General features: G+C 50.4%; 1 protein-coding gene and 1 non-coding gene across 9 annotated transcripts; both read right to left on the bottom strand.

Annotated features, from left to right (window-relative positions):
- Positions 1-39,593: 39,593 nt before the first annotated feature.
- GRK5 (G protein-coupled receptor kinase 5) lies at positions 39,594-259,564 on the bottom strand. 8 transcript variants are annotated; one of them, XM_068548645.1, is made up of 18 exons: positions 259,300-259,564; positions 247,222-247,356; positions 157,163-157,258; positions 105,895-105,954; positions 104,577-104,689; positions 92,851-92,928; positions 69,048-69,148; positions 67,228-67,320; positions 61,966-62,029; positions 60,925-61,065; positions 59,167-59,357; positions 56,392-56,429; positions 54,552-54,641; positions 52,761-52,969; positions 48,148-48,285; positions 47,193-47,330; positions 46,448-46,579; positions 39,594-44,165 (listed from the first exon to the last, which is right to left on the bottom strand). In XM_068548645.1, the coding sequence occupies exons 2-18, from the start codon at positions 247,322-247,324 to the stop codon at positions 44,067-44,069; spliced, it is 1,884 nt and encodes a 627-aa protein (XP_068404746.1). In that variant the 5' UTR covers positions 247,325-247,356; positions 259,300-259,564; the 3' UTR covers positions 39,594-44,066. The 8 variants fall into 8 exon arrangements, with proteins under 8 accessions (XP_068404746.1, XP_068404749.1, XP_068404748.1 ...); XM_068548648.1 differs by lacking the exon at positions 247,222-247,356 and adding an exon at positions 225,153-225,310; XM_068548647.1 differs by lacking the exon at positions 105,895-105,954.
- TRNAR-UCG (transfer RNA arginine (anticodon UCG)) lies at positions 229,243-229,315 on the bottom strand. Its single transcript has one exon. It is a non-coding gene; the product is annotated as a tRNA-Arg (tRNA).
- Positions 259,565-275,135: the final 15,571 nt, after the last annotated feature.

The raw sequence follows: 275,135 nt of genomic DNA, 5'->3' as shown, positions 1-275,135 counted from the left end.
GCAATTGCCTTGGGCAGAGCACAGATGTAATCTCCAGCTGGCTACAGGCCCCATCATTCCCTATTGCCTTATAACAGGCCATTCACATTTTACATTTTCTGCTGGCTCTACAGTTTGTGCCCTGATCTCCATCTCCTGTATGCAGAGAGCATGGCCTTGGTGATATTTTCCTCTATGACTTTTCAGTCATTAATGATACCTCCAGATCCACTCTGCTGACCCGCCCAGCTTTCTCAGAGTCAGTTGCGGTTCACACTCCTGCACCATCTTGCCTTCTCAATCACAGAACTCCCCTCCAAGGCAGGGCAGGGGTCACCTCACACTTGAAGAACACCTTTCCAAAGGCTTCTTTCCCATTGCTTCATACACAAAACCTTAAAAAGTGGGAGAACATCTATTTCTCCCATTTTAGAGATGGGAAAACCAAAACAAAGGACACAACTCACACGTGCTTGTGAGTGGTGGAGTCTGAGGCTGGAACCAAACCTTCCATCTCCCGACCCCAGCTCCCTTTTTGGTTCATCCTCTGCCTGGACAGGGCCCCAGGGAGGCCCAGGGCTGGGGTGAATACTGGCATTTTGGTAAAGATGCTCCTTTACTCGTACAACAGATGCTTAATGAGCACCTACTACATCCCAGGCCAAATACTAGCTATAGGAATGTAGGGGGATTAAAGAGTGAAGCATGGAGAATTCCCTGGCAGTCCCGTGGTTAGGACTCCACACTTCCACTGTAGCGGGCATGGGTTCGATCCCTGGTCAGGGAACTAAGATCCCGCAGGCTGTGACGTGCAGCCATAAAATAGACAAAAGTCATACTATACACAGTTCAAGAAAAAATAAAGAATGGAGCCTCAACCCTGCCAGCAGCTGGTCGGGAGATGAGATGGGGTTTTTAACCAAAAACTCCGCTGCAAGAAAGAAAGTGACCAGCCCCGGGGAGAGAGACTGAGGGGACAGGACCGGCTGGTTGTGTTCATCTCTTAAGTTCACATGCTCAGTTGTTTTGTCTTTTCCCTAAATATCAGGGAGTTGATTAAGCTTCATGTTGACACTGGCGGTGAAGTGATTTCATTCGAAAAACATGAGAATGAGTACTCTCTGTTCTTATGGGGATAAGCTTTTTAAATTCCAGTCTCAGGTTAACTCCAGAGAATGAAGAATTAGTTAACTACATTTCCCATTACGATTTTGCTGATATGTCCCTTCACGTGTTAGAGTTGGGAGCTGATGAAATGGTACCCAACTCCCAGGTCCCCGCTCTGAATTTGCGAGCACGCTGTTTATACGCTTGGCAAATGCTCGGCAAGCACAGTCATGACTCGCATTCTGTTATTATTTACTTTCATTTGGGCTGCGGATGTTCTAGAACTTGCATTTATTTAAGTGTTAAATGGTCTTGTTGTACCATTAGCTTCCAGGGCTTTAAAACTGTGTTTCTTCTCATACACTGCAGTGAGCACTGTGAAAGGGCTGATGCCTGGGCAGGGAGGGGAGAAACCTCACACACAGATGGGGGCAGGGGTAGAATCTCTGTCGAAATGGTCCCCAAATGGTTCTCCTTGGATTCCCACAGGCACTGCAAACTTTGCAAGTCCAAAGTTGCTGAAGCAGAAACCTGGGGGTCCCTCCCAGGCCTCCTTGGGGCCTCTGAGTGAGGGTCTTGCTGGGTACCCTCGCTGGGAGCTTGCAGGGGCATTCACAGTGTTGCATCCACCTGGAGAAAGGGGGGACCTTTTCCCAACTCCCAGAAAGCCACTGGGACGAGAGACCTGGAAGAGGCCTGAGGGGCTCCCCTTTCCTGACTTCTAGTCTGATCCATCAGCAAGTCCTCTAGATTCTGCTCCAAAATCTATCTTGAATGCATCCATCCTTCCCACCTCCACGGCCCTGGACCCTGACCAAGCTGCCTCTCTCGTGTCTTGCCCGACGGAGCCTCCTCACAGGCCAGTCCTCCTCACTCCACACCCCCTCCCCATCTTCATCCAGCATCCACCTTTTAAAAGCACAAACCTGACCAGGTTGCTCACCTGGATAAGCCCTTTCTGGGCCTTTCTTTGTGCTCAGAATGAAAGCTCAGATCATGACCATGGCCTCAGGACTGCAAAGCCAGGAGAGCTGAGCCCCGCCCCAGCTCACCTTCTGTCCCTCTACAGCTCATTTCAGATGTGAGCAGGGCACGGACGCTGCTTCCTGCAGCCTCTGCACAGGCTGCCTCCTCCTGACCTTGGCTCCTTTCTGTCTCAGGCCAAATGTCAGCTCCTGGGAGAGGTCTTCCCCGAGGACCCCACTAAGCATCCCCCTGCCCGCTTCCCAGCGCCTTCAGAGCCCTGGCACGTGGCTATTTCTCTGTTACCAGCTTAGGACCTCTCTCCCCAAGGACAGGGACGGGATGTGTTTCACTGAGTTCCCAGAGGTGGGTCTACTGCCTGGCCCCGAGCAGCCACGTGGTAGGCCCTCCATAAATGTTCCTTGAGTGAGCAAAGGAATGTCAAGTGGGTCAGGATCTCAAATTTTGGTTGGTCTCATTCACAGCCTGGCACTCCAGTGTTGCCCTTTGGTAATGGTCAACCCTTGTGATTGCAGAATTGGGAGGCCCACCACTTCCTGAGCACCTCCCACGTGCCAGGCATTGTGCAAGGTGCACTGCAGATGGTGTCAAACTTGGGCAGTGGGTGTGGCTTCCACTGTATCAAAGGGGGCTGACCTTTGGAGGCATTGAACCTGCACCAGGTCACCATGGCTTATGGTTGGTGCTGCCAGGATTGGAACCCAGGTCTTTTAGACCCCTCCCCACACCCCCTCCCAGCCCACCATCTTTCTCTATACCAGGCTGGGCCAGATTTCAGCTCAGACAAATCTTTGCCCAATCCAGCTAAAAAATGGGACTCTCTTTCTGCTCTCTCAGGGACAAGGCCAACACCCAGCTGGTCTTGACCCATTCTTCTTTTTCCCTGGCAGGATATGCAGAGAGTACTTTGCCCCAGCAAGGGAGGTAGAGTCAAATGCTCCTTTAAAAAGTCTGGTTTGGTATTGGCAACCAGTTTTTTTCCCCAGTTAGTGATATATCATGACCATCTTTCCATGCCAGTAAACATAATTATACACCATCAAAAAAAAAAAAAAAAAGTCCAGTTTCAAGATTATTTAGGGAAGATAAATGTTTCCCTTGTGCTAATTCCAGCACAGTTTATATGCTATTTTGCAACGCGGGCAAACTGTTTCCTTCTTATTTAAGCATTTAAACTCTGTTTTTTAAACTGTTATGGCATACAGATCGCCTAAGAGTAACAGATGTCTGCTTGATGGAGATGTTCCCAGGAAAAGAATTTGCTGCTTCTTGGTCTCCAGAGGAAGGATGCCTTTGCAAGTATGTGGCTTTTGGTCCACATGTCACCCCTCTTACCCTCGTAAGAAGAATGGGGGAAGAAATATAGTGCCACTGGCTGCCTTGTAAATATCTGTATTTACAGATCCTGGTGATTACAGAGGTGAGACCCTGGTCTCCCAGGAGGGCTGTCCCGTCCCCTCCAGGAGTCAGTATTTCTCTGAATTTTCTTAGGTGGTTAAGGTCATGGCCCATCTGGAGACATGAAAATGTGGGTCCACTTCTATTAAATTTTGCAGCTTTCCCCAGAATCTTAGCAGTGGAAGAATCTCTCTCAATTATTTTTATTATTATTATTATTACTTTTTTACTATTGACTAGCATGAGAATTTTGATTAAGATCATGTCTCGGAGTTTGACTGCCTAAATTCTAACCCAGCTCCAATGTTTATTAGCTGTGTGATCTTGGGCAAGTCACATATCTTTCCAAGCCTAAATTTCCTCACCTGTTAGATGGGGATAACATTGACTCAATGAGATTTAATGAGATAATACATATAATGTACATAGCACAGTGCCTGGTCCATAGTGGGGGGTCAATAAATATTAATGATCCAGAGTCATGTGGTCTGTTCAAGGTCACACAGGGAAGATGTAGCAGATTCCTAGTCTGGGCTAATTCCTGACTCCTTGGCTGGGGCTCTTCCTCTACGTCATTTGAGTGAACACAGGAAGAGTCCCAGGGCCAGGGAGCTGGATCTGAATACTGCTCAAATGATTGATGTAGAAAGTGAGTGGGTCTCAGAGCAGGAGAGGGTCAGCACCAGAGGACATGGAGGGCAGCTGGGGAGGGAAGGGGAGACCAGGGCGGGCCTGGGATTGGGTATCAAGGCCGGGAGGGGGCTCCGTTGCCAACCTGGAGCCAGGTTCCTAGTTCAGCCAAGTGGCCAAGTTAAAGGGCAGGAAGTCTGAGAGAGGGTCTCTGACAGAACGGGTTGGCGTCTGACCCGGGAAAAAAGCAGTGAAAACAGGGAGCTGGTGGTCTATTCTGGAGCCCTTTTGCGTCCGAAGGAAAGGGAAGGGAATCCAGTAGATGTCCTTTGGGGAGCTGCTCGTATCCCAGGCGACTTTCCCTCGGCCTGCGAGAATGATGGTCTCCCCTGGGAGGAGCTGCCCTCGTGCTTTCCAGGATGTCCCCGACTCTGCTTCTGCGAGAGGAGGGAACCCGGCACAGGGACAGCTTTCCTGAAGTTCCCGGCTCGGGCTCACGGGGGAGCTGCTGAGCCATGGAGAGAGGGCGCAGCTGGGCTCTCTGAGGGGAGGGGCCGGCAGCGGGGGAGGACCCTACCAGGCCCTGGGCACCACACTCACCCCCGGGGAGGGGTCCCCACCCCCCCAGAGGCGCCCCCACCCCCCCAGAGGCGCCCTGCGGTGCCCCCTCCCCAGGTCCAGTTGTAAAAGGGTCTTTGTGCTAATCACCTTCCGAGAGCCTGGGTCTGGGGATGGGGCAGCCCTGGAACTGCCAGGTCCATGCCCGCTGACCAGGGCCACCGCCCTGGCTTCTAGGTGTGAGTGGCAGGAAGGTGGGCACCTTTCCTAGCCGCCTCGGTCCCACAGCTGTTTAGGCAGGAGGACGAGGCACTTCCTGCGTTTACACTGAGGTTTTCTTTTGCCTCTTCCCCCCGGCCCCGCTCCTCCCAGCCCCCAACCTTGGCCTCTGCTGGCCCCAAAGACCCAGACAGGCCATCAGGAGAGGACTGTTTTGTTCATTTCATTCATTTCTAAAGTCACTGTTAATTTTCTTTTAAGCACTTGGAAACAATGTTTTGATGTGAGTTTATTAAAGAACTGCAGGACTTTGTACAGTAAACTGCCTGGTACAAAAGCTGCATTAACAAAGAGATCAAGAAATGACTAGCTTTGTGCACAGAGGCTTAAAGGTTTAAAATTGTTGAGATATTAAATTTCCCTCTTTCTCATCGGTGGATTTTAAAAGTATATCTCCAAACCCTCATCTTTTATCTCTGGTGTTTGTTCTGAAATGTAGTTATTTCTGAAGCCTCCAAGTAAGAGGTTAAAATTTCACTCTTTCCTCCCCAGCTCTCTGGGCTGCATTATTATTTTACGGGTAAGGGGAGGGCTTTTTTTTTTAAAACTGAGGAATAATTAATGTTCGGTAAATATACAAATCTCGAGTGGGCAGCTCAGTGACTGTCCACATTTGTTTACACACATGGAATCACTACCAGGTCCAGCTACAGAACAATGCCAGCATCTGGGGGACAGCTTTTAAGGGCATCTTCTCAAGAAGCTGTGCTTTTCATCCTACCTTCTGTATTTCCTGTCTCGGTTCTCACGGATGGCGATCTCGGTACCCTGTCCCCAACTCCTTGTCCAGCTGTGTGGAGTGAGAATAAAGTGGCCCCTCCTTCATGCACAGAACTCTTTGAGACTTTCCTCTGATTTTTTTCATTAAGAAAATTACTTTGCAAAATAGTTAACAGCCAAGGTGCCATTCTGCCTTTGTACAATTTTGTGGCGAAGTTGGGAGGGATTTCAGTGGATTCGTCCATATCTTTACATCCCTGTTTCTTCAGTGCTGACCAGTTGCATTGCTCAGTTTACCACTAACCCGTTACTTTATGAAAACTACTTATAGGAAGAGTTTCAAAACATTCAGAAAAGTAAAAATACGATTACAATAAAACCATTGTCTGTATTTAATCATTGTTAATAATTACCGCTAATTATTATTAATAATTATTAGGCATGTTTCCTCTATATGTTCATATTTTTTTGCCAAACTATTTTAAAGAAAATTAGATGCAATGGTTCACCTAAAGTAATAACATTTATTACACTTAGTAAACTGAACAATTATTCTCAATATCATCTAATACCAACTCCGTATTAAAACTTCTCAAACTACAGGACATTTTAATTTTTTAATTTTATTTATTTATTTATTTATTTATTTATTTTTGGCTGTGTTGGGTCTTCGTTGCTGTGCGAGGGCTCTCTCTAGTTGTGGCGAGCCGGGGCCACTCTTCATCGCGGTGCGCGGGCCTCTCACTATCGCGGCCTCTCTTGTTGCAGAGCACAGGCTCCAGATGCGCAGGCTCAGCAATTGTGGCTCACGGGCCTAGTTGCTCCGCGGCATGTGGGATCTTCCCAGACTAGGGCTCGAACCCATGTCCCCTGCATTGGCAGGCAGATTCTCAACCACTGCGCCACCAGGGAAGCCCCACTACAGGATATTTTGAAGTGTCCTTTTTTCAAACCAGAATCCAATCAAGGAGCTAGCATTGTAATGTCTCTCTGTAATTTAGATCAGTTTCCCAATCTTTTTTATTTTTTGTTTAATGGCGTTGCCTTTTTCGAAGAAACCAGGCTAAGTATAGTATAAAATGCTCCACATTTTTGACTTGTTTTATTGTTTCTTCACGGTGTCATTTAGCTTGTATTTCATTTACTTCTGAGAAGAAATTAACATTATGTATGCTGACCTTTCTCCTTAGTCCAGAGGCTCCTGAATTTTCTCAGTTCACGATGCCCTTGGAGTCTCATAAATCTTTTCAGAGTGTTCTTAGGTGAAGCAAACAAACCCCAAACTAACTGTTCCATTTATTAAACAGGTCCAAACAATTTGATAAGTATTTGTGTCCTAACAACTTCATAGTTGATTTATAAAATCACACACATACATCAAAATTTAAAGAGAGTATTTCTATTTCATTCAAAAATAACCAAAATTACTTACTAATGGAATGTGTGCACCTGTGGGCTCCAGCCAGCTTCTCAAACCTTGGAATCAGCTTGACGCCACCACCCTTAGATCCTGTCCCATAGCGATTTTCATGCGGTACTTCCTTTTTATCACAGCAACCACCGAAAACCCAGCTTTAGAAAGATATGGCTCCATCAGAAGGAATGTAGCATGATCTAGTGTTGAAACCATGAACCACCTGGAGTTAATTCAGTGTCAGCTATCCCTGTGTTTCCCTTGAAAGTATAAGATATCCTCTGGCACTCCTGTCAGTTTGCAGTGGCCTCTGGGTGTCTCGGTGGGCAGTTTGGGAACCACAGTATGAATCCAGCATCTGCTAACTTCAGCTGCAAGGATTACAAGTGGCCAGAAGACAAAGTGAACAAGCACAGGTTTGTCTCAACTAAATGAACAGAGAACACCACCTCCTTACCTAGAGCAGTGCTTCCTAACCTCACTATGCATCAGAAACATCTGGGAACCTTACTGCAATGAACACTCCTGAGCCCCGCCCCAGGGAAACTGACCCGGTGGGTTTCAGGTACCTGTTTAAAAAGGGAGCATCCCTGGTGGTGTAAGTAACCCAAAGACACTGTGTCAGGACAAGTCCTCTGAGGTTATCTCTGACTCAGAGTTCACTCTCAGAGAAGAAAATGGAAAAAGACGATATAAAGTTTCAGTGAACAAGGCCTGGGTCTTAATCCAGCCAATAGAGTGATTCAGTGGCCTTGTGAATGCCCCTCTCTAGAAAACCTGTTCTCTTGAATAGGTGCTGGTTGAACACATCTCACGTGACAGTCCCTGAGCTCCAGGCAGTGTGGGACCCAGAGATGAACAAGGCCAGCCCTGTCCTTGAGTTTCTCCAGCCACTGAGAGGAAAGGGACATAAATAATGTATCTCCAAGGCATGACTTAACATCAGGGTGGATTTAAACCCTGTCATTGCAGTTTTCCAGGGATATTGACTCTCCCCTCCCATTCCACACCAAAGAGGCCATTTCCCTCAATCTCAGTAGGCAAGGGGAGTTGAGGGCTCTTTTTCCATGAGAATATCAATATTTCCTTGGTGGATTATTTAAACGTCTCAATTGAAATGTTGGGAGCTGGCCTCTCTCAGCAGTCCCGGCTGCGGCCCGTGCTCTTGACTTCAGTCCTTTTCCAATTCCCTTCTCGGAAACAACTTCAGCTGTGACTCTGAGAGGAAGCCACTGGAATTCTGGTTGATCAAGGTTAAATCATTCTCCTTCAAAACTTGCATCTCCTCAGACATTTGGGGGCATCTCCTGTACAGGAGATGTGGGTATTTCTGGGTCATTTCCTTCCTACAACCTCCCCTGAGAGTTGGGTGTGTGGGGTGGGAAGGTGTGGAGCCTGGACACAGAGGCCAGAGTACCCCTTAGGGAGGGCTTACTTGGGAAGAAGTCAGACATCATCTGCTGAGCCTCAAGTAGGAGGAGAATGCCCCCTCCCTGGTGGCATCCAAGCAGAGGCTGGGCACCCTCCTGCGGGGCGTGGGACAGGGCCTTCAGACATCACCTGCGATTGGACTAGCTGAACCCTGAAGCCTCTTTCAGCTCTGAGAGGCTGCGGGTTTATATTCTGGAAGATGCTTCTCAAGAAAGGCAGGAACTCAAATCTTCATTTTCACTCTGAGGGAAAGCAGGAAACGAGCTTAAAAGGGAGATTTAGGAGAAAAAAAAAAATCCCCGAAGGCATAATTTGTTTTCAACATTTGCAAAAACTCTTAAGTTTGGGCCCCGGAGAGCTTTGAGGACACCATCAAAAGAAACAATCGCCTTGGCATAAAAAATAAATATTAACCCCGGAGCCTTCCTCTGTAACCAGCTGCCCTCAAGAATCCCATCACTGCCAGCTGGATCACCACCTCACACGTAAAAAGGATTCTTTCTAGGCCAGAGAAGCTAGATTGAGCTCCATCCTACAGAAAGGTGGGGAAGAGGGGAGAGAGGAGCACGGAGGGGTGCCAGGGCAACTGCCGGGGGTGAGGGGAGAGGGTGGGAGAGAAACAGGGATTTTAACAAGTTCCCAGAACTTGGTATTTGGATCTCCTTCAGGGTTTGGAGGAAATAAAAGGAAAACACATTGGACTGTGCCTCATCAACCGTGCAGCTGCTCTGAGACTGGAGCGTGTAGGTTCTGGGTTACTTTATTAACCCTTGTTCTTAATGAAGGGAGGCCAGAAGGATTGCCGCTGTGGAAGAGTTAATGCTCAGTGTTGCAGGGTGATTTGCCATTCTGGCTTCCTTAAACAACAGTCCTTATCCTATAGATCCCAAAGCACTCACTCTTCCAAGTGATCTCCTTTGAGCCTCACCAGAAGTCTAGAGGTAAAACACTGGTATCAATATGCCCATTAAGCAGATGGGAAAAGTAAGACTCAGAGGCATGTGACAGCTGCATGAAGAACACGGGGGTATTCAAGCTTAATTTTTCTGACTGTGAATCTGGCGCTTTGCCCCCTGCCTGTCCCGTGAACCCCAGGCTCTCTGACCATCTGAACTTTGGCTTGAGGAGTCATCAAGTCAGTTTGGCTTCGCTGTCCCCAAAGCAACTCTCAAGTAACTTTGGAACACTGGCTGAGTTGTCATTCTGGTTTTTTTCCCCTGCCTTTCTTTGCCTGTTGTAGGCACTTTTTAAAAACCCATTGAATTGTTTGTGAAAATGAGTGACAGTACGTTTGCCAAAGCATCATGTGGGTGGCGGCATTCTGCTGTCTTCTGCACACACAAAGGAAGGATGCCACTAATTACATCTCTCCCGCCTGGATGTGCCTTATCTGCCTCTCAGCGCGGTCCCTATTTATGGTGTTCCCGGCTCAGAAGTGAGAGGAAGGAGGGCGAGGGAGCCTGGGCTTTATTCTCGCTATGCTGTTTACATAGAGCCAAGCAAGGGCGCTGTTGAAGTTCGTATTTCCATTTTGTTGTTGTTGTTGGGAGGCGGGGTAGGAAAGGAGGAACACGGGGTGTTTCTTGGAAGCAAATTGGGTGGGGGAAGGCGACATACATTGCAACTGAGAAATGAAACCTTCTATGGTTTAACTTGCAGCAAGTTCAAAGGATGTGTTAGGGAAAATTGCAGGTGCTGGTTCTGTGGTATTTGGAGTTTAGATGAAAAAGAAAAGCAAACAAACTGCTGGGCAGCTCATCTCAAGAAGAGACTGGCTTGAAGGTCACCCCTTCCAGCAGGAACCGTCCTTCTGTGGGTCCCAGAGGAGGCAAGGGCAGGGGAAGGGGGCAGAAGGAGCAGAAAGAGGGACAATAAAATATATTTTTTGAGACAACCTCATTCACCCAGCTTTCTTTATGGAAACGGGGTGGGGGGAACAGATCAGGCATCTCACTGGAAGATTTTAAGAGATGCCACAGAAGGAAGGAATTTTCTGATGTTCCAGTTTTACTCAAGTTCAAGCTGTAGAAACCGCAGAGTTTCTTCAGAGGTGAAACCAGTTCACTGGACTGGTTTTTTTCTTTAACTGTAGAAAAAACAGGTTCCAAGATGCTACTCACTGTGCAAAACTTTATCACAGAGGTCTAGAGAGGGAGGGGGCTGGCTGATCTCTTGATTCCTTCGTTTCGGATGTTGAGAAGCAGAAATCATCTGATCTCTCCCTGGGTTTCCACCCAGCCCCCTCTTCCACTCCCAACCCACGTCTCCCCCTGCCTCTGTCTCCCCCCGCCATCCCCCCCCCCAACCCCGTAGAGGCCGGCAGAAAGCATGGGACCCTGATGCCCATTCCCGCATCCTTTCCACCTCACCCTTGGGTCTTTATAGATTTCAATTTCACGCACACCTTGTTTAAGGCTTCCCCTTAAACAGATTTGTCTCTGAAGTGTTTTCCTAAAAAAATGAGCCCCCTTGGCTCAGGCTGCCACGCCCTCAGCCCACTGGTTCTCCTTCCTACTGCTGAGCTGGTGGCTTTGCATTGTGTGCCCTCTGTAGCGGCCTCCCTTTCTATGTCCTGGCTGTCAGGGGTCAAGGATCCGGTGGGGCAGGAGTGGAAGCATGAAGGATCCTTGTGCCGATGGATGTGCCCTGTAAGTTGACAGCATCCATGTCACCGTCCTGGTTGTGGTGCTGTACTAGAGTTTTGTAAGACGTCACTGCTGGGGGAAGCTGGATGAAGGGTACATGGGGGTCTCTCTCTCTCTCTCTCTCTCTCTATTATTTACCACTGTGTATGAATCTACTGTTCTCTCAAAATAAAAGACTTCACTTAAAAAAAGAAACAAAACAAAGCAAAACAACCCCACCCCCCACATCTCCATATTACAGTCAATTATGGGAAAATACTTCCAACAATGTACATTTTTGAGAAAGGTTGTTTTCATCTTGTAGCTAGGAGGGCCCACACTGGGCCTTGTCAAAAGGCTGACCAGCCCACAGGCCATACAGGCAGACAAGTTTGGCTCTAGGTCAGTGGTTCTGACACATAGAGCACATCAGAATGACGCAGGGCACTTGTTAAAACAGATTCCCAAGCCCTCCTCCTGGAGTCCCTGTTCTGGGTCCAGGGATCTGCATTTTAACATGTGCCCCAGGAGCATCAGATGGAAACTGATCACTCATTCGCGGTTCACTGGTTCCGTTCATTACCCAGAGCGGGTGCTTACATGTGCTTGAGTACCTGTATGGGAAGTGCTCACAGGATGTTTGTTTCTAGATTTTTTTCTTTAAAAAATAAACACACACACCTGGGGTTCAGTTGTTTCAGAGGATGTTCCATGATTCTTTTTATGGTCATGATCAATAGCTAATATTAATCAAGGCCTCGCTGCAGACCAGGTACTAGGCTAAGCACATATGTATATTAGCATTTTAAATTCTACCACAACCCTGTGGATAAAGACACAGTGGCACAGAGAGTTTAAGGAACGTGTCCAGTGTGTTGCAGCCTGGATGTGGTGGGCTCACCTGTAAGACAATTCTCTCTAAATGCTATGGTCAGAATGTTTGTGTTCTCCCGGCTCTCAAATCCATATGTTGAAATCCTAATCCCCAAGGGGGATGGTATTAGGAGGTGGGGGCCTTCCGGAGGTGATTAGGTCATGAAGGTGGGGCCCTCATCAATAATTAGTGCCCTTATGCAAGAGACCCAGAGAGAACCTGAGCCCCTTCTGCCATGTGATAACAGTGAGATGTCAGTAATCTGTAACCAGAAGAAGGCTGCTGGCAGACTGATCTTGGATTTCCAGCCTCTAGAAATGTGAGAAATAAATGTTTGTTGTTGTTGTTTTTAAAAATTTATTTATTTTATTTATTTTTGGCTGTGTTGGGTCTTCACTGCTGCGTGTGGGCTTTCTCTAGTTGCGTCAAGTGGGGGCTGCTCTTCGTTGTGGTGCGCGGTCTTCTTATTGTGGTGGCTTCTCTTTGTTGTGGAGCGTGGGCTCTAGGTGCGTGGGCTTCAGTAGTTGCGGCATGCAGGTTCAGCAGTTGTGGCTCATGGGCTTGGTTGTTCCATGGTATGTGGGATCTTCCCGGATCAGGGCTCGAACCCGTGTCCCCTGCATTGGCAGGCGGATTCTTAACCACTGCACCACCAGGGAAGCCCAGTGTTTGTTGTTTATAAACCACCCAGTCTATGGTGTTTTGTTATAGCAGCCTAAACGGACCAAGACACCAAACCACAGAGCTCCACTCCCCCGAGCATGGCACCAAATGCCCATTGGCATAGCACTGGGTCTGCTGCAAAGGATCTGGGCTTGGGGGTAGGGCCCTGGGTTCCAGTTCTTGCTCTAACACAGCCAGCCATTGAGCATCAATCCAATCCCATTTGCTAAGCCTCTTAGGCTAGATCACATTTCCCCAAACTTTAGTCCTCTGTGTACCACCTTCATAATGCACCTCATAATACTGAAGAGTTCACTCACTTGTCAAGTGTACTTATTTTTAAAAATTAAATTAAATCACTGCTATAAGTGGCCAATCCGTGTCAAATGTCCTAGAAGACAATGTACAGTTGATGGAAACATGACATGATTAGCTCTGACTCAGGTTCTTTTGCCTTCAAGTCTCTAAGCCTGAGGTCTTCTCTCTCTTTTCTAAAAAGGAGAGAAGGTCGAGACAGAGTGATGTCAGCACTAAACTGGGGTGTTATGGGCTGAACTGTGTCCCCCTGAAATGCATGTGTTGAAATCCCAAGAGGTGATTAAGTTAAAATGAGGCCATTAGGGGGAACCCTAGTCCAATCTGACTGGTGTTTTTTTTAAAAAGAGGAGATTAGAATGCAGGAGTGCACAAAGGGGAGGCCATGTGATGACACAGGGAGAAGACGGGACGACTGTCTGCAAGCCAAGGAGACAGGAAAAACCAACCCTACAGACATCTTGCTCTTGGCCTTCCAGTCTCCAGAACTGTGAGAAAATGAATTTCTGTTGTTTAAGCCCCCTGCTCCATGGGACTTGGTGTGGCAGCTTTCCCTGTGAGATAGCCAGAAAGATTCACAAATTAATGGGAAGGAAATCACTTTCCTAGAATGTTGACTTAATGTTGCTTGTGTCTGAGCACCACCCCAAAGCATCTTATATGCTGGGGAAACAGTGCACATCTGGTTCAGGGGTCCCCAATTTTTCTAAGGGGGAGCCTTATACGCCTCATTTCACGATAAAGTGGAGAGGCGTGAAAGTCTCAGTGAAGGTGAGATGGGGGCTGTTCAGCCCCCTAAGGGTCAAGGCGAGGTCAGCCAGTGGTGACTTTGGCTCCGCTGGGACTGACTTTACTCCTCAGTCTCCTATCCTCTCCCTCCCTCATGTTCATGAGCCTCATTGCCCCCTTCTCTCTGCGCCTTTCCATCAGGTGAAAATCGTGCTTTGTCCAAATTTCCCTTGGAAACCCCTGCAGGAAGGCACTCTGTTGAAGACAGACCAGTCTGGTTTCCCTTCAGGGTGGGACAGACTCCTGGGTCTGAGGACAGGTCCTAGCCCAGTAGTTGCCTCTATGGAGGGGCCAGGCTGGGTGAAAAATGCACGTCTTTAAACAACAGACTTACACGCAGGGGCAAGATGATCTCCCCAAGTAGGGCAGTAACACTAGCTGATCAGACCCATGTGCACCCCTCAGGCTCACTCAGGGAGTACGCTCCTGCATGGGATGGTTCATGGAATTGCCTGAACTATTAAAAAGGTCACTTCTCTCTCTTGAGTGCGTGGAGTTGAACCTCTACGTTAAATGAGCTTCCGATGTGACCTCCTTGTACTAAGAGACTCTCAGACTGTGCTTGGGGCTCCTTTTTCCAGCCCGGCCCGGCATACATGTGACGGCCTCCCTTTCCCTGTGGGACCTCCCAGGGCTCTGGGCTGGCCCGTTGTCGCCTACTCTGCCACCTCTTCCTTTCCTGAGGCATCCCCACCCCATCAACCACAAACTCCACAAGTTACAGGCCATGACCTTCTGGGGCTGGGCCACCTCAGTGGGTCTGTTCCCTCAGCGGCTGGCACCCTGTCCTTTCCCTCACTGTCCGCTTTCAGTAACAAGTATACACTTTCTTTTTACATATCTGGGGAAAATAATACATTTATGTGGTTTGCTTTATAGTTCTGCCTTAAAAAAAAAAAAAGGCCTGTTATTCTGGCTGTCGGCTGTTTAGCAGATTGATAAGGACGGTTGACCCTCTGGTCTGTACTTGCTGGAGGAAGAGGAGGGGCCGAAGGTGGACCAGGAATTGAGGGGAAAGGGTAAGAGCCGGCTGAGAGGAAAGGGCCTCAAACCCCTGCGGCTGCAGTGGACAGAGGCCATCTGTATCCACCCCGTAATGATCTCCCGTGTGGTGTGCTGGATCCAGCAAACAGCCAGTTATGTGAGAGCCAGTTATGTGCATCTCTTCCCAACTCCACACTCAGTGACATCACACTGGTAGTGTGACATCAGCCATGGTGGGAATGTTTACACCACAGAAATCAGCAAAGGCTACAATCAGGACTTCCCCCCTCCCCTTCCCCCAGGAGCCTGTTGTTAAATATTTTCTAGCACACCCCTGAGCACTCCTAGGCAGGGGTGGTCCCTAATATCGCTGAAGACCAGCAGGGGTCTCTGGGCAGGTAAGTGACAGAGCCTTGCATTCCTGGTCTCTGATCATTTCCTTTGTCTATAGGTCAATCAATGGATATAGATACAGAGAGAGAGAGATACATATAAATATCAATCTATCTCTCTATATTTATCTCATCTGTCTGTCTATCTCTGTTTAATTCATAGGACCGGGGTGGGGGAGGTCATTCGAAAAAACCATAAACACATCCTCAACTGGGCAATGGGCAAACAGAAGAAAATAGCCAATGGCGACCTCGGACCTGGGCAGTGGGTGCATGAAGGATAGGGGGAAAATGAACAGAGAAACACCTAGTAAGCAGCTTTAGGAGGACAGAGACAAAGCTCAAATCCATACTTCTTTAGAGAATAAAAAGATTATTTTAAAAATTTATTCCTTCTTCCTTTCATTCCTTCACTCCTTTCAGAATTTGCACAAACTATGGTACAAAGAGGTGTGATGTCACTAACCCCCTCCCAGTCCTCTAGAAATGTCCCAGCACCCAACTTCAAGACCAGCCACAGAGAGGACCAGGCCTTTTCCGAAAACTGCTCCTGGCTGGGGCCCCGTGAGGGACTGAGTCCAAGACTGTCATCATCGCCTTGCCCTTGTTTGCTGCATTGTGTTTAAATTGCCTAAGCTTTTCCCATTCTCTCAGATGAATACTTGTGTATCATTTACAAGAACATGAACAAAATCCCTGAACTGCACTTTTCAACCTCAAACCCTCTTGTTGTTTCTGGAATATTTGGCGAGTCCTGAGCCACTGTGAAGGGGACGCCTTTGTAGCCGGGCCAGTAACTCGGCCCAGATGCTCCGTCCTGGTCACGGGCTGAGCCCAGACTGCACAAAAGGACCTCTCTGGACCCGCAAGACCTGCTGTAAACATCCACTGAGTCCATCACATTTTTACTGTTGTTCTTTCCCTTCTTGTTGTTGCTGGTTTGGGCTTCCTTTTGTGGGATTGGCAGAAAGATGGCTTTAGGATCAAAAGCTAGGCGGTGAGGAAGTTGGCAGGGAGTGCTCGCTTAGCTCTGTGCCAGCCTACTTCCAGTTAAAATGGGGCCCAGACAGCTGAACACCTGGAAATTACAAAGGGGTGAACTTGGAAGGTCTTGGCCAGCGGCTGAGAGGTGCCAGGGGTACCATCCGTTGTGCCAGGTGGCACTGGATGCCACCAGGTGGTGCAGAGAGAACAAATACGACCCAACTCTGCCAACTGAATCCAGGGCCAGTTGTGCCACCAACCCAGGCCCAAGGGCCAAGGCTGGGCAAGACATCCCGCTGGGGACCACCCTTTGCTCCCAGTCCCAGCGGCGGCCAGGGTCTCAGACATGTTTCTACAGATGAGGAGGGTCTCCTCACACCTAACACCCCGTCCTCACGGCTCTGGCATCTCAGGACACGTGATGCCATTCCAGCCCAGTATGTGCCAAACACGGCCGATTCCAAACCGAGCTGGGCTGGATGAACTGTGGGAAAAACCCAGAAAGCCCGGGTAGCTGCCCCAGACCCTGCTGGCTGGGACCACGCCACTCCATGCCCTCCCTGTTCTGGAGACAAGATGCTCTCGGATGACAAAGTCCCCTGGAAGGAAGGGACCCTGGGGGAGAGGACGGACTGGTTGTTGGCCACTCCACGTGGGACGCGTCAGAAACGAGGTAGTTAAATAGACCACATGAAGGGGTGGTCCCAGCCGCGGCTCCTGGGGCCGTGGCCTCCCGGGGAGCCGGCGACTGCGCCACTGCTGGGCTTCTGGGACCCTGGCCTCTGAGTCACCAAACCCTACCTTCCCGAAACCTCACGGGGCTGGGGTTCTTTTGAGAGAGAGAAAAACCTGGGAGGTGAGAGGAGGCTAAAGGGAAGTGGGGCAGGAGGGAGAGGGAGGTCAGGGTGCCGGAGACAGGCTGAGACGAACGAGAGGCAGAGCCAGACAGAGGAAATGGACTTGGGGCAGAGACACAGACAGAGACAGAGACTGACACCCACAGAGACGAAGCGAGCAAGAGAGGCTGCAAGAGAGAAAGAGCGAGGGGGAGATGCAGGCGTGCCTCAGACCCGCCCAGTCTGCTCGCCCTGCCAGCCCCCTCCCAGCACCTGTCTGACGAGGCCGGTGGGGTCCCTGGAGCTCCTGACTGGGAATGTCCGCAGGGGGCTGGAGGCCCCTTCTCCTCCCTGGCAGCCTCTGGGGGGGTGTGAAGGACACTTAGGGGCTCGGGGATGCCTGGGTCGCCTCCCCACAACTCCCCCTGTTTCCTGGCACTCCCCAGAGGGAGGCAAACCTGGCTGCGGTGAGGTCTCCCTCCAGCTGCCACCCCAGTTCCTCTCACTGGGAGAATGGGGTGCACCCCTCCGGGCCCTGCCAGGCTCTATGAGCCCCCTCCAAGTCTGGTGTGGCACTGAGGGTCTCTCGGGGCTCGGGGGCCGTGTCGGCAACCTCAGCAGGGATGCAGCTCCCAGGCTCCTGCTGCAGCCCAGGCAGCACTGAGGATAGAGGCTCAGAGACTCCCCCGACTGGGCCAGGGTCATAGCCTGCCGGGGGTCGGGCTCTTAGGTCACTGAGGCAGGGGTAGGCACTTGAGACCCAGCAGAGGGAAAGAGGCAGAGAGAGCTGGAAGAGAAGGTAGCCGAGGTGGCCGCCCCTCTCCCATCCTCTCGGGGGCCATCCCACCAGCCTCTCTTACTGTGCTACTTTCCTCAGTGAGCTGGGAGGTCCCCACTTCTGCAGAAACACTTCTTTCACTTGGAACATATGTCGTCCTTGGCAAGCAGATGCCACCTCAGCAATGTCACATTGGCTGTATGGGGCAGCTGCTGCTGTTAGCTCAGTGTAACAGGTGAGGAAACAGACTCAGAGAGATTAAGTAACTTGCCCAAGGTCACACAGCTAGTAAGTGGCAGAGCCAGGATTCGATCCCAGCTCTCTCTGGGTCCAAAGCCCGAGGCCTTAATAAACGTGTTGTATAGCACCTGGAGAACAATGGAAGAGGCCCAAAGAGTTGGACACATGTTAAGAGGAAATGAGCAAAACCCAGGGACTGAACTGTTTAGATTAGGTTTTGAGAATGGCTCTGCATTGCTGGAAAACACAGCCCTTCCTGTCAGGCCCTATCGAATGGCTGGCAGTGAGGGTGTGGGTTCAGCAACTATTAGCTTGTGCTCATTCGTGTGTGAGCCGCTACCTCTTCTGTGTGCACGTGTCTTCTCTTCTTTCCTGGACAATAAGCTCCTTGAAGGCCCTGCAAAGGTGCAGTACTTCACATTCAGTAGTTCCTCTATCAATATATGGTGAATGAATGAGTAGTTGGTCAGCACTTATTCTAGAGAGGTAGAGCTGGAAAGGTCCTCAAGTTTATGAGCAAATTCACTGCCATAATTTCCCCTCCCACGCCCATTGCAGACATTACTAGTTGGTCGAGTCATTAAAAAAAAAAAATTATTTATTTGGCTGCGTCGGATCTTAGTTGCAGCACATGGGATCTTTTAGTTGTGGCATGCAGGATCTAGTTCCCTGACCAGGGATGGAACCTGGGCCCCCTGTATCCGGAGTGTGGAGTCTTAACCAATCACTGGACCACCAAGGAAGTCCCGATCACGTCATCCTTTTCCACTGAGCCACCATTCAGCCTCACACTCTTCCTCAACACAGTGCTCAGGGCAGCTACTTCTATTTATGATAACAACAACCTAGCAGATGCTGCTGGTGCCCTGCACAGATGTCTTTCACCAGGTGGGTGTGTCCACACTCCAAGTGCTGCAGAGCTTGGCTGTTAAGGACTCACAGTTACATTCTTCTTTGGAGGATTGCCCCGGCAGTCTCATCCAGAGATACCTGGCAGGTTTGCAGCTCTCCTTCCCCTCATATCCTTGGCCAATGGCTGATGGCTGCAAGGCTGTCACATCCAGCCCCAGGACACCTCTGTGCATAATGTACACTCCAGATTTCCTCGTGGGGTCGGGTTGAGGCAGGACTTCCCCTGAAACGGTATCTTTGCCCAGCTGCCTGTCCTGCTTCCTTTACTCCCTCAGTACAGGCATACCTCGTTTTATTTCTCTTTGCTTTATTGCACTTTGCAGATACTGCATTTTCTTTTTACAGATTAAAGTTTGTAGCAACCCTACGTTGAGCAAGTCTATCGGCACCATTTTTCCAACAGCATTATTTTTAAATTAAGGTATGCACATTGGTTTTTTTTTTTAAAGATATAATGCTATTACACATTTAACAAATTATAGTGTAGTGTGCACATAAATTTTATATGCACTGGGAAGCCAAAAAATTCACGTGACTCGCTTTATTGCGGTGGTCTGGAACGGAACCTGCAGTATCTCCAAGGTATGCCCATACCTGCATTTGCACAAGAATCTTGGTCTCAGCCTCTGTTTCTAGAGAACCTGCCCCAAGACAAACAGCAACATTGCTAACATGTATTGAGTTTTTACTAGGTGCTAGGCAGAGTAAAAATTGCTCTACATGGCTTGTCACAGCAACTGATAAGGTTAGTATCCTTACCCCCATTTTACAGCTATTGAAACTGAGGCCTGAAGTGGGTAGCTCTGGGTCGTGTCGCTGGTATGTTGCAGGGCTAAGATTCAAACACAGATCTCTGTGCTCCCAAGGTGCATGTTCATTAGCACCACATTGAGAAGGATGCAGTCTTTCCTCTCCCCCTTCCTGCTTCTCTTAAGCTTTGTAGGAATAGAAAGAAAACTACTGAAGCTTTGTCGTGGTTCAGTCAGTGCTTCATTTGACTTGGTTGGGGCACTGAGGGCACTTTGGGTTTGAGGTGACTTTCCAATCTGCCCATGGCCCCATCGTCCTGCCTTGGCTTCGTGTCCGAGCGGCTCCTGTCACAGGCCCCAGGCTTGCTGCCTACCAGGGCCCCCTCCTCATTGCAGAGTCCCTGGGTCATCTGAGGCCACCTCCCAGGAGAGGCAGCACTGACCCTGGAGAACGAGGTCACCATCTGCTCCACTCTCCGCAGAGAGAACGTGAGGAAGGAAAGTTGGCCTGAGGGGACAAGATAGATAACGGGGTTAGAAGCTGGTGCCCAAGTGGGGAGGGCAGGAAACAGTGATGGGGTGTGAGGGCCACCTGCACGTGCCACGTGTTTCTTCTTCTTCTTTTTTTTTGGCCACACCACGCAGCTTGTGGGATCTTAGTTCCCCGACCAGGGATTGAACCCGGGCCCTTGGCAGTGAAAGCGCAGAGTCCTGAACACTGGACCCCAGGGTATTCCCATGTGTTTCTTCTTTTAAGGGAGGAGCGCGCCAGGTGGGTGGGTCTCCTCTGGGAGGTCTGTACTCGGCTGGGCCTGGAGGATGCAAATGGACCAGGTGACCCTTCACCGGCCCTCCTACCCTCCTGCAGGGCCTTTGACCCATGGCAGGAGGTATTGAGAACACCTGCTCCAGCCCTTCTCCAGCTGAAGGATCAGAGGCTGTGGTTAGGACTGGAAGAATCTTAGCCCAGGGAGGGGTCGTGGCCACGTCGCTTGACAAGAGGCAGTCAGGAGTGCTGGCTGAGTGTGGGCATCGGCACTGGCCGTGCTGAGGGTGAGAAATCTCTGGAGCCCACGTGAGTGATCATTTATAGAAGAAAAGGATCGATATGGCCATACGTACAGAATACTGAGCAGATGAAAAGTGACAAGACCAATCTGTACGTGCTGATTCAGAACCATCTTCAAGATGCTCGGCTGAGTGAAAAAGCCAGGTGGAGAGTAGTGTGTATAGCCTCCATTTGGAGTAAGATTAAAAAGGAATATGGGCTTCCCTGGTGGCGCAGTGGTTGAGAATCTGCCTGCCAATGCAGGGGACACGGGTTCGAGCCCTGGTCTGGGAAGATCCCACATGCCACGGAGCAACTCGGCCCGTGAGCCACAATTACTGAGCCTGCGCGTCTGGAGCCTGTGCTCGGCAACGAGAGGCCGCGATAGTGAGAGGCCCGCGCACCGCGATGAAGAGTGGCCCCCTCTTGCCGCAACTGGAGAAAGCCCTCGCACAGAAACGAAGACCCAACACAGCCATACATACATACATACATACATACATACATACATAAATGAAAAGAATGTAAGCAGACAAGAATAGCATTAAAAAAATTAAAAATAAAAAATAAAAAATAAATTAAAAAAGAAAAAAAAAAGGAATATATATGCAGGGAATAGCTCCAGAGAACTACGCCAGAAGGAAAACTCTCTTCCACTGGGAAGGGGGATTGTTGTGTGATACTTTTTACCAAAAACAAACAAGCAAAAAACTGAAAAGAAAAATCAAGGCCTATGGCATCAGATAGAGCTGAGTTTTGGGGCCTGCTTCCATCACTGACTGGCTGTCTGACTTCCGGTAGGTTATTTCACCTCCCTAGACCTCAGTGTCCCCATCTGTAAAACAGGGATAATAATCATAGTGACACCCTAACAGTCGGGTAGTTGGGAGGATTGGGTGAGAAATGCATGTTGAGCCCTGACCCAATAAATACTGTTAATTGTTATTATCTTTATTGATAAAGACCCCTCGCACAGGCCACTGTTCCTTAGAGGCCTGAAGGCAGTGGCAAACGCCCTTCTTTTGAAGAAACTTGGTTGCTGTGAATGTCCCCTGGGTGGCCAGTGGCAGGCTGAGGGCTTGGAACCAGGTGGTTCTCTCCAGCTGGAGACGGGCTGGCTCTGACTGCCTGCAGCACGCACAGGCGTTGCACTTACACGCGTCACTGGACCCCATGTTTAGGGCTGCAGGGACGAGACCACCCTTCCAGCCTTCCGAGGGCACAGTGGAGGACTCAGGGAGAAAGTGGCCCCACGGCTTATCAACCACAGGACTTGGAGCAAATAACGGAACCCTCTCCTCCCAGGTTCCTTGGCTCCAAGACAGGACCTCATCTAGCCCGTCTACTTTTTGGAGCTGAGCTGATCAACTGTAAAGGGCTGTGCAAAGAAACCAAAGGGGAGGAGAAACTTTCCTCAAGATCACACGGTAAAAATGTAGAAAGGTGGTCTGTTTCATACATTTGGTTGCCACATAAGGATTTGTTTGGGGGGAGAAAAGTTTCTGCTGCTAAAGCAAGTTTGGGGGAAACACACATCATCCTGCTGCACTGCCTGCCCTTAAAACCCGATTTTCTAAGTGAACAGATCATTAAGAAACAACACAGGGGGCTTCCCTGGTGGCGCAGTGGTTAAGAATCCGCCTGCCAATGCAGGGGACACGGCTTCGAGCCCTGGTCTGGGAAGATCCCACATGCCACAGAGCAACTAAGCCTGTGTGCCACAGCTACTGAAGCCTGCGCACCTAGAGCCCGTGCTGCGCAACGAAGAGTGGCCCCCGCTCGCCGCAACTAGAGAAAGCCCGCGTGCAGCAATGAAGACCCAGCACAGCCAAAAATAAATAAATTAAAAAAAAGAAAGAAGCAACACAGGGACGAACCCTAAAACCAGCTCTAAACAGCAAACCAGGAGATGGTCTCAACTCAAAAAGCAGAAAGAGAAGCCCTTTCAGATGGACTCCTACAGACCCCCAGCCAAAGATGTGGGTCCACCGGGTTGGCAGGGCACATCCTTTTCTCTGCAACACCAAAAGCCGACGATGTGGGCGTGGTCTTGACCTCAGGGACCCGCAGGAGAAATGGCTCCTGCTGTGCTTGGGGTCCCTCTGGGCTGAGAGGTTGCTGTGTCCTAGAGACGGAATTCAAGGGACCCCTGCCACCATCACAGCCCAAACCCTCGCCAATCCTGACCATCCACATCCCTCCGCTTCTCTGCCTTGTGTTTTATCTTGAAATCCCAGACCTCATGCCATGTCATCTGTAAATATTTCAGTGTGCATCTTCAAAAGTTATGGACCTAGAAAAAAATAACCACAGCAATATTATCAATTAAAAAAGGAGTTACTTAAACAGAACCCTAAGCTCTCTAATAAAAACAATAATAAGCTGGCATTTACTGAGTATTTGGAGCATTTCTAGGTTCGTGTCACATTGCATTTAAACCACCCTTCTACCCTCTGAGGTTGTCATGCCCTATCCAAAATTTCAACACCCGCTGCCCACATAGTGCCTACCCTTCCTCCCTACTGTAGTTTATATTTTCTTACATATTTTAAAAAACACTTTTAATTTTGAAATAATGATAGGTTCACAGCAAGTTGGAGAGACAGTACAGAGAGGTCCCATGCACCCTTTACCCAGTTTCCCCCAATGGTGGCATCTTAACGTCACTATGGTACAACATCAAAGCCGGGAAACTGACATTGGTCCAATGTGTGTGTAGTTTTAGGCCATTTTAAATACATGTGTGGATTTGTGTAACCACCACTGCAACCAAGGTACAGAATACTCCATCACCACAAAGATCTCTCTCATGCTGCTCTCCTTGGTCAAACCCAGACACCCACCACCCCTAACCCTGGGCAACCTCTAATCTGTTCCCCATCTCTAAAATGTTGACATTCTGAGAATGACATACAAATGCAATCATGTAGCATGTGACCTTTTGAGATGGGCTCTTTTCACTCAGCAGAATGCCCTTGAGATCCGTGAGAGTTCTTGTGTGTATCAATAGTTTCTTCCTTTTTTTATTGCTGAGAATATTCCATGATATTGGATGTACTGCCCTTTATTTAACCACTCACCTATGAAGGACATTTGTTTCCCCTTAGCATTGTTGACAAACAGACTACATATTTATGTGTCCTATTTATTTTCTCTACCCCTCTAGAAAGTACACCCCATGAGAGCAGGACTTGTGCCTTTTGTGTTCATTTGTTCATCTCTCTAGGACCAGGGATAGTGCCTGGCACATAGTAAGAGCTCACTACACATTTGTGTAGTGAATGTTGCATGAGTTTTTTAGCAGAAGAGATTTAGATTTGGGGAACGTAAGTAAGTTGCCCAAGTTCATGGAGCCAGTGGGTTGCAGAGTTGGTCTTGCACCCAACTCTCTTGGTTCAAAGCCTCACTCTCAACCCACTTCTGGACCCAGCTCTTTCTTCTCTCTGGCCAAGCGTGGGCAAAGCGGTCGCATTTCTGTGTTTCCCTTGGCTTAAAGGATAGAGGTTTTCAAATGGAACTTTCTTGACAACCCGTGAAGCCCAAAGGGAAATAAACACGGGAAATATGAGGACTTATGAAACGCTGAACTTATGAAATAGAGAGATTCTCTTTTTCTTTCCATTCCCCACCCCCCCCACCCCCCCCACCCCCGCCTTTCTTTAAGGAGTGTGAAGATTTAATGAGATGAAGCTTGTAAAATGCCTAGGATAGTGCCTGGGACAGAATGTATGCGGAATAAGCATCACTTTTTCCCTTCCTTCCTTCTTTCCTCCTCCTTTACCAAGTTCCTAGAGCCATTAGATATTAGACACCACAGTCAGCCCTTGGTATCCAAGGATGTGGAACCCTCATCCACCTCATCCACCCAGTATTGGGGTGCAAGAGAAGTAGAAAAGACAGTTCGTATCCTTAAGGAATTTATAATCTAGTTAGGGAGACAAGGATGTAAAATGCTTGGTAAATAGTAAAGCCCAGGGACTTCCCTGGTGTTGCAGTGGTTAAGAATCCGCCTGCCAACGCAGGGGACACGGGTTTGAGTCCTGGTCCGGGAAGATTCCCACATGTCGCAGAGCAACTAAGCCCGTGCACTTACTGAACCTGTGCTCTAGCGCCCGCGAGCAACAACTACTGAGCCCGTGCGCCACAACTACTGAAGCCCGCGTGCCTGGAGCCCGTGCTCCGCAACAAGAGAAGCCACCGCAGTGAGAAGCCCGTGCACTGGGACAAAGAGCAGCCCCTGCTTGGCGCAGCTAGAGAAAGCCCGCGCGCAGCAACGAAGACCCAACGCAGCCAAAAATAAATAAATAAAATAAATTAAAAGGGACTTCCCTGGTGGCGCAGTGGCTGAGAGTCTGCCTGCCAATGCAGGGGACACGGGTTCGAGCCCTGGTCTGGGAAGATCCCACATGCCGTGGAGCAACTAGGCCCGTGAGCCACAACTACTGAGCCTGCGCGTCTGGAGCTGTGCTCCGCAACGAGAGGCTGCGACAGTGAGAGGCCCGCGCACCGCGATGAAGAGTGGCCCCCGCTCGCCACAACTGGAGAGGGCCCTTGCACAGAGACGAAGACCCAACACAGCCAAAAATAAATAACTAAATTTAAAAAATAAATAAATTTTAAAAAAAATAGTAAAGCACAATGAGTGTAAGACACTATTAGTATATGAATATCAATGATTGCATTAGTTTTCTATTTCTGTTGTAAGAACTTACCACAAACTTAGTGGCTTAAAACAACACAAATCTATTCTAGAGGTCAGAAATCTAAAATGGGCTCGCAGGGCTGTAGGGTTGGACTGGCAGGTAGGGCAAGGTGAGCTGAAAACCGCTAACATTTTGTACTCTGTGGCCTGTATTGTACTGGCCTGTAGTGCATTGATAAAACATTGTAAAATAATGAAGATAAGCTTCGTATTAGGAGACCCAACTGGACTCCAGTCCTTTACTCTTGGCTGTGACATGTCCATCCCCCCGGCTTCCAGACAGCAGGCAGGAATGTGGGGAGGGGGCAGGAAAGGTATCCAGGTGCCAGGGTCGGAACCTGCCCACAGCCCTGGGGGGAGGGGATGCCCCTGGGCAAACATATTTGACATCATGTGATGCCAGCCCACTTTCCCTGCCCCCTCTTCTCACCGTGGGGCTGCAGGGACTGACCGAGAACAGGCAGTCAAGGGGCAGGTTACCAGAATTATGAGATGGCTTTGGGGACAAATTTCTGCCAAATGGAGCCACTCCGTGCTGGCTCCTCTCATTCCCCAGCGAGCGCTCTCTCCGGGATTTGAAGCAGGACACGTGGAGAGCCGGGCAGTGGGCAGCAAAAGTAGAGGATGATCTAGAGCCCATGGTCTAGAGAGGCTGTATGGGGGCAGGAGACACCAGCCAGGAGTCAGCCGAGGCTCTGGGGATTTGAGGAGCAGCCGTTTGAGGTCCAGGTTGAGGTGGACAGGTGAGAACAGGAAGAGAACTGACTGCCCAGAGAGGAGGAAGTGTGCCACCCATCAGGGGAGGCCCCCGCTGGCGTGAGGGCCGGGGTCTGGGGCCACCGTGGAGCCTGGTCCAGACGTCCGGAAGTCCCTCTTATATTCTGATATTGGAGTCCCACAAGATTCCTGTCTTTCTTGTGGCCGCATGGGCTCTTCAGTCCCCAGCACGAGTGAAGCCACCAGAAGCAATGGTTATCCTGGCAAAGAGCCCAGGAAGGCAGTGAGGGTGGGTAGGCCTGCAGAGCCTGCTCTGGCCAGCTGTGTCAAGGTCAGTGTCAGGCCTGGCGAGGCTGTGGAAGAAAAACAGCTCACGGATAGAAGGTGACATTACAGATGCTCAACTCTGGTTATGCTTGAAAGAGAACAGGCTCTGTGGCCAGACGGTGCAGGGTTCAAGTCCAGCCCTGCCACTTCCCAGCTGTGTGACATTGGGTGAGTGATTAAGCAACCAAACCACAGTTTGCTCATCTCTATAATGCGGTAAAAGCTCCTGCCTTGCTGGGTAGTTGTACCAGTCACTTGAGAGAAGAGTAACAGCATTCAGCCTTTCTTGGGCTCCTACTCCCTTTATAAAAGGGAAAGTACAAACTATCTGTTGTCATTTTCCCTGTGTTCTTCCATTGTCAAAGCATCGTCTTCAAAAAGTTAAATAAATCACTTCATGCAAATATAGAACCAACCTATGTCAAAGATTTATAAGCTCAATGAGGGAATCAGAAAGAAACTAGGTCAAAGAGTAAAATGGGTATTAATAGTCATTTAAAAAGGAATGTCACTTGGTCTGGGGGAGGAAAGGGGGATGAATAAGTGGAGCCCAGGGGACTTCGGGGGCAGTGAAACTCTCCTGTTCAATACTCTACTGGTGGAAGCATGACAGCATGTATTTGTCAAAACCCATAGAACTGTACAACACAGAGAGAGAGAGCCCCTGGGTAAATTGTGGACTTTAATGATAAAGTAGCAGTAACGGTTCAGCCATTGTAACAAAAGTACCACACTGATGCGAGATGTTGATAACAGAGGAAACTGTGTCCTGGAGTTGGGGGAGGGGGGGCAGAAGTTGCATACGGTAATTCTTTGTACCTTCTGCCCAATTTTTCTGTAAACTTAAAACTGCTCTAAAACAATAAAGTCTAGTAAAGAGAAAGTCTATTAATAATAATAATTGAAAAAAGAGCACTTCCCTGGCTGTCCAGTGGTTAGGACTCTGCGCTTCCACCACAGGGGGCGTGGGTTCGATCCCTGGTCAGGGAACTAAGATCCCGCATGCTACATGGTGCGGCCAAAAAAAATAATAAAAATTTAAAAAATAAATTAAAAAAATAAGAAAGAGGGGTGGAGGGTGGTGCAGGGAGGGGTGCAGCATGTGCAAAGGCCTGGAAGTGAGAGGGGAGAGGCGGCAGGGGATGGGGAAGCCACAGAGGGTCTGACACAGGGAACCACGTAACCAGTTTTCTCTCTGGAATGAGTGTTCTGTCTGCATCCCTTCCCGCCCCTCTTTAAGGCTCACTTCTTTCAGTATATTAAAGAAAGGGCTGGGGTGGGGTCATCCACTGGGCAGCTGCCTCGTGCCAAGGGCCCCTCCCAGGCTCACGGGTCCTTGTCCTGGGCCCCTGCCCCTCTGCCACTGGCTCCTGCCTCATCTCCAGAACTGCCTGAATGCTGCCACTTCCACCAGGCAGCCTCAGCAGAGGAGTGTTGTGAGGAAGGCCCCAGGTCCCTTAGTCTCCTCTCCACCCCAGCACGAGGCCCTGCATCTGGAACAGACTTTCCTGAAGGTGGGACACAGAGGGAATTACATCACAGGGTGGGAGGACACAGCTTTTAACTAACCTAAAATATGTCCCCATCAGGGAATTCCCTCGTGGTCCAGTGGTTAGGACTCCACCTCTCACTGCCAAGAGCCTGGGTTCAATCTCTGGTCGGGGAACTAAGATCCCACAAGCCTCGCGGCGCAGCCAAAAAAAAGTCCCCATCACCCAAAGAGCCACAAAGATCTCCCCAGAGGGTTCACCAGCGACATATCCCAGGCCCAAGTCTCGTCTCAAGTTGACCCTTCCCTGGCAACGGCCCTAGAGCCTATCCACCTCTCTTCCCCCCACTTTTCAAACATTCAGCCACAACGGAAGATTGGTCTTATTTTCCAACCTAGTCACCTTCACCCACTAGGGCAGTCCAAGACCTGGCACCTTCAGAAGGATCTGAATTTCTTAGAACATTCTCCCGCCTGGGGGGCCTTTAGCATGACTGCCCCGGTGGGTTTTTGATCTCCCTAGATGGTGCCCACCAAGTCCCCCATGCAAGCCGTTGGGCAAATGTGCCTCCTCCAGACGCTTCTTCCTGCCTTCAGGTGCGTTCACTAGTGTTGGGCTGCACCCCGCTGGCCTGCAAGCCTAGCAGTTGCCCAGTCTCAAGACCGAAGAGCCCAGAGACAGGGACAGAGACATCAGTGGCTTATGGGATGGGGGAATCTTACACAAAGGGTCCTGAAGTGAGACCCCACTGTGTGCAGCAAACATGACAGCAGTCTTTGTTACTCCGGAGAGAAGGAGGCTACCATTTATGGGGGAATTGACGTCAGGTGGGCTCAGTTACCAGGCCGTATAATTAAGAGAATTTGGATAGTCATGTGAGTGAAGCAGGGCCTGGTCGAGCAGGGGATGTACAGAGAGCAACGGAACAGCCATCTTAAATGGCCTGATCGTACAACTAGTGATCTGTTATTATACCACCGCCGGCCCTCACCCCTCACCCCCCCGCCCCGTCTCCCAGAGAATGATCCTCAGAGCCAGGCAGCCTGAATCCATAACCGGGAAGGGGACCTTTGTGATACAACGTCAACTGCCCAGACTCCTCTGCGCTTGACTGGGTGCTGACACAATGATGCCCAGCAGCCTCTGCTTCTTGCTCCAGCTCCCAGCCCACGGGCAGAGAGCCACGGGCAGAGAGCCACGGGTGGAGAGAGCAGGACGGAGGCCCACAGCAGCCCTCACACTGGCGGGCCCCTGCTGGATACACAGACTCTGGCAGGAATTCGGAAATGAGAGCTTTTTCTCTACTCGCAGCTGGGTTAATTTGACCACGGCGTCCCCGCCTCCCTCCCACCCCGTTTCTATATGGGGACTACGTAAGGATGTATGGGTCTCCACTTTGGGGCAAACCCTTGATGTGGGGGAAGAACTGCTTATTCCTCATGTCACAATTATAAGGGGAAAAGCCTGTTAGAACAGTAAGTTTAACGCTCTCTCTGGCTGCCTTTTTGAGAATGAATTAGAAGGAGGCGGGCGTGGGGCGGGAAGACCCTTCTCCCTTCTCCCGCCCTGTGGCTCACTAGTGGAAGGGGCCCCGCTCCTCTTCGGTCTGGCACACCCAGCACCCCCTCCCTGGCCCAGGAATCTTCCAGCACCCAGAGGCACTTCAGAGCCACCTCTGTGCCCCAGCTGCCCTCTGCTCTTCCTTGGTCAAGGTCTCAGTGGGGTCAGGTGTCACTGTTTGAACTGCTCCTGACTGCAGAGGCTGGGAAAAGGAACCCAGCCTGCATTCCCGCAGGGGAGCATGACTCATGGTCAGGATTTGACACACATTAGAGCCTTCAAAGTGTTTTCCAGCCTCTGGCCTCAGTGCAGAGCTGTAGAGAGCTAGACAGAGTATAGTTCCCACCTGCAACAGGAGAGGAGCTTGGCAAACTACAAACGACAACTTTTCTTAAACCCGTCAGAGAACTGAGGTTGCAGGGCAAGCAACTAACCTGAAATCTGGGGGGAGACAGGACCTAAGCATTTGCTTACCTGGGGGGCAGGCGCCTCTGGCCATATATATGCTGGTAGGAAAATGTAGCTGGAAAATTTTAACTTCCTGCAACGGGCTGAGAGTATGAAGCCACTGGGGCTGCAAACACAGAGGGATTCATGCCTTCCTGCAGGCTTTTCCTACAGGATCCCACCAGACAGTCACGGGGAAGATGGGGAGAAGCCTGAGAAAGCTTCTGCAAGGGGCCACAGGGGGAAGCGGAATGGCTCCCACTGTGGAAACTCCTTTGAGACCCAGCTCTCCAGTCTCCCTAAGAAACAAAAACCTTCAACTGCAAGGGGAAGGGTCATAAAAACTGTAGCTGTAAGGCACTCAAAGACCCTTTGCAGCTGGGGGAGGGAATAGGAAAGAAAAGCTTGACCCACCCCCATTGCCCGGGGGAGATGTAGGATAGAGCCAGGCCTGGCTTTCGAGTTGGAGGTGGGGTGGGACCACCTGAGAGCCATACATACTCTCGAGATCCAGGGGTGGGACCACCTGAGAGCCCTACTCTCGAGATCCAGGGGTGGGACCACCTGAGAGCCCTACTCTCGAGATCCAGGGGTGGGACCACCTGAGAGCCCTACTCTCGAGATCCAGGGGTGGGATCACCTGAGAGCCCTACTCTCGAGATCCAGGGGTGGGACCACCTGAGAGCCCTACTCTCGAGATCCAGGGGTGGGACCACCTGAGAGCCCTACTCTCGAGATCCAGGCTCCCCCGGGCCTGCCAAGACTGAAGGTCGATGAGAAGGTCAGAGAATGCAACCCCACTCCCCACCCCCATTCATTCTACCACCATATGACTCAAGCACGGAATAGAAAGAACCAAACAGTGGATACAGCTCAGAATGCTGAGACAGGTTTTCCTTGGAGGGCAGTACAAAGAGAGATCCAAAATCCAAGCCAGGAGCAGAGCCTGAGAGAATCCCTCTGGTGGACTGGCCCACTCGCTAAATGCAATGTTTCACCAGAGGAACGTGAAGCCTTGGCAACTGAAGGTAATCAGCTCCTCACCTCAGCCCAGCTACTGACTGGATACAGCCCACAGGCTAAAGGCACACTGAAGGGATAGCACACTCGTCTCTAAGCCTTAAAACACTTTCCTCAGAATCTGCCATCCTATACCATGTATCCAGCTTTCAAACTGAGGCATACAAAAATGCAAAAGGAATTGCAAGCTGAAGAGACCAATCATCCAATATGATGATATGACACAGATGTTGGAACTCTCAGGGAATTTAAAATAACTGATTAATATATGAACGACTTTAATGGAGAATGGGAGATCAGGTAGGTTATTTCAGCAGAGATAGAAATGATAATGAATTAAATGGAAATGCTAGAAATCAAACTTGGTAACAGGTGAAGAATGCCTCCCCACTAGGTCCAACACAGCTGAGAAAAGTATCAGTGCAGTTGAAGATTGGTCAATAGAAATTACCCACACAAACACAGAGAAAAAAACCAGAGCATTCAAAACAGTCTAATATATGCCTAATTGGAATCCTAGAAGAAGAGAGAGAATGGGGCAGAAGAAATGTTTACAGGAATAAAGGCTGAGAATTTTCCAAAATTAATGACAGGCAAATCACAGATTTAGGAAGCTCAGAAAGCATGAAGCAGGACAAATTGCAAAACCAAACTACATCTAGGCATATCATATTCAAACTGCTAAAAAACAAAGAAGAAAATCTTAAAGGCAGATGAATAAAAATAACAAATTACCTACATAGGAACAAAGGTAAAAATTACATCAGAAACCATTCAAGAAAGAAGACAGTGGGGTTACACTTTCAAGTACTGAAGGAAAAAAATTGTCAACCCTGAATTCAATACCCAGCAAAACGTCTTTTAAAAAATGAACTAAAAAAAAAAGACCTTTTAGGGCTTCCCTGGTGGCACAGTGGTTGAGAGTCTGCCTGCCAATGCAGGGGACACGGGTTCGAGCCGTGGCCTGGGAGGATCCCACATGCCACGGAGCAACTGGGCCCGTGAGCCACAGCTGCTGAGCCTGCGTGTCTGGAGCCTGTGCTCCGCAACAAGAGAGGCCGCGATAGTGAGAGGCCCGTGCGCCGCGATGAAGAGTGGCCCCCGCTTGCCGCAACTAGAGAAAGCCCTCGCACAGAAACGAAGACCCAACACAGCCAAAAATAAAAATAAATTAATTAATTAAAAGTAACATTTAAAAAAAAGACCCTTTATAGACAAACAAAAAATGAAGGAATTCATTGCCAGCAGACTTACTTAGGAAATGATAAAAGCAGTTCTTCAGGCAGAAAAAATATGATATAGGTTAGAAACTTGGATCTACAGAGAGATGAAGAACATTGGGAAAGGAATAAGTGAAGGTAAACTTATGTATTTTTTTCTTATTTAATTTTGCTGAAAGATAACTGAATTTTTAAAGCAAAAATAGCAACAATGCATTGTATGCTTACAGCATGTGTAAAAATAAAATATGTGGCAACAATAACACAAGATGGGAGAAAGGAATTGGGAATAAAAGTTTTTTTTAAGGTTTTATTTTAATACATCTTTATTGGAGTATAATTGCTTCACAATGCTGTTAGTTTCTGTTGTACAACAAAGTGAATCAGCCATATGCACACATTTATCCCCATATCCCCTCCCTCTTGAGCCTCCCTCCCACCCTCCCTATCCCACCCCTCTAGGTGGACACAAAGCACCGAGCTGACCTCCCTGTGCTACGCTGCTTCTTCCCACTAGCTAACTATTTCACATTCGGTAGTGTATATATGTCGATGCTACTCTCACTTTGCCCCAGCTTCCCCCTCTGCCCGGCCCCCCACCGTGTCCTCAAGTCCATTCTCTATGTCTACGTCTTTATTCCTGCTCTGCCACTAGGTTCATCAGTACCATTTTTTTTTTTAGCTTCCATATATATGCATTAGCATACTGTATTTGTTTTTTTCTTTCTGACTTCACTCTGTATGACAGACTCTAGGTCCATCCACCTCACTACAAATAAATCAATTTCATTTCTTTTTATGGCTGAGCGATGGGAATAAAAGTTTTAAGATCCTTACATGACTTATAGAGCAGTATAATATTATTTGAAGGTAGGGCTTCCCTGGTGGCGCAGTGGTTGAGAATCTGCCTGCCAATGCAGGGGACACGGGTTCGAGCCCTGGTCTGGGAAGATCCCACATGCCACGGAGGGGCTAGGCCCGTGAGCCACAACTACTGAGCCTGCGCGTCTGGAGCCTGTGCTCCGCAACGGGAGAGGCCGCAACAGTGAGAGGCCCGCGCACCGCGATGAAGAGTGGCCCCCGCTCGCCGCAACTAGAGAAAGCCCTCGCACAGAAACAAAGACCCAACACAGCCATAAATAAATAAATAAATTAATTAATTAAAAAAAAAAAAAAAAAAAAAAGTAGACTCAGATTATTTTAAAATGTATACTGTAAGCCCTATGGCAACTCCTAAGATGTTTTTAAAAGATGTATAAATAATAATTCAAGAGTTATATGGAATCATAAAAAATGCTCAATTAAACTCACATAAGGCAGAAAAGGAGGAAGAAATAGGAACAAACGGACCAAATAGAAAATAGCTAACAAGATGGAAGGTTTTAATCCACCCATGTTCATAGAAATTATTGGGTTGGTCAAAAACCCAAATGAACTTTTTGGCCAACACAACACTTTAAACATGAGTAGTCCAAACATGCCAGTTAAAAGACAGAGATTGTCCGATTGGATAAAAAAGGAGGACCCAATTCTATGCGGTCCACAAGAAACCCACTTTAAATACAAGGCAGTTTTCACAGGCTTGCTGAGTGTATTTTTTCCCATTGCCTGAAAAACCTATTTGCTTTGAAAATCCTTACTTCGGAGTTTGTGCCAAAGTCAAGTTCAGCTTTTCTCAGGCTTTGATGAGCTCCATAATACTGGGGGTCTGAGGTTTTTGCCTCACTCAGATGTTATCTTGTGTGTAATTTACATTGAAGTACTTTGGTATAAACGGTGAAGTAACAGATGTGTGGAGCTAACATCAGTCCATACCCTCGCAGTGCTTAGTTAGCTTATGCAGGACCCTACTCAGGAATTCACACTCCCAGTGTAGACACGTCTTCAAAATATCACCAACAAAATCTGCACAAGAGGGTTTATTTAGATGAGGTTTCTGCCCAAGCCAATGACAAATGTTCTTGCAAGTTAGCAGAAACTTGGGCACTGATGCTGGGAACAGCTCTAATACTCAGCCATCAGCCCAACCCCCAAACAGGGTTTTCTGGCTCGGCCTCATGTAGTTGGTAGTTTTCACTGTTATTGTTTTATGGGGGGAAGATGGGAAAGGGAGGAAAATAATTTTTTAAAAAATGTCTCCTGGATGCCAGGCCCATTATCAGGTGAGTAAGAACATTCTCATGCTTGAAGTGGTGTGCGGTTTTTCTGTAAAGTAACATGGACTAGACATCGAAGACTCAATGAACCTCAGGCTCTGGCATTTCCTGTCTGAGCTTTTGTCTTTCTCAAGCCTTTGCCTTTGGCTGGGCAAAGCAAAGAGTGTCTTCATTATAGCAGTTGTATGACCCGGTGGTCAAGCATATAAGTTCTGGAGCCCAATGGCCTGGTTCAAGTCCCAGCACCTCTATTTATGTAGCTGGGAGAGCTTGGTTAAATTACTCTCTCAAGGCCTCGGTTTCCTAATTTGTAAATGGGCATCATAAGAATATTCAACCCTTTCCAGGTGGCTGAGAGGGATAATGTGAGATAATCCACATAAAGTCTATATCAATGCATTCCTGGCATAAACTCTATTGCACGATAAATGGGACTTGATTCTTTTCCAGTATTTACTAGTTTTCCAAAAAATGTATTCGTTCTCTAGAATCCTCCAAAGGTGACTGATGGGGAATTCCCTGGCGGTCCAGTGGTTAGGACTCCACGCTTTCACTGCTGAGGCCGTGGGTTCAATCCCTGGTTGGGGAACTAACATCCCACAAGCTGCGTGGCTAAAAAAAAGACTGATGACGTTTTTCTTTAAAAAAAAAAAATATTGAATATTATTATAAACTCCTGGATTTCAACATGTTTGATTGTTTTAATCTATCATTCTTACTAATATTCCAGTTGTCCCCTATGTGGCCACTGGGAACTCCTTCAAGTTGCTCCTGAGTACTTTGGACACAACCCTAGCAGTCTTTGATAAACTCCTCGTTTTCTGGGACAACAGGATACTCCGGGTTTCTCCTGGGCATTTTCTCCCCCAGCCTTGGAGTCGGCCATTTCACCAGGAGCCCTGGGTCCTTTTAGTGGGAAATGGTATTTGGAGGCCACAGTCGGGGTCCCACAGGACTCCCTGCTGTGGTCAAACCCAAGTTTGTGTGCCTGACGCACAGTGAGGCCAAACAACCAAAAAGTCAGAGTCTGGAACAGAAAGGTTTACTTCGGGGCCAAGCAAAGAGAACAGGTGACTGGTGTTCAAAAAACCCAAATTCCCTGATGGCTTTTAGGGAAGACTTTTTTTTTTTTTTAAAGCGCCTTTTATTTTTTTAAATTTATTAATTTATTTATTTATGTCTGTGTTGGGTCTTCGTTTCTGTGCGAGGGCTTTCTCTAGTTGCGGCAAGAGGGGGCCACTCTTCATCGCGGTGCGCGGGCCTCTCACTATCGCGGCCTCTCTTGTTGCGGAGCACAGGCTCTAGACGCGCAGGCTCAGTAATTGTGGCTCACGGGCCCAGTTGCTCTGCGGCATGTGGGATCCTCCCAGACCAGGGCCCGAACCAGTGCCCCCTGCACTGGCAGGCAGATTCTCAACCACTGCGCCACCAGGGAAGCCCTAGGGAAGACTTTTTAAAGGCAAAATTTGGGGTGAGGGCTGCAGGGCGTGTGACTTTCTTCTGATTGGTTGGTGGTAACAGGGTGATGTCCCCGGAATCTCAACCTTCTGGTTTCTACCAGTCTGGGGTCTGCGTGCTTGTGGTCAGCGTGTGGTCACCATCCTCCCCCTGCGTGGGTGTCTTAGTTTCTGCAGAACAACTCAAATATGTTCTAGATTGTTATCTCCATCCCTTCAGGGGAACCCAAAGTCCTGTGACTCTGTCCTATTAACTGCCTGAGCCTGCTCTCTGGAACTTGGGGAAGGCCTAGGAGACTAAAGCCTTTTTTCTGCAAACAGGGGACATGGAGGGGCTTTTGTAGCTGGGAGGGCCCCACGGGGTCCTGTTCAGTTTCAAAGTCACTTAGGAATGTTCTCTGTGTGATTACTCCACCAACTGCGTACCCAGATAGGTTTGTTTTGTCTTTTGATTTTTAGGGAATGCTTTTAAAGACATTAGTTTTGTTTTATAATCATCTAAAGCGTTTACAGGTGACAGTGTTGAATTTTACCTGAGCCCCTGGGCTCTTGCAAAACAGTGACTTTAAAGAAATACCCCTCATCCTTTTGAGTTCCGAAAAAAAAAAAAACCCAGCTCATTGCAAAGAACCTCCCTTTCCATATGACTTGGATAAGACCCATGGATGTCCCCCTCGTTTGTCTAGGACAAGGCCAGAAACAGACCCTCCAAATTCCCATCCTTTGCCTCCTAAATGAATAGCTGAACTGTCGGTCCTCACTGGCCCATCGGAACAAAATGCTTGTCAACCCAGCTTTGGTTACGTTTCTCTCCTTCCTCCAGACCCTGAGCTCTGTCCCACCCTCAGCCTGAGCCAGCACACAGCCCCTTGGACAATACGCTGGCCTCTAAAGCGTTCTCTTCTGGAAAGAACGAGGGAGGGGAAGTGGGATGAGAGGCGGCTTGTTTACTCTCCTCCAGAACGAAAACCCCTGAGCCTTTGCAGATCTTAGGGTCAAAGCGGCCTCTCTTCTGCGATATTCTCCATCCCCCTGTTGGCAATAACCCCTTCTTTCCTCCTTTGCAAGAATCCTTTTGAATAAAAATCTCCCCTAGGTTCAGATGTATTTTGTATTTGACCCGTAGCTTTCAAAGTCAAATCTACAAGACAGGCACATTCAGAGAAGTCTGGCTTTTACATCTGTTCTCCCACCCCACTTCCCTGTTGGCTACTTCTCCCTCTAGGTGATTTTTTCTCTTTTAGCGTTAGGCTTATCCTTTCATTTTTAAAAATATAAGGCAACACGACCACATGTTACATCCTCGCTCTCGTTTTTGAGGAAAAAGGGCAGCCAACCACACTCGCCTTCTCCCATTTATAGGTATAAACCTCACCCACGTGAACCCTCCACCATCTCAGCTTAACAAGCTGTCCACGGGGAGACCGTGGGCTTCAACAAGATTTTAAGGAGATGAAAGCACTTTGTAAATCAGTGTCCCGCAAACTTGAGTGTGCCCCCGAATCACCTGGAGGGCCTGTTACCAGGTCCCACCCAGAGTTTCTGATTCAGTGGGCCTGGGGTCGGGGTGAGGATTTGCACGAGCTCCCAGGGAGGCTCCTGCTGCTGGTCCGGGGACCAGACATTGAGAACCACTAGCTTGAGCCCCTCTGAGGGCAGGGCCGACATACCCGAGTATGCCTAAGACATCTATACCTCTGAACGCAGGGCCTGAAGGGGACAGCGGTGGGAATGTAGGCCCTGGCTTGGCCACAGACCTTGGCCTGACTTCCCAGTTTGAGGTTCTCTCCTCAAAGATAGCCCGCGGACCAGCAGCTGCCCCAGGGAGCTTGTTAGGAGTGCAGACCCTGACCCAGGCCTAATGAATCAGAATCTATAGTTTACAAAGCTCCAGGTGAGGCTATGCTCCTTAAGTGTGAGAGGCACTGGCCTGAGTCTCCATCCCCCCTGGCTTATCTACGGGGCTGGGGGACTGAGGCCCCCTGGAATACAAGCTGGAGAGGCAGGGGCTTTATCTGATTTATGGCTGAGAGGGGGGAGCACTCACCCTCGAGCCAAGTGAACGGCCTCCTTCCTGTGGTTCCCCCCGCCCCGCCTCCCCTGACAGCCAACCCGGCCAGGCAGTGCTTGGCTTGAGGGACAGCTGGCCGAAGTGGTGCCAGGAGCCCTGACCTGCTGCAGCTTGAGTGCCCGTCCCCGAGGGTCCCTTGTTTCCTTCCTCTTCACAGTCTCCAGGGGTAGCAAGTAGATCCCGCCACCCCGATAGACCCCCTCCCAGAGGGATAGCGGCCTGAGGCTCCTTGGTGCCCTGGGGGTGCCCACTCTGAGCCTTGCTGAAAACGAATCAGTTGGAGGCCATTTCGGCCCCCACTTACCATGTCTACGGCTGTCCGGAGTGAGAGGAGGTCAGGGAGGGGCCGTCTGCCCCCCGGCCCGCCCCTCCTGCCCAGGAAGGGGCCCAGCGGTATCAGGGGCGGGGCGGCCGGTGTGCGGGGCTGGAGTTTCTCCCTCGGCCCCTCTGTCCCAGGAGGATGGAGGCTCTGTCTGCCTGGGGGGCCGGCTCAGGCGGGGGAGGTTCCCGGGACGGTGGGAGAAGGTCCCAGAGGAAGCACGGGGGCCGCCGAGATAACAGCCCCTGTAAGGAGGGCGCTCCCTGCCCTGTGATGGGACCCCTGTCCAGAGGCTCAGAGCACTCCTGCCACCCCTCCTTCTTCTCCAGGAGAAGCCCCCTCGGGCCCTCAGCCAGCCAGGTCCCCATGCCATCCCCACTGCTCACCAGCCCCCCTCTCTCGAGCCCCTCAGTGAGCAGAATCTCCTCAGTCCTCCTCCATCGTGAGGAAAGACACCTGCTCCGGGAGCCATGGGGCAACACGATTCCAGTTCCTACCTTCCCTGTGAGGCGGGCTGCTCGAGCCTCGACTCCCGGCTCAGGGCCTCCCTCGCCAGGGGCCGGGACTGCCGCCAGCTCCCGGGCTGGGCCCAGGGGCCGATGTGTGTGGGTCTAGGGCCTCTGCCCTGTCCTGAGGTCAAGGCTCAAAAGGGGTCCAAAGACAGCCAGGGCGACAGTGGCAAAGGCCTCCACGGCAAAGGCCTCTGTGCTGGGCATCACACGTGTCCCCCTGAATCTTCCAGGAGAACCCGCACCCCAGCAGGTGTTACCCCATTTTACACACGAAGCCACTGAGGCTCAGGGTTAAGTGGCTGCTCAAAGTCATACTGAGTGTCAGTAAGGGGTTGTTTGAGCCCAAAGCCCTGCTCATTGTCCCACTAAGCCAAGCAGGTGAAGGGGGACTGGCGGGGTCTCGGGTCCCAGATTGGGACTCCAGGTCCTGAGGCCATCCTGCTGTGCTGGTGAGCAGTTCTAGCGCGCGGCTCCGTGAAGGCTGAACAGCCAGAAGAGGCCCTCTCTGTGGAGCCCACATCCGAGTTACGGCCTCTGTCAGGTAAAACCTGCCAGGTGGAGGTGCCCCATCTGACATCTGGGTGCCAGCACCAACTCAGGCCCTCTCACCCGACTCCTGCATGGTACCATGTGGCAGGAACACTTCTGGAGCCATCTGCTGGGTCTGGGATCAGAAGCCAATCAACCTGGAGAGGGCTCAGGTGGTCTCCTTAGACCCTGCCCCCTGGAGCTGGGCCAGGGCAGGTCGGGTGGTCAGCATGGGGGGTCAGCATTGGGTGGGCCTGAACCGTCCACCTGAGGAAAGGTTAACTCACAGACTGAAGCGGCACATCCTGGCATCTGGGGGGCAGCTGGCATTGGCAGAAGAAATAGAAGAGCTCAGCAGAAGGGAAGAAATGCAGCTGTATTTTCATTAAGGAATTTATTTCTCTTAAAAAAACAACAACAGTGGTTCGATCTAGATACAGCAGCACTGTGACATACTCGAGGGGACATACAAAGGTTCAAGAGCAGCAGGAGAACAAAAGCCATATCTTCAGGAATGACCTCCAAAATGGAACTATTTTTATTCATCAATGTTAAAATTTCCCTGAAAAAAAAATTAGAAACCTTTGGATACTAGAAGGATTATTATTTTAACACTAATTATTTTAACAGCCACTAAGCTCTTCTAATTGAGAACATTTGCTTTTGATCTATTACAAAAATGACTTAGTGATGGACCAGGGAAAGACATCTAGATTCTTCTTTGGGGGAGTGTCTTTCCCTCCTAAGGAGAGCTAGTGTTTCAAAGGTTTTAGCCACTGTCCACAGCACAAGCCTTTAAAGTTAGACCAGGCGAGGTACCTACACCTGAGCAGGGTCTGACCCCTACACGTTGGAGCTTCAAAAGCTGGGCTGGTTGGTCCTAAAAGTGGGTACAGAAGGTGCCTAGGGGGACGAGGTGTCACCACCGTGGTCTGTTGTGATCAGAAAGCGAGCTCTCTGCTGTTCATGACTCACAGTTCTGCGCTTGGAAATGCACAAAGATTTCACACTCTTTCCATACAAAGGCTAAAAAGTTAGGAGGCCCTACCTCAGAGTGTGGAGCTCGAGAACAGGAGACAACCAGAGGGGTTGTCCTCGGATACGCAAGCACACAGCAGCCCCAGAGGAGAGCTGGGTGTCACCCCGACTGGCGCTTCCTCTTCATCTCGGGGGGACTTTTGGTGGTCCGCAAGGCCGCTGTTCCCTTTGGCGAGGCCTGGGCTACCAGGCTCAAGGAGGCTGCGGTGCTCCCTCTGTATTGAGGTCTGGGTCAGCAGTTCGCATGAGAAAGTTGGTGGGAAAACTTTGGGGGAAAGGACACGGGTGTAGAACGATAAGGAGGAGCTTCCATGGGGGCGCTGGGCTCCTTGACCCCTGGCCTCTCGGAGGCCAGGCCCTCAGCATCACCAAGGATTGCTAGGTTCAAGGGCAGGCAGCCGCATCTCACTTGTGCTTTCAATGCCAAGGCCACGTCCACATACGTGTCCCCAGAACTCACTGCCATTTGCCCCCGTGGGCTGCCTGAGAAGCGTGCATACCCCCCGCCACACCGCTTGCTTCCATGCAGCATGACCTCCAAGACTGAGCGCTCCCCTTTGTTAAGAGGAGTGCATTTTGGGAAACAAGCCCTCCTGGGGCGGCTCAGGACAGAGCAACCCTTAGCTACTGTGCAAGTCAGCCGCCCTCGCAAGAAGCCGCATGGTTTAAAGAGTGATGTTCCCGGCCTAGAAAGATCAGAGGATGAGCTGATGTGGGAGGTGGTGCCATTCTCCGTGAAGGTGGGGCTGGGTCTTTGTGATCTTGTGGGTGAGTATCATGGGAGCCGCCCAGGGGGCTTGAGAAACACTCACAGGTCATGGTGATCACGGCAGAGACCACCCCCGCCCCACTGGGGACAGCGGCTTGGCTCCTGAAAAGGGGAAGCAGAGGTGCTTCTGCAAGACCCTGCGTCTCACCTCAAAGGCACGAAGTCAGAGAAGGTCCGGTGAGAAAAACGTCATGCTCGGAGGAAGAAAGTCTCTTCTGTGAAGAGCTCAAATGCAGTAAAAAGATTTAAATCCACTTGCTGCCCAAATATGCCTCCTCCCGGACAGGTAGATGGTGGGAAGGTTTTTTTTTTTTTTTTTTTTTAGTTAAAAAATCTTTTTAAAAATGCAGCCATAGAAAACAAGCTGGAGTAGAGGTTGGCGGTGGGTTGGGTCGGGGGGTCCAGGGACAGGACCTGTGGCAACTGGGGACCCAGGGGGAGGGGGCTGGCTTTCAGACACTGTTCTAAATGAAGACGCCCCTTGTCTGTACAAAGCAATGGACCGAAAGGAAGAGGAGGATTGCAAAGGCCAGTGACTCTGACCCTGTGCACTTTGAGGCGCTCAGGGGACAGGCGGCGAGGGTGAAGGAAGACTTCCGTTATTCTAAGAGCCACGCAAAGTTCTGTGCTTTAGCCTCTGTGCTCTCATGATGTAGAAACACACTGAGCAGACTTATGTTTTCTTTCTTGCTCCTTGAGGGTTCTCTACCGCAAACGGACAGTGCGTTGGCTTTAAGGTGTAAAGAGACTGGCTGCACACCAGTCCGTGTGGAAAGGTTTGAGCTGCTGTGAATCGGGAAAAATGAATGACATTTCTGGACAGGAGGGTGGTGGCGTGGGCTACTGACTGTCCCAGGAAGATGACTGTCCTTCTTTTCACTGAGAAGGGTCAGTGAGAGCTTGAGGATCTTAACATACTGGTCGAAGAGCTTTCCACCTCCTCAGCAAAAACTGAATACGGCTGTTTGTGTTAATCTTGTACTCAGCTCAAGAAAGGTAACGGAAGCAGCCTCGGAGACAAGGGCTGGTCTTGAAGAAAATACTACTGCACATTAAAGGGCTCTAAGGGAGGCCCAACTGTTTCTTTTCTTCTCTTTGCTTGTAAAATGACCTCAAAACGGTCAGTTTCAACGGTCAGGCCCCTGTCTAGCCTCAGGACCCAATGGCAAAGTTTGGGGAAGGAGCATGGAAATTGGGACACAAGGCTGACACGCTGGCTTCTCTCTCCTCCCTAAAAGCTCAGGCTCCAAAGTTGCCTGGTCACCTAGAGAAATAAGTTTGGGAAGATCCCATCACAAGCCCCACCGATGGCCTAAGGCAGTGGTTCTCACACTCCAGGGTGCAGCAGAATGACCTGGCGAGCTTTTTAAAGATGCAGATTCCTGGGCCCTACTCCCAGGGAATCCCATTCCGTAGGTTTGGGGTGGAGCCCAGAATCTGTATTTTACCAGGAGATGCTGCTGCAGGAAGTGCAGGGCCCACGCCGGGAGAAACCCTGGCTGCTGCCCGGTGGCTGAGGCCAGGTCTGACTGAGGGTGACCTGGCAGGCAGGGCAGCAGGGGATTCAACCGTTCACCCTGTCCCGGAGGGGAGGCAAAGACAGATTTGCTCCCTGTCACCTTATGAAGGCAGCAGGGGGGAGGCTGGCCACTCCCTGGGGCTGGACAGCCCTGCTCAAAGGGCCTGGGGGCTGCCTTTAGAGACCCTGGTCTGGCAAAGCCACCAAGTTCTCCTGGGGCTACTTGTGCCTGGAGTTTTGAGATGCCCGATGAGAGCTCGCCTCTGCTTCACCTCTCCCGGAAGGGACAGTGAGTTTTTCTTGAGCTTCTGTGGGTGGCCTGGCCTCTCCCATTTGCTTGGAGAGCCAACCTCATGCATCCATGCCACCTGAGCCAATGAATCCGCGGGGCCCCAGGAAGCTCTCAAGGCCCTATGACCCCATAAACACTCAAGAGACATGCCCAGATATCCTGGGAGAGCCACCTTCTCCTCTACAAGCCCAAGACCTCCACTCCCTGACGCTTCTATGGGCCGTAAGCGTTTGGGACTCTTGGGGTTCCATGACTACTCCTTATCGTTGCTATGCGTCTCTTAAAACTAGAATAAAACAATCCCCAAATGCAAGTCTCTTGAAAACGTACTGGCTTTAGCAGTCAGAACCTACTCAGAAAGAAAGAGGCCTAGACACCCTTGTGCTGAGGACCCCCAGCTCCACATACCGGCCACCTTCCAGAAGGAAGAGGAGGCCGAGGCCAAAGCAACAGTGGCATCGTGTGCCCCCAAAGGAAAAGTGCACATCTTGACGGAGCTGGGCCCCGGCAACTCCATGGACCCCAACGGAAGACATCCTGGCTGGGGGTAAAGTCCCAGTGGGTCTTTGAGCATTTAATTCAGATTGTTACAAGCCAACAGAATGGTGATACCAATGCGAGGGAGGGAAAGGTTATAGAGATGGATACAATCAATCCTTTAAAGGTGAAATGGGAATCATTTTCTACATTTAATAAAAACATTTTCTCATTTGAGGCTCTGGAAGTCTTAAGTCACATTTTTTCTTTTTACACCCTTCCCCGCCCACCACCCCTCTAAAATGTCTTAAAACACATGGCTTAACAGTGGCTGCACAGAAAATATACACCCTCAAAGTCTGACTTTCATTTAAATACAAATATACAAAATGTAAACTGAAACAATAGAGAAATTTACAAAACTTTTCTTTAAAAATAATAAAGACAAAATTCAGTTCTAGTTATGACGCTGTTAAAATACGTGCAAGTTGTATCCAATTGGATTTCTATTGCAATGTTCGACAGAGACACAGCCAATCCACCTTGGCTTGAGGGCCGCCTCCGAACACAGACCTGAGTGGAAATCTCTTTGAGGAACCTGGAGGCTCCCCATCTCGGGGCTGGACGGCCTCCTTCCCTGGCTCCTGGAGGGCTCCCCCGCCCGCCCGCCAGGGCGGAAGCTCCACCGGTCACAAGTCCGCTTCTAAGGAGAAGGGTCTAGGCTGGTCCCACCGTGGACTTCAGGCCAGAGCTGCAGCTAGCTGCTTCCGGTGGAGTTTGAACTGACATGGTTTGAATTTATGTGATGGTTAAAACTGGTCTTGGAACTGGGTGAACTCTTGGAATTGTTCTGATGCTGGGAGGGGGGTGAGCAGGGAGGAGAGAAAGAAGGAGAGAGAAGGTCAGTCATCACAGAGTCGAGCCTTGGGGACCTTGCATCACAGGGGCCTCTGAATCTGAACTGGAGAGGAGCTCAGCTGACCAGCTCCCCGCCTTGCTTTCTGCTGCCTTCTGTTCTCCCCCTGCAGACCCAGGTCCAGAGGCCACCCCTTGGGGCAGAGGGCTTTACCTGATTAACAAACGCCCAAGGCAGAGAGGAGGTGGTCTCTCCTATAATATCTATCTACATGGTTAGGCCTGCAGGCCCAGAGTTAGGCTGCTGGGTTCGAATCCTAAATCTGCCACTTCTTAGCTGAGTGACCTCGAGAAAGTGTCTGACTCCCTCGGTTGCCTGGCCTGTGATGTGGGTTAGGAGACACTTCTGGGCAGGGCTGTTGGGAGAAGGAAACAAGGCTGTGTGTGCAAAGGGCTCTAGCAGGTGCCCGGCTTGGGAACCACGAGCTGCTCGCCCTCAGTATCCCTGGCACCCTCTTGGCACCCCCGTGGGCGCGGGCCCCTCACGTTGCAGAAGAGAGCCGGCGTGTCTGTTCCCCTGGTGGCAGTCGTGGTGCCAGGCACTGTGCTGAGGTCACCGTCCTCCACCTCACTCACCCTGGGCAGCTGGCATTTCCATCCTGATTTTTCAGGTGGGCAAACAGAGGCCTGGAGAGGGGTGGTGGGGGGGGGGCGCGGTTCAATACGCTGCCACCCAACCGAGAAGGGTCAGGGCTGGATTTGAACCTGGGCCGTGAGCTTCCACAGCAAATGCTTGTCCCAGGATCCCAGGCCATCCTGGGGGGCTTGGCCACTTCGGGGATGGAGGTCATTTCTTTCTGGAACTTCAATTTTACTTGATGGAAGCATTTGAAAATTATATTTTTATAGTAGATGGATATGAGTATATTATGGAATAGGAGGTGAAACTCACATGAAGTTTTTAGATAAAACCGCAAACTCAGGTCTCAGTCTGCATTTTCTCTCAGTGTGCCTCATCCGTGCTGCCCGCCCTGTTATCCGGGATCCTCTGCAAGGGCTCACTGGCTGTGTGACCTTGAGCAAATTCCTTAACTCCTCTCAGCCTCAGTTTCCTCATCTGTGAAATGGCCTAATGGGAGCACATCCTGGGCTCACACTTCACTAAGATGCCCCAAAGGAGGGATGCAGTTTTGCTTGCTGATGCACCTTAAGTCCGCAGGTAACAGTCTAGCATGGAGTAGGTGCTCAATACATATTGGTGGAATGAATAGTTGAATGAAGGCCTGGGGTTTTGTGAAGATTAAATAAAAGACGCCTTCAAAAAGCGCCCAGCACAGCGCCTGGCCCACAGTGGAGTGCCTCGAACAGCCACCTCTTCCCTGTTATCTAAGCAGGAGGGAGCTGGGATGCCCGGGGCCTGGGTACAGACCTGCTGCTGCTCTCTTGAGGGGAGGAGGAAAGTAAGGAACCAGGGGCCTCCCAGGCCTCAGGATGGGGCCCTGCCTTCTTGAAGGGCCAGGCCAGGAGGCGGCGCTATTGTGGCCATCTTTTTGGTGGCAGGGATGAGGTTAGGGGTCTCTCACTCTAGAAAGCCTGCCGGGTCCTTCCTGGGACACTTCTCCCACGTGGCCCACACCAACCCTTGATCCAGGGACAGGCTGAGGGAAGAATACCTTTTCCTGAGGGACAAAGTCTCCTCTGGCTGCCAGCTGCAGGGCACAGCATCAAACTACGGGAGCCCCACCTCAGGAGCCATGAGGGTCTTCGGAGATCACCTCTCCAGCACCAGCTCCCCCTGTTCTTTGTCAAATCTTTACCTACATAACTTGCGTGGTCTTTACAATGGCTCTCAACCAGGGGCATTTTGTCCCCAGGGCCATTAGGCAGCATCTGGAGACTTTTTTTTTTTTTTTGGAGACATTTTTGATTGACACACGGGAGTGGGTGCTACTGCCATCTACTGGGTGGCGGCTAGGACGCTGCTGAACCCCCTCGATGCGTAAGTCCCGCGACAATGAACTAACCCAAAGCATCCACAGCGCCAAGGCTGAGGAACCCTGATGACCGGTTAACTTGGGGCTGGCCCTGCCCCTTCTGCTCTGGGGACGCCATCAGCCAGTGGGTCTCAAGGCACTTCAGACAGGCTGCCTGTCCCTTCCAGGCTGCTGCTGCCCCCAGTCTCCCCAGCCTGCAAGTTGGTCTCAGGCTATGGAAGGCTCAGACCTGGGGGCTCCCAGAGCTGAGGCCAGGACAGCAGGGTTGAGGTGGGAGTGAGGGTCTCACCTGACGCTTGAATAGCCTCTGGAGCAGCCCTTTCTTTGGCGGTTCCGGAGGGTGGCTTCTGTTCAGGTCCGGTGAGAGGGTACCGTTAGGTCCAAACACATTCAGTTCCTTAAAGCACTCTGTTTCTATCATCTGGAGAAGCGGTCAAAACACGGGTGGTGTGAGGGGCTGCGCTGGTCATCCTGGGTGGATGGGAATCCCAGCAGCCCAGCCCTGGGCGACACTGTGCCGAGCCTGGTCCTGCCAGGCTCTCCGCCCGCCCTCCATCTCACAGGGCTGAGACCCAGGCAGCAAGGCCCGCCCCCCGCCTCTCCCTGACGGCCTTGCAAGCTGCCCTCTCTGAGAAGCCAGTAGCCGGCCATGGAGGGCAGCGGCAGGGAAGCGCTCATCTTCCAGCCACGGGACCCACCCCCAGCTCCTCCTCTACCCCAGCGCTCCGGACCCTCCCCCTTCCAGGGCTGCAGGCCCACTGCCCCATCACTGCCATCTCACTCGAACCAGCTCGAACTTGCCCCACCTCCAGCCCCCTTGTGCCTCCCGCTGCTGCCCCATTTCTCTTGTTTCCCAGCCACGCTTCTCCAGAGAGGCATCGAGACAGGCCTCCTCTTCCCGCCCAGCCAGCTCCTCACCCAGCACCACACCACGCCCCAGTCTGCTGCCCACAGGGACGCCCACCCAGCTGTCCCTCTTCTGCCCTCGTTGCACCCTCCCCTCGGGGTGAAGCTGAGGGCCCCGCCGTGCTCACCTCGCTTTGCCAAGGGATGGGTACAGAGCCCGTGGAGAACTTGGAGTAGAAGTCGTCATCTGTGTGGTCCAGGTTGACGCCCTTCACGGTGGAGAACTGCTCGATGTCCAGCACGTCCTTGCAGTACACGGCCCGGGGCTGGGAGGGCAGGGTGCTGGTCACCAGGAGCCCTGCCTGTGGCTCTGGCGGCCCCCAGCCAGGCCCGGAGGGTTTTGATGGGGAGCAGGGGGGGTCTCCCAGGGCCACCCCCGCCCCGGGAACCCGGGCTGCCCTTCGCTCAGAGGGGCCAAGGGGCCCCCAGCTGGGGTGACGAGAGCTCAGGGCCCCTTCCTGCCATCACTGCCCCACACAGGATGCAACGGGGTATGTCCCAGGAGGACCTCCCTGGCCCTTCCCGCATCGGAGGCCAGTCAGGGGTGGTAGGTCAACATGCAGGCAGCAGCCACACAGACCTGGGCTGGGGTCCCAGCTGTAGTGCTTAGGTGCTTTGTTAAAGTTATGTATCCCCTGGAGGCCTCAGTTTCCTCACCTGCAAAATGGGGCAGTCGAGGCACCAGGCCATGGGGCTGTGGTCAGTGCTGCTATGGCCCCGGCGCCGTAAACTACAGTGATCTCTTTTATCTCACTCATCCACCAAACAGGCTCTGGGGCTGCCGTGCGGGGACTCACAGAGACAAACCCGGGCCCTGCCCTCTGGGGGTTCGAGGTCAGTGGGGGAGGCCTCCCAGGGGCTCTGGGAGCCTGGGATTCTGGAGATGAGGACTTCATAGATGTGATGATGCCAGGGTGGGTACGGAGAGACCCCAGACCGGGCGACACCCTGCTACTGGAAGACAGGGGCCACCCCTTGCCCACAGGTCTCAGCCTCTGACCTGGGGCCCAGCACAGATGTTTAGCGAAGTCGAAGGTCATAAATCAATGCACAGGCTCAGTCTAGGCTGGGGAGGCTACTTACATCTGGAATAAAGGGAGGGTCCAACATCCCGGCTTCTAAGCGCTTGAAATTCATGTTCCTGAAGAAGGGGTGTCTCTTGACCTCTGCTGCCCCTTCCTCCCGGCAGCCCAGCCTCTGCTTTGCATCTTTGGTGAGCAGCTGTGACAGGAGAGCCCCATGAGGACTTGCCTGGGGGGCCTTTCCTCCTGCCCAGAGGCCCGAGGGGCAGAGGGGCTTCGGAGAGCTTGTGGCCACCTCCCTTTCACACGAGGGTCCCTGAGCCCTGCCGAACGTCCCTCCTCTCTCCTCCACGGTGCCTGCGCCACCCCAGGTACCCAGCGGACACTGCCCGCTCAGGCCTCGATTCAGGGTGGCCTCCTGAGCCACAGTGTGCTTTGTGGTCCCATGTCCCCAGCGTGCTCAGATGCCTGGAACCCCCAGGAGAGCAGGAATCCTGTCTGTTTCTCCAACGACTACACATCGCTGCCTGGTGAGTACCCAGCATGCACTAACGTCTGTTGAATTGGTGTTAACTCTTCTGCTCCAGGTAAGCTACAAAGGGCAAGGACTGGCCAGTAGGTTCTTTCATTCATTTACTCAGTTCATAAGTACATTGTAGACTTGTACCCAGTAGGTGCCGAGAGAGGATGCTAAGGGTCTGGCCTCAGAAAAATCATGTTCAGAGGACCCATCAAGGCAATGCAGATACGACACCACAGTGGCAGAGGAGCAAGAACTGGCTGCCAGCTGAGGCGTCGGGAGGTGTCCTGGGGAAGAGGGGTCTGAGACAGGCTTTCAAAGGTGGGAGCAGGCATCGGAGGGACCTGTGGCATCACGAGCAGGGCGGCAGGGACACTCAGGGTGTGTCTGGGGAACACCTGTCCTTGAGTCTGAGTGAAGGATGAGGGAGATGGGTCAGGGGGAAGGGGACTGGCTGGGGAGAGTGATGGAGGGTCCTGAAGGCCAGGTTCAGAGGTAGGATTTTAATACAGATGTAGCGGGGAGACAAGGATGGTTGGGGTAGAGGAGTGTCCTGATCACAACCAAAAGGCAGGATGGTTAATAGGAGAGGAAGGGGCTGCAGGAGCAGAGACAGCTGGACGGGAGGAAGGTGTGAATGAAAGAGAAGAAGGGGGGAAGGGGAGGGGCAGGCCTCGGCTGAAGATGGGGCAGGGCCGCCACGTGACCTCAGGGCATCAGTCCCTCCCCGCAGTCCCAGTGTCCCTGGCTGTGCTTCTCTCTGGTCCCCGCCCCACTGAGCACTGCACCATGTACACAGCTGGAATCTACTAAGTGTCCGCTTTGAGACTAAAATCAAAGTGGGTGGTCTGCACCTTGGAGGGAGTCCAGCCCTTTCCTTTACCAATACCCTGGCACCCTCTGCATGTGCTCATTTAACACACATTTACGGCTGCCCTGAGAGCCAGCGGGCAGGGGGCCTCCTGGGGCCCAGAGTCTGGAGGGGAGGCTTGCTGGGACTGCCCCCCCAAAAACTAAGGAATGAAAGGTGGCAGTGGGGCAAGCACCAGGTCACAGCCTTGAAGGGACTAAGCCATGAGATAGCCACTCACAATGTCACCCTCTGGTCCACCAACCACCTAAGAGTGTTTTGCCCAGTGGGCTGGCGGCTCGGAGCCCCAACTGCTCTTCTCCTGGGGCTTTGCTCTGCTCTGCGTAACCCCAAGAGGCTGCAGAGCCCAAAGCCTGCAGGGGCTGGCCAGACAGATGGCACAAATGAGAGCAATAAGGTGAGGGGTGGGCGGGCCGGGCCGTGCCAGGCTGCCCGTCAGCTCCTGCCAGGCAGGGATGCTGGCCAGTGTCCAGGGATTCTGCTTTTTTCGAGAAGCCAGAAAATCCAGGTTTTTATGTGAACTTGCCCCATTTAAAAATCTTGGCAATTAACCCACCATTCACCTCTCTCTAAGATACTGTGCAGGCTGAAATAAACACCCACCTACATGCTGCCTGTCTGCAACCTGGGCATCAGGTAAAGAGTTTACACATGTAATATCAGTATAAACCAGGAGAAGTGAGAGGGAGAGATGGTGTGAGCTGAGGTGGATGGGGCAGGCAGAGAGGGCTTCCTGGAGGAGGAAGACTAGAGATGAGCTGGAAGGACCGGTGAGACTGAGAGGGCTACAGGGCCAGTGGGGAAGAACCAGTGCTGGGACTCAGCAGGGGCCTGAGAAAGGTGGGGGCTGAGGTCTGGGCCTAGGGACGACTGGACCCAGGGGACAAGGCAATGAGATGCATGCATTTCTGGACACCAGGGGCAGTGGAGAGGGTCTTGTGGCTGCCAAGATGGAATGAGGGATAGAATCTGGGGGCCAGGGACCAGCTTCCTTGCTGTTTGTAGAGAGACCTTCCTCGGCAGGTGGGGCTGGAGCTGCCCTGGGCCTCCACGGTCTCCTTACAGTCAGGCCCTGCTGTGTCCTGAGCTGGTGTCCCTTGGTGGTGACAGCCTGGCTGCCAGACCAGATGCGCTGTGGTTAAGGGCGCAGAAGAAGCTCAATACCAGAATTCCAAGACCCCAGGGTAAGGAGGCAGAGGAAGGCCAGAGACCTCCAAAGGTTCTTCTAGCTGAGAAAGACAGGGGACCTTGGTTTGACACCTACAGACCCAGGTCTGCCTGGAGCCCCAGGCTCAGATGCCACCTTTCCTTCAGTGGCCACCAGGGGACAGCAGAGGAACAGCAGTGCCCCCGGTCCTGGGGCCCCAAAGCCGGGCACCAAAGCCGATGACCGTGGGCAGGGAGGGGGCGCTCTGTGCCTCTCTGTCTTCTCAGCACATCCCATGTTGCTGCTGGGCGTTTCCCAAGACCTGCTTCTCTGAATTCCCTGACCTGGGACATTTGGTGATGCTCTGACCTCCTTCTTCCCTTGTCCAGTTGGGTCTCTCTGGACAGATACCTGACTGTGACATAACCAAGTATTCTTGGCACCCCCCCAGCCCCCGGTTTTCAAACATCCCTAGGACCCCATATTTCCATGTACCTGCCTTTTGCTGCCTTGCTCCTCTTGTTCCCCGACCCCAGCTCTGGCTGCCGTGACTACCTGTTTTCTTGGAGGTCCCCCGGTTGCCGGCTGGCCCAGGCATGTTGTCCGGGCGTGTGTTTGCTTGTGTATACACCACACCTCCCTCACTGTCTCTCACACATGCCAATGGCAGATCTACGGTTCCTCTTCCTTTGGAAGTGGTCAGATGGCAGCTCTAGCCCAAATCCTTCTTCCCATGTCTCTGTGACGTCAGACCGAGGCTGGTAAGAGGAAGCGGTCAGGCAGCAGGCGGATGGCTCCAGGAGGGTGGCCTTCTGGGGGTGGGAACTATGCCAGATGGTTTCTGGGCCCCTAGCAGTGCAGCCTCAGGTTTTCTAGAGGCAGAAACTCTGCTGCTTTTCATCAGCTCTCCGGGCCTGCCCTTCTCTGCACTCTAGCCTGGTTGACGCTCATGATTCAGATCCTGAGGGCCAGCCGGCCTGTCCGCTGCTCCAGGTGCAGCGTGCTCCAGGGAGAGGAAGGGGATCTGTGGATCCCCAGTGCCCAGAGCCAAGCGCTCAGGCCCCTCCTGTCCCCGAGGGGCTGGAATAAGAGGGCAGCTGCCTGCGGTGGAGGTGCTAGCACAGCTGGGCTAGCACCAGAGGGAGGAGGGCCCTGTGGGGCACAGGTGGGCCTTGGGAGCCTAAGAGCCAAGCAGGAAAGGAAGCGGGCCCACCTGGGCCGAGAGGAAGGGCCGCGGTCCAGGGGCGGACTCTCTCCAGCTCCACTTTTTTTTTTTAAGATTATTTTTTTGATGTGGACCATTTTTGAAGTCTTCATTGAATTTGTTACAACATTGTTTCTGTTTCATGTTTTGGTTTTCTGGCCGCGAGGCATGTGGGATCCTAGCTCCCAGACCAGGGATCGAACCCGCACCCCCTGCATCGGAAGGCAAAGTCTTAACCACTGGACCGCCAGGGAAGTCCCCCAGCTCCACTTTTGATGGCTCCTGTCACTCCTTCCTCTATCTGGCTTCCAGCCCCCCAGTCTGGCCCCGCCCACCCAGCCTGTCTAAAGGTCATTCCCCGAGTGCGCCCTACCTGTGGCCGGGTCAAATTCACTATCCATGGATACCGTCACGCAGGCCCCCAGCAAGTGTGACCAACATTCCATATAGTGGGTGGAAAACTCGAGTATAAGATGTTCGAAGACTGAAACTATCACCACCCACCACCTGCAGCCCCTGGCCTCAAGCCAGCACCCAGGGGTCCAGAGCTGGAGAGAGCAGGAGGCCCAAGGTCAAGGGTAGGGGCTGCCTGGATCCCTCTGTGTCTTGGGGACGAGCCAGGATCATCCCCTTTCTCCCCCATGCTGGCTCCCCCCACAGAGCTGGACGTGAGGGTGTCTCCCGTTGCTCACCGCAGCCCCCCTCCCTCATCACAGAGCCGCCCTGCCCCACCCCAGGTTCCCTCCTGGAAGCCTTCACTGCCCACCCCCATCCACAGCCTGCTCCTCCGGCCTGGTGGCCTCATCGCCCGCACCCTAGCGTGCCCCGACCCTGTCCCCTTCAGCCCCTTTGCTGTTCTCGGCTAAGGGCCAGGAGGGGAGCCAGCACTGGACACCAGCCCCGGGGCAGCGTCTGGCTCACCGGGAGCTCACCATTTTGCAGATGGACTTGGCCTCCTCGGAGAACTTGTGCGAATATACCTCCTCGGTCTCCAGGACCCGGCGGTCCACCTCCTCCCTCTTCACCTTCTCCTTGCGGCCGCGGAAGGGCGACTGGCCCTCGATCATCTCGTAGATGAGGCAGCCCAGACCCCAGTAGTCGGGGCTCAGGCCGTACCTCTGGTTGTTCAGGACCTCTGGAGCTGGGGGCAGAGCAGGGAAGCGAGGAGAGGTGAGAGACAGCTGGTGGCAGGTCAGAGCCCGGGCAGACGGGGCCAGGACTGTGACGTCAACGGGGCCTCAGGGCGTCCTGCAGCCAGGAGTGATGGTGCTGCTCACAGAAGGCCTGGAGCCTGATGGCTGAGACCTCTTCCCTCTGCCGACTCTGGCCCACCAACTGCTGTAAATACCACCTCTTCCTGGGAGCCTGCCCTGGTTGCTCTTTGCTGTGCTCCCAGGTCTCTGACTGTGGCTTCAGAAGCCTGACCACAGTGGATGGAAACAACCTGTTCCCTTGATGTCTCCCCCACTAGACTGTGAGCCACCTTATTCCCTGCTGTGCCCGGTAACAGGTACGACGCCTGACACACAGTAGGTGCTGCACACGTATTCGTTTCAATGAATGGTGTGTCCACCCAAAGTAAAATGATTTTAAATTTAGCTGGAATTCAAATAGCTTCTCTAACATTTTGATAAAATGAATTATAGATTCACCAGAGAAATGCAAAAAAGATAGTTTCAGGTCATCAGGCAGGCCACATACATCCAGGGAGGCAAATGCATCCACACATGTGCTGGTATGCACACAACACAATGTGCTGTGCAGACACTGTGCAAGAGGAGAAGGCTCAGATGCACAGGCAGACACACACAAAGGTGCACAGATGGATCTATCTATCCATCACCCATCTATCATGCATCCACCCATTTATCTATCCACCCATCCATCCATCTATCCACCCATTTATTAATCCATCCGTCCATCTGTCATCTATCTATCTATCTACCTATCATCGGTCCATCCACCCCTCAGCATTCACATGGGTATACATACCCCCAACATACACACAGACACACACCCCAGAGGTCCTCCAATGTCGTGCAACCTGAAAAGGACCCTCGAGCACCAGAGACCAAGTCTAGAACCCTAAGCATGTGTTGCTGGCACAAGCCCGGTAGAGGAAAACAAGGTCCCCACCCCCCCAGAGCTTTCAGAAGTCCTCTGCTTCCTGGTGTGAGTGGGCTTATGAGTGTGAGGTGTGCAGAAGGAAGCCCAGGGAATATCCCTTATTGGAAGGAGCATTCCAGGGGTCAGTGTAGCTCTGGGGCTCTTCCCCGTAGCTCCCAGGATGATGGTCTCAGAGAAGGCTCAGGGGATGCAGCGCAGCGAGCCCGAGGCTGGTCTCTCCTTAGAATGGTACTTTGTGACACAGTAGGTGGTGTGCTCCTCTCCTTTCTGGGCCCTTCCTAATGATCTCCCCCCCTCTCGAGGTCACCCTGAAAGGCTGTCTGCCAACTCAGCAGACCCCTACTTCACCCACCCCCAGGCAGCGCTGTTTGTCAGCTCTGCCACTGACCTTGGGAGGGGCTTGCCCTTGAGATATAGCTGGGGCTAGGGGTGGGAGCTGCAGAGCTCAGTGAAGTCAAGTTGCACCCTGGGGCCCCAAGGCTCCCCCAACCCTGGCTAAGACCTCCCACCTCCCAGCATGACTACTTCTTCTAGTTGCACAAAGAGGCCAGTGGCTCTGAGGGTGGGGCTTGGTGAGAGGCTGCGCCTACACTTACCCATGTAGCCGACAGTGCCCACCCGGCCGCGGATCAGGTCTCCCTCCGGGATCTTCACGGCCAGGCCCAGGTCCGAGATCCTAATGTGGCCTGAGGGAGGACAACAGAGTCAATAGGTCCCTGGGATGGTCATGTGGACATCTGGTCTACCCTGGGCAGGGCCCCAGACTTGCCATGGGCCCCTGGCATTTCATCTGTCCTAGAAAGAGTGGTACCCAACCTGCCATGGCAGGGTGACTGCAGACCCTTGGGAGAGTCCAGGTGTCAGAGGACAGGGGTAAAGTATTACTTTTTAGGAGAAAAACTTAACGATGAAAAGGACGCCTGGATTTGGATGGACAATGGCAGACCTGCCTCATAAAATGCCTTAATGGGCTTCTTGGAAGGCTGATGTCACAAAGTTGAAAATGCCTTGGCCTGATTCTGGGATTGCTTCATGGGAAAATGTAAGATTCTCCTGACATTTTGCAACAATTTGCTTAAGGGGAAAAATCATAAAGCAATTTGGGAAGCAACTCCCTATTCTGCCTTGTTGGTCTTTGGGGGTTGTTTTCTCCCTTTGGAGACACTGCCACCCAGGCTTAGCAGAGACTGGGAGGAGGCATTGGAGCTCCTGGACCAGGACTGACCCCCAAAGGCAGAGACGACGTGGTGCTGAGAGCTCGCCTCAGTGCTGTCTCTCCAAGCAGCCCACTGGCAGGGTCGTGGCCTCATCTGACCCTGCAGGGAGGAACACCGCCCTCCTTCCCAGCCTGGACCTCAGCAAGGCCCAACGCCAGAGACCCTGCTAGGCTGCAGCTGAGTGGATTCCCCTGGCTCAGTGGCCCCTGACAAAGGCAGGAACGGTGGGGGCGGGGGTGAGAGCACACAGACTCCAGCCATTGGGCAACAAATCAGTGGTGGGCACAGTCCTGGGACCAGCGGGGAACAAGAACCCCTCCGGGCACTGGGCGCATCCAGAGAGGGGCAGTGGGCCCTGAGCCCTCTGCCTGCTCTGCCACACGACAGTATCACAATCAAACCTCTTCTCTTGGTCACGAACGACCTCCCTCCCTCCCTCCCTCTCTCTCTCCTGTCAGCCTGGGGCTGCCTGATGTCTGGGGCATGCTGGCAGGGAGACCTGGTTTCTGGTCTCAACTCCCCACTGATATTGCTGGGTGAGTGACCTTGGCAGGTTGGCTCCTCTGAGTCTCAATCTTATCATATGTAAAATGGGCACAGGGGTGCCGGCCCTGTCCCCTCCGTAGAGATGAGAAGATCCAGTTAGATAGAAGATGTGACAACCCCTTCCCAGGCATGAGAGGCTAAACAGTCATGAGGGGCTACTGTGGTGGCTCCTGTTATCCGTGCGTGTGTGCACAAACACACAAGAAAATAACAATGGTGATAGACAAGTAATAACGCCTAACACATTTATAGCTGGCTATAGTTGACAAAACAACTTCTCCTCAAGCTATCTTGTCAGAACCTCACCACCACCCTCCACCATCTGAAGCAGGCAGGGCAGGACCCACTGTTTCTATTTCACAAACAAGGAAGATGAGGTGCAGGGAAGTTGTGTGAGAGTTAACTACTGGCCCAGAGTCTCTGGAATTCTCGACCCCTCATTTACTGCTTGCTCTCTCGCGTGCATGCTCTCTCTCTCTCCCTGTCCTCCCTCTCGGCTGAGCCACACTGCTTCTTTGCCAGGTAGGAGCTTTGTCCATGCCCTCTGCCCTCCCGTGGACCCCGGGTCAGTGTCTCTGAGTCTCTGCTGGGGGGCCCCCTGCTCCCTTTGGGTTGCGACGCTCACCCCAGCTGCAGAGCAGGAGAGGGATCCCCGGGCCGATGCCTGACTTACCGTAATCGTCTAACAGGATATTTTCAGGTTTCAAGTCTCTGAAAGGGAAAGATCACCAGCATGTGAGTGTGGCTGTTCTGGGAGGCAAGGGCACACCAGCATCTGGGTGGACCCCCTTGGGCCAACCCGGCCTGAGTGTTTCCTTCCTGACTCTGGGCTCGGGAGGTCTGGTCTCTCTCTGCGTCAAGACAATCTTGTGCTAACTTCTCTCCCTCCAGTAATTTAAAACAAATGCTGCTTTTTGCCATAGGTGCCTTCCTGACCCTGGAGAGTGACTGAAAAGGAAGTTAGGCAAAGGCTAGTCCTGGCGCCTGTCCACACACTGATGGCCCCGGGGCTAGGAATACTTCTGGCTGGAGTGGTGACCGACTCCTCCAGGGCTGAGAAGACCCTGAGGCCTCAGGATGCCTTGAAGGCAAAGCAGGGTCTGGGGATGAAAGAAGAGAAGTTACTGAGGACAAAGAACCAGCCGCAGAATTGGGGCAGAGAATGGTAAGGGAGAGAACGGTAACCTCCAGGACAAAGACCCCCTTTGGGAGGGGGCCCCCAGGCGCCCGGCACATCTCCCAACTCCAGCTGAGCCACAGCCTGGGAGAAAGCACAGCCAGAAGGCACGGCTGTACATGCAGCCACCTCCTTCTGTCCCTAACGTCTCTCTTCTCTTTGATGAAATGATCATGCTCATGAGAAAGGGAACCTCTCCACTCCCACTGGGGGAGAGGCAGCAGAAGTGTCTGGTTTTATTTTATTAGTTAATGTATTAATTAATTAATTTTTGGCTGAGTTGGGTCTTCGCTGCTGCTCGCAGGCTTCCTCGGGGGCCGCTCTTCGTTGCGGTGCGCGGGCTTCTCATTGCAGTGGCTTCTCTTGTTGCGGAGCACAGGCTCTAGGTGCACAGGCTTCAGTAGTTGTGGCACGTGGGCTCAGTAGTTGCGGCTCACGGGCTCTAGAGCGCAGGCTCAGCAGTTGTGGCGCACGGGCTTAGTTGCTCCGCGGCATGTGGGATCTTCCCGGACCAGGGCTCGAGCCCGTGTCCCCTGCGTTGGCAGGCGGATTCTCAACCACTGCGCCACCAGGGAAGCCCTGGTTTTATTAATAAAAGGTTTTCTCCACGAGTTAAAGAATAACAGGATAGTGTGTGCAACTCAGTTAAGCCATCAGGCAGACGATACATGGCTTCTAGATTGAGGATTCGGTTCTCACTAACTGGCTTTGTTCATCAAACGGAGGGCAGCTCTCCTCATGGGGAGCAGTTCCTGTGCCCAAATCCAGTGGTGTAGCCTCACAAAGTGATAACTGGTGTTTGCATGTAGTTACTTATTACAACATACTTTTGTTGCTGTTGTTAACTTGCATGCTTTTGGTGTGTTAACCATTCCAAATAGGCGCAGGAGTCATCACTGCAATTAATCAGTCACCACCGACCACCGGGTTGGAAAGACAGCTGGCTAGTGGGCACAAACCCACACCCCCAGAGAGGCTCTGGCAAGTGGTCAGGGCCGGGGAGGCACCATGGCTCTCTTCCTCCATAGAAGAAGGGCTAGAATTTGGAGGGATGCCTTTTTTCTTTTTTTAAGAGAAAAGCAATCAAGTGGAGGATTCTTTTTTCAACCCTCAGGGAAAATTTTTGGACTCTCTTCTCACTTGAATGAAAACAAAACAAAAGCATAAATTGGGAGATGGTGTGGGGGGAAGGGCATGTCATCAAGACCATTCCTCTTGCTTTCAAAACCTTCTCAGGCTCCCAAGATAATCTCTGACAAAAGCCCCATGGCAAAGGTCTTCAAACTGGGGTGTGTGTCCCCAGCGGCTGGGGCGGGGGGTCCCCCACGTGCTGGTGGCTTCGGTTGACAGAAGAAGAGCAGGTTCCTCCCCACTCCTAAATGTGACTATGGTGACTGGCTCCAGAGTCCCAATTAGAGGTGGGATCTAGTAATCATAATTATACGGTCAACTCAACAGAAGAAATTATTTTAACACTTAGAGCCTTATGGTCAAAGGAAATTTTTAAAAAATCTTATATACATCCACATATTTCAGAGTGGAATGCTAATCGATAACTTTTATGCAAAAAAAATATTACATTATAGTAACTATTCTATCGGGGTGGAGGGGAGTAGAGAAGAAAATGATAGAAAACTCCTCACCATTAAGGAGTTTTCATGCATTTTTTTAGCTGCATGATGGTGGAAATCAATTTGCTACAGCAATTAGATTCCACTGGATACCTTTAGAAATGTGATGTCACTTTAGTTCTATTTCAAAATATCAATCTTAGCCACGCTTTTAACATATGATGGACAATTTCAGATGTCTACTTAAAATGTATGAGGGCACACAGATTTTCAAAATTCTGTGAGGAGGCCTGTGAGAAGAGTCTGAAGGCCACTGCTCACAGAATCTGGACACCTGGTCTTAAAACGCTGGATGGTGTGGCAGGGAACGGGGTCCATTCTGATGCCTGCTGCGGTGGTGATCCTACTAAAGTCTTCCTGGGGTTTGCTCCGGATCAGGCCAGCAGGCTCCACTGAGCTTCGCAGGCGCTGGTTGGGAAGGGAACAGTGGCCCGACCTCATCACCTCTGAGGGAACACTTGGCCTCCCTCCCTTCCTCGGTTCCTGGGTGGGAGCCTGTCTGACTCAAGGGCAGTGCCCGGGCCTCGACTCCCAGGGTGGGGATGAGCGTCCAGTCCAGGGCATGGAAGGGTCAGCCTCACCTGCTCAGACTCAGACGGGGGCACCAGGGTTGGGGGGCGCTGGGAGGGCAGCCGCTCACCTGTAGACGATGTCCTCACGGTGGAGGTCTTCCAGGCCGCACAGGATCTCTGCCGCATAGAACAGGGCACGTTCCTCCTCGAAGCCGGGGTTCCCCATGTTGTAGATGTGGAACTTCAGGTCCCCGCCGTTCATGATGGTCAGGACCAAGCACAGCGCATCCTTGGTCTCGTAGGCGTAGGCCAGGTTGACCTGGGAGCACAAGACAGCCCTGTGGTGGGGTTCCGGGGACCCCCTGACCACGTCCGCTCCTCCTCCCGGGCCCTGAAGCTGGGCGGGAGAGCTAGGGTGCGGGAGCTGCAGCAGCTTCATGCCACCCCCTGCGCCCTGACAGCCTCCTGGTGCCCCTGCCGCTGCCCTTCTATCAGATTCGGTGGCTCTAGGTGAGGAGGCAAAGCCAGAAGGGGCAGGCCAGCACCTCAGGGGTCCCGACAGGACGGCATCTGCGTTTTTATGTCACAAAAGCATGTGTGTACATCAGGTGGTTAAAACTTCTGCCCCCTTTGGGTATCACCTTGTAAAGCCCAGCCCACTCTGGGGAATGACAGCGGCACCACGTGGATGGCGTGGTCCGCCCTCACGCACAGCTGGTGGGAGTGAAACTGGGGGACGTGCACACACCCTCTGACACAGCAATTCCTCCACCAGGAATCCATCCCACGCACACCCTCACAGAAATATGCCAAAGGGATGCTGAAGGATGGACACGGTGGCCTTATTTGTTGTGGAGGCTCCAAAACCAGAAACAACTTCTATCGTTGTTGTGAATGGCTGCACAGGTCGTGGCCTAGCTCTTCCCTGTGCATCTGGGGAATGGCGCACAGCTTTAGAAAAGAGGTGCAGCTGTTGGTCTGGTTGTAGAAAAAGCTCTACAATTTAAGGGAAAAACATTGCCGCCTAAGATTTGTAGTAAGATCCCGTTGGCCAAAAGTAATAAAATCTGTACATGAATCAAACACGTCTGGAATGGTTACTCAGAGAGGGAGGCTTTTATGTTTACTTTGCGTCCATCTGTGCTGTTTGACTTTTTACTGGAGCATATATTATTTTTTATAATAACAAGTGGCAGTGACACTGAGAGCTGGCCAAATACCCACGTCCTCCTCCACATTTCCCAGCCTCCCCTGCGGTTGGCTGGTCCCTGGCCATGACTGGTTCTGGGCGAGGACTGTGGGTGGAAGTGAGGGGTGTCACTGCAGCCGAGGCAGTGCAGAGGCCCCAGCATTCACTCTCCACACTCCCGGGGAGGGAGGCGTGCGTGGCTGGAAGATGAAGGAAGGTGGCCTGATCTGATGGGATTTTGGGTGAGAAACAGGACAGCCTTTGCCATTTTCAGCTACTTCAAGTTGGGGTTGATTTGTTACCGCAGCAGAGTCTAGCCTGGATGGAGTAACACACGAATATAAACCAGATGGGCCTCTCTAGGATCCTGACACTTCGGTCTCCTGTGATGAAACCAGCCTACAGGGGTCTGCGGAAACAAAGCTCCTTGGCTGGGCCCCGCGTGGGCCTCTTTTGTCCATGGAGGTGTCCAGAGAAGCCTGCTCTCACGCCCAGAGGGGAGCCAGGCTAGCTCGCTGACCAATGTCAGCCCCAACTGACCCCCAGGTACCTCGTGATGGAGGGAGTGTCAGGCTCCTTTCTGAAACCCACTCCCCTCACTGCATCCCATGCCCTGGGGGATGAGGACCTGTCACACTTAAGGGACAGAAGTCCCAGTCACCAGGAGGGGGCCTGTCCCTGGGGCCCTGACACTCACCACAAACTGACTGTTGACCTTCTCTAGGATCTGCTTCTCATTCAGTGCCATGGACTCCCCTTTCCTCTTTTTGATCCTCTTCTTCTCCAAGCGCTTGCAGGCATACATTTTACCCGTGGCCCGAACCTGGCAGGCACAGACCTGAGGGGCAAGAAAGAAGCCAAGGGCACACAGCACGTGAAACAAGGCCAGTGTGAAGCTCCCTCAAGGCCAGGATGCTGTGTCTCCGGGGCTTGGATGATGCCTGGCCGTGGACCCACTGCTCCCAGGGCCCTGCCCTTGAGATCTGGCTTTGGTGGCACCTTAGGCAAATCCTAGCCCTTGGAGGTGCAGAATCAGCCATTTACATCAATGTTTAGATGGCTGGCCGAGGCCAGTTCCTCTCTCAGGGGCAACTAGATTTCCCCTGTCCCAAGCTTCCAGCCAGATGCAGCCATTGATAACTGGGGACTTTCAAGCACCAGCTGCTGGTAGGAGAGGCTTGTTTCAGGGGGAGTGATGGGAGACCCCTGCGAACCCTGACTGTATAATTCAGAGGAATGGAAACCAGGGCATTTGGGTCTGGTCTTAGTTCTGCCCCTATTCAGCTGTGTGACCTTGCCTGGGTCACCTAACCATTGTGAACTTCAGCTTTCCTCATCTCTAAAATGGGAATAACAAGGCTTGGGAAGATCAGATTAAGTACAACAGCGCATACTAACAGCATGGTGTGGCCAGGATGCTTAAGCCGCTCACGGCCTCGCTTCTCCCTCCAAACACAGTCAAGAGTGCCCACTTCTCCTCTCCACACTTGACTCCTGCCCGAGGCTGGCTCCAAGAGCACCTCCAGCTCACCTGCCCTGCCACAGACACCCTCCTTCCCCACCTCAGACACAGCAGACCTTCCCAAGGCCCCAGCCTCACCCTCCTTCTCCATCGGGGGCACATGACCAAGCCATTCGCTCGGAAGCCATGCTTAGAACACTTCAGGCCAAGCCAGAAGGGACAGAAAAGGTGACAAGAGTCCAGAAACTTTTCATGAATACGTGGATGTTCACTTACCTCCCCAAAGCCCCCTTTTCCTAGTACTCGGTACTGCCTGAAAGTGTTTTTGGTTACCGGTTGCCTGGAAAAAAGCAAAAATCCAACATGGGACTTGTAGTATTAAGATGCAAAATCCAGAAGAAATAGACAAGGGCAGCATTGAAAAGAGCCAGTGCCAGGCGCAAACCACCAGACCAGGCCCCGGGGACCCCCTGGAACCATCGCTGCAGATGGGACCCTCAAGGACTTGCTCTGGGGCTGGGTGTTCAAATCCCAGGCTGCCGCCCTCAGGCCTGCACTGGGAGGGAAGAACAGGAGGCCTGAAAAATGTGAGCGGAGGCTGTTTCACCACACTTTCCCTGTGGTTCCCCTCTCTCTCCCAAATGCAAATCATGCGGCTAAACTCAGGAGGAAGCTGTGTCCTCGGTGCAGGGAGAGGGGAGGGGGCCAGGAGCCACAGAGGCTTGGTGTCCCACGGAGGCCACAAAGGAAACCGCAGCCCTCCCTCCCACACCTGCCAGCAGGCCGGCAGGCCGACAGGCGGCTGCACCTCCCGTCCCGGGGCGCCCGAGCTATTCCTTCCTGCAGACTCGCCCCAGGAAGACCTGGCCTCCTGGGGGCAGAGACTGCTGGTCCCCAGGTCCAGTCTGGTTACTCTCTCACGGCGGTTCCCAGGCTTCCCGCCACCGAGGGCGCTGTGTTATATGTAACCCCCCTGAGCCCCAGAACACGAGACGATCCTGTCTGCCAAAAGCCGTATTTATGACTAATCTTTTTGTGTCTCCCGACTCCCCATTTTAATTAGCCAAAGCCATTTAAAAAAAATTATTTATTTTTGGCTGCGTTGGGTCTTCATTGCTGCGCACGGGCTTTCTCTAGTTGCAGCGAGCGGGGGGCTACTCTTCATTGCAGTACGCGGGCTTCTCTTGTTGCAGAGCACAGGCTCTAGGCGCGTGGGCTTCAGTAGTTGTGGCACGCGGGCTCAGTAGTTGTGGCTCGCGGGCTCAGTATTTGTGGCTCGCGGGCTCTAGATGGCAGGCTCAGTAGTTGTGGCATATGGGCTTAGTTGCTCCGCAGCATGTGGGATCTTTCCCGACCAGGGCTCGAACCCGTGTCCCCTGCATTGGCAGGTGGATTCTCAACCACTGCACCACCAGGGAAGTCCCACCAAAGCCATTTATAATGTCTAATGAGACAAGCCTCTGATCAGGAGCCAAGGATGGGACTTGTGGAGTAAATAAATAAATGGCCATTTAGTTGCAGCAAAGGATTCCACCTTGCAGACAGCGTGTGCTTTTTCATCGCTGGCCTGTTTGGCTAAGGAAAATCAGGTTTTCCCCCTCTTCTTTTCGGCTTTAGTGAGGTATAATTGACAAAGAGTGTACAACTTGATGTTTTGATATATGTATACGTTGTGAAATGATTACCCAATCAAGCTAATTAACATTCTGTCACCGCACAAAATTAACATTCCCCCCTCCCTCCCTGTTTTCCGTCCTTTCTTCCTTCCTTCCTTTCTTCCAAGAACACTTCAGATCTACCCACTTAGCAAATTTTAAGTAAATAATACAGTACCATTAACTACTGTCCCCATGTTGTAAAGGAGATCCCCAGAACTTTATTCATCTTGCATAACTGAAACCTTGTGCCCTGGACCAACATCTCCCATTTCTCCAAGCCCTCCCCACCCCTGACAGCCACCACTCTACTCTCTACTTCTATGAGTCTGAATATGTTAGATCCCACATGTAAGTGAGGTCACGCAGTACTCGTTTTTTGTGTCTGGCTTATTTCACTTTAGCACAACGACCTCCAGGTCCATCCACGTTGTCATAAATGGCAGGACTTCCTTCTTCTTTTTTAGGCTGAGTAATGGTCCATTTATAAACATTAAATATTTTACTCCTACATTCATTGCAGAATTATTCACAATAGCCAAGACATGGAAACAACCTAAATGTCCATCAGTTGATCCATGGATAAGAACAAGCAGCTTTTCCGATGTTAAAATTGGTTCTTGGCTCTCTAGGACTATTTTCGAGCATCCCCCAACCCCACCCCAAGAGTCTTAACCAGGGCGGGGATTGGTGTGAGACTGCATTGGGCCCAAGAACTGGTTTCGCTCGAGAAAGAGCAGTGAGCCTCTGGTCGCCCAGCAGCTGTTGAATGAATCTTCCGTAGAAACTCTTCTCGCTGCTGGGTCCTGAAGAGGATTTGGGTTTCACCGGAAATCACAGCTTCGGCACCACGCTGTTCTCTTAGGACAGCCCTGAAACCTCCGGAGCGCTCCCTGGCACGCCCATCTTGAATTCATGTGCTGTGACTCACTCTCTCTTCTCCGGTGTTTCTTTAGGAAGCGGGGCCCAGGCTGCCCCTGGGCAGGACTCCCCCTTGCTCTGCATCTTACACATGAGTGGCCGGCCTAGAGCAAACCTGCCATGCGCCTGCATCCGCCATGTGGCCCTGGGAAGTGTTTCTTCCAGCTGCCCTCGAAACCACATAAAGGCGTCCAGGCCTAACAGTTTACGATACATGGAGAACAAACAGTCAGTCGACATTACCGCAGAGCTCCTCTGCTGGGGGAAATGAGTGTAATACAATTTCCGAGGAATTTCTTGGTTAACCTTGGGAGGGAAAAAAAATCCCTTTAATATTTCAACAGTACAGCACCAACAGGCCATGATCTTTTTAGCAAGAAAAAAAAGGGAGGTGGGGGAAGGCGGGGTGCTGTCAGTCATTTAGGGCATTTGTAGGCCAGGGTCCTGCCCTGCTGGCTTCAACAGCTTAACGCCCTCAAAAGGGCGTAACTCCTTTGAAGTCAGCACGCAGATTTTAAAAGTCCATTTCTCCATCTCATGTGTTTGGTACTGACAAGTAAAGTGAAAGCCAGTGGCCACAGCTAAAGACTTCCATTGGAACAGGAGTGCTGGGTGGACTAAGAGTGAAGGATTTGAGCGAGGGACCTGGGCTTCAGGTTCCACCCTTGCCAGGCCATGGCTGTGTGATCCAGGGCCAACCCATCAACCTCTCTGAGCCTTGCATCTTCAGTAAAATGATATATGCATCTGAAGACTTTTTGTAAGCTGCTGAGTGTCAGACGTCATTATTAGAACTCTTGGGATAAAGGACACAGCCCCTTCTGGGGGTCTCTATGGTAACAATCCCCATTGCTCGAAGCAGCTTATACATAGACTCATGTAATCCTCACACCAGCCTCAGGAGGTGAGACTATTACCGTCCTCATTCTGCAGATGAGAACGCTTAGGCTTTGAGAGGTGAAATGAGATGCCCAAGGTCACGGCTGGTAAGTAGTTGGGTTGGAAGTGGAGTCCAGGAAGCCTACTGCACAGCCCACTTTCGGTGTCCTGACTCTGCCACCCCAGGAAGGTGGGGTTGTGTTACACAGCCCAGGGCTCCAGAGTGGCAGGTGGGGCAAGATGAATACCTCCCCACCAGACTGTCCTCCGCAAGGGTCAGCTGCTCCCTCCAATATCAGAAGGGGGAGGTGACGGCCATGGTGATGCCAGTGTGCTCAGTGACGACTCATCCCAACAATTACGTTCAGCAGTTTCCTTCCCAAGGCCCAAAGGCTGGCTTTGTTGATGTGTGCTGTGCTATCTCACCTCACCCTCACCCCATGCCCATAAGGCAGGCAGTGTTATTATCCCCATGTTACAGGTGAGGAAACCAAGATGTGGAGAGCATCCCTCCCCCAGCCCCTAGGGAGGAGGCAGAGCTGGGACTCAGACCCAGGCTGTGGGCTCCCGGTGGCCCACGCTTGGCTTTTCCATCTCCTGGAGGCATGACGTGCATGGGCAAGGCGGCCAGTGGCAGGCAGTGCGCCAACAGAGAAGACCGTCCACTGCTCGCTCTGTCACCCCCATGGGTCAGGGTGGAGAGAGAGACGTCCCCCAGAGGCTACAGGGCAGGGTGTTTCCTCAGGGCTTCCTGAAGTGGGCAGGGAGTGCCGTGAATTCAGCTTTTCGGGGGTTCATGTCTCGCAGGTGTGTGTCCTAAGCGTCTAGGGGACTTGGCCAGCACAGATGCCGATATACATGCAGGAGCAGGAGGGCTCCTTGCTTTCTGACCACGGCCCAGATGCCCAGATGGCAGTGAGTGCCAGGCCCCCGGCGCACAGGAACCCTGGGCGGTGGGAGGGGAAACTCCCACCCTCACCTACCAGCTAACCCAGCATGATTTAATGTAAGCATTGCCCTATCCTGCAAATCCTGGGACACTGTGGTGGGCAGAGCACTGCTCTGGGGGTCCTAGGCCAGGGTCCCCTCCTTGGCTGCACTAATCCCTGCTGGGTGACCCAGCAAGCCACATCCTCCCTGCCTCTCCTTCCTTGTCAGTCACACGGAGGTCACCTCTGCCCGGCCAAGTCATCACCATGTGTGTAAGAGCACTTTGCAGAGAATAAGGCGGCAAATGAAACACATGAAAAGATGCTTGGTCTCACCCGTGATTAGAGATAAAAAGATAAACAAGAAGGAAACCCGGCTCTCACGCACCAAGAAGAGCGTTGCTGAATCCGAGGACAAGCGGGCGCCCGGGCCCTGGCAGGACCGGGAATCGGGCAGCAGTTTGGGAGGGCAATCTAGCAGCCCCTCACCGTGCAAAACCTTGCCCCTGGAATTCCTCTGCTAGGAATTTCTTTCTTTCTTTTTTTTTTCTTTTGTGGCCACGCTGAGTGGCTTGCGGGATCTTAGTTCCCCGACCAGGGCTTGAACCCAGACCCCGGCAGTGAAAGCACCGAGTCCTAACCACTGGACCACCAGGGAATTCCCATCCGCTAGGAATTTCTATGGATGTATTTGCAAAAATACATAAAGATGTATGTACAAAGTTATTCACTACTTCGGGAAAGCTGCACACAAAATTGAGGGAAACCTCCATGTCCATCAATAGGGGGCTGGGTTACATAAGGGATGTGCATATCTTTCTAAGAATACAGCAGCTCTTTATTTGCTGGCAGAGAAAGAATTCCCGAAGACGGTGAACCCAAAAAGTAAGAACAAGAGGCTGAGTGTATGCGTGTGTGTGCATGAGTGTATGCGTGTGTGTGCATACGTTAATAAGCATAGAGCATTTCTAGAATACACAAGAACTTAATTAACAGGCGGCGAACACTGAATTTTATCTGAACCATGGGCCCATGGGAGGTAAGTGACTTCTATACGACTTAGGTGAAAAACCAATACCCCCGCGCGCCCACACACACACACACACACATTGGCACACACTCGTGTGTGTGGGCTGTGCCCAGGGAGCACTCACCTTTCCAACCACTTCCACTGGAGAAACCGATCAAAATACATGCCGTCCAGGTACTCGTGGAAGGGTTCTCCCCTCAGGTAGTCGTGGACAGACCTAGCTCAGAGGGAACAAACAGATGAACGTTTTACAACCCTGACCTTGGAGCAGGTGGGCAGAGCCATATCCAGTAGATTATAGCCCCATCCACTTCCAGACTTTGGAGATGCAAATACACAGGGGCCTCCAACAGATGCAGCAGGAGTGGAGAGAGGCTCCACCATTCTACAAAGGTTGTTTGAGATTGACTGACTGACCCTGCAAACATTTAGGAAGTAGTTGCCTTTGGGGTTTGCTCTAGTTCTGGGATACAGCAGGGAGCATGATGGGGGACACACACGGCAAATAACAAACAAATAAAAGGACCCCAGGGGCACGTTATCGTGAATTGGGGTAAGCGAGGTCCCGGGGGGTGTCAGGGAGATCTGTCTGAAGAAGGGACGGGCTGAGATGAGAACGGAGGAATATTTAACTATGCGCAGTGGAGGGATTGGGTGTCTTGGGAACGGGAAGAGGGGCGCACGCCCTAGATTTGGTCGGGACCAGTGAAGGCCCTGGGAGGTTTTCAACCCTGCAGCAGAATTTACTGGTCATCTGCTGTGGGCCACACTCTAGGCCAGGCCCTGGAGGGCTCTGAACTTGGCTGCAGGCAGAGCTGGGCTTCTTCCCTTTAAAAAGCAGCCACGCTGACCAATCGAGCCCAGATGCTTGGGACCCGGAGAAGGGAGGGGACACGCAGAGTGGGGGCTCGTTGGAGGCTGTATCCTGCCAAACCCGAGAACAGGGGCTGGCGTCGGGGGCCAGGACGGCCGCTCCCTCAAGGTCGGGGGCAGCCCAGGGACCTCACCCGCTGTCAGAGCCGACCCTCGGCCGTCTCCAGGAGGGCAGCAACCACAGGCTTGTTTCTGCTCACGGTGGGCTCTCTCCAGCACCTACCACAGGCTGGGCCCCAAGCTGGCGCCCCTGAATGTCCCAGCTCTTCCCACGGCGAGCGCATGGGGCACTGGCAATAAGCCGTGGAAGCAGGACTGCGTTCTCGCTCACAAGGCCTCCCCCACGCAGCATGGTGCCAGGCACACAGCAGGCGCTCAACTAATGTCTGGGGTGCAGCGTCTGAACACGTGCGCAGTCACGCCAGCTGTGATCTTGGCACGTACGTATGTTCGTGCGGCTGCACGTCAGCTTACAGGGAGGGTGCGTGTGTGGGCGCAGGAACGGGTGTGAGCCTAGCTGCTCAAGCCTTCATGGCACGTGTGTGTGCGATGATGGCGCTTAATTGGTGCACGGCTCGCCCCACACCCACCGACTTGTCTCACATCCCATTATTGTTGCCGTACAGCCTGCAACGAGGTGACGGGGTGTGGCTGAGAGGGCAGCCTGCAGCCCAGCTCCCGCAGCAGCGCTGGTGGGTGGCAGTGATGGGGGCAGGAGTGGGCGGGGGGGACCTGGGAAGGATTTCCAAACCACCCAGACTGGGTCAGATCCGTGCACATTCCTCTGTCTCCACAGCCTGGAGAGCTACTTGCTTTCAACACCATCTGAAGCAGATGTTCTCTTTGGACTTGGCACCCTGGTATCTCTTCCCTTCACGAGAAGCGTACAAGCGCTGGGTGGCTTGGCTGGGCCTTCAGGCACTGAAGACCTGCCCCGGGTGCCCAGCGCTCAGGTGGAGGCTAGAGGCAGCCCCTTGCCGGGTGAATGTGTGGCAGCCCGAGGGGAGGTGGAGGGACTTGACGCCCCGGGGCCGGGAAGGAGGGAGGGAGGCCGGCGGCCGGAGCACTTACTGCACACAGGCAGAAAAGAGTTCTTTGCAGGGTTTCTGAAGGAGCTTCTCCTCCGTCTGGGAGACCAGGTCCCGGCCAACTTGGGCGATGAAAATTGGGGACTGCAGGGAGGAAGAGGAGAGGAGGCATCAGTGAGGGAGGGGGCAGGGCGCCGGGCGGCCTCGGGGGCCCCTCCTACCCGCACCTGGTCCTGGGCCCCTGCACCATGGTAGGCGGTCTGGCGAGGCGGCTGGGCTGGAAGGTGGTGACCCAGCCGGGACTCAGGGTCAGATTTCGGGCTCTGCCACGGACACCGCGTGTGACCTCGTAAGGCTACGTGGCTCCTCTGAGCCCCGCTCTGCAGAACATGGGTCACGGCATCCCCGCGTCCTGGACTGCGGTCAGAACCGAGTGGGAGGTGTGAGCCTCACAGCGTAGGGAGCCCCTCGGAGCTGCCCCGGTCCCTTAGCCACTGGGGTGGGGGGCTGCGTCCCCAGAGGGCAGACGTGAGACGGACCCCTGCCCGGCCTCGAGGCCGTGTGTGAAAGGGTCTGGACTAGGCAAAGGGGCAGGTGGAAGGACGGACGGCTCAGCGGCGAGGGGAGGGTTGTGACACGGGCACGGCCTCGGCGTTGGCAGGTCTGCGTGCCACTCCCACATCTGCCGCTGTAGCTCTGGGACCCTGGTCCTGGTACAGCCTGGCTGGCATCAGGGGGATGGTCAGTAATACTTGTTTCTCCAGGAATGAATCAATGAAGCCTTTGGGTCAAGCATTTGGCCCGGATCCTGGCAGGTAGCAGAAAGCGTGCAATACATGTCAGCACTGTCATTTCGTTCTCCTTCCAGTTAAGATGCCTGGCCTGAATATTTCAAGTTTGAAGGGACAGTTCCAAGAGGTTCTGGTCCTACCCAGGAGCAGCAGCCCCCCGGGAAGGTGCGGAGACAGCCAGAGGCAGCCCGGCCACCCCTTCCCCTGCCCCCGTCATTCACCCTCTGCCGGCTCTTTACTCACCAGGTGGGTCTTTAATAAACTACCGGGATAACAGAGAAAGCTGCCAGGAGTGGGCTCCAAAGGACAGGCTGTAGACACATCTTTCTCCCCCAAAGATGCTGAAATCTGAAAGGCTTGCTTTCTCTTCCCAGCTATCGAACTGTAACTCGGGGGCTGATTAAGCCCACTGGGTGGTGTCTGTGGGGGGGTTTGATCCTGGGGCTGGAGGGGGTGCCCGCAGCAGCCTGGCATGGCCCTGGTGAATGAAATCTCCCCAGTGTTCTGAATGCCCGCATTCCTGAGTTCCTTCCTTCGTTCTTTCTCCCCTAGCCTGGCCCTCTCCTCTCTGGTCCTTTCTGTAGGCTTTGCCCTAGCCCCTGCGCGGGGGAGGCCTCAGGTGTGTGTGTTGGGGGCAGCTGCTGTGCCAGTACATGCCGCCTGCACACCCAAGCGCAGGCAAAGCCCCTTACACGACCCCGCAGACTCAGAGCGCATCTCCCCAGGGCTGCTGTCACCAATCCTGGGTGGCGGCACCTTCGCCCCACGTTCCAGCCCACTTTGCCCTGGACCATCCCCCCCTCCCCACAGTAAAAACTCAATGAACGAGACAACAGAAGAGCAACAAGTAGAGCGCTGGCTTCTGGAGCGACTGCTGCTCGTTTTGCAGAAAAGAGGCTCACTGTTGGGGAGGAAGTCCCGAGCTCTGGTCTGACCTCTGCCCTTGGCCATTTCATGCCTCCATCTCCTCCTCTGTAACAGGAGGGAACAGCTCCAGAGATGCCCTACAGGCTCTTCAAGATTTGACAGCTGGGGGTTGGTCATTTTTGCTTCTGAGACTGGGGGAACTTGCTTCGAATCCTGGCAGCTGTCTCTTGGGGATCAATGATTCCAGGCTACTTCAAAGCAATCAAATATCAGGACAAGCCACCGAGGCCATGGGTGAACTGGCTTCAGGAAGAGAGCTGACGGCTGGGGCAGTTTTGGTTTGAAGGGCCCCGTGCCTGGCACAGAATTGGTGCCCGGCGTATATTTGTTAGTGAGCAAGATGAAACACAGTGTGCCAGGGTGTGGCCTTAACCCTGCCGTGAGTCAGCAAAGAGCAGAGACGCTGGGTGGGCGTGCCACGGGGAGAAACAGAACTATTTCTGGGACCTCAGAAAGGCACCCGAGTTGCCACCTGTATGCACTCAGACGCACACTTTGTCATGGAGTTCAGCCAGGGAGGACCCACCCTCACGCGCAGTGGCCCGGCCTGGTGTTGGGTACATGCACAGGGAGGGGTGTTAAAAGGTGAAGCCAGGGTGGTCCTTGACCTCAAAGCACTTTTTCTCCAGTAAGACATAAATAAGGTCATATCCACACAGAAAAGTTCCTTTGCCTCTCTTGGCTACAGGTGATGTATAAAATGAGCTGGATGGAACTCAATGGCTCTCAAACTTTTTTATCAGCAAATTTCTTTTCTCCTCCACCAAATGAAATGTTTCTATAGGCCCAATACTTAAAACCAATGTAAGTAATATAATGGGTAGCAACGGTTTCCTTCTATTGAGGCCAACACATTCTTTCATTCAATCTTCCTTCTGGCTCTGTGAGGTGGATACTATTATGATGTTCATTTCACAGATGAGGAAACTGAGGTTCAGCAAGGTTAAGACATTTGCCCAAGGTCACCCAGCCAACAAGCGGCAGAGAGGGGATTTACACCAGGTTGGGTGGGTCTAGAGTAAGTCTGGTTGGAGGTGGTGGGGTGTCTGGGCCACCTGTGCTCCCGTCACCCACCCCCATCTCCCAGGAGGCCCCTGAGGTGTGACCCTAGCCGTGGGCTGACCTGGCACCAAGACCCTCCAGCAGAGGCAGCTAGAACTTATATAGGAGATTTTGCAGCTCAGGGCAGTGAGCCACTGGGCTCAGAGAGACGGGGGGATCATTGCGGGGCGGCAGGGGTCATCTGGGAAAGCTGCCCAGAGGATGGGGTCAGAGGCAAAGCAGAACGTGGCCTCAGACCACCCACCCCTTCTGGGCCCTCCCATCAGTCAGCCACACTCCTAAGCAGATGGGAGGGGCTTCCCGGGTCTGGGGGCGGCCCAGCTGTGCATGAAGTCACAGCACTCTCATTCCTTGGGGCTGGCTGGCAGGAGGGCTCTGGGGAAGCTGCCCACACTCAAAGCCCTGAGGGGAGTCAACAGCGGGTAATAACGCGTTTGGTTTAATGACCACGGGTTTAAACTCAGTCTTTGGCTCGACATGAAGAGAACTAAGTGATTCCAACCAAACCTTCTCTCAAGTGACTCCGGGGAGTGACACCTTTGCCAATAAGAAGGGAATAAGAAGCTGTTGTCTGGTTTAAGTTGGGAACTGAAACCCAAACCTGCCAGGAGGAGCCGCTGCTCAAATGGACATTTGCTATTTGCATCAGTGGAATCTGAGGGTATTGGTCCGTCCCCTCCAGTTCAGAGAAGTCGATGGCAAAGGCAGACCCCCAGAGAAGGCTCTCCCCAGTCCACAGGTAAGGTCTGATGCGTCACGTAAGAAAAAGGGCCCTCAGACACTGAGAAGGCTCTGGGGTCCCGGTAACCACAGTCCATCCTCTGTGGCTTGAAGGCAGAAGAATTCCACAGTTTCAGATCTCTTTCCAGGAAGCTAATCCCTTCTGGTCCCAGGAGGCCTGTGAGGCCGGCTGGGGAAGGGAGAGGGGTGTGTGCTACAGGCCAGGTGGGCTCTGGCCAGGAATGTCACCCTCGCTGCACTGAAGCCTCAGAAATGCCAGGAGAGCTACGGTGGGCAGCGCTGTGGCTCCTTCTAGCAGGGACTGTCCCTCTGGGAGGAAGCTGAGGGTCAGGCTGGGGAGGAAGGATTGGGGGTCATTCTCCTCCATGTCAAAGATGTTCCCCGAATTTCTAACCAAACAGAAAGGACCTCAAGGCCCTCAGATATTTGCAGGACTGAAAGCAGCCCGGAGAATGGGTGTTGGTGGAGGTCGCTGGTAAAATTCCCCCTGGGGCCTGGGAACCCCTCAGGCCAGCCGTGGTTTGAAGCGACACTTAATTTCTTTGGTCACCAGGTGGTCTCTTCAAGTAGCTCCAGCCTGCAGGCCCAGACTTTAACACAAGAGTGTGCATTTAGGCACCAAGTCTCCTTTGAAATGTGAGCTGGTGTTGCTTCGTGGAGGACTGGGGACAGGGTTTCTCTGCTGGAGGCCCCACCGGGAACACTTGGCCTCCTGATGGTCTAGGGCAGCTGAAGCCAATGGCTGGTCAACCTCGATGTGACCAGCCTGCCTGGCCCCGCCAAGAAGTCCACTCTGCTGGCAGTCAGGACGAGCCCCAACTGCCCTTAAGGAGGGTTCTACGGCCAACTCCAGGAGAGCTTAAAACAGCAAGACATGCCTCTGGGACACAGCTATGTACGCCCTGGGCCGCTAACCACAGAGCTCTCTCCCCTCCAGCCTGATGAGACGGGACTTGGTTCCCTGAGGAACTGTAGGCTCAGGGCCACCTGTCCTGCCCCTGAAATCACACATGGAGCAAGGGAATAAACCTCCCCCTCCTCTTTGGCTAAGACTCCTCCCCATTTCTTCTCCCTCGAGGCTGGCAGTGGGAACAGACATGGCATTAAAGCTCGGGTGTGCTTTATCCACTCTCTGTGGGTCTGTGCCTCTGGATGAAAGCCCCTGTCACCAGAGGGAAAAGAACGGGCTCCAACCTTCCCTGTGGAATGTGAAATTGACCTTGAATCTGGTACCAGAAGAACTTGGGGCTGCACTTGGATGGGGCCAGGCGGCCAGCAGGCCCAGATGGTAGGACAGACTCAGCACACTTGCCCCTTTGTACCTCCAGCCCCGCTATGGCCCAGACTCACTCTCTGCTGTTCCTGATGCACATGCCACAGGCTCTAGGCATCCTGCTGCGTGTTAGCCAGAATGCACATTTCAGGCAGCGAAAGGTGAAGGCTGCATGGGTGCCCTGAGCACACTGAGAAGAGCCCCGTGTGTTGCTTTGAATGTGAATGGGGCAGGCCAGTGACCTGGGTGTAGGGGCCCAGTGGGCTTTGCACCTTCACACCTCCCTAAGCCCTCTCCTCCCTTTTGTCCCCACTCCCCTGTTAAGTTCTCAGTGCCCTCATGCTGCCTCACTGCCTGTGACCCTCAACTTCAACATGTGGCCTAGGCCAGACCTCTCATCCTCTGCTCCATCAACACGGAGACCTCTGCAATATTCAGGCATGGATGGTACTGATGGCCAGTAATGATTCAGCGCACTGGGGTTTCTAAAGAGGAGAGAGTTGGCAGGAGGATTGGGGGTGGGAGGGCGTCTGCTTAGTTAGAAGAGCTAGGACTTGTCCTGAAGCTGCATTTGCATGGCAATGGATTAAGAGGGAGCATGTGCTGGGTCTGGGGTGACATACAGGCTAACAGAGATTACCGGGGTGCTTCAGGGACTAAGGCTGGGGAGCAAGGGACGGTGGTGGGGAAGGCATGGGCCTGGTCTGGGCATGAAGCCTCCCCTGGGTGCTTAACTCAGCTCTCAACCCAGGCAGCCTGTGCCGATCATCCACCACGCCCAGGCGCTGCCTGCCCCAGAGAACTCCAGCGAGAGGGACGGAGCCCCAGAGGCAGGCCGACAGCCCAAGCCCAGCTCGCCCTCCACAGGTCATCCAGCCTGGGCCGGGCCAGCCGTTGGTCCACCAGCTGGCACTATGGAGCCCCTTGCTGCAGACACCCCACAGAAGACCAGCCTCCCCGGCCTCTAGAGTCGGGAGCGATTGATTACCAAGTGCTGCATCTCAGACCTGAGGAGGGCGGCCTCTGCAATAAGAATTTAGGGGAGAAATGAGAGAGCAGGTTGGGAGGGAGCCCTGGGGAGGGAAGACTGGAACTGGACCTTGAGGGAGCGGTGGGATTTACACCAGGGGAGGGGCACCGCGCGGGCAAAGGCCTGGAGGCTGGAGCAAGCAGGGAGCAGTCGGGGTGCTGCTCGGAGTGCGAGTGCGGAGGACTCATCCAGATAAGGTTAAATAAGCGGGGCGGCTGACAGGATCAGGTCTTGCCAGGCTGGTTCTCACTGGCTGCTGAGTCACCAGCCCGACGGTGGCATCGTGAGGGTGAGGGCGGCTGCCTTGCTCTCCCTGGCGCCGCTGCTCCGAGGTGACCAGCAGGATGAAGGGACCTCATTTCCTGCATCGGAGAGAAACTCCACGTGTCTGAGGACCTTATTCCCGAAGCACCTCCTGGCTTCCAAGTCCCTTGTTTCAAGATGTCAGAGTGGAAATGGGATCCACTGTATGTGGCCCTGGCAGCGCCCAGGGATAGAGGCACGGTTGGGCCATGAAACAACCCTCCACACCTCCTCAGTAGCCAAGACTCCCGAAGCAAGCGCCTCTGCTGTCGCCCTTGGAGCCTCCTGGAAACACACGTCCTACACTTGCTCAGAGGTTCAGGACCGAGACGGAGCAGGAGGAGGAGGAGAACACAGAGGGCTCTTCTGGGAACACCCCCAGGGCCTCACTGACTCAGCCCACTCCTGGCACCGATGGGCAACCGAGAGAATGGACCCCTCCGAGTCAGTGCTGGCCAGGGTCGAGCCGGACCAACACCGGAGGGGCTCCGTAGCGGGCAGAGTTCGGGGAGTGGATCCGAGCTGCATGGGTTCTACCCAGGTGTCCTGAGCCAGCTCTAGGGAAAGGACACAGCCTTGGCCTCCCTGGCCCCACTCGAAACCAGCTTTTCCCTACTTCACAGACGGGGACAGGCACACACGGCAATCTTAGCCCTAGTATGTCACCCACCCAACCCCTCTCCGTCCCACTGCCCTGGTTTCAAGAATTCTCTTCTGTCGCCTGGACTAGCCAGTAGGCCCCTCACGAATCTCTGCAACCACTTGCTCTTATGTGGACACAACGGCCGCCAAGGGAGTTCTCCGACACCACACAGCGGAAGTGATCTCCATGGCCAGAGGACCAAAATCCAGTGCCTTCTCGGCCTTGGTTCCAAATGCCCTTCTCGACCTGCTTCCCCATCATGCCCTCTGCTCGCCAGGGCTCTCACCCCATACTTGTTATTTCCTGGGCGAGCTCCGGCTTTCCAGCTGCTGAGCCTTTGCTACTGGAAGGAGCCCTTTTGGCCCCCTCACGGCACGTTGTCCGAACCCTACCCCCTATTCAGGACCTGTTTCCAATACAACCTCATTCAAGATGATTCTTTGAGCAGGCAGGGCCTTCCACCCAATCCCACCTCCCAGTGACAATTGTGGTCACCATCGCTACTTCTTGAGCACCTAACATATGTTAAGTCCTAGGAGCTTTACGTGGGGTTATCTTTTTTAATCCTCTCAAAGTAGGTTTTATTATCTCCACCTTATAGATGCAGAAATAGGCCCCGAGAAGTTAAGTAACTTGCCCAAGATCACAGAGCGAGCGTGGGAGCAGAGACAGGATTCAAACCCAGGCAATCTGGTCAGAGAGCCTTATCCCTAAGCACCATCAGGTCCTCCAAGGATGCCATAGTCTTTCTCGAATAGTGAAGAGGATGCTACTTTGGCCTTGGAGAGCAAGCCCTCTTTGGAGGCTGGATAATGAGGTGCAGCGGACTCTGCATGTTTTGGCAAGTGCTATTTGTATAGCGCTGTCATATGTATCACACACACACACACACACACACACACAGGCTAATGTCCAGCTTATGCTTCGCTTCAACATATGAAAACATCCCTCCGAGGAGCTCCGCACTCATTAGTAGCAGTTCCATCAGTGAACAAAAGGTCAGCCCAGGAGACTGTCCGCTCTATCTCCAGACGCAAGCACTTAGGGCTTAATGATGTGTATATTTTCATACGTGGGCAGTTGACATTCCCCATGTAAACTATTTGCAATTTCTCAGTGTGGACAGACTAGGCTCAGGAAAAGCTGAGCAGGAGAGAGGCAAGACACTCTGGAAGATAGGGGTTCTGGGGTGTCTCCTTCCTTCCAAACAAGGGGCTTCCTGGGGGTTTGCCTGTCCCACCCATACCAGGGTGGAGGCAGCTGTTTCTTGGGGGGCCACCCCATTTCTCCTCCAGGACGGGAACTGGGAGGGGCACTCCCACAGCGGTGCCCTGGCCGCCCTTTGACCCTTGGTGAGGGGATCTCTGTCAGCTGCGGGAAGCTCTGCACACGGGGCTGCCAAGGCCTGGCCGTGGGCAGGGACAGGGGTGGGAATCGGCCTCCAGCAGGATCCAGGGCCAGAGGCGTCGTGGGACCCTGGGGAGGGGCTGGCTGATAGTCACTGGTCCCTCCATGTGAGTTTTCCTACAAATTCATACGTCTCTCTCTCCCTGGAACGATGCCATAGGTGGGGCTTGTTCCAAGGTCACAAATGTAGACGCTGAGCCTTAGAGAGCTCTTTGAGGGGCAGGAATGTTGTTCATTCCTGTCTCATCAGAACTGAGTGCAGCGCTTGGTGAGCAGCTAGTACTCCGTACATGCCCCTAGACACGATAATTAGTAAACACAGGACCTGAGATTCAAATCCAGGCCTGCCCGGCTCCAAAACCTGTAATCTCTCTACTCTGCTTGGCTGATATGAACTTACAATGTACCCTGCATGTAGTAGGTGCTCAATATATTTGTAGAACAAATGTGTGTGCACATGCCCGTTCATAGCAGAAGTACCTTCATGAGGTCATCTGGTCTACCCCCTGCCTTTGGGACATCTGGGCCAATCAGTTCTTTGGGATTTTCTTAGTTAAAACTAGTTGGAGTGCTTGTCTGGGGCAGAAACTGTGGGCTGGAGGCTTGGGGGCAGCTGGGGGAGAACCTGGAGCTGCCTTGGGTAAAGCGTCCTGGTGCCAGGGGTTCCTGAGCCCACGTACAGCCGTGTCTCTCTCATGGTTTCATTTAATCGTATCCCCCACCCCTCCAATACATTCCTCCTTTGTTTGAGCAACTGGGAGTTAAGTATCTGCCACTTGCTGCCAAGAATCCAGACAAATTCACCATCTGTAAACTCAGGAGTTGGGCCAGGTGGCGAGGAGGACCCTCTAAAGGCTTCCCCTCCCCTCGCTTTTCTCTGCCCCCGCTCAAGTTTGCTGGTTCCGAGTTCCGTACACTAACTCAGCCCAGCCCGCTGGACTCTAGGAACAGGAACTGGGTGAAGAAAGCAGGACGGGCAGGAGGTGGGCAAAGGAGGGTGCTCATTCCAACCCCGAATCCTGACTTGAAATTAAACCTGCTTGTACAATCACAACTGGCAGACAAAGGAGAGCATTTACTGAACGGCAGCTTTGGACAGCATTTCCTCACTCCAGGGTTGATTTAAGGGTCTGGCTGACAGGAAGAAAAAGCGCCATTCTTCCACCTTTTAATCAAAACCTTCAGTGCCATGTGCAAAAGCCATGGCCACGCAGCCTGGGTCCATCTGGAGTAGCTCGTCTTCCACATCAGCCAGGCAGCAGGCACAATCCACGAGCCCCAGACAAGAACAGAACCAGAGGAAAAAGCAGGGTTTTGTTATCTTGGTCACTGGGGAAAAGTCAATCAGCCAAGCCAAGCGCTCGCGAGCAAAGGGGCTCTGGCCCCTGCTACTCTGGGCCTGATGTCTGTCCCCTGCAGCTCTCGGCCCAAACACCAACTCCTCCCTGAGTGTCCACGTGGTCAGCAAGGCTGCTGGACTGCATGGCCTGAGCACAGTGCCAGATGCAGCCCCCTTGGGCAGAGACACATGCTGGACAGGCAGCTGGTTGCTGGAGGTCCTTGGGGTAGAAGCTGGGAAAACGACAAGTCTCATGGCACCTCTCTCAAGCTCTAAGGAAATGTGATGTTCACCTCTGGCCATCAGGTGGGCAGGGTCTCCAATCAGAAGCAATTCACCCTGAAGCAGAGGAAGCTGAAGCTTTGGGGCCCTTTACTTGCAGTCCTAGGAGCTACAGAGTTTTCTAGGTGAGAGAGGAAGCATTTCTGCACAAGCACCTCCGGTAAATTGAGATCTCAGGTGAAAAGGACCGAATCTCCAAGGCTCCAGGCAGTGGTTGTCGTTTCTTCTCTCATTCTCAGGAAATACTTTTGTACCTAATGTTCTGTTCGTTCTTCTTAAAGAGCATACTTCCCATGCTACTTAAGCTTCAGCCCCTACAAAACCTGGATCTTCCCTTGTCTCTGATAGACAGCACTCGGTCTTGAAGGGCCCTTCTCTAGGGGGACATCCAGGGGTCCACCTCCTGCCCGACTGCCACTCTGCACCTTAATCTTTTTGTGATGAACAGCCAAAGACCCAGAGTCCAAGGGGCTCCCGGGGCTCTCTGGGGCTTCTCATGGTAGGAGAAGGTGAGGAAGGCCATTGCCCTGACACTGTGCTGGGAAGCAGCCCGGTGTCCTACGTAAGGCCCACGGTTCCATTATGACGCAGACACACACGGCCACCCTGGTGATCTCCTTAAGTCTTTGGGCAACGATCTCTTACACCACTTCGGGGGTGACCCTGGGGATAGCGGGTTACTCTGCCAGGCCAGGAACACATCACAGGGCGCGGAGCTGCCTCTGTGAGCAGACCCAGAGGTGGTGCCACTGCTGTGACCAGTCAGAAAGCAAAGAGCCCGCTGCTTCTCCCGCTGGGGTCCGAGCTGATTCAGTCTGTCAGCTACAACAGGGTCCCTGAGTGTCCATTCTGTGCCCAGGTCATGAGCTCCACCAATGACCTCATAAACCGACTCACTTGGCCAATGGCAGGAGTTCAAGGCTGGTGGGGACTGAGGGTGGCAGAGTGTGGAGCTGCCTTTCAGCCCCTAGAAGGGCAAGCTCAGAGCGGTGGCCTCATGGCTGAGGTGAGGTCTGATCAAGGCTCAGAGGACGAAGGGTGTTTGGCTAGGCAATGAGGAGGACCCTCCAGGTATCTATACCCTGCGAAGTATTCTGAGAAGACCAGGGATCCGAAAGAATCAACTTTATCCTATGGCAAAATCGACACTTGTCTGGACAAATTTAAGATGGCAGAGAGCAGGTTCACAGAGACCATCAACTGCGTGAGGGGCCACGGGGCCAGGCGGTCTTCTGAGCAAGGCTGCTCTACAGGGGGTTCCAGCCCTTTCCGAGGGTGCCCCTGCTGACTGGGCCACCCCAGGTCACAGGGTATCACATTCCCTGGGTCAGCAAAGTGGAGAAACACAGCCCTTGAGACATAGCCACGACCCTCCAAGAAGGGAAAAGCAGATAGGGACTGAAAGGGTCTTGTCCCTTACTTCCTTTGCTGTTCAACTGGCTTCGCAGAAATCAGGATGAAGGATTTTTAGGGGTCAGGAAGTGAGAGAGAACATTTTTAAACACTAGCAGAATTTAGGCAGAGGCCCTGAGAGCTGGGCAACTTGAATGAGAAAGAAAGGAAAACATACAAGTGGCCCTGACCCAGACCATGACTTTTTACGTCAAAAGCAAAAAAGGATAATTAACAAAACGAAATCTGCCTGGACGTGGAGTGAGAGGCCAGCCGGGCTCTGTCAACTTGATAATCTCCGGTCAAGACCTGTGGGCCCAGAGTGTGCGATGGGAGAAGACTCGCTGTTTACACAGGCGGTCCTGGCTCTCAGGACCCAGAGAAGCGGGGTTTTTCCTGGCGAGCGGTTTGAATTCGGCCACCTCTGCTCTGGGTCAGGGCGGCCACGTGCAGGTAATTCACGGGTAGAACTTGAGTCCTAAGGGGCTGAGGTGCAGAACGCTCACGGCCGGGAGTGTCTCTCGTTCCTTGTGCACGAGAGGTGAGGGCACAGCAAGCCGACTCTCCACCTTCCAGAACACCAGCCTCCAGACCGGCTTCAATTTGAAGCTGTGTTGGAAATACCTTGGCCCGGGAAGATTTTTCTGCAGTCAAGATTTCATTCCACGCGGCTTGGGAATGAAGGAGGGGCAGGAATCTCCTAAGATCCAGGGAATTCGACTGAAACCCCCATGATGTCATTTCTCTGCCCAAGGCCCACGGTCAGGGAGGGCCTGTCAGGCCACACGGATTCGGCCGAGCACAGGCACCGCAGAGACCAGCATTGCTGCCTACCCAGGGCAAGGCTGAGGGGAGGTTGTCCTCAGGAAGCCTGTGGCTGGTTTCTCCGTCTCCAGACACTCTAAAAAGAGGAATTCTGGTCAGGAAGCACTACACACACACACACACACACAGGAATGGGGGTCAGAGGTAGTGCTGGCTCCACTGGCATCAAAGGAACATCCAACTTCCCGACCTGGAAGGTCACAAGAAAGGAAGAGGGACCCCGATGGGCATGCTCTGGCCTGCCGTGTGGAGCCCCGGCTGGCAGAGCAGCCTCAAGGATGTCGAGAGGGGCCCAAAGACATCAGGCAAAGAGGATGTGTTTTCCAGGAAAGGTTGGGGGAGAGAAATAAATGTATCTATTTGAAGGACAATTACACAGTCTTTAAAAATGTTGTGCAGGGAGATTGTGACATGAGAAAAAGCTAACGACACAGCGCAAAGGTTCGGAGCCAGAAGGTGGACCTGGCGCAGGAGGGAGCAGCCAGTGTGCACATCCTCCAATCCACCTGCCCTCCCGGACTTGCTACTTCGTGCAGCAGCTGGGAAGCTGATTCGGGGGGATTCTGTCTTTGGTTAACCTCTGAGAAGGCGACACAGTGGAAAAGAAAGATCCCAGGTTCTAAAATCGGACAGACCGGGGTTATATCTCATAATCACGTTTTTTCTGTTGTTGTTCTTTTTCTTTTATTGTGGTAAAATAGACATAACAGAAAAATTGCCATTTTAACCACTTGTAAGCAGACGATTCCACAGCATTAATTACATTCATAATGTCGACTATCACCACCATCTTTTTCCACATTTTTTCCGTCATCCCAAACAGAAACTCTATACCCATTAAGCAATAACTCCCCATCCCTCCCTCCAACGAGTCCCTGGTAAGCTCTAATTTACTTTCTGTCTCAATGAATTTGCCTATTCTTGACATTTCATATAAGTGGAATCACACAGTATGTGGCCTTTTATGTCTGGCTTCTTTCACTTAGCATAATGTTTTCAAGATTCATTCATGCCATAGCATGTGTCAAGACTTATTCCTATTTATGGCTGAATAATATTCCAGTGTGGATACAACACATTTTGCTTATCCATTCATCCGTCAATGGACAATTGAGTTGTTTCTACTTTTTGGCTATTGTGAATAATGTTGCTATGGATATTTGCATACAAGTTATCTGTGTCAGTCCCTGTTTTCAATTCTCCCAGCTTTCCCTCTTAATAGCTAAAGGCCTTTACCCAAGGTAGAACAGGGACAAATGTGTCTACTACAAATGAATGTCATGAAGACAGGATGCGATAAAGATGTAAAGCATACAGCATACAGTAGGTGCTAAAATAATGTCACTTTGCCCCACCTCCCCCTTTAACACCCACCCTTAGTAAAGGAGTGTGAGAGGGTTAGAGTCAGTGATGCCCTCAAGGGCATCTCCATTTAAAAAGTGTGGATACTTAAATGGTGGAACTTTCGGCACCAGCAGCCTTCTCTGCTTTGTTGGCACACTACAAATGTCTCAGCATTTAGACAAGTACTGACGCAAAGAATAATAGCCTCAGGGGAACTCAGGCCCAGTTGCAGGCCAACCAGGGTGGGAGGTGGTAAATGAAGTCAGGAAGCATTCCTTTTCGTGCCTTTGCGCCATACTTGCAGCACAGGGGTGTGGAAAGCCCAGTGAGGAATGTTCCATTCTCCTCCTCCAGCTGTATGACCCTTCAGGGGTCCAGCTCCTCTTTGAGCCTCAGTTCCCTCATCTAGGAAATGAGGAGTTTGGCTTAGCCCAGTAGTTTTAAAACTGGGTTCCAAGGAGCCACAAGTGTTCTTCTCAAAGCCAGGGCTCAGGACGGGGAAGGGAGCAAAAGGGGGCCCTGCCCTAGGCTGGTCAACCACAGCAGATCCGCGTGTCTTTGCATCTGGAAATCTACAGCTAAAACTGCATGCAAAGCCTTGGACCAGGTGGCCCCTGAGATCCCCTGGGTGCTGTAGCCTACTCTAGGTGGTGTCCTCTTTCCCCTTGGGATGAACTAGAGGAACAGTCCCTGAGGGTGGGCTATGGAGTCATCTCCCGATGTACCAGGATTGCTGGCTCAAGCAGCAGGGGCACTCCATGGGGAACCATGTAGTGCTGGGTGCTGGGGCAAACTTGAAATGACCCAGGAGCCCTGCTGCTCTCCAAACGGCACTGGTTTGCCAGTCTCCAAAGGACTGGTCATTAACAGTCCTTCAATCAAGAAGAGATGTGAGTGGAGCTCAAGGCAGGGAGCCAGGTTAGGTTATCTTAGGAGAGCAGGATGGGGAAGGGTCAAGAGCACAGACTCCGAAGTCTCAGCTTCCTCCATCCCAGCTGTGTGACCTTGAGCAAGTTACTTAACCTCTCTGTGTCTTCACCTCCTCATCTTTAAAATGGAGATAATCTATGGGGTAGATATGAGGATTAAGTGAGTTATTTAAAGCCCTGAGAACAGTGTTTGGCACACAGTAAGAGCTGTTCCCAGGAAGTTCCTTTCTCAAGTTTTCTTTTCAACCCTCTTCCAGCCTTGAGACTTCTTGCAGTGCTGTGGCAGAAAGTGGGAAAACCTCGGGTGCATGCCCCACAGGTCCTTCCAGCTGGACCCTTCCAGCCAGACCTTGCCCAGGAGGGGTTCAAGCAAAGGTGGATTCTGAGCTCACCAGATTCACTGACAACAGGATGGAGATGTCGTTCGGGCTGCAGGGAGGCAGACAAGAGCCAGGTGATCTTAGCAGAGGTGAACAGCTGGCTCTGGGGCCAGAAGCAGGGAGCTCAAACCCCTGGAGGGCAGGCCGGGCACGTGGAAGGGAGGCATTTACCCGAGCCACCCGTATTCCATGGCCTTGGGTCCCTGGAGACCAAGTGTTGGTTAGACGGTTAGATGGATACTAAGCTAGCTCCTCAAGGCCCCAGATCCCAGGAAGGGAGATCCAGGAGCGAGCCTCAGCCCTAGTGCCCTCTGCTTTAGGTCATGCTGTCTCTTCCAACAACAAGCCAGCATTTCTAAAATGCATCATAGCTGGGAAGTAGACAGCCCAGCATTTTCCAAAGATGATGAAGTGGTCTTAGCCTCGAGGTACAAGGACACAATTAAATAATACTGAATCACTCAGTGAAAAAAGTATTCCCTTCTCAATTTTCTTTCAAGTCTCCCATCCTCAAGAAGAAAGTCTCAGTGTGATGCTACCTACCATCTTGCTAACCTGTCTCTAATACTCGCTACTTGCCCTTCAGAAACAAAGAGAAAGGAGGCTCCGAGCGTTAGGTAAGCAAAAGAGTATCCAGCTAGGATAACTTTCCCAGTTATCTTTATGTACAGCAAATCAATACTGGCTTTCCAGGTAATTCCTGATAACAAAGTTTCCTTTTGAAACTCATTTATTTCAAGTTAAAAGATGAGTTGATTTAAAGAAAAATGAGCCCATTTGGGCACCACTGTTATCATGCCCATACTCAGATGGGGAAACTGAGGCTCCAAACACGCCCCACGGGAAAGTGGCAGAACTGGGTTCCATGTGCCCCTGAAGACAGAGATTGAAGCCTCTGACTGCCCCAGAGGCCGAGGAGCTGTCCCCTTTCGGGAAGCCAGCTGTTTGGGTTAGCTCAGATCCTATGCTACTGCCTGGTGGGGTAGGGGGAGGCGCCAGTGAAGGGAGGCTGTGAGCCGGGGGCCAGAGAAAGAGGAACTTGGAATAATTATTATTTCCTTTCATTCAAGCTCCTTACTTTTTGAAAAGTAGATGTTTTCCGGAGAACCAAACAAGCACTAGGAATAGATTTCTTTTGTGCAGAAACTCAGACTGATGGGTAGTTTCCCCCTTAACAAGAACAAACTTCCCTGCCTTAGCCTACCATTGTTTTCAGAAACAAAGAGGCATCTCTGGAGGGCCCAGAGAACGCCATCCTGCCAGTGGACCTCCCGCAAGAAATGCCCTCCAAGAGCTGCCTGCTCTGGGGCATTCCCAGGATCCCACAGAGGATGCCAAGAGGGTTCATGTCAGAAGCCTGTCCCAACCCACCTGCCCACCTCATTGTTGGAGGAAGCCCACGCAGGCCCTTTCAACAGGACCCTCTGCCGGGTCTGAGCTTCCGCCTGGCATCCCCTGACACTTCCTAGCAAAACCACATTGAAACTGAGTGCCACCTGCCAGGCCTTAGTGATTGGAGTGGAGACCTGGCACAGTTGCTGATGGGCACAATTAAAATGAACAGAGCAAGATGTCCTACAAACCACACTGCTGAAGCAGGACATTAAGAAGCTCCTTTTAAGCCCTGCTTCCGCTATTCTAAGCCAGCCTCTTCCCTTCCCAAACCTCAGGTGCCTGATCTGTAAAATAGACACACTAATACCCATCTTGGGGAGTTGCTAGGAAGATCCAAAGCAGGTCATTGCAGTGCTAGACCCAGAGAGCCTAAAGAATATGGTCATGTCAACCAGGAGAAGGCGTGGAATATTGGTGAAGGACCAGACCTGGCCCTGCTCCTTACAAGAGGCGATGGGGCTTTGGTTTTGCAGAGGAAGAGAGATTTATGGGCCTAACGTTTCTCCATATACACCCGGTTTCTCAAAAGACTGAGGCCGTCTTACAGGGACAGATAAGACAACACGAAGACAAGTCATTTAAAAGCAAGTAACAGAAATGAATCTGAATGTCATCAAAATGAAAAATCTTTGTGTTTCAAAGGACACCATCAAGAAAGTAAAAAGACAACCCACAGACTGGGAGAAAATATCTGCAAATCATATATCTGGTAAAGGACTTGTACCTAGAACATAAAAAGAACGCTTGGGGCTTCCCTGGTGGCGCAGTGGATAAGGATCTGCCTGCCAATGCAGGGGACACGGGTTCGATCCCTGGTCTGGGAAGACCCCACATGCCGCAGAGCAACTAAGCCCGTGCACCACAACTACTGAGCCTGCGCTCTAGAGCCCACGAGCCACAACTACTGAAGCCCGAGCGCCTAGAGCCCATGCTCTGCAACAAGAGAAGCCACTGCAATGAGAAGCCCGCGCACCGCAACGAAGACCCAACGCAGCCAAAAAAAAAAAAAAAAAAAAAAGAACCCTTAGGATTCAACATTAATAAGATAAACGACCCAATTTAAAAATGGGCAAAGGATTTGAATAGACTTTTCTCCAAAGATGATATACAAATGGCCAATAAGCACATGAAAAGGTGCTCAACATCATTACTCATTAGGGAAATGCAAATCAAAACCACAATGAGATACCACTTCACACCCACTAGGATGAAAAAAGAAGACGGAATATGCCAAGCGTTGGAGAGGATGTGGAGAGATTGGAACCTTCATACACTGCTGGTGGGAATGTCAAATGGTGCCGCCACTTTGAAAACAGCCTGGCCATTCCTCAACTGATTAAATATCCAAGTTACCATGTGACCCAGCAATTCCACTCCTAAGTATATACCCAAGAGAAATTTAAAAACATGTCCATGCAAAAACTTGTGCATGGATGTTCATAGCAGCATTATTCATAAGAGCCCAAAAGCGGAAACATCCAAGTGTCTATCGGTTGATGAGAAGATAAATAAAATGTGGTTTATCCGTAAAAATGGAATATTATCCAGCCATAAAAAGGAATGAAATACTGATACCTGCTACAACATGGATGAACCTTGAAAACACGCTAAGTGAAAGAAGTCAGTCACAAAAGTCCACATATTGTATGATTCTACTTATATGAAATGCCCGGAACAGGCAAATCCATAGAGACAGAAAGTAGATTAGCAGTTGCCTGGGGTGGGAAGAAAAGGAAATAGGGAGTGATGGTGCTGAGTACAGGGTTTCTACTCAGGGAGATAAAAATGTCCTGGAATCAGATAGTGGTGATAGTTGCACAATTCTGTGACTATTTTAAAAACCATTGAACTGTGGACTTTAAAAGAGTAAATTTTATGATATGTGAATTATATCTCCATAAGCTAACATTTTATTTTATTTTTTTTTAACTTTATTTTTTTTTTATTTGTTGACTGCATTGGGTCTTAGTTGCAGTGCTCGCGCTTCTCTCTAGCTGCGGCGCGTGGGCTTAGTTGCCCCGCGGCATGTGGGATCTTAGTTCCCCGACCAGGGATCGAACTGGCGTCCCCTGCATTGCAAGACGGATTCTCAACCACTGGACCACCAGGGAAGTCCCCATAAGCTAGTATTTTAAAAATGATGTCTGTTGTGCTGAATGATATATAATACTGTTTTCAGGATCATCCATTATTATTATTTATTATTATAATTAGGAATATTTCCTGGTCCATCTCCAGCTCAGAGCAATCCTGCACCTGAATACCTGCCACCTGTATCACCTCTGATCTGTAGGTACCTGGAAAGTGAGCAGCCCAGATCTCTACAGAGCCCAGCACACATGTCTGATTCGACCAGCTTCTGGGCAGCTTCTCTGAGCTGTCTCACCAGCACTAGAAATTAGCCTGCCAAACAGACAATGTTTTCAGCTTGGGGGTTGGGGAAACGTAGGCGGGAAGCAATTTTCCATATGCTCCCCTGAACCCCCCAGCCTTCCTTGCTGGTCGGTGGACTGAGAGAGAAAGTGATGTGTCACATCGGGACCAAGGCAGTTACAGTCACGTGCGTCTTTCACTCCTCTCTTCCCCTTTGGTGGTGGAGACACCAAAGCAGCCAGGACCCCTGATCTTCATCCAGAAGAGACCCAGGCAGAGCACGCATGAGAAAGAAAGAAATTTCTGGTATGTGAAGCCCCTGAGATTTGGGGTTTGTTTGTTGTGGCAGCTAGCATTAATCATCCTGACCAATGCACTGCCGTTGGCCAGTCTCTCTGGCCAGCCCTCTGAGGCTGAGGACCCTGTGGACCCCTCCTTGGCCTCTCACAACTCCACAGCTGGAGTTCATGTCTGAATGATGTCCTCATTCAACGGCCTGAATTTGAAAACACAGACTAGGAAGGGGGAAAGTCAGATGAGAGCCACTGCTTAGGGAGAGTCTTATTCGTACCAGCTCCTGGGCTCTGTCCTGCTGGTATTTATGACCCTCGCCCACTGGACAGAGCAGCTGAGGCTCCGGGAGGTTAAGTAAATTTCCCAAGGCCACTCAGCTAACAGAGGCCAAGCCTGGCTTCCAACCCAGGTCTACCAGGTTCTAAAACTCGCCTCCTCACAGCACTCTGCTGCCTTCGTGTCAGATCTCAACAGCTTTCAGCCCATCCCAAAGCCCACCCCGGGCTGGTGTCCTCTAACTGCCCCCAGAGCAAGGCTGGCCGTGTACGGGCAACTGATGCAGGATTCTGGGCAGCGTCCAAAGAGAGGACTTGGCCTCGGAGATGGATGCCTTCAAGCCAGGGTTTGGAGAGCATCACCGCATGGGGAGAGAGAATCCGGCTCCGGGCATGAGCTTTGACTTTGAGCAGGGATTTTCAGCCAGACTCTCAGCAAACACACTCCGTCAGACACTGGGGGACACAGGCCAGCCAAGTGTCAGCTCGCCAGAAAGAGACTTGAGGCGGGAGAGGGAAGGGGCCCATAGAGGGAAGCTTCCCAGGGCCCCTCATTGTCTCATTCAAACCAACTCACAATGGATGAGAGCCATGTGTCCAACACTGTGCACGGGGCAGGGGACACAGAGAACAGATGCCATCATATCTGCCCAGTGAGCTACTAGCCTGGCCACCTACAGCAATGGCCCTCATCCTGGGTACCCTGCCTTTCCTGGGGGCACCTGCACCCACTCAGTGACTTGAGATGGAAACCAGAGAGTCACTTGGGACACCCCTTGCTCCCCTTCCTCATGCCCCACACCTGCCATCCCCCGAGAGCTCCTTCCCCCAACATTCCCAAGGCCCTTGGTCTTCCCATCACCACCCCCCGCCCCCCCCCCACCCCCGTCCTGCCCCAGCTGCAGCAGCAGCTCCCGGGATGGCCTCCTGCCTCCAGCCCTCCCCCTCCCCTTTCTCCTCTGCGTTGGGGGAGAGACCATCCTAAACTGCAAATGGCACTCAGAGCCCTAGGGGCTCCCCACTGCCCTTAGGATGGTGTCAAACTCCCCACCGTGGTTTTCCAGGTCCTGCCACCCAGAGGGGCCCCGTAACACTGACCTCTCCCCCGCACACACACCCTTTCCCACCTCTGCACCAAGGCCTCTCACCCTCAGCGCTACTGACATTTGGGGCCAGATAACTCTTCATGGTGGGGGCCATCCTGTGCATCGCAGAAGGCTCAGCTGTACCCTTGCCCATGTGCGTTAGATGCCAGTAGCACAAACCCCCAGTTGTGTCAATCAAAATTATCTCCAGACACTGCCAAATGTCCCCGGGGCGGGGCAGGCAAAACGTCCCCAGGTGAGAGCCCCTGCTCTAGACCTTTGAGCATGAAAGGCCCTTCTCCTTTCCTTTCATTCGCACCTGGCTTCCCCTCATCATCACATTGAAATTTGATTCCGCTGCATCAACTCCCAGAAGCCTCCCTGGCTCGCCCAGGCTGGTCTAGGACAGCCTCCCCGGACCTTCCCCCCCTCACACTTCCCTGTGCACCGTCCACCACTGCTCCCATCACACTGCATTCCACCGATCTGTTGACGCCCCGTCACCCCCTCTGGAAGGCGGGCTCCTCAGAAGCCACCTCCTCCGGGGCGTGGAAGCACTGACCCCACGGACCTGCAGAAGCACAACAGAGCAGCGAGCTCGGAGACCACCCAGGTGGGAGCGATGGCTTCTGACCAGAGGCAGAAAAGGCTCTGTGCGGAGGAGCAGAGACACAGCGGGAGAAAGACGGAGGGGGGCCAGCCCCTTCCGGGTGCGGGGCCTTGCAGGGAACAGACGGACAAGGGCGACGAGATGGGGACATCAAGATGAGGCTGGGAGGTGGCATGGCTGGAGCCCAGCGTGGGGCCTTTGGGAGAGGAAACTGGAGGCCAGTTCGTGAAGACCCCTGCCTGTGTTCTGCAGCCCAAGATGTATTCAGCAGGATGTGAAATTGAGAAAAAAAAAAAAAAGTTTGGGAAATGCTTTATTAGCAGTTAAGCAGGTTTCTTTACTGAGGGACTTCTCAGAGCCTTTAGTCTGCTCACAGGCCGCGTGAGTCTTTACAGGGGAGAGACACGGCGAGCAGTGCTGCGCACAGGTAATTGTCCACAGAGGAGTCCTTTTCCCAGAGCCTCTCGAATGGTCGGTGTCGCACAGTCTACCCTTTGGAAAACGCTGCCTGGAGCCGAGACACGTGAGCTGCACCTTGAGCAGGGGGTACAAGGTGCGGACGACCTGGGTTTGGGGACAAGGGTCCTGGGGGCCGTTCGAAGGCCTCAGAGCCAGTGCTGGGGCCTCAGCCACGTGGCTCCTCTCCCAGCGCTCGCTCCCCAGCACCCGGGGCATCTTCAGCGCCGACAGGTAACACGGGCTCCCGGGAGAGCGACTGCAGGAAGGACTGGGAAGGCAGCGCAAAACTTATTATCGGAAAACAGTCAACCCACGGGACCGCTTCGACCACCTTCCCCAGGCGCCTGGGCCATAACGTATGCTGTGGTTTACATTTTTTTAATTGAGGAGTACTTCAGGAAAAAATGCTGCCAAGCTCTGAGGCACCTGTGAAACGGTCTGAGCTGATGGGGGAGGCTGGGCCCCATCCCTGCAGGAGACAGAGGCGGCGCTGAGCAGGGGTAGCGAGGTCCGGAGGGCCCCGACTGGGGTCCGTGAGAAGAGGCTTCTGGTCAAGGTTGGCCAGTGGGGGAGAGAGGGAAGTGGCCCCTGCAGCAGCCCTTGGACAGGCCAAGCGAGCCAGCAAGGCCGGGCAGAGGGACGACCGCACGCTCACCACAGGTCATGGCCAGGCCAGCAGATGCGCGGGGGCGGGCGGGTGTGCGGTGGGCACAGTGCAGCACAGGGGCAAAGCCAAAGGCTCTGGGATCACCGCGACCTGGGCCCAACGCCCAGCTGTCACCTGGGACAGTGACGGCACCTCCTAAGCCTCCCGGTCCTCGTAAGATGCAGCCACATCACACGGCGACAGCAAGACTAGGTGAGACTGCGCCTGCACACACTGGGTCCTCAGTACATGTTAGTTGCCACTGTTTGAGGGGGAACCCCAGCAGGTGGGCAGCCCGAAAGGGGGGCGCTGATGGAGAGCTAGACGGACAAAGCTGAGCCACTGTGGAAACCACCTTGGTCGAGGGCAGCAAGAGTCTATCAGCTGCGCGGCCGTAGCAGGTCACTCCCTGCTCTGGGCCCTGGCAGCCGCCTGTAAACGGGGCTGTCTATCCACCTCTCATCTCGTGAAGGCCGGAAGCGTCACAGACAGAGTCTAGCTGGCGTCTGGCCGGCTTTAGGTGCTCAGCAGTGAGCTGTTCTCTTCCCCCGGGGTATTTACGCCCCTCAGGCCTGTCATGCCCGGAGTGGACTCCCTGGGTCAAGTGGTGGCCAGGAGACCGAAAGCATCCACCTGCAGCCTCTCAACAGGTCAGCGGCTGCGACTGCGGGCAAAGGGGGACCCTGCTCAGACACGTCTCCTCCTTGACCATTTTCAACCTAAAGACTTCCAGGCCCGTATCTGGAACAAAGCGAGGCCACGCAGCCTGGTGGCCCTGCAGATGGAGAGGGCAGCCAGGTGTGCCCAGGGCCACGCCTTGTGCAGAGCGAGCCAGCCCTGTCCAGCGTCTGGAGGAGTTTATGAACATGAATCCACTCGCTTCTGAAAAGTGCAAAGGCCCTGGGGTTGCTTGCCCTTCCATTAAGAGGTGTGTATGATTACGACGGAAGCAGAAGCAGAAAAGGGAAGCAGCTGGGGGTGGTGGCTCAGCAGGAGCCGGAGAAAGGGACACGGAGACACCTCTGGGGTGAGGCTGGGCCGGCCGCCGGCGGGCGCTGGAGGCGAGCACACCTGCTCCGGAGCAAGGGCTCAGTGTGGCACGCGCGGTCCTCATCACACACTCAGGCCCCTGGGACCTCCCGAACATCCCAGGGGGCAGCGCGGGTGTGAGGTGGGAGCAGAGCTGCCAAGGACCCCTGTGACCCCTGCTGAGAACAACAAGGTGACTCAAGGGACTTTCACGCCAGGTGAATAAAACATATAAAACTGTGCAGAAACCATCCGTACGTACAGGGAGAGGAGGAGGCCTGGCTGTAGACTCGGAAGGAGCTACTGTGGGTTTAATCCCCTCGTGTCACCCTGGATGCCTTCACCAGGGGCTTTCAGCAGCCCGCCTGCTGCTGGAGGAGCTGGTGTGTGTGAGCGGGACTCCTTGTGTCCACAGTCCTGCCTCTGACTCCTGAGTGGAACTCAGCCAGAGCAGCTGCAGCATCCATGTTTAACTGCATCCAGCGTCCGTGCCGCCATGAATGCACACAGGCCATGGGGGTGACCCCGGTCCTGAGGCCCTTCAGCATACTCCAGAACACTTCAGAATACTCTGCATTCTGCTGTGTGTTCAACTGACTTTGCCTCTGCCAGCACAGCTTCAGCCAGCCTCTTTCCTTCCCATCACCCCTGGACCCTTCCCGTCACACTGACCTCTCAGAGCCACCCCTGCTGTGCCCTTTCTTCTGGGCACTCTGACCCCTGCCTCAGCCGAGCCTCTACCTGTCCTGCCACAAACGCCTGGGTGTGAACAGTGGGAAGTATGAGGGCCCCTGGAGGGGACTGGGCCCCCAAGAAGCAGGCCTCCCCACCCCAGGCCTGGTGTGGCCTGGACCACTGCCTTGGCCTTGCCAGGCTTGGGTGCCTCTGGAGGAGGATGAGAATTCTGTTATCTGGAGACCAACGGCACCGCCGGCTGGGCACTCCTCACATGGCCTGGCACAGACCTGGGGGCCCATATTCCTCCTGCTTTGGGGTTTGGGCAGCCTCTTACCTTTGGAGTGAGGTACTTGGTCATAATTTCCTTCCCTTTTTCTCCCAGTTTTTCATCTGGAGTAACTTCATATTCTGCCTAAAACAGAAGAAGGAAAAGAACAATAATAGATTTGTTCACGAGCTTCTCATAGTTGTAGAACCTTAGAGGCCCCTGGAGAAGACACCCTGGAGGTCACATGATCGATCCCCTCCTTCTACAGGGCAGGGAGTGAGGCCCAGAGAGGGGAGGAGCCCTGACGTCCAGTCCAACCTACCGTGCTCCACCGCGGACACATGCTCAGAACTGGGGCGGCACATAAGAATCACGGGGGAGCCAACGACGGTGCTCGGGCCCCGCCCCATGCCCATGGAGTCAGACCCTCTGGCGGTGCGGGCCGGGCACCCAGGCAGCTGGGGTTGAGAACCACCGGCTTAGGAAAATCAAAGGAAGCTGCTGGAAAATAACTGGAGCCACCAACCCGGAAGATCCTCGAGAGAGGCTGCCTAAGGTCACACACCTTACAAGCTGTGTGACCTTGGACAGTTTCCTCAACCTCTATAAAGTGCAGATGGAAAAAGCACCTACGTGTAGGGTGATTGTGCAGAGAGAACGTGACAAAGACGGGCACATAATAAATACTCATTGTAATTACTACACCTTGCAAGAGAAGACAATAATATGCATTCCGTACATTTTACAGCTTTTCAGTTTACAAAGGGAACATACAGAGATATTTCAGATGCTCCTATACGAACCTGAAAAGGGCCCAGGTAGCGGCACAGGAGGGCAGGGGTTGCTGTCATACCCCTTCATCTGCAAACGAACAGCAGGAGGCTGAGCAGAGCTGCCCCGGGTCCCTGGGAGGTGGGCGGGGTCGGGGGGGGGGGGGGTGGGCTGCAGCGAGGCGGCGGGGCTGGGACTTGGCCCTCCAGGCCCAGACCGCCTTCTCAACAACACCAAGGAACTTAGGACCCTGATGGCTGGCCGAGCCAGTGGGACCCGGGCTCTAAAGAAAGAAGTGAGGCCTCAAAAGACAAACTGTGCTATCTTCCTTGACCCAAGAGAGGCTCCTTCACTGGCATCTGACTCACTTGCTAAGTGGGTAAAAGGCCTCCTCGAGTTAAGGAAAAGCTTGGGTGAGCTTGCCTTTCTCATTTACACAAGGGAACTAATTGCAAATTGTTTATAACCATTTCAAAATCCACCTCCCAAGGACTTGTCAGCCTCCGTCCAAAAGTACAGCTATTTCAAAAGAGACAGGAAATGACATCAGCACAGAGGGACTGAAACTCCTTCCCCAGCCACCTCGCTGTGCAGTCAGACCCCAACCTCCGCCCCCCACCGCCTGGCCTGCTTCAAAGCAACCTCTCAACCCAGTGTCTAGGGTCCAATTTCTCCCCAGGCCAGCCCGGAAGACCCTCCCGGGCTAGAGCTGCATCTCCAAAGGGGCTGAGGGCTCCAGAGTACAACTGCCCCCCTATTTTCCAGGGGGAGAAGAGAAGCTCCCAGTGTCCATCCACCCTGGAAACCCCTGCTGGTGGTCTGGCGCTACGGGAATTTACCCAGACTGTTTTGCAGGCCCCAGGCCACAGGCAAGTGCCCGACTACCCTTTGGGGGTAACTCAATCCCACGCAGGACCCTGGATTTGCACTGTCCCAAAACACATCTGTGAAGGTGGCTCTATTTAACCAAGTGGAGGCCTAAGGCTCACTAACCAGCCTCAATAACCAGCTGAAAATATTATTGCTCTGGGTACTAAAACCCACGTTAAAAAAATAACATCCCTTTCAGGTCAGCTCCCTCCCAGCAGAGGCCCGGCTGGGCAGCTGGGCGCCACAGTTCCACAGGGCGGCAGCCGGGAGCACGCGGGGACAGGCATCCCCAGCCCGGCATCAAAAGGCCTTTCTTTGAAAGTCCATGTCAGGTCGCCACCACTTGAAGAGCATTTGTGTTGGGAGGCAGAAAACCAACAGAAGGCTTCCAGCTGGGCTTTCCACACCGATTAAGTCACCTGGAGTGACAGGCCAAGTCTCCACGGTGACCCCCGAGCGGGGCTCACGGGGGACCTGTCCTGAGAGGCCACCTACAGAGAAAAAGCACCATGGCAGCTCGGCTGGGCAGAGCTCAGGCCGATCACACGACCAGAGGCGGGGGACCACCCGGGAACCCGCTGCTACGGGAACACCCTTGCCCAGGTAGCGGGCCAAAGCTGCTGAAATCAGCTTCAACCGGAAAACACAGGCAGCAAATAAGAGGCTGGGCTGGGCCAACAGCCTAGAATTTTACTATTAGAGTGGGCTCTGGAAATGGCAGCCAGACAATGACTGCAACGAACGGAGAGGTAAACCACATGCCAGGATGCCCCCGCGACCTCCACCCGTAAGAATTCCCTCCAACCAGGGAGGGTGGTGGGCTTGTCCCCTCCTCCCAGCAGAGGGGACACACACTGTCCTCCCTGCTGTGTAGCCCATTTGAAAGCTTCTCCTGCCCAGAGCTCAACCCTAACAGCCAGAGCGCCAAAGAGCTGCTGTGCCAGTCCACGCGGAGGGCATTTCTCTTCCCCAGATACATGCACGATGCCAACGGAGGGAGGCATTTAATGAGCCTTCTCTCTGCACGGTGGTTTATGCCAAACACAGGAATGGCCTTTGGGGAGGAGATGCTGTAACACAAAGAGCAGAATACTACATTGAGTTTAAGGCAAAAAGAATTATTTACGTATCTGTACTTGCCAAAGAGCATAAACATCTGTGTACATCCTAGTTTATAAACCTAATATTTCATTCTCTTGGCTGGCTCTAATTGCATCATCCATCTCAGAAAATGCTAATAAAATTATGTCCTCTATTAAAACACATTTCCCTCAGATGAGTTTTTAAAAACATGAAGACTGCAAACCGGTACAAGGGGCCCTGCCACGTCTTCACAGAAGCCGGCACTGGTTTACAGAGCAGAGTCTGAGCTGAATTCCTCTCGGCCTCTGACCAACTTGAGATGTCACCTCCTCCTCCCAGGAGCCCTTCTCCTGCCCTGGCAGGAAGATGAAGTCAGAGAGGCTCTGAGGTCTCGCCACCTCCGGCTTCTGTAATTACCGATGTGGTCAGCTTTTCCAGAGTCCTCGCGGCAGGGACAAGTGACACGCCCGGCTGGCAGGGCTGCTCCCCGGGGCTCTTTCTGGAGAAACACCCGGCTCCTCCCACCTTGGCCTCAGCGTCTTGCTGGTGCCCGACCATGGGGGTGGGGGTCTCCGTTTGCCCCTCTGGAGTCACTCCCCACCCTGCTGCGGGGCAGGTGACAGTGAGGGTGGGGAGTTCCCTGCGGGCTCCCTCCCCACCTGGGCACCAGGTTCCTGGACCCACTTCTGAAGACCCAGCTCCTGCAGCTGCCTTCTCCCACTCCTTCCTGTATCGGCCCCTCCCCTGTCCCTGCAGAGCTGCAGGTGTGTACATCGGCCAGGACTGCTTTCCCTGCTCTGCCCAGCACTCTGTCAACTGTCCTCCATTAAACTCTACTTCATTCACACATGAGCGAGCCATCCATCTCCGGCCAGGCCCCTCACTGATGCCTGAACAATCCTTCAGATGGCTGGCATCGCCTGCCCCCTCCCAGCCCCCCCAGCTAGAATGAAGAAGCACTGCAGATGGGGGTGTCCCCCCGGGGCCCCAGGATCAGATGGGCCTGGTCAGCTCCACAGCCTGTGCCCACCTGGGCAGACAGAGTGTTCTCTGGTCTCTGGCTGCCATGTGAGGAGCCCTCGGGCCTGGGTCAGGAAGGGATTCCATGGCCCAGGTTTCAATGGGATGGGCCCAGAGAAAGAAGGGAGGGAGGAGAGGACCCCTGGCCATGCGGGGTACAGACAGAATGGTAGGAGTGACCCCAAGGTGGCGGCACCACGGCCACCAGCTTGAGAGACACATCTTGGCGGAGGCAAACTCAGAAAAGAAGTTAGGAGGAAAGGGTGCTGACCCTCTCTCGGGGCAGGGGTTGGGGGGAGGTGACAGATTTACCAGCCGCTGTCAGAGAGCACAGAGGGGCTGTGCTCTCACCTGCTGTCTGCCCATCATTCAGAGAGCCTCCGCCCTGAGTGGCTCTCTGCCACCCCCGCACCGCCTAGCTACTCCTCCTCCTCCTCCAGCCCCTGGAATTATTTCTCTGTCCTCACTCCCTCCAGCACTCACAAGGCCACCGTGCAAAGGTCTGTGACTCTCCCTGTTCTTCTTTCAATTCTAAGTGAAAAGAATCCCAACCTAGCCTAATTCAGGCAAAACCGTAATCTCTGGGCTCCTGGAATCCAAGGATGGGTTGAACAACAAAATTGTGGGGAAAATGGAAATGCAGCCTGGCCCAGAGCACCAGAAACCAGGGACATCTGGAACCCACTCTCACCGGGGGGTGTGTGTGTGTGTGTGTGTGTGTGTGTGTGTGTGTGTGTGTGTGTGTGTGTGTGTGTTGGCCTCATTCTCCCTCAGTGCTGCCTGGCTTGCTCCAGTGGTAGGAAACATGGCAGCCAGGTTTTTTATGCTAAGCCTCCTCTACCAGAGAAGGACTTCCCCTCAAGTCTATAAACCCCAGAGAAAGGACTCATTGACCTGCACTGGCTCACAGACTCATCCCTGCTCCAATCAGCTGTGGTTTTCAGGTGACATCATTAAGAACGTGGCAGCTTCTACAAGAGCCATGTTGTTTGGGAGTACAGGTGGGACACCCAGGAGACTGGACAATCCCACAGATGTCCAGTATATGAACCTACTTTATAAGTGGTACTTTTTCAAGATGACCCTGCTCCCAGGCTTTAGCAACTGCTCTGAGGGTCTTTATGTCCACCTGAATAATGATTACCACCCTCCACCCTCTCTCTGTTGGGAGATCACAGCAGTGATAGAAAGACAAAAATAAATACTGGGTATGATTCAAAAATAAGAGAAGCAGAATATTTAGTTCCGCTGGTGAGGCATTTCAATTCATTTTACAACAAAATTCCAGGATAACCAGACATATCTGAAACCAGGTGATAGCCCACTAATTTCACGTGCCATAGTTCTGAGCTAGAGTGACTTTTAGCATTTCCTGATATGAGATTCCATTTGTAGTCATATTTGTAGTCGCCAGTCTCCAAAATGCACACTTTAATAATCCTCACATCCTGCTATTCATGTTCTTGAGAAGGCTCTTTCCTTACTGAATAGGGCTAACCCGTGTAACCACTACAGTATCAGGGATATGGCAGCATGGAACCTCTGAGACCAGGTTATAAAAGACATTGCAGCTTCTACCATGCTCTCTTGGATCACCTCCTCTGGGGAAAGCCAGCCATGTTGTGAGGACACTCAAGCAGTCCATGGAGAGGCTCACATGGAGGACAGCTGAGGCCTGCAGCCAACATCCAGCACCAACCTGCCAGCCATGTGTGCAAGCCTGGAAACAGATCAAGCCTTCAGATGACTGCAGCCCCAGCCAATATCTTGATGTAACCCTTAGAGAGACCATAAGCCAGTAGCACCTCAGTTAACCACTTCCAAATCCTTGACCCATAGAAACTATGAGATGATAAATGTTTATTGTTGCTTCAAGCTGTTAAGTTTTAGGTAATTTCTTACCCAGCAATAGATAATGAATACTTGACAGGTGTCTGAACTTATAGCTAGTATCTCTTAGTTCGTTAAAAAATGCTCTTTCTTTCTTTTTTCAATCTTGCGTTTAATCAGAAAGCAAGCTCCGTGAGGGCAGGAACTTACTTCTCCTGCTCACTCTATAGTTTCCAACTGCTAGAACAGAGTGTGACACATTGGAGACATCTCATAAATGTGTGTTGAGTAAATCTGGTTGAGTATCTGCCAAACCTCCCCTAATCCCAAAGAGAAGAGACCTGAAAACTTTAAGTTGCACCCATGCTTGGGGACGGGAGGGTTTCAGATGAGCTGAGATGCCATCAAGGCTCCCAGAAAACAATTTAGAGAAGAAGTACATCAGTCTTTAAGAGGTCCATGGCCAGACCCTATTGGCCTGTGGAGGTTGACATGAGCCTGGAAGCCCTTCCAATCCCCTGACCAGCTAGGCAAATCTTCTTGGCCCTCCAGAAGCCAAATCTACTCAAGGCCTTGACTTGGGTCACTGACTCCATTTCCCTGGAGGGGAGGGCAATGGGAGAGTCCTTCTCAGGCTCCCAGAAGCTGCTCGACAACCAAGACTAAGGGCCGAATTGCCCCTGCAGTCTGATGAATGATGCACAAACAGTTCTGCTGCCCCCAAATCACCCAGGCCCCATTTTAAAACAGCCGATGTCTTCTGCCTGACTCGAGAATCTCAGTCTTTAGGACTATGCAGGGGAGCAGCCTTTCCTGGGGGCTACATCAGAGCCGACGAAGATGGGTTAGTTTTAAAAAAACTCCACTTGGTAGAAATTCAACACAGAGGTGGGAACGGCGTGTATGGCTCTGACTGAGCCAGGGGCGCTGGAGCGGCGTGCAACACCAAGGATGCCGCCACCTCCTCCCTCCTCGGAGTTCCAGTCAGGATGGAAGAAAAAAGGTATTTCAGACGAGCATTGCGCCAGCCCTGGAAAACTCAGTAAAGTCTTCATGCGTAAAAGCGGTGTTCCAAAGGCTGTTCATTTGACACGTCAGGATGGGCGATGAAAGGCCTTGCTAATTCCCAGAGATGCAGACAAAAACGCCAGGGGATGGGGTGAGCCTCTCGTGAGGGGCGGCGGCGTTAAGGCATACGTAAGGAGCATTTGACGCGTCAACACAGGGAGCCAGACTCACATTTCCTTTCCAAAAGAGAGATCTTGGTACAGGCCCAGCAAAAGAGAACGTCTGCAAGACCAGAATGAAAATAGGCATCCACTGGATTTTTTTTCCTTCTTCTTCTCAAACTGACTATAAACGTCTAATAAGACACGTGGCTGGAAAATTCCACTGGCTCCTGGGTTTAGCCTTGCCCTGCTCTGCCTCATCAACTCTCCAGACAGGTCCCAAAGCTGCCGATGCCTCATCTTTTCCAAATGGGGAGGAGCCTTTGTCCGGGACTCAGACTTTGGTCCTCAGCTCCTGCATCCACGTTCATCTCCTTGGTGAGCTCATCCAGCCCATGGCTCTAAGTACCAGCTCTATGTTGACAACTCCCAATTTGCTATTTCCAGCCCAGACCATTCTCACAAACTCCGGATTCTGACACCCACCTCCACATGGACATCTCCACTGGGCCGTCTGGCAGACATCGGAAGCTGAGTGTGCCCCAGATAAAGATCCTGACCTCCCCCCAAACAAACCTCCCACAGCCTTACCCTCATTCCATCCTTCCACTGGTTCAGGTCAACACTTTGAAGTCACCGCCAACTCTTCTCTCTCACCCCCAGGGCATCAGAGAATACTGTGAGCTCTGGTTCAAAACATGTCCCCAATCCTACCACTTGTCACCACGGCTGGCTGCTTCCACCCTGGCTTGAGCAACTACCCGCTCTCACCCATCAGAGCTCCCCACTCTGACCCTTGCCCCCCATAGCCTTTTCCCAACACAGGAGCCAGAGGGATCCTTTAAAAACCTAAATCAGACCATGGCATTGCTCTGCTCAAAACCCTCCAGTGGCTCCCCTGCTTCACTCAAAGTCAGAGTTCTTTAATGGCACAAGGTCTTGGATGCTTGTCACCTCTCCTAGACCCCTCTGCCCTAGCTCCCTCCACTCCAGCCATGGACACCAGCTCCCAGTGAGTCCTGAGCATTGATCACCTGTCAGGTTCAGTGTTGTGAGGATTCAGAGATGATGAGCGATGTCTGTGCCACCCAGAGACTTCCAGTTAGTGGAGGAGAAAGGCACACAAATAGAGCCCTACTGGCTACATTCATCAGGTGTCTGTGACATGCCGGACACTGCCCTGAGTGGCGTGAACTCATTCAGTCTCTCCTCAACACGTCCACCACCATCAGGTACAACTACGGCCCCGCTTACAGATGAGACATGGGGCACACAGGGGTCAAGCGCCTGCCCACGGTCTCCCTGGCAGCTGAGGTGGCGCCAGCATTGCCTCAAGGTCTGTCTCAGGGGCCTGCACCCCCCCGATGCACCATTCTGCCAGCACCGCGCAGTAATGAGGCTCAGGTGTGTGTCGAGGCCTGGAGCAGAGGGCACATGGGGAGAGAGGGCGGATGGGGGAGGCTTCTGAGAGCAGAGTGCAGGGGGATGAGCTGGCATTCACCAGGCAGAGGGGGCCTGGGAGGCATCTCGAGTAGTGAGAGGGAGGGAGTCAGGGCTGAGAGGCTTTAACCAGCCTGGCCAGTCAAAGCCACCAGAAGCAGATGGGGGCCAGAATGCAGGGCTCGAGAAAGACCTCGTGAAGGCCAAGGATGAAAGGGTGGGCAGGGGCCTGCTGGTGGAAGGTCTAGTAGGTCAGCCTCTGAACTTGGACTTTGTTCTGGATGTCAGTGTTTCCCAACCCTGGACATACACAGAGTACAGTCCTGGGAGATGTGAAAACTGCCAATGTCTGCTACAAACAGTGGCCAATCCAGTGGGAGGTAATGAGCACCCCTAGTGCCAAACTGTAGTCTCTAAGTACCACTGCCCAGTAAAAGGAACCAGGGCTCCTTGGAGAAATGACGAACTCTAGGTGGAGGGCAGGAAACATACAAGATGAGCCCAGAACACTGCATCACACCAGACAGCAAGGAAGCTGCCAGTGACCACTGGGGTCCTCTCAAGTGCCCAGAAGCCAACCTGAAGGGCTCCCACAGACCAACAATGAAACCATGGAGCACCAATGCATCAAAATGCCCCATGTTTATCATTGGAGGATGCTAGTGAATCAATTTGGTACTTTGAAAACATACACATGGGGAAAGAATCAAGCAATTCCTATATGAACTTTACCATTGGGTAACCAAACAGAAATTGGAAGGAAGCGTTTCCCAGTTAGCAAATGAAGAAGGAATGACAGAATGTCGCCATGTCACAACCCCTAATTAATCAATAGATTTGGGTATTGAATATCAATGGCTGCTGCCATCTCAAACAGACACCAAATATTATAAGTCCCCTAGCAGGGACTTCCCTGGTGGCGCAGTGGTTAAGAATCCATCTTCCAATGCAGGGGACACGGGTTGGATCCCTGGTCTGGGAACTAAGATCCCACATGCGGTGAGGCAACTAAGCCCGCGTGCCGCAACTAGAGAGAAGCCAGCGCACCGCAACGAGGAGCCCACACGCCACAATGAAGGATCCCGTGTGCCGCAGCTAAGACCCGAAACAGCCAAAAATAAAATAAATAAATATTAAAAAAAAAAAAGTCCCCTAGCAGAAGAGCCTGAAACCATTTATGAAGTCAGTCCCCTACCACCACCAGATTGAAACTGAATCTGACCAAGTTTCTAGATTCAATGAGCAATTTACAAGAAATACAGAGGAACTTATTAAATGACACATGGGGGTGAGAACACAACATTCAGACTATGGGATGCTCTTGGAGATGGTTATAAACTGTTAGGACATGCATTCACAAAAAGCATGAGAAAATCAGAAATTTGAACACTGATGATATTTGATTATTAACGTTGATTATGTGATGATAGCAAAGAATTATTTTTTTTAGCTGTGATAATGGTATTGTGGTTTTTTGGTTGAAGAGCACTCATCATTTAGATATACATGCTGACATGTTCACAGATAAAATGACATAAGTGAGATCAGCTGCAAAATGCGCCGGAGGGGAGGATGTGGGTGAAACAAGGTTGGCCTTGAATCCATAATTGTTGAAGCAGGGTGAAGGGTGCATGGGGGCTCATTATGCTGTTCTGTAGACTTTTACTTTTTATAGTTTGAAATTTTCCATAATAAAAAGTTATGAAAATACCAGGCCCCATCCCCAGAGATTGAAATTAATGAGTCTGAGCTTCAGCTCAGGCATTGGTATTTTTTTTAAGGCTCCCCAGGTGTTTCTACTGCTCGGCTGAGGTTGAGAACTATGGTAATCACTTGTACGCGTCATGCGAGAGCCTGCATGGAGACCAGGAGAGAGGTTGTAGAGGGAAGGGAGCTGGGCTAGGAGAAGTCAAGGGGCCAGGCACATGGTCCTTGATGGGGCTGGGTGCGGAATGACGAGAGGGAAGGGTCAAGAACAATGCAAATATTTCGGGGGTGGGTGAAGGAGGAGTGCTGGTCACTGGAATAGGGAACATGTCAGGGCTGGTAGCCGTGGGGAGCTAGGGGAGGGTGCTGAGTTTGTTAAGGATGTGTTGACTTCAAGGGGCCCATGTGACTTCTGGTGGAGAAGTTCAGGGGACAGTTTGGCCAGTGGGTCTAGAGATCCACCTTGAGACCCTGAAGCAGACACAGAAAGTTGGGCCCCATAGGGCTGTCCCTGACACCAAGCCAGAGGTCAGGATGGCTGCAGCCAATGATGGCATTAGGGCCTCTAGGAAACAACAGCACCTTGGCCCCCTGCCTTGGAAAGGGGGGCCCAAATGACCCCATTCCTTTCATGACTGACCATGATTCACCTTTCACCTCCCCACTCCTTGCCCACCTTCCTTGGATAGACACCCAAAGGGCAGCAGGCCAGGCTGAGGTGCCCTGTCCTCCCAAGCAGGTGTTGAGGGACTCCTGTGTGTTCCTACATCCTGTCCTAAAAGCCCACACAGATCAATCAGCATCTGTTTTTTGTTTTTTTTTTTAAATTGAAGTATAGGCGATTTATGTTTCAGGTATATAGCAAAGTGATTCAGTTATATATACGCACACATATTCTTTTTCAGATTCTTTTCCACTACAAGATATTAAATATAGTTCCCTGTGCTATACAGTAGGTCTTTGTTGTTTATCTGTTTTATATATAGTACTGTGTATCTGTTAATCCCAAATTCCCAATTTATCCCTTCCCTTCCCTTTCCACTTCGGTAACCTTAAGTTTGTTTTCTATGTCTGCGAGTCTATTTTTGTTTTGTAAATAAGTTCATTTGTATTTTTTTTTACATCCCACATATAAGTGATATCATATGATATTTATCTTTCTCTGACCTACTTCACTTAGTATGATCATCTCTAGGTCCATCCATGTTGCTGCAAATGGCATTATTTCATTCTTTTTTATGGGTGAGTAATATAGCATTTGTTAAACCAATGAATGACCAGCACATCTGAAGGAGTCCCCGTGGCATCAGTCACAGCTGTGTATGCCAGCAGCCAGCGCAGCCAGCAGCTGTCAGATTGCCTTGAAATGGCCAACACATGTTCCTCCCACAAACGTTTACTGAATGCCTGTATGGGCTGGGCACAATGCCAGGCAGAGATGAAATGGAAGCCCAGGGCCCTGGCCTCAGGGAGCTTGCATTCTAGTGGAGAAGCAGACAGTAAACAAGCACACAAGGAAACACAAGCTTTAGAATTTTAGAAAACGGGTTCTCAGCTGGAAGAAGGGGCCTGGGAATCCAACACCTTGGGGTGTTGGGAAAACCACCCAACTTCCTAGGTACTACTGCACAATAACCCAGGCTCCCAGAATCAGAGAACTGACAGAACCTCGTGTTAAAGCAGCAGCAACCGAGGCCCAGAGTGGGAGGTGGCCCCCCACGGTCATGCAGCAGGTGATGACCTGGAGACAAGTCTGCATTCTCAAAGTCTGCATTGGCAGTTTCCTAAGCAACAAGTTTATTCTTTATCCACGTAAGCCATGTGGTCTATCTTTTCCTCTGGACAAAAACGATCGCTGATCACAAAGGACCAAAGGGCTCTCCCCACAGTGAAGGGACTTACCACTGAGTCCAGGAACTGAATGTAAGACTCCAGCCCAGGTCTGGTTTCGCAGAACTGCCGGAAAAGCAGCCTCCCAATTGGCTGCTTGTCACATAAACTGCAGTAATCTCTGTCTAGAGATAAGAAGAGAAGAATATGGTGAGACTCAGAAAGGGCCAGACAGAGCCATCAACCCACACCTGGGTTCTTGCCTCAGATAGATGGAGCAAGGTGATTGGCAAACTCTCGGGACCCTTTATCCACCTCCAGGCTCAGCGGACTCAGAAGACTCAAGGTCAGTGTAGAAAGAGGGGCCAGTTATGACCTTGCCTCTACTCCCCAGCCCACTCCCTTTCCAATGTCCTGATTTCTGTACGGAGATGTTAGCAGTTCTGGGGACTATCTATCACTCTGCCCCTGACTGCCTGATCAGCATGTCACATTCCTTGGTTACAGTGACTGGATAAGTGCGGTGGGCATGTAACCCAAGCCAGGAAAATCAGCGTGAACCACAGACGTTGCCTGGGCACACTAAGCCAAGGTACTCCCTCTTCCTCTGGTGCTGGGGTGCATGGGTATGAGGCCAGGGTCTGCTGCAGTGTTCTTGATACTGCAAAACAAGCTGCTGTGAGGATAAGGTTGACATACAGAGGAAGTCAGAGCTGGGAAAATTACGAGTAGGTGCTCTGGTGAAGTTATGAATCTCTGGATCACACTATGCCTGCAGCCCAAACCACATCTGAAGAGCTTATTTATGAGCATTATTTAGGGCAATTTGAAAAAACTTTAAAATGACTTGTAATTCAAATATTCTAATGAATACAGTAAACAAAATTTCATATTTGCCCAACTGGAGCAAAGCCCAGTCTTAGAATGCTTCAAACTATGAAAACCCTGTATTTTCCAGCTGAGGAGCTAGAGGCACAGAGACAGGATGTGACCAGACCTCAGCCACTCGGTAGCCAAGAGAGTTCTGAAGAGGAAATACAGTGAAAGACTCAAAGCACAGAGGCCTAGAGACCAGGGTTCTAGCCAATGACTTGCTGTGTGACTTCAAGCAACACACTTGCCCTCTCTGGGCCTTAGTCTTCCTCTCGAAAATGAAGATGCATGTTGGAGGTAAGATGGGAGGGTCCCTTCTGGTTCTTCCTGCAATGACTCTGCAAGAGGCTTTCTCTGGGCAGAAAGATGCTCAAAGGTCTGGCTGAGACCTGTTGCCTCAGACCCTCCAGAGCACTGAAAATTAGCCCTTTGATTTTGTGGCTGCACCAGGAAAACTCAGGTGACTTCATGGGGAAACCAGGAAGAGGGTGAGGTAGACCTCAGTTAGAAGAGCTACCTGGGAGGATGGAATGACTGTGTCCTTGCCAACTGTAGAGGAGGAGCCAGGAACCGCCCCCTGGAGATATGGAAAACAACAAGGAGACAGGAACAGAACCATCACGCCCACTCATTTTCATACCCAAAGAGTTTATCCACAGGAGGTACAGCCATTACTTGTAGGGAGGGTGGTGGCGGTGAGCAAGGGCTCTGCAGCTAAACCCAGGTTCAGATCCCAGCCTCACTACTCACTGCCTGTGTGCCCCAGGGCAACTGACCTGACACTTTATCCCTCAGTTTCCTCATCTGTAAACTGGGAACAGTCATCGTACTATCTCTTAGGAGCAGTGAGAGCCTGGCACAAAGGAATCGCTTAATAAACACCATCTGTTATCATTGTGGAAGTGGGGGTTTTGGTCTGTTCCATCTCCCTTCCTTTGGGGAAACCTCCTCTCTGTTAGTCTGTAAAATACCATCATAGGGTCCTAAGGGAGCAACTCCTCCCAAGCCTCAGGGATGGGCACGTGACTCAGTCCTGGCCAATCAGAGCCCTCCGTTTCACGGCCACAATGATCGGTTCAGGGCATGTGACCCAGGGGGCCTTGGAGTCCTTCCAGGGTTTTTGGCAGAACTTCCAGAAAAGACACTTGTTCCTCTCTGGGATGACAAGGCCTTAGGACTGGTCAGCCAAGAGTTGCCACAACTGTCTTTCCCACCAGCGAGAGCCCATGGAGAATGAAGCCAGCGCAAGGGAAGGACAGCTGAGTGAGGAAGAGAAGCCTGGAGCTGTGAATATCACAGGAGTCCCCGAAAGGCAGACTACTGAGGCCCGCCCAGCGCCTGCACCTTTAGCCATCTGTCTTTGCTTAAGCCAGTCGGTGTTGGGTTTTTGTCTCTTGCAACTGAAAGAACAACTGACTGGGGCTGGAGAGTTTTATAGCCCATTTCTCCTTTCACAGGTAGACTGCTTGAGGGCAAGAATGGTTTTTGTAGGAATCCACCAGTTCTAAGTACACCTTGTATCAGAAGGCACTCACAAATTTCTCATTCTCTCTTGAGAGGATACTTTGGTCAAGTGGATGAGCCACCTTGCAAGTCTCCCCTTGGCCCCCTCCTCAACTGGTTTGGGGGCTGAAACTAGCCTTGAACTATTGCCTTAACTCAGCTTACCTTTCCATGCACAGATGGTTCAGGAATAGCCACTCCAACAAACATTTAACTCACCTCATCGTGTGCCAGGATTGGTGGGGGTCGGGAGTGGGGGGAATGGGACATGGTCCCAGCCCTCAGCGATCTTGGATTCTGTTGGAAAGGGGGTGTGTGTGTGGGGGGGGTGAGCAGACAAGATCCCAAGTGACAGTAATAAAATGTCAAGTTATCATCAGCCACAGGAGGGAGTCTGGGTTGGAGGGAGCCAGGAGGGTGACAGGTCTGGAGCCCGCACCTGTTAGCACAATGCCCTACAGACACAGCCTGCAAGTTCTCACCACCTCCCACTCAGCCTGATCCCCCAAGGAGAGGAAAACAAACTTCCCCGTCCTTCCCCAGTCAGCTGAGCTTCCCCAGCACAAACGCAGAACAAAGGAAATTACCTTGTGTGAAACTCCCATTTTATTCAATTATGGCAGAGAGCGCCACATTGCTTATGTGATTTGAGCAAGGGGCCCTCCCCCATTTCCAAAAGCAATTATGAGATTTCATGTACCATATTGTGATTCCTCAAGGGTTCATCTGACAGGATTTTTTCTCTCCATATGGCGTGTGCTGTCAGTATGGAAACAAAGCCGTTATAAACTCACAGCACAGTAAACACCATGTGATTCCAACACAAGCTGTCAGCACCTCCGTTCCGTGCCTCTCCCAGCTGTACAGAGGATCCCAGGCAAGAAAGCCATGCCTTGGAAGCCCAGGAAGAAAGAAGAGGATCAGTAATCATCTATTTGGATGTTTTCTCAGCTTTAAATAAAGATAAATGGGCTTATCCTCTGAGGAAGCACCACCACCACTAAAATCAAAGTGCAAAGTCTGCAATTCCTTTAGAAATGGAGAACGAGGCCACAGAAGGAAGAATGTGCATTTGGGATTTGATCAAGGTGACCGGAAGAGGCGCAGATCAAAGTTCTTAATGCGTCAAGGGCAAGTCCGAGGGGCAGGTCACTTCAAGAAAGTCAGAGGACACTGAAGTTGAAAGCACAAGTTGCTCTGTAATGCGTCTTCAGAGCGGGTCCTTTCTAGTCGGTTTCTACGGAAGCCAGCCATGCTGTAGAAATACAGCTTGGAAGGGCCCCGCCCACAGCCCTTCTCCCAAGGGTGTCCTGTTTGGGTTAGTGGGGAGGAGTACCCAGCACAGAGGGGCAGGGTCCTCCCTGTCTCTGAATCTCTCTCTCAGGCTGGGAGGCCCCTGGGATGCTGTGTTTACAGGCACACATGCACGGTCTACACACAAACATACACACCAGCTCTTCTGAATGTGAAAATCCTGCTTTTGGCCACGTCCTTCTTTGATCTTTCCTTCCAAGCCAGAAAGAGTCTGTCGTTACGTAAGATATGAGGGGCATCAGGCTACCTGCCCCCAAAGTATTCACCAATCATCTAATCATTCTAGCCTTATTCTTTTGGTTCCTTCATTCATTCAACAAACTCTCTTCCAAGGTCTCTTTTTGATACTAGAAGGTTCCTTCAATTTTCAGACTCTCTTATTGAATTGAACACCTGGGGGTGGGGGGGGGTGGATGAGTGGGTGGGAGGAGACACACCTCATACCCATTGGCAGGTTAAGGATCCAGAAACAGGCTTGGAGTTAACAGCTGGCGGTCAGCTGAGACCAAGAATAGGGGTGTGGTCTTTGTGATGTGACATTTGACCTCGGTTGCAGGAACATTGGTCTGGTGGACACAAAACTGAAGCATGTCCAGAGGAAGGTGACGGAAAAGGGGGTCCAGAAAGCCCATTATAAGCTCTGAACTTATAGTGCCCTGGATCAAGGGGCAGACTGCCCCAGGGAAGGCTAGGGCCCACCAGCACCCAGGAGGATGGGGGGCAGATGTGCTGGAAAGGCAGCTGGGCTCAGACAGGAAAGGGCTGGACTCCAAGTCCAAGGAGACTGGAATGGATTCACTGTCCCACTGAGGCATCAATGATTTTAGAGCACAAATGATTCAAGTGCAGTGCATGGGAAGGTGGACAAAAATGGGGTGGGAGCCACGAGCCTGAGACATTTACGGAGGAGGTCGCTGGCTTGGGAGCCATTCCCACCTGTGGTTCAAGCCCTGGCCTTTGGGCAGGCAGGGCGCAGCCCCTGTGGTTGGGATCCTGCTTTGGTGAGAAGCCAAACTGAATTGGCTTTAAGGAAACCACATGTCGTTTGCTTCTTCGAGGGCTTGACGCCTCCCAAGCACGCCCACGGCTGGCCCAGGAAGACAGGACTGCCACTCCTTCCCGCAGCACACCGAACTCCTGCCATGCCTCAGACAGAACCGACGTTCCCTTAGCAAGCTCACAGACACTGGCTGAGCCCCTTCTGGGCACTTCATGCCAGGCCCTCTCGCAGTGGGGTGTGGGGAGCACCCCTTAAAGGAGACAGGCTCCGCAGGCTTTGTCTTTGTCCCAGCAGTTTGCTTACCAGCCCAGGCAGGAGGGAGGCACATTCACAGACAGGGCAGGGCAGCCACAAACAAAGCCGCACACGCAGGGCTGCCGGAAGTGCCCCGGCTGCAGGGGCACACACACTGCTCTCCTGGTTTGGATGGGTTTCAGGGGAGGGGCCCAGGGGAGGGCTCGCTGGAGCATGGGAATGGGAGTGATGGGCGCGCCAAAGTCAATGCAAATTGTCAGCAGGGGAGAGGCTGAGTGCTGGGGAAGGAGGAGAAGGTCAAAGCTAGAGAAATAGGGCCAGAGGCTGGGGGGAGGGGCAGGGAGAAGCCACAGGGCAGGGACAAGCCTGGGACAAGTGTGTTAGGGCAAGAATTCAGGGCTAGATCTGTGACCACTGCAGGGAGGCTTCAAGAACGGCTTCAAGTGTATGGAGGTTCCTCAAAAAATTAATATGATCCAGCAATTCCACTGCTGGGTATTTATCCAAAAGAATTAAGATCAGTATTTCAAAGAGGTATTTGTACTCCCACGTTCACTGCGACACTATTCATAACAGCCAAGATGTGGAAACAAACGTAAATGTCCATCGACCAATGAATGGATTTTTAAAATGTGGTATATACATACAGTGGAATATTATTCAGTCTTAAAAAGGAAGGAAATCATGTCACGTGACAACATGGGTTAGTCTTGATGACACTATGCTAATTGAAATAAGCCTGTCACAGAAGGGCAAATTCTGCATGATGCCACCTTTATGAGGTATCTAAAAGAGTCAAACTTGGACTTCCCTGGTAGCCTAGTGGTCAGGATTCTGGGCTTTCACTTTGGTGGCATGGGTTTAAACCCTGGTCGGGGAATATCCCGCAAGCCGCGTGTTGTGGCCAAAAAAAAAAAAAAAAGAAAAAAATTTTTAAATAAAATAGTCAAACGCATAGAAACAGTAAAACAGGGGTTGCCAGGGATTGGGGGAGGGGGAAATGGGGAGCTACTGTCCAATGGATATAGAGTTTCAGTTATGCAAGATGATTAAGTTCTAGACATCTGCTGTACAACGCTGTGTCTGTAGTTAACAACACTGTATTGTGCACTTAAAAATTTATTAAGAGGGTAGATCGCATGTTAAATGTTCTTACCACAGTAATTTTTAAAAAAGAGAATGGCTTATAAAACACGATGAAATATTGCCACTTGCAGCAACGTGGATGGACCTAGAGAATATTATACGTAGTGAAGTAAGTCAGACAGAAAGACAAATACTGTATGATATCACTTGTATGTGGACTCTAAAAAATAATACAAATGAATCTATATACAAAACAGAAACAGATTCACAGACATAGTGTAACAGGGAAGAGCTAAATCGGACTCCATGTCTGATCTGTTTCTTTGACTTTAACCTTTGCTTTCCCTTGCTTTTGTTATTATAATCATACATAATGGCCTGCCTCAGGGAACCCTGCCCCTCTGCCTGAAATGTTAAACCAAAGTGCCTCTGTTCAGCTCACAGGGAGACAATCTGACCCCGCCCACCTGTGGATGGCTGCAAGAAAGAAGAAATTAACACATCCCCTCCCCCTCCCCCCCCCCCCCCGCCCCCACCCCCAGGCTGGCCATTCCAGGGGATATTTGCAAAACGTATGGCCTTTTTACTTTCCTACCCCGTCTCCTCCCCCTCTCTGTGCTATAAAAGAAACTGGCATGCAAACCCTGAGAAGATGGTTTATCGGAGACCCTAGTCTGCCATCTTCTTGGTCTGTCAGCTTTCCGAATAAAGTCGTATTCCTTGTCTCAACACCTCATCTCTGATTCATTGGCCTGTCCTGCAGGTGAGCAGAGCAAGCTTGGACTCGTTAACAATAGGAAACAAATTTATGGTTACCAAAGGGGAGAGGGAGAGAGGGAGGGACAAATTAGGAGTGTGGGATTAACAGATACAAACTACTACTCATAAAATAGATCAGCAACAAGGATGTACTGTAGAGCACAGGGAATTATATTCAATAGCTTGTAATAACCTATAATGGAATATAATCTGAAAAAATATATGTAACTGAATCACTTTGCTGTATACCTGAAACTAACGTAATATTGTAAATCAGTTATACTTCAATTTAAAAAAAAAGAGAGAGAGAGAGAATGGCTTAAAGAAAATGGTCAGAAGTGATAGCTTGCTTGGGGATAGGAGGTGAGGCACAAGGGGACACGAATCAGCAGTGTTATCTGAGGGGTTGGCAAGTAAATTTACTTGGTAATGAAGGTAACTGCCTGAGAATACATGTGCAAAGCATGCCAACATATGCATTTTTGCAACAAACATGGCCTGAAGTTTTCAGGCACAGCCAAGCCTACCTTAAAGGTCGGGCATGACACTTAAGTTGTCAACCAACAGAGGGCACAACAAGACAAGGGGCCACCTTGTGATGTTTGGGTGTTTGCCAAGAGCTTCCTCTTGTCTCCTAGCCTGTTCTTGTAATAAGCCATTGACAGTACCCACACCTCAGGACCATTGTGAAGGACACCTGCTATACACTAAATGTGTCCCCCCACAAATTCATACGTAGAAACCTAATGCCCATTGTGATGGTATTAGGAGGAGAGGCCTGGGGAGTGATTAGGTCATGAGGGTGGAGCCCTTGTGTATGGGATTAGTGCCCTTTTAGAAGAGGCCCCAGAGAGCTCCCTTGCCCTTTCTGCCATGTGAGGACACAGAGAGAAGATGGTCGTTTATGAAGTGGCACCTGGACTTCCAGCCCCCAGAACTGTGAGAAATAAATTTCTGTTTTTTTTAAAAAAATAAATTTATTTATTTTTGGCTGCATTGGGTCTTCGTTGCTGTGCATGGGCTTTCTCTAGTTGTGGTGAGTGGGGGCTACTCTTTGTTGTGGTGCGTGGGCTTCTCATTGTGGTGGCTTCTCTTGCTGCGGAGCACGGGCCCTAGGTACATGGGCTTCAGTAGTTGTGGCACACAGGCTCAGTAGTTGTTGCTCGTGGGCTCTAGAGCGCAGGCTCAGTAGTTGTGGTGCATGGGCTTAGTTGCTCCGCGGCATGTGGGATCTTCCTGGATCAGGGCTCGAACCCATGTCCCCTGCATTGGCAGGCGGACGCTTAACCACTGCGCCACCAGGGAAGCCCCAGTTTCTGTTATTTATAAATCCACCCAGGCTGTGGTATTCTGTTGCAGCAACCCAAATGGACTAACATGTTATCTAGTCTTGGGGACATCCCTTAACCTGAGGCCCAGGTCCTCACGCATCACACGGGCAATCAGAGGATCAGCAACACACGTGAGTGGCCAGGCCAGTGTCAGCACATAGTGGGTCCTCACAAATGGTAGCCATTTGGACATCACCTCTCCTCTATAAGACTCAAGAAGTGGTGGCTTTTACTTCTCTGAAGATTCAGAAAGGAAATGGGATGTAGCCAGTGAAAGGGGGACAACTGTATCAGCACCAAAGAAGGCAAAGCAAAGGCCACTCCTCCCGGAGAGAGCCATTGGCTCTGAGCTCCAGGAGGGCAGAGGCCAGGGCTCTGTGGCCCTTCCCCTCCTCGCTCTAAGCCTCCCTCTCAGAGAGAAGACACATGTATCCCCACAGCACATGGCTGGGGTTAAAATCTCACAACCCACAGTCAGTTCCTTCAAGACTCATAACCCCCAGTGGAATTAGAAACAGGAATGATATTGATAGTGAAGATAAATAAATGCTGTCACTGTTTTCATTCTTTTCGAGTGACATGAAATGGGAACATACTTTCTTAATTAAGAGCCTTTGGTATGCGGATGCTTGGAGGGTCACCAGATTTTCCCAACTGAAAGCCAGAACTCAGGCAGTGGGGACAGCATGGCTCCCCTCATGGCCAGAAACCCAAGTGAGGGAGGTCGCCACCCCTCCCTCCCTACCCTTCCCTCCCCATCTGGCGGCAATCCCCAGAGGATGGGGAGCAAGAAGTCACGGCTCTGGGGGAGGGGGTGTCGACCACCGACCACAGAGACCTGCTTGGGACCGGTTTTTCATTGTTGCCCCTAGGCACTCCTTGAACTTGGGCCAATGAAAATGCACATTCCATTTCAGAAGTAGGAGCAAGAAAGGCAGCTTCCTGAGGAAATGGAAATGCTAACACGGGAGCCCTTGTTTATTGTACACGGAGGCGGGGGCGGTGGGAGAGCTAATCCAAAAGTGATTCCTGGTTCCTGGAGCCATCTCTCTACCAACTGGAGCCTTCTTTTCTTTTCTTTCATTTTATCTTATTTAACACCGTTTCACCAAAATACCAGGTTTTGTTGTTTTTTCTCGTTGGGGGCAGGGGTGCTTATAGGTCCTGAGGCAACTGAGGAAAACAGATTGGAGGAGACAGGATTAGACTGAGGCCTGGAGCCCCTCCCTTTGCCGTACTCCAGGTCTAAGACAGAGACAGAAAAGGGATTTGAAAACAGCTTTCTCTCAAAAATTCCTGCCAAAGCTGGAAGAAACATCCGGGCGTTTGCTCTGAGGAAAAGGCTCTCTGAAAGGCAAGATAGCATCACGGATAACGGCAATTCTTCACAGCCCGCCTCTTGGAAGGAGCAGGAGAGGAAAAAGGAAACATTTGGTATTTGGTTAGCAACAGCCGAGTGGGTTCCTATTGCTTCAAGAAAGATGTTTTTATGTGAATAAAAATGACACATGGCACATTACACAAACACACCCAAACCGAGCCCCATCTTCCTGTGCTTTTTGTTGCCCTCCTGCTGGTCTCGAGTTTTACTGAATGTCTTGTACTTGTCACGTGTCTCTGTAGGATCAAAACTATTAAGGCTGTGTCTTATAAAGGTTAGTGACACCTGGACAAGTCACATGTAAAAACCACTGAGCTGTAGGGTGTTTGGGCCTGGGCTGCCAGGTGGGGGAAGTGGGGACGGGGGTGGGGAAGGGGGAGGAAAGGAGGGTCTGGTCTGTGGATCTGTGAAAGGAAGAGGGGTGGGTGGAAGTGTACCTGTCGGGGGACCCATGCAGCCGCCCAAATGAGCCCCACCTCTCTGTGAGGGTTCAGGTCTCTGCCCTGAATCCACTGGGTGCAGTCAAAGCCCAGGAGATACCTGGAGCCTAGGAACAGCCTGGGGGCTGAGCTGGAAAGGATGTCAAGCCTCTGCTGTCACCACAGGGCCCTCTGGGCAGTGATGGGGCCCCAGAGTCAGGCAGTGACCTCTCTCTTATCCTCACAGCCAAGAAAAGCAAAGAATTTAGATATTCCCTTGCAGTGAGAATGGGACGAAGAATCCGGTGGGTAAATGGAGGGGTGGGGTGGTAGAGGTGGACCCAGGGAATGGCCAGGGAGGCACGGACACTGTGGGGCAGTGGCTGGGATGCCCGGCATGGTGGAAGAGCTGGGGACAGAACTGGGACCTGGGTTCCAGACCTGGCTCTTTTACCGGCCATCTCTACGTGAGAGGCCCAGACCACTGGGCTCTCAGCCCTCTCCCGGGCTGAAAGTCCCCACTCTGTGACTGTAAGCATTCCTTCCACGCGAGCACGGGGGGAGGGTGAGAGCCACGAGGCATCCGTAGAAAAGGCACCTGGTTCATCAGCAGTGGAGGCTCTTGAAAATGCCAGGCAAAAAGGAGACAGCTGATGTGTGTGACCTGTGGTGGTTTCTATTTCTTAAGATTTTAAATCTTTACAGATGCGGGGAAAACAACTATTCTAAAAAGCTGGCTGTAGGATCACTGAGATTAAGAAGGCCCTGGCAAGCAAAGGAGCTGTGGCCGCCAGACATGTCCCCCTTGGGGTGCAGGGCCTGGGTCACAGGCGGGTGCTCAGAACCCCGTTTCACCCTGCTGGGCCTGCGGCAGAGCCTTCCGGGAGCTGGAACCGGGCCCACTGTGGTGCCGGCACCTGGGAAAGCCTGGTGGATGGTGAATGACCTGGGGCCTCCCTTCACTTGGGCTCTGCTCACAACCATCGGCTTAGAGCCACATCCTTTCTACAAGCTTTTTTCCTCCTTGAAAAGAAATTTCCATGTGGATACAGGCAATTTTAGAAATTGAAACATGCAGGCCACACCCAGGCCAACTGTATCAAATTTCTGGAGATGGCGTCAGTAGTGTTTAAAGCTCCCCAGGAGATTCCAAGGTCTAGTTCATCATTTTATCCCCAGCATCTGGAACAGTGCCTGGCCAAGCAAGAGCGCAGGTGTATATGTAAAACAAATGAAGATAAAACAAAACAAATGAACAAATCAGTGTGAAGTGGAGGCCATAAGCCTCCAAGTTGGGGAGTAGAAATCCCAGGCCCACACCGCCTCGACACCTCCCCCCGCCACCGAGTGGTTAATCTGCCAGAAATGAAGGTCTCCCCGAAAAAACTAGATGATGAAGAGTTGTCCCTAGCAGGGCTTCCATCTAAGGTTAACAAAAGAACCCGTGAGGCTTGCAGGGCTCTGGGTGCCCAGGCCGAGGCGAGGCTGGGCCAGGCCGTCTGCTGCAGCTGTGGTGGGCCTCGCCCCCAGAAGCGAGGCGGGCCTGAACACAGGCCCTGCCTGACTCACTGTCTTCCAGAAAGCTCAGCCAGGGCCATGGGGCTGGGGCCAGGGGGCTGGACTCTGCCTCCAGCTTCTCCTCTGACCCCTGTACGACTTCAGACCCATCATTCTGCTCTCTGGACCTCGGTTTCCCCATTTACAAAATGAAGCTGATGAACTAGGGGAGCGTAAATGTCCCCGCCTCCCAGTTGGGTGTGTCCACAGGCAGGAGCCTGGTGGGGATGGAGATACCAGAGGGCACGGCCTTTCTCCAGCATCAGAGCCCCAAGCAGGGTTCACGACTGCTGAGGTCTTTAAGGCCACCCGGCTGCGGCCTCTCCTGCACCTGCGCTGTGGCCAGAGCGGGAGCAGAGCGAGCTGGGGCTTAACAGCAGCGTTTCCCGAGGGCCAGGGGAGTGCGCTGCTCCGTGGGCCGGGTCCCCGGCTTCCACTGCAGCCCTGCCAGTTTGCTGCGGGACCCCGGGGCCGTGACCCCCGCTCTCTAGGCGTCAGTCTTCCTCGAGTGTTTTTCCAGTTTAAGCCTGGATGACAGCGCCTGACGCACCCTTACTGTGGGCTGCCCTAGCCTGCCCGGGAGGAGAGCAGGGAGGCGTGCAGGCTCTGCAGCTTCGGAGGCTGTGCCCACTGTGCCATCCAGGGCCCCGGGGCCTGGCTTTACCTGGGTCTCTGAGCTAATGAAGCAAAAGCCACAGGAGGGCAGGGCCAGGAAGTGGCTGGGCAAGCAGGGGCCAAGGCAAACAGCAACCTCCATGCAGAGGCAGTCCTGCTTCTTCCTCGGCCAGTGGCCAGGGCCTAGCGAGGCTCATGGCTGTGCTGGCCAAAAGCGGCTTAAGAAGTGAATGCCTGGGAAGGTGGAAGCAACTGATGGTCTCCCCAAAGTCCTGATGTCTCAGGTTCCAAAGACACCCCCCCACCCCGCCATCCTCTGGATATGATCCCCATTAGTGGCTTAGCCAACCTTAGCTTGTGCCCTTCTGGGGACAGTAAGCACTTCACCTACAAGGTATCCAGTACTCTTTATCAGCACCATGTTAAAAGTCATTCTTATTTTGAGACCAAACCTGTCTTTCTGTAATACCCGCCCTTAGTCCTTATTCCTGAGACAGAGAGGGCAAATATTTGGTGGCAGTTATTCTGTGCTCCTGGAGGCCTCTCTCAGATACACGTCCAGTTCCGCCAGCTGCCCCGTCACGGCTCCTACAAGACCAGCCGTGTGATACACCTGCACTCTGCTTCCCCAAGGAACAGCGTACGGAGGGCTTGGCCCACTGTTACCCGATCCAGGTCTCTGGTAATGAAATATGACACCATGCCAACTCCTTCCTTCAAGCCATCTTTGCTTAGCTTAGCCCCAGACCCAAGAGGGGCTAGAGTCGGGAAGAGACGAACATATTCCCAGGCGCACAGTTCACCTGGTACCCAGGCTGCAGATGAGAAACAGGGGAGAGGCGTGTTGCTTCAGCAGAAACCAACAGAGAGAGGCAGAGCCTCAATTCAGACTTCACTTAGCTGAGTTACAGCCCAGGGAGGGTCGGGATTTTAGACATGAATTTTCATAGAGTTTAGCTACGGTAGTTTTCAGAAAGACATGACTTTTGGATCAGATGGTGACCTTCCGACTTCGCCACCTGATGCGTCATAATAATAACTGAACGATAGCAGTTAACAAGAATGGGGCGCCTGCTGTATACCAGGCACCACGCGACACACTTCACGTGCTTTTCTCTTGCATCTACGAAATAGAGGCTATTATCAGCCTATTTTTCAGATGTCAAAAAATGAGGCACTGAGAAGGAATTAGCATAAGGTCCCAGAGCTAGCAAGAGGTGGAGAGGAGATCTGAACTCAGCTCTTCCTGAAAAGAGAACAGATCTTCTGCATTTCTTAGCTTCTAGGGAATCCGCAGCAGCAGCAGGTGGGGAACTGGGACCCTGAAAGGTGGATGGCGTCACACCAGTGGCATCATTTGGCAGACTCCGGGGGTCCACGGGGGAGAGAGGCACCCTGGTAACCTGGACGCACCCATGACCTGTCATTCCATTCCCACAGGCCCAGGACTGCTCTGCATACTGAGTCCAGGGCTCAGCCTCCAGAGACTAAGGCCTGGGAAAACCGTGGCAGCTCAGGGGCTGGCTATCAGCCGGACAGCTACGCTCCGCCAGCCGGGCCAGCAAAGGAGAATGACGTAGCATACCCTTCTCTCCCCTCCTCCTCCGGAACGCCCCCTCCCTGGAGCTCCTTCAGCTCTGCGGCCAGCACCACACCTATGATCAAGTAACGTTCGTGCTGTGTCATTCCCTCGGCCACTGTCCTCAGAGTTGGCCTTCACGCTCACTCACTCACACACACAAACACACACACACACATCCATCCATCCCCAGCTGAGCTGTAAATTCTCTGCATCCCCAGCAGAGCCTGGGACAGTCTGGACACTTATGAGATCACCAATAAATATACAATTGATTAAAGCAGGAGCAGCCATGAGAAATATTATTCATTAGAATCCTGTTTACACTTCCTTTGTCAAAACAAATCCCTTGCTCTTTGAAGGTAGAAATCTTAAAGTCCTGGGTGTCCAAAAGTAAATGCTTGGCTTTAAATAGGCTGTTAGAACTGAACTTCACAGCACATTCCTGTGCTAGGACTGACATAGAGGCAAGTCCTTAAGCCAACAGGAGGGGAATCCAGACACGACTGGACCCCCACCTGGAGCAGGCAGGGCCCAGGCTGCCTTGTTCCCTGCACGCCCAGCTCCCCATTCAGAGCCTGGCATAGAGCTGGCACAGTAATATTTGAGTGCACAAGTATGAATGAATGAATGGATTAACGACCTATCTCATCAATTTGCTAGCTGTTGGCTACATTCTAATTTGTCCCTGGGCTGGGTCAAGTGAATGAATGGATCTGCCACATGGGAAAGGGAGCCTCTTCCCAACGCTGGCATCCTCCTTCTTTATAACGAAATCACAGGGCAGAGGAAGGGCGTGCTGGAGGGAGCAGGGACACAGACCCTGAAGAAAACCCGAAGGAAAGCCAGTGTGATGCCCTCATTGCTCAGACAGGGAAACTGAGGCCCAGGTAGGGGAAGGTCTGGTTTTGTTCATCACCGCAGGGTTTGCTTAGCCGCTCAGCTGCTCTAAGGCCCTGGCTCAGCGTGAACAGGGAGGGGAAGTTTTTGATTAAAATTCAAAGACCCTCACCCTAGGGTCCCACCCAGGTCTGACACAGAGACTGCCGGTCCAGCCTGTCAAAACTCCCTCCCAGGACCTGGCACTTTGAACACCATGCAGGGTAGCTGCTTCTGTCAGCCTGAAGGCTGGTGGTGGATACAACACAGGTGTCTCATATAAATCTTCAGGGGCCATCTCTGCGTGGAGCCAAGTAGATGCTTTTAATCATCAAGAGGGAAAAAAAGCAAAATGCCTCCTGCATTTTCATCTCAGTAAAAGAGCACAATCAATTTGTCAGCAGGCAGTAACACTTCTTGCCAAATACCACTTATTTTAAACTAAAGCTTTCTCAGCTATACAAATACAGAATAGAAGCATGCAGAAGCCAAAACACATGTTTTTCTTTCTTCCCTTCTTTCTTTTTTAAGAGTTCCACATATCTTATAACTGTCTAGACCTCGTAAGCTCCGTCTCAGCCTGAACACCGCTCTCTGGGAACACTTTTTCTCTTCCCTCTGACTGCCAGGCTCTGAACAGACGTTTTGACAGATATTTAACTGATGCCGAGACTAATCGGTATCCTCTTCAGTTACTCAGCACAAGAAAGAGAACTGCGAAAAAGACCAAAAAACCATTGGGATGATCAAAGAATACCATTGTGGTGAAACCTCTGTTTCTAAATGGTCTAAGAACGTAACCTATAATGGCTGTTCGTTTTCCATCATTCCTTGCCAAGAACAAGGTTCAGATGATTGAAAAATCCCACCCTGGAACCTCGGACGCTCACTGATTTTCCCTTCTGAGCACCTGCGTGGAGAGAAGCTCTGTTCAGAAGGTGTAACTAATAACGGGGACCAGAGAGCTCTCAGCTCCTCACATTCAGTGTGTCGTCTCAGAAAGCCCTCCAAGGACTTCGGAACGGGGCCTGGGTTCTGAGAGGTTGTTCTAGCTGAGTCAGGGCCAGTTCGAGCAGGCAGCTGGAGCACAGAGGGAGAGAGGCAGAGACCCTTCCTCGCAAACCAGGGGCCAGCAGCTGACAAACCCAGACCTCCGTGTGGCCAGAAAAGAATCAGGAATGTACAGGGCACAGCCCAAGAGACCACCGCTAGGGGAGAAGCCACTCAAAGCGGCCAGTTCCTCCCAAAGCGGGCATGGAGTCGAATTTCCAGTCTGGAAGCACAGCTCATAGATGTCTTCAAAGTCGGGGTTAAGCCAGGGCAGCCAACAGGATACCCTGAACCTCTCTGTGGTCCCAACCAAAGCAGCTGGGAGCTCCACCCTGCAAGGGAATCCTTCTAGGCCCAGCTGCCTCCTGGCAGTTGGTCACTGCAGTTTCCAGGCCCCTTATAATTCACATCCAGATGTGCTCATCATATTTAGCTGGGGCTGGATCTGGTAGGTCAGGCCCCTCTCTACTGCTCTCCCTTTAAGATTGATTTACTGAGCACCTACTTGTTGCCCTGCGCTGTGCTCGCCCAGAGGATCAAGGGATCGGCAGAAACACCCACCACCATAAGCACCCAAGGAGCTGACGGTCCAGCTCTGGGCTCCTTGCCTTGGAGCTGACCTTGAACTCCTCGGGGATGACAGGTGGTGGACAGGTAAGGGACATGAACTCTGTACACCACCTAGACTCATCCCAGTCATCCAATGTCCATTCATCATGTTTTCTGTTGTAATAGATCTCCCACTTTTAGCCGGGCACATGGCCACCCAAAAGAAAGACTACAGGGCTTCCCTGGTGGCGCAGTGGTTGAGAATCTGCCTGCCAATGCAGGGGACACGGGTTCAAGCCCTGGTCTGGGAGGATCTCACATGCCGCGGAGCAACTAGGCCCGTGAGCCACAACTACTGAGCCTGCGCGTCTGGAGCGTGTGCTCCGCAACAAGAGAGGCCGCGACACTGAGAGGCCCGCGCACCGCGATGAGGAGTGGCCCCCGCTCGCCGCAACTAGAGAAAGCCCTCGCACGGAAACGAAGACCCAACAAAGCCAAAAATAAATAAATAAAAATTAATTAATTAGAAGAAAAAAAATTTAAAAAAAAAGAAAGATTACATTTCCCAACAACCTTTGCAGCTAGGTGTGGCTATATGACCAAGTTTTGGCCAATAGAACATGAGCAAAAAGGTCCAAGTTATCTGGGTTATGTCTTTAGGAGAAAGGGCATGTCCCCCTTCCCGTAGACTAGAATGCAGACATGTGGGGTGCCATCTTGGACCATGTAGATGCAGGCAACAACCTAAGGACAGAAGAGACTGGGAACTAAATAGCCACAAAGATAGAACTTCCACAGCAGCCCCAAACCCCTACCCAAGCACTGTTCCATGAGAGAGAAATAAGCTTCTACCTTGTTTAAACCAGCATTCAGGTGGGTCTTTGTTATAGCAGCCGAACCTATACTCTGCTTGATCCAACCACATAATAGCTGTATGAGCTTTTCTGAGACTCACTTTCTTGGACCTAATATAGAGATAACAACAATACGACCTACCTCATAGGTACGGATCAACCAAGGTGCTTATTAGTGCAGTGCCTGTCAGGTGGAAGGCCCTCAGTAAGTATCAATACTGTCTATCCAACATTATTATAAGCAGCAGCCACTGGAGATTCCTGCCAATTCCCCAAACCCACCCCCTTCACTGCCCAACCAGGGGAGAGCTGAGCACACACAGCCAATGAGGGATTAATTGTGGAACTGATGTTCACCCACCTGAACCTCATCTACTAAATCAGGCAGTTTCAGATGTTCCTTTGCCACTGAGAGGGAGGCCGAGGTGTCCCTTCAAATGCGATGTACCCACCCGACCTCCCTTGGCATGACCCACGGTGCTGTAATAAGGCTCCAAGGGTCCCATGGTCCTCTAGCAGCCCTTGGACTTAAGCAAATAGAGAACTGTTTCCCTGGTGGAATTAAGGTACCCAAATCTCAAAAAGCATGTGTTCAGTTCTAAAAATGGTGACCTGGGGGCTTCCCTGGTGGCGCAGTGGTTAAGAATCCACCTGCCAATGCAGGGGACATGGGTTCAAAGCCCTGGCCCGGGAAGATCCCACATGCCGTGGAGCAACTAAGCCCGCGCACCACAACTACTGAGCCTGTGTGCCACAACTACTGAAACCCGTGTGCCTACAGCCCGTGCTCCGCAACAAGAGAAGCCACTGCAATGAGAAGCCCGTGCACCGCAACGAAGAGTAGCCCCCGCTCACCACAACTAAAGAAAGCCCGTGTGCAGCAACAAAGACCCAACACAGCCAAAAATAAATAGATTTTTTTTTTTAAAGCCCCTTAAAAATGGTGACTTGTACAATGGGTATCATCAGAAAATCCACAAACAACAAAGGCTGGAGAGGGTGTGGAGAAAAGGGAACCCTCTTGCACTGTTGGTGGGAATGTAAATTGATACAGCCACTATGGAGAACAGTATGGAGGTTCCTTAAAAAACTAAAAATAGAATTAGCATATGACCCAGCAATCCCACTACTGGGCATATACCCAGAGAAAACCGTAATTCAAAAAGACACATGCACCCCAATGTTCATTGCAGCACTATTTACAATAGCCAGGACATGGAAGCAACCTAAATGTCCATTGACAGATGAATGGATAAAGAAGATGTGGTACATATATACAATGGAATATTACTCAGCCATAAAAAGGAACGAAATTGGGTCATTTGTAGAGACGTGGATGCATCTAGAGACTCTCATACAGAGTGAAGTAAGTCAGAAAGAGAAAAACAAATATCGTATATTAACACATATGTGTGGAACCTGGAAAATGGTACAGATGAACCAGTTCGCAGAGCAGAAACTGAGACACAGAAGTAGAGAAAAAAACGTATGGACACCAATGGGGGAAAGCGGCGGGGTGGGGTGGGGTGGTGGTGTGATGGATTGGGAGATTGGGATTGACATGTATACACTGACGTGTATAAAATGGATGACTAATAAGAACCTGCTGTATAAAAAAATAAATAAAATTTTTTAAAAAATGGTGACCTGAAATGGAGAACATTTTCTCTCCCTGTCAAACACAATTTAGCTTTCTGTGCCTGCGATATCCTGGGTAATCCACATTTTATCCACTGGATAAAAAATCCAGTATTTTAATAAGTTATAGTTTGGAGGCTGCAAGGTTCTGAAGTCAATAGAACTGTTTTTGCTGTATATTACATAAAACAAACACTCTGGTTCCAGGAACTCAAGGCAGCACACTGGGAACCACATTTGTTTCCCCAAGATACAGGCGCTGTGCGAACTGCCTCGTCCCGGCCACATCAGGCTCAAGTGTCTCTGGGGTTCCTGAAGGGCATGGGCAAGGAGCAACCCCCAGATGGCCATGCCAGCACCTGGGATGGCACCGCCTCTCTTACAAGGGCCAGGAAGGTGGGTGATGTCCATGCACTCAAGGGGCAGACATCCAGGTGGCCTCTGGCCCCCGGCTATAAGTAAGTGGCTAAACACAAGATTGTATACAGGGTTACTAAGGGCTTCCTAAGAACTGACGTTCCTTTTTTTTAAATATTGACTTTGACCTTGCAGTCTGATTGCCTCTGAGGGTCACAGAGCCCAGAGTGGGAATAGCCTACAGCTGGTGCCCACACTTCCTAAAGGCAAGGGCTGCCTTGCAACTCTGAATCCCCTCAAGCCTCACCCAGAGCTGGGCCCCTGTCACCCCTCCTCTCTGGCACTCAATACAGGTGACCTTTAAAATCTGCTTGGGGGACTTCCCCGGCGGTCCAGTGGTTAAGACTCCGCACTCCCAATGCAGAGAACACGAGTTCGATCCCTGGTCAGGGAACTAAGATCCCATATGCCCCCAGGCGCAGCCAAAAAAAAAAAAAAAATCTGCTTGGGTGATGGCTTGGTTAGTGCCCCTCCCCAGCTTCGTCTGGAAATAAGGAGCCAGCCCTGCTATCTTATTCCTGGCTGTGCTCCCCAGTACTCAGAGCAAGGCCTGGTACAGGGCAGGTTCTCAGAACCAGGAGAATGGATGAATGAACGAATGGACAAGGGCTGGGGCTTGCTAAATAAGGGATTTTTTTTTTTTTTTTTTAATTTGGTTGTGCCAGGTCTTAGTTGCGGCAGGCGGGCTCCTTAGTTACAGCTCGCTAGCTCCTAACTGTGGCATGCGAACTCTTAATTGTAGCATGCACGTGGGATCTAGTTCCCTGACCAGGGATCAAACCCGGGCCCCCTGCATTGGGAGCATGGAGTCTTACCCGCTGCGCCACCAGGGAAGTCCCCGAGGGAATGGTTTTAATCTTGATGATGAGGCCTCCCCACCTAGGCAGTTAGAGATCAGCCAAGGCCAGAGTGATAAATGGGAGGAGGGGCATCAGCTCACATCCCCCACCTGGGCAGGGACCACTCACACGGGAGCTCTTGCCCATGTGCTCAGCACCCACAGAGCCCCAGGCTTGAAGACTCCATTCTCGCTCTTAATGCCACCCTGGGGGATGGAGACTTCTCCCCCAGTGCTGAACAGAAAACCACACACCGCTGGTCTAAGGAACTCACTGAGGTTATACAGCGGCAGTGGGGGAACTGGGACCTGAGTCCAGGTCTTTTTGGTTCCTAAGGCCCTATGCTCCCAGTGAGCGCTGGGGGGAAGGAGGCTTCCCAGGAGGCCCCTCTGCTGTCCCAGAGAGACTCACACTTGGGAATTGGAGGAAGGGAGGACAGCAACTTGCTCCACCCTCAAGAGGAAGCCACCACTTCCCACCCTCAAGAGGAAGCCACCACTTCCCACCAGAGAAGCGATGGGCCTCCCTCAGGGAGGAAGGGAGGGGAGCGTCACCCAAGCAAAGGTCCCTGCGCCAGGTGCAGGGGAAGGAGAGAAGGGGTGGGAGACAGGGGAGGGTAGATACTCCATCTTCTTAATTAACGGGGCTGCGAAAGCTTCAAGCACTTTCACATGGAGCTGCAAGAGGGGCCTCTTCCCTCTCAGACGGGCTGTGGCTTAAGCTCCAAGAAGCAACTCAACACCTTCAGAGCCCAGCAAGGGCCAAGGTGTGCTAAGCCGAGGCACAGACGTAAGAGAAGCCAAAGACACCCAAAATGGACAGGCTCACACTCTGCTTTGGGGCAGGGCTGGCACTGTGGTCTTTATAGAGGAAACGTGAGAAACAGGAAGTTCCACTGAAAGAGCAGAGTCCCTCAGCCTCCTCAGCCTCCCTCGGCCTCCCTCGGCCTCCTCAGCACTCTTTCCAGCCTCCTGACTGAGTACCTACTACAACCCCACACAGAACCCATATCTGCTCCGGACTCCACACAGGACCTGGTGCACGAGCCCAAGCCTCTGTCCTGGGAACCCCGCCCTCATTCCAGAAACACAGACACTGCAGAAAGTTAACATTTCTAAACCTGGCAGCGAGGATTTCCTTCATCAGCCACATCTGGCCTGAGTCTAAGAGAAGGGAGGACAGACACCGGGTGAGGAGGGCAAGAGAACTTACAGCAGGGGCTCCTGCAGGTGATGACATCCTAACAAGGCTCCTCTTTATAGAAAGATCACACTCCCCAGCAGCTGGGACCACAGCAGCCGGGGCTGGCTGCCACATGCAGCAGCCAATCTGCAGATGTCTCTCTCTGTTGAAGGAGGGCTTCCCAGGTTCTCAGCTCGACTTCTGCCCTTCTTTGCCCACCTGGAATTCCATCCCCTTCCACATTAAAGACCTGGAAATGCTACCTGATGGGCTGCATCAAGCTACAGCTGCCTTGCTGGACCAAGCAAGGACCAGATGCTTCCCCTCTTGCCACATCCATGGAGAGAAAGTTGTTCCTGGAAAATAGCCAAGCTCTTCTGAATCACGGGGTTGGGGGGAAGGGGCAGACTACCTGCGGGGTTGCCCTGAAATGAGGCAGATTCCCAAATGGGCCAGCTACTCAAGCCCAGTGTATACACACACAGAAACACACCCAGAGGGGCTTCCCTGGTGGCGCAGTGGTTGAGAATCTGCCTGCCAATGCAGGGGACACGGGTTCGAGCCCTGGTCTGGGAAGATCCCACATGCCGCGGAGCAACTGGGCCCGTGAGCCACAACTACTGAGCCTGCGCGTCTGGAGCCTGTGCTCCACAACAAGAGAGCCCACGATAGTGAGAGGTCCGCGCCCCGCGATAAAGAGTGGCCCCCGCTTGCCACAACTAGAGAAAGCCCTCACACAGAAACGAAGACCCAACACAGCCCCAAAAAATAAATAAATAAAAATTAAAATAATAATAATAATAATTAAACCTGATCTTGGTCACGCAAGTGTTCACAGTGCTTTAAAAAAACACACACACACACACAGACCCAGAGAGACACACACACACCTCCTTCAGGAAGCCTTCTCAGATTGCCCCTGTCCTCTGCCGGGGCTCCTGCACAATCAGTCACTCCAAATGACTCCTTTGATGTGCAGTAGCAGCCATTTCTTGGTGTGATCTGGGGGCCCCACAAGAGTGGAAGGGGCTCAGGGTATGTTACAGACTGAACTGTGCCCACCCCCCAAATTCATATGTTGAAGCCCTAACCTTCAATGTGGCTGTATTAGAGACAGGGCCTTTAGTGGGGTAATTAAAGTTAAATGCAGTCATAAGGGTGAGGTCCTAATCCAAGGACTGGTGTCCTCAGAAGAAGATGAAGAGACACCAGAGATTGCACGCGCGCTCTCTCTCTGCACAGAGGAAAGGCCATGTGAGGACACAGCAAGAAGGCAGCCGTCTACAAGCCAGGAAGGAAGCCCTCATCAGAAATCAACCCTGTCACTACCCTGACCTCGGACGTCTAGCCACCAGAACTGTGAGAAAATACATTTCTGTTGTTTAACCCACTCAGCCTTATTTTGTCGTGGCACTCAGTGGCATTTTGTCATGGTCCGAGCGGACTAATACAAGGTGTACGAGCAAAAGAGCGAGGTTTGAAGCTCAGTTCTGCCAATGCCAGGCTCAGTGATCTCTGACGAATCACCTGGCCTCAGTTTCCTGGTCTGTAAAATGGGGTACTAACTCTCTCTGCCCTGCCTGGCTCACTGAGAGACCAGGAGAAGACGGCCAGGCTACAGGGCAGGAGGGCTGGGCTGGGGTGGGAGACGGACACGGGTTGTCCTGGCCCCGCCACTCGCCACCTGGGTAACCCCAGACAAACCACATGGTCAGAGCAGCTACTGTCCGCAGAGCATCTGCTATGGGCCCGGGCCCAGCACCATTAGTCAGTTTTCCCAGCTGAGCAATGGGGACGAGGTTCCTGCTGCATGTGGGAGTGACGGCCAGATGCTGAGGTGGGCGCAGCATCCCGGCCAGGGCCAGCCATGCCCCCTGGGCGGCCGCCCCAGAATGCTCCCAGCCCTTGCCACACCCCTGGCCCGGCGACACTCATTGGTGCTCCAGGAACTGGGACGCGCTGGCCCTTTGCTCCCTCTCCTCCACACGATGGGGAAATCAGCTGGAGCCTTGGGAAGGAGAGGCCAAGCCATTCCAGGCCATCCGTGGCATCGTCCAAGGCTTGCATACTTTCCACACTGAGGCCTCAGCCCTTGGGGTGTTGATTGACGCAGTCACCCCAAGAGGACCAGAATCTGCTCAGCAGACGCTGCCCAGCTGCTCAGGAGGCTGCCTCAACACCTTATCCAAAATCCAGTCCCCATGGGACCAAGGTAGCCGAGTTAAGAAGTGTGCCCCCCACCAGCCCATCACTCTGCTGATGGCGTGGTTACGAACCACGGAGAAGGCCTGATATACAAAGGAGGAGCAAGGGCCATCACAGGGCCGTGAGGGCTGCAGGGGGGAGAGGGGTGGAGAGAAACGCGTGCAGAGCAGTAAATGGTGGGGGCCAGCGGGGGTGCTGAGTTTGCACGGGGACTGCTAGCGTTGAATGAACTTTAGTCAGAATTTTCATGGCACATGGGGACGCAGGTCTCTGGAGAGCTGCCAAGCCAACGTCAATCCACACTCTGATGTTGTCCCCCAAGGGGCAGGAATCCAGGAGGCGGTGGTCAAGGTGTGCAGCAGAATGGAACATTCCCCCCGCCATTCCCCATTTGCAGCCATGGCCTTTCCAAACATCCCTCTGACCCCAAGCACGAACCGGCACAGTGGGACGCTCCCAGGTCCCACCTCAGCCTCTATCTCCCAGGGGACAGATATGCGGACTCCACACAGGTCCCTTTGAAGGCACCCCTTTGTTGTGCTGAGATGGTCTCGAGCTGGGCTCCAGGGAATTTGCCCAGAGTAAGCAGAAGGCCACAGCCCACCCTGTATCCCATTTGTTGCTTTCTCTTTGGAGCATAAATATGTTTCACCTGCATTTATGGTCAAAATGGCCAAATCGCTATTCCTTACCCAGCCCTGCTCTGTCATTTAAAAGGAAAAAAAAAATCACTCATAGATCACTTTCATTGCCTTAGACAAGGCAAGGCATCTCACATCACACCGCTCCGCCTGGGCTCCAGGCTCTGTTTGGCCCCTTTCACACCTCACTCGTTGTTAAGAATGTTTCCTCCCCTGGCCTGGCCTCCCCCACAAGCTGTTCTTCGGCGGGGGTGGAAGCTCCCTGTCCCGGGCTGGGTCTTCTCTGACGGTGCCTTAGAGGTACCATGAGACAGCCCAGCACTGGTACATTGCAAAAGAGAGAGCTGGCAGAGCAAATTTCGGTCAAGCAAAGCCTTTCTCCTTTTGTCAATTGCGAGAAGCGTTCCCACACGAGAAGACAAATCCTCCCATAGACTGTGTTGAAAACTTGTGAGAAAAGGGACCAACGGTGGCTGGGGTGGGTCTGCCAGATGCTGAAGCATATAGAGGGTTGTGGTTATGCTTTGTTGTTTGCTTTTTTTTTTTTTTTAATTTTTTATTTCTTTTTTTAATGCTATTCTTGTCTGCTTACATTCTTTTTATGTATGTATGTATGTATGTATGTATGTATGGCTGTGTTGGGTCTTCGTTTCTGTGCGAGCGCCTTCTCTAGTTGTGGCAAGCGGGGGCCACTCTTCATCGCGGTGCGCGGGCCTCTCACCATCACGGCCTCTCGTTGCCGAGCACAGGCTCCAGACGCGCAGGCTCAGCAATTGTGGCTCACGGGCCGAGTTGCTCCGTGGCATGTGGGATCTTCCCAGACCAGGGCTTGAACCCGCATCCCCTGCACTGGCAGGCAGATTCTCAACCACTGCGCCACCAGGGAAGCCCTGTTGTTTGCTTTTTATTTTTGGTAGTTTTCTCTATTCTTGGCTCTTTTCTCTTGATGGTCCTGAGACACAAATGGAAATAATCCTGGGATCAAAGAAGAAAGATAGAGCTGGAAGAGCCCAAAGGCTGTCTGAAGTTGGATTCAGGCAATGCGGGGAGTAGAAATCCAGGCATTGTTAAGGGGCTGATCTGCAGGGCATCAGGAAGGTAGGCACACAGGGCTCTAGCTAGCCCAACCTTGGAAATCAGACAGGACCCCAGAAATCAAGAAGGCATGAGCCATGAACATGGTCTAAAGTCCAGGGCTCAGAGCCTCAAACCTGGGTGTTGACAGCAGTGGAAGGAACAGGGCACCGACCAGTGGAAGAGCTGGGGGTCGGCACTGGCATAGATGAGACTCAAAGCTCAACTTTCCAGTCCTATATGGTTCCTATAAGGCAGAAACCACCCTAGCAGGGCCATTTTTGACCAGATATTGTCTAAAATGACCATGTTCCCTGGAGAACTTTTTCAAAATATAAAATTCTGGGCCCAGACACTCTGATTCTATAAAGCCTTGGAACTATTTATTTCTTAAAAGCTCCAAGGTGATTGTGATGTTAGCCTCTGCCCTAGGCTCCCTGATTTTCCATCTAACTGTGGAAGACGGTGTGTAGGCAAAGCAACTGTCATTATGTCCTTTGTGAGTTGCCCTCTGCATCCTGAGAATTTGTTTTGTCTAAGCCGATTATAATGTCATACCCTGCCTGACAGAATTTGCTCTTTTCTAGGTCCTTTTCAGTCTGAATACAGCATTTACTCTTGCTGGTTCTTGGTCCCATAGAGCTGGGTTGTAACACCCCCAGTGTTCAGTAGGTGTCGCTGTAACACAGGATGCGCATGACCCAGTCCTGAAATTCTTCCAGATCAACGTTTTCAAGTCCTGCAGAATATATTAGTACCTTACTTTACCAGTTCTCTCGATTTAAAAGTTTCTATCTTGAGTTATCTTAGAATGAAGGATAACTATATAGCACCAATTGTTTCTCAGGGCTCAGGAAATGCTATTTCACAAGAATTGTCTTTTTTTAAATATATATATATATCCATATTGGAGTATAATTGCTTTACACTGTTGTGTTAGTTTCTGCTGTATAACAAAGTGAATCAGCTGTATGTATACGTATATCCCCATATCCCCTCCCTCTTAAGCCTCCCTCCAACCCTCCCTATCCCACCCCTCTAGGTCATCACAAAGCACTGAGCTGATCTCCCTGTGCTATGCGGCTGCTTCCCACTAGCTATCTATTTTACATTTGGTAGTATATATATGTCAATGCTACACAAGAATTGTCTTTTATATTTCACTGCTTCTATCTTCCTTTTTTTCCCCTCTACCACAGTGGTTCTCAAGTTTTATAGACTCAGAACACTGTTACACCTCTAAAAATGTTGAGGACCCCAAACAGCTTTTGTTTATGTGGGTTATATCTATTCATAGTTTCCATATTAGAAAATAAAATTGAGAAAAATTTAAAACACAAGAATATACAGGCATACATTTCATTAACAGAGTGATGATAGGCTCTAGAAAACTCTACACTCACAAAAGAATAAGAGTAAAAAGGACAAGTAACATTATCATGGATTATGTATCATTATGGAAATAGTTTTGACCTTGCTGAAAGGCTCTCAGGGACACCCGAAGTCCCAGTTCACATTTAGAAACTGCTGCTCTACTAGTTTTGAAGTTATACTGTTTGGTCTTAACAAATCTGAGGTAAATGAACATCTAAAACTTCCTTCTGAAAAAGATATGAGAAGTTTGAATGCTTTGATTCTGATCATCCCCTCCCAGCTTACATGTTCTGGTTGCCCAGTATTTTAGTTCTATTTTGTTTTGTTTTGTTTTAATCTCTCAATTGAGACATTATTTTATACAACCAGCATTTGTTTAAATATAGCCAAATATTTACCAAAATTTTTGCACATCATTCCATCTTGCACCTTAAGACCTTCCACTTGGTATATTCTTTTGCCTGAAATAGATTCTTCAGAATGTCCTATTATGAAATATATCTGTGGGAAATTATCCAAGCTTTGTCCTCTATCTCTAACTTTGCTCTTACTCTTTCACTGGGTATAGAATTCTAGGCTAACAATTGCTTTCCCTCAGCACATTGAGGTTATTTTACCGTTTTCTGGCTCCCATAAACTGTTGTTGAGAAGTCATCTGATAGACTCATCACTGCTCCTAGACAGGAAATCTTGCTCTTCTCTCTGGTTGCTTTTAAAATCATCTCTTTGTCTTAGGTGGACACAGGTTTACACTGATGTGTCAAAGGAGAAGGCTTATTTTTATTTATCATGCTTTATTTCTCATGTTTGGAACTCACTGAATTTCCTAGATTTGAGGTTTCATATCTGTCAAAGACTACAAAATTCTCAGTCATTGTCTCTTAAAATATTGCCTTTTCCCATTTTCTGTATTATTGCCTTCTGAAAACCCAATTGGGTGTGTATTAGACCTTCTCACTCTATCCTGTATGTCTCTTACTGTCTTTTATTATTTCCATTTCGTATGTCCCTGGGCTGCATTCTAGTTTACTTATTTGAATATATCTTCCACTTTTCTATTTTTTTTTTTATCCACTAAGTCTAATCTGCTATTTAATATGTCCCTTGAGTTTTAACTTTCATTTATTAAATTTTCATTTTTAAAAGTTCTTTCTTTTTATTTTGCTTTTTTAAATAGCCTCTTCTTTCTTGCTCATATTTTCGAAACTCTTATACTTCTTGAAATATACATTCATCCCATATGCTCTTCAGGCAATGTGACTGACATCCCTCCCACTAACAGGTGGGGTCTTTGTTCCTTCCCCTTGAATCCATGTATGGACTTGTGACTACTTCAACCAACAGAACACAGTGAGGGTGATGCTTTGTGACTCCAGGCACTAGGTCACAAAAAGGACGTAGCTTCTGCTCAGCTCTCCACCTCTGAGATGCTCATCCTTGGAACCAGCCATCACATTGTGAGGAAGCCCAGGCCACATGGTGAAGCCACATGGAGAGGAAGAGAGGACCCATCAACAGTCACATCAACTGCCAGACATGTAAGTGGATTAGTCATCCAAACTGCAAGTCCTACACTGAGGCCTTGAACAACGTGGGGCAGAAATAAGCCACCCCCGCTTTACCCTCTTTGAATTCCAGACCCGCAGAATCCGTGAGCATAGTAGATGGTTGTTTTGTGTCGCTACATCACTCAGCCACGGTAACTGGAACATTCCCCAGTGTATTTCCAGTGCCTAGTTTAGATCTGGCACATAGTGGGTGCTTAAATATGTGTCAGGTTTATAGCACATTAGCTAACGTATTATTACTCTTCTAGAACCTACAGCCTACTCTTCAGAAAAGTCCTATGCCCTTCATCGGGTATCTTTGATCCCTGATCGGAACAAAGGCTCACTCTCCTGTTTGCCAGTGAATGAAAGCACCCAGTTCAGAGAGGGCTCCTGCCTTACCCAGATCCTCAGAAAGCTAAGGGGTGCGGATTCCCTGGGACCCACCCTCGAAGCAAATAAGGCACTTATCCCCCCTGTTTCCCAGGTAAATATTTATATTGCCCTTGGCTGAGTGGCTGCCATTTTGTTTTTCTCATAAACCGGGTACTTCCCGGACAAAAGTGATGTAGGGAGAAAAAGACATTTCCAAAGAGCACCTGCATCATCCAGTCTAAAAATAAAGTCAGTAGAATTTGTTTAGGAGTGAGTGATGTCACTGCTAAAAATGCTTAGATGTATAACGACATTAGCGGGTAACTGGCCTAGGACCTGCGGGCCCCAGCATCCACCGACATGGCATCTCTGAGGAGATGCCTGCTTTCCGAACTGCGTCAATTCCTTCTCACCCAACCTCACCCAGCCTTCATTTCGGGAAGCCAGGGCTGGACCTACTAAATCCAAGAAAAAGGGCTGGCTGAACATAGGGAAAGCCTGGATTTAGAGCTTTCATTAAACAGTAATATGGACTTTCTATTTCAAGAACAGAATGTCTAACAGTGTTGCCAAGGAGAAGCTCTCCAGGACTTGCTTAAATGGTAAATATAAAACCATTGTAATTAGCATATTAATAGCGGTTTGATTTCTAACGCCATGTGAAAGCATCTCTCCAGTCTCTTTATAATATTATTTGCTTGGAGGTGACTACAGAGCAAAGACACAGCACTGGCGTGCAGAAGCTTGCTCTCCCCAGTTCTGCCTCATACTGGCTGCAGCAAAGTCTGATCACGAAAATGGAGGCATGGGGGCTAATCCCACCTCTTGTGCCCATTTTAGCTCTAACATTCTTTCCACGATCTGATAAAAAGTGAAAGTTTCCCCCAAAGTAAAAGGGGAGCATTTCAGACCAAAAGAACCCAAATCCCTGCAGAGGGGGCTTCACCCAAACAAGGATTGATCTTCTATGAATGGTTCCCAGAACAACTTCTGCAACTCAGAAAAGCATCACTGATATTAAAGAACTCTCCAAACTTGACATTCCTGGCAACTAGCTGACATGCACCCCCTGAGAGTTGAGAAGTGCAAGGCACGTTCACGTCCCCATGGCCAGGAGGCAGGGCACGAGAGAGGATGGAGACCAGGCGGTGAGCAGTTTCCCACGAGCTTCACAGAACCCCACACTCGCCTCGGGGCTCTGCACCCCATGCAGGGCTCTAAATGACAGCCCAGGGTTCAGTTCCAGGCTGCAGTGAAAAGCTGGCTCTGCAGCTCCTGCTCTAATTGCACTGGAGGATGGAAGGTTGGGAAGCTGGTTTGTTTTGCACTCAAGAGTGGCTCTTGTCTTCTCAGAGGGGCTGATGGGATGGTGAGCAGGGGCTGCCTGGGGCAGCCTAATTGCTGCAACTCTACACTCCAATTAAACGACAAACCAACACGCAGAACAGTGCGAAAAAGACCATGCTTATTGGGACCACTCCAGAAGCAGGTCCCAGTACAGAGGAGGCTTTTTTCTCTCCACTCAACTGCTGCCCTCTCCACACCTTCAACCAAAAGCAGCTCACTCTACTGGAAGCACCTTGAGGACAGGACTTGTGTTTTCTATGCACATACGCCTAGCACACAGTAGGCAGCCTCCCCTATAACCAGGGCTGGCCAACGAGATGAGGAGAAGCTGGGTTAGGTTCAGCTTCCGGAAAACTCCTTAAAGGTGGATGACTCATTGAAAGGAATGTATATTTACCCTTTTCCTCCCTTTCTTTTTTCTACTGCCTGGAACAAGAATGTGATGGCTGGAGCTGCATTAGCCATTTTGGACCATGAGATATCTGGTGGAGATGAGAGATGGAAGGAGCCTGGGTCCCTAATGGCACAGAAGAGCCAACCCATAGCCTAACCTCGAGACTTCATTTATATGAGGAAAAAACATGTTGTTCAAACCATCCAGCCAATGATCATAGGTATCTGATCGATGGGATATACTCTGCCTTGCCACCCAAACTTCCCTTGCTAAATCCTGCCCCTCAGTCAAGGCCTCCTTCTCTAGGAAATTTCTTGGATTATACCCTAGGGAGGAAATAATCACTTCTTCATTTGACCAACTGCAGTACTTTGTCATATAGCATAGTGACGAAGAGTTCACGATCAGGAGTCAGACCAGGGTTCAATTCAAGTTCTTCCACTTACTAGTCATGTGGCCTTGGGCAAATCACTTCCCCTCTTTGACCCTCAGTTTCATCAGCTGTCAGTTGGGATGGTAACACTACCATCTCCCAGAGCTTCCTGAAGCTTGGATGGTGGTACAAGTAAAGACCCTGGCATCCCATCAGCGTGCAACAAACCTGCACTGAACTTTTCCAGACATCAGCCATTCATGAGCCACTGTCAAGATTTTTTAACGATAACTTTTACCATAATCTACCACCTGTAATCGTTACTACCATTACACTATTTACCTGGTATTTTTCTTTAACTTGGGTTTTAATTGACTCTCCCTCCTACCTTTTTTCAACTTTTTTCCCTAATCAATAACATATGGGAAATGACTGTAGTAGTTACTGTTTTTTTTTTTTAAATGGCATACATCAAAATAAATGCATAACCCAGTTCATCCATGTCTCACCTGAAATCACCTCACAACACTAACAGACGTGCCTGCTGCCCTTCCTAATATGGTCCTGAAGTATTTAGGAATGAAATGTACCTGCATCTCTTAGTCCCCATCAACTAGGCTCCTTGAGGATGGGGCCCGGGTGGCACTTATCTCTGATTAGCCCAGAATCTGGGACATAGAAGGAGCTCATTGAATATTTGCTTACTGAGCAGGCGAACATTCTCTCACAGCCGTATCAGAGACCTGGACCGAGAGCACAGCTAAATTCCATTCCAGCACATTCCAAGGGCTGCCAAATTCTTCTGCTGTGCTGGGTGCATGTTCTAGCAAAAATTACACAAAAGGAGTGGGCTGTCAGCAGAGGAGTCTGCAATTGTTTCCACAAACATTTCCATGAACCTTCAATGGCTTTGGCTGTAAGGGGACTTGATCCATTTCGTGGTGCCCTGGCAAGACCCATCCTGGCCAGTGAAACGTGGCAGGAGCTCTACAGAAAAGGGATTCTTCTCTGAGCTGGACAAAGAAAACCTTCTGAAGGAGTTTTATGCCACCTTGACAATGAAAAACATTCTTGCAAAATATTTCCATCAGGGAGTTCAGTCCTTACGCAAAGCAAGAGGTGGTGACATTCTGAAAACACTGGATCCCAAATAAAATGTGAGCTGTGACAAGGATGCAGCAGGACCCAGCTTCTGTGTCAGAGACACTTTCTGAACGCTGGAAATGTTTTGATGGAAAATAGTGCACTAGGCCTGTTAAGAAGTAACCAAGTGAAATGATTTTTGGCATACATAAATGTTTTAGTTGGCAAATTCATACCAACTCAGACTGAAAGAAAATACTTCTCCCACCACCTCACCTTTCTGTGGCCAAATGGAGTACTGAGAAAATGAGACAGGTGTAGGCAGCAGGCTGCTTGGGACCACAGAGCCAAAGACCTAGATGCAAAAGGCTCTTGAGCTGGAGGGTCCCCGTCAAAGAGGCGGCCGCCGCTGGTGGAAAGCTTATCTAGCAGGAATGGGCTTGACCCTCCAGGCCCATCTGCACGGTGTCCTCCCCCCATCCTGGGGCAAGCTGTGTGGCACAACCATGATTAAGCCCCGAGAAGCGGCAGAGAGCAGCCACAGGCCAGGCCTTGCTGGGCAATGGAGGCAACTTCTAGGAGCCTGGTCTGTAAAAGGAGAATGGAAATACCACTTACCCGCAGGATTGCTGGGGGATTACATGAGCTCAGGGAGTGTGAAAAGAGCTTTGCAAGCTGCATGGCAGCCCCACAGCCTCCACGGAGAGTGAAGACAGGCACATTCAGAGCAACAGTCAGCGGCATGTGGCGGTTTTGAGGATCATAAGAATCCCTGGAACTCAGAGGACTAGGAGGTGACGGCAGCTGGATCAGTGCCAGGCAGGAGAGCTGGCTTTCACCATTCCGGCCTCACTGGGAAAATAACCTGGCTGCTGGCCAATGACCCCAGAAAGGCTGTCTCCAGGACTGCAGAGAGACAGACCCCACACCGACCCCCAAGGACCATCTCGGCCCCAGTGAGAATTGTTCCACACTGGCAGGTGCCAGCGCTGAGTACAGGGCCCTCCCACTCGTGTCTCAGTTGATGTGCGCGGAGACCCCGGGAGGTGTCCTGTATTTACCCCATGGTCCGAGTGAAGAACTGCTTCCTGAAGGTGAGAGGCTTGCCCAAGACTATCCAGTGAGTAAATGGAAGAGCAAAGAACTGAGCCTGTTTGGCTTTTAAAGATACTGCTTTCCTTCCAGAACCATCGGAAATATAGTCTGACGCAGCATCACCTTGGCCCACCTCCCAAAGCCATGCCGCCACCTCGAGCCGCTGTCTTGCCTTTTGTCTGCATCTTTGTAACCTTGAAGCCCAGTGAGGACCAGGCTTGGCCCACTGCTACTCCAGCCCCATCATCTCCTCACCGGCCCCACCTCCTTCCAGCACAGACCACAAGCACCCTCCATCCTCCCTCCTCTCCTCCCTCTGGTCTCAAGCCACAGGTTCTTTTCTGAACACAGCAAATGGGCCACCTAGAGCTCATTCTCCCAAACTCTCTCTTATGATGTGATGGCCAGGGTGTGGCGAGGGAAGAGGGTGCAGGATGATGGGAGATTACTCAACCCTCATCTCTCGCCAACGTCTCAGAAAATCCGTCTCCTGCTGGTGGCCAGGACCTCAAGAGCAGCCCTCCGGTGGTGGTGGAGGGGGTGAGCAGAGCAGCCCTGTCATCCGGCCACCCCCCAGCCCCGCACTCCTATTTATACCTCTCAGTTGAGCTCTTTCCTTTTTTGGACAATGTCACTGTCTTGGCTCACTGTGGATGCCCTGTCACTCACTATACCTCTTTACCAGGGACAGAGGAGCAAAGCAAAGCAACACACGAAGTTGGCCTGCCACCAGTGCTGTAACTTGGGATGTCTAATTCCCCTCCAGGGCACTTTCCAATGGTCGGTCTAGCCAAGGTCTCAGCCAGTTTCTTCGAAATAGGGAGCTGGCCAGCTGCGCCCAGCCGGGCAAACCCTGGCCCCTCCAGGCTGGTTGTTCCACAGCCAATTCCACGGAGGCCCGTGGCATCTTCCTGCCCAAGTGGCCTCATCTTCTAGAGCCCCGGGGCAGGCACTGGCCTGGTACTGCCCAGCACCCTGGCCTGTCAAAATACATTCTGCCCATACACTCCTTGAAGTCAGCAGGGCAGGTGCTAATCTGCCCTCTCTCCAGAGAGGCGGAACAGAGCTCAGACACACCTACTTCCCAGGTGGAGCAGGGGGGCCTTTTCTCCTTTTTACTTCTAATGACTGGTGTATTTGCTGCTTGCTCAAGTCTCAAAAGGATCCACACCATTTTCCAATAAAAGCACACGTCCAATCGTTCAATGAAAGGCAAAGAATAGGAAATAATCAGCAAAGAGGGAGGGGGAAGAAAACAACCTCCCCCCAGGGCATCTGACAAAGGAGAGCTATGCTTCTGGCACAAAACTGGGCTGTGGGCTTCCCAGCAGTTTGAACAAAGAGGGATGCAGATGGGTGGGTAGTGGCAGAGCATAAACTAAAACCAGGCCTCAGGACTCCTCGTTAATCAAACACACAACAAGCACCTACTGGGTGCCGGCGCTGTGATACACGCCGGGAGCACAGGGAACTGAGGTACAGCCCCTGTCCAGGGGTCAGGTGGGTGAGAGAAGAGCTCACCTGTGGCGTTATCACTCTGCCCTCCCTCATGGAGAAGAGAAGGGTGGATGCTGGAACACAACGGGACAGACAGCGCCACCTGGCACCACCTGGCTGCACCCATGGGTACCGGTGAGGCTGTCCTCTTTGCTTGCCAAGCTGCCCGTCTCCTAGGGAAGGGCCGGGATCCTGGGAGAAAGCCCTTTCCTAATTCGGAGGCTGCCCTTGAGCGTGGCAGCACCACGACCTGCCCAGCAAGTGATTACTCAGCTCTACGGTAGGATGGGACGAGACCAGGAGCCAAGGACGGGTCCCTTGTTGCCACAGACCCAGAACTGCTCCTCCCCGGCTCAGACCCCAGCCCTCCCCGCACAAGATGCCGCGGCTGGGTTTGCCAGGCTCCTCGACTAAGGCACCTCCTGGGCCCATGGTGCCTGGCCATCGAGCCAGCAGACCCAGGCCCCTCCTCGTTTCCTGCCGTCCTCAGCCTCCAGCCTGCCCGTCCGTCCCTCTGTGGGGTCTCAGTTTCCCCATCTGCAGAGTGAGGGGTGCGGCTAGAATGGGACTGAGGTCTTCCAGCTCTGATATTCCGGGAGGAATCTTGTTAGCTCGAAAACGACTACAACTCGGATCTCCAGCACCCGGCACTGGCGCCGCACCTGGTCAGCACTCAAGGACTCACTGAACAAATGAATGAAGGGGCCCCAGGAGGGACGTGTGAGCTCAGGGGCCACTGGGAGGCACTGCGCTTTCCTCCCTGCTGCAAACCAAGGCGGCGGAGATCAGAGCTGCTCCTGGGGAGACTCTCCACCCCCCTGAGAAGGCCTTACAAGCCGAAGGTCCCACTCAGCTCGTCCCTCCCCTGCCCACTCACTGCCTGCTTGGACCCCTGCAGTTAGGCTCTCACACTCCCCAGCCAGTGGTCCTGAACAGGCCCCTTGTCTCTGAGCCTCAGCCGTGTCATCCATAAAATGGGGGCAAGGGGAGGGGTGGTTTCTATACAACCCCCCAGCAGAGTAAGAACAAGGTGGGTGTCCATCCCCATTTGACAGGTGAGAAAACTGAGGCTTAGGCAGGGGCTCTATGGGAACTCTTTGTACTTTCTGCTCAATATTTCCACCAGACTAAAACTGCTCTAAAAAATAAAGCCTGTTCATTGAAAACAAAACAAAAACCGAGGCTTGGAGAGGTGGGTGATTGGCTTAAGGCACAGAGCTGGTAAGTGGGAACCATGCAGAATTTGGAACTTCAATCTCCTGGCCCAGAACTCTCTCCACTGCCTTCCCTTGCCGGTGTTGTCTCCAGGTCAGAGTCACTCCACCTGGTATCTGTTCAGGCAAAAGGGATACAAGACAGCACACAGCTTGCCTTCAGGGCACGTGGTCTGGTGATGGACACACACGCAAACGCACGCACATAGTACAGCGCTGGGTCACAAAGGCCAGGCCGAGGACAATCCCCTCAACAAGATGGAACCCCCGCAGACTCTTCCAGAAAGCTGGAGGGCAACAGACAGCACAAGCCTGGTCTCCCCTCAGATGAGCCGGGTGCCAGCTGTACCTCAGCCCTCAGGACTGAGCGTCAAAGCAAAGAGATGGAGAAGAGGGGGGTAGATCCAACCAACTGGGGACAGAAATTCTGAGGTTTCTACCTAGTAAAGTCATTGCAGGAAACAGGAATCCAGGAGGGGTGCAGGCTGGGGATGAGAGGGAAGTTAACACAGCAGCAGGCAAGCACAGCTGAGAACTAGTCCTTTCACGTTAAAGCCAAACACGGACAGAGGGTGGCAAAAGCCCCAGGAGAATGAGTCTCTTGGCTGACTGGCCAGGGGAGGAGGCCAGAGGACTGTCAAGGGCGGAGAGCTCCCTCTGCACCCAAACCCACATTCTGACGCCCAGTCGGCTCAGGTCTGCAAGCCGCACCTGGACCATGCCCGAGGTGATCTCCCAACCGGACCCCAGGCACATCCCGGGCAAAGACGGCCAGTGTAACATTCCTGCCCATCTGCCACCTTCTAAAAGGCCCAGTGGGGGAGGAGGGAGAGAGGACAGACAGCAGGGGAACGAGAAATCACCCCCGAAAAGAAGGGGAGAGACAGGTGGGCAGCGGGAACAGCTGCCGGCTCGGAGACCTCACAGGTGATGTGAAAGGCATCCCATGACCCCGCATCACAAAGAGAAACCTGCTCCCAGACAGACGCTGCGGGTGAGGAACCTCCAGCCACTCCTGCCCCCTGTGGCATCACCTGAGCCACGGCGTACTGCCATCAGAAGTGGCGGCCATTTCTGGGACATTCCAGGTGCTGGGCTGGGTACTTGAGAAACACTGTCTCATTCCTCCCTGGCACATAGTAGGTAAAGGATAAATATCTGGAGGAGTGAATGAATCTCATATCACCCAGGAAGCCCTGCCTGCTTCCCTTTGCTCTCTGCTCTCACTGAGAATGGCTGCAGGGGCTGTCAGAGATGGACATTCAATGGTTCCCTACTACCTGCAGGACAAAGACCTAACCTTCCAGGCTGGAGGCATGGATGGTGTCTCTGGCTCGACCCAGCCTCTCTTAGCCTCTTCTCACTCCTGACTTCTCTGCACAAAGCTCACCAAAGCAGTGCACCGTCACCTTCCAAATGTGCCCCATGCTGTCCCACCCCCGTAGGGAAACCATGGCCAACATGGTGGAAATCACAGCCAGCGTGGCCTTGACTCAGGCCCAGGTTTGAATGTGGGCTCTGCTTCTTCCAGAGCTCTGTAACTTTGAGCAGTTTATTAATCTCTCTGAATCTCTGCATCCTCATCCATAAAATAGGAGGACTTCCCTGGTGGTGCAGTGGTTAAGACTCCGTGCTTCCACTGCAGGGGGCACGGGTTTGATACCTGGTTGGGGAACTAAGATCCCACATGCCACACGGCGTGGCCAAAAAAAAAAAAAGAAAGAAAAACAGGGGTGGGGAAAACAGCCCCTGGCCCATAGGGTTCTGTAATACTTCGATGAGTGTGTGTCTGTTAGGCAAGCAGCCTGATGCCTGGCCATAGCAAGTGCCCAGGAAATGCTTGCTGGTTGGATAATGCTGAATCTGCTGACCCCAAAAGTCTTCCCTTTCTCCCGCGACTCAGCTGGCTCCTTCCCGTCCCACATAGACGTCTCTGTCCCCCTTCTCCCCCCACCTCTGGGCACTTGGTACTAAGGACAGACATTTGACAGCTGCCCACATTCACGTGGCTGCTACCCAGCATCGTGTGTGTGCTTTCTGCCCTGTCTTCCCAACTAGGGACAGCTCTTTAAGGGATGGAGCTGGCCTCACATGCCCCCTGGGGACCCTCTGCTGGGCCTTCAGAGTGAAAGCTGAACAGGGGTTTGCGGATGAACTGGCTCTCACTCCATGTGTCTGAGCTGGTTGAGACCCCTCCTGCCTGGAGCCAGAGGGATGGATGAGACGGCCTTTAAGAAAGGAGGGGTGGAGGAGAAACATCTGGAACCTCTAAGTCTGCTGAGAGTTAGTAAATAGAGATTTGAGGGCTAAGGGAAAAGGGTTATATTCAGGTTACGTAAAGGAAATACACGGCCCAGCCCATGCTACCGAGAGCCACTCCGGAAAGCAGCTCCCCTACCACCTGGCAGCTCCCCAGATCCCTGGCACAGAGTAAAGACTTAACAGATGAATGAATGAATGAATGAATGAACAGATAAACTTAAAACCAGCAGGACCTGGCAACCACCACTCAGGGAACCAAGAAGCAAAGCTCTGAACTGCACGAACTGTTGACAACAGTGATAAGGAAGAGGAAGGGGATGAAGCGGCCACCCGTGAGCACCCACTGTGAGCCTAGCCCTGTGCAGAGCTCTCCCCACACCCGTCCCCAGCTAATCCCCCCAACACTCCTATTCCCGTTTTGCAGATAGAGAGACTGAGGCTCAAAACCAGGTCCCTCACACTCTTCACTGTTGTCTCTGTACCAAATTGACAGAGCTGGGTTAGCCCCTCAAAAGCTTTGTCCCAGTTGACCTGCCTGAGGCGTATGCACAGTGCCTACAGCTGCCAGGTACTTGCAGAGTTGCTGACACCCAAGCCTGATGATGGCGTCTTTTGGCAAAGCCATTCTCGGCACCTTGCTCTGCCTCAAGCTGGTCTCAGCTAAAGGCCTGGAGTGCCCCTTGAGTCGAGTGGCATCACCTCTGTGTCCATCTCTGCCCACCAACCAGAGGGGGCTGGCGTGACAGCGGGCCTGGCAGCACACACCCCTTCCTCCAACTCTCCACGCTGCCCCTTGAGTCGAGTGGCATCACCTCTGTGTCCATCTCTGCCCACCAACCAGAGGGGGCTGGCGTGACAGCGGGCCTGGCAGCACACACCCCTTCCTCCAACTCTCCACGCTGCCCCTTGAGTCGAGTGGCATCACCTCTGTGTCCATCTCTGCCCACCAACCAGAGGGGGCTGGCGTGACAGCGGGCCTGGCAGCACACACCCCTTCCTCCAACTCTCCACGCTGCCCCTTGAGTCGAGTGGCATCACCTCTGTGTCCATCTCTGCCCACCAACCAGAGGGGGCTGGCGTGACAGCGGGCCTGGCAGCACACACCCCTTCCTCCAACTCTCCACGCTGCCCCTTGAGTCGAGTGGCATCACCTCTGTGTCCATCTCTGCCCACCAACCAGAGGGGGCTGGCGTGACAGCGGGCCTGGCAGCACACACCCCTTCCTCCAACTCGCCCACGCTGCCCCTTGAGTCAGAAAGGGAGAGAAAAGTGGGGTCACTGCCCCGGGGGGGGGGGGGTACAGTTGGACACCTCTGTCCTGAACCATTTGTGATCAAAGCAGCTACTTCAGAACTGACAAGGTGAAAGCCGTTCTCTATCCACATTTCCAGAGCCTTTTAAAAGAACTCATAGAGAAAAATTAGACCCATCAGCAATCATTCCAGGATTTGGGAAGATTAAGGCAAAAATATCCCAGCAAGGAAAGAAAATTAAGATTCTAAAAGGGCACAGTGCAGGGTAGACACTCGTGTTGGATGATGGGGAAACAGTACCAGGCAGATCCAAGCTCTGCCCTGCGGTCAAGCGGAGGAAGAGGCCAGTCATCAGACTGCCACAGGGTGAGGACCAAACCCAGACTAGGTAAGGTCACCAGGGAAAGCTTCCTGGGGGAAGTGACCTGCAAGGTAGAAGACCAAGGCTGAGTCAATTACCAGGCAGAGTTAGGGATGTGTGCCGGGCAAAGGCCTGGAGAAGGGAGGAAATAAGAAGGAAAGGCTGGGGACCTCCCTGGTGGTCCAGTGGGTAAGACTCTGTGCTGCCAATGCAGGGGGCCTGGGTTTCATCCCTGGTCAGGGAACTAGATCCCACATGCACGCCGCAACTAAGACCTGGCACAGCCAAAATAAATAAATAATAAAATAAATAAATAAATATTTAAAAAAAAAAAAAAAAAAGAAGGAAAGGCTGAGTCGGGGCACAGTAGGAGGGGTGCAGCTGGGAGCAGTAAGGAAGGGCAGGTAAGGCAGGGCCTGGACAGCTTTGATAAGACCTTTGGAGACCTTTGGGCTCCATCCTGACCACAGTGGAAAGCTATTGAAGCAGCAGGTGGTAGCGTGATCAGATGGATGTTTTAGAAAGAGCCTCCTGGCTGTTGCGTAGAGCTTGGTAGGAAACACGTGAGCCTGGAAGGAGCTGGCAGCAACACAGGAGTTCAGGCAGGAGAAGGTAGTGCCCGGGACGAAGGGAACGGTGGGGATGGGGGGAGAGGGACTGCCCCAAGAGAGACTGTGGAGGCAGTTACCTGGACTTGGAAGGGGCTGGCTATGTACACAGGACAGGGACGGGGTGGCAAGTCAGAGGGAGAGGGGGGATCCCAGGTCTCTGGGCAGCCAGAGGGAGGGTGGTGATTGCCATCAGGATCAGACACAGGGGTGGCTTTAGAAGAAAGGGTCACACGACCACACTGAAAATGGCCAGCATCAATCTGCAGAGCTCACTATAAAGGCTTTCTACCAGTAACTCCACTGGCCACTTGATCATCCAGTACAGTGGGAAAGATTACCGGATCCCCATTTTAAAGATGGGCAAATTGAGGTTAAGCGACTTTCCCAAGGCCATAGAACCAAGAGAGTAGCACAGGAAGCTGGGTCTTCTGCCTCCCAGTCCACTGGGGATTCTACAACCATATTTCTCGATTTAAGATGATACCTGACTTTTGGGCAGGGCAACAAAAGACAGCTGGCACAATTCTCTCTCTCTAAGCAGAACAAACTATGAAAGGGCCACAGACCAGAATGTCAACAGCGGTTATCTCATTGACAATTTTTATTTTCTTCTTTTTAGATTCTATTTTGGAAATGTCATCAATGGGTTTATATTATTTTTGTAAAGACAAAAAGAACCAAAAGATAATTTTAAAAATGATTTTTAGGAAATTCCCTGGCAGTTCAGTGGTTAGGACTCTGTGCTTTCACTGCCGTGGCCCAGGTTGAATCCCCTGGTCGTGGAACTAAGTTCTCGCAAGCCGCGAGGCCAAAAACTAATAATAATAAAAATAATAATAATTTTAAAAGACAGTGCAAGGACAGCACAACCATGAAACAGAAAAAACGAACAAATGAAAAGCCGCGCTCGATTTGCATGTTTCTTGATTTTGCATTTTCCTTCCTAACACTGGCTGGAAGGGGCCGCAGAGAGAAGTCAGTAGGAGCTCATGCCCACAGGAGCCCTTTAGGGGATACATTTTTTTGGTGTTGTTCTTTTTTTTTTTTTTTTTAATTTGAAAGTTTATATTGGCCCCAAATATCCCTCCGCCCACATTTTTTTCTTCTCACTCTCCCTTGGGTGCTAACTCTGGGGTACTCGGAACAAGGGGTGTTTAATACGCTGAGGCAGAGGCTGGGGCAATACTGCCAAGGTGCTGCTGAACAGACAGAGCCCGGGAAATAAATTCTGTAAATAGTCTGGGCAGAGACCATCAGGAGTGTTGTCCTAGTGTCTCTTTATGGGGCAGAACTCTGTCATGCTCAGGCTGCTGCGGGTCGGCTGGCCTCTTGTGCTGGCCTGAGGTCCCCATTGCTGCATAAACCAGCTTGTTTTTCCCCTGTTTTCAGCAACAGGCCTCAAAACAGACAGAAAAGCCCTTCTCATGCCTGCGACTGCAGTGAATTGGGGCTGGCAAGCGGGGCCGAGGTGCTCACCAAACCTCGCTGGCTTTGTCCATCAGAGGCACATTTCAGGTTAATGGCATCTGCGGACGCAAGCACGAGCGGGAAACAGAACATTCCAGAGGAAGCAAGGGAGGCAGAGGTCATGGCGCAGGCTACTCGGGTTTAGCTACACGCGTCTGCCTTCAAAAACAACAGCGTGAGGATTTTCCTGGTGGCGCAGTGGTTAAGAATCCGCCTGCCAATGCAGGGGACATGGGTTCGAGCCCTGGTCTGGGAAGATCCCACATGCTGTGGAGCAACTAAGCCCGTGTGCCACAACTACTGAGCCTGCGCTCTAGAGCCCGCGAGCCACAACTACTGAGCCCACGCACCACAACTACTGAAGCCTGTGCGCCTAGAGCCCGTGCTCCACAACAAGAGAAGCCACCGCAATGGGAAGCCCGCGCACCACAACGAAGAGTAGCCCCCGCTCGTCACAACTAGAGAAAGCCCGCGCGCAGCAATGAAGACCCCACGCAGCCAAAAATAAATTAATAAATTAAAAAAAAAAAGACAGTGTGGGCTTTCTCACCTCTGAGCAATGTCACAATGAAGTACAAAGATGCTCATCTGAACACTAACTGTAATGGCAAAAAATAGAGGGAAAACCCCCCAAAAGTACAATATATACATGGGATAGACAGGAAGCCTTGAAAAATCAGGTTCATTGGAGGCTAATGGGAGAGGGCTTCTTTTCTTTTCTTCCTTTCTTTTTTTAAAAAAGTATTTATTTATTTGGCTGCAGCGGGTCTTAGTTGTGGCATGCGGGCTCTTCAGTTGCATCACGCGGGCTCTTTTAGTTGTGGCATGCAGGATTTAGTTCCCTGACCAGGGATCAAACCTGTGCCCCCTGCATTGGGAGAGCGGAGTCTTAACCACTGGACCACCAGGGAAGTCCTGAGAGGGCTTATTTTCAAGATAACTTAAAGGAAGAATCTGCCCTCAGGAAATAAGCCACAGGTGGGGAAAGATCAGGGGCCTGGACCAACGCTGGGAGGAGGGCAATAGGCTAGTTCCCCACTGTCCACTGGTGTAGACACTCACCCCTCTGGATGGCCCAAGAGAACAGGAATTTTGTGTTTTGTTCACTGATGTATCCCCAATGCCTGACACTCAATAAATATGCGCCAAATGGAAAAACATAAATCACGTTTATGGAGGTTTTTAATGACGTGGGAAAATATTTTGGAAATTATATTAAGAAAAAGATTAAGAAACAAAACCATGGTATGTACACAGGGAAAAAAAGCTAGAAGGAATTACATGAAAGTATTAACTAGCTATAGCTGAGTGGTAAAATTATGGGTGGCCTTTCTTATGTTTTTTAGCAAAGTAATTTACCAATTACAATTACTTGAACAATAACAACAACAATAATAAAAAGAGGGAACAAAAAAGCACCAAGCAGCATGGTTTGGAAAGCAGTTAATTGTCTTGTAGACATTCCTGTGGCCTGTGGGAAGAAGTCAGCCTGGGCCTGCAGGGGTTAACCCCAAGCTGGGGTCAGGAAGGAGGGAAGGATCCACCCTCAGACTTGGTCAGATTTGGGATCCTCTAGCCCCTTGAACTTGAACTCCAGAGACCATGTGAGAAGGTGGTACCAGGGGTTGGATTGTGACCCCCAAAGAAGACATGTTGGAGTCCTAACCCCTAGTACTTCAGAATGTGATCTTATTTGAAAATAGGGTCTTTACAGAGGTAACTGAGTTAAAATCAGGTCATTACGGTAAACCCTAGCCCAATATGACACCAATATAACTGGTGCCCTTATAAAACGGGGCTATCTGGACAGACACAGACACACAGACACGAACAAGAATGCCACGTTAAAGTGAAGATGAGATTAGGGTGATGCTTCTACAAGCCAAGGAATGTTGAAAATTGCCAACAACCATGAGAAGCAAGGAGGAAAGCCTGGAGCAGATTCTCCCTCATGGGCTCAGAAGCAAACAATACTGTCGACGTCTTAATCTTAGACCTCCAGCTTCTAGAACTGTGAGACAATAAGTTTCTGTTGTTTAAGCCCCCATAAATGTCTGTGGCATTTTGCTCTGGCAGCCTGAGTCGACTAACACGGTGAGGGAAAGCCTGCCTTGGAGTCAGGTCACAGGGAGACCTCGGCATGTCGCTTGTCTCTCTGGGACTCAGTTTACTTACCTGGAAAATGGGAGACCTGGCCTAAAGCAGTGGGTTTCAAACTTGATTTTCACTCTGGAATAAAATCTTACACAGGTAAAACCTTCAGTCTGGAATAAAATCTTACCAAATATAAAAGGTAAAAAGAAACCCTGTTCAGATAGAAGTCTGCTCTGGATCCCTCATGCTCCCTGCAGGGCAGCCTTTGGAAACCACAATCTCAGATCATCTGTAAAATCCCTATCAGTGCTCCATTCTAAGAATCTCCAAACACAAAACCCACTGAGCATCTTGCTTGCACCCAAGTCCAGGCCAGGCACCGAGGATCCAGCCCTTGCTTTCCAGTGGCTGTTCCTCTTGGTGCAGAGGTGAGACTAACACCCAGCAAACTAGCCAGGCCACCCTCTCCCTCGTAAGAGCTACAGCTGCAAACAGGTCACCTGATGTTCTAAATCCGCCACATCTAAATTTATCTTGCCCTCCAAGGACAAGCAGATGCTGTGCCTTATCGGAGCATGGCAAGTGGCAGAACGACAGACATGACGTGCCCTTATCACCCCAAGGACGAGAATGACGTCTGTAGAAAGACTTGGCTTACCTGGCGATGAAACCAAGAGCTTGCGTGCCAGCCTGGCAGGCCTGAAGGGGACCAGGTCATGCAGACCCTTGGGTGGGGTGAGACCTGTCCCAGGAGCCCATACTCCTTTCCAGACCCTGATGCGTGCCTGGCAATGCCAGGGAACCTGTAGCCCTTGAACAGGGACGAGCAGAAAAGGAGGCTGTCTGCAGCATGGCACGGACTAGCCCCTGTCACATCTCTGGGAAAGGACCCCGGCTGCCCATTCCACTCAGTGGACATCGACGATGTGCAGGCAGGAGACCACCGTGGGCTGGATGAGGGGGACCCCGCCAGTCAGAGCGCAGAGCTGAGCAACCCAGGAGGAGGCTGGAGCCAGGGATGGGGTCCAGGGTCAGGCTGAGCTGATCCAGGCTTGGGCTTCCTCCAAAGCCTTGCAGGATTGAAGGCCCTGAGACCCTACCTGCTGAAGGCAACAGGGTGCCTCCTGCCTGCCAGCATCCCAGCAGAACAGGGCAAGAGCCACACTGCCACAGTCCTGCTGGATCTGCAAAGACGGAGAGACTCTGACCATCTTCTTGGAGCCCACAGACTCATCAGGGGACCCAAAATCAACTAGGAAAGAGGGCAATGGTGTCACCAATCCCACTGCCCCACTGTGGAACCAGGCAGCAAATCCCGTATTTATTCATCCAACTTTCACTACACAAATAACTTGCCAATTCATTCTCCTTAAAAAAAAAAAAAATCACCTTACAGATAAAGCTAAGATCCCCTCTGACCTCTATGCCTTCCCCAGGGGTAACCTTTATTAGGGCTCTGGGGTGCAACCTTCCATATGTCCCTGCAAAGAAACCTACAAGGCCAGGGATCTGGGCACAGTGTGATGCCATCGGCTTCCACGGGTGTGCTGTGGGGCTGAGGGGAAGGAGGAGGGCTGAGGGCTGCAGGGATATCAGGGTGGCCTCCAGGAAGGGGAGGCCAGAAGCAGGGGCTCAAGGAAGGGTAGGATTCAAATGATCCCAAGGCTGGAGTCCCTGGGGCACTGGACCCACGAGATGTCAGCACAGAAGCAGCTAGCCGCATTCATCGTTTGCAGCCAATTCGGCTTCTTTGGGAAACTCTGAAGCCCTCCCCAAGGGCCTTCAGCCTTTGCCACGCACCACTAGCACTATGACGACGATGGTGACAAGGATGGCTTCTTCTAGGCACTCTGCTGGCCCTCCCAACGGTTCTACCAGGTTGGTAATGGTGTCTCCCATTTGATAGACAAAGAAACGACAACCCAGAGAAATTAAGCAACCTGCCCCATGTCACACATCTGGGAGCAGCAGAGCCACCGTTTGACCTTAATGCCAGTGACTTTCCACAAGACGACCCTGCTTCTGCGGCCAATGGTACAGCTCCTGGGCCTGCAACAATGCCCAGCACCCAGCAGGAGCTCAACAAATATTTGTAGGCTGACTTCTTGTTTAAAGACCATGAGCAATGCTGGGTGAATAGTCAAAACTAGGCTAGTTCAAGGCAGTCTTCACATTATCACAGTATTTTGGTTTTTCTTCTTTAAGGTTAAAAGTCTCCATTTTCTTCCAGGAATCCCCCACAGCCTAGAGCTTCTGCTCCTGGAAAGAGTTAAGACTTTGGCAAGAGGCTGTCCCACAAGGCAAACGAAATCTCTCCCATCCCGTCCGTCGGTGAGTGTACAGGGCACTGCGGCAGCTACTTTCTGTGAACAGCCTCCTAGTAAACGTCAGCCTCACCAGGGGGTGGGGAGGGGCCTTGATTTATTATATAGCTTTTGGACAGTTCCTACAGAAATATTGCCAAACAGTGGAATAATCAACTCTTTCACTCATACTCTTTTTTTTTTTAATGAAAGAAAAAAGCATGCAATGAGCCTGAGCTAAATAAATAAAAATGCCACACTTTTTGCTCAACAGAATTTTCTGCGTCACTGAGAAATATTTGCAGACCTCAACAATCTTTTATCTTCACAATGATGTTCCAGCCTTCCAAGTTTTGGACATTCTGAGAACTTCTTTGATTTGGACCCTCTAATTATCTTACAATTAGCTTACTAACGAATGCCACTATTTGATGTTTCATCAAGCAGATATCAAAGAACCCTCCTTCTCTCATGATCTGTCTGCCCCCCTCCAGGACTGTCTAAAATCAGTTACTCATGTCTGGGGCTCACACTGGAAGTAGATACATGTGGCAAGGACTCTCTGTCTTAATACTCGTTCCTGCCAATCCCAGTTACGGCTTCCAGGCTGGGGAGGAGGGCAGCATCCATCCATTCAGTCACTTCATCCATCCATCACCCACCCATCCATCCATCCACCTACTCACTGTGCCAGCGATGGAGGCCCCAAGATGGAGAGCACGTGGTCCATGCCCCCAGGGAGCTCACACAAAGAGATGCCCTGGGAGGCTCAGAGTGACGTCACTTCCTCCAGGGAAGTTCCTGACGGGTGGAAGACCCTCCACACTATTCTCCAGCTCGGCAACCTGTCCCTCCATCATGGACATTTCTCAGAATTTGTTATCACCTCTTTATTTCTGCCAGTCTCTTGGGTTCAGCCATGAATGAGCTCGGGGGGAGGGGGGCAGGAATCAGGCCTGTTTCCCCAGTGCACAGCATATCATAAGTGCTCAGTAAACACTTGTTGAATAAGCAAATGAACATGCTACCCATACTTAGAAGATAAAAGAAAGAAAAAAGAGACAGATAGAAATGTCTATCCCTCCGAGTACCTACTGAGTTTCTCTGCTGTGGGTACTGGCTGGGGGCTGATGCCAAAATGTTTATAAAGTCAATATGATCCTGGGGAGTGGAGAGCTGCAGCTCAGGACCAGGGGCCTGGACTGTCCTGGGCAGGTCACTTCTCCTCTGGGAGCCTAACAGGCTCTGAAATTCAGACTCAGGTCTGAAATGGGTGGCTAGACGAGATGCTCTCCAGTTCCTTGAGTCGAGAATTCTGTAAAAGCCTAACATCCCTGTGAGAATTACTCCAGTTGCAGCCTCAGGGGAAACGGGCCTGGGCCAGGAGCCACCAGGTCACCTGCCCCTCTGACTTGCTCATCTATCTAGTAGGGAGTGGGGGAAGGTAGACTTAAAGCAGACGCTTTCTAAGGTGCCGCCTGAGTCTGAACTTTTATGACTATAAACAACTGGCTAAATTAACTGTGGGTGTGGCAAGCATATGTCACAGAATTTTTAAACAGAGCCCTCATTTCCAGTATTTCACTTCATTCACTCTCCCAACATTTAGTGAACCCCTCCTGTGTGCCAGACACTGTTCTAATGGTGACCCACACAAGACACAGTCAGTATTGGCATAGGACATCCAGTCCAGTAAGGGAGAGAGAAAATACACAGGTCAACAACTAAACAAAGGATGACTGCAGCTGGGGGCGCAGGCCAAGAACATTAATAAACAGCACAGTGTGAAAGACAGCAATTAGAGGGCGAGTATAGTTCCTTTCTAAAGGCTGGTTGGGAAGGCTTTTCTATGGAGGTGAAATCTGAACTGAGACCTAAAGGCCCCCTAGAAGAAGTGTGGGGAAGAGCATTCCAGACAGAGGACAGCAGGGGTTAGCAAAGGCTCCAGGCTACAGACAAGCTTGGGGTAGTCAAGGAACAAAAGGGCAACCAGCACAGCAAAGTGAATGGAGGAGGAGGGAGTGACTGAGACAAAGGTGAGGCCCGGCTCACATAGGACAGGGTAGGAAGGGCATTGCCAAGAGGTCCATGGATAGGACTCAGGGGGTCTGTGGACTTGGACGGAGAAAAATGTCATCTTTCTCTTCACCAGCCTCTAACTGGAAATGAGCACTTCATTGAGTCACAAATGTTGACAACAACCCACAGTAATGTTAGCAGTGCCTGGGACTTGTCAATGACGGAAATCTCAGACCCATTCATATCACCATCATTGCAGATATCTGGAAATATCACTTACGCTCCTCACTAATTCAAAATTACAGTAGCTATTAGACCAGCTGCTGGGCCTTATTAAAGTATTAACAAAAAAGCACATATACTTCAAGATCATAAAATTTTAAAGTATCTAATAACTATTTGAAAAGAACTGGTTTCCTTTGCAACCCTGCGTATTTTATTTTCTGTATGTAAAAGCATTATTCTGAGAAGGGATCCCTAGGCTTCACGCAACGACCAAAGAGCTCAGAAGCCACGGTGAGAAGTTTGTCTTTTATTGCAGGTGGGAGGAGATGCTGCAGCGGTTTCAGCAGGGGATCCAAGGGGTGCCGTTTTCATTTCTCAGAATCCCCCTGGCTGCTGGGGGAGATGGCCTGTGGTTGTCAGGGCAGTGCTGGGGGCCAGAGAGGGTGTGGCTTTGGCAGACCACTGTTCTGGCCAGTCAACAGGGTCCTTGTGGTCTCCGTCCTCCCCTCTGATCAAGAGCCTTCCAACGTGGCCCTCTGGGCCCATAAGGGCCTCATCACCCTGGCCCAAAGCCTGCTCTGGGACATCCTCCCAAAGAGCTTCAGAAAGTGAGCTCATGTGTCCACAAGAAAAATAAATGCGGCATTTGCCACTGTTTAGTTTGTATATTGGTCTAGAAAAGAAATGAGATTTTTATTTAAGAAAGCCTTCCAGCAGGACCCCAGCAGAGGCTGGGCAAACACCAGGGCGACGGACTGTAAACACGCAGGAAGGCCTGAGCCCTGGGGCCGGTCGCCGCGAGCTGCAGCCCCTCGGTTTATGGCGGCCTTCCTGTTTTCCCGGCCTCTCTTCACACTGCACTCATACACAGAGTCTTTTCAATCCCTCTAGGAGAACAGAAGAATTCATTTTCACACGCCAGCGTGCACGTTTCTCTCACCCTCCCAGGGGAGTGGACTCTGACAAGAGGCCCGTTTATGGACCTTGATGGACAGATGGGGATGGGGCCCATGGGGTGAAATCCACGGACAGAGAAAAGCTCAGAGGCGAATCCTAGGCTCCAGGGGGTTCCCCATACCGGAAGTGAAAAGGGTGCGGCCGGGCCAACTGGAAGGTGAGGGGCATTTGGGGCACTTCTGGGGCAATGCCTGGAGGCCCCATGGGGAGCAGGGCTAGAGTCGGGGGCACTGAGAGTTGGTGTTGGGGACTGAACCTCGGCAGAACCCGCTCACCTCCAAGTATCAGGATCTGTGTGTCAGAGAGGAGAGACGTGGAGAGGGAGGGAGCCCTGGGTCTCTGAGTCTGGCACTAGGATAAGTGAAAAGAAAGGTAGACAGTGAGGCGTCCACGTTGCTGGAGTGAACTGTGGCCGAAGTGTGACCGTTCTGGAGGGGCCAGCTCAGCTCAGCTGTCCTTTTCCCAGGCCGCTGGCTAGAGAGAACAGGATTTTTTTTTTTGGGGGGGGGTGTGTCTTTTCTGTTGCACCCATTGGCATCTCCGGGTAGTGAGTTTCTCCAGCACCTGGTCCCTGGGATTTAAGGGAGGCAAAAAAGAAAAGCCAGGAGCTCACTGGCACATCACTCCTCACATCCTGAGGTCTCAGCCAGTCTGCCTCTTCCTCCATTTTTAGGAATCTTCTTCTTTTTTTTAAATGCTTCTTTTGTTTTGTTTTGGTTTTATTTTATTTATGTATTTACTTTTGGCTGTGTTGGGTCTTCGTTGCTGCGCACGGGCTTTCTCTAGTTGCGGCGAGCAGGGGCTACTCTTCATCGCGGTGCGCGGGCTTCTCACTGCGGTGGCTTCTCTTTGTTGCAGAGCACGGGCTCTAGGCGCGCGGGCTTCGGTAGTTGTTGCACGAGAGCTCAGTAGTTGTGGCTCACGGGCTTAGTTGCTCCGTAGCATGTGTGATCTTCCCGGACCAGGGCTCGAACCCGTGTACTCTGCATTGGCAGGCGGATTCTTAACCACTGCGCCACCAGAGAAGTCCCTTTAGGAATCTTCTTATATTTTTTTATATGTGATGTCCAGAGCTCTGGACTGCCTGCCCATGGTGGGGGCAGATAGGAAACACGCATCTACTCCACGTTGTCTGGAACTGAAAGTCCTATAGTTGACGTTTCTGTTTTCCATTTTCAAGAGACACATGAATCAAATATAGCAAAATATTAAAATTTCTTTAATCCAGGTGGCAGGTACACAAATGTTCCTCAAATGACTCTCAACACTCTTCCATTTATTTAAAACACTGCAGAAGCTCAGTGTTCACTCCTTCATACCACTGCATTCACTCTTTCCTTCACTCGTTCATCCAACTATTGTGCTCCTCCTGTAAGCAGGCACCAGGCACATGGTGGTGAATTTAAAAGATCCTTCTCGAGGAGACTTTTGCACTTGAGGGGCAAACAGACATCCAATAATAACTGGGGGTGGGAGGTGGGGAGGTGGGAGGTGCCCTGACAAAACGGCACGATGCTTTGAAAGACCCTGGCCAGGAGCTAATTTAAATTCTCTGAGGAGGTGGCCTTCAGAGCTGTGGGCCCTGTGGACCATTCCGGACACCACCACCTGCAGGCAGTTAACCCAAAGGCAGAGAAGCAAATGGGCTCCACCTGCTGGGCCCCTCCCAGGTGATACTGGCCCTCACGCAGTTACCCTGCCTCTCTACACAGCTCCCCCCTTTGGAGGGTCCTTTCCCCCTATTTCAAGCTCTCTCTTCCAAATCAACATCTCAGAAGGGTCTCTTGGATCAGCCCTATGGCTCCGAGGTTGAGTGGGAGCCATTCTTGGGCCTGTTGAGAAAAACCTGGGCTCAGTATCCACGAAAGGCATGTGGTAGCTGTTGAACTTGCTCGCCCTGGACGAAGAGGATGGAGAAGAAGGTCTGGCTCCCCAGGGGTGTGCGGAGACCATGGCATCTGAGGTCCCCACCCCTCCCCACCCCTAGGCCCTACTCTCTCCAGGCCTAAAGAACCAGATGGCCCCGGGAGGGTGGCGGCAGATTCCAGGGACTCTCCTTCCTCTCCCCTCTCTGAAGGCTACTTGTGAGTTGTCAGTGGCAAAACCCTCCCCAACATTCTCCCAGCCCCAGAAGAAGAGCCCATCTTCTCTCCCCCCACTGCCCCACGTACCTCCAGATCAAGGGCGAACTTGGGCACCCCCCAACACAAGAGTGGCCCAGCAGAGTGGGAGCTGTTGTGCATTCCAGGAAGAAAGTCAAGTGCTAAGGGGAGTGGTCCCGGGCTCCAGCGAAGCCCTTCACACACCTGGTCTCATTGGACTGGGTCCATGAGCACTGTTTTCAGCTGAGGAAACTGAGGCTCAGCAAGATTAAGTAGCTTGTCAGGTGGCTGGAGAGCGGGTGGGGTTTGAACCCAAGTCTGCCTGGACCCAGAGGCCCTGATCTCTTAGGCCAACTGCACTCTCAGTCCCAAGAACACCGTGGGGACTCCGACCTGAGGTTTTAAGGACGGAAGGTGGGTCTGAGGTCATTTCCCCACCACTTAGCACCCTACTTCCTCCCTGCTCACATCTGCCTCGTGGGATGCACGTGGCTTCCTTTCACTTCATAAACACCAATTAAGGGAGCTCCTCCTCCGTGCTGGGCATGTGGGGAGCACAGAGAGAACAGGTCACCTGCTGTCACGGCACAACTGAAGAATCTGGAGAGGGGGGGCCCGGCGAGAGGACTGAGCAGGCCTGGGACGGCATGTGAGTCCCACCTGGCCTGGGGAGCTGGTGGAGGCCAGGCCACGCGGAGAAGCCATTCAGAAAAGCTAAAGGGCCACGAGTGGCCTCACGTTCCACGGCAGGCGCAGGGCAGTTGACCCAGTGCCCCGGGCAGAAGTCTCCAGAGCAGCTGGGCCTGCGGAGTTCTGGGTAACAGCATCATCCTATATCCACACTCAAAGGATCTGAGTATAATAAACACAGTATGGCACATCCGTGACCTCTAGCAGTCAGGAGCAGATAAGACGCCTTCATGCAGCAAGGCGGAGTGCCCCACCCTGGGCACACAGGGGAGAAGGGCCAGGGCTCCCACCAGCACAGAGAGTCCTCGTCCAGTCCCCAAGCCTCCTCACCACAGCCGTGTTCGGAGCGGGGCCGGGGACAGACCGCCCTTGTGCATTTGGCTGTGCCAGCCCCTCGGGAGACAAGCGCCCTCTGCTCTTGGAGCTGCCTGGCCGTGTGGGTGCTGGATACAGAGGACAGGGCTGTGTACTGAGCAGGGCAGCTCCTTGGGGAGAACCCACATGTCCCAGTGCCTGGCCACTGGGTGAGAACCCACATCCCCGGCAGCAGGGAAGGGGGGCCCAGAGGCTCACCACCCCGCCTCAGCTCCCAAAGCCTGGGGCTGCTTCCCGAGGGCAGGACCCACGGGCCCCAGGAAGGAAGGGCGGAAAGCTACAAGGGAGGGCTCAGGGCCAGGTGTGGCCCACCTCCACCGCCCTCCCACAAGCTGTGCAACTTTGGTCCAATTACAGAATCTCTCTGTGCCTTGGTTTCCCCAGCTGAAAAGTGGAGTAAAATAACAGCCTCAAAGGGTAATTGGGAGATAATCCTGCCCAGCACACACCAAATACTCGACGAATGTTGGCTGCATCTTTATATCAATTAGCAAAGGCATCAGCTTGGAGCTCCTACCTGGCATCACTTTACTGCATTAATCGATTTGTACCTGACTCACCGTTCTGACGGCTCCGGTTAACAGGCCCCTTGCTCCCCTCCCCGTCCCTCCCCACGCCCCCTCGAGGCAGGACAGCTTACCTATGGTCCTTCGGAGGTCTTCACACTGGCTAATGTGAGGGAACTTCAGGATTTCCTTCCACTTCTTGCTTTTCCCTTTGCGCTTTCCTCCGCCCCCTGCAGAGATGGGGGAGAAAGAAGGGGAGCTGATGCTGGTGTTGTCCAAGGCTCCAGAGCCTGTGTCCCAGCCCAGTGAGCCTGTGCACGGCTTCCTGGCTGGGAGACAGGGACGCGCCCCCTCCCCGGCCGGCATCGAGCCTGTGTGTTCTTCCTGCAGGCTCGCTCGGGCCTGGCCCCCGCCACCACCAGCAGCAGCGGTCCCTCCCATCCTCCACGCCTGCACCCACACCGGGCGCCCTGTTCCTCCTCGGCGTCTCCCACGGCTGTGCAGCCCTGCTGGGTGCCCGGTATTCACCCCAGACTCGACCACAACCTTCCGACGGCAGGGGCCAGGCCTGTCGGCCTGGGAAATCCTGGTGAAATGGATTCACAAGCAGGTGGACTGCAGCCCCCTCACCACCTCATTTTATCCTCTTGTTTCCTGGGGAGAGTTCCCATCCCCAGCTAGAGGCCAGGTGTTGGGGACAAGGACTTCAACTCCCACTTGTCCTGGGTACCCCCTTCTTCTCCCGCCTCACAAACCCCAGGGTCTCAGGGGATGCATTTCTCAAGGCTGGAAGGACTCCTGAAGGACCCCGTCAGGCCTTGCTTCCTGCCCAGTGTGCACATGTAATGAACACGCACACGCTAGGGACACACACGCAATGGATATGCACACATGATAGACATACAAACACAATGAACACACATGTAACAAACACACACAATGAACACATACATGCAATGAACACACGGAGCTACCTAAGGTGCACACACAGGTGTTCCCATCATCCCTGCCACACCTTATCCGTGGACAGATGTCAGAACGCTCAGGTGTGCAAACAGCAAGGGGGGGCCGACTCCAGCCTACGTGTCCCTGAGCCCACCACCATTTGGAACTTGGACCTGGAGGCACCTCTGTGTCACGTGGCCAGGACCCCGCCAAGAACCTGAGATGCCATCATCTGCCCACTGCCCCCAGAGTGGCCCTTAAATTCCACTGGTCAGTGACTCACTAAAGGTCACATAGTCCTTTAGGCCCCTCAGCGTCTCAGAATTTTAAGTGCTTCTTATCCCCCTTCATGTGATCACCACCCCAAGTACCCGCGAAGTTTGGGGCCAGTTAAAGAGACGCCAGATCTTGGCCAGGCCCTCAGCACCCTGGGCTGCTCCCCCCAGCCTCTGACCCCCAAAGGGGGTCTGGGCAGGGCAAGGCCCCTTCCTCCAGCCAGCCAACCCGAGGACACCCGGAGGAGCTCGGCTCTGGGCCCGCTCCCGGCCCAGTGTGTTCCGGGGCTGGCACAGAGCTGATTTCAATAAAGGGAGATTCCCAACTCATCCAACTGCCCTGCAGAGCTGAGGCCATCTTCCTGAACAGCAAGTGGGTGGGCTTCTGAGGATGGGACCAGGACCCCCAGCTGGGGGGCCAGGAAGGAGGAGAGGGAGCTGACGGCAGAGGGGCAGGACACGGTCCATTTCCCAGCACTCTGCTCGTTCTGTCTTCAGCCCAGCCAACCAGCCCCAGCGTCCTCTGCTCAAGTCTCCACAAAGGTCAAAGGCCCCAGCCTCCAGGGAACAAAACACATGTGTGTGGGGCTCATGCTGTGGCCAGACACTGTTTGAACATTATCTTACTTAATCCTCAGAATGACTCGTGGAGGAGGAAATCACTGGGCATATCACAGATGCAGAAACAGACGTCCGATGTTGCGTAACTCACCAGCTGATGGCCTGTCCGACTCCACTGCACTCTTTGCTCCAGCCAGCGCCAACACACCATCACACGTCCACACACACCTCAGAGCCCTTCTGCTGGCCCTGCCCTGGTCCCCGCTCTAACTCTCCCAGGCAGAACTATTACTATTCCCACTTGACAGACAAGGAAACTGAGGCGCAGGGAAGCAAGTCACCTATAGCCCCACAGCTCACAAATGGCAGGGCCAAGACCCCAGCCTGACCAGAATCCAGACCCTAGGCATTCACGCTCACCCTTCTGTCTATAAAGCTCCCTTTCGGGAGCACCGAAAGCAAAGGAAACTCCCAGGTATCAAAGAGGAAGCTGGCATCGGACCTCAGAAGTGATACGGCACCCGGTAGGAGGAAAGAGAACTTGGATCTCTCCAGCTGAGGCCCAAGCTACCGAGAAAAGACGCCACGCCGGGCCCGAGGCCTGAAGAGCTGCTCTGTTGAACCCACATGTGGCTTGTTGGTGTGTTTGCCTGTTCATTGAACCCGGTGTCAAGATTTAAACATGGAGATGTTACATATGAATCCAGATTTGGGACTTCTCTCCCATAACCAGACACCCCACATGGTGAGGATCAGCTGGAGCTGGGCAGCGGCTGCCCCTGTGGACAGGACAAGTGGCCTCCATGCGGCAGCTGGCCCGGCCCCTGTAAAGGTTAGTTATGTGCATCCCCCAGGGAAGGGCCGCCATCTCGAGAAATCAGCCAAGTCCGACGCTCCCATCCCCATCAGCTCCGGCTCCGAGGCTTAAAAGGGCCATTAGAACTCATCCAGTCCGCACCCCCTGCGCCCCCATTGATTCCCACACTCTTTGTTCCCAGATCTGGCTGGGATTAAGCACTTTTGTGTGTGTGGTAAAATATACATAACAGAAAATGTACCATTTTAACCATTTATAGGTATGCAATTCAGCGGCATTAAGTACATTCACAATGTTGTGCAACCGTCACCACCATCCACCTCCAGAGCTTCTTCATCATCCCAAATGGAAACTCTGTACCCATCAAACACCAGCTTCCACTCCCCTCTACCCCTGGCAACCACCTTTCTACTTTCTGTCTCTCTGATTTAACTACTCTAGGGACCTCACGAGTGACATCGTACAAGATGTGCTCTTTTGTGACTGGCTGATTTCACTTAGCATGATGCCTTCAAGGTACATCCATGTTGTAGCATGTGTCAGATTTCACTCCATTTCAAGGCTGAATAATACTCCATTGTGTGTATACAGCACATTTTGTTTATTCATTTGTCTGTTGATGGATACTTGGGTTGTTTCCACCTTTTGGCTATCATGAATACTGCTGCTCTGAATGTCTGGGTCCCTGCTTTCAATTTTTTTTGGTATATGCCTAGGAGCAGAATTGCTGGATCATATGGTAATTCTGTGTTTACCTTTTCTGAGGAACTGGTGAAGCCCTCTTGACAAAACAGATTCCCAGGCTGCACCCCATCAGCCTGAGCCCCAACTCTCTGTGATCGGAACCCAGGAGTCGGGCTACGTAAAAGGCTCCCCAGGCGATTCTTAGGTAGCCAGTCTATGGCAACACGAGTCTATTTAAGACACACACACACTTTTTTATAGATTAATTTATCCATTAAGAAAATTAACACCAAAAAATTTAAAAATAAAGAAAATTAACAAAATTCATTAATTCATTAAACCAATATGTGTAGAGCATCTAGTAAATGCCGAGCACTATGCAGGTGCTGGGGACATGGGGACGGGCAAGACAGATGGGGTGTCACCCTCTTGGGTGCCCGATCTAGTAAGGAAGACAAACATCAAAGGTTTGATTTCAGTGGTTCTCAACCCCTGGGCAATTTGTCCTCCAGGGACATTCGGCAGTGTCTAGAGATATTTGGAGTTGTCACAACTGGATGAGGGTGCTACCAGCATCTAGCAGGTAGAGGCCAGAGATACAGTTAAACCTTGTACCATGAGCAGGACAGCACCCCACAACACAGAACAACGTGCTCGAAGTGTCAACAGTGCTGAAATGGAGAAATGCTGCTTTATTTAATGACCATTATGACCAACACTCAGGAGAAGTGCGAGGTTTGGGAGAGACTTGCTAGTAATGGGGCAACAGTGGTGGTAGTAGGGAGGTGGCAAATGTGAGTCAAGGCTGGAGGATGTGACACAGAGACTGGCGTTATGAAGGGCCAGTGGGTACCACACAGCCACCTGGGGCTTCCTTCTTCCTCTTCCTTACCTCCTCATGCCCCAGAACAGGGCAGGAACTAGGGCAGGCAAGGTAATGCTTCCCCAAAGTATCCCTTAATCCCTGGCACCTGTGAATATATTAGGTTATGTGGCAAAGGGAATGAAGGTTGCAGATTGAATTAAGGATAATGACAGGGACATTATCCTGGATGATCTGGGTGGACCCGATGTAACCAGAGTTCTTAATTGTGGAAGCAAAGGTGGGAGAGTCAGCTCAGAGTGATGTGATGTGAGAAAGACTAGACCAGCTGTTGCTGGCTTTGAAGAAGGAAGGGGCCACGAGCCAAGGAATGCAGGCGACCGATAGAAGCTGGACAAGGCAAGAACACAGATTCTCCCCTAGAGCCCCCAGAAAGGAAAGAGCCCTGCCAACACCCTAGTTTTAACCCAGTGAAACCCAGGTCAGACTTCTGACCTCCAGAATTGACCCCTCTGCCTGTTGAAGCCCTGCTCTTTCTTCAAGCCCCCAACGTTATGCCCCTTCCAGGGCTGCCCTTGAGAGGCAGATCCCTTGTCTGCCCACAACCCTCTCCCAGCTCAGCCCAGACCTGCTCCATATCCTTCCAGAGGGTAGGGCAGCTAACACAACTGGCCTGGACAATTGCAAGCTTTTGTTAAGTTATGTTGACTGACGGGTTAAGTGAATATTTGCTTAGCACTGAACTAGGTGCTACACGCTTGGTCCTCAATAAGGCAGTTACTAGCCCCATTTCACAGATGAGAAACCTGAGGCTCAGGGAGAGGAATTAATGGGGCCAATGAATGAACCACACATGCAAACAGGAGCGTGTATCTTCTCCAGCCCACACTGACTGGCAGCCACTTCCTGTCCTGAGCATCCTTGGGCTTTACTTTCTTTACCAACCAGACTACTGCTGCTCACAGTTTACCTTCCACATGCTAAAAATGAGACGGCCAAGAGGACAGAGTGCCTACCTTCGTGGACGTCCAGCTCATTCCATGCTTAAAAGAGCAGAGCTGAGTGAGACCACTGGGGGTGTGGCTAGGCAGGTGGCGGGCTGCATGGAGGAAGGGGGCCCCAGCCAGGGAGGGGATGCCAGCAGCACAGGCCGGGAGCCAGGCAGGAGGGCTCCTATCAGAGGTGAGAAGAGACCAAGATGTCGGGCTTGTGGACATAGGCTGAACTCCACCCACTCATGGCTCTGGGGAAGGCACCAAAGGACCAGGGCAGCAGGTCTCTCTCCTGGGTGGGCAAGAGTGCAAGCAAAACCTGGAGAAAGGTGGGCGACAGGAAGATGCAGCCTCCAGAGAGGAAGTTGCTTACCGAATCACTTCTGCTTTCTCCAGCCCCCAGGGTCTCCCTTGGCTGCCAGCAATGGCCTCGTGCAGGTACACCCCAGATGGGCCGAGGGAAGTGTGATAAGGGGGTGGCAGGGCAGGAGGAGGGAGAGTGGCCAGCAGGAGGGCAAGTCCTAGCGGGGATGGAGCGCAGGACTTGGGAGAAAAGCAAAGTAATAAAGAGCTACCGTGTCTTAAGCACGGACCAAGTGCTCATAACAGGGTGAGCTACTGAGAAACTAACTGGCATTTCTTTTGCTCCTGTGGATGCACCCAGGGAAGAATGAAAAGATCATGCCAAAAAACTGCCATGAGAAAACTGTCACTGTGGGGGAAGAAATCGGCTGTTATTCTTGTTGCTTTTACTGTTTTCCAGGGAGGTGTTCGTGCTTTGAAGGCTGAGGACTGAAATGAGAACGAGAGGGAGACAGTATGGTGGGGAGGCCTGTGCCCCTGCTGGACCCCAGTGATGAGGGGCTCTGAGCTGTGAGGGACCCGGGACCAGCCTGGCACAGGGGAGTGGAAATGCACTCTCCTCCAAAGGACACTGACAAAATCGGCAACAGCAGTGACCCCGATGGTGTGAGGTCTTATTTGCTGGACTCCTTTGAGCCCTGGGTCTTCTCGTGCCATCCATGGAAGGGAGTGGGACAGACCTTTGCAAAACAATTGACCTTGAACTCCTCATCAATCTTACAGTGTATTTGATTCGGAAGTTATAGAAATGTGGCATTTCCTGTACTACCAGAGTCAGGGAGCTGTTTGTTAAGACACCCTCTCATTTAATCCTCACATCAACCACACAAGGTAGGTCCTCTTACTGGACCCATTTCACAGGTGAGGAAATAGAGTCTCAGAAAGGCAAGAACCTTGCCTCAAATCACTCAAGCGGTTTGTGTCACACACCCAGGCATCCTGACTCCTAGTCTAATGTTCTCTTCCTCCCTGGTCAGAGAAAGGTTCCTTGGGGGAAGCTGAGAAAGACTCTCTGCATTTGTTGGAAAGACCTTCCTTCACACCCTTGAATCAGTGGTTCCCAATGTGGTCCTTGGACCAGTTGCACCAGCATCACTGGGGAATTTGTGAGAAATGCAAAATCTTGGGCCCCACCTTAGATCTACTGAGTCAGAAACTCTGGGAGGGGGCCCAGTGGTCTGTTTTAATGAGCCTTCCAGGTTGATTCTGATGCACAGTCAAGTCTGAGAAAGTCCTTGAGCATCACGTGGGAAATGGGACGACGATGGGACCACTCTTTCTGGAAATTTCTCTGACTTATTATTTCTGCCCTGCCTACTTCTTTTTTAGATCTGAAAAAATTCACAGCAGTTTGGACCAGTTCGGTGATCCTGGGGTCTGACTCTGACAAGAACCCCGGTCCCTGTCCCCTGCCTGGCTTGAGCATTCTTCTCACACGACGCCCATAAAAGCACTTACCCGGCCACTCGCCGGGGTAGGAAGGCAAACTGGATGTGGACCCAACTGTTTCCAGAAATCCAGAGGGAGACACCGGAGAGAAGCTCACCAATGGCCATGGTGGGAACAGGTTGGTGAGATGACCTCAGGGGCCCACCACACCCGGCACCAGGCCCAGGTCTGGCTCCCTACGGAGCGGGCAGGACCCACCTCAAACCCCGCCCAAATCATCAGTGCACACACCGTATACTTCCTGGGTACCTCTTTCCATTCTGACCTCTTCCCTTTGGACCTTTATTGTTCTCTGGAACCCAGAGAGAAGAGCATCATCCCTGGAGATAAGCACACTGGGGTCCGGAGAGGACCTGATTCGTTTTGTGGGCCCTGAGGAAGTGGAAGCCGGTCTTCCCATGGACCACATCCTCCGGGACAGACTTGTCAACTCACATTGGAAAACCGTGTTGGTGAGTGCGGTTCTAACCAAGGTGAGCAGGAAGAGAGAAGCATTTAAGCTGACCCACAAAGACAGGGATTATTACCAGGATCACTGGAGCCTCTAGGAATCCAAGGAGAGGCAGCCAAGAGCAGCTGGGTTTGTGGGAACAGGAAGGCTGTGGAGACATGGAGAACCCGGGGCTGGGGTGTCTCCGCCTCTCACTCCGCCATGCGCCTCTCTGCAGACCACGCCAGGCTTACTCACCTCTTTGCATGGAACCCAACTGGCTGTTGTTTTATAACGAAGAAACTGACTTTGTCCCTGGTTCCTGGTAGGTGACCTCCCAGTCCTGGGAGTTTTCCAAGAGATGGGGGTGTGGGTTTTATTCATGGTGGGCCCCCGGAACCATACCCGAGCTCATGCTAAGGAGACAACTCAAGCTAGGGCTGGCCATGCCAGAATGACCAACCATGGGCTTAGAGAGTTGGGGCTTTGAGCCAAATGATGGTGTCCAAACTTCGGGGAGGGGAAGGGGGCTGGAGACTGGGTTCAAACACGTGGCTAATGATTCAATCAATCACGCCTAAGTAATGAAAAGTCCAATAAAAACTCTGGGCACTGGGCTTGAGTGAACTTCCTGGCTGGTGATCATACACTGGTGCCGGGAGGGTGACGTGTCCCTAGCAGACCTTGCCCTATGCATCTCCCCCTTTCGCTGGTTCAGATTTGTATCTTTTTGCTCTAATAAAATTGTAAATATAGCCCTCTCCTGGGCTCTGTGAGTCGTCCTAGTGAATCACCAAACCTGAGAGGGGTTGGGGGAATCCCCAAATTTGTAGCCAATTAGTCAGAAGTATGTGTGGCCTGGGGACCCTCAAACCGGCGGCTGCGGTCTGAAGTGAGGGTGGGCCTGTGGGGACTGCGCTTCCTCTGTGGCGTCTTTGCTCACTCGGGGTAGTCAGTCTCAGAATGGTGTTGCAGCCGGCAGGCCCCAAAGCCCCCTCCCTGCCCATCTGCCAGAATCCTGAGTCTAGAGTCCCAAGGAACAGATCTGATTGGCCAACTCACCTTTTCTCTCCAGGCACGCCACATGTCGTGGGCCAGCCTAGGCTCTGAAATTACCCAGTCAGCTGTGGCCCTTGTGGATGGGGCGAGACGGAGGGGCTGAGTGAGCTTTGCCCGTTCAGTGCAGAGGCCCCCCAGGTGGGGCCAGATGTGACTAGAGGCAGCACAGGCGAAACCACAGAAACAGCTGCCCTCCCTTCCAAAATGGTTTAGGGCACTGCTGGTTAAAGGCACAAGGACACAGGATGGAGGGGGGCCCGGGCTACAGGGGCCCCAGGATTCTCAGCAGGGCCTCTTCCTCCTGCCATCTCAGAGCCCCTTCCTCGGAATGGCTTGTGGGTCACCAAGCTTCCAGGAGGCTTGGAAAGGTCACGCTAATGCCAGGGACCAAATCTGTTAGAAATTCAAATTGTGTTGTAAAGCAGGTCTTTAGAATACACATCTGGGGGCTGGGGGGTGAGAACCCTGAAAACTGGAGGAGCTCTCAGCGCATTTGGATCAAGGTCTGGGAGGGTCTCAAGCATCCTGGTGACGGTACATGGGAAGGATCGCTCTCTGTGTTCCCAGCCACAGAAGCTGACGACTCAGCCACTCCAGCCGGTCAAGTGGAAGGCACTGTGACAATTCTGCCTGGGACGTCTGTGGGGCTAAAGAGTCTGTTCAATTCCTTTCTACCCAGGTGAGTTCTCAGGACTCAGTTTCCACAGCACTGCCAGCAGGGCTGGTTTTCCAGAAAACGTCACCACGGGGGGGCCGTGGGTGTTCTCAAAGGCCACAGGCCACGCGGAGGAGGCCAGTTTTCCTGCTGGGGTAGGTGACCCCGGTGTCTGCTTGTTTCTATGCTCGCCCTCCCTGCCACTAGCACTTCTGTCCCATCCACCTGGGCTCTGTCCCCTTTGCCATTGCCAGAGTGACGTCCGCAGCTGAAGCTGATGAGGAGGGTGTGGGCATCCCACTGGTTCAGAGTCTCTTTTCATACAGCGCCAAACAAGGCAAGATCCCAATTATAGGGCCATTTGGGACTGCGTCACTGAGTGACTCAAGCCTTTTCCAAAGGGACATGACTCCAGCCAAATGTACTTGAGGTGACCTCAGCCTGCAGGGGACTTTCTCCAACCCAATGCACTTGGCAACCACTGTGAAAGGGAGACGGGCCCACCCCTCTGGCCTCAGTTTCCTCACCTGGGATGGGAGGGGGAGGAGGGGGCGGGGGAGGGTGGTGCCAGGTCGTGGCAGCAGAACCCTTTTTTTCAAAAGATTGTTTTTTAAGATCACATTAGTACAGATAAGAAGGGAGCTGATCGGGTGCGTGGGGCAAGGGGGATGGAGCTTGCAAACCCAGGGCCAGGGGCCTCGTTCTATTTTTGTAGGTCTCACTTTCTAGAAATATCCAGTACTCACAGGGTCTCTGCCTCAGGACACCCTCTTCTGTGACATGTTCTGGACACCCCCTGCATCTAGGTGACTCCCCCCTCCATCCTCCCCTGTCCTCCACTCCTCCGTTACCCCACTGTCCCAAAGCGCTGGAGCTGGGAGGTCAGGATCTGGTGGCGCCGAGTGGAGACGCCCCCAGAACTACCCGCTGATGGAAATGTTTGGATGAAAACACAACACGAGGGGCTGCCAAAGGCACCTCTGGCCCAGAATCTCCTGTGATGGGAACTGTGCCATTTATGCGGGGCAGCCGAATCCACGGTTCTCCGGGGCAGGAAGCATCCGGTAGCCCTGGTGTCTTCAAGTGCGTCCAGCGCCTTCCTAGCTGGCATAGGACCCCGGGGGTGGGCGAGAGAGGGAGGAGGGCAGGGCTCGGGGCACAGAGCCTCTTCCCACCCAGAGGAGCTTGCCACCTTCACACCACCACCACCTGAATTCATCAGAATTCAGGATGAAGCCCTGGGCTCCAGTCAAAAGGCTGACACTGGTGCAGGCGCAGCCAGGCCGGGGAGCAAGCACCCTGCCCAAACTCAGCGAAGCAAGGAGGACGGGACAGGAGCGGAGGCCTTTCCAGGGCCTGCCTACCCGCCTGGGAGCTGAACTCCGTGGCTTAGTTGGGGTTTCCGTTGTTCACAGGGACCCCACCAGGAGGGTGGGCAAAAACCATGGTGGGCAAACAGAAGCAGTGCATTCCCACACCCCAGGCCTCAAGGCCGGCTGCACCCTCCATGGGACCAGACATGGCGAGGCAAAGACACACAGGGATCCTGACCACAGAACGTTTCGTGGTGCCACAGCTGTCAGCTACAAGAACCTAAAACCTCCAGTACGTTCTTCAAAGGAAGCGCGGTACTGAAGCGGCGGGAGGTAGCAGTGGTGAGCGGCACGGGGCGTGTGCGGCCTGCGGGCAGGTCCCAGCACCTCCAGGCCCCACTCCATGGCCACGCCACAGTCGGGTTTCCAGGGCAGAAGAACCTCAGCCACAACCAGAAGGATCCCACAACCTCAATTAGGAAAACCCAAACCAACACCAGGCCTGGTGACTGGTTGCCATGGGGCTGGGGGGACGCGGCCCCTCCCCATCACACTGAGCCTGAGACACAGGAGGCCTCTGGTGTGGCTTTGGGGTGGCAGTGGGAGGGCAGGGAGGCCCGGGGACGGTCCCTCCCAGGAAACCCTTGCTGCCAAGGGCAGCGCTACGACTGGGCCACCTTGACCAGAGGCTGCTGCCCTTGAGTGATGGCTGCGCTGTTTACCAGGGCTTCTCACGCCCACAGCCTCCGGGTCTCTTCGCTGGAATATGATAAGTGGCTATCACAGCATGTTATCTGAGCCCTGCCACACACATGGTCTTCCCCAAGCCACTCAGTGTTTCCTCTTGCAAAGGAAGATGCTGCTACCCAATCTGCACCGCTGCGATAAGAGTTAGAGTCAAGTGTGCAAGTACCTGACACAGAGGAGGGGCTCACTGAATGCAGCCATTATCAACACCACCACCATCATCACCGCTGCCATCCCATCGCCACCATTCCCACCCCCACCAACCTCACCATCAACATCACTGCCACCCCCCCATCATCCCCACCACCACCACCATCGCCACTGTCAACATCATCCCCGCTACCACGATCATCCTCACCACCACCACCACCATCACCATCCCTACCAACACCACTACCACCATCATCACCACCCATCACCACCATCACCATCACAACTTTCGTAAATGAGATAACTGAGGACACAGAGCTGGCGAGGGACAGACAGCAGGTCTAAAGCCCAGGTCTTAGGACTCCCAAGTTCAGCCATCTCTCCACCCTACCACTGCCCCCACCCAACACACACACACACACACACACACACACACACTTCCCCATCAGCATGATGTCAGCCTCTGTCCTGACATTTACCAGAGGTGCCACAGGAAAGCCATGCAGGAGGGTTACATGATTTGGTCCCCGTGACTTCTCCGACCTCACCTGCTTCTACTCCTTCCTTCACTCACTCCAGCCATTCTCTCCTCCTCATGTTCTTCACATACCCCATGTACCTTCCCACCTGACGACCTATGTATGCTCTACGTCAGGAGTCAGGAACTTTTTCTGTAAAGACCCAGGTGAAGTCCCTGAGTCACAGACAATGTAATACGTAAACAAATGAACATGGCTTTATTCCAATAAAACTTGATTACAAAAACAGACAGCAGGCTGTTGGCCCAGGGGTCATAGTTCACCTGAGTTCATCTGTTCTTGCTATTCCCTCTGCCCGGAACCTTCCTCTTTCTCCCTGGGAGAAAACATCCCAAGTGTTAACACCTCCCCCTCCTTTAGCCTTTTGCACAAATATCACTTTCTCCATGAAGCTGACCCTGACCACCTTTTTTTCCCTAATAATTTTTCCCTAATAAATAAAATTAATTATTGATACTTTAAAGTGAGCAATTCAGTGGCATTTAGGACATTCACGATGCTGTGCTACCACCACCTCTGCCTAGTTCCAGAGCATTTCCACCCCTCCAAGGCAACACCTGCTGCTCACCTGTTCTAACACTACAGGCTGTACCCACCCACTGCCTGCCTCTCCGGATCCCTCTACCCTTCTTTTAACTTGCAGGTTTAATTTTGACTGCACATATCACTTTGTAACATTCCACGTGGCTTATTGCCTGTCTCCACCCCTCCTTCCATTAGAATGCAGGCTTCAGGAGGGCAGGGATCTTTGTTTTGTTCCCTGCTATCTCCCAAACACCCAGAACCGTGCTTGGCACGTAGTAAATGCTCAATAACTCGTTGACAGATAGATTGATAAACAGATGGAGAGGCAGGACCACAAGGGAAGAGATGGTTTCCAAATGAACTTTATTTTTTTATTTTTTATGTTTTGGCCGCACCACACGGCATGCAGGATCTTAGTTCCCCGACCAGGGATCGAACCCGTGCCCCCTGCAGTGGAAGCTCGGAGTCTTAACCGCTGGACCGCCAGGGAAGTCCCCCAAATGGACTTTAAAACAATAAAACCACATCACACACCGTAGTCTTTCCTGAGGCTGCATTTTTTTCCCTGAAAATGGGAACACAACACCTTCTATGGGAGGGACAGGGCACACACCGCCTCCCCAGCCCTTCCCCTCAGGTGTGTCTCCTCCCATCTTACCGTGTCAGTTATCCTGACCCTGGACCAAGAGCCCTTTCTCCTAGGGCAGCATGGAAAGAGAGAGGGCTCTATCAGACAGGCAGGGTTGGACTTCTGAGTCCTCTGTCCACCAGCTGAGTGACCACAGGACACCTTCCCAATCTCTCTGAGCCACAGTTTCCTAACAGGTGTAATAACCGAATGTCCTTTATGAGGGTCAGACAGAGAGTGTGCTTAGCACAGCATCAGGCACCGGGCGGGTGCGAACACGATTTTAAGCCGTCCTATTCCCCATCCTGGCTCCCCAAGCATTCCCTCCCCGTGGCTTTCCCCGTTTCCCTCTCCTCCGCTCTGTCTCTTTACGAGTTGAGTGAACATTTCCTTCAGGAGAAAACAGATGCCCCTGTCCTCTTGCAAACACTAATGACCTTCTTAAAAATGTCCTTTCCAAGGAAAATCATTTTCCAAACGTACTTTCAGGCTTACTATGCTTTTGCCCACACTGGTTTTCACAGTTGAGAAAGTCTGCCCACAAAAATTAACTTTTCACTGCAAAAGTAATCCCCTTCTCTCAGCAAAGCCCAAATTTGGTCACTTTTGTCTTCACTATGTTTTCTCTAGGTTAAAGAAAAGAAAGTGTGGGGGGATTGGGGAGTAGGAGGGAGGTGAGCCGACCCCTGAGAAAAGCCACTGGCATTGAAAGTTGGCCCCTGCAGCACAACTGTGGCTATTTTGTTAGAGAAATAAACAAGACTGTTTGCTCATGAAAAAATGCCTCAATTTTTCAGAAGATTCATAAAAATACTTGCATTTCCCTGTGAGTAATAATTACTTCCGCTGTCCCCAGAATTTTTGCATCATCTATTTAAAAGAAGCTGAACAGACGCTTTAGAAATCCTTCCCAATCAAATCCACCTAGCGACCTGGGTACGTTATGATGTAGCTACGACTGTGCACACAGAAGGGCTGGGAATCTGAGGTGTAAAGAGGCCAGGGCGAACCAGGCCCCAGCCTGAGTGCTACAGCAACATAATTTCTGAGTCTCATGCTACCACAGCAAAGTGGATTTGTTTTGCAGATGCGGAAACAAGCCCAGAGAGGCCAAGTATCTGGCCCAGGGTCACACAGCCACTAAGTGGCTAAGCTGGAATTTGAACCTAAGAATGCCTAGTTCTTAATTCCTGGTCCTCGAGGCTGACATGGGATTAGTTCAAGGGACAGATGAGAACTAGGCCCTGAGAAAGTTCCCCCCAAGTCTGAGGCTATGGAAGCCCAAAACCAGCACAGCACAGCAGCACCTATAGACAGAAGTTTCCAGTGCAGAGGTGAAGTCTCCCAAACTGGGGTCCAGAAGAGAGTTCTTGATTCCCACCTACCTTCCCCCAAACATGCGCTTCTACCTCTCAGTAAATGGCACCACCATTCACCCAGCCACTTTGGCCAAAAGCCTAGTGTCATCCCTGATCTCACCCTCTTCATGGCCCCTGTGGTAAACAGCCTCCATGATGGCCCAGTGATTCTTGCCTCCTGGGATTCACAGCCTGTGCAGTCCCCTCCCACACTGAACCTGTGTAACCAAAGGGATGTGGTGGAAATGACAGTATGACTCCAAGGCGAGGTCGTGAGAGTCACTGCGGCCTCTGCCCTGCCCTCTCTTGGATCACTTGCTCTGAGGACATCTATGGAGAGGCCCACGTGGGCAAGAGCTGAGACCTCCGGGAAGCAGCCGGCGTTGATTTGCCAGCCACGTGCAGGAGCCACCCTGGAAGTGGGCCTTCCGGCCCCAGTCAAGCCTTCAGGTGATGGCAGCTCCGGCTAACATCGTGACTGCAACCTGAGACCATAAGCCAGCACCACCCAGCTAAGCCACTCCCCAATTCCTGACTCACAAAAACCATGAGTTAACAAATGTTGATTGTTGTTCTAAGCTGTTAAGTAACCTCTTACACAGCAACAACTAACTAACAGTCTTTCACTTGCAACCATCCATCAAGTCCTACAGGTTCTCTTGCCAAATGACATTTTGACTCTGCTATCTCCCTGCCCCTCCAAAGTAGGCCACTGCCCTGGTCCAGGCCACCATCACATTTCACAGGACGGCTGCAGTAGCCTCCTGACTGGCCTCCCTGCCTCCATCTGGTTCCCGTCCAATGCACTGTCCATCTTGCAGCCTGTGTCATTCTACAAAAGCAAACCACTTCCAGTCTCTCCAACGGCTCCCCATGGTCCTTGGGATGAAACCTGAACCCTTCGCCGTGACCTACAAGGCCTGCAGGCTGAAGCCCACCTGCCTCCCCACCCTACCTCATCTCCTGGTTCACTCCGTGCCGGTCGCACTGGGCTGCCTTTGGTTTCCCAAATACACCAGTTCCTCCCCTCCCCCCCGACTCCGAGTCCGTGTGCCCGGCTGTTTCTTCTGCCTGAAACACGCTTCCCATGACTCTTTCTTTGGTTTCCAGCTGAGAGATCACCCCCTCCGAGAGGCCTTCGCTGATTCCCTTGTCTAGCAGACACTCCCCATCACGTCTTGTTTATTCCCCTTATAAACTGTAATGACCTTAAATTATTTTATTCATTTATCTTTTAAGCTTGCTTATTGTCACTCACCCACCCCACCCATTAGAAGGTTACTCCTCAAAAGCTGGCATCATGACTATACCTAGTGCCTGGCACCGAGCAGGTACACAATAAAATGTTCTTAAATGAATGAGTGAATGACTCCCCTGTCTTAATATGACCCCAGGAAAAATCCCTATCATTTCAGAGCTTGGAATTCCCAACAAGGAAACTATTAACTAACTTCCTGTGTGACCCTGGGGAGTCCCTTCCCCTCTCTGGGCCTCAGTTTCTTCAGATGAGGAGTTGGGCCCATGAGCTCTCAGGGCCCATGGGTCCTTGCAATGGACCCAAGAGCAGTTAAGTCACACTCTGGGAAAGGTAAAAAGAACCCCATTTTTTGTGCTACTGGACTGGACCAGAGGACCTCACCTTGGGTTCTATAGAGCCGGCACATTGTCCTTAAAGATCAGCTCAAAATAGCATCTCTACAGAAAGAACTCCTTTCTTTAAGGACTGTCTAAATTCCTGACCCAGTAAAGCCCACAGGCTACTTCTACCATGAGCACAGGTACCTGAGGATGAACCAGAGCACCTGTGTTCTCTGCAGGAACCTGGGGAGAAGCCCACCACTCGCTGCCACAGACCTTGGCCCTGACCTTGCTTGTTCAGCCCACAAAGATGTGCTGGGCATCTGGTGCAGGCCCCACTGTAGGCGATCACTCACAGGAGACCAGAGACGGTGCCTGGAGAGGTGGAACGTCCAGCTGGGGACTTACAGAGGCAGAGTCTATGCTGGGGTCCCATGACCCTTTCCCTCTGTACCTTCCCCTCCTAATTCCCATTACACAGCAGGGAAAACGGGAGCAAGGCGGTTGGCCTTACAAAGTCTTTGTCTAAAATGCTTCTTCAGTTGTAAAATGGCCAAGGAGAGCTCTATTTGGCAGATGAGATTTCTACCCGTAGGAATTCAGGATCAAACTTGAATACAGAAAGGAGAGCTAGCTGCAAGTAAGTAGGACATAGTTGTTTTAATTTCCTATTGATGCTGTAACAAATTACCACAAATTTAGTGGCTTAAAATAACATGAATTTATTATCTTACAGTTCTGGAAGTCAGAAGTCCGAAATCAGATTCACTGGGCTAAAAGCAAGGTGTTGGCAGGGCTGATTCCTTCTGGAGGTTCTAGGGAAGAATCTGTTCCCATGCCTTTTCCAGCTCCGAGAGGCTGCCCGCATTCCTTGGCTCGTGGTCCCTTCCTCCATCTTCAAAGCCAGCAACCACTGGTTGAGTCTTTCTCAAGCTGCATCACTCTGACCTCCTTTTCTGTAGTCAAATCTCCCTCTGCCTCCCTCTTTTTTTTTTTTTTTTAAGAGGGGTTCCATTTTTACAGCTGTTGATACTTTTTTTTTTAACTTTTAAAAAATTTATTTATTTATTTATTTATTTATGGCTGTTTTGGGTCTTCGTTTCTGCACGAGGGCGTTCTCTAGTTGCGGCAAGCGGGGGCCACTCTTCATCGCGGTGCGCGGGCCTCTCACTGTTGCGGCCTCTCTTGTTGCGGAGCACAAGCTCCAGACGCGCAGGCTCAGTAGTTGTGGCTCACGGGCCTAGTTGCTCCGCGGCATGTGGGATCTTCCCAGACCAGGGCTCGAGCCCGTGTCCCCTGCATTGGCAGGCAGACTCTCAACCACTGCGCCACCAGGAAGCCCCTGCCTCCCTCTTACAAGGACCCTTGCGATTACATCGGGCCCACCAGGATAATCCAGGCAAACTTCCCCATCTCAAGATCCTTTAATTAGTGTAATTGAGCAAAAAAATCCCTTTACCAGGTAGGTAACATATTCACAAGTTGCAGGGATTTGGATGTTGACATCTTTGGGGGCCCTTATTCAGTTTGTCACAGTGGTGATTAAGATGACACGTTCCAGGGTCAGACTGCCTGGGTTCACAGCCCAGCTGTGTCCTTTATTAGCTGTGTGACTGACTCTGGGCAAGTACTCAACCTCTCTGAGCTTCAGCTGACTCTTTTCTGACCTCATAGACACAGGAGTCATGAGTTGATGCATGTAAAGCATTTAGCACAGTGAAGAAAGCTCAGTGAGAAAGGGCTGTAATTATTCCCTCCTCTCCACCAGACTCAGAACTAATGGACGCCAGATCTGGGAGGGGCCTTGGTGATCACACAGCCCTGCCCCTCAATGAATAGCTGGGGATACAGAGGCCCAGAGAGAAGTGAGTCATGCAGGGCACACAGCATTTTCTCAGGCAAAGCCCCAATACCCTCTGACAACCACCTGGCACAGACTAGCCAGAAGAAGGGTCCAGCAGGGCGGAGGCCATGGCCCCCCTGCACCCAGCACACTGCCCTGCACCCAGTAGACGCTGGCGGATGCTGCAGCCAGAGAGTCACACGGAAGGGGGAGGGAAGTGCTCCCTAGCAGAACTCCAGCAGGAAGCACCTGCAAGTGCAGTGCCCTGGCCAGAATCTCACACCCGTGGTTCCCACCCTACCCACCAGGCTCAGGAGCCAGGGTCAGACATAACGCATCTCCCCAGGAGAGGTCAGCAGGACTCATCTCAGCTAGGGACATCGAGATCCATGTTCCAGGCCAAGAGAAAGCTCTGGACTGCAAACATCAGCCGGGCCCCTTGTTTCCTTCCCACTCAGCATGACCTCAGATAGGACACCTCCCCTTTTGGGCCTCTGTTTCCGCATCAGAAAAGAGACGTCCTGGACCAGATTAGTGATCCTCAATCTGCAATCCCTGCTTCCATGGATTTCAGAGAGTTCTAGAAGAGCCGTCCATGGACATAAAGCTGAAGCACACGCCCAGCTTGCTCGTCCAGATGTCCAAGTTCATCAGTGTATGCAGTTCAGACTAAATGGACGTGTTTGGAGGTGTCTGCGATCAACAAAATGGGGAAAACAGTGACTCACCTCACACAGATGCCCTGGTTAGCAGGCAAGTTCCTCCACAAAAGGAGAGAAGAATCACCAAGGGCCCTTGGCAGAAGCTCAGCTAGGCTCTGCTGCATCCAACCAAAGAAGGCTGACTCACCCCAAAGGTTTCCCTTCCCACTAATCTAGCTTGCACAGGCACTGCCCCCGATGGTCCAATTTCTCCCACCATCACACTGTCTTCCAGCTGACACCCAGGACTCCTAGAACGTCTTTCCAAGGACCTTTCCCTTGGTCTCAGGGGCAGCTGAAAGCAGATTTTCAAACAGAGAGGTAGTGGGGTGGCCTCCAGGGCAAAAGCCAGGCCATCACTTGCTTCCTCACTGGGGAAGAGTTCCTGCCTCAGGGCCTTTGCACATGTCATTCCCCCTGCCAGATACACACTTCCAGTATCTTTTTTTTTAATGAAATATTTCAAGCTTAAAGAGAATAAAAATTTTTTAAACATATATCCACAGGTTTTGTGAAAATAATTCATTCATCCACTCTTTGTTGAAAGACGTGGGTTATTTCCAGATTTTTACCATCACAAATAATGCTGCTCTGAGCACTCTGACACACGTCACCCCCACTTCCCCAGACAAGCGTTCAGGTCTCAGCGTCATGTCATTCCCTGAACACCCTCCCCATCAATCTAAGAGTTATGTCTCTATGTTTCTCTCCCACTGCTCCCCAGTCCTTCCTTCAAAGACCTATAATTTATGTCTTTATTAGGTCCCATCCGAGGCCATGTCCCTTTTGCTTACCAGCACTCAGGGACTAGGACACGCTTCCAGGCCCACAGCAGACCGCAGTTAGTGTCTGCAAATGAGTGAGGGAACGAATGAATGAGTGAGCAGAGGCATCGCCCCAGAAGCAGGCTATGCTGTGCTCCTTTCTACCCGGGGCTCTGAGAGGTAACCCTGGCACATCTTCTGCCTGTCCCTTGCTCTGCCCTCAAAGGGATGGCAAGGGGCCAAGAATCCCCTGGGGACCTTGGGTTCCTGAAGCTTCTGAGAGCCTTGAGCCCTGAAGCAGGGATCCCTGGGAGCTGGAGGATCAGAGGCTCTAGGCCAGGCCCTCCGTGCCAAGCTCAATGTGAGGTTCAGGAGACCTTCACCTGGGCTTTCCCAGGGCTCCTCGCAGCCAGGCACCTGGTCCTGCTCCACCTCGGCAGGTCTGGGGAACACACTCCCATGGCCATGCCCAGCCGTGGGAGGCAGCTGCTCTGGGAACCCTGATAGCTGGGCCAGGGGCCGCACCTCATTCCTGGCACCCCTGCGCAGCTGAAACAGACCAGCCCCCACCTGCTGGCCACACCTGACCTTGGGTCAGGCCAAGGAGCAGGGCTGGGCAATGCACCTTCACTTGCTATCAATCACTTAGGATCTCTGTTTCCAAAGCTTCAAGAGGAAGTGCTGGAAATAGGAAACTGGGTGGCAGTCAAGGAAACAGTAATAATAACACCCGCGAGCTGCTGTTACTGAGCAGCAATCTCTATAGGCTGACCTCTCTCAATCCTCCCCCTCCACTCAGCGAGGAAGGTCCAGCTGTGACAGATGAGGAAACTGAGGAATGGTGAATCATTCTCCTCTTGCTTCGGGAGGTGCCGGGGCCTTAACCAAGCAGGCTTAGGGACCAGCCAGTGCAGCAGACTGGAGACAGAGAGACAGACAGGCCATGACACTGTGAATGGTGATATTCTAAAAAGACAAGCAGCACAAGCCTCCCTGCCAGTCCAACCCGGCCCCTTCTGCTGCAGATTTCTGGGCGCTCTGTCCGAAGTCCACCCTCCAAGCACCCAGCGCAGACCCACGTTCAGCTCCTGGCCGCCCACCTCTTTTTAGGTGTGTGGGCTTTGACGAGTTGCTTCCCTTCCCAGCCTCCATTTTCTTCTCTGTGAAATGGGCTTCTGCTCGCTGGATTGGGAGGAACAGCTGAGGAAATGCATGGGAAGCATTCAGCACCGCATGAATCCTGGTAGCTTCCCAGGTGGCCAAGGGAGTGAGGGTGGGGGGCTCGGAAACTCCCTCCTGGTCCTGAACCTGCCCCACCCCGTTCAAGGGACGGACACCGAACCCTGGGGATGGGGGTGAAAGGAGTAACCGCCACACACACACACACACAACTGGCCTTGTTCTGAACACAGAGGCTACTGAAAGGCACCGGTGCACCCCAGCACCACGGAGGGCGCAGGCCATGACTGCCTGGGGTGGAGAACGCCCCAGGGCCCCGGAGTCGGGGTGACAATCACGGCCTGCCCCCTGCTCCCTGAGCTCCCTGCCCTGGAGCTCAGGGGTCCTGAGAGGAAGCCTGCCTGCCTTCCTTTCTCCATCCTTCTGACATTTCTGCTTCCTTGGGACACAGTGATTTTCTGGACACAGTGATTTTCTTTTTCTTTTATTTCACTCTCCTCCAACTCAGCATCACAGCCTGTATTCTGAGTCCCAGGAGCAGGGCCCAGTCGTGGCCTGGCCGCAAACCCCCAAATCAGAGCCGCCTCCTTGAGAGGTGGAGGGAGCCGAAACACCCGGGGCCCCATACACAAGGCACTGCTGTCTCCTCCTGCTAATTCTGACCGTGAGGTTTCACTCAGCATCCCCATTTCAGAGGTGAGGAAACTGAGACTCAGAGCCCTGCACTGGTAACACTGGCAGGAATGGGAGACTCGGGGTTCCAGCCCAGGTCTCTTGGCCTTTCAAAGACAAACACCTCAGCCGAGGCCAGCGCCATCCAAGTGGAATAGAACATGGGCCACACAGGCAAACTTAAACTATCTGGCAGCCACATCAAAAAAAAAAAAGAAAAGGAAAAACATGTCTATATAAATATTTGTACATGTATATTCATAGTATTTTTATTTCTAATAGTCAAAAGCTTGAAACAACCCAAATATCCATTGACATGAAAATGGTTAAACAAAGGATGTTATATCCATAAAACAGAACACTACTCAGCTATAAAACAATGACATGGATGAATTAATTATGCTAAGTGAAAGAAGGAAGCCAGAAAATATATTTACTGCATGATTTCATTTATATAAACATCCAGAAAATGGAAATAAATTTATAGTGATTGGAAATTTTAAAAAAAAGAGGAAAAAGAAATGAGTGAAATTAATAACATTTCATATTTAACTCAATATATCAAATATCAATTCATCACATAATCAGTATAAAAAATTATTAATGAGACATTTCACTGTTTTTGGTCATACTTAGTCTTTGAAATATTATATACGCTTACAGCACAACTCAGTTCAGACTGGCCACATCTCAGGGGCTCCATGGCCACATGTGGCGAGTGGCTACCAGCTTGGACAGCGCAGGTCTAGAGCAACAGAGAAGCACTGAAGACCAGGGGCAACCCATTCATTCATTCACTCAACCCACCAACCAACATTTACTGGGTGCTTACAGTGGGCCAGGCGGGGGGCTAGGGGTAAGGACACAGTTTGAGTGAGGAGGAATCAAGCCCTACCCCCACGGGTTTACACCGGGGAGCAGGCGGACATGGAGAAGGGAAGCCAGCCAGGGCAAGCCACGCCCCACTGGCTCAGTCCCCAGAGTCCCAGGCCCTGTGCCCATGAGGACACACACAGACGGTCACCTGCCAGGCCAGGGCATCTGACGTGAGGTTTGGGAAATGTGGGCACATCACACCCTCTTCTTCTGGACATCAGCGTAACAGCCCCTCCCCCTCCCTGCTAAAGAAAACTTGGCACAATAATGTCCTGGTATGACTTCCATCCTCAGACCCCGAGGGAGTCCTTCGGATTCGTCCAAACCTGATGGAGGAGCTTCGCTCCCCACCCACTGGCAGGGCCAGGCGGCGGCAGATCAAGCGCAAGCGGGTCAGGTGTGCCCCTGCAGGTGCCGGGGCGGAGGCGGGCGGGGCCCAGGCAGCTGTGGTAGCTGTCCCAAAAGACGAGGCTGACAGCCCCTGCCGGGGCCCAAGGCTGCTCTCTCTGCAGCTCCCACCTGGCCTGAGCCCCGGCAGCCAGCGGCAGCGAGCCCTCTTGGGAAGGAAGGGAAGGAAAGAGAAAGGGAGACGCGGTGGGAGGGGCTGCTCTTTCCGCAAACTCCCCGCGTCCTGTTCCGCATGCGCGGAGGAGCAGGGGTTCTCCATCCCCCAGGCCTAGACAGGGATGGGCACAGAGCGGGCCCTCGGTACACAGCTGGTGAGGGGACGGCGTGGCTCACTGGCGACAGAGCTGAGTGCTGGTAAAGGACTTAATACCTGGAGTCAGGGGCCTGTCAGTGAGCTGGGCCACTCACTACCTGGGTGACCTTGGACCAAACACTCTGAGCCCCAATCTCTGCATCTACAAAATGGGGATAAGATCATCTACCCTGCTGCTCAGGGTTGTGAGGAATACCTGAGAGAAATGCATGTAGAGCTCTTGGCACACGGCAGGGCAAGCACGCAATCAGTAGTAGCTCTCAATGTTGTCCTGAAGTTGCCGTCACCGGGGACCAAACACAGCCCCCTGGCCACATCAGCCAGGGCTGCCCAGGGTTGCTTCTCAGGCATTAAACCCTGAGTTTTCCAACTTCCCCAGACTCTGGGTAACATCACACCGTCCAGCCTTCTGGCTCCAGAAAGGCAGGTGGAGTCAACCCTTCCAGGCATGGAAATAGATGCCTGCAGGAGCCAGGTACTGCGTGGCATTTTCAGGTAAGCAAGGACTCTGGCTCTGCCAGGGCGGGGACCGCAGACCATGCAACCCTAGGTGGTGAGTGGATCAGAGGAGCCCTACTGAGTCCCAAACCCAGGAGACACCCAGGATTCTTCACTTTCGCTCCCCCACTTTATATTCCACACTGGGTCCATCCCCAAATCTGTGGTTTCTACAGCAAAACACACGCCTGTCCCCTCCCTGTCTCCACAGCTGCCACCTTGGACCAGGCCAGCATCAGCTCTTGTCACTCAACTGGACCAGCCTCCTCCTTGCTCTCCCACCTCTGTTGTCACCCGCTTCAAACCATCTCGGCCCAGCAGCCAGAGCTATACCAACCCAAATCCAATCCTGGAATTCTCTCACATAAAGTCCTCCAATGACTTACAACGAGCTTGGAATGATGTCCAAGGGCCTCGCACAGCTGGCCCCCACCACGCCTCAGGCCTGCACTCCCCTCCAGACAGCCTGCCCTCCTCTGGTTCCCACGGAGACTTTCCAGTTGGTTCCCACCTCTGGGCCTTTGCTCCAGCTGTGCCCCCTGCCTGACCATCCCATGCGGGCCCCTTTCTGACACCTCTGAGTCACGTGAGCCCTGTGGCGGCTCCGTGGGCCCCCCTCTACAGTAACACTTCCACCCGCAGAGTCTGTCTCACTCTCTCATCTAATCCCGCTTCATCTCACTGACTCCACAGTGCTCATCACCATCCGAAATTACTACTGTTTATAGATTATTTCTATCTGACATGATCTTGTTTGCTTCCTGGTTTACTGTCGGGCCACCACCCCAACCTGAGGGCAGGGATGGCGTCTGCCTTGGTCACTGCTGACCTGTGGAGTTCAGAACAATGCCGGACACACAGCCCTCCATCAATGCATGTGACTGTCCTCCTACTCACTGAGCAACCTCGGGAGAGCCAGAGACCCCCCTCTGGGGAATGCCACTGACTCTGAGGGGTTGTTGAGGCAGGGGCGGGGGGGACCAGGGAAGGAGGACGCAGACGCTCTTTCCTCCTGAACAACCTTTGCCCCATTGACAGCGTCTACAAGCAGCGGTGGGGCAGGTGGGGCACTGTCACCCTGGGGACAACGGCTCCTCCAGAGACGCCTAGCAGGGGCCCCAGGGAACCCCCGGCCTCAGTGTGGAAGGAGCCCGACAGGCCCCGCCCCCTCCTCAGGCTCCTGGCTCTCCAGCCTCTGCTCAAACACCTGGAGGGACCTGCTTTCTGGCCCTAAGAAGTTATTTACATTTTGATTAAGTCTGGTTTTAAACCACTAGGTAGGCTGGCCTGAGGCCGATACACCCTAGCCAGTCCCGCTGTAATAACAGCGCACTGGGGGGCAGGTAAGAAATGTGGGCCCGAGGGAGGACTTGCCCCTGCTCCCAGGGGCCCCCTAACCCCACTCTCCACCTTAAGCTGCCTGCCAGAGACAGGGAACCACCGGCTCTGTGAACAGAGGCGGTAAGCAGTCTGGGGAGCCCCGAAGTCCTGCCTGGGAAATAAACACGCGGGGCAAGGAGCAGGGGCACCCTGACCAAGCTAGGCTGCGAGGAGAGTGGCCCTCGGGCTGCCCTGCCCCCAGCCAGGGCCTCCCTCCTGCCAGGTGCTGTCTCACCCAGGAAGCAGGAAGTGAGTCTATTCCTAAGTGGGGACTTGCACAAGTTACATTTTTATCCTGTTGGATGTACTCTGAGGACTCTAGCAACAACCAACCACTGTGAGACCTCAGGAGGCTGGAAGAGAGTCCAGTTATTTATTTACAACCTTCAAGTCTCCTTGAAAGTGTGATTCTGGAAGCAGCAAATGACACCCTAAAGGAATGTGGACTCCTGAATTCAAAATATACACTGGGCAAGACATGCCACCACACCTACTCCCTGCCACCCCACCTGCAAAGGGAAAAGGTCTAGGCAACTAACGAATGCTTCAAAAAGGCGATTTCTTTCATTTCTGGCCCCTCTCATAGGAAATCAAGCTTCCTCGGCAGAAAGCAGGATTCTGCTTGTACCACCTGGAGCTGTAATGGCAAAAAGATTTTAAGCCTGTGAGCTCCAAACAGATGGAAGTGGCTGCCTGGAGTTCCAGGACTCAAGACAGGGTTCAGGCTCAGTGGACAGGAGTGCAACAATTGATTAGCAATGTCTGCTACTGCCACGAGCAGGGAGAATAATGTTATACATGCTACATGTTTGCAGTTTAGGGCTTAGCTAAAAAGCAAAACCAGCAGTGGGAATTCAGAAAACCGGGGATTCAACTGGTAAGGAAACACGGTCAAAGTAACTCAAAAGGAGAGCCAGAAGCTTTCGAAGGACCATAGAGAGAGCCAGTGGTAATTTCTAGGGCAAAGGAACAAATCACTCCCAGAAAGATCAAGTCACTTCCTCAGCAGCTGTCATGCAGATGGGACATGTCCCAGAGCCACCCCCATCTGAGCTGTCAACCCACGATCCACTCCCAGCTCCTCAGTCAATTCCAGACTTCTCACGAGGCAGAAGGGTGTTTGACCTCTAGGGTGCAGAAATAAATACCCAGAGTTATGAACAGGGTTTGCTGCTTCCGTGGGGAGGTGGTGGTGGTGGGGGTGGTGTCTCCCTGATGACAGGCGTCCATTTAAAAACAAGGGGAAAGAAAGAGCTGGAGCACAGAATGTTCCATCACTAGGCTTCCCTCAGGCAGGGCTGTGCAGGAGTGGGGTTCACAGCGGGGGGTAAAAGGACAGGCCTACCTAGCAGAGCACCGTGGGCATTGTTTCAGAACAAAGTCTGCACCTCTGCCTGTATGTTTCTACCTCAACACGAGGCCAGAGGAAAAGGCTCCCAGCATGACTGCCTGAGGAACCTTCCCAGGAGGGCCAAACCCCGCTGGGGGTTGCTAGCTGGGTTCCCGGTTTGAGAATCACAGCTAAGGAGTGGCTTATAGGCGAGTAACCCAGATAATTACAGGGTTGGGAAGAGGGTGAGTTCAAGGAGGCCACATGCCTCTGCCGGCTGTCCAAGGGTGACTTCCAGGGAATGCGAGTTATTTCCCAGAGGAGCAAAGGAGAGAGTGAGTGTCCATTTCTACAGAACAAAAGAAGATGTGGGAAGGAACTTCTGTTGCAGCACAGAGGATTGATGTGAAACTGGAGGGGAAAGTTCCGGAACACGTTACACTAACTGGGAGGCAGAGGCTCAGTGCAGTGCTGTGGGGTCTGGGGTGTGGGGATCCAGGGCAGAGCTCTCGGGGGGACAACCGGCCCACCTCTGCCGACCTGTGTGACCTCGCAGGCCGCCTCCCCTCCCTGACGCTGCGCTTCCTTCCCCATCAGACGGGAGGAACGGTCCCCAACTCGCATACCTCGCGGGGTTGCCGTGACCGTCAAATGTGTGTGGGAGATAGTGGAAGACCGTGCAAAGGAGCCGACTACAAGTGCCTGCAACCACATGGCTGGACCTTGAACGCGGTGGTGAGTCAAAGAGGCCAGACGCAAAGAAGCAGGTAGCATGTGATTCCGCACATCCAGAGTTCGAAGGTGGGCAAAACCAACCCCTGGTGTTAGCACCACCTTGGGGCAGGTGGACACTGGAGGGGGGTCCCAGAGGGCTTCTGGGGCGTTGGCTCTGCAATGTGTGCACTTCGCAAAATCCCATCCAGCAGGTCGTTGATTGTTTCTGCCTTTTCTACATGAACAGTACACCTCAATAAAAAGCTTACCCGCCCCCGCCAAAAATGTCTGGAAGTCTTTTGTAAACTTCTAGGTCACAGTATCAATATAAGGGGGAGTGCTCTAGAACACACATGCTATCTATCCCCTAGAAATGAAAGGCAGTTGAGACAATTTTCCAACGTCTCGGTTCACCCTGTGACTGGGGGGAAACTGAGGGAACCTTGTCCTCTTTCCAGGCCAATGAGCTTCTCAATTGGACCACTATATAGGTGACAGTGGGGACAACTTCTGCCCTTGGCCAGCGGCACACTGGCATCTTTCTCCAGACGGGATGGCCCCCACCCCTCCCTCTTCCCATCCCCACAATACACAGAACCCTGTGGCTCATCCTTTGGAAGCTAACACACTACTCTTCGAATAAACCAAACGTCAATTTTGCACCCTACAAAAGGGAATATTTATAGGCTCCTTCCTTGCAGGCTCCCTTCCTGTGCACCTCTCAATTTTAAAACACAGTTGCCAACTCCTAGAAACTTGTGGTGCAGTGGCACCCAGGCTCAGCGGGTATGCATATTTTTCCACTCTTCAGCAGCATTTTTCTTTAGGGAGAACACCTGATGCTTAAAGAAAAATCTTAGCAACTGAGCTTCTGCAAAGCTCAGTACCAATGGACCTCACGTTGCATCATGAGGATAAAGGGCTGCTCCCCCTTAGAACGTCTGCTTGAACGGGGGACTCGGCGGCACACCGGAAAGGGCTCTGTCACTAGCCACCGTGAAACCAGAAGCACCTTCAACCCACCCCTTCTCTCCTCCAATCCTCACTGATACCTGAGAGCTTGGCTAGACCAGTGACTTTCAAACTGTTTCACCAGGACCCTGCAGGGTGCCCTGGGGACCTCCTCAGGAACCATTCGAGTGGAGCAATTTCATTTGAACAGGTTTCTAAGACATCTAAACAAGTTTGGAAACTACAGAATTAGATGAGCTTAAGGCTTCTTAAAGGAGAACAGGATTCTGTCTATCATGGTATGAAGGATACTCCCAAGATGGACATCTCTGTCAGAGATCTAATATTCATCTACTTAGCACACTGGTCAATAAACACCTACCATTCTGGGCACTGAAGATGAAAAAGGAGATGCGGTCTGCTCCCTGCACCCCAGGAGGCCCCAGGGTGGTAGGAGGTGGACAGGCTAGCCTTTAGAAGGTCAGACTGGAGCCGTGGAATGTCCTAACCGCAGGAGGCATGGGGACAGGCACACGTGAGCCTGCCAGGAGAATCAGGGAAGGCTCCACAAAGGGCGTGTTTGAGCAAAGACTGGACTTTGCCAGGAGTGGGGAGTGTGCCTGAGGGTAAATGGTGTTCCTGGCAGCAGGAACAGCATGTGCAAAGGCACAGTAACAGGAAAGCAAGGCTGAACAGGTCAAAGCTGGAAACAGTGTGGGGCTGAACCACGGCAGGGGCAGTGGGTAAGGGGTCCTGGAAGCACAACACAGAAGCTGATCTGACTGTTCTTGGTAACAGGATCTGGGGACTTAGAGAGGGGAGCCTGGACAGGCTCCCATTTGTTGAGGTAAGAGAAGCATGTTTGGAGAGACCAAAAACCACAAGGCCCATTGGAAATGTGAAGTCTGCAGTGCCTGGGACATCCAGACAGAGACAATGGTGTCAGAGAGAGATCTGCGCTGGAGGTGGAGAGTGATGTGGTCAGGGTGGGGGACAAGGAACAGGGTGTTCAGAAGCACAGGCCTGGAGGTGGCTCCTCTGCTCCCCAGGGCTGTGAGCTGCGTAAGAAACCCCAGCTCTCTGCTGCTTTCTGCTATACCCGATGCCTCTCACTAGGGTGTAAGCTCCCGGAAGCAGGACTTTGTCTGCCTTGTTTGGCACCTGGAATCGCACCTGGTACACAGGAGGAGCTCAATCATCTTGATGAATGAGTAAGGGAACAAACGAGCAAACAGTACTGACCTCAGAGACCTGCGCTGTGAGGACCGAACACGACCTCACAGGTACAGTGCTAAGCGGAGCACATGCATGCAGTAAGTGCTCAATAAATGCTAGCTGGGGTTCGAACTTGGGTCTGTGCAATGTTCTCCCACCACCATACAGGCATCTCTCCCAGAGCCAGGCGCCCTTTTCTCCCCGCGGGAAGGGTCAGGAGTAAGTACAAATGCATCTTCTCAAACCATGAAGCCCGAGTCCCCGTCCCCTCCCCAACCCTATTCTGCTGCTTCCCCGCCCTATAGAGTGAAGGGGAGGGTGAAGATACAGCTGCTTCCAGACCCCAGGGGATTAGCAGGTGATTGTCAAGCATCTGAAAAGACAGAGTGCTCTTGTCATTACTAAACCATAATAGACGCACCTCACCCCCTCCAACCGAAGGTGTCTATTTCAGGTTTAACATAACAATAGAGTATTGTTCCCACTCCCTAACTTGGGTACCACCTTGCAGAGACGGTTAAGTGAGTGAGGGATTGGGATCGGGCAGCACCTGCACCACCCCCTCCTGGCACTGACTGCTGCCAGAGCTTCTAGGCACCACCCACTCCTCCCATCCACTGTATCACCAGGGGCAGGGAGGAGCCGGCAGGGCAGAAGGAAGCCTGCCTTGTGCCTGGCACCTGGAAGGTCAACATAAACGGATCTGCTGTCACCCATCGTCAAGAGCCACTGGAGTGACAGCCCCGTGGGCGGTGCTCTGGGACGGTGAGGGGTGGACAGGAACAAAGCCACTTACCACACGGAGCATTTTCTGGGTACCCTGCTGCTCCCCTGAGGGCAACCCCGCACTGGAGCTTTACAACCACCCCATGGGAGAGCAGCATCTGTCAGCTAAATAAAGAATACAGCAGCATGGCCAGAAGCAAGCGCACTGGACCACAAGTCAGGAGCCTGGGTTCAGGCTGGATGTGCCTCTGTATGTCTCTCCGGGCCTCTATTTTCTCCTTTGTTAAATGGGAGATAAAAATACTTCCCCCGCCTTGGTTCACAAGATGGCTGTAAGAGTCAAAGGAGAGTGTAAGCAAGTCCCACATGCGGCCTCTTGACCTTAAACTATTATACAAGTGATACTTAATTTCTCTGGGGCTTCGTTTCTTTATCTATAAAATGAGACAATTCTTGCCCACAGGCTGTCGGAAGTATGACATGGGCTGATGTCCCCAGGCACTTGGTTCAGGGCCTGACCCAGAGCTAATGTTCAGTGTCACCAGGACTAAGTTATTAAAGGCACTTTGTAAAGTCAATATGATTGGAGAGCCCCACCCTGTCTCGGCTGGCAAAAGGCATCCTTAAGTTTGTGTACAACTTCAAACATACTTATTCCCTGAGGGTAAGAACTAAGTTTGGGGCTTATTTACTTTTTTTAGAATTCTCTGGAAGACCCCCAAAATAGCCACCAGTCTAAGGCAGCAACCCAGAAACAATGAGCGGATAAGCACCAGGCGAAGGCACCAGGCGACTGTGAAGGCTGACGAGGAGGCCCGAGGAGGCAGTTCCTTCCTGGCTCTGGCAGGCAGCTCTACACCCGCCAGCGCCCCCGTGCTCACGCCCGCCGCAGCAGACGCTGCTGGGTCCACCCATCCATCCACAACCCCAACAAATGGCCCCAAGAGGAGCCTGGGCTCAGACGCCTGCTTCTCCAAGGACACCAGGCTGAACCCCCTACCTCGGCGTGTAGCTAAAAGGGCAGCACAGATTTCACCGAGTTTCCTGCTGATTTGTGTTACTTTGGAAACCCAAGGAACCCTCCTTTGCCGCTGATGCCAGCTTCCAGAAGGTGGAAGAGATTAAGCCACAAGAAACTTGAAGGTCATAGAGGAAGATCCGCCCCCCCAACCATAGGATCACCGCCAGCCCTCAATGCCCACCTGCCCACAGCCGGCTCCGGGGGCCTCCACCACGTTGTTTCCAATGCCTAAGACCTCCCCCCACCCTAGATCCACCCCCAACCTAATGTCTATCACCCCTCAAGGGCCAACTCAAGGCTCTCTCCTCGGCAAAGCTTCTCCTACTACTCGCCCCAGGACCGCCTCTCCTGTCCCTCTTGCTTTCCCCTGACCCTCCCCACTCTATCCTGGGTGCATTTACTGAATAAACAAGCTCCCATCTCTGACTTGTACTGCACTGGGCTTGCCACTGGGAATACAGGGATGACAGCCCCCTCCTTAGGGGAATCCGCAGTCCAGAAGGCAAGACAGGCCAGGAAGCAGATGATTATGCCCAACACCAGGGACTACAGGACCCAAGTGAACAGAAGGCTGTAGAAGCACAGAAGAGGAAAACCAAGCCCAAGGGATCTAGAAGGTTCTCCAGAGGAGGGATGTTTCATCATGCCCTGGAAGGACAATTAGGTGCCCTCCAAGCAGAGGCGGGTGAGAGGGCATTCCAGGCAGAGAGGCTCCAGAGGGTCAGGGGTCCCTGGCAATGGCTGGATCATGGGGCCTAGGACAGGACGGGAGTCTGGGGAGAGAAGTTAGAGCCAGTCTGTGGGAGGAAAGCCATGATCAGACGCAAGTTTGAGTTGTCATGATGTTGGCAAGACCAGGAGGTATTTCAGGGGCTACTGCAACAGTCCAGGCAAGAGAAGAAATGAGTCTCTGAACCAGGATAGTAGCGGTAGAGGTGATAGCAAAGGACGGAGGTGATGAGAAGGGCCACAGGTGGAAAGAAGCGGGGGACAGAGGCATCTTCCAGAAGCCGCTCAGCACTTGGGGGTTCTTATGCTTCAACCTCCCCTGCTAAATAAGCAAGTGCTCCTTTTGAGCAGCAGCCAGCTTTTCTACTTTTCTTGAGCACAGAGCAGCCTCCCAATCGGTAAGTACTTGCTGAACTGAAAGTTTTAAATTCTAGAAGGATCCCTGAAATGTAGGTATTTGACACGCCTGACCCTGATCTGAGCAGAACAAAGAGCACGGACGTACAAGCTGGGAACAAGAGAACCATATCCCAATCAGGCCAAAGACAGTTCAGCTGGAGCTTAATGAAACTGCCTCCAGGAAGTCCATCAACAAACCGCTGCAGGGTCGTGGGGAGACTCGGGCACGGGGGGCACCTGGTACAAAGACCAAAACACAGGGAAGACACTCTCTTCCAGGCCTCCACTCATCACTATCCGGGAGGCTGTGTGACCATGGCCAAGTCACCAACCCTCTCTGGGCCTCAGATCCTACATCCACCAGATGAAAATTCAGAGGCTACAAGTATGCCCACAGGCTGCTGCCATCCTTGACCCCCACAGTGCGAGAAAGCCACAAGCAGAGCAGGCCCCGCCTCCCATCCTACCCCACACTCTGCCCAGAATACCAGCTCCTCAACGCAAAGACATATTAAAGGACTTCCTGCTGTGGAGGGAGATGCTTGTTTACAGCCCTCAGTGGGTCCAGTCCTAGGTCTTCAGAAGGAGAGGAAAAGGTGCTCAGAAATCCTTGATCACAACAATGACCAAAATAGGTGCAGGCTCAGTTTTCAAAAACCTCTCCGAATCTTTGAGTAGGGGCCACATACACATGGTTCTGGGCAGAAAACAGCTCCAAGTAGACTCCACAGCACCAAAAACAAAAAAACACCTTACTCTCCCCATTCCTCAACCCCTTTTTTTGAATTAAAAAACTCTTTTAAAATGACAGTTCTGAAAAGAAAATATGCTCCCTTACCATATTTTCTCATGCAGTTAAAAATACAAGTGTTGCAGGGGAAAACGTTTTGTTTGAGGTCAGAGGGGGAAAAAAAGGCATGTTTTTTGAAATCTTGGAAAATAAACAGACCAAGCCGTCATCTGCAGGCTCTCTGGGAATGTGACCTGAAGTGCTGCTGGGGGGTCGGAGAGCTGTTTAAAGGAAAGTTCAAGGGCACGCCAGGGGCCAGGGGTTAGTAGCTTGGACACTGTGTCCCCCTCTCCAGATGACCCGCCTGCTAGCCAGTCGCGATATGAGTGTCCAGGAGATGAGACGCTGCGTGAGCAGGTGAGAAGGCAGCGAAACAAGGGCGCCGCGGGAGGGTCCTCATCTGACCAGGCCAGGCTGTGGGGATGCACTGCAGGCGGGCAGGAGCAGTGACACCAGTGAGGGGTGGTAGAGCTGCTGTCTACTCAGGGGACAGGGTCACACCGGGTACCCCCTCGGCCTGGCCCACCCACTCTCAGCAATAGCTCAAGAACCCACAACAAAGCCAGCCCTGGGGAAGGCCAGGAAGCAGGGCTCGGAGGTGACTCATGCTTTCGATACGTACTTATTAAGCACCTACTATGTGCTTAGACCGAGCAACAGACACTGCGACTACCACTAGCAAGACAGCCAAGGCCCTTGTCTGCATGGAGCTTACACTCAGAGCCCCTCCACTCTCTCCTCCCCATTCCCCACCCTGGCAAGCCCACATCAACAAGGATGGAGTGAGCCACGCCCCTGCCCTCAAGGCTCACAAACTCCTGGGGGGGGATCTGCAGGCAGTCAGGATGGGGAGAACAGACCCCGCACCCAGGGTGGCCAGCCAGAGAGATGTGCCCCCAAAGGAGCTGCACACCTCCCACGTCCCCAGCTCTGAGCTAACCCCGGGAGCAAGGGACACAGGCACAGGCTCCATTCCTACCTGTGAGGACCACCCAGCCCAGAAAGGCGGAACCGAAAGCCAAGGATTCAGATGCACCCGGGAGCAGCAGGGCTCCGAGCAGAGCTTTGGACTCAGACAAGGCTCAGTCTGGATGTAAGGCTCACCGTCCACGAGCTGCGTCTACCTGGAGAGTCCCTTTGCCTCTCTGAACCTGAGTCCTCTCTGGTGATGTGGACATGACAGTGCCAACCTCCCAGTGACCAGCGTGCCACTGGCACCTGATGAAGCAGACCCATCCTCCTATCAGGGCTTTAATGGAGGTGTGAACAGCAGTGTGGGTGACAGCAGAGGTGGCCATGGATTTTGCCAGAGAAAGTCCAAAACATTTTAAAAGATGAAATGTCATCTGAGCTAAGCCTGAGATTAGAATACAATCTCTACAAGAAGAAAAAGTAGAGAAGGCATTCGAAGCCCAGAGGAAACAGGCATTTTTTTTCCTGGGGGCCTTCTAATGACATTTCTTTGTCCTGAAATGAAAGATTTGCGATGAATTATTAATAATAGATGGATGGATGTAACTTTTCCTTCCCTCCTCCCTTCCTTCCTTCCCTCCCTCCTGATCGTCAACATAAATTTGCTGAGCACGTACTATGTGCCACATACTGTTTTAGGTACAAACGACAGACAGACGTGACATCTGGAGCTGACATTTGACCCTCACAACCACCCAGAGGTGGTTTGGCCAAGTTAAGAAGCTTGAATTACACATAGCAGCTTTGAGCAGAAACAGATCAAAGGAAGCCCAATCAGCCTTCACCCCCGACTCCCGCCCTCCCCACCTTTCCCACCGAAACCGCCACATGGGAATGGGTGACCGTGTGCGTGGCGGGCTGAAATGAGCAGAGACAACAGACTTCCCGGCCCCCTCAAAACCCCTGTCAACCACTCCCCAGTTCCTCGTGTAAATAATCATTTAGACTCCAGAACAACGTTTTCCCTTCAAATTATATAGCACGTTGAAAAGCAGAGTCCACAGAGGCCCGCAAACTCCTGAAAGAATTGATCTTGCCCTCGTGGCTTAAGGAAGAGTGAGGGGGCCACAGAGGCCCCAGGTGGGATTCCACACCGTCCACTGATTAGACGTTGCTGAAAAGCCAATCACTTGCTGCGGCAAGAGCATGTTAGGCCAAAACGCCCAATACACAAACACACTCTTTCTCCCAAGCGAGAGGGCAGATTTTACTTCAAAGGACTTAAAGCACTTCGGGAACTCGATTAATGCAAGAAATTATTCGGTGAGCTCAAAATCGCCCTGATGAAATATTAAGAATTGTTGGAGCGGGCTGAAGGGCACAGGGCCCTCAGTATGCCATCCTCTCTATGTCTGAGTACACCTGAAATTTTTCAAAATGAAAAGTTTTAAAAATTCAGATGAAACAACAACACGATACCTAAAGGCTATAAGATAAATAAAAAATAAAATATCCGCAGTAGGGTTAATAAAAATAATAACCGCTGGATTTCTGCAGTGCTTGGCTCTACAAACTGCTTCTGCATGTACAGCATCTAATTTGAACTTGCAGGGAAAGTAGGGATTGTTAGACCCATTTTGCAGACGGGGAAGCTGAGACAGCCTTGCCTGAGGGCTTTCCACCAAGAAGCTGTAGGTGAGGTGAGAACTTGTTGCCTGGACTTCACCCCCGGCTCTGGCGCAGCCCTAGCGGCTCCCGGCTCCTCCACTCCTGCCTCAGGGGATGTGGACTTATCGACCAGTTGTTGTTACTTTTTTTTTTTTATTATTCTTTTATTTTGGCCGCACCACTTGGCATGCGGGATCTTAGTTCCCTGACCAGGGATCGAACCCGTGTCCCCTGCATTGGAAGCGCGGAGTCTTAACCACTGGACCGCCAGGGAAGTCCCATTGTTATTTTTTTAATGTTAAAATATTTTGCCTGCCATCACTCCTTTTTCCAGGCCACCTAGTCCTATTCCTGAATCACAGGGCAGGATTTTAAGAACTGTGCCATGGCCACCTTGTCTGGCGGGGAGACTGGCCACAGATCGCTCTGATCTCTGCCCTGAGCCAGGAATTGAGACGGGGGAGCCTGGCCCACGGAGCCCTCTTCTCCCCAGCGACCCTCCTCTCGACCTTAGGACCATCCAGGAAATGTTTTAAGTGACAGTCTTAACCCCTTTGACTCAAGACCCATTTAAGAAAACACTAGCGCATTACTGTCTCCCCTTCTGTTTACACACCCTTCCCCACTCCCCGGGTCTGTAATTTCTAGTCTCCCCTGCTACAAGCTGCCTCCAAGCCCAAGGTGCCCTAAATGCGTCAGCCAGCGCTGACCCCATGATGTATGGGCCTGATGACTTCACTCTTGACACTGGCCTGAAGACATCCTCTATTTGTATACTCAGAACCTCTGTTATGTCTGAAACCTCGTAACCTTTCCTGAAGAACACATCGTACCTGTTCTGAGCTCTGGGAGTTTTGCAACTGCCTTTGGCCAAAAGCAACACAGCTCAGAGCCAGATCCCCACGCAGACTAGCAGGGCTTCCCCGCAGCTCAGGGCTGGAAGCGCAGGGTGTCTGCGCTCTGCACAACCCTGCCCCGTCCCAGAACGTGGGCGAGATGCTCCATTCTCAGGGGCAGCCCCTAGCGGGACACCCGTTTTCGAGGTGACAGCTTTCAGCCAGCACACACACCTGGGGAGAGACCCAGAGAGTGCTTTCTGGAACCCAAAACACATGCTCAGGCCTGCCATGCCCTCTCTATCTGTTATTCCCTTTGACCACTTCCTCATGCTTCCTCAGCTCCAAATGGCAACAAATCCCAATATTCATTCATTGACGAGCAGAGTGGTCCAGAGCAGCAATGCCCAACACAGAAACCACCGGACGCGAATAGCTACTGAGCGCTCGAGACGTGGCCAATCCAAAGTGAGACGTTAAAATACACGCTGGATTTTGAGCACTCAGCATGAAAAAAACCTGCAAAATATCTTAGTAATAATATTTACATAGATGACATGCTAAAATTATAATATTTTGCTTATAGTGGATTAAAGAAAATATATTACAAATGTAATTTCAGGTGCTTCTCTTTTGCTGTTTTTTTTTCTTTTACTTTTTTTAATGGGATGACTAGAAATTTTCAGTTTCACAGGAGGCTCACATGAATTTCCCATTGGACAGCAATGGTCTCGACAGTGGCTCTGACCCACAACCTGAGTCCAAACCTCAGCTCCATTTACTAGTTATTTGACGTTGGGCAGGTTTCTTTTCCCATCTGCATTCCAGCTTTCCCACCTGCACACAGGGGATAAAAGTACCTACTGCCCAGAGCTGGAGGAGGATTCGATGAAATCACATAGATTTGCAGTTACCATAATTCCTGGCATTCAATAAATGTTGGCTGCTATTACTCATTCAACAAAGATTTGCTGACCTCCTGACATGCCAGGCTCCATACTAACCCCTGGGGACAAAAAGAGGAACCTTGAAACACTCTCCTGCTGGAGGCATTCCCCCTCCCACCCCCCCAGCCCCAAGTCAGGCCTTAAAGAATGAGGTTTACCTCTCAGCTTTGCTACTAACTGTGTGACCTTGAGTTATGTATGCTGCAAGGAGGGGGACTCATGGTCCCATCTGCAGAGTGAGGGGTAGGATGTGCAGCTCAGACAGACACTTGATGACTCTGAGATCTCACGGAAACCACCAGCACAGGCGGCCACAGAGCAGGCCCGTCCCCAGAGGGCGGGCATAGAGCTCACTCCACCCCAGGAACAAGCCTCCCTGGGTAATAGCACTTGTGCCCCAGGCCCCACTGGCACTTGGCCAGGGAGCCCAGAGATGGAGCATTCCAGGAACCCGCAACTCACAGCCCCAGGAATGTGTGTGAGTTGCTCCCTCCCCCAGGCCCTACCCCATGTCCTCATTTCCCAGCCTTGGAGAAGGACTTGCAGGGCCTGGGGGTGGGAGTGGGAAGGTGGGGAGGGGGAGTGGGGGTGGGAGTGGGAAGGTGGGGAGGGGGAGTGGGGGTGGGAGTGGGAAGGTGGGGAGGGGGAGTGGGAGTGGGAGTGGGAAGGGTGGGTGGGGCTTGGCCTCACTTTCATAGAAGCTTCAAGATCAAATATTTTATATCATCTTCAAATGAGACTATGCTCAGCCCCAGGGAGAGGGGACACTTCTGTTTGATCCCAGCTCCACCCCACCTGCAGCGCACTATGAATCAGTATTTCTTCTACGTCCTCTCATTACTTTGTACCTAGAGTTGCTAGCAGTTTTTGTTTTAAAAGCACCATATTAATAAAGGTAAATCGTTTTAAATACCATAATGTTTGTAACCTTTTTGTGGAATTTAAAAATTCTGGGGGACTTCCCTGGTGGCACAGTGGTTAAGAATCCGCCTGCCAATGCAGGGGACACGGGTTTGAGCCCTGGTTCAGGAAGATCCCACATGCCGCAGAGCAACTAAGCCTGTGCACCACAACTACTGAGCCTGCGCTCTAAAGCCCGCAAGCCACAACTACTGAGCCTGCGCTCTAAAGCCTGCAAGCCACAACTACTGAGCCCGCGAGCCACAACTACTGAAGCCTGCGAGCCTAGAGCCTGTGCTCTGCAACGAGAGGCCACTGCAATGAGAAGCACGCGCACCGCAATGAAGAGCAGCCCCCGCTCACCGCAACTAGAGAAAGCCCGTGCGCAGCAACGAACACCCAACACAGCCAAAAATAAATAAATAAAATAAGAAATAATAAAAAGCCAATTCTTTAAAAAAAAATTTTTTTTAATGAACTCGTAGCCTCAGAACGAAACAAAAACTCAGAAGCAAGTCAAGCCTCTTGCCACCTTTGAGAGGCCCTGAGATGCACCCACCTTTGCAGAAGGACCAGTCTCCATGGGCACTTGTGACTGTCCAGGCTTAGAGGAGGGATTGGACCCTGGTCAGCAGCCTGCTCATGCCCACCAGACCCTGCCAACCGGAGTAACTGCAGGCTCCCCCTGGCCCCATAGACCTGCCTTCTTAAAAGAACTTGCCTTGAAGATGAGACACTCAATCTTGTTTGCTCAGGAGATAGCAGCTCAAATGCTTCTAGAAAGCCTCCTCAAAGCCTCCAGGGCCTCCACCAACGCTGGACCCTACTGACAACTCCCGGAGCACTTGTCTCTACTCCAGTTAGTTCTGGGCCCGACCAATGGACGTGACAGCAGGAAGCTGTCCCAGACCCCAGGGCCAAACTTTCCTGCTCCAGGTGAGAAACCTGGACCCCCAGAGGGCCTCAGTCCAGCCTCCCGGGGGTCTGTCCTACCCCACGACCCACATTTCTCCAGCAGCCTCCGTGCCCAGGCCCTGGTCGAAGGAGCTGGGGACACAGTGGCGTGAGACGTGGCTGAGTTGGTGAGGGGGACAGGTAAGGAGACCAGACCACGCTAAGGCTGGTGAGCACAGGTGGAGGAGGGGAGTGGGTGTGCACACTGTGGGGACGATCGAGCTGGGGTCAGAGGAGTGTCTCCCAGGGAGCAACGTCAGGGCCGAAGCCTGAAGCACGAGTGGGACCTGCCCTGGCGAAGAGCTGGAAGAATGTTCCAGGGCCAGGGAACTGCACACATGAGACAAGACAGTGAGAAGGAGGGCCTGTGCACACCCAGGGAACTGAAGTAGTGCGGGGGCCCGAAATCCATGTGGGGAGGGGCTGTTGGTCACTCACCAGGGCGGCGGGTGCAGCTCGATTTGAACTCTAGGAAGGCTGCGCTGCATAAACAGGCAGACCGGAGTGGGGGACAAACCGGAAGTGGGGGAACCGCGTAGGAAGCCACAGCGATCCTCTAAGCCAAAGACGTGGACAGAGAGTTCAGAGGGAGAATCGCCAGGGTTAATGAGAAGTAGGACGGGCTTGAGAGTCCACACCGGGTTTCTGGCTTGGGTGACAGGCCACTCAGGCTGTCTGTGCAACAAGACGGCCCCTAAGAAATCAGAGGCTCCACCAAATCCTCCCACCAAGTTCAGTAAGTGGCTGCTTGCTTCTCTGTCACTAACTCACAGTCGTAGTGTTCAGCCAGGCTTCCTGGCCCCCCTGGAGGATCGGATGACCTGATGGCCTGGTTCAGGGATGGCGGTGCTCGAGGGCGTGCTTCCAAATGGGCAGGGGCCCAAGAGGGAAGGCAGCCAGGCAGCGCCCCGGAAACCCGAGGCAGCCTGCCGGCATGGAAGGCTCAGCATGCTCATGCCAGGGGCCAGCCAGATCCCTCCCTGTGAAGAGGACATGCCACGTGGAGGCTGGTTGCAGAGCACCAGCTCGCCCGCAGGCTGGCAGTCACAGGCCGGACATACACGCATGGGCCGAGCCACAACGAACGGTCTGTGGTTGCCCTCGGTGTGCTTGACACCTAGTGGGAGCTAAGGAGCAAGAGGAAAGGGGCAAAAGAGTAAACTCAGGGCACAGACTACCAACCCAAAATTAGTTTGTAAACTGGGATCTGGATCACTGAGTCAGACCCACAAGAACTGCCTTGGGAGCAGCAGGGAGGGGTGAATTTTTTTCCAGAGGAGATGTTGAAGGCAGGATTTGCAGTAAATCTGAGAGGGAGGTGAAGGGGTATCCTAGGTGAAAGGAATGATCCAGCCCAGGCGTGGACACAGGACATGATGGCAAATCAGTCTGGTCAGAGCAGATCCTTGTAGTGAGGCAGAATGATCAAAGTCCTGAATGCAAGAGGCGGGCATTGGGCTTTATCCTGCAGGCAGTGGGAAATCATTGCCTCCAAAGCATTCTGCGAGGAAAGCAGTTTTAGCAGCTCCTCAAAACATTAAACACAGAATTTCGTCACCATCCAGCAATTCCACTTCTAGGTGTATACCCCAGAGAATTGAAAACAGGGACTCAGATACTTGTACACCAGTGTCCACAGCAGCACTATTCACAATAGGCAAAAGGTGAAAAGCACCCAAGTGTCCATCGACAGATGAATGGCTAAACAAAATATGGTATATCCATATAATGGGATATTACATACATGCCACAATATGGATGAACCTTAAAAAGATTATGCTAAGTAAAATAAGCCAGATACAAAAGGACAAATACCGTATGATTCCACTAACATGAGGCACCTAGAGTAGGCAAATCCACAGAGGGAGAAAGCAGAACAAAGGTGACCAGGAGCTGAGGGGAAGAAGGAATGGGAAGTTATTGTTAAATGGCTTTAGAGTTTCTGTTTGGGATGACGAAAGAGTTCTGGAAATGGTTCGTGGTAATGGTTGCACAACATTGTGAATGTAACTAAGACCACTCAGTTGCACACCTTTAAATGGTTAAAATGGTAAATTCTATGCTTTGTGTTTGTCCAACACCTGGAGAGACCTGGTTCACTCCCGGGCAAGCATGGCGGAGCTGAACACAACACGTTTACCCCCTCTCCTTCCTGAGACCCCTAAAATGACAAGGAATAAGACGGATATCAACCTACAAAGGCAGAGGGAACTGGAGAGCGGATGACAGCGGACCAGAGCTGTTAGAACCACTTTTGAATGATGACAGAGGGATGGATGGGAGGGCACCGGCCTGGCAGGCCACAGAAACCTGACGTTCACATCCCTGCAGGTAGCAAAGCCAACAAGAAAAAGTCCCATTTGTAAGCTGGGGGCAACGAGTGTGCTGGCCCACAGGCTTGGAGGATTGATTTTGTGTACGTCCTAGCACGAGCTGTTACCAGCACTCAGACAAAGCACGCTTGGGATATTTCATTACCAAACATAACTTGTTCCCGCACCAATATTTTTAAGTCACTCTTCTTCACCTTAAGTACAGTTGCGCTGCACAGACAGGGAAAAGCCTCTAGTCAAAGGCGCTAAGGCCTCCAACTCCCTGGGCACAGCGCAGGGGCGTCCCACTGCCTACAGGTAAAGTCCCAACACTGCTCTTGCATTCAGGGCTTTTCCCATCCTGGCCCCAGTGCAACTCAAACATGGGACTTGTGGGGTCAGGACAGCAGGAATCCAAGTGAAAAGGAGGCCACAGGATCAAAACAGCCTCCGTGGCCAGGTGGTGGGATTCGTGCCCCTCCATCACCACCAGCCCAAGGAGTGTACAAACTGACCACAGCCTCTCCAGCAGCAGAACCAGGACTTCACAGTCTCCCGAGGTTGCTCTATCTTTCACTTGCTTCCCTTCCACTTCACTGCCCCCCAGAAAATGGTGTGAGTGCCCCCAGCGAGAGCACGTGCTGCACACCAAGCAGCTATGACGTGCGTGAGCCTGGGCCCTGGCCCGCGGCCCGGAACACCTCGTCTCCTCCTCACCCCGCAGGGCTCGAGGCGGCCTTAGCCACAGAACGCCAGGGGGCCGCGGGCCATCGCCACTCACTCCCCAAGAGCCCTCAAGAGTCGTCTGTGCTGTGAAGGGACACGAGGCCCTTGCTGTCGCCATCGGAGTGAAGTCTGGCTTAACCACGCCCCGGCCCCTTGCCCACCCAGGAGCAGCAAGCCTGCCCCCTCCCGGGCCTGCTGTCATCAGAAAATCTGCCCCTCCTGCTCCTTCTCCTGGATACGGAGTCTAGCAGGCACAGAACTACCCTGGTTCATCTTTCTGTGATGGGCACCTAGCTCATGGCTTGGCGCCTAAGGGGGCCCGTAAATGCCGGGTGATGGGCGGAAGGGCCGGGAGGAGGCAGGCAGGAGCTCTGATTCACTGCTCAGTCATGCCAGATTCCAGGCTGTCTCTTCAGTGGGCTCATGTCAATCCAGGGGTCAGCTGACAAGTGACCCCCGAGTCATCCAAACATTCACGAGGGGGTCACGGGAACGTCCACCTCTTTAAGGCCTCTGGGTGGGACACTGTGGCATTGGATAAGGCGGTTCCTTGCCACGTGGCTTGTCGACCCTAGAGAAAGTCAGTGCATCTGCTGTAGCTTGGGTGGGTGGGAGGCATGTATGTACGGAAAGAGTCTGAGCTTCCCCGCTGCTCCCCAGGGGCGGCTTGCAGAGAGATGCCAAGTCCAAGCCGGCCATGAGAGAACAAGTGGAGGTGACTGGCTCACGAGGCCTGTCACTCAGGACCAACCACAGGCCAGTAGGTGATCGCAGGAAGGAAAAGGCTATGGGAGGATCGTTGGGGAGGCTTATTTAAAAATATAGATTCCTAGTACGGTGGTACTAGGAACTGACAGCTTGTCAATTTCCAGAAAAGTTAAACCTATACCCACCATATCCAGCCATGCCATGCTAGGTGTTTACTTCTAGGTGTCGACCCAAGAGAAAAGGAAAAATATACGTCCATAGAAAGACTTACACACAATGTTTCCAGCCGCTTTATTTGTAACAGCAAAAAAAACTGGAAACAATCCAAATGCCCAAACAGGTGAGTAGATAAACAAGGAAGGAACTATTGATACATACAACAGTGTGGATGAATCTCAAAACACTTACACTGTGTGAAAGAAGCCAGACACAAAAGAGTGCTAATTATATGTGATTCCATTTACAGAAATCTCTAAAAACTGTCAACTCATCCATAGTGACAGAAAGCAGGATGAGTGGTTGCTTGGGGTTGGGGGGAAGGCAGGGAGGGACGAGAGGGAGGGATTATAAAGGGACATCTGGAAACGGGCAGGGGTGACAGACAGGCTCACTAACTTGTTTGTGGCAGTGGGTTCACAGGTGTGGGGATAAGCCCAAACTTTTCCAATGGCGTGCGTATTATAAATACGCATAGTTTACTGCCTGTCAATTATACCTCAATGAAGTGGCTTTAAAAAGAATATAGGTTCCTAGGTGGCAGTCTGGAGAGTGAAGGCCGGCCGTGTCGTGGAGGGGGTGTAACAGAGAAGAGAAAAGGGAGCGTGGTGCAGGCCTTCCCTGACACCCCAGAGCAGAGCAATGAGGGCCAGCCCCAGGGACCCCAGGCTGCCATCTTCCACTTGCCACTGCTGTCCGTTTACAGGATATATACAGGGACCATGTCTCAACAGCATCAATTATCCCTCCAGGGAAAGTGTGTGGACATTATTATTTCTATTTTGACATCTAGAAATCCCTTCATGGCCCCCAGAACTAGTTTGGAGAACCATTGGGAAGGGAAAAGTGCACACAGTCAGCCAGTTGTGTGGTCTCTACGCCCCAGCGTGGCGGTCTGTGAGCTCTCTTGTGGGTCAGGCTGAACTGATCCAGGTGTCAGTAACACATGCTCAGTGTCTAGCAAGAGGATTCCAAACAAGCTACCTTCTGGACTATCACCACCTCATTCTTCACTTGAGAACATTTAGGTTAAAAATTTACTCACCCAGGTGAGGCTAAAACCTGGTCATGTTATCCAGAGATTTGGCCAAGGAATCATAAATTTTCCCAAGTCACAAGGACAAGCGATGGAAGTATGGCCATCAGGGGACTCCAACTCAATTTCTAACAAACTTCAAAGTCAGGCTAAATGATAAGTCTGACATTATTACAATTACTTCTGCTTGTATATTTACTTTGTGGGTCTTTCTTTTTCTTTCTCTCCTCACTCACATGCTCAGGCACAAATGAAGACAGGAAAGAAATATGCCAAAACATTAATGGTTGGTGGACGTTGTTCCTTGGAGAAATTTTTCCACAGTATGATCACATCACTTTTTAAAAAAGAACACATCGTAAAATATAAACTTCACCTGCCAAAGTAAGTTGGTACAGAAGTGACAAACAGCATCATCACAATCGGCCACTGTACAGGACTTGTGAACTGCAACAAGCATGGGCCAACCATAGAGGAGCCCCACATTAGAAGTTAAGACGTGGGTTCAGGTTTCAACTTGGCCCTAGCTAGCTGTGTGCTATTCGGCCTTCCACTCACCCTCTCTGGGCCTTTCTCATAAGTAAAAGGAGCACTTCATCCTCCCCAAAGTCCCTCCTCTCTTTGAGGCCTAGGACTCCTCCCACATCCTGTTGGATCTCAAATCCTATTGGAGCCTTCTACCCTGATCTGCTAGCTGTGTTGCTAAAATGTCAAAGGCGACTTCAAGAAAACCAAAAACGCCCCCTGATTTCACTCAAAACCTCATCCGTTACAGCGGAATCTCAGCTGCACGTCTCTCCAGCAAAAGCTCAGCATATCCCACCTCTGGGGCTAAATGTGTGGAAACGTTAATCTGGCAAATAGAGGAGGAAAGACACAGACTTCCTTCAAACCTCAAGCAGGGAATCCTCAAAACCCACTGCGGTGCTGGGACAGCCGTGGACAACTGCATCTCTGTCTGCATCTTTAGTATTGCCCAGCAAGACGGTCCCCAGCTCCTGCAGCCCTTCTTTTCTTGTCTGATGTTGACACTAAGTACCTAATACTCATTTTTATAATGCTCGGCCCTCTCCCTGAACAAATGTTGCCTTTTTACTCCAATGAGTAATATCTGAATGCCTTCCAAAGGCACCTATCTAATTTATTGGCATCTCGATCAGATCATCAGGCAGAAAGCAGCAGCCAAAAGCACAGCATGTCGTGACTATAAAACCACAGCAGCAAAAGATAATTCTGCCTTGGAGAATTCAGACTTGACCCCAGTTCCAAAGGTCATCATTTATCACAGGAAATAAAGGGTTCACCGTATGTTTTTCTTCCTCTGTATCAAGTCTCCATCACAGGAAAGTTTACATAAAACTGAAAGGACTGCCTGTCTCCAGGAAGTGGTAACACGATCCATGGTCACAGATCCAATCCTGCCCAGTGTAAAGGAAGCTCTCTCAGGTTGCCCTCATCTGTTTCTAACAGGTCAAGTGCGGGTCACAGTCACACAACCGGTCCAGGTCACTGCTTGGAGAAAAGAAACCAAAGATGCTGATCAACCGTATGCCCTCCTCACTTCACTCTGGGTGCTTATCTGGGCTGTAACCCCAGCAGGAGTCAGGAAACTTGCTCCCCACCCTGTGTGAGGGTCACACCCGTGATGACGGTGATATGGAGTACTAGCTGCCACCTACTGAGTCTTACCAATGTACCAGAGACTATACTCCGGTGTCTATCTCATTTCATCTTCCCCAAAAGCAGCGAGACAGGGATCATCATTAGCCCATTTTACAGGTGAGGAAACTGAGAGCCTTAGGAAGCTAGCATGTGGCCAAACCATAATTCAAATCCCAGGTTCTGAACCACTTTCCAATATTGCTCTCTGAGAAACTTTACATTAAAAGGGTCTTTGCATTTCCACAGCAACTCCCATGTAACAGTAGGAACCTGCAGCCCACAGAGGCCAGGAGATTTGCCTATGACCACCTAGTGAGGAGCTGGATCCGAGGCAGGAACCCTGGCGTGCTGATTCCCCTCTGACAGCGTTCTTGGGGCTGCAGCCCGGGCCTCAGAGCCCACCCAGAGGGCACCAGCTCTGTTAAAGGATGCGAGGGACAATCAGCCAAGGGGATGGAGAATCCTAAACTATAACTTTCCTTCAACAGGCAAAGATGCAAGCCCCTGTCTCCAGATGCATACAGTGGGCTGGAGAGGAACACACCCAGCCTTGCTTTAGGAGACACCAAAGGAAACAGGACCACCAAAAACGGCCACATAAAGAGACCTGTGCTGAGTCTCCCAGGTTTCCGACCAACCAGACACCGCTTACAACACCAGGGTGACACGCGGAGTCAATGGGCTGATCACCTTCTGAAGTCAGCGTGGTGGGTAAGTGCATGAGGAAGCCGCACAATGAATGTTACCCCTGGGATCTCTCCGAGCGTCTCCTGCTCTCCTGCTTTCCCTTCCACGTCGTGTGCGGCCCCAACCAGAACTTTCACCACTCGCTGCCTCATCTCTTCCAGCCTTGTCAGGGTCAGACATCTCAAAGATAAGTGTAGTGTGTGTTCCTGTGCCCCAGGGGAAACCCCTGGCCTCCCTGGGTCAGTGTTATAATCTCGTGTCGGCCAGTCAGTCCCGCCTCTCAGCTCCTCAACAGGATGGCTGGGTTGGAACCCGTCCCCGATCACATGCCAAAGGCCAGCCAAGCTTTGCTATAAACCAGGCACCTCAGGGCTCTTTCATTCATGACATAAACCCAGCTCTAACTAGCTAAAGAAAAAGAGAACACATAGGATCAAGGGAAGGCTACCCAAAAATCTCAACAAGAGATGACAGTGACACCACTGAAAAGTCCTAGGCATTAGAAGATAACATAGGAGAAAATCTAGATGACTTCAGGTTTGTCAATGACACTTTAGATACAAAAGCAAAGACTTTATCCAAGAAAGAAAGAATAGATAAGCTGGACTTCATGAAAATTAAAAACTTCTGCTCTGCAAAAGACAATGTCAAGAGAATGAGAAGACAAGCCATGGACTGGGAGAAAATATATGCAAAAGACACATCTGATGAAGGACTGTTATCTAAAATATACAAAGAACTCTTGGGAATTCCCTGGAGGTCCAGTGGTTAAGACTCTGTGCTTTCACTGCTGGGGGGCGCGGGTTCAATACCTGATCGGGGAACTGGGATCCCACGTGTTGCGAGGCCAAAATAAAAATTAAAAATAAAATAAAATTACACAAAGAACTCTTAAAACTCAACAGTAAGAAAACTAACTACCTGATTAGAAAATAGGCCAAAAACCCTAACAGTTACCTCGTCAAAGAAGGTATACAGATGGCAAATAAGCCAATGAAAATATGTTCCCGATTCTAAGTCATTAGGAAAATGCAGATTAAAACAACGAGATACCTCTACATACCTATTAGAATGGCCATAACCTGGAACACTGCCAACACCACATGCTAATGAGGATGTGGAGCAATGGGAACTCTCATCCACTGCTGGTGGGAATGCAAAATGGTACAGCCACTTTGCAAGACAGTTTGGCAGTTTCTTATAAAACTAAACATACTCTGATAGTATGATCTAGCTAGTTGCTCTCCTTGGTATTGACCCAAAGGAGGTGAAAACTTTTGTCCACACAGAAACCTGCAAACAGATATTTCCAGCAGCTTTATTCATAATTGCCAAAACTTGGATGCAACCAAGACGTCCTTCAGAAGGTGAATGGATATATAAACTGTGGTGTACATTCAGACAATGGAATATTAGTGCTAAAAAGAAATGAGCTATCAAGCCATGCAAAGACTTGGAGGAAACTTAAATGTCTATTACTAAGTGAAAAAGGCCAATCTGAGAAGGCTACATACTGTATGATTCCAACCATATGACATTCTAGAAAAAGCAAACCTCTGAGACAGTAAAAAGGTCAGTGGTTGCCAAGGGTTTGGAGTGGGGGGAGATGAACAGGCAGACCATGGAGGATTTTTAGGGCAATGAAACTATTCTATATATGATCATGGTGGATACATTTGTCTAAAGCCACAGAATGCACACCACCAAAAGTGAACCCTAATGTAAACTATGGACTTTGTATAATTATGAGGTGTCACGTAGGTTCATCAGTTGTAACAAAGGTACCACTTTGGTGGGGGATGCTGATAAATGAGGAGGCTGTACATATTTGGGGGCAGGGGGGATATGGGAGTTCTCTGTAGTTTCCTTTTAATTTTGCTGTGAAGGTAAAACTGTTCTGAAAAAATAAAATATTTTAAAAAGATTAAGTATATGGCTCAGCCACTTTCCCACCATCAAACAAACCCCAAAACCACAGTCAAAAAGTCGGTGGCCAATGTGAACAAAGCCTGGGGAAATAAGTCCTGCCCTGTGGGTCAGAGCAGTGGTCCACCTGCACCTGTGGTCTGAGGTACCAATGCCTAGGGCGCCCTGGACGGGCTTGAGAAAGCCTGGGCCCAGAGTGTTGAGGCTGGCACCCTGCCCCCGACATCCAGTAATGACCACCATGGATTGCTCATGGATAAATACACTGAAAATCTTTTTTTAAACGGTCACGTGGAGTCTGTACACTCTTGACGTCACCCACTCCTGATCTTTACAACCTGCTGTACCAAGGCAGACAGCGGAATCCCACAATGGAGCTCCATCTGGAAGAGACCACATCAAAGTCCCCTTCATGCCAGTGGTGTCCAGCACGGCCTCCAACACTACTAGCCTCAGAACAGGTGCCAGTGGATGCATCTCAAAATCACTTTCTTTGATCTTGGAGTGGAGCTGCCAAGGCCTCCTTCTGGAAATCCACGGTCTACCCATGACCTGGTGTAATCTCCTCTCTGACTGGGCCTTTAAAACTGGTTAAAGGTGCCCCATTAATCCATTAGTTGCCCTCATATTCTGAAGCAGGGGAATGACACGTGCGTGGTATTGAAGCGGAGCATTATGTCTAGTTCTGTGCAAGAATCCTAGAATATCCAGGGTGGAAAGGACTTTGAAGGCTATCAAGATGGACCACCACATCCCTGTCCCTCCCAGGCACCATCCAGCTTCTGCCTGAAGCCCTCTGAGAACAGGAATCCACTCTCTCTGGGGCCGCTCAGGTCCCTCCGCAAGGTCTTGCCTCCTGTCACTCCAGTTCTATGAGCTGGGCCACAAATGACCTAGACAATCTGATGGGGTAAAGCCTTGAGAAGTTGAAAGGCTGTGATCACCTCCTCTGCTCCCCACTCCCCACCACTCCACTTTCTTCAAGATTCTCTTGTATTTCCAATGCCCTTTCTAAGGATACCGAACGCTGGCCTTTTCAGATGCAGCTCATCCGTCAGGGCAAACCCCCGACCCACCGTGTGCTGGCTCTGTGCCACCTAAGCACCTTACAGACATAGGCGCAGTTCAAGCTCACGGCCACCCTGTGAAAGAGGATCTCACAGGCTCAATTTCACAGATGAGAAATGCTCAGAGAAGATAAGCAGCACATCCAAGGTCACACGGCAGTAAGAGCGTCACAGGGGTGCAAACCCAGGGCTGTTTCCATTCAGCATCTGTGCATCCTGTACAAGGTAGAAGTTCAGAACATTCTGAACCATTTCTGATGAACAGACCATCACCACCACATCCAGGAGATCACATCAACCTACAGTGATAAACGCCTCGATTCCACTCCTAAGTGAAGTGGGTCTGCTGGAAAGCCTTTCCCAACCGGATTTCTGGGGCAAGTCCAGTAACGGGGCCCAACAGACAAATAACAAGAGCAGCTAGCATGTATTAGCCGCAGGCCCTGCACCAGATGGTTTCCAAATATTAACTCCTTTAAGCCTCCCACCAAGGTAGGTACTATTTTCACAGATGAGGAAACACACAGATCAGGTAAGCAACTTCCCCAAAGTCACACAGCTGCTGAAAGTGCTGGAGCTGGGACTCAACCCTGACTAACCTAGTTCTCAAACATAGGTTTCCTCCTGACTAGTCAGAGGCCCGATACTGCCCTCCACCACCACAGCCAGCAACGGAACCTCCGCACACGGGCCAGCGCTGACAGTATGAGTCATTTACGAGTTCTGGACCAGCCAAGGTCTTCAGACTCAAAGAGTCAGTGACTCAGTGCAGCCACCCGGTCCAGGCCTCCAGATTTCTCTTTGTCAAGTGCAGAGATCTGTATATGCTAAATGGCTGTTTACTAGAGCAAAACAAAGAAGTCAACGTAGGCAAACAAAATCTGTAGGAAACACATGGTTTCAGCAAGTCACTGGGGCAGCAAACAATAGAAGGGAAAGGCCACAGCAGAATCTCTGCAGAGAGAAACTGCCCTGCACGTCCCAAACCTGCAGACCCCCTAACTTGTGCCAGCAGCTCGGGGTGGTGGGAGGTGGGAGTAGAAAAGCCTCTGAAGAGGCAAGGCCAACGTCTGAGAGGCCACGGGCCTCCACGGCGTCTCTCCGAATGACCAGAGCCCCAGAGGGCGTGGAGGATGTGGCAGAACACGTGTGACCAGGGTGGAGCTTCCGGCTGAAATCGCGATCCCTCCCAGTGGTGTCAGCGGAACCACCGCCTCCCCAGAGTCCACAGTTCTGTCTGACGGTGAGCTTAGGAAAGCGCCTGTCTGCTATTATTCAGCAACTTCTAGGCGGGTCCTGTTATTATTATTAACAAAGATAAGATTACAACTAATAATAACGCATGACATTTAAATGCATTTTGTCCTATCGCTCCAGCCTTGCTCTCTGAGGCAGGGTAGAGTTCAAATTCCACATTTGTATTGCTCCAGAGGCCTTGTGTGCCAATTCGCCCAAACGCAGATGAAATTTCCAGAGCCTTCTTAAGAACTAAGTGATTTTTTTTTTCCTTTGAACGAGTATGCCAGGTACTCTGCAGTTGGTGCTGCTGGAGAGAAAATGCCTATTGTCTTACTTACAAAAACTGGACTTAACTCTCTCCTTCACACCTCTCAGAAGAAACCTCTGAAAATCTCCTCGAGAACCCCTAGCACACACACACTAAGCCACGCCTTCACCCAGCGTTTGAAGGTCTCTGAGAAGGTCTGCTCGTGCTGCGGACTCACTTGATTCCACTGTGGGCAGCACGAGCCAGACCTGCACCAACCAGCTCACGGTCCAGTTGCGGAGGGGACAACACACAAGTAAACCAACCAATGCACAGTTACAAATTTTGGTAAGCACTGGGAAAGGAAGAAACGAACAGGGGGCTGTAGTGGAGAACAACGTGGATGGCGTGGTCCACAAAGGAGCCCAGCTACTCAGGACGGCAAACGAAGGCCTCCCTGAGAAGGTGAGGTTTATGCCAAACCCTGAAGGTCAGTGAAGAATCGAATGGGTGAAGGGCAGGGAGAGGAGGGAAGGGGCTCCAGGCAGCGGGACCAACACACAGGAAGGTCCACTGAAGGAACTAACAAGAGGCCAAACGGCAGAAGTAGACCAGACAAGGAAATTGGTGCCAGGGGCCACTGGCAGGGCGGGCCGGGCAGGGCAAGCCAGGCCCCCTCTCTCCCGAAGCTCAACATCCCTGGCATGGAGCTGGCGAGCCCCTTCCAGGATGGTTCCAGGGAAGAGGCCTGGACAGCAGCATTCGGCACCTCTGTCAGTCCTCATCACCTCCTCTGGATCATGCGTTCAAGTGTGTGAGGTCTCAGAACAGGGCCCGCCTACGGGCACCCTCAATAACGTCAGCCCTGACGGCTCTCATTACAGGGCCAACGTGTTAAGGGGCTACAGGATGCTCTCAGGAAATCCCTTCCTCCGGACCCCCACCTGTGCCCATTCTTCGCTTCTCACAGGAAGCAGGCCACGACTATTGTCTATTGTTCTCAAGCAAGTCCCACACCAATTATCAGTGAAGAGGCCACGCGCCACAGCAAGCAAGAAGGTGTCAGGTCTGCAAGCTTCCTGTGAAAAGTCCCTCTTTGTTTAGAAATGATGCCGGCTCATTTCTACCATTTCCATTAAAGAGCACACAGAAACTTGCCCGGAAGAGTGTGGCAGGAGGTACAGTTAGGATCCGCCTGTGACCAAGGCCCCAGCTCTACCCTGTGGAGGGGCCAGAACACCCTCCCGCTCTGGAGGGGGCCTCCAGGCCCACAGGGACTCAGCTGCCAGGTGGGGACTCCCCCTCTCTCATCCACTCCCAAAACACCCAGGAGTGAGGCCAGCTGGGGTCCAGGCCTCTGGAGACGACAGACGAAACCCACCTTCATCCAGGCCTGGAGACAGGGCCAGGACAGCATTCTCTGGGGACTAAAGAGACAGTACGCCCCATCTATCCCCTACTCAACTCCACGTCCTGAGATGATGAGGATGATGACGACCAAGATGACAAGGACATCACTTAGCATTTATCATGTGCCATTTGTCAAGGATTTAAGTGTCAACAACCCTATTATTATCCCTGTTTTACAGACGAAAATACAGAGGTTCAGGGAAATTAAATAAATTAGGTCACATCCTAATTGGTAGAAGAGCTAGGATTCAAGCCTAGGCCACTTGACTTAATCCAACCTCAAAATCATGCCCCCTCTATGCAACGAAAGTCACCAAGGGGGTCTAGCTCATTGATGGGGCTGCACTAATTGAGGCAGGTCCTCAGACATCAGGACCAACTGCTGACGCCCACACATGGGGTCTGCCCAGAGACGGAAGGAAGCTACGTTGGGACTTCCTCTATAGTATTATAAAATCGCTTCTTTGCACGGAAAAACAGTACATCCAAAAATCAGAAATATGCTGCATTGGATTTTGTTTTTAAATAATCTAATTATTTCTACTTAATTAACACAAAGGTTGTTTGAAAGCTGACTTTGCTAATTCCGTTTTCCCATCTGCTGCTTCAGAAGCAGGTAAGAGATAAATGACAAATACAAAGAATTTCTCCATCTGGGAGCACACAGGCGGGTGTGGGTGAGGCCAGTGCACAGAACAGGAGTGGGATTGGTACCAGTTGTCTCTACCTTGTCCTTTGCCACCTGGTGACACACCCTGCAGGTACCAAACCTGGTGGGCTTTAGAAAGGACACTCATGTGGGGATCAGCACAAACAAGGGCACCCTGTCCTCTTCCTAATGTCTGCAGAAATTCCATTGGCTTTTATTCCCGTCCTCAGGGGACCCGGTTTCCTGTGAGGCAGCATCTAGGGTTTTGGACCTGGCTGGGCAGAGGAGTGGGGAGGCTGCATTTTCTGATGCCCGAGCAGCCCCCCAGTCCCACATCACCATCTGCATGGCTGAGCCGAGGCAAAGCTCCATCAAACCCATCGCTTTGAAAACACTCCCAGAAGCCTCTAATTGGACCCCTTCATTTCATGGAAGACAAAACTCAGGTTCACAGCAGGCACTGGAGCTACTTGCTGTAGAATCCAAGAGTGGTCAAGGGCTTTTTTTTCCTATACTGCCACAAGCACCTTCTAAGAGCAGCAGGATGAGTTCACAGTGGTTCTACCAAACAGCTGAATGACCATGAGCAGCTTCTCCTGGATGGGAAGGGGGGTGCCTAAGCCATCCCGCCTTACCCTCGCCTCCACTCTTGCCCATCTTGATTTGTCAGTTACAAGTGCCAATCATGTGCCTACTTGGACAGGAAATGGACGCCTGACCCAAGAGACTCCCATCCCTCGGCTGGCTGGTTCCTGTAGCCTGGAGAGGACAGATGGGCTCTCTGTCCAGGGACCCCAAGAACTCGGGGCATTCAGCTGTGGGGACAGGAGAGCAATGGGATCACACAGCCTGGGGGGTGAGGCTGCCCTGTTGCGTCTGGTGCTAAGTCAGAAAGCAGCTCCTGAAATATGGAAAGAACAGCCTTCATTCCTTATTTTATGGTCCATTTTGAGTCCTCATGGGGCCTGTCTTGAGATGCCTGTTGTATCTGTACAATAAACCCCCCTTTATTGGAAATGGCTTTTATGGGGCTTCTCTCCCTAAGACCAAATCAGCCTAAATAGAACTCACTTATTCCACATCGGTGCATAAAAACCTATGGGTGAGTTCCACGCAGTGAGCAAAACAGAGAGGCAAGTTGTAAAGAGCACATGCAGTCCCTGTAGGTCAGAGTCACATCCCAAGTACAGCCCCTTCCCAAGTAATCGCCAACAAGAGGGTCTGGAGCACTACTGCTGTACCTAGACCTGTACTGGGGTGGGGGTGGGGGGAAAAGTTGAGATGTGCTGAAATCAGAGCAGCATGCCACAAAAAGGAAGAAAAAGGTTGCCTCATGGTTTGCAGCGTGTGGGTCCAAGCCCTTGCAGTCCCTGAAATTACCTGGGACTACCAGTCAGCTTTCTAAACCACCAGTTGCTCCTGCATCAGCTCCTTCTATGGTTCCCTAGTGCTGAAGCCCTCCCACCTCCTCACTAAGGCACCCAGGCCCTGGGCTGAGTCTTCAGCCAACTCACTTCCTTCTTTGCCACCTGGCACCACGCCCCACCTCCACCAGCAGCTGGAAGATCCCTGAACGGCCTCGCTCTTTCACACCACAGCTACGAAGAGAGGGCACAAAGGCCACCCACAGGTGACCTGGTCTAAGACTTTGCCTCTCAACTTACCACCATCCTCAGTCCCTAACTCAGGACACAGTCAGCTCGGCCTCGGGCACCTGACAGCCTAGGAATCCCTTGTCTGGCCAAGGTGAGAATGCTTGCAGCCCAAGGCCCAGCTTACAGGGCAACCATAACCTCCCCCCGCCACACCCCCGCCCCAGACTGGTAAGCTGGCAGAAGAGGCCGTCCAAACCAGCACCAGATAATAAAACACACCTCCCTTCCCTACTCCAACCCCGCCAAACTGGCCAAATCCAGGTCCCATGAGAAGGCAGCAGCACAGGCCCTCTGGTTTCTCAACCAGCCGCCCAATAGGAAAAAGCAGCTAGGCCTCTTTGGCTCCAGGTAGAATCCACTTTCCCTGTTTCCTATCCCAGCCACAAGGATTAGAGAGCGTGTTCCCTTGGCTGACCCTACGGCTTTACCATTTAAACTTCCTCACCTTTAAAAACACACAAGTTATGAAAGGGAAAGAGCAGCTCATTGGATGGTGGCTGGGCACTTGGGAAGGGCTCTCCTGGGTAAAAACAACCAGCATTGTTTCTAAAAGTAGGTTAAGAACCCAGATTGCTCAGGCGCACAGCAGCCTCAAATAAACCTCCCTGAGACGGTGCGCACAGCTGTTCCACCTCAGGACATCCGCCTAGGAGAAGCCAGGGAGGCCCTCTGTCTCCAGGTGGTCCCCAGCTCAGCTAAGGACACAATTTCATCATGCGGCCCTACTCCCAGGACCTTATTTAGTTATTTGTTTGTTTCTTTTTTTCAAATAACAGGATTTTTTTTGTTTGTTTTATTCTTTTGGCCCCGCACAAGGCATGTGGAATCTTAGCTCCCGGACCAGGGATCGAACCCGCACCCCCTGCAGTAGAAGCGCGGAGTTTTAACCACTGGACTGCCGGGGAAGTCCTTCAGGACCTCATTTAAATCTAATACCCTCCCAAAGGCTCACCTCCTAAATATCATTGCACTGGAAGTTAGGGCTTCAACATATGAACTCTGGAGGACACATTCAGTCCACAACGCCCGCTTTGAATTAAAATCCTTGCTCTTCCCCTCACCTGCCCAGGAGCCTCGGCAAAGGCCTGCTCTACCCTGAGCCTCAGTTTCCTCATCTGTAAAACAAGGCTGGTGATGCCTGGCTCACAGAGGAGTTAAGAAGATTAAGGAAACTAAGGAATAGAAGACAGAGAGGACAGAGCCCGACATATGAGCAGGGCCCCAAAAATTATGGGCAGGAGGGGAGTACTTTGAGACCAGACACATGTGCTTGATTCACAGAGGGAAGGCTTCCTGGTTCCCAGCAGAGGCGGTAAAATGGGTAAAGGCTGCCGCTTGTCCCAAGTGGTTGCTGTGAGACCCCACTAGCCCAGCACAGAGCAGCACAAAAGGATGGAAGGCATCTTGCAGTCTGCCTCCCAACTAGACACTGAGCGCCCTAGGAGAGGTCTGCACCTTCCTCTTTGGACCCTACGATCCTATACAAATTATTGTTTGTGGTCAGTAACAGCAACAATTTTTTTTTAAATAAATTTATTTATTTATTTATTTTTGGCTGCGTTGGGTCCTCATTGCTGTGCGTGGACTTTCTTTAGTTGCAGCGAGCGGGGGCTACTCTTTGTGGCGGTGCACGGGCTTCTCATTGCGGTGGCTTCTCTTGTTGTGGTGCACGGGCTCTAGGCACACGGGCCTCAGTAGTTGTGGCACGCGGGCTCGGTAGTTGTGGTTCACGGGCTCTAGAGCACAGGCTCAGTAGTTGTGGAGCACAGGCTTAGTTGCTCCGCGGCATGTGGGATCTTCCCACACCAGGGCTCGAACCGGTGTCCCCTGCACTGGCAGGCGGATTCTTAACCACTGCGCCACCAGGGAAGTCCCAACAATGAATATTTAAGTGCTTGGTAGGGGCTAGGCCCTGTGTGTGCAACACATCCCATGCATCATCTCAATGGAGCCTCAATATTCTTCCCATTTTGCAGATGAGGAAACTGAGTCCATAGTGGTGAAGGGAACTACTCAAGGTCAGACAGCTCTTAAGTGGCGGGTGGAAATTCAAACCCAGGTCATTTGACTCCAAAAAGGACCCCAGCCTCCACTCTTGACCTCCACTCAACCGCCTGCCAAAGGCATATTGTTCTGCTTTCATCTCTTTTTGGTCCTGCTCTATCTTTCCCCTCAACAGCCCAAGCTACGAATCTGATAACCTCTCCCAGGCTTCCAGGCTTCCTGGTAGACCTCACACCATGTTGTGGAGCTGGTTTACATGGGCACATGCCAATTACAAACATCTTTTCCCATCTCCCTGTTGAGTGATGTCAGGTTGATAGCTTGAAATCAGCTATGGAGGGAATGAATATTCACACCATGGAAACACAAATGCTACAAATCACGACATTCTTCTTTCCAAAGAGCCGGTTTTTAAATGTTTACCAGCACACGTCTGGCCTCACAGCTACACAGGTGGTCGAGCTCTGTCTGGCCTCTTGCTCAAGAGGCCTCCGTTTAAGTTGTAGCCTCAAACCTAAAATCGCTCTTTCTGTCTGATCAGGTTTTGAATTCCAAAACCCAACTGTGAAAACTGAAGATCAAAGAGACACATCACACCATGACAACTCAGGGTAGCCCCGGCCACCAGGAAAAGGGAGTAGGCACTGTGAGTGGATAACTGTCGTTTCAGTCCACCCAGGGCCCCTCTCTCTGCTGAAAAATTGTCCTGCCCCCACTTACTATGCTATGCTGCCAATCAGTGCCCTGCCACCTGCATATGACTCATAGGACCCCAACCCCTGTTCACAAGTGTGGACACAAAACCCAAGCAAGGCTGATCAGAATATTTTAATGACATCTGATATATTGGTGCTGGCACAGGAAGTCCTTCTTTGGGGGGGATGGCAAATCTTAAGGCCAAAGAGCAGCTGGCCATCTTTCCCATGATGGCGAAAGAGATGAGCTGTGTCAGGAAAGAAAGAGGCCAACACACCAAGAGAAGCAGAGCCAAGAGCTTTGGAAGGCGGGGAGACAGGAAACAGAGAGGGACCATCACCAGATGACATCATTTGAGCCCCGCCCAGAATTAAACCAAACTAAACTAAGTTCCCTAGGATTGATTTGTTTGTTGTTTGCTTCCCTTAAGCTAGCTGGAGTTGAGCTTCTGTCACTTGAAATGGAAAGAGACATACCTAATCACAGTCATCTTGCTGAAATTCAGAAGAACCAGGCTGCAAAATGACACAGGAACAAGTTGAAAATGCCAATGACAGCACCCAAGGCAGCATGTGAGCAGCACATTTTGATAACAAACATAGAGCCTCTTGGGGCACATGGCATTTGAGAAAAGCAACGCTGTGATTCTCTGATGTGTCCGGCCATCTCTCTTAGAATGTGTGTTACAGAAAAAGTCCCACAATTAGTAATCAACCAGGTTTTTAATACTTGGGGGACAGAGGGGAAGAGAAGGGGACAAGAAGTAAAGATTGTAGAGGAAAAGCTAAGAGCATAATGGAAAAGAGAACTTCCTTCTTAGCCAAGCGCTCAGACTTTTAAGCTGGAAAAGTTTAAGAATTGCCTATTCCTGTTTCCTAAACTAAGGGGTCTACAGACCAGTATCCTAGGAAATGCCAAAAAAGAGATGGCCCATTAAAAAAAAAAAAAGTGGATTCCATGTCCAAATAATTTTGGAAAACCTGATTTCTACAGTGAAAAAGAATATTTTATTCCTCTGCAGGACTTCTCAGAGCCTTTGATATAAAAATGTGCATTAAGAACATCCAAGGAACCCTCCTACGCTGTGGGTGGGAATGTAAATTGGTACAGCCACTATGGAAAACAGTATGGAGGTTCCTCAGGAAACTAAAAATAGAATTACCATATGATCCAGCAGTCCCACTCCTGAGCATATAGCTAGACAAAACTCTAATCCAAAAAGATACATGCACCCCTATGTTCATAGCAGCACTATTCACAATAGCCAAGACATGGAAACAACCTAAGTGTCCATCGACAGATGAATGGATAAAGAAGATGTGATACATATATACAATGGAATACTACTCAGCCATAAAAAAGAATGAAATAATGCCATTTGCAGCAACATGGATGCAACTAGAGATTGTCAATATTGAGTGAAATAAGCCAGAAAGAGAAAGACAAATACCATATGATACCACTTATATGTGGAATCTAAAATATGACACAAATGAACCTATCTACAAAACAGAAACAGACTCATGGACATAGAGAACAGACTTGTGGTTGCCAAGGGGGAGGGGGTTGGGGGAGGGATGGAGTGGGAGGATGAGGTTAGCAGACGTAAGCTATAATATATATAATGGATAAACAACAAAGCCCTGCTGTATAGCACAGAGAACTATATTCATTATCCTATGATAAACCATAATGGAAAAGAATTTTCAAAAAAAGAATATCCAAGAAAAAGCTATAGCAAGCAGTATTTCCCAAAATGTTTGACCATAGAAACTTTTTTCTTGGATATACCTATTAGCATTTCCTGTAATGGTGTTTCACGGAACACTTGTCCTAATTTGGTTCTGATTTAGAAATGCACACTTAAGCTGCCATCAGGAACGCAACTTGTACTTCCAAGTTCCAAGAGACAACTTCAGCCCTACTCCCTGGTGGGTCAACCTCCTGCCAAGTGTCTCCATGTGTGAGGGGGGAAATCAGTAACTCACACGCACACATCTGACAACACAAAATAGGGGTAGTACAAAGGTCAGAGTGAGTTACAGAATTAAAGAGAACTTCAGAGGATAAAATGTAAATATATCAAAGGAGGTTCATAACAGAATCATAACCCCCAAAAAATCACTGGGTCAATTTTAACTTCATTGCCTAAAATGATGGTACTTCCCATTCTTGAAGCAGATGGTGGAAAAAGAGTTTAAAAGATTCAGAATCAGAATCACAGTTTCTGGATCAGATATTAATTAGCTTTTTAAAAAACTGACCTCTAGGAAAGGTTATATCACATATCACATTATATGCTAGAGAAAAAGGTCAAGACCACTTCGTGGCCCATGGTCTAGAACTGTGCTGTCCAGTACACTAGCCACTATTTGAATTTGAATATTAATTAATTAAAATCAAGCTAAATTAAAAATTCAATTCCTCAGTAGCACCAGCCACATTTCCAGTGCTCAACAGCCCCCCTGTGACTAGTGGCTACCATATTGGGCAGCACAGATACAGAACATTTCCATCATCATGGAAGGTTCTATTGGACAGCGCTTCTCCAAACTCTCTGACTCACCTCCCTGGTCACAGCTGAGTGGCCCAGACCAGGCCACCTAACCCAAGGGCAGTCGAAGGATGGCCAGAAGGTCTATAGAATGATCTAAATTGAGGACTTTGCCCAGTAGAAAGGCAGTGACTAACTCGCCAACCAGTTTCTCTCTTTGGGGAGTCTGAACTCAACAGAGTCAGTGAGTTGTAGTGGGAACATAAGAAGAGACACAACAGCAGAATTACAAAGCAGAGAGGGAAGCTACCAGTGGCGAGAGCCACCAGTGGAGAGAGCCGTGCTGAGAGAGGGAGATGGGGAGCAGCTGGAAGGAAATGTCTACTATCTGAGGAGAGCACACCTTGACTGTCACAGGTTGGCCTGACTTCCAAATACCCTTCACCTGTGACTCTGTCTGCCAAAGCCAGCTGTCTCTGCACACGGGGCAGCTGCAAGTGCCACGAACAAGACCCCAGCAGCAGCCTTCAGCCCGTGACATGGGAGATGGTTTGCAGAACCCAGCTGTCTCGCCCCTCGTGTGGGAGAAACCTCAGGCGTGTGTTCTGAACTGGTTCTCAGAGTTCCTAGTGGGATAGAGCGTGAGCTGCCCCAAATGGTAAACTGCTCGATGGAACACCCTTTTTTGGCTTCCTTTGTTTTCCTCTCACCTCTCCACTGCCCTGCTGGTGTTTCCTGGGACCATCCCCCAAATAAACCACTTACACTCGAATCACTGCCTCAGAGGCTACTTCTGGGAGAATCTGAACTAAAACAGGTAAGGTAAACAGAGTAGGTCTTTGTACCTTGCAACGAAAAAAGCCAAGCATATTTTGGCTCTGATCAATTTGGAGACTAGAATGTAATAAAAGACAATGAACGTTCATACATCACTGGTGAGAATGCAAAATGCTACAGCTCTTTGGGAAACAGCTTGGAAGTTTCTTATAAAGTTAAACATACACTTACCATATGACCCAGCAATCCCACTCCTAGATATTTACCCAAGGGAAATGAAAACTTATGTTCACACAAAAAGCTGTTCATGAATGTTTATAGTGGCTTTATTCATAGTCACCAAATACTGGAAACAACCCAACTGTCCTTCAACTGGGGAACAGATAAACAAACAATGGAATACTACTCAGAAATAAAAGGGAACTTATACACATGGCAACATGGTGAATCCAAATACATTATGTGAAGTGAAAGAAGCCAGACTCAAAAGGCTACATTCCATGTGATTTCATTTGTGATATTCTTGTAACGACAAGACATAGGGACAGAAAATAAATTTGAGGTTGCCAGAAGCTGGGGCTGGGGGAGGAGATGACTATAAAGGAATCTGGGGGAATTTCAGAGGGTGATGAAAATGTTCTTGATTGTGGTAGTACTTATATGACTATATGTATTTGTTAAAATGTACAGAACCATGCGATTTTAAAAGGTGAATTTTATATCTTAATGAAATAAATGGGGAAAATAAAAGATAATAAAGACAATACTCTAAGCAAGGGCCCCAAACATGCTCTTGGACTAGTTGTGCCATAACCCGTCACGGCAGCTCAGGTGAGATGTAAATAAAGACTTGCAGGCCAGTCGGCCAGGCAGCCCAGCCCATCTACAGCATCCCTTCATCCATGGTCTCAGCCACTCTGCCCCAACACTCTCGAGATATGACGTACTCCCACCTGTAACAGTGCCCCCGGGGGAGTCATGTCAGATTTGGGGAGCTGGGGGAGAGGACATTCCCCTTCCCAATTCAGAATCACTGCTTTAGCTTCCCTTTAGGCCAGTACAGCCAGCCTACAAAGGGGAGAATGCTGACCAAAGTTTCCATTAGACAAATTAGAAACAACTTCCAAACACTCACCAGAGAACACAAGCAGACATCGGAGGCTGTGATTAGAGTTAAAGTGAAAGGGGCATCAACAGATACGTAAACGAAATGTGATACATCCACCCAACAGAATATTACTCGGCCACCAAAAGGAATGCAGTCCTGATACCTGCTACCACGTGGATGAACCTTGAAAATGTCAGACTAAGTGAAAGAAGCCCAACACAAAAGGCCACATACTGTATGATCGATTTATGTGAAAAGTCCAGCAAGAGAGGACACAGATTGCCAGGAGCTGCAACAGGGGCAAATAGCGAGTGACTACTCACAGGTGTAGGGCTTCTTTTGGGGATGAAACTGTTTTGGAATGAGACAGTGTTGACGGTTGCACAACATTGTGAATACACTGAAATTCACTGAAATGTACACTTTAAATGGTGAATTTTATGGTATGTGAATTATATCTCAATCTTTCTAAAAAAGGAAAGCAAAGAAATATGCTCAAAGGCCAAACACTCATTACCAGAGACCCAGCCACCAGCCCAGGGTCCAAGGAAAGTGGCTCAGAAGGCTAGGGAACGGGTCGGGGTGGGAGTGGGGAGAAGAGGGGTGTGCTGTGGCCCGGTGTCACCTCCCCAGACCCACAGGCCTCGACCCGGCCATGCCGACCTCAGGTAAGTTCCCTAAAGTCTCTGATACTAAGAGCCTTTTTGCAAAGAGCAGAGAGGGCCCGGAGGATGGAGGGTGGGGTCTGGGGGGTGACGGGTGATTCCTGGAGCTGGGGCTCTGCTTCGGCTCGCATCCCACACGTGGTGTCTTGTTCACAGCCGTTTTCCCTGTTAGACTGGGAACCCCCTGAGCACAAGAACCAGGTCCACCTTGCTCACCTCCGTGTCCCCAGTCCCTGGAGCATGTGTGACGCTCAGAGTGACTGAACAAACGAGACCAGAGTGGAAATTAAAATCCCGTCTAAAACTTGTCACAGTATATGTCTGAAGACTCAAGTAGCACAGGATAGACAAAACCTTCTTCTGGGTTTCAAGAGACAGGATTCAAGCTCTAGTTGTGCAACCCTGGGTGGGTCATAGGTCTTCCCTGGCCTTCAGTTTCCTCTTCCTTTAAAAAGAGTTATTTGGCCAAGATGACCTTTCAGCACCTCCCCCAAACGCAAGCACTGTATGATTCTGAAAGCATTTTTCCAAGGCGCTTAGAATTAAGACAGTGCCATTGCAGAGGGACGGTCACCAGCCCAGAAGGCTCCATGTGTGCCTCATCTTTTCTGGCTGAGGTTTGGTTTAGTCTAAAGGCAAGAGTCAGAGGAGACACATCAGCTCCATTGACTAAGGCATAATATTTTCCATCAGGTGTCACAGCATTCTGTACTTTTTCCTTTTCCCCAGGGGACTCCCAAAAACTGTCCACACAAGCATCTGAAAATAATGTGTCCTGTGAAAAAGCATGCACACATGCACACACACACATCCCCCCTGGGGCAAAGAACCGCCAAGAGCCCAAACACGAAAAACCCTCCAGGCCCCCCTCCCCAGGCCAAGCTCCAGAAGCTGTATCCGGGAGATGCTGCATTTTTCTGGAATTGTGTCATTATTCACAAAGAAGTTCACTCTCAGGCCTCGCATCCACCCTAAAGCTGGGTTGGGCTGCCCAGAGCCACAGTGAAGAAAGAGCTGGCCACTCACACTATTTTTATGGTGAGCTATATGACCTCCAAACAAGCTGGGTGTGTGCCAGGGACGGAGCCGGGATACTGGTCCAGCCTTGGACAGGCCACACATCACACATCAGGGACCAGGCTCACGCAGAGCTTGGACTCAGTCAATGGGGCACATAAAACAGAGCAGCTGCATCCAGGACTCCAAGCTTCCAGTTAAAGGGGGAACACAGAGCGCAGGCTTGTCCCGCTCCTCCACAGGCCTCCAAAGGCAGGGTCCAGGGGGCTGTGGAGACCACGACGCCGAGAGAAGCAGACATCAGCAACCTGGTGTGGCAGGTTTTCCGATGCAACCCAGAACCTGAGATAGTTCATGGCTGCCCCAACCCCCCATGCTCTTCCTTGGAATTTGGGATTTCCACCAAGGGCCAATGTAATCTACTCTACTACTGAGCTCTACCATTGAGCTCAGAGGGGCACTAGGTGATGGGGACACCACTGCGTCGTCCCTGGGCTGTCACCACTGAGCTGTCTCCGGGCTCAGAAGGACATGGCAGCAGTACTCCCTCACCAGCAGGTCAGGACAGCCAGGCTCTGAAACCAGCCTGGAGCAATGAGATGGTCAAGGAAAGCCAGGCCAGCATCCCCTACCGGGCACAGGACAGGGCCTTCACAGTCCACACTGACCATGACCCTTGCCCTCCAGTGTCCATCACTTTCCCTAAAAACTCCTGGCCTTTGGGACACTTGATTTACTGGCTCCAGGGGAAGAAGATGACTTACTTGATAAATAAATCTGGACAAGTTCCAAAGTTCAAACCTGCAACCAGGGTCTCATCTCTCAATTTCTTCAGGAAAGAGAAATGCTATTTATTGGGCTCTCCTCTAAGACCCCATAAACATGAGGCAAAAACCAATGAATGAGCCCCCCCAAGCCCCTCACTGAACCCCACTAGTCAGGAACTCACAACTAAAAGCAAATTCAAGAAGGCCACAATTCCACCTGTTAACAATCCCACCTTTGCCTGTAAGTCAGGAGAAAACAGAAGTGAAGAAGGTTCTACGGGAACACAGGAAGGTGGCTTTATGGGAAACATGAGGACAGAGGGAGGACTCTATTTGCCTAAGGTCACACTGCTACTCGGGGTAGAATGGAAACCAAACTCAGGCCACGTGACTCCTGGACCAATGCTCTTCCCCCAGCGCCCCAGTGTAGCCACTGCACCCAGGTGTCGGTGCTCTGGGGGCCGGTGGAACCACACGTCCCAGAAAGAGGCACTCATAGAACCTCCCACCTCTCGGCCCTGGGAAAGGGCTGTGTTCCCGCTCACTGGGATCCAGCTGAGCCTCTCCCAGGAGTTTCACCATCTCTGCCCTCAGATTCCAAAAGGGGAAACAGCAGGGCAGCTCTCTGTCTATCACAGGCCTGGGCTGCCAGGGATCAGAGCGTGGTGATCCATCAGTGGCCCCCGCCATCAGGACCAGAAGCTGGGGCTGCCAGGCTCCACCCCACACCGACCAGATGGTTTCCCTTCCACACACCTGTCTCCAGGACAGTCTTTCCACTGACACACCTGCCCATCAGCATACCTTGCAGCACAAGCAGCGACAGGGACCTGCCAGGGAGAGTGCTGGCTGCAGCACTTCAAGCGAAATGCCTTATTCCAGGTTCCCAGGCCTGGGCTGAGCTTGGCACACCTGTCCAGATGCAGCACTATCTCAAGGCGGTAAGGGTAGGATGAAGAAAAGAAAACAGGTCCCTGTGCATGGGAGAGCTGCAAGTGGGAGATGCACAGGGCAAAGGAACAGGATGCAAGTTCAAGACCACCAAGATCAAGGCCAGTGGCTCTCAACACTGGGACACCTGGCAGTGTCTGGAGTCATTTTTGGCTGTCGTAACTACAGGGGTGTTACTGGCATCTAGGGATGCTCTTAGACACCCTCCAATGCACAGGACAACCCCACAACAAAGGATTATCTGGCCCCAAATGTCAATACTGATAAGGCTGACAAACCCTGCTTTAGGCACATACCTTCCGGAAGGCTTTTTCTTTTACTTTTCCCCAGGCCCCTTTCATCATCGCTGTATAAGACAGCAAGAAAATAACACGGGAGCCTGACAATTACAACTTCAGATAAACGTTCACAGCCTGTCAGAATGGAAGTTTGGGCTTTTCATCTATTACCATGACTATCAGTCACTGGGATGCAGGAAGGAAGGCCAGCCTTTGCGAAAATAACTCAGAGCAGAGGCAGCTTTAAGAGGAAGTTCTCAGTACGTTCTTAAAAAGTTTAAGCATCACAGAAAGGCCTTGGTGATGCCATAAACATCCAACTTGTGCTACCTTTTTCATTTGATTAAATAAGCAGCCCTCTGACAGAGGCTTTCGGATATGGCCTGCTTTTTGTTTTAACGTGGTTTTAATCAGGGGATTGTGGCTCTTCATTCCTTCAGGAAATTCTGTCAAATGTTTCACATTCCTCATAGAGAACAACTGTCTGTACAGGTTAAGATCCCAAGTTTTAAATTGTGGGGCAAGTGGCGTTTTGTTGTTTCTTAATGTCAGTGTGAGAAAAAAAAAAAAGTGAAGAAGGAAAGAATGCAAATGTTCGTCAGTGAAAACACACACAAAACCAGAAACATTCTTCCCCTCATGTACAAGGTCAACAATATCTGGGTAAATTTGCTTCATGTTTTGCAGACCGCTGATGGAACATGAGAAATGCTATTGCAAAGGCCCCTGACAGGAGCGCCGGGAGACGCCTAAAAATAGACATTTTACCCAAAGGGGGGTTATCTATTAGAACTGCATCATTCCCAGCATGACTGAGCAGCACAAACTGTGACACTGGGGCATGAAAAATATAGTAACGTATGCTATGACAAATTCTCTTTACTTAGAACGGGAGGAGATAAACTCGGCCATGACTAAGCCACTCCCTTTGAAGCTCACTGCCAATTTTCCACGTAGCTCGTACCCAGTTATCAAGATGCTGATTTGGGAAAGTGAGGGGAGAGGATGGAGAGTCTGACATCTCCTTATCCCTTCCTGGAAGTAAGGGAGTGGCATCAAAAGTTTTGTGGACCTTGTGCAAGTTAATTTCTCTGAGCTCCTCGGTTTTCATCTGGAAAATAGAGGTGGCTGTGAAAACTTACAATGAGAATGTACAGGCCCAGGGCTCAGCACAGAGGAGGCCCTCACTCAACAACTGTGAGTTCATGCTGACTGGAGGCGACACCTTTCCAGGCACGGTCGACCCAGCGATCTGGGCACAGCACTCAGAGGGGAAATTCTGCCCATCAAGAGTGTGTTTGGAGCCCAAAAGGACCCAACTCTTCACAGACTCAGTTTTCTTTTATCTACTCCATGAGTCCCTATCCAGCTGGTCAGAAATGTGGGACTCCTGGGAGCAAAAATTGGTAAAGCTGTTCTAGAAAGCAATTCGGTAGCACTTACCAACATCCCTCCACCATCAAGTCCACTTCCGGTGTCTGCAATGTCCCTGCACACGTGCACAGAGTTACAATAATGATACTAACGATGGTATAATAGTAGCCAACCTTTACGAAGCATTTAAAGAGTTCTAAATGTTTTACATGTAATTTATACACATATATTTGACATATTATAATCTGGTATAATCTACATGTGATATTTATTTGATATAGATAAGTAACTTCACCCTACAAAGTAGGTCTTGTTTTTTTTTTAACTATATTTGAACAAAGTAGGTTTTATTACTATCTTTATTTTACGGTATAGAAAGTGGAGACATGGAGAGCTTAGTAATTTGCCCTAGGTCAGGGGTCAACAAATGTTTTCAGTAAGAGGCCAGATGGTAAATATTTTAGGTGGACCAGATGGTTGCTGTCACAACTATTCAACTCTGCTGTTGCATCATGAAAGCAGCCCCAGACACAGTAAACACCAGCCATGAGCATGGCTGTATTCCAACAAAACTTTATTTATGGACACTGAATTTTGAATCTCATATAATTTTCCTATTTCAGGAAACATTTATCTTTTGATTTTCTTTTTCAACCATTTGAAAATAAGAAAATCATTCTTGCCTCATGGGCCATACAAAAACATGAGGAGTGTAGATTTGGCCAGAGGGCTGCAGTTTGCCAACCCCGCCCTGGGTCGTACACCCCTGTCCCCCAACCCTTCAAGTGAAGTCCCATTTCAAAGCCAGGCAGTCTAGCTCCAGGAGGCAGTCGTGATGTCATGTCTTCACTACTTCATTTAACAGCAAAAGGAAGGATATATAAATAGTTCAGTAAATTACGCATGCATATTATGAGATGTGTTGCAGCATTAAAAGTCATGCACACATGGACTGACCAGCAGCAGATCTGGACACGTGAAGTGAAATAAGCAAGTTGTCCGTCAATATATACATCATGACCCCATACGTGTATTAAAAATAAAAGTAATTGTGTATATTATGTATACATAAATACGCACTTATTGGTGGACATATAAACAGTGAACATAAAGAAACAGGTCTAGAAAGAACAGGAAACCTCATGGGCAGTGAGGGCGGCGGGTTGGTGGCAGTGAGGGGAGTTTTAAGCTCTCCTGTGAATGTATGCTGCTCTATAATTTGAACCTTTTACATCCCAAATGCATCCTTCTATTTCTTGTATAATAAAAGGAAACAAAAAAATTGAGGTTCTACTTACAGGGCACTACTACTGACATACTTTGAGCTCTCTGAGCAGTTTCCATGTACTTGGATGTAAACAAAAGCTGGTTATAATTAATTACCGAAGGACAAAGACATTCTTTCCAGAAGGGAAAACAAACAAGCCAACAAAGGTGGCATAAACTATAGTAAGTAAACACAGTATGTCTCTCTCTATCAATAGTGATTTTTTTAATTGCACATGTGTACAACCTAACCTTCTCTAGACACCATTAACCTTCAAACCAAGGATGTCGGTTGTAAACAAAGCCGTCAAGGTTTTCATCTGGTGTGTGATAGTCCAGGCCTAGCTTTCTTCCCTGCATAAACTTTAATTTATGAAGTTATTTTGGTTTGCTCCACTGGCATGAGCAGAGCTAACGGGGGAGTCATCGACTGGGGAAATGAGATTTCCCCCAGTGCCAATTTTTAAATCCAGCCTCCAGGTCATCTTATTTTTTGGATGCTTCCCACAGTCACATTTTTTGTTTGTTTTACATGAAAGAGCACATTCCCTTTCCCCAAGCCAGGTTTACCATTTTCCGTTGCTCTTATTAAACGCATCTTATTCAAATGGAATGTTCTCAGAGTTTCCGCCTTTCACTGGCCTGGGTAGGAGACGTGGAGTGGATACCCCAGGACGGTCACACGGACTCTGCACTCCAGGTTGCCTCTGCGCGCCATGCAATCACATCTGCAGAACGTAAGAAGGTCCAAGATCCCACTCTGACCCCAGGACTCCAGACTTTTCTCATCTGGAACAGACCCCCACGAGGCCCTCAGCCCGTCCCTCTGTGCCCATTAAAACAGCAGCTGCCAAAGCAGAGTCTGATGGTGCTAAAATGCAAACCTGGGAGGAGCCCATTCCTTCGCAGGTGACGTTCTCATCAGAGCTGTGAGGGCCTTCTGTTGACCAAACAATGAATGTTTTTAATCCTGAGCAACGCCTGGCTTGGAGGGTCCAGGAGGGCGCTTTAAACCTCAACTAGGCATGCCATGCTAGTCTCAAATCCATGACACAACTGTATGAATTGCTAAAACTGGCAAGACAAAGCTATCCTAGCCAGCATTTGAGCCCAGCCAGCCGTCTTGCAGCCTTCAGACGTCATCTCTTCCGATGTGGCCATGACTGATTTCCTCAGTTGATTGATCTGTGGTGGATCACCACTTGCCCCTTTGAACAGGGCAATTCTAATTCCTTGCTTCTGTGATGGGATCAATTTTATGTTTTCCAAATGTTCTCCCACCACATTAGGAACAGAAAATAAACTGTTATACAATCTACTTTAGATATATAGTTTTTTTTTAATGACATTTACCCTCTTACACTTTTTTTTTTTAAAGACACATTCACCCCAACCTTCATTGTGGCACTATTTTTTTTTTTTTTTTAATTTGGCTGCGCCAGGTCTTAGCTGCGGCACACAGGATCTTCGTTGCCACGTGTGGGATATTTAGTTGCGGCACGTGAACTCTTAGTTGCCGCATGTGGGATCTAGTTCCCTGACCAGGGATCGAACCCGGGCCCCCTGCATTGGGAGCGCAGAGTCTTAGCCACTGGACCACTAGGGAAGTCCCTACCCTCTTACACTTTTAAGTGCACGATACAGTATGGTTAACTACAGGCACGATGTGTACAGCAGATCTCTAGAATTATTCTTTTGCATAACTGAAACTCTATACCTATTAAACAGCAACTCCGCATTGCCCTCCTCCCTCCAGCTCCTGGTAACCATTCTACTTTCTGCTTCTATCAGTTTGACTATTTCAGCTTCCTCATATAAGTGGAATCATACAGTGTTTGCCCTTCTGTGAAGGGCTTATTTCACTTAGCATAACATTCTCAAGATTCATCCATGTTGTCTGTCGCATGTGGCAGGATTTCCTTCTTTTTTAAGGCTGAATAATATACCATTGTGTGTGTGTGTGTGTGTGTGTGTGTGTGTGCGCACGCGCCACATTTTCTTAATCCATTCATCTGTCAAAGGACATTTAGGTTGTTTCCATCTCTTCGCTATCGTGAATAATGTTGCAATGAACGTGGGTGTGCAAACAGCTCTTTGAGATCCTGATTTCAATTCTTTTTGATAAATACCCAGAAGTGGAATTGCTATCATATGGTAGTTCTATTTTTAATTTTTTGAGGACCCTCCACACTGTTTCCCACAGCAGCTGCACAGTTTTACATTCCCATCAACAGGGCACAGGGGTTCCAATTTCTCCACATCCTTGCCAACACTTTTTATTTTTTGTTTTTTGATAACGGCCATCCTAACGGGTGTGAAGTATTATCTCACTGTGGCTCTGATTTGCACTCCCCTGATGATTAGAGATGTTGAGTATCTTTTCATATACCTGTCAGCCATTTGTATGTCTTCTTTGGAGAAATGTCTATTCAAGTCCTTTGCCTTTTTTTTAATTGGGTTATTTGGGGTTTTGCTATTGGGTTCTAGGAGTCCCTTATTTGGGGGGGATATTAATCCCTTATCATATATGTGGTTTGCAAACATACAGTTTACTTTAGAGCAGTGTTTTATGGCCTATTTGAATACAAGATTTTCAGACATCTATATCAGGAGTCAGCAAGATAACGCCTGTGGGCCAAATGTGGCCCACATCCATTTGTTTAGGTATAGGCTATGGCTGCTTTCAACCTACCATGGTCAAGTTCAGTAGTACCACAGAGGCCACCCAGGCCACAAGCCTAAAATATTTACTATCTGCCCTTTTCAGAAAAGGTTTGCTAAACCCTGGTATATAGGATCAAGGCTTAAACACAAATGTCTATTTTGGCCCCAATCATAATGTAACAGGAAGGACAATTCTGAGTCAGACTATTCTCTTTAAACACTGATTTTTGTGACTGGAAACAACTTTAAAACCCAAGCTCCTACCACCCAGGCCTGTAAGTTACTGAGGAGTCTCTGGCACTACCAGGAGGTGCCTATTCTTACACAGTTGGGGTGGACAGTCGTGGTTTTCACTTTGTGGCCCTCCTTCCTCCCCTTCTCCAACAGCCATTCATCCTGACCCCCTGCCATCATTCCTTCTCTCCACTCCAGGCATCAGGCAGGCAAGAGATATCGTGCTACCAAAAAGTGTATTTTCCAGGACTTTCCGGCTGGTTTTCCGAAAAGATGCTCTCTTTGCACTGGGGTTGCTAAGAGGGCTGCTATGGGACCCCCTGAGCAGCCAAGAATGAAGTGGAGGAGAGACCAGCAGAGCTGCGAGGGACAGAAAGAACCCCAGGGACATCGTTTGAATCCTGGACCCAGAAATCCAACAATACCCTAGATTCCCAGACACATGAGGCCACAAATTCTCATTTTTGTTTAAGCTAGTTAGATCTGCATTTCTGTCACTTGCTACCCAAGGATTTCTGAGTACTGGAGTTGTGATCTTTTCATGTTCTACTCCTTGCAGTTAAGAGTTCACAGATTATTTTCCATGTTTCTGCATTATCTTAATAATTTTCACCTTTAATGGGTATATAACCCATTAGATGGGACAAACCTGACCTGGCTACCCAGCCTACTGCTACAACACAGACCCCACTGGGTGCCATAACCCAGATTCGGCAAATCTTGCACACGGCACAAGACACAACCGGCAGGGTACCATGATGCCATATGCAGCCCTTGTCATGCAGGAGACCACCTCCGATCAGCCAGGTGCCCACCTAACCAACAAGCCCAGGCATTGCCTGGGCACCAGTGCTAGCGAGACTATCTTCCTAGTGTCAATGAGTTACAGCCTGTGGGTGTTTAGCTATGAAAGCCCGACAGCAACCCTTCCCCTGCCTAGACCTCATCCCCCACATCCAAGACTCCACGCTGTTGGATTCCCCACTAAGCAGTAAAACTTTCCCACTTAGTGCTCAATCTTTGCTCTCTTAGTCTTTATTTTTTTCTTTAACAGAGGGTTAAGTTACTTGTGTTATTTGCAAGCTTCTCCCTCAAGGAGGCAAGTTCCAGATCAAGGCAGAGACCATGTCTGCCAGGCTACCCCAGTCGCCCCAGTGCCTGGGACCAGAGCAGGGCTCAGTGCCTGTTTGTTGGGTGGGTAAATTAAATGAATGAATGAATATATCCTAAGTGCCAGTCACTACACCATTTTTCACAATCATATATATATATAACACTGCCTCTGTCTACAGTTACGCCAGTTTCATTCTGGCAAAAGACGTTCCCAGAGAAGTTTGTGGTCAGCAGTGTAGGACAGAATTTGAAGAAAGACCCGTGTTAGGAAAAGCTACATTTTGGCGAAGACTCATTGGATCTGTCAGCTGCTGACAGGGCTGGGAAGAGAGTGCACTGTAGGCCATCTGTCACGTGTCCCTGATGCGAAGTTGCTCGAGGGTTACTACTCCCTTTTGCCCACAGGAAAGAGCCCTCCTTGTGACCACAAACGGACCACAGGCTAACCCCTCACGTTGGCATGGCCCAGCCCAGCTTTGCCCTCCTCCATTTGTTCTCACAGAAGCCCTGGAAATAGGTAGTGGTACCATCCCTAGTTTATAGGTGAGGAAACCAAGAGAATGATTTGCTATAGGTCACCCCGCCTAGGAAGTGCTGCATTCATTTTTTTTTTTTTTTTGGCCACGCTGCGCGTCATGCGGGATCTTATTTCCCTGACCAGGGATCGAACCTGTGCCCTCTGCAGTCGAAGTGCAGAGTCCTAACCACTGGACCTCCAGGGAAGTCCCTTTTGGTTTTTTTTGGTGTTGCATTAATTAAAGAAGGAGGTGGTTAGGCGGAGGCAGCCTACACAAGCCAAACAAAATCTAAGCCTGTAAGTGCCTCGAGGTTATGAAATTAAAAGGCTAAGGACAACCAATCACGAAGAGCCAACTGGGCTTTAAGCTTCAGTCAACTGAATAATTTCCTTTCTTTGCTTTCGCAGTTTCTCTATGTAAGTCCCCCCACCCCCCAGTCAGTGGAGCACTCCTAACTGCTTCTGGTTTGGCACTTCCCGATGGGAACTGATTTTTGCTCCAATAAACCCTTAAAAAAAAATTTTTTTTTATTATTTTTTTAAATATTTATTTATTTATTTGGTTGCACCGGGTCTTAGTTGCGGCAGGCAGGCTCCTCAGCTGTGGCATGAGAACTCTTAGTTGCGGTATGCACGTGGGATCTAGTTCCCCGACCAGGGATCGAACCCCGGCCCCCTGCATTGGGAGCGCGGAGTCTCATCCACTGCGCCACAAGGGAAGTCCCCTTAAAATTTTTAATATCCCTCAGTTTATCTTTTAACAGAAGTGACTAGAGCCCAGATGTTTTTCAACCCCTAACCCACACTCTTGCAATCAACCATGCTCACAGATGGACCAGTGGCCCCAGCAAAGGACTGAGAGTCTGGCACCAGCCTGCTCCCTCTGACCTCAGGGCCCTGTGGCCTGGGCATCTGCATCCTGGATGTTCTAGCTGGCCAGCATCAAGTCATGAACCTCTCTGCATCCTCTTTCCTTTCAAAACCCTGCTTCCGAGGGGTCTGCCCACGTGGACAGAAGGCTGCTACAAGCCCCCTTTCAGCCCCCGCAGCCCCTGCATGGTTCAGGCCTCTGATGAGGAAGCTCCGGGTTCTTTTACTTCATTCTCCTTGGGGTTTTTTGTTTTTTGTTTGTTTGTTGGTTTTTCTGTTTGGTTTTAGTTAATGAGCTTTCTCAGTAACAAAACTTCCTTCCTCTCTTTCGAGCAAGAAGTCAGGCTCTGAAGGTTGCAGACGTCATTTAGATTACAAAAAAGAAATATATATATATTTTTTTGTTTGTTTGTTTGTTTTGGGGCAGTGTTGGGTCTTCGTTGCTGCGCGCAGGCTTTCTCTAGTTGCGGCAAGCGGGGCTACTCTTCGTTGCGGTGCGCGGGCTTCTCATCGGGTGGCTTCTCTTGTTGTGGAGCACAGGCTCTAGGCACACGGGCTCAGTAGTTGTGGCTCACAGGCTCTAGAGCGCAGGCTCAGTAGTTGTGGCGCGTGGGCTGAGCTGCTCCACGGCATGTGGGATCTCCCCGGACCAGGGCCCGAACCCGTGTCCCCTGCACTGGCAGGCGGATTCTTAACCACTGCGCCACCAGAAAAGCCCTATATATATTTTTAAGTGGAAAATCATGTTTTTCAAATGGCTTGGTTTCAACACTGCCTCCCCAAAGTTTTCTACTGAGTGTCTTCTGCTCTTTCACGGTAAAGTGACTATGTAACTTACTGTCCAAACAGGGACCCTTTTAAGAATGAAAGGGTACACTATGAACCCTAACACTGGCCATATGATCACCCTTCTTTGCGGGGGTCACCACTTCTCGACGGGGCCCAGGAGAACGTGGCGAAGCACTTCCAGACAGCAAACTGCGTTCGGTTATTTAATGTCCGGCCCTGGAATAGTCAACAGCCACGCAGTGCACTTTTAACCTTTTTTTTTTTTTAGTTTATTTATTTATGGCTGTGTTGGGTCTTCGTTTCTGTGCGAGGGCTTTCTCCAGTTGTGGCAAGCGGGTGCCACTCTTCACGGCGGTGCGCGGGCCTCTCACTATCGCGGCCTCTCTTGTTGCGGAGCACAGGCTCCAGACGCGCAGGCCCAGTAGTTGTGGCTCACGGGCCCAGTTGCTCCGCGGCATGCGCAGTCCACTTTTAAATAAAGAAGAGGATTCTCTTCACTCTGCTCTGTGACACTGGAGCTTGAGTGTCTAACAGAAGGGAGGTGTTTCTCTGTTTGCTGCCCAAGAAGCCAAAGGATCCAGCTTTAAGGATCTTTATTTTCTAGCAGTAATTCTAATGTGCTGAGACTAAACCTTTGTAGTCCCCAAATTTTCTCAGGCGGTGAGGAGTCGGGTGTCTAGTCTCAGAACAAAGAGGGCTGGGAAGATCATTGTGTCCATCCCAGCCGCCAGGCATGGCCACACCCATCATTCCAGATGGAATCGAATCTCTGCCCTCTTTTTTAAAACTTCAGAGGAAATCGTGCCACCTCCCCAGGGTGAGCTAGTCCAAGGTTTAACTGTGATCTTCAGGGCTAGGCACCCCTCGTTCCAGACCACACTCCACCCAGGAAAGCAATAACATCTGATCTTCCAGCCTGTCATCTGGGCAGCCTCCATCCACTATAAGGGGTATCCTCTCCTCTGCAGGCCAGAAAGCCCTCTCTTCACCCAGAAAATAGGACATGAAAAAGAAACACACACACACACACAGATTCCCCTTCCTCCCCAGCTCAGCAGGCTCCCCTCCTGGCCTTTTAATCCCCAGGCAGATTGTAAATGGAAAGACAGGAAATGCAAGATTCAGTGTTTGAGCCATTTCCATCTTAACTCCAGCCCTCCCCCACCCCAGCCTCTCTTCCCTTGACAGACAGACAACCCATTAAGAGCTCGCCCATAATAGTCTTTCCTGTAAGAACTTGTAAACAGCATCCTTGGAGCTTCAGCTTGGGTATTTCCCAGCTCACTTGCTTCCATTTCCTTTGTCGTGGAAGGTTCCCATGAGGAGTGGGGGAAGCTGATGGGAGGGTCTCTCCCCCTCCAGCTGCCTTCCCCGGCTCCCCACCTCCTTCAGTATCCCAGAAGTTTAAGGGTCTTCCCCTTGAACACTGCTGCTGTCACTTAGCTTTGTGTGTTACTTTCTGTTTCCTTGAAGGAAGCCCTTCCATTCAGTATACGGGAGACTCCAGATAATGCCTGCCATGGCCTTCACTCCAACACATTCCAACTGCTAAGTATTCATACAGGGTTCTCGCCAGTTCTCAGCATTAAATGAACAGTATCTGTGCCTGCTGAAATTATGTTTTAAGTAAACCCTGTGCCTGCAAAACTGCTTTTTTTTAAAAAACGAGAACTTGTTTTTATTATATAACTTAAAGTTTTCAAGGCAAATATATTATGGAAAAGGACAGGGGCCCCAAACCCGGGGTTGGTCAGGTGACATAATTGAGTAGAGGGGACTTGGTATGAGGCAAGAGGGAATAGTGGGGTCTGTGGTGAAATGTAGAGCCTGAAACCTTGCCCCAAAATAGACAACCAATACGCAACTGTAGACAGATGTTGCTACGTAAAAACTCCTATTTCATATTTCCAAAACTTCCAGGTTTTTTTTTGAATTCTTGAATTTTATTTATTTTTTTATACAGCAGGTCCTTATTAGTCATCAATTTTATACACATCAGTGTATACAGGTCAATCCCAATCGCCCAATTCATCACACCACCACCCCCACCCCCCCACTGCTTTCCCCCCTTGGTGTCCATACGTTTGTTCTCTACATCTGTGTCTCTATTTCTGCCCTGCAAACCAGTTCATCTGTACCATTTTTCTAGGTTCCACATACATGCGCTAACATACGATATTTGTTTTTCTCTTTCTGACTTACTTCACTCTGTATGACAGTCTCTAGATGCATCCACGTCTCTACAAATGACCCAATTTCGTTCCTTTTTATAGCTGAGTAATATTCCATTCTATATATGTACCACATCTTCTTTATCCATTCGTCTGTCAGTGGGCATGTAGGTTGTTTCCATGACCTGGCTATTGTAAATAGTGCTGCAATGAACACTGGGGTGCATGTGTCTTTTTGAATTATGGTTTTCTCTGGGTATATGCCCAGTAGTGGGATTGCTGGATCATATGGTAATTCAATTTTTAGTTTTTTAAGGAACCTCCATACTGTTCTCCATAGTGGCTATATCAATTTACATTCCCACCAACAGTGCAAGAGGGTTCCCTTTTCTCCACACCCTCTCCAGCATTTGTTGTTCGTAGATTTTCTGATAATGCCTATTCTAACTGGTGTGAGGTGATACCTCATTGTAGTTTTGATTTGCATTTCTCTAATAATTAGTGATGTTGAGCAGCTTTTCATGTGCTTCTTGGCCATCTGTATGTTTTCTTAGGAGAAATGTCTATTTAGGTCTTCTGCCCATTTTTGGATTGGGTTGTTTGTTTTTTTAATATTGAGCTGCATGAGCTGTTTATATATTTTGGAGATTAATCCTTTGTCCGTTGATTCATTTGCAAATATTTTCTCCCATTCTGAGGGTTGTCTTTTCGTCTTGTATATGGTTTCTTTTGCTGTGCAAAAGCTTTGAAGTTTCATTAGGTCCCATTTGTTTATTTTTGTTTTTATTTCCATTACTCTAGGAGGTGGATCAAAAAAAGTCTTGCTGTGATTTATGTCAAAGAGTGTTCTTCCTATGTTTTCCTCTAAGAGTTTTATAGTGTCTGGTCTTACATTTAGGTCTCTAATCCATTTTGAGTTTATTTTTGTGTATGGTGTTAGGGAGTGTTCTAATTTCATTCTTTTACACGTAACTGTCCAGTTTTCCCAGCACCACTTATTGAAGAGACTGTCTTTTCTCCATTGCATATCCTTGCCTCCTTTGTCATAGATTAGTTGACCATAGGTGCATGGGTTTATCTCTGGGCTTTCTATCTTGTTCCATTGATCTATGTGTCTGTTTTTGTGCCAGTACCATATTGTCTTGATTACTGTAGCTTTGTAGTATAGTCTGATTCCTCCAGCTCCCTTTTTTTCCCTCAAGACTGCTTTGGCTATTCGGGGTCTTTTGTGTCTCCAAACAGATTTTAAGATTTTTTTGTTCTAGTTCCGTAAAAAATGCCATTGGTAATTTGATAGGGATTGCATTGAATCTGTAGATTGCTTTGGGTAGTATAGTCATTTTCACAATATTGATTCTTCCAATCCAAGAACATGGTATATCTCTCCATCTGTTGGTATCATCTTTAATTTCTTTCATCAGTGTCTTATAGTTTTCTGCATACAGGTCTTTTGTCTCCCTAGCTAGGTTTATTCCTGGGTATTTTATTCTTTTTGTTGCAATGGTAAATGGGAGTGTTTCCTTAATTACTTTTTCAGATTTTTCATCATTAGTGTATAGGAATGCAAGAGATTTCTGTGCATTAATTTTGCATCCTGCAACTTTACCAAATTCATTGATTAGCTCTAGTAGTTTTCTGGTGGCATCTTTGGGTTTCTCTATGTATAGTATCATGTCATCTGCAAACAGTGACAGTTTAACTTCTTCTTTTCCAATTTGTATTCCTTGAATTTCTTTTTCTTCTCTGATTGCCGTGGCTAGGACTTCCAAAACTATGCTGAATAATAGTGGTGAGAGTGGACATCCTTGTCTTGTTCCTGATATTAGAGGAAATGCTTTCAGTTTTTCACCATTGAGAATGATGTTTGCTGTGGGTTTGTCGTATATGGCCTTTATTATGTTGAGGTAGGTTCCCTCTATGCCCACTTTCTGAAGAGTTTTTATCATAAATGGGTGTTGAATTTTGTCAAAAGCTTTTTCTGCATCTATTGAGATGATCATATGGTTGTTATTCTTCAATTTGTTAATATGGTGTATCACATTGATTGATTTGCGTATATTGAAGAATCCTTGCATCCCTGGGATAAATCCCACTTGATCGTGGTGTATGATCCTTTTAATGTGTTGTTGGATTCTGTTTGCTAGTATTTTGTTGAGGATTTTTGCATCTATATTCATCAGTGATATTGGCCTGTAATTTTCTTTTTTTGTAGTATCTTTGTCCGGTTTTGGTATCAGGGTGATGGTGGCCTCATAGATGAGTTTGGGAGTGTTCCTTCCTCTGCAATTTTTTGGAACAGTGTGAGAAGGATGGGTGTTAACTCTTCTCTAAATGTTTGATAGAATTCACCTGTGAAGCCATCTGATCCTGGACTTTTGTTTGTTGGAAGATGTTTAATCACAGTTTCAATTTCATTACTTGTGATTGGTCTGTTCATATTTTCTATTTCTTCCTGGTTCAGTCTTGGCGGTTATACCTTTCTAAGAATTTGTCCATTTCTTCCAGGTTGTCCATTTTATTGGCATAGAGTTGCTTGTAGTAGTCTCTTAGGATGCTTTGTATTTCTGCAGTGTCTGTTGTAACTTGTCCTTTTTCATTTCTAATTTTATTGATTTGAGTCCTCTCCCTCTTTTTCTTGACGAGTCTGGCTAATGGTTTATCTATTTTGTTTCTCTTCTCAGAGAACCAGCTTTTAGTTTTATTGATCCTTGCTATTGTTTTCTTTGTTTCTATTTCATTTATTTCTGCTCTGATCCTTATGATATCTTTCCTTCTGCTAACTTTGGGTTTTGTGTGTTCTTCTTTCTCTAGTTCCTTTAGGTGTAAGGTTAGATTGTTTATTTGAGATTTTTCTTGTTTCTTGAGGTAGGCTTGTATAGCTATAAACTTCCCTCTTAGAACTGCTTTTGCTGCCTCCCATAGGTTTTGGATTGCCGTGTTTTCATTGTCATTTGTCCCTAGGTATTTTTTGATTTCCTCTTTGATTTCTTCAATGATCTCTTGGTTATTTAGTAACGTACTGTTTAGCCTCCATGTGTTTGTGTTTTTTACGTTTTTTTCCCTGTAATTCATTTCTAATCTCATAGCGTTGTGGTCAGAAAAGATGCTTGATATGATTTCAATTTTCTTAAATTTACTGTGGCTTGATTTGTGACCCAAGATGTGATCTATCCTGGAGAATGTTCTGTGCACACTTGAGAAGAAAGTGTAATCTGCTGTTTCTGGATGGAATGTCCTATAAATATCAATTAAATCTATCTGGTCTATGGTGTCATTTAAAGCTTCTGTTTCCTTATTTATTTTCATTTTGGATGATCTGTCCATGGGTGTAAGTGAGGTGTTAAAGTCCCCCACTAGAATTGTGTTACTGTTGATTTCCTCTTTTATAGCTGTTAGCAGTTGCCTTTTGTATTGAGGTGCTCCTATGTTGGGTGCATATATATTTATAATTGTTATATCTTCTTGGATTGATCCCTTGATCATTATGTAATGTCCTTCCTTGTCTCTTGTAACATTCTTTATTTTAAAGTCTATTTTATCTGATATGAGTATTGCTACTCCAGCTTTTTTTTGATTTCCATTTGCATGGAATATCTTTTTCCATCCCCTCACTTTCAGTCTGTATGTGTCCCTAGGTCTAAAGTGGGTCTCTTGTGGACAGCATATAGATGGGTCTTGTTTTTGTATCCATTCCACAGGCCTGTGTCTTTTGGTTGGAGCATTTAATCCATTCACGTTTAAGGTAATTATTGATATGTATGTTCCTATGACCATTTTCTTAATTGTTTTGGGTTTCTTTTTGTAGGTCCTTTTCTTCTCTTGTGTTTCCCACTTAGAGAAGTTCCTTCAGCATTTGTTGTAGAGCTGTTTTGGTGGTGCTGAATTCTTTTAGCTTTTGCTTGTCTGTAAAGCTTTTGATTTCTCCATCGAATCTGAATGAGATCCTTGCCCAGTAGAGTAATTTTGGTTGTAGGTTCTTCCCTTTCATCACTTTAAGTATATCATGCCACTCCCTTCTGGCTTGTAGAGTTTCTGCTGAGAAATCAGCTGTTAACCTTATGGGAGTTCCCTTGCATGTTATTTGTCGTTTTTCCCTTGCTGCTTTCAATAATTTTTCTTTGTCTTTAATTTTTGTCAGTTTGATTACTATGTGTCATGGCGTTTTTTTCCTTGGGTTTATCCTGTATGGGACTCTCTGCGCTTCCTGGACTTGGGTGGCTATTTCCTTTCCCATGTTGGGGAAGTTTTCGACTATAATCTCTTCAAATATTTTCTCGGGTCCTTTCTCTCTCTCTTCTCCTTCTGGGACCCCTATCATGAGAATGTTGTTGCGTTTAATGTTGTCCCAGAGGTCTCTTAGGCTGTCTTCATTTCTTTTAATTCTTTTTTCTTTAGTCTGTTCCACAGCAGTGAATTCCACCATTCTGTCTTCCAGGTCACTTACCCGTTCTTCTGTCTCAGCTATTCTGCTATTGATTCCTTCTAGTGTAGTTTTCATTTCAGTTATTGTATTGTTCATCTCTGTTTGTTCTTTAATTCTTCTGGGTCTTTGTTAAACATCTCTTGCATCTTCTCGATCTTTGCCTCCATTCTTTTTCCGAGGTCCTGGATCATGTTCACTATCATTATTCTGAATTCTTTTTCTGGAAGGTTGCCTATCTCCACTTCATTTAGCTGTTTTTCTGGGGTTTTATCTTGTTCCTTCATCTGGTACATAGCCCTGTGCCTTTTCATCTTGTCTATCTTTCTGTGAATGTGGTTTTTGTTCCACAGGCTGCAGGATTGCAGTTCTTCTTGCTTCTCGACACAGAACTTTTAAATTCTGCCAGTAGAAGCAGCCCTCAACAGATGTTGCTATGTAAAAACTCTTATTTCATATTGCCAGAACTTCCAGTTTTCTAAGAGAAGTCTTAAGTCAGGAATGTTATGTGAAATACTCTGATTTTTAAAATAGTGTGTGACCTGAACAGTTTGCAACCCCTGGACTAAATGATAAATAGCCCCTGCTACAACCTGGGCCCCAGCACTACTGGGCACTGGACCATCTGCATAAAAGAACACAATACTGGGAGCGGCACCCACGGCCTATGCAGTAGGGGAGAGCCTGGCATGGGGATGGGCATGTGGCCAAAGGCAGATCCCAAACCCCTACTCCTCAAAGCCCAGCTCCTCTGGAGGCTGTGGCCTTCTGGGACACTTTCTGGGAATGATCTTATTTTTTAGGAAGGAAACAATCAGGAACTAGGATTCACTCTTGTGTAATTCACTTTACTCAAGTTCACTTTACAGAAATTCACTTTACAGCCAGTTTTGCTGAAACAGATCTATAAGAGATATGATGGGCGGCGGCCTTTTCTCAATAAAAATATACAAGATACACTGAGAAAAAAGCCCTTAACTAGCTTGCAGGCCCCTGTGATGGAGCAGAAACCAGTAACTCAAATAAATAATCCTACAAAACAAAGGCCTATACCTTCCTTCCCAAACTCAAAGCAGGGGAGTGGGCCCTAGACCCAACAGAGCAGAAAAGTGCATGTAAGAATCATCTTCGCTTGCTTGGTTTAAACAACTGAGAAGACACAGAATGCTGGGAAGTTATTTATCCTCTTTAAGCCTCAATTTCCTCATCTGTGAAATGGAGGTAACAATAGCACAATCCTAATAGGATCCCTGGAAGGACCGAAACTGTTCATCAGCCTTTGGCCAACAGCCAGCCTCAGGAGCTTCCTGGTGCTCCTGGGTTCATATTTCATCCCAAAAGTATTTATTGAGCACCTTCTGTATACAGGTACACAACAAAGAGCAATAAATAGGCACAGGCCCTGGCCTCCCCAAATCCACTTTTATTTCTAACAATAAATCCTAAATATAACACATTTTCAAAAAGAAAAAAAAAAGTGTCAGAAATTACTCAAGCAGATGTCCTTGCACCTTCATATTAAAATGATTCATACGTTTTGTTATTGAACCAATTCACGAGTTTGGGGGAGTTTAAGTAGCCCGAGTGTGTCTTCTAATGGGCCCTCAATAAAAAAAAAAAATTGTCACATACTCCTATTCCACAGCATTTGTAACACGTCTAGCTGGCCCACAAACAGTAGTACGCTGGGTTTTTTCTTCACCGAGGAACTAATTTACATAGACTTAATGGTGTGATTTTGTTTTTAAACCTTACTCTTTTGCTTTAACATTTTCCAACTAGTTACACATTAGTGAATCCCAGGATATGGTTTTCCAACGATAAGACACAAATCAAGTCACTATTATTCTCTGTCCACAATGTTCGTTCTCCTGATTTATTTCTTTAAATAAATGAAGAACATCACAATCGATGAAAGCCAGATTTAGGAAATAGTTATCACCCATCCTGGGCTTCCAAATTAAATTTAAGGCATGCTAGCATTTCAAATCCATCTGAAAAAAGCAACCTCAAAATATATTTCTGCCTCCTACTGGCTGTGGGACGTGGCTAGGATTCCTAAATGGTCTGTGCCTCAGTTTCCTCGTTTACAAAATGGGGTTAACCAGCTGTACCTACCTCACAGATTTGTGGTAGGGACTCAAGGAACTAAGACATGCAAAGTAAGTATTAGCTACTTTTATTAATATTTTTTTCAACACCAAGGTGGGATAATGGAACATGGTGATTGAAAGGGAACAGACCCTGGGACCTGGGTTCAAATCCCAACTTTTCCATTAATAGCTGTGACCTTGGACAAGTTGAGAAATCTCTGTGAGCCTCACCTGTGGAACCGGGATTAAAAACAGTATCTACCTCAAAAGGCAGTTGTAAGGAGGGCCCTGGCAGGCATAAGCACTGTATTAAGTTTATAGCTATTTTAATGATGATAAAACAAAGGCTTATCGGAGATGTTACCCTCTCCAGGGAAGCTTGCTATATAATGAGTTTATGGACATTTCCAGGCTCCCACAAGGAAACAGATTTGGGATCAAACCAATGTCTGTGTAGACAAATCCACTTCCGGACTCACACACAGCTATTGTTCCCAACACCTTGGGTTCACATTTCCATGGTGACCAGCATGTTTGTTTACTTGTTTCCTGATTTTTTTTTTTTCTACAACTGGAGTCCCATAAGGGCAGTCAGGTGGGAGACTGTATTGTTTGTGGCAAACATCAAATGCACCTGCCCCTATGCTCAGGCAAAGCCTGGGACAAATGTTCACCCAGCCTTCCTTGACTCAGAGGATCCTCCTGACCCATGCTCCATCCCTCTGGCCATGCCTTCTAGGGTTAGGTATCCCCTAAAGACATGGCTTCTAACTCTGAGTGAGTCAGGACCCTTTGACTGTTAGTGTCAAGTCATGGGTCACCCAAACAGGAAGCCTAGAGTATACATCTGGCTCCCAGGATGGCTGGAGACCAACATCCAATAAATGTGATGAGGAATCAATCTCTCTCTCTCTCTCCCTCTCAGGTTGGCTTTATTCTCAGGCAGCCTGTGGCAACAGCCACCAGCAGCTTCAGCCTTCCCTTCCACCAGCTCGGCAACCCCAGCGACAGAAGGGTAGCCCTTTCTGGACCGTGAATCACAGCCTTATCTCTGCTCCCTGAGGTAGAGAGAGAAGCAGTGCTCTGATTGGCCAGGGTTGGGTCACATGCTCACCAACAGAGCCAATGAGAAGTCACTACCACCCAACCTCATGGATTGAATATGAGGGAGGAGTGGTCCCCGAGAAAAATGGAGGCGCAGTTACCAGAAGAGGGAATGGGTGCTGGGCAGGGAAAAACAACAGAGCCACCTGCTCCCATGTCTCTTCAAAGCTGCTGCTTGCCGGCACCTCACCAAACCTCACCTCTGGCCTGGAGGCTCCTACAAACTTCAAGTCTCCGTCCCGGCCATTCCTCCACTCAGTGAGGCCCAAACCATACCTGCATCTTTTCCCAGAACCAGCAACATCTTCCCAGCTGCTCTGCAATGTCGCCTGGGTTCAAACTTAATAGTTTTGTCCTTCCACACACCTCCATATCCCATCAGGTGCCGAGTTCTATAGATTCAGCCTCCAAGGCCGTGCCTATCCACCCCATCCCCTCTTTTGGGGAGGACGCTGGTCAGCCCCTACATACTTTCTCAGAACTACTGGGCATTTGGCCTCACAGCCTCTGCCGCCAGATCCAGGGTCTTCCAGCTCAGCCAGCATTAGCCTACTCTGTTCAAAAACTCAGTAACTCCAAATGTAACTCCAGACCTCTCAGCCTGGCATTCAGAGACCTCCTCATTCCCCATAGGATTGTCCACTCTTCCGGCCTTCCTGCCTGCTGCTACCTTGCAACTATTCCAGGCGCCAGGCAAACAACCACCTGGTGCTATTCCCCCTGGTCACCACCATTTGGCTCTGCCCTCCCCACTGCCAGGAACCTCCGTCTCCACCCTGTAACCTCATGAGGTGGAATTCTTCCCACAACACTGCTTTTAGGGTCAGATCCAAGCTACAATGCTTACCGGCTGCAAGACTTTGGACAGTAGCCTTTCTGTCAGATTTGTCATATGCAAATGACAATGACACCTAACGCACTGGATTGAAAACTACATCTCTATAAAGCCCCCTTCACAAAGCCTGGCACCCGGCAGGGGCTCTGTGAATGTTGGCTTCACACTATCAGCCACCAGCCTCCATGGTCCAGCCAAACACCAACTCTCTGTGAAGCCTTTACTGAACGCCCCCATCGGGACCGCCTTTGTACTTATAGTCTACCTTGTCATGTAGTTGGCCAGGTATCTGTCCTTCCCCAACTATACTGGAACATCCTGAAGACGAAAGCAGTCTCTTTCATCTCGACATTCCTAAAGCGCCTCACCTGGCCTTTCACACCTGGGAGGTGCTTGAATCACAGCAGTGAAACTGACTCCAATTGTGTGCATCCCAAAGTATTCCTGCTCATTAGCTGGTCATTGGTTCACTAGATAGAGCTGACAGGACGCCAGTGTCCCGGGCACATCCCTGGTTACAAGATTCCAGACAGACAGTCACAGTATCTCTTCATCAGTTCCCCAGCTTGTCACACAAGAATTCAGGTGCTCACCTCCCACCAACTGTCACATGAGGATAAAATAAGCAAATTGCCTTACTGTTGAGGCAGACACAAAGTGCCTGCACACCCAGAAGAACCCAGCCTAACAAAGCAAGTACCCGGGGGGGATTTAGATAAACCCCAACCCTGCCCAGGGTACTGGGAAGAGTCCCGTTCTCCGCTCTTGCCTCCTACTCCTCACCTCCAAAATTGCCACCCAGAGGGGCTGCTTGCCCTAATGCACCAAACCCAACAGTAAGAATGTAAGCTTTTCCTAAAAATCAAATTCATATTTGCGACACAAAGATGCTTCCCCACCCAAAAAAGTGTTCTAGATGCACTAAGGCATTTATTCACAGATTCAATCAAGCTAGTCAGTCAACTGATGGGTCCAAGGGGAAATTTCTAGAATCATTTGAGCAAGATGGCTGGAATAATCTTACGACTTACCATGGTGAAATGCTAAGAAGGACAACCCTTGGTGAGACCCAGAGGGCCTGGCATGTTTTGCTTTGTTTTTTATGGATTTTATTTCTTTATGTTCCCATCAAAGAACATAAATTGTGCCTTACAAGGCACAAATTGTCATCCCCCCTCTCCAAATGGAAATGTCTTTGTTTTTCTAAGTATAATGAACACTCACTGTACAAAATCCAGGTTTTCCTAACTTCCACCCACTATGTTATGATCATCTCTCCATGTCAATAAGAATTGATCTCCATAATTCTTCATGGCTACATATGTGTCCATTTTTTTTTCCATTTTTTGAATACACCAAAATTCATTTTATCAAGCCTCTACTGAAGGTCACTGAAATTGTTTCCTATTTCTCTCTATTATAAACACCCTCTACTGAACAACCTCCTGCATAGCACTTGTGCACTGATTTTTCCTTTTTCCTAAAAAAATATTTTAGAAATAGAATTTCAAGGCCAAGGGTTATACAATTTTAAGCCTTTTGAGACACACATATATATATATAGCCAAGCTGTCCTTAAGAAAGACTTATTGGGGCTTCCCTGGAGGCGCAGTGGTTGAGAATCTGCCTGCCAATGCAGGGGACACGGGTTCGAGCCCTGGTCTGGGAAGATCCCACATGCCGCGGAGCAACTAAGCCCGTGTGCCACAACTAGTGAGCCTGCACGTCTGGAGCCTGTGCTCCGCAACAAGAGAGGCCGCGACAGTGAGAGGCTCACGCACCGTGATGAAGAGTGGCCCCCGCTTGCCGCAACTAGAGAAAGCCCTCGCACAGAAACGAAGACCCAACACAGCCATAAATAAATACATACATACATACATACATACATAAATAAATAAATAAAAGTGAAATTCTTAAAAAAAAAAAAGAAAGACTTATTAGTTTACACTCCTATCAGCAGTGGAAGTATAATGTTTGAAAGAACTTATTTACCCACACTTCCTTAAAGAGGCTTTATCAATGTTTAAAATTTTTGCCAATGTAAGATTATGTATATATATAAGAATCTGCTTACTAGTGAGATTGAGGATATTTTGTTGTATAGCAAATCCCTACATACTGCCTGTCTGACCATGGCCCTCTTTTTTTTTCCCCCCTAGAAATGACCTCCCCACTTACAACCCCCATCCTCTCTGGCTGCAACCAGAGCCACCATGTTCTTACAACTTCACCCCAATGGCCTGCAACCTAAGAGTCTAAGAATTGATGCCTGCAATCTATGTTAATTGTTCCAGAGCGATCCACTGACAGAAGGCAGGCCAATGGGAGTCATTCCTTAGGATTTTTCGAATCAGAATTGGGGAGGGAAATACCAGTCTTGCTGGAATCTAGCATGCCTTCCCCAATGACTAGTGAGCTAGTTACCTCAACATCGTTTCCTGAGTAAGCTGTTCTTTACCCATTGATTCGAATGCTTCCTTTATTATATACTAAATTTTTGCATATACTTGGGTCTGTATCTGAACTTTGTATTTTATTTATATCCTTTCTTTGGTCTCTGTAATCATTAGGGCATTATGTAATGATAAAGATACAGAAAGGCTAAGTTACTAGCTTTGTGACCTCAGACAAACTAACAACAAAGCAAGAACAGAACCCAAATTACCAGTCTCCACCTTGTACCAATTCCAGCTGTAGAAACCTTACACAGAAGAGGACCACCAACCCTCTCAGCATCACCCTAGTCTATGAAATCTGTGTCACCAGTCGAGATAAGGCAGACGTCTAGACCGCACGTTGCAGGGGAATGAAGAAGTGAGTCAGGATTTGCCAGGAACCCACAAGAGTGCTTGGCAGGGCCCATTCCCGTCTGAGTCTCTGACCTCTTTCCCTGCGGGTGACAACAATGTCCCCAACCACAGCCCTGGAAAGTAGGTAATGCCTATCAATCTCTGACTCCTTGCGGGATGTCACCAAGTCCACATGAAAATGTTTCCATCACTCATGTCTAGATGGAAAATTCTTACATTTTCTCAACACTATTTACTTATCGTTTTTTTTGGCCAGACAGAGCACTGTGTCTTTTTAAACTTTCCAGGAAGACTGTTTATTAAGATAATACAGTGCAGAACAATCAAACAGTTTATTTTTTACTTTTGATTTAATTTGTCTTTCTATAATCCACTAAAGAAAATACTAGAATCATGCATTTGCCTTTCTTAGATTGCAGGCTTCAGTTAAATTAGCAGTGATGGGTTTTTTGTTTTTTGTTTGTTTCTATTATGCACATAACCCCTCCCAGCTCCAATTCTTTCCTTGGGGTAATTTTCATTTTAATATGTAATGCCCGCTCTTGAAATGAACAGCGAATCTTATCATGAAGTACCCACAGATGAATTCCTATCAGTGAAATATACACCAGCAAATTCTCAAGATCCGAAGGGTGAGAAGAGCTCTGGAAATCACCTGGGCCGAGGTACACATTTACACAGCTGAGGAAAGTTTGGTTCAGAGAGGTCAAGCAATGTGTCTAAGCTCACACAGCCAGGGTGTCGGCGGCACATTCTCCCTTCCCTTCAGCCTTTTCACTAGAGGCATTAATAGCGCTTTCAACAGAAACTGCACATCTTGGCTTGGTGCACTTAACAGCAAGAGAAGATACCATATTACCTTGAAAAGCAAAAAAGTGGGTGTCTCGACCCCGCCTCTAGGAATTTATTAAACAGCTTTTCCTTGAGCTGTGCCAGGTGTAAGCAACACCACAGCCCCATCTGCTAGCAGATTCTGACCCTTGGTCGAATGTGTCTGTTATTCGAACGTGGTGTACAATGAAAGCACAGGCCTGGGAATCTAGAGGCTGGGGTTCTGGTGCCAGTTCTACAGTGGGCGTCACAGCTGTCTTCTAACATCAGAAGGGCCCCCTCAGCAAAGGGTGGTGCATTGATTCTGGATGCCCCTAAAGAGCAGAACGAGGACCTGGTGGGTTAGCACTGCACCAGGCACACCTGGGCTTGACTGCAGACTTGGGTTTACCATTAGCATTTGGTGAGGCCCAGGGAGATACAGGAAAGAAAACACCTAGTCCCCGCCCTCAGGGGAGTTTACTGTTTAGTGGGTAAAGCAAAAAGCCTATCATTCATATATGTATGAGTTCCTCAACACTAGAAAGATTTGAGCAGAGGGCAGAAACCTACTGCTAGGTAAGTGCAGAGGGTACTACTTGGGGAGCCAGGTTGGAGTTGAATCTCCAAGATCACCTCAGAAGAGAGTGAGAAACCTTTTAGTGCAGTGGTTCCCAAACCTGGCTGATCCTGGGGAGTTTTTAAAATACAGACGCTCAGGTGCTCCCCAGGAGCTTCTGATTTAGAACATCAGGGGCAGGGCTTTGTGTTATAGGTTGCATTGTGCCCTACCCCACAAAAAAAAGATGGTGAAGCCATAACCCTCAGAATGGGACCTATTTGGAAACAGGGTCTTTATAGAGGTAATTAAGTGAAAATGAGGTCGCTAGGGTGGGCCTCAATCTAATATGACCGGTGTCCTTGTAAAAGGGGGAAGTTTGGACCCCGAGACAGATACAGAGGGAAAACCACATGAAGAGACATAACAAAGAGAAACAACCATCTACAAGCCAAGGAACGCCTGAGGCTACCAGAAGCTAGGAGAGAGGTCTGGAAAAGATCCTTCCCTAGCACCTTCAGAAGGAGCGTGGCCTGCCCACAACTTGATTTTGGCCTCCAGAACTGTGAGACAATAAATTTTTGTGGTTCTAAGCCGCCCATTTTGTGGTACTCTGTAGCCCTAAGTGGCCTTAGGGAGCTAATGCAGCCTGGGAATCAGTATTAGAGCAGAACTGCCTCGGAGGGGGGCCGGTCCTCCTTTGGAGGCTGCTTCTGCTCCGGCCCTGCACTCCATGCACACATGGGCTTCCTTCGGTCCTGAGACCCCTCCTCTGGGGAAGGTAGGAGCAGGCTCTGGTTGCTGGAGCTCCTTCCTGCACTCCACGCACACGTGGGCTTCCTTCGGTCCTGAGACCCCTCCTCTGGGGAAGGTAGGAGCAGGCTCTGGTTGCTGGAGCTCCTTCTTGCACTCGGAGATGACAGTGAGCCCACAGCCATGTGCAGACTCATCCAATTAAGGGGCAGCCTTTCTCCTTTCCCTGCGCTTCCAGGCACAGTGAGTCTCCACCGGGCGAGCCAAGAACCCACAAACGCTTCCAGGAAGAAAATGCCACTCTCTCCTCCAACTGTTACAAAAATATTGAAGACCCAGGACCTTGGACTATGCCCTGGAGCCAAGCTTATCTCAGAGGGATATAGAGTGGAGAGGCAGGGCCAGGGGTTTGTTTTGTTTTGTACTGTTTTTACCTGAGCTCTGGATTCTCAAGGTGAGACTCACAGAACCCTCACCCAGGTAAATCACGTGCAAACCTGCAGTCAAAGCAGTTACCCATGGAAAAACCCCCAGAATTCCACAGAGGAGAAAGCTATACCAGCTCAGAGACAGGAGGCAAAGGACACTATGTGGAACCAACAGCAGCACATGTGGCACCTTTGAAAGAATTAGGAAAGGATGTCCCTTCCCCAAGATACATTTATAACTCTACTTCCTCTGAACAATGAACTCCGAACTCCAGGTTCAGATGCCTCCCTAGAGTTACGCAACATACAAACAAACGTGGAAGTCCTTAGAGATGGGAAAAGATGCAGTGAGTTAGCACCAGAGGAGGAAGGGGGAGAAGTGGGTCCTTGCTGTGTGACCTTGGAAAATCACATCACCTCTCTGAGCTTGATTTTTTTCTTTCTCAAATTGAAATAACAATAATAATACCTGCCAAGTCTGACTTGTGGTGCTGCACACAAAAGAGAGAAATATATGGGACTTCCCTGGTGGTCCAGTGGTTAGGGCTCCGCACTTCCACTGCAGGGGGCATGTGTGTTCGATCCCTGGTCGGTAACTAAGATCCTGCAAGCCACACAGGGCAGCCAAACAAACAAACAAACAAACAAAACAAAACAGAGAGAGAGAGAGAAATATGGGCTGTTATCTGAGCCTGTGTTCCCTGCCGGATTCACACATGCAAAACTCAGGGGGCAATTATAAAGTCATCGCCAAGGAAAGTCTTTGACTGAACTTGATTTCCCCAATACAAGCTTTGAATAGCACAGAAAAGATGACTGAACACTCAGAGGTGCGGGTGTTAAACCCCAAAGGTTTCAAAAATATCGCATCACATGTCCTCACGTGTATCATGCTTCTTTCTCATAAGAAAATGTACTTTGTACATCCCTAGGATCACTTAACTCCATTTCAGAAATCATCACTCTTCTTCCCAAAGTGGGGAGTGAGGGATGGTATCTATTAGGCAGATACCACCATGGGGAGTGGGGGGGCTAAGTCTTTAAATAAATGTATAAAGATGTTATAGAATGGGTAGACGATTCCCACACTGTTCACAATATACTTAAAAATTGGAAAACCTAAATGGCCCACTATAGGGGCTTGGTTAAATACATTAATAATGTAATAATGTAGCTACTCCAAAACAAAGACACAGACCCGTTTACAGCCCGATAGCCCTTCAGGGTCTGCTAGAAAACACCCAGCATTCCACTGCAACAACACTCCATTTCCAAAGTCTTTCACAATTTTTCCAAACACACCTTCGTTTCATGGGAAACTATAAACAGAGATATGGGAAGGCACTACAACTTATTGTTGACTGAAAACAGCTGCAGAAGTACGTGGATACTAGGATCCCATTTGTGTCAAATGTATCTGTATGTTCATGAGTGCATATACACAGAGATCTGGGAAAATGTCCATCTAAATGCTGACAGTAACTATCTCTGAGGGATGGAACGGTAGCAAAGGCACATGGGAGGAGGGAGATTTTAACTTTCTTCTTGATGTTGTGCGCTGTTGTCTGCATTTTCTTTAGCGAGCAAGTATGGTCTGTGCAAATGTTTGAAAACCTTCAAATTTAGATAGAATGACTCCTATTGAATTGTGAGTCACCGCGGCACACTTGATTCTTTTGCAAATGTCTCATGCATGTTAGTATTGATGTTCCCACTAGCTGGTAAGATTATTGAGGGCAGCAGCCATGATGGAGCAGAAAGAATGCCAGAGTAGAGACTGGGATTGGCGCTGGGTCCGGGCTGTGGACCTAGCAGGATGCTCCAGGATAAGGCATTTATTGGGTTGTGGCCAAAAGGTTCGTTCTGGTTTTTCTGTAGGAAGTTACAGAAAAGCCCGAACGAACCTTTTGGCCAACCCAATACCTCTCGGAGCCTTCAATTCTTCATCTATAAAATGGGGAAGAATAAAACATACCTCACAGGACTGTAAAGAGTAAATGAAACCGTGGGCACCAAGGACTCTATAATTCCTAAACAATTCTGTTAAAAGGAAGAAGGGGGGAACTCCCCGGCAGTCCAGTGGTTAAGACTGAGCTTTCACTGACGAGGGCATGGGTTCAATCTCTAGTCGGGGAGCTAGTCCAACAAGCCGAGAGGCGTGGCCAAATAAATAAAATAAAAATAAAAATATCTTTATTAAAAAAAAGAAAGAAGAAGGGAAGCTCCATTGCTTCCTGTTCTCCGTTCAGAGCCTAGCATGGTGCCTAGCACATAAGAAGACCTAGCTAAATACTGGATTTATGACCCTAGGGAAGATGCAGAAGCCAATCTAGGGCTATTGCCCTCGGAATTCTGCTGGCAGGGATCCCCAAAGCTCTATATTTGAGGAAGACATTTAGAATGCAGAGACCCACCATAGAAGAATGAAATTATAAGCAGACATAGGTCCACTTCTCTGAATAGGCCTCAAATCCTCGATCCCCTCAGTCACTCCTGAAATGTTTGTAAGCTACCCAAAAAGACTAGCAAAAGCACCAGGCACCAGGACGTAAAACAATTAGCCACCCAATAGTTACCAAAACGTAAACTGAGACGTGTCCTTGAAGGGAACCCGAAGACTAACCCTCACCTTAGTCACCCATTGAACCGTCAAGGAAATCAGGTTTGTTCTTCTTTAATTTGTATTCTGCTATATGTTATAAGAGAATTAAGCTTTAATTTTCAAAAGCCCTCTAATTGGATACTATCGATGGGAAGACATCTGGGGCAAATATCTAGGCCTGGTGCATTCCACCCCAAGCGATGGTTAGTGGTTTGGGGAATGAGTATGAGGCAGAATAACCAGTGGTTACTAATTATTATATAGCACAGGGTGTGGCATCATCCATAAAGCCCCGTCATGTCGACCCCTTCCTCTTCAGAGAGGATTACAGGATTGACTGTTTAGAAATTTCTTCTCTGAGTTAACATACGTTTTCCTTGTCTTAATTGGATCCAGCCTCTTTGCCCATGAGCAAACAGGCAATTTTTCTATAAAGATTCTATCCTTCAAATGCCAGGTCATCAGCCATTCCTGGACCTGGAAGGATCTGTGTTTGGCTTCCTATTTTCTTTCCATTTGCTCAGCCTCGTTCTAGCAGTGATGTGAAAAGCATGTGAAGATTGTGTCCTAAGCTACCTTCGATTTAGCCAAAAAAGGTATGAGTGTTATCAGCATGAAACATCTCCAACCCACACAGAGCCTCAGAATTGGGGAGAACTGTTTGCCCCGAATGTTTGGACTAATGCAAATATTTATTTCTTCCAAAACAAGTAAAAACAAACCACTTCCAATTTGGGGGTCGGGGTGGGGAAGTCTGCCAGACATTTTTCACAGTTAAGACAAACATTTGGAAAACATTTTCCAATTTTCCCTATACCCTTAGTTAATCTTTCTTAACCATGTTGAATCATCTCCTAATTTACCATCTACTGCGACATCAAGGCCACTTCTTGAGGACCTTAGTTTCTTGGCTCTTCCCCCTCCTCCACAAAACTTAGATATATGTCAGTCAATCATTCCCAAATCAAGGTTTGTTGAACACCTACTACGTTCCAGGCACACACTCATCTGACTGACGGCCTCCCTAATCTGTGACTGTAGGCTTAGTGGCATCAACCCACAACAGCACTCGGCTTGAGAATAGTGGGATTTTGAGACATCTTTGCTATTCAAGCCTGCAGCCCAATTCTTTGTCCCCATCTCACCCCCTATTTTTCCTAGAGCTTGGGGTTCCTTCTCGGGGGATGTTATCTAAGCATACTAACAAGCTCTTCCTGAGCGCCCAGACACTGTTAGGACGGAGCAGAGTGCGTTCCTGCACCAGCCATCAGAAAGCTGTTTTTCATGGCCCATTTGTTGACCTTCCTCCAGCTTGTTTCCATTTCACAAGTGGTGCTAAGACCCGTGCCAAGATGGAATTCCATTTTCAAATGAGGTTTCATAAGACCTTTTATCAGATATGCAGACCAATTACACTGGCTGGGTTCTCTCCACCCTGTAGTGGGTCATTCTATCCTTCACCCCCCACTTCCCTTCCTGAAGCGGTTAAATTCGGAGCTTCACCTTCTCTGCAGGAGCAGATCAAAGGCTTGACTCCCTGTCCCCTCATTTGTGCTGCCTCCTCTCCAGCAGGATGTCTCAAGTTTGACAGCAACCCCCAAGGAAGAGACTCTCAGCTCCCAAAGATCCCTGAGAAGTGAAGTTGCTAAGTTAATGCAAAATGCACCCACGGTGCATGGTCTGGTTTCTAAATGCAAATACCCACAAGGTTACCCTTGCGACATGGAAAGGGTTAACCCTGAGAGAGCTTTTCTGGGGAAAAAAGGCTGCTTCACACATTCTCTTTGGGAGGAAGAGGGGGTGTGCCCTGCGATGTGGCCGAGAAACCACTCCAGTAGGTATCCCCCATCCCAGCCCCCTACTTTTTTATTAGTAAAGAAAGCTGCAGAGACATGAGCAGATACCTAAGGTGCATCAGGCAGAGGTGCATGGGGGCAAGGATCTCCCAAGGGGTAGCAAGCACACAAGGAAGGGGAGCTCGGGCAGACGTGACCTGCACGTGGCAAGCCAACATCAGCAGGAACTGGCCTGCCCAGTGCCCATGTCTTGGCCCTGCCAAGGAAAGGGAGCGGCGCTGCCACCACTGACATGTCCCTACCACCGCCCGTCTCGTTGGGGCAATTCTTTGGCTACTCAAGATCCTCCCCAAGCCCTGCCAGGAAGAAGAAGAATGCCAAGAGGCTGACCTTGCTCTTTGGGTGTGCTGGTATGTGTAAGGGAGGGGGGAACGCAGGTAGGAGAACACAGGTGACGGGGCTTCAGAACGGATCGCAGCCATGTGTGCACACACGCACAGGTGCAGGCACGTTTGTATATGTCTCCCCCTCGTCAATCACAGATTCATTCGAGCTGATAAACAGTTCTACTTTTAAAATGGAAACACCGACTGTGAGGACTCACCTTACGGTAGTCATTCACAGCCTAGTAGGAATTACTTTATCCAACTGCTCTCAAATTGGCATTTAGCTGAAGTCAGGGTCTGGAGGGCAATTAGATTCCCATTTTGCCCCTTTTCCCCAGGAAATCTGTCAGAGACCCTCTTTCTCTTCCACAAGTGCAACCTCAGGGCATTTACATTTAGAAACCATACCGCCCAGAGAAATGGGTTTGGTTTTTCAGTTTTCGGTTTTTGTGGGAGTTTGGGGCTTATGTTATTACAGGGGAGGGGAAAGATTTCTTTTGGAATGTTAAAGGATTTTGGAGGGCTTCTCCAGAAAAGTCTGCAATTCAAGTAACCTTGGACAAGTGACTCCCTTTCTTTCCTCTCGCTTTTCCTCATCTGAAAAGCAGGGGTGACCTCTGTTCTGGAAAGCGGAGAACAGATCGGTAGACCCACCGAGAAGCCTTGGGGCAGCCCAGGCCCTGGCCGTCCTGTGGACCTCTGCCACTTCTCAACCTACAAATGTTCTTATCTGTTTATCTCCGTTTCTTTTACTTTCTGCACAGGCCCCAGAAGTTGTCCTTTGAGGTTTATTTCATCATTGCCTTTTAAAAAAATACTGATACTCCACCGACCACAAATTCCTAGAGACAAAACAGGCCCTATGGAAATGAGCCTAATTTATTGCTGACTTCTGCCAGGAGGAGGTTACCAGTCGACTCGCTGGCACAACTTCAGACAGAGTTCTGTGCTTCCGACCCCAAAGAACAGCAGCGCACTGTTTCATTGTTTCAAATAATCATGTTGCTTTCTAAGTGTGTTCTAACTGGGTTGTCCTTAGAAGGTTTCAAATCTCACAGGAAACAGTTTTTAAAGAGAAATCATTTTAAACCGGGTACAGGAATAGTGTGTTCTTGACATCTTTCTCCATGATCTTCTTTCAATCTGGCGTGTTCAAAAGAAAACAGAAACCCTTAAAATTCTTTTACCTATTTTCCCGCTCATTTTAGACCGCCTTTTTGAAATCCATAGAAAGAGGGTTTGTTTTTTTTCCCTTCTTTCTGCGGATTTACTGTACACACAACTTCTTGTTTTTATTAATAAAATGATGGTTTTAAAATATCCTCACCTCAGGAGTTTCGAGAAGGAACATGGGGCCCTGTGCACATCTATAACATGCACTTAATTTAAATCAGGACAGTCACTTGGTCAATCTAGGCAAATTTCCCAACAAGATATGAAAAAAAAGGGGGGGAGGAATATGGGTGGCTTACTATCACTACCAACATCTATAATTGTCCTTGAACTGCATTTTTCTCTGAAGTGACTCAGTCCTAATCCCTGATCCCCCAGCCCCACAGCCCCTCCTGTTTCTCCCCCTCCTTCCCCTCCCTCTCTCCTTCTCCTCCTGCCCCATTTCCTCTCCTCCCCTCCCTTACCTTCTCCCAGTTTTCATGTCAGAAGTTATGGGGTTATCACACTCATTTAATTCAAGGTGTAAAACTCCAGAGAAGCTCTGTCCAAGTGAACTTTCTGCAGTGCTGGGAATGTTCTACATCTGCACCGTCCAACAGGGTAGCCACTAGCCACATGTGACTGCTGAGCACTTGAAATGTGGTTGGCACGCTTAAGGAATGGAGTGTTTCACTTTAATTAATTTAAATGTAAATAGTCACATGCAGCTAGTAGCTACCATGTTGGACAGCACATCTTTAGAGGACTAGACAGACGCCTTTAACACTTTCAGGTCATTCCAGGCTCCACCAGAGGACATGCTCAAACCAATTCCAAGAAAAAGCCAGAAAGGAAGGCGGCGTCCACCATCTTTACTCCTGAACTGCAGCCCATCAGCCCTGCCCAGGCTGCTGCCCTAGGAAGACCACCAAGGTTCCACCTGGAAGGCACCTCTGCACACCACCTTCCTCTTGGATCTTCTCATTCCTCAACCAAAGGGTCCTCTTGCTATTGTTTTGAGTGGTTTCCATTTGTAGGAACTGACCGTCATAAAAACACAGTATCTTGGAAAATTAGCAGTTGTCTTCCAGATTCGGGCCTATCCCTCAAGTATGACCTCTGAATTATCCTTAAATCATGTTTTGGTCCCTCAGGCTAGTGTCCAAGTTCTAGGCACAGCAGAGTCAACAGAGAGTTCCCAGCTAAGCGGGTCACACCACAGACAGCTTCAGCTCTCTGGGGGAAAAATCAGGTTCTACTCAGATCTGATTTATCAGTTTAAAAGCCTAAGAAGATAAAGATGATGCCCAATTCCATCTCTTCACCCACCTCCAGCTGCATCTCAACAAGGGCTGAACATCCAAAATGTCACCTCCAACAGGGTCCTTCAACAATCAAATGCTGAATGAATGAATGAATGAATGAATGATTTTTACCCTTGTAAGAACTTCAGAAGACAATTTAAGAATGGTTAACCCAAAATGAGAAACTGGGGGAGGGGGCAAGGTCTAGTCAGGACATAACTGCTTTCTCTTTAAAAGGCAGCACAATTTATACCAAATGGGGTGCTTCCTCCAGTGTCTGAATGGTACCAGATGGAACAATATTGTCTTTACCCCCAAAAGATAAAATTTTAAGCTTTACTTATGGATTAAAATCTTTTCAATGTTTAGGATATTTTTAAATAAAAATTTTCACTGAAATGTAATAGGACGTGTTTCAAAGTAGAAATCACTCTTATTATTTAAGCCCACATAATCTATTTTAATCATTTAAAATCACATCTTAAAACCCTTTATCTTCACTATTCTATTTTGAAGTGAGGTGTAGGGGCTAGGGGTTGTAAGACTGAAGAAATTCCTGATTTCCTTTTCTATGTGTCACCTGTTTTTAGTCACTTTCTATTGTTTTCTCACATTTCACCTCTGAATTGCATGATCTACTGCAGTGAAATCTTTTTGCAACCATAAGCCTTTTTTATTTCAAAAACGACTAGATACTATAATACTTTACCTTGAGCTACAAATATACTGGCAACAAATATTAACGTTAAATATTACCCGCAGTCCTGGAACCATTTCATTAGAACACTGTAAGTTCCCAGGCCTGGGTTGAATGGCCCTTGGTAAAGGTGAATTTGGTCCTATATTGAGCTCCTTCCTGAAATTCACTTGGATGTTACCGAAGTCTTCAGCCCACACCCAAAGGGTATCATTTGGCAAGCCACTACAAGAGTTATGGCTGCTGAAGACATAATTTAAACAAGGATTAGTTTGGAGACTGGAAGAATCAAGCGTTTTGGAGTGTAGAATCTGACAAGAAGCGGCTAAGCTATCGGAAGACGATAGTCTTATGGGCATTTATCTGATGGTTTTAAAAACAGGCAGCTGGATTAAGTGAAATCATCACTGGAAACCTTTCTGTAGGAAAGCAAGGCCTCTGAAAACAACTGCTTTTGGTTTCTCCACCTCCAAGTTGTCAGTACTGAAAAGAAACTCAGAAAAAGTAAAAGGCAGTTTCATTTAATGACAGCTTTGTACTTAATAGGCCCAGCAGCTTTTACACACGCTGAGCAGCCTGCACCCAGGACGCAAAGCTGCCGCTCTTCTGTGCGGGAAGATTGAAGCGAGAAGCCACGGGGTGGATTAAGTACGGCTGCCGATAGCAGTAGGAGGGCTGCGGGCTTCAGAGACATCCCAATGTTCTAATAACGGAATACAATGATGTTTCGGTTTTGTCATCGTGAACCAGGGTGCAAGGGAAAGAGGGAAGAGAGGCAACAAGGGCTTTCGGCCCCACTGTGGAATGCTGAGTCTGTCTGGGCAGAGCCTGCCCCTCGCCGGCTGCATGCGGGTCCCCTCTCCTCTCCAGCCCTCCCCAGCCTCTGCTGTCACCTTTCCCCAGGTCCCCAATCTTAATCATCAGGAAGACCCGGGCCAACAAATTTACAGAGATATCTGAGTCAAAGGCTCTGGCATATTCTGGTTTTTGACATCCTGACCAAGGGCAAAGTCATTATGTTTTTGACTTCTCAGTTCCTGTACTCAGTGCCTGCTACTATCACGCTCAGGAAAATGTGATCAATACTCCCTCTCTGTCATCTTTATTGATCAACTATGGCTACTGCTGGCCTGTAAAGAAAGGAAAGGTGGGCCTTTACAAAATTTCTGCTCCACACCATTCACTCAGGAGTGAGGCAACAGATCTAGAATATGACAAAAACACAAAAACCTTTACTGCAACAATAAAACCAAAAGGAAACACACAAAAGGGCCTCTGCAAACACTCTTTCTCACTACTATTATTTCAGCACTAGCACGCTTGCCAATTTTCTGAGATTCTGAAATGTAAATAGATAGACAGATAAAGTTAGTCTGGGTCTCTTTTCATTAAATGCTTAATCACTTAGCTCATTTCCATAAATTGGCATGAATTCAGTCTCAATTTCTTTCTTTTTTTCCTAACCACCCACTTTTTAGGAGAATAAGCTGAAGTTCCTAAGAGTGATCAAGTTGATGCTTTCTCATGAGACCAGAACAAAATACATTTGGGCGGTTTAAAATTTTGAACCCAGATCTCTATCTTATTTCAAAACAACTGTCACAAAGGTGCAATCTGCCTTCCTATGTTTTCTAATTACTAACAATGAATCATTTTTACTCTAATTCACTTATAGATTTTCTATCTTATTGCTATATTCATTTTTTCACTTTATACATGTATTATTATGGTAAGAATCTGAACTTACAATGAATTTAGAAGACATCTGCCTTTAAGAATGTGTAACAATAACAAAGATAGGCCCCAAAATTACCCACCAACATGGACAACTACAAATTCCTTTATAGCATTTGCAAAGTATGTCTGTCTTTCTTCAAGGCCTGTTTCTCTATTGTTTGGGACAAATGTGACTTTTACTTGAAAGCCACATTTTAAATTGTTTACAATGGATTTTGTTAAGTGAACTAAATTAAATTTCGTATTTACCAATCATATTTCTCATCTAAAACTATTCACAAGAATCTTCAAGAAGTGATTTTAAACATTCTAAACAACTCAGATTTTTAAAGATACTATAAATTTTATGTTAGATCTTTCACTAAACTGACTAGAACTTTCATTTATGAATATCTGGGTAATATGATTATTAGGAGAATTAATTTAAAAGAATGACTTCAACTACATGAGAATTGAAAAGAGAAAAATAAATTGCTTTTATTTCTAAAAGCTTCTACATTAATTAGAATATACGTACTCAAATCTTTAATAAAGACCCAGCAAGAAGAAAGTGGAAGCACTTAAAATCATGGATTCTCTTTAGACATATGAGAGAAAGAGGGGGAGAAACGCAAATTTCAAAATGAAGTTTCCATGTAAGCGATTAATTTTTCTCATTCACGTGTCAGTTTCTCCGTATCCTTAGAGGCAAGGCCCCCTCCGTTTCAAAGGCGTCATCAGGAGCCTATTTTCTCACCATGAGATGACTACCAAACTCTAAAAGAGAAATTGAAAAGACTTTAAAAGGAAAAGGAAGTGAAAGGCACATTCTTGGGAACTTTTAATCACTGTAATTCGGTCATTCCATATAAGCCTCCAGACTGTAGCCTTCTTTCCTAAGGCTCTGAAAAAACCGATTTGTTAACCTGACAGACAAAATTATCAAGCGGTGAATTCATTTTGGTGAAAAAAAAAAACAAACTGGGGAGACCAAACTGGGGGAGAAAACTGATAATACTTTGCCCACTCCAAGCAAAACATTTTAAAAGAAGCAACCAAATGCTGAGAGAAGAAAAAAGCAAGCTCCAGGCAAACGAATGTGTAGAGCAGCAAATCTAGGCAGCACAATTCCCCAGGCAACAGGAGAAACCAGTGAAACTTGCAAAGCCTCCAGTACCATCATATCCAATGATTTCCCAGGAAAAAATTTCAGAATGGAGAGAGGGTGAAAACTTTCCCAGCCCCCGAGGCCTGAGATGTACAACCATATTCCACCACTAGGTGGCGGCTGCTAAGGCTGGGAGCGGGGGAGGGGGACTGTTTTGTCCGCTTTTCCCCCTCCAGGACTCACTGCCCCGTTCAGGAGAGAGCCCGCCAGACCCCACCTTGATCCAATTTGCTAAAATGTCCCGTTAGGAAAACAGAAAACACTCATGCTTTAGAACCTGAAGTCACCAAGTAACAGCCTCTCTTAAAAGTCTGTTCACACCAAAGCCGAGCAATGGGTGGGACAGACCTGCACATTTTCAACTCTGCTGGAGTTTTCAAAGCAAATCTTCCAGGCTGCTGCTTTAGAGACAAGTGACGCCGAAATTACGACGTGAGTTGCTGAGCTGTGCATCACCTACTCACACATCGTGTACAGTGCCACAAGGTGATGGAACCGTCTGGATAAACATGAATCGTTTTATTGTTGGCCAGAAAGTCTTCCTTCATTCATTAAAGTGGGTGAATGAAAATACTAAGAAGTAAATAAGGCGTTTTCGTGGGCTGCTCCCCGAATATCCTTCTGAAGTCAAGACCTTACGTAGACTGCCTACTACCTTGGGTGTCAAATAAAGCCTCCTCCCACGAAAGGGAAAACCACTTCCACTTTCATAAAAAGGCTGCATCCAGAGCTCAAATCCTGGCAAAAGAGATGTTACATAAATTCCAGGTGTTCCTAAATATGTATGTTTACACGCACGCAATCATTTTAGGAAGCATGTAAGTTTCTGGGCCACTTTCTCTCTTTTTCTTTTCTTTCTTTCTTTTTTTTTTTCCCCAACTCAAGGAAGAGTCAGAAAGTGTGTTTATAGTCTCGACTTAGGTTCTTACCCACTCCATTTAGACGATATTTCCTGATAGCCTAACACAGAAAATCTAATGATTTGCATCCAAAACGCATCTAAACACTTGGCACACTTACCTTTCTTTCCTCAATTGAGCCCAAAACCAAAAAATTCACTTACCTCTCCTCCTCCACAAAGTGGGGGGGGGGGGGAACCCACCCCTGAAATCCTGAATTATTTTCTAGATGAGTTGTACAGCCATCCTCTCGTTACTCTATGAACAGGCTAATTCCTCAACATCTTACTTTGCCTTTAAAAGGCTTCCTTCCACATGACGGGATTTCCCTAAGAAACATTCCCAGCGGATGGTTTCCAGCAATAGCCTATATCAACTCAGCCTGCGCAAGCAAAGGCTGGCTTCTAATAATTCCCCCCCTACCCCCCCACCCCGAATTCACTCACAGAACCATCCCGGGCCGACTCGGAAAAGCTATTTTATTTGCATGTTTGCCCATCTCTTCCTGAATGAAAGCCTTTCCAACTGACCTTTCAACAGCTGCCGAGATGGCACTATCTGTAAGGTTAGAGCTGGAAACTAGAGGATATTTTAGCATCTTAATCCCTGCAACCTCGACGTTTCTCCTTCTCTGCCCAAGTCCAGATTCCCTGAGCACAAGGGCAGGAACCCTGAAACGTTTGCAGAGCAGCTCTCCGAGGTGTCCTGCTCCCGACCAACTCACTGCGGGCATGCTGCACACGCCAAGCCCCAGCCCACACGCCGCCCGACACCGGCACCCCGGCCCGCGGCGAATGCGCCAGGCTCGCACCAGCCCTGCCTCTTACCTTCCCTGGCTTTCAGCAAGACCGTGTTGGCCACGATGTTTTCCAGCTCCATTGACAGTCGGCGGTCAGCGAGGGAGCCGGCCGGCGGGGCTGTCAGCGCCTGAGGTGCTGCCGCTGCTGCTGCCGCTGCTCGGGCTGCTGCCGCTGCTGCCGGAGCCGGGAGCGAGCAGCCCGCCTAGCCTACCGCATTATTCCTGCTCTTATCCCTCGGAGTTTCCACCTCTGCAAAGAGGAGCCGCCGCCGCCGCTTCTTCCTCCCTCTGTGTCCCCCCGCCCCCCTCCCTCAACAGTCTCCCCCCCCACCCCCCACCCTCCGTGTTTCTCTGTCACTCCATTCTCCTCCCCTCGGGCTCCCTCGGATGCTTTAATGCCTCGGATGCTTCTGCCTCCCCTCGGTCCCTCCCGGGGGTGTGGTACTAGCAGGCTCGGGCGGCCGCACTGCGCAGGCGTCAGGCCGGGCCGCGCCTCCCGCTTCGGCGCTCGCGGCGCGGGGCCTGCTGGGACTTGTAGTACGCCCAGGGCCCTGCGCTGGGGCCGGGCTGGCGCGCGGCTACCAGAGTCCCAGAGCCGCCCCAGGACGTGGCCTCGGAGTTAAGGCGGGGGTGCCCCAGGGCTGCTAGGGGTGGCGGGCGAATCAAAGGCGGCCCGGCCGAGCCGAAGCCCCCAGTCCTGGGGCCCGGACTCGCACGTCCACGCCTGGGGCTCCCGCTCGCCCGCTTCCCGCACTGCCGAAAACCCAGAAAGCGAAGTGCACAGGCCACGGCGGCGGCGGGCGAAGCGCCGCGGCCGGGCAGGAGTCGGTGCGGGTTCTGGCCTCCCCTCGTGGCCTGCTCGGGGTGGGAGGGAGGTCAGGCCGGCCCGACCGCACGCCGCAGCCCGCTTCCTCCGGGGCACGCCGGGCCCACGCAGGGGCTGCCGCCCAGAGGCGGCGAGGCGCGCCCGCGGGCCCCGCACGCGGCGGCCGGCCACTGTGCGCCGGAGCACACGCACACGCGCTCGGTGGCTGACAAAGGTGTACTTTGTTTCCTCCGAGGGCGCGAAGGGGTCTGCGAGTCGGCGGTGACCCGGCGCTGGCGGCCGCGGCCGTGGCCGCGCAGTCCGAGCACCCCCCGGCGGCCGCGGGGTGGAGGCGCGGCGGCGGGTCCAGGCGGACGACGGCCCCACGCCCCCCACCGCCTCTGCGCCCGGGACGTCCGGCTGCGACTCGGGGGATCCGGGCGTGGGAAGTGGTTGGTTCTGCACATAACCTGCCTTCCAGCACGCGGGGCCCGCAAATCAACGATCCTCATTACCACCAAACTCATTCAGATTAATAAAAATGCAGACGGAATCGCCGGAGTCAGGAACGTTAATAAGTAACAGCACCCAGTAAGTGTTGGAAATTCGTTTTCAAATTCCGGGATTATTTATCTTGGAGCTCTTAGTGCCTTTCCACCGTACCCTCAGAACATCAGACCCCAGATCTGCACTCAGCGTTGCTTCCTTGCTTCCTCTGAAGGCCTCACTCCTGGGAAATGGGCCCTGGGACACCCAGGGTCTGCGACAAGTGACCTCCGATCTGGGGGAGGGGCGGGCTGACCCCAAGGAACAATGAGGCCTTTGCCTCATGCGCATCTTGCTTGCCGGATATCCGTTCAGAAGCCGGCTCTGGGCCTTCTCTGTCCAAAAGGAGGAAACCTTACATCCCTAGGGCTGCCAGGAAGTGGCAGGGAGGTGCCGAGAGAAACGGAGAACAATTATTATGCATTGGAGAATATAAAGAAATGAATAGACTTTCCAGGCCTTGGAAACTAGGATGGTCCCCGATTCTAACAGCACAGGATTGTCGTTTTCTGATGGAGTGTATCCATCACCACCACTTCTAGTGTCTGGATTTGGATCAGTGGGTCTCCCTGTGCCTCACTTATCTTGTCTGCAAAGTGGAGAGGGACAATAACAATTTACCTGTCAGAAGGCAGAGAGCTGAGCAGATGATTTCTTAAGCATCTTCCACTCCAGGAATTACTATTCTAAGCATCCCGGGCTTCGTTTGGGCTGCATATCCACCTGCCCAGAGCCCTAACTTACAATGGAAGAGTCTAGAGAGATGGAGAATCCTAGAGCTGGCAGCATCTCAGAGCTCACCAACCACGGTGGGCCCTTGGCACTTGCTGGCAGCCTAAGGCCTGATGCAGCCCAAAGTTTACTTATTTGACTGACAAAAACAAAAAAAAACTAACTAAAATTGAACGCCTTTAGATGGCTTGTGCTCCACAACAGCCTTCTCAAGCTTTCATGTGCACACATCACCTAAGGGATCTTGTTAAAATACAGGTTCTGTTTTGCTTAGGCTGAGGAGGATCCTGCGAGTCAGCTATTTCTAACCAACTCCAAGGTTCTATCAATCCTGCTGGTCCGTGGACCACAGTTTGAGTAAACTCTACAATTAACCGTAATCCCCACCATTCTTTATTGTCTTATACTCAGCCCAAGTCACCACTGATTTTACCTATCTGGCCTCTACAGACTATTGAGTTTGCAATCCTGGAAAATTCCTGCCTTTCCTTCCCCCCTCCTCACTTTACAGTTGCAAAACAGACCCTTAGAGAATAAGTGGGTTCAGCATGGTCATTCAGCAAGTGAAAGTCTATCTACTTCTCTCTCTGCTACAAGGCAATATGTCCTGCCTACAAAATAAATAGCTGTACTTCAAGTACCTGTGCCTCTATGAAGAAATTAGGACATTCCAATGCAAGAATGAAACGATAATGGCTAGCTTTACTGGATACCAGCTGTGGGTCAGGTGCTGTGCTAAGTGCTTTATGATTAATTTCAGTAAACACAACATCCAGATGGGGTAGAGAACACAGCTCCATTTTATAAATAAAGTCACCAGCTTAGGAGAGGTTTTATAACTTGCCTAAGGTCACACAACTAATAAGCAGAAGACCTAAGATTTGAACCTAGCAGTCGGACTCAGAGTCTATGCACTTAATTTCTGGCTAGCAGGCTGGCTGGCAGAGCTGGGTTGCAATTGTTCTGTTTGGCTGCTAGAGTGAATTTAAATTGTACTGCAAGAGGCAAAGCAGGCAGTTGGCTAAATGCTTAAGACTTAAGGGGGTGGGGGGAGTCCATTCCAGTCCATAACACCACCATTATTGCTTCATTCCTTTCCATGAACTGCACTAATGACTCACAGTGCTCTTGAAAAACGGGTTTGATTCAGGAAGAGTTTAAATATCAATAGGTAAGCTGGGAATCTTGCTGGCTGAGAGGAAGAAGAGAAATCCAAATGGAGGGTGGTGAGTTTGAGAGGGATGGGAATATGCCATAGACTAATGCTGACTTCCCAATCCACTCAAGGTCAGCTGAGCTGGAAATGCCAAAGAAACAGGGTATCTTCTTGTTCTTCTGTCAGCACCTGTATTGTGTGGATAAAGCTGCTCTGTCAGAGTTCTTGTAAATAGAAATCAACTATTCTGAAAGTCACAAACCTATCTTTGTCCCCAGATATGGATTGCTTTGCTTGAATAATCAAACTGGCTTTTTCAATAGTGCTGGAGCTGGAGTTTCCATCCCTTTCCTTGCCTCACAGCTTTCTAATCATCAGGAAACAGCTGGAGAGACAGTGCTTTCATTCTCCCACTTCTTCTCTCCATCTTCAAAGTTCACCTTTATGTGCCGAGCACGGCAGGGAATACAAAGCTGATTTCCCAGGAGAGCTCACACTAGGAAAGCAAGCAAACTGGGAGGAAAAGCACTGAGATAAAATGGAATAAGAGCCACTGTGGAGACAGACACAAAGGACTTTGGAAACAGAGAGGAAGTGATTCCCAGGCACCTAGGAAGATTCTAGGAGAGGAGAAATGAGAGCTGACAGTGGGATTGGAGGCATGGGGTTTCCTGTTATGTTCCCTCCCCTCTAGAAGTCCCTTCACCCAGTGGTGACCAAATTTGACATTAAAAACTTTGCAATGCTGTAGACCACCTACTCTTCTTCTCTTTACTTAATATTTTTCTTTAAAGTCAAGTTGCTTTAAAAAAAAATTTTTTTATTATCCTAACCAAAGCATTTTTGAAATGTGAGTAGTAGTAGAAATATCACACTTTGGAAAAAACTGACCTCCAAGCAACTCATGGGACCGTAGCAGCCTTTGGTTTCAAGATAAACTGGCTGATCGTAATAAGTCTGTTGGGAGGCTTCACCCTGGTGTTGCCAGATAATTATGATCTATAGACATCTAAACGCCCAGCTTGGTAACAAGACTTTACAGGGTCATCAGTGGGGGTCTCAACTGCAAGTTCAGAAAAAAGATTCCAGCCACACGTGATCTCTGTGCTCCTGACACTATAGCAGTTTAACATGATCTTCTTTAGTGAGAAGGAAAGGCCTCTTTCCTGGTGCTATGTTCTGTTAGGAGGGTCCCCACAGTAGACTTACCTGGGCCCTGAGTTGTTACAAAGTTGTTGCCTCCACTGCATGGAAAGGAAACTGAGCCTGGGAGAATTAGGTCAGTTGATAAGTGGATGGCAAGGCTAGTTTTTTAGGTAAGTGTCTGCCTTCCCTACTCAAAGGCCTGAAATGTGTCTTTTTCATCTTTTGATTCCATTCTCTATAGAACCTAGTAAGTACCTTACGCACAGTATTTGGCAATGTTTGCTGACTCAGAGCACATACGCCATGACACGGCCCCACCTAGGCCTCTGGGGTGCTAGTTATTCTGTACTAGTTAACTATCAAAATTCCTACATCACTGCCACATCAGAGATTAAAAGGGAAAAGTAGGGGAGACTGGCCTCCTGGTATCAGAGGTCAACATCTTAGAAAGCCATGACACTCAGTCCCTGGAATGATTCCATCCGTCTGACTGTACCTCCATCCTCAAATCCAGCTGTCTCCTGCAATCAGCCCAGTAGTTAAACCAATCACACAATTTTAAGGAAAACTAAGCAGACCAATTTCAACTCACTTTTCAGACTTGAATAAAACACAAGCTATTTACCCCCAAAATGGCAGATGGAAAGCTGGGTATTTCTGTTTGGTTCAGTGCTGAGCAATCAGATGGATTTAGATGGTGGAAAAATGCTCAAATTGGTAAGGAAATTACACAACAAAAGCCTAAAAATTAATTCGGAGTGGGAGGAGGAAAAACAGACTCTTTTCTAGTAATCTACTTAAAAGCCAATGATTTTCTGTTAATATGGATAAGGAAAGAATCCAAGCCATCACTGATGGTCTTTATATGACTAGCATCTATCAGGCAATGACATGACTGAAGCCAGGTTCATTTGTTTGAGCGTGGTAGCCTACAGTGAAAATGTGGATAAAATCTTGACAACAAAGGTAGAATTGCTTCTTAAAGAGAAAAAGGAGGTGAGCTGAGTTAAATGCAATGTTAGGAGCCTTTAAAACCAGATGACTCATAGGTGAGAGGGCTTCAGCAATTTCGACATTAATGCTGCAATAACAAACTTTCTCTTGCTCCAGAGACCCTGAGCCTAATTATCTTTGAGACCTTAATATGAAGCTTTTACTGTCCTAAGATAGGCCACTGTGGGTAGGTGAATATTTAATTGACCCAATAAAAGGAGGGCATACTTGCTCCTTCCTTGAAGTCTTAGCTAGTCAGTTGTATGCTAAATGGAATCTAACAAATACTCAGAGTTTAAAAAATGTAATGCTTTGCACAGATCTCTTTTTTTTAATATATACTTTTTAAAAAAATTTGTTTTGGCTGCATTGAGTCTTCGTTGCGGGCTCTTCATTGCAGCAAGTGGGCTTCTCTAGTTGCAGTGCGAGGGCTTAGTTGCGGTAGGTGGGATCTTAGTTCCCTAACTAGGGATCGAACCCAGGCCCCCTGCATTGGGAGCATGGAGTCTTAACCACTGGACCACCAGGGAGGCCCCCCGATCACTTTTTTGACAATTACATAAAATAGAATATAGTATCTCATTTGGAGCAGCTTAATCCCCTCCTGTAGGAGCAAAGGCGTGGGTTCCCTGCCATAGAAATGAGCTTGTGCGGGAACCTGACAGGTTGGAGCACTCATTCCGCTTAGCTGTCATCGTCTCCTCCATAGAGAGAGGATGCCATCTAGCATGAACTCTGGAGAGCTGCAGCCAGCCCCCACATGGTAAAAGTAAGCCTCAGGTTCCACATTTATGGGCTAAAATGAGGCCATGAGTGTGCTAGGCCACTCAATGCAACGCAAACAGTCCCCACGTGCTGCAAAGGGAATTCTGCTCATGAAGTGGTTATTGGGTCATAGAACGTTTCTATTACTTGTGTCTCAAGCTCCACAACCCTCATGTGCTCCAGGATCCAACTGGGATTCCAAAGAATTCCCTCCTGTCCAGGCTGAATCTGGCCTCTCTGTGTTTTGGGGGGAAGGGGCGGGGAGGACGGTTCGCTTGTTTTTATTAAGGACTCAGGATATTCATTCCATTAAACGGCTGGACCGGAACTCCTTTAACTAGTTGTTCACTGATGAACATTTTTTATTATTTTATTTTTTATTATTACCCATCTTTTGCCATAACAAGGAGATGATTTTTTTAAAAGTTGATGAGTATCTTTTTTCCTTTTGTCATCTACCTTTTAAATTTACATACAGTAAAATAAAATTCACTCTTTTTGGTGTTTAGTTCTATGAATTTAGACAAATGCATATACTTGTGTAACACCAACACAGCCAAAATATAGAACAGTTCCATCACTCCTGATTTTTTTAACGTTCTTGTTTTCTTTCCTAAAAAAAATACGGAGTTCCTGAAAAAGTTAAACAGAATTACCACATGATCCAGCGATTCCACTCCTAGGTATATACCCCAAGAACTGAAAACTTGTACACAAACGTTCATAACAGCACTATCACAACAGTCAAAAGGTGGAAACAGGGGACTTCCCTGGCAGTCCAGTGGTTAAGACTCTGTGCTTCCACTGCAGGGGGCACGCCCTTGTTGGGGAACTAAGATCTCGCATGCCTCGCGGCCAAAAAAAAAAAAAAGGTGGAAACAATTCAGATGTCCATCAACAGATTAATGGATAAGCAAATTGCGGTGTATCCATACAATGGAATATTATTCAGCCACAAAAAGGAATGAAATATTGATACATGTTACAAAGTAGATGAACCTTGAAAACATTTTGCTAAGTGAAAGGAGCCAGACATAAAAGGACAAATGTTCTGTGATTCCATTTATATGAAATAGCCATAATTCATAGACATAGGAACACAGATTGGATATCAAGGGCTGGGATAGGGTGAATGGGGGAGGAACTGCTTAATGGGTCTGGGGGTTTATTTTGGGGTGATGAAAATGTTTTGGAACCAAAGGCAGTAATTCCCCAACATTGTGAATATACTAAATGTCACTGACCCATTCCTTTTAAAATGGTTAATTTTATGTTGTGTTAATTTTATCTCAATAAAAATAAAATTTTTAAATTCAAGTAATAGTTGAGGAATACTTGGATTAGACCTAGTGATTAATAATATTAATATGCTAAACAACAAATTACAGTTTAGAAAGTGCTTTCACCTACCTAACGAGTAGGTAGGTATTATAATTCCTATTTTATAAACAAGAAATTAAAGAGCTATAAAAGGCTGGAGAAATAAAGGATGCATAACCAGAAAGTTGTAGGATTGGGACTCCAAGACCAGTCCCTGGTTCTACGTGCAGCGTTGTTTCCATTCTACTGCATGATCTTCTAGAATGATAGGAAAGTTGCAGCATTTTTACCATGTGCACTGATCTTGCAGGAAAGAGAGAATATTGGCAGGAGACCTAGAGTCCAGAGAATAGTTGAATGGACAGAGGGAGCGGCAGAGGAGAGGAGGAAGAAATTAACAAACAGAGGACCAGAACACTGGCGTGCTGAACAAAATTACAAGGGGTGGCGGGCCACAGGCAGGCTGTCTCGCGTCGGGGTGGAGTGTGGCTCCTCTGAAGGAAAGAGGCTTTGAGCCATGATGAGCGCTCCCGGTTAGGAAGCTGCAGGTGAGGAGCTTCACTACCCTGCTGACCTGGAGGGGCTGCTCCACTGCTCCCCTCCACTACCCCTCTCATCCTCCCTCCTCTCTGAGATGTCAGTTTCCCATCTGGGAAGGACCAGAGATGAGACAAAAACAAAAGCATCTTTATTTTCAGCACAACCTTTTGTCCCACCTCTGATCAACCTCTCCCCCTCTGGCCCCCAGCATCCCAAACCCTTGGGAAAATTAAAAGCAGCTTCTCCTTGCACAAGACTTGGGGCCCGTCCTCTAAGTAGCCGTAACAGAGCAGGGAATTGGAGCCCATAACAATGCTTTGAAACCGGTGAGGTTGAGTGTAAATGTTCCATGCTTCATGACGAAGCACCAATATTTCTGAAATGATGATGAGTAAAGGGAGTCACAGACTATTTAGGCAAACAGTATTTTGTTGTGGTTGTGGTAGAGGTGGAGGGAAAATTCATCTGAAAGGGGAGAAGGCTCTTTTATTTTGGGAAAACACTTTCAGCAGCTTTTAGTTATTTTGAAAATCAAGCCACTTCCCACTCTGGAATGGGAATACAGAGGAGTTGAACTGTGCTGCATATTCTCTAAAAAGATGTCTTCATCAGGGGAAGCTGATCGCTGGGGATTCTTTCTGGGAGAAGCCAAGGTGAGGGTGGGGGAGGGCTGGGATGGGAAAAAGAGGCAAGATCAAGGGTGCTCCATATGATATTCTCCCAAGTGAGCAGATCCCTGAAACATGGGGGAAGAAGGGGTGTTGCAAAGGAGAAAATCGTCCCTCAGGGGTGCATATGGAGCTGGAAAGGTGACAGAGTGTATGAACACGATAGCTCACACCCTGCTTTATGTTTGCCTTGTCTGCATTGTAATCCCCGTCTGTTATCCCCAAGCCTTCAATTTAAAATGATCGCTCATCTCTGCCTGGCATCCAGGAATTGAGAGAAAGGCATGTGACCACCCTGGGACTCAGAAGTACATACAGGAAGACCGGCAGCAGCCCAGAGAAGCTTCTGGAGCAAGGGCAAGAGGGGAGCTGAGAAACCCAGAGCAGTTGTTGCAGTGCTGATACATGAGGTGAAGAGCGTGCCTGGGATCAAAATGGACAAGATGTAAAGATTCTTTGGGACTCCCAAGAGGTCCTGGGAATGGGGACTGGTAAAAAGCTGGACCGCTTTCTAATCTAGGCTAGTAGGGACTCTGGTTGTTGGACTCTGAGATGCTAATGTTAATGACATTTTTAGTAACCCAACATGTCAGAGCAGAATCCAACAATCATATAAGGTGTCAAAATTATCATTTGTTACTTCCTTCCTTTGACATTTATTGATCCACTGATAAGTAGGAAGCATAGTTAGGCACCATGGGATGAGCAAGACCACAAAGATGAGTAAAGCACACAAGTCCTACCTTTAAACAGCTTCTAGGTGCTTTGCACCAACCAGTCATATGCAAGAAACTGGAGTAGAAGATAGATCAATGTGGAGTAGAAGATAGATCAATGTGAGTAGACTGCTGCAGGAAGGATGCTTTAAACTGTTTGGATTCAGTGTTGGCAAAACGTCCTAGAAACTGCCACTTTCACTCATTGTGGAGGGAGTGTAAACTGGCACAGCCCCTCTAGAAGGCAATTTGGCAACACGTAACAAAAATTATAAACACACACACAACCCTTAAAGCAGTTCCACTTCCAGAAATATACCCTAAAGAAATAAGTAAGAATGTGTGCAAAGATTTGGCTACGATGATATATAAAGATCACAATATTAGTTATAATATGAAGAAAATTTTGAAACAACACAAATCTCCAACAATATCAGTTTGGTTAAGTAAATTATGGATCAACACTTCAGTGGTCTTCCTGTCAAAAATGTTTAACCTGACTTGAATGATGAGGAAATATCAAACAAGTGAACTGAGGGACATTCTACAAAAGAGCTAGCCAGTGTCTCTTAAAACGGTGAAGGTCAAGGAAGATCAAGAAAGACTGAGGAGCTATTCCAGCCTAAAGGAGGCTAAAAAAACAAGACAACTAAATGTGATGTGATGAGTAATTCTGGATTGGATCATGGAGGGATGAGGGGGGCTAGCTCTTGATGTAAAGAACACTGTTGCGACAGTTGATGACATTTGAATATGGACAGTGGATTCAATAATAGTGGGTCAACGTTAACACCCCTGTTTTTTTTTGTTTTTTTTGTTTTTTTACTTTTGGCTGCTTTGGTTCTTCGTTGCTGCACGCAGCCTTCTCTAGTTGGCGGCGAGCGGGGTTACTCCTCATTGCGGTGTGCGGGCTTCTCATTGCAGTGGCCTCTTACGTTGCAGAGCACGGGCTCTAGGCACGCGGGCTTTAGTAGTTGTGGCACGTGGGCTCAGTAGTTGTGGCTTGCAGGCTCTAGAGCGCAGGCTCAGTAGTCGTGGCGCATGGGCCTAGATGATCTGCAGCACGTGGGATCTTCCCGGACCAAGGCTCGAACCCGTGTCCCCTGCACCGGCAGGCAGATTCTCAACCACTGCTCCACTGGGGAAGCCCAACACCCCTGATTTTGATCGTTGTAATATGGTTATTGTATAAAAGAATGTCCTTATTATTAGAAAATATACCCTCAAGTATTGACGGGCTTTTATTTATTTATTTATCTTATTTTTTCATAAAATTTTTTCTCTTTATTAATTTTATTTATTTATTTATTTTGGCTGTGTTGGGTCTTCGTTGCTGCACGTGGGCTTTCTCTAGTTGCGGTGAGCAGGGGCTACTCTTTGTTGCGGTGTGCAGGCTTCTGATTGCGGTGGCTTCTCTTGTTGTGGAGCATGGGCTCTAGGAGCACAGGCTTCAATAGTTGCAGCACGTGGGCTCAGTAGTTGTGGCTTGCAGGCTCTAGAGCACAGGCTCAGTAGTTGTGGCACATGGGCTTAGTTGCTCCGCGGCATGTGGGATCTTCCCGGACCAGGGCTCGAACCCGTGTCCCCTGCATTGGCAGGCAGATTCTTAACCACTGCGCCACCAGGGAAGCCCTTGAGGGGCTTTTAAAAAGTGAATTAGCCAGTTATTCAAGCTGCAAACCAGGAGAGCCACCAAAAATGATTAAGAAAGAAAACATGAGTCAAGTAACAGTTCAAGGCAACGGTAAAAGGTTTGTGATAAAACACAGAGGATTGATCGCCAAGAGAATTATGTTGATGGTAACTGTCAAAGGCATTTAGGGAAAGGAGATGTCAGCTGGGATGGGGGGATGTGTAATCAGAAGTGGCTGCATATGGTGAGTTTTTAGCTAGATCTTCAACCAGATTCATCTAAATTTGCCAGGAGCCTGCCATGTGCCAGGCACGGTGCTAGGGTCTGGGCATGTAACAGTGAGCAAGATGGGCATGGTCCTTGCCCTGTTGGGGCTTTTATCTCGGGAGGGGACCCAACAAATACCCAGTAAACAGACAAAGTAATTGTAATTTCCAATCAAAGGAAACAAACACGGGCCAAGCAGGTAATAACAGACAAGGTCATTAGGGACGTCCTCTTGGTGAGGACCACGGCTAAGCCATGACCTAAATAAGGAGGAGGAGGGAGCCAGACATGAGCGGAGAGCAGTCCAGTCAAAGAGCACAGCAGGTGCCAAGATGCGGGCTGGGCGTTGGGGGAAGGAGGAGTAAACCAGCATGGCTGGAGCAGGAATGGGGTGGCGTGGGCCCCAGATGAGTGGTCTGGGCGGAAGCAGGGGCACAGACTGTCTAGGGCCCTCTATGAATTGGGGTTTTCCTCTAATGAAATGGGAAGCCATTGAAGAGTTTTATGCAGGAGATGAAATGACCTGGCTGGTGTTTGAAGAAGAACCACGGCTGCTGCTGAGGATGGATTGGAAGGAGGCGGTGAAAGCAGAGAGACCAGGTAGGAAGCTGCAGGGCCCATCACGGGAGGGGGAGGGGAAGCAGGCAGACCAGGGGTAAAGGGGTGGGCCTCGGGCCTGTACTTTTGCAACGTCTCCAAATAGAGTTCTACGGGCCACTACAGAGAGGCTGACGGGACTGAGAAGGGTGGCATTCATCCTCTACCTGACAACCTGGTTCCCAAGACCAGCTCTCTCAGCATGGAGTGAATTACGGATAAATATTTCTACTTAGATCCTGTAATCAGCCTGTGGATAGCATTCTGTATTACAGTTTTTTTTTTTTTTAAAGATTTATTGATTGATTGATTGCTATGTTGGGTCTTCGTTTCTGTGCTAGGGCTTTCTCCAGTTGTGGCAAGCGGGGGCCACTCTTCATCGCAGTGCGCGGGCCTCTCACCGTCGCGGCCTCTCTTGTTGCGGAGCACAGGCTCCAGACGCGTAGGCTCAGTAGTTGTGGCTCACGGGCCCAGTTGCTCCGCGGCATGTGGGATCTTCCCAGACCAGGGCACGAACCCGTGTCCCCTGCATTAGCAGGCAGATTCTCGACCACTGCGCCACCAGGGAAGCCCTGTATTACAGTTTTTGTAGTGTCGTGTCTGAGTTTGGGTTCTCCTAGACCTTGAGACTAGGATTCAATGCAAGGAGCTTGTTTGGGAGGTGCCGGAAGTGCAGGAGAGGTGGGGGAAGTCATACAGGAAAGCAGCCAGTAAAGGTGTGTTAAGAAACCTCGATGGGTGACCAGCTTAATCCCTGTGGAAACGCTGGGAAATGCACCTCAGCTTGTCTACCCAGGAGCAGGGGAGCTGGGCTATTTTTACACCAACTCTCTCCACCTGGCCACTGTGAGGGCTGCTGGGCAGGGGTTAATTCTCCTAAATTTCTGTCTTTCCACAGGGATGGGTGGTTCGGCCTTCCCCCGTTCTGAAAGGCCTCAACACAGAGATGCAGGTAAGGGCAGTTGGGAATCTCCGGAGTCCAAAGAAGTAGCAGGGCCTGAGGGACACAGAGACATGGGACAGAATTGTGTGGACTTTGTGTTGTGTTTTCTTTCCCTTTTAAAATAGACCTCACATCATGGAAGTGACCTAAGCCTTTCTGATCACCAAGAGGCCCTAAGAAGCTGTGAAAATTCCAGGGGAGAAATGATGGTGGCCTGGGCTGAGGTGGTGGCAGTGGAGGTGGAGAGAAGACCGCGTATCCTTTGGGTGCTGGTCGGCTGGGATGGTGGGGAGGGCGCCGTGAGGCATAGGTTTGAGGAGAGAAAGCAAGAGTTTGGTCTTGTGTTTGGTAAGTCTGGGCTGAGTAAGAGCTATCTGAGTGGAGATGTTGGCAGGCGGGACGGGAGACACAGCTCTAATAAGGGGATGGGTGGCCGAGGGTATGGGGAGGGAGGGACGACTGGGGGAAGCACAGAGGATTTTTAGGGCAGTGGACTATTCTGTATGATGCTGTAGTAGTGGATACATGTCACCACATTTGTCCAGACTCATAGGATGTACAACACCAGAGTGAAACCTAATGTAAACTAAGGGTGACAATGACATTATCAATGTAGGTTCATGGATTGTAACAAATGCACCACCTTGGTGTGGGATGTAGGTCTGGGAGAGGCTGTGCAGGAGTGGGGACAGCGAGTAAACGGGAAGTCTTCTGTACTTCCACTAAATTTTGCTGTGAACCTGAAACTGCTCTAAAAAATATGGTCTACTGAATAAAGGTGGGGGGAGAGGGAATAGGCGGGGAATAGGCAATAAAGACAGGAGGGGAAAGGCTCAGAAGGAAGCCGAGGTGTGTTGGGGTGGCAGGAAGGGAGCTGCCCTGTGAGTGAACACGAAATGACCAGGGGCCTACAGTGGGCAGGCCCTCCCAACCCAGCGTCACAAGAAGCTTCACAAGAAGCCTGTGAGGTGCGGGTTCCTGCATGGAGACCCTCAGACTTGGGAAGGTGAAACAATCTGTGGGTCCATGGGGTTTTTTGTTTTTTTGTTTTTTGGCTACACCACGTGGCTTGCAGGATCTTAGTTCCCCGACCAGGGATCGAACCCACACCCTCGGCAATGAAAGCACAGAGTCCTAACCACTGGACCGCCAGGGAATTCCCCATGGGGTTTTGAACTGAGGACAAGTCGACTCCACCCACTACTCCGCTGCCTGCCCTTGAGGAGCTCATCGTGGAGCAGCACGAGGCCATGCAGTGGGAATCCGGGGGATAATGTTCTCAAGAGAGGCCTTTACTAGCAGACATGGCTCAGTGTCGAGACTGCATCTTCCCTGAACCCAGGGGCCCTCGTCAATGGGAAAAGAAGGGGAAAAAAATGAATGCTTTTTGCCGTGGAAAGAGGAAGAACACAGCAAAACCCAGAGTAATGTTTGCCATCTCTAATTGTAGCCCTAGTTACCAGAATATTAACTTGTGGTTCCAGGGAGGTATTTTCCTAATCATCATAAAAAGTAGCATATATCTTTTCATTTGCCTTTCCCTCGACTAGTTCCAAAAATTCTTCTCCCAAACTCAAAAGCGAGAATTTCAGTTATTTTCTACCCTTTTGGTAATGAGGACAAGTTCAGTTTGTCTTTTTCCCTCAGGGGAACAATCTGTGTCCTTGTTGTGACAGCTAGAGAAAACTGAATAAAGAGATGTCTTTTGCAGAATGAATGTGGAAGAACGTTTTGGCCACCATGTCAGCCACTGCTTATTCATTCATTTGACAAATTTTTCTGAGCAGTTGCTATGAACCAGGCACTAGCCTAGCCATGGGGACCACAGAGCTGAGTAAGACATGAGCTCTACCCTCATGAAGTTCACAGTATGGTTAAGATCTAGAGAAGACTATAGAATATTCCAATGTGATGTGGCAAGAGCAATGAGAATGAGAAAAACGTGAGACATGAGAATGAGAAAAGCTTTCTAGGGACCTGCAAGGTTTCTCTAACCCAGACCCATGGGGGAGGTAGTCAGGGAAGGCTTAGCAGAACAATGCTCAAATACCAATACTAATTAAGATTATCTTTTCTTGGAATGAACAAGTGGAGGACTCTGCTTATCCTCCCAGGGGAAGTCCTTGGCTGTAGCCTGAGATTTAGCTGAAGGCCACTCACTTTTGCAATTCTGAACAGGCTTGAAAGGCTCTAGTATGAAATTCCTTCTGGGCCTCTGGGCCTGAGATTCTAGGTTATTTCATTCCTTTTAGGGAGACAAGGGAGATAAGCTTTAGACAGAGATCAGCAGACCAATGTGTCCAATGAAGAGTTCTCAGTTCTAATTGTCCCCTTGCCAATGAATCCCTGTGTGACTTGAGGCAAGCTGTTGAACCACAGGCAATTGCTTCAGCTTTCTGTTTAGAAAAGAAGTGATAAGCAGTGAAACGTCCTCTCCAATGGCCAAAAGATCTGGGAATTGGGCTGCTGTCTTGGGCCTGTAAGCAGATAAGGTGGGGGGTCCCTGGAGAAAGAGAACCAGGCATGGCTTTCTTGACCTAAAATAAGCCATTTTTGGCCTAAGCTATTTTGTGATTTAAGCCTGGCCACAGAACTTGCCCTTGAACAGGTCTCAGTAATTAATGATCTAAAGGGAACAGAAGAATGCAGAAACAAATTACTTTATCAGGCAAGAGAAGAAACTATAGCAAAGATAATACATCAGTTGTAAAGACTTCCAGGTCTGTTTCAATGTTTAAGATTGGCCTGAAGCATTCAACCACCAGATCAACTGGAACCTAAAGCTTGGACTTGGGGACTTCCCTGGTGGCGCAGTGGTTAAGAATCCACCTGCCAATGCAGGAGACACAGGTTTGATCCTTGGTCGGGGAAGATCCCACATGCTGCAGAGCAACTAAGCCCATGTGCCTCAACTACTGAGCCTGCGCTCTAGAGCCCGCAAGCCACAACTACTGAGCCCGTGTGCCACAACTACTGAAGCCCGCATGCTTAGAGCCCATGCTCCGCAACAAGAGAAGCCACTGCAATGAGAAGCCTG

The sequence above is a fragment of the Eschrichtius robustus genome, chromosome 7, assembly GCF_028021215.1.
Source record: "Eschrichtius robustus isolate mEscRob2 chromosome 7, mEscRob2.pri, whole genome shotgun sequence".
NCBI lineage: Eukaryota > Metazoa > Chordata > Mammalia > Artiodactyla > Eschrichtiidae > Eschrichtius > Eschrichtius robustus.
The sequence above is the reverse complement of the archived record's forward strand: the minus strand, read 5'-3'. Positions and strand labels throughout refer to the sequence as shown.

What these genes read in the sequence shown, in the direction of transcription:
- GRK5 (XM_068548645.1), bottom strand. Translation starts at nt 247,324, where the DNA reads ATGCCCCCTGCAGTGGAAGTGCGGAGCCCTAACCACTGGACCACCAGG. An exon ending in CAGTCATTCCATCCTCCCAG is followed by an intron (nt 104,690 to 105,894) that starts GTAGCTCTTCTA and finishes TCTTATCTCTAG; the next exon opens with ACAGAGATTACTGCAGTTTA. An exon ending in TATCCTGTTAGACGATTACG is followed by an intron (nt 54,642 to 56,391) that starts GTAAGTCAGGCA and finishes GTCCTCCCTCAG; the next exon opens with GCCACATTAGGATCTCGGAC.